General features: G+C 39.7%; 1 protein-coding gene and 1 pseudogene across 3 annotated transcripts; one reads left to right on the top strand and one right to left on the bottom strand.

Annotated features, from left to right (window-relative positions):
- Positions 1-58,790: 58,790 nt before the first annotated feature.
- On the top strand, positions 58,791-199,340 carry ELAVL2 (ELAV like RNA binding protein 2). Of its 3 annotated transcripts, none has more exons than XM_064579173.1 (7): positions 58,791-59,350; positions 132,846-133,089; positions 159,490-159,593; positions 184,435-184,588; positions 188,069-188,294; positions 195,932-195,970; positions 196,572-199,340. In XM_064579173.1, exons 2-7 carry the CDS (start codon positions 132,861-132,863, stop codon positions 196,897-196,899), a joined length of 1,080 nt encoding a protein of 359 aa, XP_064435243.1. In that variant the 5' UTR covers positions 58,791-59,350; positions 132,846-132,860; the 3' UTR covers positions 196,900-199,340. The 3 variants fall into 3 exon arrangements, with proteins under 3 accessions (XP_064435243.1, XP_064435244.1, XP_064435245.1); XM_064579174.1 differs by lacking the exons at positions 58,791-59,350; positions 195,932-195,970 and adding exons at positions 63,760-64,025; positions 121,723-121,834; XM_064579175.1 differs by lacking the exons at positions 58,791-59,350; positions 195,932-195,970 and adding an exon at positions 63,760-64,025.
- Positions 199,341-268,372: 69,032 nt separating this feature from the next.
- Positions 268,373-268,439, bottom strand: LOC123850381 (U4 spliceosomal RNA; annotated as a pseudogene).
- Between the last annotated feature and the right edge of the window lie 19,919 nt (positions 268,440-288,358).

Genomic DNA, 288,358 nt, shown 5'->3' with positions numbered 1-288,358 from the left:
AACAGGGACGCCTGGGTGGCTCAGTCGGTTAAGCATCTGCCTTCGGCTCAGGTCATGATCCCAGGGTTCTGGGATCGAGTCCCACATTGGGCTCCTTGCTCAGCAAGGAGCCTGCTTCTCCCTCTGCCTGCCTCTGTCTCTCTCCCTCTCTCTGACAAATAAATAAAATCTTAAAAAACAAACAAACAAACAAACAAAAAACCCTCCACCTGTCTCCATTTCAAACCATAACCATATCATTTAGATTGAACAAAAAATACACTTTCTGTTGCATCACTTAACATCCACACCATGAATTGATGCACCTTCTGTCCACCCACCACCAGGTACATGGCCTCTAACAAATCACTCTGACTATCTAAATGCCAACTCACAAATCATACCAAGGGAATACCACACAGAGTTGACCTGGGGAGTTGACCCTTCAAGGTACTGGAACGAACAGGAACCTGAGCAATGGGCTGGTATGTCATTCACACGCACAACCACCTGAAAAAAGGGTAGAAGAATTAAAGGCAGATGTATGCATTTCATAGCTTAACGAAGAGAGCCACCCAGGCACCCCCCAAAATTCATTATATTGAAGGCTTCTAAGACAGTGGGAATGATGAAATATAATTTGAAATTAGACTGACAAGGATGTAGATAAATAATTAGGAATGTGATTTCTTTTTTTTTTTTTTTTAAGATTTTATTTATTTGACAGAGAGATAGCGAGAGCAGGAACACAAGCAGGGGGAGTGGGAGAGGGAGAAGCAGGCTTTCCGGCGAGCAGGGAGCCCGATGTGGGGCTCGATCCCAGGACCCTGGGACCATGACCTGAGCCAAAGGCAGTCGCTTAACGACTGAGCCACCCAGGCGCCCCGTAATTAGGAATGTGATTTCTGAATAGCCACATTACATGGCTCCTTATTACTGAAGAAAATATTTTGCAACAGAACTTTTTTTTTTAAAGATTTTATTTATTTATTTGACAGAGAGAGACACAGCGAGAGAGGGAACACAAGCAGGGAGAGTGGGAGAGGGAGAAGCAGGTTTCCCGCAGAGCAGGGAGCCCGATGCGGGGCTCGATGCCGGGCTCGATCCCAGGACCTTGGGATCATGACCTGAGCCGAAGGCAGACATTTAACGACGGAGCCACCCAGGCGCCCCTGCAACAGAACTTTTAATGATACTTTTTAAGGAGGGCACTTGATGTGATGAGCACTGGGGGTTATATGCAACTGATGAATCACTAGATTCTACCCCTGAAACTAATAATACACTATATTTTAACTAAATTGAATTTAAATTAAAAAATAATAAATAAATAAAGTGAATGCTTAGATCCTGTACATTGTTAGTCCCACAAAACACAATGTGGCCTGGCAGTTAGTCATGGTGCTTAGTGCCTTCTGTGCATCCAGTTAATGTCTTAACACATCACAATAGATGAGTAAATGTTAGGTAAGATTTAATTAATTATTTTAAAAATTTCGTATCTATATTTAAAAGTTACCAACTTGTAAAAATGAGTTTCCAATTATGCTAATTTTGTATATAATATGGAAAATTCACTACATTGTTTAAGGCTCTATTTACAGACATTAAAGGAAAGAATATTTAATTTTTTTACAACCTGACACTCCATGAGATTGGTAAAATAGCATTATTTACTGACATTTCTTTAGAAATTTACTGAAAGTTAACATAACTACATGATAGTGCTCACAATTCCATTTGTACAGATGCCATTGCAGAGTAAAGTGAGTTTACATTGTATAAAGGAAATCTTAACCCAACCGAAGAAAAGAAAAATGAGTTGGAATTCTGTCTCTACTACTTACCAGCTCTGCGGCAATGAAAAACTTATTTAACTTCTCTGAACATCAATCTCTTCATTTGCAAAACAGGCATAAATTATTGTTATTTGTATTAAACTATCTTACAGCATTGTTGTAAAGATTACAAACATTTTACGTGAAATAATAAACACAGTACTTGGTACATAGTAAGGCTCAGTAAATCATAGCTGTTGTCTGATATTGTTGCTTTTACTGTTTTAGGTGACCAAAGCTTCAAACAAGATTCAAAACAAAAGCAGAAAGCTTAAATCATATTTTGTTTATGCCAGTCTTTCGATTTTAGAACTTATAACTATTGAAATAGCATATTAATATAAGAATATTTATATATAGTGTGAGTTTCTAGAAGAATCTTCATGATAAATATTACAATTATTGTGTGTGTGTGTGTTCATGATTTATTGAGGAATGTTCTTACAGAAAATCTGTAAGAGAATTATAGACAAAAACATTGCTCCCCAAAGATGGCAATGTTAACATGTGACTGAAGGCCTATGGGTCAGCAGGCATTTCGCAGATGAGAACACAAAAGGTGGCTGACAGTGATCTTAATGAAACATAGATACTTTCAATGAATTTCTTTTTTTAATAAGCAAAATAACGTTTTATTTTTATTATTCTTTCTCCAACCCTCTTTATTTATGTAGATCTCCCTTTAAATAGAACTTTTTTTTAATGTAGAACTTCTTTCAACATCTCTTTCGCAGTTGGTCTGTTGGAGATGAATTCCCTCAGTTCTTACTTTTCTGAGAAATTATTCCTCTTTCAATTCTGAAGGATGATTTTGCTAGACAGAATTCTAGACTGGTGATGTTTTTTTCTTTCAACACTCAAAATATTTAGCTCCACTCTCCTCTTTCATGCATGGCTTCTGATCTTATAAGCAGTCTGCTGCAATCCTTATCCTTGTTCCTCTTCAGGTTAGCTGTTTTATTCTTTAGCATCTTTCAAGATTTTGTCTTCCGTTTCTCCAGTTTGAATATAATGTCTTTGAGAGTGTGTGTGTGTATATTGGCATTTTTCCTGCTTGGTGTTCTCCGGGCTTTTAGAGAAATGTGAAACACAAAGAGGTAGGAATTACCACCATATGATTTAGACAAGAAAATTGGACCTCAGAGAAGTCATTGCTTGATCAGGATCACACAGCTAATGCATTGGAAAATCAGAATTTGAGGCAAGCTCTGAAACAAGTTTTGTTTGGAGTGATAAAATAATAAGGAAAATCAGAGCAAAAAAAAATCATCTATAAAATAGGAGTGGTCCAACCTGAAAACATGAGCCAAGATTATATAAATAAAGGTATTCCAAATTATTTGATCATTATCATATATCCCAAGTGAAAAAGATCACCTCTTTCCATGACATTATGTTCATAAAATAATGAAATCAGATGTAGGAAATGTTTGTTAAGATATCTCTTTGAGGGGTGCCTGGGTGGCTCAGTCAGTTAAATGTCTGCCTTTGGCTCAGGTCATGATCTCAGGGTTCTGGGATCGATCCCTGAGTTGGGCTCTGTGCTCAGCTGGGAGTCTGCTTGTCCCTCTCCCTCTGCTCCTCCCCACCACTCATGATCTCTCTCTCTCTCTCTCTCTCAAAAAAAAAAAAAAAGGTATCTCTTTGAATATCTTCATTAAGTACTGATTATTTTAACTATAATAATTATATATTAATATAATTTTAATTAATATATAATACTATCTATTCTTAAATATGTTTATATAATATACACATCATGTATTTTCTATAAAATATTATATATTATTATTATGGTATATATAATTTATTGATTACTATTCTAATTATTCTAAACATTTGTTAGAAATCCTGTAGAAGTAACATTTACTACACTTGGAAAAAATCACTTGAGTCAGTATTCATTAAAGTATGCTCCCCAGTCCATTTTGTTTGTTAGTTGAACTGTTATTTTATGATACCTAATGTAAACAGTTCCATTGCTACCAATTTATCAAAAGGAATTATTTTCTCCCCTTAAATTCCAGTCAGTAAGTGAGTATACGAATGAGAATACTGCCAAACAGAAGAGTTAGATGATCCAGCAAAAAGGAGTTTAATAGGGGTGCCTGGGTGGCTCAGTTGGTTAAGCAACTGCCTTCGGCTCAGGTCATGATCCTGGAGTCCCGGGATCAAGTCCCGCATCGGGCTCCCTGCTCGGCAGGGAGTCTGCTTCTCCCTCTCCTGCTCCCCCCTCTTGTGCTCTGCCTCTAAAATAAATAAATAAAATCTTTAAAAAAAAAAAAAAAGGAGTTTAATAAATGCTTTTTGTTATTTGACCTGTCCATCAAAACTAAAGAAAACTACTGTCAACTTTAGTATATTTCAACTTCAATATTTTCATCTCATTATCTTCCAAAGCTATCTTGAAAAAAGGGATTTCTCATTTTAAAATGTACTGAAAATGCATTTTAATTAGTAAAGGGCAAGGCATCAGTATGCTGAAATATGTAAAAGTGAAATGACAATTTCTGAGATTTGCTTATAATACTTCGGCACATGTATACATAAAAGAAATGCATGCATATATTCAGCAAAAGGCACATTAAAGAATTTTAATGGTAGCACTATTTTTAATGCCAAAGACTAGAAACAATCCAAATGTTCAATAGTAAAATGGGTAAATAATGGCCTATCCATACAACTTAATATCATACAATGACAAGAATAGGCCAACTCCAACAAGCTGCTACAGCATGAGTGGATCTCATAAACATAATATTGAGCACATAAAGACAGACATAAAAGAGTCCATACTATACTATTTCATTTATATAAAATTTCAAAAATAGGCAAAACTAATCTATGATGATAGAAGTCTTAAGACCGCTTTCCCTTGAAGTTGAGAGTAGTGACTGGAAGGGGGCAGAAGAACACTTTCGGGGTTCTGTTGTTCGGCTTCTTGATACAGATGCTCATAGGGTTATGTTCTTATGGTTTGTGTACTTTTCTGTAGTTTGTTATTCTTAAAAAAAAAAGTTTATATAAAACACTCCTGCAAAGTAAAAATTATGAAGCCATCATGGTAGTCTTGATAACTGTTGAATTTGGATGATTCATACACAGAGATTCATTTTACTTTTCTTCCTACTTTTGTGTCTGTTTGAAAATTTGTATATTAAAAATTAAATGTAATCTAAAAAAAACCCACTATATCATTGATAAGCTTTGCAATTAAAAATTTATGAACCCGGGGCGCCTGGGTGGCTCAGTCGTTAAGCGCCTGCCTTTGGCTCGGGTCATGATCCCAGGGTCCTGGGATCGAGCCCCGCATCGGGTTCCCTGCTCCGCGGGAAGCCTGCTTCTCCCTCTCCCACTCCCCCTGCTTGTGTTCCCTCTCTCGCTGTGTCTCTCTGTCAAATAAATAAATAAAATCTTTAAAAAAAAAAATTTATGAACACTTCAACAATGCAGATTCAAGAAGAACTTGGTTTATACATATATAGTACATTGAATCTTGTGTGAAAACTGATCAAGATTCTGCCCAGAATGTCCTTCCCCATACACATAACAGCTTATTGTTGAATTAAATTGTCACCCACCCCAGAGAAATTACCTAGCTAATGCAAGAATAATCACATTGGACATCAACGTTTATTTAATTAAAGAGCCTGAAGAAATTAAACCAATTGGCAACCCTAAGAAAGATGGACATCTTTCCTAATATCCAAAGAAAATAGCTATGGTTAAGTGATTCTTATTAATGTTTATTATATACATTCTAAAGACTAGTTCTAAAAGATTTGGAGAGAAGATTCGAAAGGGAAATAAAAAGAAAGGGTGAGTACCTTGAGAGCAGTATGCCTACAGTTTTCAGCAAAGCAACTTCAAATTTAGATGCAGTCAGAGTTGGACAAAATATTATTAGGCTATTGATTTAAGGAGGTAAAGAAAAATTTAGCCTACAAGGGATAGTACAATATTTCATTATGTCAACATGAAACCTCAAGAGTTTGCTGAATAGAACCTACTGGGTATGCATGGCCAACACTTTGTGTTTCAAATTAGGCCATTTTTATACCCACTATGAAGAGTGCTCTTTCTGAGTGTGTTATTAGTTAAGCTTTGCAAGCCTAAAAAGGTATTCTCACGGTATATGAAAAAATAATTGATTTCCCCTCTTCCTTGTTTTCCTTCTATGAATATGCTTTTTATATTATATAATCAGAAAACTTGATGTCTGAGGTGAGGCTGGAAATTAACAATTCTAAGTATTGATTGATTAGTTTTTCATTTTGTAACCATTTGCTAAATAATTTCTACTTTTTTTTTTAACCTAACTTGGAAAAATGTTTTACAGCATCCAGTTACAACAGAAGTCAGTTTCTTTTTAAGCAAACTAGCACTGCTTGTTGCTTTTTTATGTTAAAGCTCAAAAGAATTCACACCTAGTCACAGGGTATATGAATTGTACTTAATAAACCATTACTCTCTGTGAACATTATGATTCTGGATTCCTACTATTATATATTCCTTGAATTAAAATTTTAAAAAATCTCTCTCCATTCAGTACAAGTAAAATAGGCTTAACAGTAAGTAATTGCTGATCATTTTTGCCAGATACTTTTATTAGAATTGCATGGTAACCATTAAAATGGGTTTGCATTTTCTTCAGGAACATTAATTTTCGGATTAAATAAAATACATGGTCTTATTTTAAAGCAGGCTCATTTTATACAATAGAACAATTTTTTTAAATGAGCTACCCTACACTTAATGTCATTAGTAAACAATGCATTTAGTCACACAGGAATACCAGGCTCATACATTTAAAACACTTCAGCATCTTGTTATGCCATCTGAACCCCTACACAGTGATATAACCTAACAATAGCTACTTACATAACCAAATGAATATAGAAGGCCAGATTTTCTAGCACAGATGCTGCTTCTTATCTACCCTCTCTAGGACAATGTCAAAATAGTGATCATTATCTGTATATGTTGACTCTCTATGTGGTATTTTTCTGAGATGAATAAGAAGTTGATTGTTATCCATATTCTTTCATAGAATCCCATGGAACATCTACCAACTGAGATTTTCCAGGAGATTGTTCTGAGATCTAGGGCTTACTATGGTATGTCATAGGAGTTACCTTAGGTTATATCTATTATGCATGGGGGTAGCAGTCTATAATGTTAACATCATTCTATCATTAATAGCTAACGATTATTAAGCATTTGCAAGGCCATGTGCTAAATCCTTCACATGCTTAATCTCATTAAATACTCACAAAAGCCCTATGCTAGATGCTATTTCCACCTTTTTATTTCCCCATTTTATAGGTAAAGAAACTAAGGCTCCGAAGGGATAAACAATGTGCTAACCATTAATACAGCTAGAAAATGTCAAATTCAAGATTCAAATTAAGTCCATGTGACTCTAGACAGAAATCACCTCAGCCAACTTTATAGCTTTTTAAAATAGTGACTTCTAGTTTTTTCTTACTTTATGCCTCCTATTTTTCTCTAAAACTAAAGCCCCAGGATTTGCAGATAAACTGTAATTTTGGCACTGACTAACACAATTCAAGCATTTATACAAGCTATTTGCAAATAAATTATTTTCTCTATTTGAAACAATCATCAAATTGGGAGGTTTCTCCAAGAGGTAAAGTAATAAGTAAAAATTTGTAATACTCAAACATTTTGTAAAATTCAAGTTTTTCATTGCTGTTAACATAAGGATGACAGTTCAGATTTTAAAAATAATGACATAGAGATATCATAGGCTTATAAATAAGGAAGGAATTGTATAATATTTGAATCACAGATACTCTATGGGGTAAAAATCTGCAGGAATCACCTGGTCTCCTTCTGCCACATCATCCCCAGTTCCAATACACTGTCCATAACATATACACACAAACACACATACCCATCAAATGCTTTAGTACCCTCAAATAGCATTACTATAATTGGAGATCGCACCTCTGCTTAACTCCCAACAATGATGAGAAATTCTATTTTATGAGGAAACTGATTCCATTTTTCAAGTAGTTCCAGTTGCTGAAGTTCTTCCAAAAATAGTGCTTGCCCCCCAGTCTCACTAAGTTAGGTAACTGAATTCAAAATAATTCGTCAGAATAACAGTTGCAACATTAACAAAAGTTGCCTCTCTTCTCATTCTATTTGTCCTTGTGAATTATATCTCTAGCTCCTTGACTGTGGTTTTAATGTCATTTTAGGGGAGAATACAGACAAATACATCTTTTCAATGAGTATATTTAAGTGGAAGCTCTTTAAAATTTTTCACCTCTATAGTGGTCTCAGGAAAGGTTTCTTGTGATTTATCCACTCTCAGAAATTTTTTTTTTTTTAAGAGAGCGTGTGCATGCTTGCGCATGAGAGCCTGTGGGGATAGGGGGCAGAGAGAGAGGGAGAGAGAAAATCTTAAGCAGGCTCCACGCTCCGCACAGAGCCCAATATGGGGCTTGATCTCATGACCCTGGCATGATGACCTGAGCCCTGAAATCGAGAGTCGGAGGCTTAACTGACTGAGCCACCGAGGCAGCCCCAGAACTCTCATTTTTAAAGCAAAAGTGAGCAATACTTAGTTGAATCAGGAGGTCAATAAAGATGCTTGTTATGGATAATATAACCTTAATATTTAAATTTAGATTAACACTTCGAATTATTCTTGCTGTTAAAAGATAGCAATATCAAAATTTGTCAAAAAATTTAAGAGAATACTTGAAGTAAATGGCAGTCATTTGGAAATCAAAGTATTTTAAATTACTTATTTTTAGTTTGAGTTTCAATGAAGAAATAATGTGAGATACCCCCCCTAAGGGAATAATTTAATTTATGTGAATCATGTATTTAAATATCTAATTATATTTATGTACATGAAATACATTTATTTTCTAAGTTGCTTTAATTCTGTTACATTATCAGAAATAATTTTTTAAAATATCAGAACTTTGAAGAATTAAGCTAAAAAGAACTAATCCATGTCTCTTAAACATAAAGTCATAGAAAAAGAAACATCAGGGGCGCACCTGGGTGGCTCAGTCATTAGGCATCTGCCTTCAGCTCAGGTCATGATCCCAGGGTTCTGGGATAGAGCCCCACATCGAGCTCCCTGCTCTGCAGGAAGCCTGCTTCTCCCTCCCCCCCCTGCTTGTGTTCCCTCTCTCGCTGTGTCTCTCTCTGTCAAATAAATAAATAAAATCTTTAAAAAAAAAATAATTCCAAATCCAAGGTATTTTTGTGAAGAGTATATTTTCAACAAATTAAAAAATTAAAATTCCCAGTTCATTTGTATAGTGCTTTTAGCTTGTTATTGCTGTATTTTTTTCTTTATCACAATATTCTGCATTAGATGGTCAGGGAAAGTGGTGAGAGTGGGCTCCTGGAGGGGAAAAAAAATGGAACAAGGACATTGTGATTAAGAGCAGAAAGGCTAAGGAAAAATAGAGGTCTTGGAAAATCAAGAAGAAAAGGAAAATAAGAGGCAGTAATTGTGTTTAGTGATGGAAAAGGAGCCAGAAAACTCTCTATGGGGAAGGAAGAAAGGAGCAAACAGCATATTACAATTGTCCCTGTTTGGGGTGCAGGGAGAGGGGATTAGGCACTCTAGAAGTAGTGGGGCACTGGGGTGGCTCAGTTGGTTAAGGAAGGGACTTTTGATTTCAGCTCAGGTCATGATCTTAGGGTTGTAAGATGAAGCTCCATGACAGGCTTTACATTCAGTGGGGAGTATGCTTGTCCCTCTTCCTCTGCTCCCCCAACCCCCTCTCAAATAAATAAATAAAATTTTTTCAAGAAAAAGGAATTCTGGAAGTAGTAGTGTATTCCCACAATGAACTATCGTAATACAACAATAAAAATGGACAGACTGCATCTATAAGTAATAACATGGATACATTTTATAATGCTGAACAAAAGAATACAGGCAGAAGAATACTTATTATATGATTTCATTCATATAAATTAAAAAAAGCATACACAGCTAAATTATAGTACTACAGGTCAGAGCAGGGCCAATAGTGATTGGTATAATCCATACTTCTGGAGTTTGGGCAGTGTTCCATTTTTTGACCTAGATAGTGCTTTCAGGGGTTTAACTTTGTGTTAAGTCATTGAGCTATCCATTTGTATTTTGTGCGCTTCTCTGTGAAGGTGTTACATTCAAAGTGGAACAAAACAAAAAAGTATTGAGAAAAAGAAAAAAGCAATGAGATGGTGACAAGACACAAAGCCAAACACAAACTTCAGTCATACAATTTTTGAGGCTCAAATACTAATACTATTCCATCCACTGGGGCCTAACTGCCCCTCCAAAAAATAATTAAAATAAATTAAACCAGTGAACTAAAAATTTTTTTTAAAGTTCAATTTTTAAAAATCCTTTTATTAAGTTAAACAAGACAGATTTTGGGGTCCCTGCCTGACTCAGTCAGTAAAGCATGAGACTCTTGATCTTGGGGTTGTAAATTCAAGCCCCATGTTGGGAGTAGAGATTACTCAAAATCAAATCTTTTTAAAATAAATAAAAATAAATAAGACAGATTTTATATAAGCTTCAAATACCAATTACACAGCATTGGGCTTAATGGGGAAACCATCAAAGCATTCCCATTAACTCAGAGATAAATAAAAGATATTCTTAGATAGTCTAGGCAGGCGGGGCAAGTCTTTGTACAGAAGAGCTAAATACCCTGCCTTCATAGAGATTACAGTATTAGGGAAAAAACAATAAATAAGCAAACAAATATCATAGAGGGAAAACTGCCATGGACAAAGACCAAAGCAGGGTAAGAGAGACAGTGAGGTAAATTGTAATGATGGGTGAGACATCGCTATTTTTTTTTTAAGGTTTTATTTATTTATTTGACAGAGAGAGAGAAGGAGGGAGTGAGAGTGCACACACAAGCAGGGGGAGCAGCAGAGGGAGAGGAAGAAGCAGACTCCCCACTGAGCAGGGAGCCCAGTGCCAACCGGAGCCAAAGGCAGATACCTAACCAACTGAGACACCCAGGTGCTCCAGAATTGCTATTTTACATAGAGTGGTCAGGGACATCTTCTCTGTTAAGGAGACATTTGAGCAGAGGAAGGAAGTGAGAGCATATCATGACAACATGCAGAGGGGAATCATTGTTGTGGAGGCATTAGTCAATGCAAGTAGATATCAGAAAGAGTAAGAGGTATAAAAATTGAAATGGAAGAAGTGAATTATCATTATTACTAGGGTAGTAAAATCATGTACCTAGAAAACCCATTTGAATGAGCTAAAAGCCTCTTCCAAATATCAGTAAGATGAGCAGGTAAAATATTCAATCAATAGCCTTCATACATTCAAACAACAACTTAGAAGATATAATGAAGAAAAAGATCCAAATAAAAATAGCAACAAAAAAGATAAAACACCAGGAATAAAATTAACAAGTAATGTATTAGCTCTATATGAGAAAAATATTAAAATGCCACTAATGGATACAAAAGAGGAGGTAAATATATAGAAAGGCATACCATGTTCTGAGTAAAACTGAAGTTCATAAATGCTTTAATACCCTTTAATTTAATTTTTAAGCTTTAATTTTATCCCAATAAAAATAGTTAGGCAATATTTTTGGAACTTGACACGCTGCTTCTAAAGCTCATATGGAAAATAATCAAGCAAGAACTGCTAGAAAATTCTGAAAAATAAAGGTACTAAAGACTTCTACTCACTTCAGGTACTAAGGTGTATGAGGTAAAGAGCCTAGGTATTAAGAGCCCTAGGTATTAAGACAGGTATTGAAAAACTACATTAATTAAAAGATTATAGGGGCACCTGGGTGGCTCAGTAGGTTAAGCGGCTGCCTTTGGCTCAGGTCATATGATCCTGGGGTCCTAGGATTGCCCCACATCTGGCTCCTTTTCGGCAGGGAGCCTGCTTCTCCCTCCCTCCTGTCTGCCTCTGCCCTGCTCATGTCCTCTCTCTCTCTCTCCCTCTTTCTCTCTCTCTCTCAAATAAATAAAATCTTTAAAAAAAAGATTATAGAATGAATATGTGTGTGTGGGGGGGGGGTGTATCATGAAACAATAATAGACCCAAATACATATGGAAATATAATAAATGATAAAGGAGGCAACATAGGTGAGAATAAAGATTGGATTATACAGGAAATAGTATGGAAATAAATACCTGGAAAACACAACATTGGATCCGTACTACAAATGTAAATTTGAGGTGCATCAAAAAAGTACTGTGAAAAAGGAAGCCATAAAAGTTCTGAGTGAAAAAACCTTTTAAAGAATGAGTTTTTTAAAAAGGTACATAAAAATGTAAATTAACTATATATATATACATATATTCTATTTTTGCATACTAAAAGATATCATAAACCAAGTCTAAGAGATGCAAATTCAGGAAAAATATTTGCCACTCATATTACATACAATCATTTGATTTCTTTAATACATTGATTTAAAATGCTAAGAATCGGGCGCCTGGGTGGCTCAGTTGGTTAAGCGACTGCCTTCGGCTCAGGTCATGGTCCTGGAGTCCCGGGATCGAGTCCTGCATCGGGCTCCCTGCTCGGCAGGGAGCCTGCTTCTCCCTCTGACCCGCCCCCCTCTCATGTGCTCTCTCTCTCTCATTCTCTCTGTCTCAAATAAATAAATAAATAAATAAAATCTTTAAAATGCTAAGAATCTTTAATTCCTATCATTTAATTAAAAAAAAAAGCCAGTCTCCCAAATTGTGCAAAAGACCTAGATATTTCACAGACAAGGAAAAACAAATGGCCCTTAAATTATAAAATTATTTTACTTTTCCTTATAGTAAAATACATGCAAATTAAAATGACAATAATATATTTTTTTTATTTATCAGATTGACAAACCAGGAAATTTGATTACACACTGTGTTGTGTTGTCCTGTGTGTCAGAAAATAAGTACTTTCATAAGTTGCTGGTAGGAGTATAAATTGATATGTTATCAAAAAGTTTAAATCATTTTTTCCACAATTCTACTTCTAGACATTTTCACTACAGATATGCTTGAACAAATGAAAGATGGCACATGTAAAAAGAAGTACAGAATTGTTGGTAGTAAAATATCGGAAAAAATCTTAAATGTTCATTGATAATGAGCCAGCCAAACAAATATTATAGGATGTGAAAATTGAAGTTTCCCCCAAGACATATATGAAGTTGTAAACACAGAGTGTTACATGTAGGATTTATGAAGCACATTTTTTTTTAAGATTTTTAAGATTTATTTATTTGACAGAGAGATAGAGAGAGAGCACAAGTAGGCAGAGAAGCAGGCAGAGGGAGAGGGAGAAGCAGACTCCCCACCGAGCAGGGAGCCCAACGCAGTGCTCGATCCCAGGACCCTGGGATCATGACCCGAGCCAAAGGCAGCCGCCTAACTGACTGAGCCACCCAGGTGCCCCAATAAAGTGCATTTAAAAAAAAAAAAAAAATCACTGTGTCAAACTGAAAAAGTTCTGTTAATCAAGAATAGAGAGCCCAGAAATGGACCCTCAACTCTATGGTCAACTCATCTTTGACAAAGCAGGAAAGAATGTCCAATGGAACAAAGACAGTCTCTTCAACAAATGGTGTTGGGAAAATTGGATAGCCACATGCAGAAGAATGAAACTGGACCATTTCCTTACACCACACACAAAAATAGACTCCAAATGGTTGAAAGACCTCAATGTGAGACAGGAGTCCATCCAAATCCTAAAGGAGAACACAGGCAGCAACCTCTTCGACCTCAGCCGAAGCAACTTCTTCCTAGAAACATTGCCAAAGGCAAGGGAAGCAAGGGCAAAAATGAACTATTGGGACTTCATCAAGATAAAAAGCTTTTGCAAAGCAAAGGAAACAGTCAACAAAACCAAAAGACAACCGACAGAATGGGAGAAGATATTTGCAAATGACATATCAGATAAAGGGCTGGTATCCAAAATCTATAAAGAACTCATCAAACTCAACACCCAAAGAACAAAGAATCCAATCAAGAAATGGGCAGAAGACATGAACAGACATTTTTCCAAAGAAGACATCCAGATGGCCAACAGACACATGAAAAAGTGCTCAACATCGCTCGGCATCAGGGAAATCCAAATCAAAACCTCAATGAGATACCACCTCACACCAGTCAGAATGGCTAAAATTAACAAGTCAGGAAACAACAGATGTTGGTGGGGATGCGGAGAAAGGGGAACCCTCCTACACTGTTAGTGGGAATGCAAGCTGGTGCAGCCACTCTGGAAAACAGTATGGAGGTTCCTCAAAAAGTTGAAAATAGAGCTACCATATGATCCAGCAATTGCACTACTGGGTATTTACCCCAAAGATACAAAAGTAGGGATCCAAAAGGGTATGTGCACCCTGATGTTTATAGCAGCAATGTCCACAATAGCCAAACTGTGGAAAGAGCCAAGATGTCCATCGACAGATGAATGGATAAAGAAGAGGTGGTATATATATACAATGGAATATTATGCAGCCATCAAAAGGAATGAGATCTTGCCATTTGCAATGACGTGGATAGAACTCAAGGGTGTTATGCTGAGCGAAATAAGTCAATCAGAGAAAGACATGTATCATATGATCTCATGGATATGAGGAATTCTTAATCTCAGGAAACAAACTGAGGGTTGGAGTGGGGGGTGGGGTGGGAAGGATGGGGTGGCTGGGTGATAGACACTGGGGAGGGTATGTGCTATGGTGAGCGCTGGGAATTGTGCAAGACTGTTGAATCACAGATCTGTACCTCTGAAACAAATAATGCAATATATGTTAAGAAAAGAAAAGAAGATATCAGGAGGGGAAGAATGAAGAGGGGGAAATCGGAGGGGTAGACAAACCATGAGAGACGATGGACTCTGAAAAACAAACTGAGGGTTCTAGAGGGGAAGGGGGTGGGGGGACGGGTTAGCCTGGTGATGGGTATTGAGGAGGGCACATTCTGCATGGAGCACTGGGTGTTATGCACAAACAATGAATCATGGAACACTACATCAAAAACTAATGATGTAATGTATGGTGATTAACATAACAATAAAAAATTTTTTTTAAAGTTCTGTTAATCAAAAAACACAATCAACATGGCAAAAAAGCTACTTACAGAACAAGAGGTAATATTTGCAAATGATCAGAAAAGGGGTAAATATCCAGAATATATGAATAACTCCTAAAACCCAACAACAACAAAAATCAAATAACCCAATTAAAAAATTGGCAAAGGACTTGAATAGACATTTCCCTAAAGATGATATACAAATGGACAACAGCCATATGAAAAGATGTTCAACATCAATAATCATCAGAGAAAGGCAAATCAAAACCACAATAAGATATCTCACACTCATTAGGAAAAACAGACAATAGCAAGTATGGTGGAGATTTGGAGATGTTGGAGCCCTTATGCTCTGTTGTTGGGATTGTGAAACAGTGCAACCAGTATGAAAAACTGGGGGGGGGGGGTTCCTCAAAAAATTAAAAATAGAACTACCTTATGATCCAGCATTTTCACGTCTGAGTATATAGCCAAAAGAATTGAAAGCAGGGTCTCAGACAGATATCTGCACCCCCATGTTTATAGCAGCACTACTCACAATAATAGCCAAGTGGTGGAAGCAACCCAAAGGTCCCACAATGGATGAATGGATAAACAAAATGTGCTTTACATATACAATGGAAACTATGCACCCTTAAAAAGGAAGGGATTCCTATCACATGCTACAACATGGATGAACCCTGAGGATACTATGCTAAGTGAAATAAACCAATCCCCAAATAATAAATACTGTATGATTCCAGTTCTATGAGATATCTAAAGTAGTCAAATAGTAGACTGATGGTTATTAAGGATTAGTGGCAGGAGGCAAAGGATAGTTGTTTAGTAGGTACAGAGTTTCAGTTCTGCAAGGTGAAAAAGTTCTGGAGATCTGTTCCACAACAATGTAAATAAACACTGAACTGTACACTTAAAAATAGTTGAGATGCTAAATTTTATGGTTTTTGTCACAATAAAATTTTTTAAAATAACCACTGACATTTAATTTTTTTAATGTTTGGCATTCCTATAAGTACTTTATAGGAATTGATTCACTTAAACCTTACAGGAACTCCATGAAGAACATAATGCTATTATCTCAATTTTATAGATGAGGAAATTGAAGTTCAGAGAGTTTAAGTAATTCCCTTGTCATTGGCAAGGGCAAGATGTGAACCCAACTGTCTCGTTTATGGAATCTATTTCTCAAAGTGCTAACCATACTACTTCTTCATTACCTACTTAGAGACTATTTCAAGACCAGTGGATGTCTCAGCTGGATCAAGCTATAAAAATAACTCAAAGTATGGAAATAGGATTTTGTGAAGCAATTTTCTTGGAAAGAAGTATTGTACTGATGTGAAAAGGAAAGAAGAAGGAGGGATTTTCCCTCTTTTAGCTCAAAGAGGGAACAAGGCCAAATGCAAAACTTGAGGGAGCTATCTTTTAGATAGTATGAATAATGCTGCAGTGAACATTTTTTGGTAGACATATGTTTTCATTTCTCTTGGGTATATCAATAGAGACAGAAAATAGATTACTGGCTGCCTATGGCTGGGGAGAAATGGAGGATGACTGCTAATGTTTTGTTGTTGTTGTTGTTGTTGTTTTCCAGGGGACTAATTAAAATGTTCTAAAATAGTCATGGTTGAAAACTCTGAGAATATACTAAAAACTAATTGTATACTTTAAATATACAAATTCTATAATATGTGAATTATATCTCAATAAAACTGTTATTAAAAAAAGTTAAGGGGATGCCAAAAACACAATCATCAAGATAAATAATCGTTTAATACAAGATTTTTTAAAATAAAAATTAATGGAAAACCAATCCACATTGAACAAAGTAACAAAATTCTAAATTAAGATAGGCTGTGGTTTGTTTTATGACTTTGCATTATTGTACAACAGAAGAGTCATTTGGGCAGCACAGATATCGTGTCCTCCCAACTGGGCATGTTTATGTGGATTGACAAAACATGTGCAGACACACTGGACAGCAGTGAGGCTTTCTGTGTATAGTAGTCATTGGGTGGGTGGCAAGGGGAAAGAGTTTTTAACTTCCTTCCACTTGGCTCAAAATATGGGAAGGTATTTTGATCAAGGATATAGGGGTATACATTTTCTTTTTGCCTCTGATGCCATTGTAGCTCAGCAGAGTACTAGAAAGGAGCTTTCATGGGCCCAATGAGAAAGCTTGAGGTGTGTTCCCTGCAGGGCACCCCACAGGAGGTTAGCAGTTCAAAGGGTAAATAAAAGGTTAACAAATCACTAATGGTAAAGCCAAGAAAGTTCTACTGTGTTAAGAGTAACCCACGGTCCTACGATTGTCAGGGGGAAAAGATGTGATTCCCTATTGACAGGCTATGGACAGAAGAGAAGGAGCCAGGCTGGGGCCATCTTTAGTTTGGCCTAAGAGGGCTTCTGGAAACTGGCAGAGGTGAGAGGACCTGTCATTGAATGACTATGGAGGGTGAACTACCAGAAAAATGTAAGTTGAGGCAGGATAGGAAGGGGCCTGCTGAAGGAAAAGGTACCTACCCCATGTCAAAAGGATCTCATATTTGGTGGGACCCAGCAGAGAACCTCTGAAAAGCCTACCAGGGGTGGTCAACTTTACATGTATGCCCAGTCTAGAGGACATGAATAAATGCAGCTTAAAAGGGATGAAACTAAACTTCTTGCCCTTCCCCATCCTCCCAGAAGATTTAAATAATCTCTAAGACAATGCCTTCCGTGTTTGTAGCAAAGGAAACTATCGTTTTCTAAGAGGGAGCAAAACTCCTGGGAATCTGCCCACATTTCCACCGGGGTGGAGAGTGGTTGGTTACACTTACTAAATAAATTTTAAAGGAACTGATGGTGAAACAAAAGCTTTCTGTTATTACATCTCGTGAGTCTGAGTTACATAATTATGTATGGATACAAAATTAAATATTGTGCACAATTAAAAATAATGCAGCAGTTGTATATTTTTATATGGAACTACCTTCAAGATATAATGTTTTTTAAAAGTATAAAGTTGCATTGCTGTATGATATTACTTTTATTAAAAAAATTAAAAGTATATACAAATATCACTTTTTGAGAGTTACACTAGAAATTGATGACAGTGATTTCCCCTGGGGAAAGGATCTACACAGATAGGAGTAGGAATAGGTAGGATACTTACTTTACACTGTACGCACATTTGTGTCTTTTGCATTTTGTACTGTATATTGCCTATTCGAAAAAGTAATTAAATTAATTAAAAGGAAAAAATAACTTCAAACTTACACATAAAGATGACAAAATGAAAGTGAATTACAGAATAATAGTAGTAAAACTGAGCCCCCCCCCAAAAATAACATATACAAAGGAAGGGATATAACCCAAGATCATTAAAAAAAGTGGGGTGGCAAATGAAGTAAGTATAGGATTCTGGAAAACAACATGCATGATGAGTCTGCCAACATCAATTTCTAACCTGCCCCACCCCCACCCAGGCTGAACTGTTGAGGTCTCTGAGGGGGCCTTACTGGCCTATCTGTGTTCTGAAGGGGAAAAAATCAGAACACAAGGTATTGGCAGAAGGGAGACATATATATTATATTTATAATACAAAGAGGCTAAGTTGATCACATAGCTTAGGGTAAGAGCAAAATGCACAACCAGCCAACACCCAGAATTAGACAGATTTATCCACCAAATCAGAGACATCATTACCTATCAGAGAAGTCATTCCATCTCCTTTGGCACTCCTTTGATTAAGGAAAGACCAGAATACAGTGCTAATGGATCTTGTCCAACAGGAAAAATACCATCAGGAGTAGGCAACTTTATTTTTTTCTTCTTCTGACTTGGGAGTAGTTAGAAATGATTGCCAAGGAGGAGATGAAACAAGGAAGTGAACAATGGTGTGGGCTCTCTCTTTGAAAGAAGCGAGGTCTACACTCAGAATTAAGGGACCCACCCAAAATCCAAGTATATTCTTCAATGAAAATAAGATATCTCACCACTCCCAAGTAGAAACTGAACTCTGGTAGAAGACCTTTCACAATGTGTGCAAAGTAGTAGCAGAGCCCAGATGTTCATACAATCTTGAGTTGTCCCCCTTTGCCTTCATGGTCCAGGGAGCAGGGGAGAGAATCTAGAACAATAAATGCTCAGCCATCAAACTATATAAGAGGAGAAAACAGACTGGTCTTAGTTAAGGTGACATTGTTGTCAAAACATTCCTTTAATTATAAGAAAAGAAATGCAGGTCTGGATAGATCCGCATGAACATGCACCATGAAAAGAAATAGCAAGGCAACAGTGCAAACAAATTAGGAAGGCAGGAAGAATGTATGAAAGACCAATATTGAACCAAGCCTGGAAAAAAATATGATGCAAGAAAATGAATTAATTCTCTGCAAGTGCTTTGCTATTTATAATAACTTCAGAAGAATAAAACAAAAATTCAAAAATGAGTTTAAAAACAGCAGAATGAAGAAAAGAGGGATTGCAAACCTAAGGAAATACAGAAGACTGAAACAGAATCATTAAATAACAACAAATTTCTTTTTTTTTTTTAAATATTTATTTGAGAGAGAGGGGCACGAGCAGGAGGGGCAGGGGAGCAGGAGAGAGAATCCCAAGCAGACTCCATACTGAGTACAGAGCCTGATACCTGGCTCAACCTCATGACCCTGATATCACAACTTGAGGCAAAACCAAGAGTCTGACACCCAACCAACTGCGCCACCCAAGCACCCCAATAATAATAAAAGTCAAAAGCAAGAAGGAAAGACCTGAGATGATCATAGTAAATACAGATAAAAGAAGAAGAAATTAAGGAATTAGAACGAAGCTCATGGAAGTGGAGGACAGACAAATTCTGTGCAATGCTCCTATGTCTCTTAGGTAGAAAACCCAGAGGAACACAGCAATAATGTACCCAGAGATACCATTTTTTAAATGAAGAAGGAACTTCTCTGAAATGAAGCAACAGTTTGATCTACAGGTTGAAAAGTAACATATTCCAAGGTAATTTGGGAACGAACACTCGTCACTAAAGCATGAGATGCTCTTAGCACTCCAAAAAGCTAAGCAAATCACTATCAAAGGAAAATATGCATGCTGGTCTCATGATTTCACAGTAACGTTCACTAACAGAAGCCACTGGAAGATATATAAGAAATTTGGAAGGAAAGAAATAGAATCAAACAATAATATAAACATCCAAGATATACGAAGTATACTTGGTATACAACAGCAGTAGGTAGAACAGACAGATGTTTTCAAACATGAAAGAAGTCTGAGGAATAGAACACCCATGCACCCTTCACCAAAATGAAAACAAAACCCAAAAAACACGGGGCACCTGGGTGGCTGAGTTGTTAAGCGTCTGCCTTTGGCTCAGGTCATGATCTCAGAGTCCTGGGATCCAGCCCCGCATCGGGCTCCCAGCTCTGCGGGAGGCCTGCTTCTCCCTCTCCCACTCCCCCTGCTGTGTTCCCTCTCCTGCTGTGTCTCTCTCTGTCAAATAAATAAAGTCTTTAAAAAAAAAATAACACAAACACGTTACTTGATAATAAAATCCAGCTACTTACACGTGGACTAAAAAATAAAGAGAAAAGGATAAAAGGTTTTGGGTGAGCGTTGAAACAATTTAAAATATATCTAAATCATTTAAGAATACAGTGCAAATATATAAACCTTGGCAATGTATAATAATAATATAAATAACAAGATCAAGAAGTGGGAGAAGGGAAAAGAAGCTAATGTCTTCATCCTTCAGAGCAGGGAAACAATTGGTGCCATTTACAGTTGAAATGTGCAGCCTTTAAAGCTATCATTTCAACATTTTAGTGTTTTTGATAATTTCTTCATAACTTTAGAGGGATCTCTTAAGAATTAACATGGGCTGTACTGGATACAACATTTATTTGAAGTTTAGCAATCCATTCTAATTCATTTCAACTTCATTCCAATTCTACTTACAAAAATAGCAAGTATTATATTTTAATAATGGTAAAAAGGGATTTGGCGTGATTTTTTAAAAACCTCTCTACTTTTCTGCTTAACTTGAACTCATTATAATGAGCGAGTGTTACATTTACAAAATCAATAATTTTTCTTTTAAAAATGAACAGGAAAGATAAAAACAGAGAAACATTTAATTTTTTTTTTAACAAACTGATGTTGAACTCAATAAAAACAGTGTTGTAATTTAGTTATTTCTCAGATTTAAGATTTTCTGTGCGCTTGGATAGATCTCATCTCCAAATTCCAGATAAGCACTTCCATTTGAAAATCTTTTGATTCTGTAAACAGAATTTAGCATGCAGAATAAGTCCTAGCACTTAAATCACTGACTTGGCTGCTAAATCAACAGCATAGATGGCATCCAGGGTTGGAGCCAAAGGAAATGATGAAGGTTTGAGGCTGCAATTATTACATTACAATAAGAATGCAAAAAATTGCTTCTACTTTTACAAAGCCATCATTTGTTCTGTTCCTTCTGCTTATACCTGTACCTATTTCAGTTGAATTGATCTCCATTACTTTGGTGGGGGTTTGGGTTTTACAAATGTTTTCCTTACGTACATAGGTGTGATGCTTTCAGGTTAAAAACAATACTTATGGGGGCTCTTGGGTGGCACAGTAGGTTAAGCGCCTGCCTTGGGTTCAGGTCATGATCCCAGGGTCCTGGGATGGAGCCCCATGTCTGGCTCCCTGTTCAGCAGGGAGCCTGTTTCTCCCTCGCTGCCCCTCCCCCTGCTCACTCTCTCTCTCCCTCTCTCATAAATAAATAAATAAATAAATATAAAAACAATACTTAACAGAAGATGAAGTATAGAACCAGATATGCTTTTAAAAAGATACATTCAGGGATGCCTAGGTGGTTCAGTCAGTTAAGCATTCAACTCTTGGTTTCAGCTCCCTTCATGATCTCAGGGTCATGAGATCGAGCCCCCTGTCGGGAGTCTGCTTGAGATTCTCTCTCTCCCTCTCCATCTCCTTCTGCCCCCCCTCAAATAAATAAATCTTTTTTAAAAAATTAAAAAATAAAAAGATACATTCATACAGGTTACTGTATAACAATTTTCTTCTCAATCTCCTTAGAAGTTTCAGTACATTACATAAATTCCCTAAGGTCAAAGACCCCGGCACAATTTTTTTTTGCATTTTGTCTTTATGAATCCTAGAGAATAGATGTCATTAGATACTTGTTTGCCATGAGAAACTTTTTTCTTCACTATGTAGACATGGTAGTCAGAATAATGCTCCCCCACCCAAGATATCGATGACCTAACTCCCAGGATTTGTAAATATATGCCAAAGAGGAATTAAGGTTACAGATGGAATTGAGGTTGCTAATAAGATGATCTCGAGATAGGGAGAGGGTCCTGAACTATCCAGGTGGGCCCAATGTAATCATAACAATCCTTATAAGTGAAAGAAGGAGCCAGGAGAGTGATATAATATGAGAAGGACTTCACTCATCATGGCGGGCTTTGAAGATGGAAAGGGGTCATCAGCCAAGGAAATAAGTTTTTCCCTAGAGCCTCCAGAAGGAAGACAGCCCTCCCAACACCGTGATTTTAGTCCAGTGAGACCCACTTCAGACTTGTGACCCGCAAAGTTTTGTGTTATTGTAAGGCACTAAGTTAGTGATAATTTGTTACAAAAGCAATACATGATTAACACAGTAAATAAAGGTAAAAACATGGCATAACTTTTCTTTTTTTTTTTTAAAGATTTTATTTATTTATTTGACAGAGAAAGACACAGCGAGAGAGGGAACACAAATGGGGAGTGGGAGAGGGAGAAGCAGACTCCCTGCCGAGCAGGGAGCCCGATGTGGGACTCGATCCCGGGACTCCAGGATCATGACCTGAGCCGAAGGCAGTCGCTTAACCAACTGAGCCACCCAGGCGCCCGGCATAACTTTTCTTCCTGCACCATGTTTCTGAATGTCCATGGATACTGGGCTGTCCTTAGACAAATAAAGCAGTTGTTTTGGGTAACGTGCTCCATGTCAGCATCTTTTTTTTTATTGTTATGTTAATCACCATACATTACATCATTAGTTTTTGTTGTAGTGTTCCATGATTCATTGTTTGTTTGTGCATAACACCCAGTGCTCCATCAGGCTCCATCACCAGGCTAACCCATCCTCCCACCCCCCTCCCCTCTAGAACCCTCAGTTTGTTTTTCAGAGTCCATGTCAACATCTTACTGCTCCTTTTGGGTAACTTTGCCTTAAAGAAACCATAGAATTTTAAAAATGGAAAAACTTGGGGGCACCTGGGTAGCTCAGTCGTTTAGGCGTCCGTCTCTTGATTTGCACTCAGTTTATGATCTCAGGGTCAAGAGATTGAACCCCATTCAGGCTCCTCCCTACTTGGGAGTCTGCTTGAGGTTCTCTCTCTCCCTCTCTCCTGCATGCTCTTAATTTCTCTCTAAAATAATAAATAAACCTGTAAAAATGAAAAACTCACTGTCCTCTGGAGGCCTACACTACACTGCCTTTCCAGAACCAGGCAAGTAACTCCTGTTTCACCTTCTTCCTCCTGCAGCTCATTTCTAAGACCTGGGACGCTGCTGCAGTTGACAGAACCTATAGTACATTTAAAAAAAAATAGACTGGGTGTCCGAATGTAGAAACAAGGCAAGAGGTTCCTTTTCCTAGCATAGGCATTTCATCCATGTCTTGGGGAGAATGTAAGGGGGTAAAGGGACAGAGCAGAGAGGACACAAGCACAGTTTGCAGAAAATCCTGTAGCAAATAAACGAACAGATACCCAGGCAGGTAGATGGTGGTTTCAGGGAAGTTGAAAGGCAGATAGCGAGCACTAGGACAGGTGATGAACAAGACCTGTGAAAAGGGCATGCCAGCCAGTTAATCGTATAAGGATCTAATAATACCCGTTGACAAAGAAAATGGAGAAGCAGATTTGTTAACTAGAAAATTATAGTCAAAGTAGTAAAACCTTTAGACTGAGTCTAAACACTTCAAACATAGAGATCCATATATTGCTCTTACCCTGAGGTTAGTGTCACCTGAATGTGGGGTTGAAGTTAATGCCCCCATCAGGGAATGGTATAAAACTATATGAGCAGGACCCAAGATTGCCATTATATACTGTGTTCAAAATATAATACTTCTGGTGTTATATGCAAAATATAGATAGATAATACTTCTGGTTCCCATTCTCACTGAAACCTTTATTCATTAGATTTTTTTTTTTAAGATTTTATTTATTTGACAGAGAGACACAACGAGAGAGGGAACACAAGCAGGGGGAGTGGGAGAGAGAGAAGCAGGCTTTCTGCGGAGCAGGGAGCCTGATGCGGGGCTTGATCCCAGGATCCTGGGATCATGACCCGAGCCAAAGGCAGACGCCCAACGACTGAGCCACCCAGGTGCCCCTATTCATTAGATTTCATTGTGTGGGAGTAAATTTAACCCCATATAATAATTGAGGCAGCATAACCCAGTACAGTGGAACTTCTCAACCTTTATTGTTATTGTTAACCCCCATACACTATTATTGTTAAACCCCATACACCTGGGGGCAGGAGAAGATAACAAACCCACTAATAACAATAATTTACTATAGCAAGCTTTCCCATTTGGGGAGAGGGATAGAGGACTTGTCTGACCTTGAAGGGGTGGTCTGAAAAAGCCCCATAGGGTGATTCTGTTATATACCACCTCCTGCCCATCCTGCAAAACCAGGCGGAATCCTTCTCCCTACTCTCTTGAAAATCACTGGTGTGGTTTAAAACTGACCTTACTGGGAATCACACCAGGATTTGAGTCCTGGCTCCATGACTAATTTGACTCAGCCTTTCTCAAACAATGCACGGCCCACTTACAGATTCGCCTATTCAGCTCATTTAAAAATGATGCCTCTGCCCAGGTCAAAACAACTCTGAGGTTGTTGCTTAGTGTCACCATTTTTGCAATCAGGGGTGAATATTTGGCATCATAAAGATTGAAAGGTTTATATTGTGAATCACTTTAGCCAAGGGATTGCACTTCTTTAGTTTTTTTTTTACCTGCAAAATAAGAGGTTTGGCCTTGAAGGTATTTATAGTCCTTCCAGTTCCTACAGTGTGCCAGAGTGGAGAGATAGGGCCTTTGGTGCTAAAAAGACATGAACCCCAATATCAACTCCACCACGTACTGTGTGACAGTGAATTATTCAATCCGTATTCTCAATTTCTTCATCGGCAAAATGGGATTAATAATAATACCGACTTTAGCAATGGTATATATAAATTACTTGGCAATCTTTAAAATGATCTTTATAAATATCACCTCACAAATAACAGGATGCCTTAACCTCATTAAAATGTTATCACTGTAAAGGTTCTCAAGGAAGGACTGGAAAAGTATGTATTTTACACAATTGGTAGGATGTATCAATTCACAGACTGCTGCATAACAAAGCACCTAAAAACTCAGCAGCTTAAGACAATAAGCATTTATTATTGCTCATGGGTCTCTGGTTCAGCTGGGCAGTTCTTCCACTCTTGACTGGCATTACTCACGCATCAGCTGTGGGTCCTGGAGGCAGTTCTCCTGATTTTGGCCAGGCTCTCTCACGTGTCTAATTGCTGATGACTGTAGGCTGGTCTGGATGGCCTCAGCTGGGACACCTGGGCTCTCCTCCATGTGATCTCTCATGTTTTAATAGGCTACTTTGCTACTGTTTACATGGCAGTGCCCGGGTATCAAGAGGAAAAGTGCAAGGATTCTTGAGGCCAAGGTACAGAATCAGTATAGTATCACAACCGCCACATTCTGTTGGTCAAAGCACTTCTCAAAACTAACCCAGATTCCAAGGATGTGGACAGAGACTCCTCTTGATAGGGGGAACTGCAAAGTCATGTCACAAAGGACATATTCCTTTGCTTGAGCCTATAGCTGTGGTTGCCAAATTTTAGCATGCATCAGAATCTCGTGGAAGCCTTGTGAAAACAAACTCCTAGGTCCCCCTGAGTTTCTGATTCAGTAGGTCTGGATGAGGCCCAATAATTTGCATTTTTTAAAAAAGATTTTATTTATTTATTTGACAGAGAGAGACAGCGAGAGAGGGAACACAAGCAGGGGGAGTGGGAGAGGGAGAAGCAGGCTTCCTGCTAAGCAGGGAGCCCCAATGTGGGGCTTGCGGGGCTCGATCACAGGACCCTGGGATCATAACCTGAACCGAAGGCAGAGGCTTAACGACTGAGCCACCCAGGCGCCCCTAATTTGCATTTCTAACAATTGCCCAGGTGATGATGATGATGATGCTGTCGGAAGATCACGCCATGAGAACCATTGGTTTACAGTGAAGTCTTTTCTGTGTTAGAGAAAACCTAAAATTTTACATGTCTAATTTTATTTTTAAATAAACAATTTTCTGCATAGCATATTATTCATGATTTTTTTCTCTTCCCATAAAATATGAAATTTTTTAAACCTAAGTACTTTTAGACGACTTTGATTTTTCCCTTTTCTCTGAAAAATATAATTTCCTTTTTGAGATTGTATCCTAACACATAATAAGCTGTAGTCAGTCAAAACCTACTGAAAGATTTCCAGGGCTCCTGGGTGGCTCAATTGGTTGGGCGTCCGACTCTTGGTTTCAGCTCAGGTCATGATCTCAGGGTCCTGGTATCCAGTCCCGCACCGCCCCCCATCAGGCCCTGGGTAGGGTTCCCTGCTGGGCAAGGAGTGGCTTGAGGATTCTCTCCCTCTCCCGCTGGCCTGCGCATGTGCATGCTGTCTCCAAAATAAATAAATCTTAAAAAAACACTATTGAAAGATTTTATTTCATCTCTCCCCTTGTATCTATTTACCCCTTCTACATTCTGTCCTCCTCCATGCCAAATGCAATTAGGTTAGTGGGGGGAAAGTCTTGTTTAGTCAGACAATTGTATTTTATATTTTGTTAAAATTAGCTACAAGCAAATAATTGAATAACTGAAAAGTACATTCATATTCCACTTTCTCATTTAATAGTTGAAGGACAGACATAGAGGAGTTGACTGACTTGCACCCAGACACCAATTTTTGTTTAGTCACCTGGCTTGATATGTCATAAACACACATGATCTAAATCAATAGTCATCTACCTTCTACTGTCATCTTATTTCTCTGAGTAATGAAATACCTCTGGAGATCTTATAAACTCCAAGTTAATTGTGCTTTCCTGGTTCTTAGAAAATGCATCCAGTTTCTTATTCTTTATTAAGGGGGAAAGAAGTATTTACCAGATTCTTACCTATTTTTGAGAACATTTCCCTGAGAAGACAGGCATTAGCTATATTACACTGAGAAAAATGAGGCTTAGGTAGGTTAAAAGATTTATCTAGAATCATATACGGGAGCCAGGACTGGTTTGTTTCTATTGCATCAAATGTCTTTCCACTGCATCAAACAAAATAAGTATCCAGATTATTCCATGTTAACTATCCATGATTAACTCATAATTCACTCAAAATAAATTCATTGTAAGGGCGCCTGGGTGGCTCAGTTGGTTAAGCGACTGCCTTCGGCTCAGGTCATGATCCTGGAGTCCCGGGATCGAGTCCCGCATCGGGCTCCCTGCTCGGCAGGGAGTCTGCTTCTCCCTCTGACCCTCCTCCCTCTCATGCTCTCTGTCTCTCATTCTCTCTCTCTCAAATAAATAAAATAAAAAATCTTTAAAAAAAAAATAAATAAATTCATTGTTCATTTCTTTTGTTTTTCAAAGTGTTATGGAAAACACCTTTATTCCATTAGCTGCATTCCCATTCCTTACATTTTTCCTCTCCTAATGGATATAATTCTAGGTTGGGGAGGAGAAAGGGAGATCAGAGAAAAGTGAACTTAATAAAATGTATATTTTCCAGAATTCCTTCAAAACTGTTGAAAAGTAGAGTTGCGGTTCTTGGTAGCAACTCCCACAGACACCCTGATATTCTTTACATTTTAAGTATTTCAAAGTCTTCACTATTTGCCTAACATGGTATTATCCTAAATGATACTTGTTAATCACTCTCTATATGGCAGACATTACATGCAAAACCCATATTTATTATCCTATTTAATCTTCACAACACCTAAGACAGGTACTATTTTTATCTTCATTCTACAGATTAAAAAAATGGGCCTAAATGATTAAATAATCACTCAAATCACACAACTAGTAAGTAGTAAGGTTGGAGGTCAAATGAAATTCTGTCAGATTTGCAATCTTACTCCTTATTGGTGATGCTATTTTGTCTTGCAACTTGTACTTTAAAAAAAAAAATCAACTATAGTTAAGTGATAGTACTACAAAAATAAATGCTTTGAATCAATTGAACAGTGAGCTTGTTTCAGAATAAGAAATTTATGACAGAATGGAAGGGGAAAGGTGAAAAGGAAACATCTGGTTTATTCAAAGAAATTGCAACTGAACATAGCTATGAGATTGAAAAGTTTAGCTAACACATGTGACCAAGTGTATGGATCTCCAAAGCAGTCACCTTGGGAAAACATGTTTATTTAAACAATGTCATCATTGCTACAACCCATTTTTAGGCCCATTTTAGGTCTGATTATTTTGTATACACACCTGTTTTTTAACAATAACAACAAAAATATGTATTATCCAGTTTGTAAGTGATTGCATACTTAATTTATCAGATTTGATTGTGAACAACTTTTTGGATATTTTCCTTTTTTTTTGACAACACAGAAAGCTTTATTCATCCACACCATTCCAGAGAAAGGCAGGCTCACTTTAGTATGCTGTCATCTTGGGGTTAGTCACCATACAGTACTTCATTAGTTTTTGATGTAGTGTTCCATGATTCATTGTTTTCGTATAACACCCAGTGCTCCATGCAATACATGCCCTCCTTAATACCCATCACAGGGCTCACCCATCCTCCCACCCCCCTCCCCTCTAAAACCCTCAGTTTGTTTCCCGGAGTCCAGAGTCTCTCATGGTTCGTCTCCCCCTCCGATTCCCCCCCTTCATTTTTCCCTTCCTTCTCCTAATGTCTTCCATGCTATTCCTTATGTTCCACATATCAAATCCAATCTTTAGAGGAAAAAATTGTCAACATTGCTGACATTCCCTAAAACTGTGATTCAGATTCTGAACATATTTCCTAAATAAAGGCATCTAATTTTTTTTGGCTATGGCAGCAAACTAGGATCATCAATTACAAATAAGTGTTTATAGTATTCCAAGGTGAATATTCTAAATAGTTCAATATTGATACATTCCAAGGTGACTATGCCTATATGTTTGTTTGAAAACAACAGCAAAAAAAAAAAAATCATAAAAGAAAAGAGGAAAGATGTTTGGACTAGATAAACTTTAAGTTCAACTTATTATAGCTCAATTGTGCAGCTTCTTCAAAAAGAATTTTAGTGTGAGACTTCCTCAAATCAATGATTCTTACAAACCCACTCCTTGTTCAATAATTTGAGCAGATTATCCCATCCAATACCAGTGATCTGGTTACAGGTGGAGTCTCAGAAACCTTTTACCTGGAACTCAAAATGACTGTCACGCAGGGTCATAAGAATCAAGGCAGATTGAGTTTAGAAGCAGGAAACCACAACAGGAGCCAATATATCAGCTGGGAAAGCTTCAAGATACAGAATATTCAGTGACAGACAGCTTACATAGAGCTTTTTTCCATATAAAATGAGAAGTCTAAAAGTAGGCAGTCCAGGACTAATTGAACAGCTCAAGCATGTCATCAGGAACCCAGGTTTTCCCATCTTTCTTCACCAGGTTTCAGGGATTGGCCTTCAACTTACTGCTTCCTAATTGCAAGATGGTTGCTTTACCTCCAGACAGCATACAATATCCAGGTAAGAAGAAGGCAATAGGGCAAATGGGCAAAAGGTGGTGGCAAGCTGTGTCTATTCCTCTGTCATCAAGAAAGCAAAAGTTTTTCCAGGCAATCCTTCAGTAAATATGTATTTATATTAAATTTGCCAGAACTGTGTAACAGCCACTAATAGTTGCAAGAGAAATTGGGAAATCAAATATTCATATTTTCAGGCTCTAAATTAAAGACAGGAGGGAGGAGGTTGGGAATTTGTGTTGAGTGAGCCCCATTACATTATCTGTTTCAATAGGGCTTACATTTTACTAGGCAGTGTGTTTTCACACTTTGTATCATTAAATCAGCACAACAGTAGGAGTTGGTCCTTGTTCTTATGATTTTACTAAAGAGGGAAGTGTGGCCTACAGTGGTTAAGAGAATTGCCCAAGTTATCCAGCTTATAAGCACTGGAACCAATTTCTTTTTTTTTTTTTTAAGATTTTATTTATTTATTTGACAGAAAGAGAGAGCAGGAGAGCACTAGCAGTGGAAGGGGCAGAGGGAGAGGGAGAAGAAGGCCCCCTGCCAAGCAGGGAGCCCGATGTGGGGCTCCATCCCAGGACTCTGGGATCATGACCTGAACTGAAGGCAGTCGCTTAACCAACTGAGCCAACCAGGCGCCCCTGGAACCAATTTCGATATGACTCCAGAAATCCTGCTAACATGGGCAAAGACATCATAAGAGCACAACAACAATGCTTTCCCAAAGACTGAACCTCCTCTTAAAAGGTAGCATGAAGGAGAATCTTTAGAATCCATACTGGATTCTAACACAGTGATCTTGTTTTTACTTGTCACAAAACTTGTTGAGAAGTTCCTAAAAGGAGAAAGTCAAGGTCATTTAGGATTAAGCACTGTATTCCATTAGTCACTGAAGCCTTTAGCATGACTCAACATTCACCCACTGGTGGGAGATTTACAGGTGGTGAATTGCTTATTTAATACCTAGCTTATATATTTTCCAGACTTAGTTTGCTTTTATTGATTATAATGTATTCCTTGATGTATGCCAAAGAAACTGTTTTGTCCTCTATTTTCTCCTGCCACATAGAGCAGGGCCTGAAATAAATCAAGCCTATAATCGTATTAATAAAAATAGAAAATAGAACATATTACCTTTGTCAGGTATTAAACAATCTCTTTTCAGAATGTACTAATACTATCATATAGGTTATTGTGGAATGTGCTAGGAAATTTTGGTAGGATAAATATTTTGCAGGATGGTAGATTTAAAAATATATATATCTACACTTTTTCTTTGGGCTTGATATATCCTTCCCTCCTAGAAAAATTTCAGTTTACATTTAGGTATATAACTCTTGCCAATTTGGTACAACTGTGTTCCACACGAGGCTCAAGTTCTCATTAATGCTGAGTGCGTTGATGTGTCTTAATAATCTCCAACTGTGCTAACTTCTCCCAGGTGCAATCTTATGTTTCACAGGGTTAATACGTTTAATGTACACACTTACTGGAGCTGTTTTTATCCCATCTTAAAAGTTTCATTTAGTAAAAGACCCACTTTCCAAATTTATCGTTCATTTCTTTTGTCTACTTTTCAAAGTGTCAAGGAAAACACCTTTATTCCATGAGTTAGCATTCCCATCCCTTCCGTTATTCCTCTCCTAATGATGTAAATCTAGGTTGGAGAAGAAAAGTGAATTTAGTAAAGTGTGTATTTTCCAGAATGCCTTCAAAACTCTTGAAAAGTTCATGAGGATAGAGAGGGAACTTACCCAGCCAGCTAATGAGCTATTATTTAAAAAAAGGTCATAGTTTTCAATCAGGATAATATGTTCAGAGGAAAGTATTTAGTATCTTGCCCATCTAGGTCTTGAGGAATGGAGAGCTTTAATAGCAACATAACTTTTATTGTTTATTATTATACTTACAATTGATAACTTACTACAAAACCATTTGCTATCTTCACTATTTTTAGCTATTACATTATGCAAATTATTAGTAAAACAATGTAAATGCAACTGTTTTAAGTTTTCATGCTCAAATGAGGTATTTATGTAGAAACAATTATTTTGTTTATTATATATAATTCTTATTCCTCATTAAGGTATATCTCTAGGGATTTCTTCTAAGCATGCTTTATTAAATCAGTATTGCTGTCAGTCAATATATTACTTAATAAGTCAATTTATTTAGATTTTTCACTGATTCTAACTGTTCTTCCTTCCTCCCCAATCTTCCCCCTTTACCTAATTATGGAAAAAACATGAACATAAATCTGGTACTACCTTCAAATCATAGAATTGTAAAAAGTTGTGAAAAGTTACTGGTTAAAAAAAGAGGACGTTTTCTGTGACATTGAAGGTTTATAAAACCTGAGGGAACCCTGCAAAATCAACACCACATCCTTCTTTTCCTATGCTCAAAGTCTTCTGACAAGATCTTTCCTTCCCATCTACTCCAAGTGGTTTCTTATTGGAAGCAATTAAGAGCCTCCGATTCTTTTACCTTCCCCAGATAGCAGAAGCTTTTTGAGGAGGGTCATAAACATCTTTCTGAAGGAACTCCCATAGCCTAGAACAGGCTGCACAACCTATATACACAAATTTTAAGTGATTAATAAATAGCTGACATAAAAGAGAGAGAGGTTTCATTAGACATAAATGTCCTGTTTTTTCTCTGCTTATTGCTTTCTTCTAGCTGCTAAAAGGCATCAGTGATGAAGAGAGTAGTTGATTACATAGTGTCAGAGACATGGTGCTCCCTAAACTCTAATCAACGTAAATAAATATCCACGCGGTTCTGGAGACATCGCTCACGTTGTTTGGAACAGGTGCTTTGTAGGCACATCAAGAGTATAGAGCCTCACAGCAAGTTGGAAATAGAAAGTTGACTTATAAAATAATAGCCTATTTGTCCACGTAGGGAAATTAAAGCCCTGTGAGACTTTCCTGTACTTGAAAAATCAGTGCCTGTGAACTGGATTCTTCTGACCATTAACAAAATTGAAATGAAAAAAAAAAGGTATCCGTGGATGTTTTCAAAAGGACAAGAGGGAGTCAGGGAAGCAAAGCTCCAAGACTCCACAAAGTGGGCAAAAGGAGAGGCGTTTTTAGTGCTTTCTGCCTTCCCGGGGGGCAGCCGGGGCGAGACGGAGAGGAGTGAGGCGGGACGGGGTGTCAGGTCTGTAGGCGGGCGTGAGGAAGAAGTCGGGGGTCGAGCCCCGGAGACAGTGACTTCGCTGCGCACCTGCAGGGCGGTGCTCCGCGGCACAGGAGGAGCCCGGAACTGTGAAGGAGAAGGGGGGGTCGTTGGCTCTAGGACTACCCACCAGCCCGGGACAGAACCCCTCGCCCGACCCGGCCGTGTGGGACCCCGCAACTCATTCCTGCGCCCTGGCAGCCCCTCCCCGTCCGGCTGGGCTTTCGGTCTGGGTGCCGGATTCTTCCCCACAGGCTGCGCGCGGTCAGAGTGCAAGACCCTTCCTGCAGTTTCCTCCCCAGCCCGGGGGCTCTCGGCTTGGTTTTATTTCCCTCTCCTCGCCCTGCTGCGCGCCCCCTAGACAGTCCCTGGCCTCGCGAGCAACGCGGTGCGCGCGGAAGCGCAGTCCCGCGCCTCCCGGAGCCGCGCGGGGTCGGTGCGAGTTGACTCCGTTACAAACTACCCGCCAGTTAATATCCCGCTCGCTCCCGCACCCACGCCGCCCGCTCTTCTTGCCCTTCCCGCACCCGTATTCTCGACTTTAGGATCTTCTGTTTCCTTTAAGTGTTTGGATAAAATCGCTGTCACCAAGATAGAAATGACCCGATGGTTTTCATACTTTTTTTGAACGCTGACTGCAGAACATGCTATAGGGAGGTGGGGAAAGAGGAAGGGAGAGAGAGAGAGAGAGAGAGAGAGAGAGAGAGAGAGAGAGAGAGAGAGAGAGTGTGTGTGAGAGAGAGAGAGAGACCTGGGGGAGGGCAGGGGGCTTCCCTCTCCTGGAGGACAGACAGAATGATACATACTGTCATTAACAGTTTTGACCCACCCAGACCCCACCCTTCGGTTGCATCCATCACACAGTCATTACAAAGGGGCAGCGCTGTCACACGGCTTGCCCTGCTCCCGGGGCTCTCGGGCTGGCTTAATGAGGTGCACCCAGCCGGGACTATTGTGCAGCGCGAATGAGGCAGGAACGCGACGGCAACGATCCTAGCAGCTGCTCTCAGCAACCCCGCAGCAGGCGCCAGACCCAGACCTCAAGTGGACGGATGCCTCTGGAAGTGTTCTCCTGAACGAACCCATCAGGCAGTGGAAGACTGTGACAGGGCTAGTGAACTTAGATGGGGCATTCCTCTCCTGCACTTGAGCTGGCTGGAGGCAAGTCCAAGTCACTCCGGTAATCGCTGGGGTGCTGGGAGCGGGGGGTGATGGTGGTGGTGGTTTTAAGCCAGTCCTCAGTCCAAAGAAGGCTTGGATCAATTTGCCCTCCAACCACTCAACTCTCCCCCTTACCTTTTGTTTTGTTAGCTTGGCTTTGCCCACCCCCACCCTCTCCCTCCTGTGGTGTGAACCGTGCGTCTTGCTCTGAGGTTTGTGCATTTAAATGTCATTCTGATTGGTGAATGTTCTCTCCTTTTTGTTGTGATTACTAGAGATACTTTAGTCCTGCCTTCCCAGTTCTGCGCCCTGCACAAGCAGTTTTGAAAAATTAAGTGCAAAAAGCATGACAAAGCAATATGAGGTTGCCGTGGTAAGTGAACTTTTAAACCAAAAATTACCATTTCTTCTCGTATGCTCTGTCTGTGGGTGGTTTGAAGGGGAATCATCACACACAAAGGGCTGGGGCTGGGAAGAGGGGGCGGTGAAACAAACAAAAACCAGTAGTTCTAATTTTGTTTTTCTTTTAACTGTGGTCAGTAGACATGTTCCGCATTTATCTGGTTGATACTCTTGGGATGGTAATGGGCTTGATGCATTTAAAGTGGGTGAGAGTTGGCAGTCTGCAGGGTCGAGGTGCAGGAGAGGGAGGCAAGGGAACAAGGTTATTGTCTGGTTTCTAAAAGAACGTGCAGCTCTGATTTCCTGAACTCAGCACAGTAGCCGGGTCATTACTGATCCAAATCCTTAAGGAGAAAAAGAACACTGGGGTTATCCTCAGTCACTACAACTATCTCTGTGCCCACCTGTACTGATAAGACTTCCTCCTTTCATCCTCACACTTGTCAGGTAGCAACATTAGAAGCCATTATTCTTAGACAAATTCTAAACACTTACAGATGACAATACATTTGGAAAGTTGTAGTCTTAAAAAGAGGTTTGAGGCTGGAGAAAAGAATTGCTTACCATCCTACTTCCCACTTCTACCTTCTCTTCTCCTTGCTCTCTCTCCTTTTAAAGACTACAGATTTATTTAAGGGTCCTTCCCCAACCTCCTCTCCTAATCCCTTTTTCTTGTTTTAAAATGGGAGGTGTGTTCCAGAGAAGGATTTCTGAGTTTTGCCCCTTTATCTCATTCACTTTCTGAGAATAGCTATCCAACTTAATATTTGTGGTATACTTAACCATTTCAAGTTTGGTAAAAGATTCAACCTTTCCTCTGGAAAACTCTATAAATTGTTTGGCCAGCTCTGACTTAAACCAACAAATAAAAAAACATTAACAGTGCTCGGTACTCTTGACTTTTTCTGTTTGTGAATCTGGTTGCCTTCTAATTTGTCAAGGGCTGTTGTCATGGAGATGACTGGGATGCCCTATATTGGAATGGACCTGAACATTTTCTGGTGAGGCAAGGCCATCTAAGTTTTCTCATTTGAAGGATGGCATGGAAACAAAAATGCCCCTTGAGAGGAACTGTATTCATATTTTGTTGAAACCATTCTTAATTATTATTTTTGATAATTATGTGTGCAGATATAATTGCATATGCTTACAGTTTTCAAGACCTATTCTAAAATATCTTTAAGTTATTAGAAACTTCCTCTGATCATAAAAAAACACAGGAAATAACTTTTTAAACTGATTACATTGCAACAAAATTCATGAATTTTACTGGGCATATAGTTTAATAACTTATTTTAACAACTGACTTATTTTTGGTCTCTTCTTCATGAAGTTGATGTAATTTACCAGTAACTATCAAAGGAAAGTGACACCTTATGCAGTTGGCTTCCCAAATCACCACTGTTGCTTTTAGTCTTTCTATTTGTGATCACCTTCTTTAAAACAGTTTTCTGTTTGAGAGTTTAAACACCAAATGGCTAACTAAACTACTCATCTGTTGGTACAAGCAGAATCAATTCAGTGAAACTTTGAAAAAAATGTTAGAAGAGTTTAAATTAGAATATAGTATTTTATATATTTGTAGTAGCAAGAGTTTCAGTTGGGAAGTTTTCTTTTGTACTGATATTCTTGGACTATAGATAGTCAACCAACAATATTTCTAACTCTAATTTATTTTGGACCATTCTACTCAACTGTCATACCTATTTAATTTTGTAATTAATCTTGATCTATACTGGTACTGCCTGGGGTTTTGTTTTTTGTTTTTTTTAATGAACATCTAAAACTGTATTTATGTAAGGAATATAAACAAAGTAAGAATTCACTACTACTGCTGTACAGATATTTGCAAGTAAGTTTATGGCCTGTATATATGCAAAGTTAGATTACTTGGATACTTGGGGAAAAACACCTTTAACCAGAATTATTTTATAATACTCATAATCTCAACTAAGCCCTCAACTTTACTATAACTTTCTATCTACATATTGAAAATACTGTTTCACTTGAAGACATTCATAAAAATTATTATTTAAAATAAGTTGGGTAATTTAAAGTTGTCTAAGTGATAATAATGGTGCATATCTTAAACTTAGATTTTATATCTTATAAACTTAGATTACTTAATGTTTAATATCTTATAAACTTAGATTATTTAATGCCATATATTCCTGGCACTTTCCCTCACTAATACCACAATTCTGTGGCCATTTTAGATTTACTAAATTTTCTCAATATGGAAGTTTCTTTATATCAGAATGTAATACTATAATCATTTCTTTCCTCCATGTTCTAATTATATGTCATTAGCACATTAGAAATACAGTGGCCATGTTCTGATATTTTCCCTAAACCTCAGTTCATTAGAATAAATTTTAAAAAACAGAAAGCTTGTAATGTTCATAAGAACAAAATTCTAAGTGTTTTCAACTAAGCGATATTCTCATAGAAATATCCATCGCTTCCCGTAACATTGACTCACTTTATGTAAATAGGTGTCATACATAAAGGAGCAAAATAGATGAGATAGATGTAGGGAGTGCAGGTGGGTGGCAGCCAGGGTCATCTAATGTTATATTGAACATTTTACCCCTTGTACCATATTTAGGACATGAAATGTGCTTGCAAGCAAACAAGCAAAAGACGAATTGCTGAAGTGATATTATGATTTTAACAATTCAAAAATAACCTTCATTTCTTACTTCTGATTAGTATTAAACGTAATATATTTTTTTTTATCAAGTACACAATCTAAAACAGCTAAGAAGTTAACTTTAATAGTTAACATATGTTGTCTACCTGCCATGATCCAGGCATGAATCCACTCGTATGTGAGTGCTTTCCATATATTATCTCAGTTAATCTTCAAAACACTCTTGGAGGTAGGTTTTATTATGCCTAGCAACTAAGTAGAGTGAGGTTAGACAGCTTAATGAGCATTTGAATCAGATCTATCGAAACTTGATCTAAAATCAAACAAAATGAAAATCAAATAATAGAAAATGTGAAATAGTTTCCAAATTTAAAGAGTCCCTCCACGTAAAACCCACATGACCTCACAAATTCCCAAGATAGGAATGATTACCCCGAATCTTGGCACTTTCTTTGATAAAACATTTTTGAAGAAATAAAGCTTAGTGAAATATTCCTAATTATAACTCCGAAATTGGGTTTAGATACATTTGGCTAATCTTGCTGGTTGTTTCTCTCTTGGGACAATAATTATGGAGAATTTACTGCATTCTCCATCCCATCCCAAAAACAAACAAAAGGAGAGGAAGATTAAATCAATTATAATGACAAAAATATTTTCAAATAAGTACCAACAATGCCTACTTACTAAAAGGAAAACCTAACTGCAAACCTAGTTTTCCTTAAAAGGGGACTTAAAATCAAATAAGCAGAGTGATTTTTTTTTAATTTTATCAACTTAAAATGCTATTTAATTTTTCATTTTAAAGACTTTAAAATTTTGATTGTAATAATATTTGCCTAAGTAGTGAAATGTTGTATGATTTGATAGGTGACAAATCATTTAATGATTTTTTGCCATACTATGTATTTTTTAAGTTAGTTTACCTTGATATACCTATAATCAATTAACTTCCACTGTAATTATTTTGTGAATTTTTTTTTAAGATTTTATTTATTTATTTGACAGAGAGATAGCGAGAGCGGGAACACAAACAGGGGGAGTGGGAGAGGGAGAAGCAGGCTTCCGCGGAGCAGGGAGCCCGATGTGGGGCTCGATCCCAGGACCCCGGGATCATGACCTGAGCGGAAGGCAGATGTTTTTAACAACTGAGCCACCCAGGCGCCCCTATTTTGTGAATTTTTAAACTGCCCTCATTTAGTTAACTAAAGAGAGATATAGAAAGTGATGTAGAAAATAGAATTTTCAAATGAGATCCCATTATTTGATTCCTTTTTAAATATGAAAGATTTTAGACTCTCAAATATTAGAAAAAGATTCCATCCCTTTAAAAAGCTCAATTGTGCTCTTTTTTTATTTATGAAATCCTTGAACCTGAGAGATTGGGACAACATGGATATTGTATCTGCTCTGGTTTACTTATTTATTAACTTGAATCTGCAAAAATGGAGATGTTAAGATTTTATGGAGATAATCCATTCAGGTTCCCTTAAGTACCAATGAAAAAATGTTTAAGGACATCATTTCCATTCAACAGAAAATTGCTCGATTTTTCACTTTCACCCGAGAAGAAATGAAAGCACTCAGAATAATTCTGTCTGCATGTTATGCAATAAATGGTTTCCTGAGTTGTTTTGTGTAAACATTTTTTTAAATTGGGTTACTTTTTTAAAATGCATAGAGCTCACATGTTAAAAGAGCATTTGAATTTATGTTCTTGTCAAGTGAAGAACTTTTTAGAAATTGATCTGTTTTGTGTCAGCTTTTTATAAAGTGAAATCATCCAGATCTGTTTATTTTTATTTTCATTAAAGATTTTAGTTTTAAGTAATCTCCGCACCCAATATGGGACTCAAACTCACAACTCCGAGATCAAGAGTAACATAACCTATTGACTGAGCTTGCCGGGCACCCCATAGATCTATCATGTTTAAACCCCAATTACTATGAGAGTGCCAGTAGCTTTTTTAAAAGTCTGATAACTTTCGATTTTTAAGAACCATGTTACAGTCAGAGAACTGTGGGGCTTGAGTGTTTCAACCTGGCTATATTCTAGCTGTTGGTCACATATAACTCAGCTCAACTTCACTTTGACCTTGGAGACCACGCCTTGACAGACTCTTGGATTTTCACCCTCTAAAAACTAATTCTGGTTACTTACCTCATTTTAAATAAAATTCAATCTCAGTTTTTATCATAGTTAATAAAATATTTGTATAACTTTGTTTTATCCTTGATTTGGAAATTTACATTACATTACTATGTACTAAAATCATAGAACTGATCAAGACAATTTTCTTTCCCTTCAAATTCATCAAAGTACATAGGTCTATATATAAATAGTAAATAAGTGTAAATATACATATACAAAAAGTTGTGCTTTTGTTAGTATGAAGCAAAAGAGAAAACTTATTAAAGCAGTTTTTCAGTTTTAAACTTATGGGATAATAAATGCCACAAAACTGAATTTTATCTAATGAAGGGTACATTAACTATATTTATTATTAACTAAAAATCTAAGAGTATTTTAGGATAGGCCTGTGGAGTCTGTTCTCTTCTATATCTCCACTATTGCTTTCCCATAACTTCATACAAAATGTTAATTTCACTTGAAAAATTAGGAGGTGTGGACTATGTTTAAATTAGGAAAAGAATGGAAGTACCTTAAGATTGTTCCTACATAGATTCTGGAATCCTTCAAGCTTTGTACCTCAATAATCCCTTTAAATTCTTTTAAACATGAAATTATTACATTTTGTGTTTAAAGTAAAGTTGTATGTTATGGATTTCAAAGCCTCTCAGAGCATGAAGGGTTTACAGGAAAGGGCAAAATAATACAAGCTAGATACAACCACACCTGACAGACACTGACAGAGGTTGAGAAGACAGTGTTTTAATGGATTTTTTTTTAAAATAGAAATGTACAGTTAATGAAATCTGAGGTCATTACTGTTAAGAACTGAGAACTCAGCTTTTTGAGTGTTTCCAATAAAAATAATTAACCACGGGGCACATTATAAATATTTAATAAAATCTAAAAAATCACCACTCTCCTTTGTTAAGGATAATGAGAGCGAAGATTGCTATAGAAATCTAGACTTCTGATTTTCTAATTTCTCAGTGCTTAATTTATCACTGTTAAATTTGGTGTTATGGCAGAGATGGTATTTAATATGTTTAGTTCTTATCATAGACACCATAACATTTTGGTGTGTCTTAGAATACAAATTAGTGGTATATATTACTCAACAAACATTATCGCATGCTTACTAGGTTTTAGGCAGAGTGCTGGAGCCGGGGAATACCCCACTGGGAGAGATGGCTTTGCTCTCAAGCAATGCACAGCCAGTGTCGGAGACAGACATGTCAACAAATGATTATAATGGAGTGAGATCATTGCTCTCCGAGCTATGTACAAAGTGCTTTTAGCAGTGCAGAGGAGACTAGCACCAATTTGCCTGCAGTTGGCTTTAGGGAGGGTATTCAGGAAGTGCTTCTCAATGGAGGTGAAGTTTGCACACTGACTTTTTTTTTTTTTCATTAAAAAAATGAAATACTGGACCTCCAAATAGTATAAAGAAAGATGCAGTATATATTTTTCTAGATTTTACATTTTGATATGTACTTAAGATAAGGGAGAGCAAGTTTTCTGTGTAGGATGCTGAATTTTTTAAGATTCATTAGTGTAATTTCTCAGATACACTGCCTTTGACAAATGTGCGCAGCCAGGCAAGCCTTTAATATATTGATTATGTTAGTGTTTTGTTGCTAGTAGCATAATGGATAAAGCACAGGCTCCATTTTTATTCCTCTATGCTCTACCAAAGGGGGGGGGGGAGAAGTATATTGCAAACCGTGAAAGGCACACAAAAGCAAAAGTAATTAAATAACGTAAATGGTGAGGGAGATTGCCTGTGATCTGGGCTAGAATTAGAAAAGGAGGTGTAAGAAAGAGGTTATTTCAGAGGAAATGATATGAAAATGTTTTAAAATAGAAAAAAGAGTTCTGCCTTGTAACAATAGGGCATCAACTTAAGTGATTTCACTTTCCTTTGTGTTGCTTTCACATTTACAACAGAGGAGGGAAGTACTATTAATCTGAAATTTTCTTTACTTAGGATTAAGTTTCATCATTGATCAGACTGAAACCACCCTATTTTTCTTTCTTAAACTCCCAATTGCATGAAAAATCTTCACTTCAGAGTGATTAGTACTTCATGTGAATATCATTATGCATTTTGCTTTCTGATATCTTGACAATGCAGTTTATCCCACTCTCGCTGGGATTCTCTCCTGGCAACAATTTATTTCCTTGTGTTCATTTTTAGGAAAATCCTCTCAACATTGTTATATGTATTATTTTATAGGAAGGAAGCATGTAAAATACTCTTGAACTCATTTTACTTGTGAGTTTGAATAGCATTCAGATTAGAACGATTTCCCCAGAATTTTATAGGCTTGCCCAATCCAGCTGTATATTTTATATGCTAATGTAAATTCTATTTTTGTTCCCCTTGGGGGTTTAAGTGATTATAATTGTTGCTCTTCAAAAGCCAAACAGATGATGATTGCTGCTTCAGGAGTATACCAAAAGAAACTGGCTTTCATTAAACCTGCTCATCCACTTCATAATTATCTCCATTTTATCTAGCTAAGAAGCAGGAAAAAATGGCAAGTACAGTTCACTGAAGCCAGTTCAGTTATTTAAACATCACTTTATTGAACTAGCAGGAGGTGTAAAGTAGGGGGAATGTTTTCATCCTAACACTGATATGTAGCCAGTGGCCCAACTCAAGAGTTAGTTGAGCATCAAATGCCAGAGGCCACAGGGAATGAGAGGGGAGATATTTTGAGCCATTCTGAGAGGAGTCCTCTAGTGGATACAATAAATAGTACCGCAGTGACAGCTATGCTGAATTATCTTTTTGCTTGTTCTTCCTGTAAGTTAAAAATGAAGTTAGCTATGTAGCTTTCTACTAAGAAAGACTCAGAAATGCATCCAAAATGAAAGCGAAATTTCCTATATAATGTAAAAAAAAAAAAAAAAAGGGAGGGGGGATATTGATAAGTTCTAAATACCAAATCCTGAGACTGACATCAGAAGTCCTTCAAAGAATCTTTATGGTCATAGAAGCCTTGTGATCTGATCATGGGTCAGAAAGCAGATTCTTATGAAGGCTGATTTTCCTCAACAGATAGAGTATCTTCCCATTCAGGTGACATGGGGCTCTGAGTTATCTGTTCCCTAGTCTCAGGGGGTGTGTGGAGGGGTGGCTTTGAAATTGACTTGTATTGGAACATGTTCCTGACCACATACATGCTGGCTGTCCTGATGGCACAGTGAGGGTCCTTGAACTGTTACCCAGGGGAATAGAAAAGTATCCAGAGTCACCAGCTGTTTAAGCTTCCAGCTGTGAGAAAGCAGTTCTCTGCTGGTTAAATGAAAAATTTTGAAAGAGCTCTTTCCTCTAGAGTTTTAGAAACCAATTGTCTAAGGGTAGACTTAGATAAAACATTATTTTCATAAACAAAATGGAAGGTTTTTTTATTTTTATTTTTTATAGATTTTCATTTTCATGTTCCGTAATAGTTCTGCAAGTTTCAGGCAATTTCACTTCTTGAAGTTTTAACATAGAGTTGTTATTTTACAACCTGATTTTGAAACTTTGTGGAATCATATTGAGAAAAGGGGGAAAGGGGCGCCTGGGTGGCTCAGTCATTGGGCGGCTGCCTTTGGCTCAGGTCATGATCCTGGGGTCCTGGGATCAAGCTCCACATTGGGCTACCTGCTCAGCGGGGAGTCTGCTTCTCCCTCTCCCACTCCCCCTGCTTGTGTTCCCTCTCTCGCTGTCTCTCTCTCTGTCAAATAAATAAATAAAATCTTTAAAAAAAGAAAAAGAAAAGGGGGGAAAACAGTTTCCTTAATAAGAAAAAGGAAATATGTTCCTTAAAGGATTTCTGATAATTTGCTAGAAAGTTCTATACATTAATATTTTCCTCTCAATTCTTATGCCTTAACAATAAAAAATGTCCCAGTTTTCATATATGTAATTTTATTTTGGCTTCACAATAACCTCATAAAGGAAGAATACTAAAAAGTATCATTTCATTTTATATAGAGAAACAGAGATTCACAGTTTTAAAACTGGAATCTGGGGTATACCAACTCCTTGATCAATACTTTAACACCTGGATCTACCAATAGCTTGCCAATACATGATGTTGGAATTACATCTAGACTGTAAGAGTCCCTTCTAAACCCCAGGGTTGGGCTAAAAATGTTCCCAGAGAATGAGTATTTTCTCAATCTTAGGTCAACTATGCAATTTGCATTCTTAGATCCAGGGAGAGGGTATATCAATGGCATGCTCTCTAAAAACTCTCTAAATTAAAAACTCTATCTGGTAGTGGGACAGTATTAGAATTTTCTTGGATTCCTGTGCAGAAATATGCCAGGGTTTACATAACTCTGATTTCCTACCAACAAGGCCTGTAAAAGCCGTAAGTCTGAGAATATACCAGCTGCACCTAGAGCTGCTCTAAGCAAAAATGGTGAAAACTCTGTGATTGGTTTCTCACCTCTCCATCACCTTCTCGTGATACCTCTAGGACCTGGCCATCCTTTGTTTCCCTAGGGTTGTGCTGTCCCTTTACTCACATTGTTAAAACCCAAGGTCTCCTACGACAATATCTCTTTCCCTTCCAAGGTGACCAGTTGTTAATCTAATAAATTATTCTCCACTAATGGGAAAATATTAAGGAGAGTCCCTTCCCCCCCCCCCCCCAGTTAATATTTAAAAGTCACTCCCAGGGAAAATGTCCTCATTTTTGTTAAACAATCATGGTGAATAACTTGTAGGGTGGTCATGTCAGGCCAATATGAATATTTTTCTGGTAGCTGCTTTTCTTAACCGTGTGACGCTCCTTGATCTCTATCACTGAGGAAACTGCTTACTTATCTTGAAATAGGACAGTTAGAAATGAACTCAATGGGAAAATGTAACTGGAAAAAAAAAAAACAAACCCTGCCTTATCTCTCTATGTTTATTAAATAGAAGTAAAAGCTACAAGCTATAGTAAACACTAAAAACATACCCCTACCAATGGAATGCCTGTAATTTCCCAGGGCCATCTTACACGTCTGTTCTTCAATATGACAGGAAATTGTGGAAAATCATGCTTACTCTGTGACCTCACAGACATATGAATGTAAATAAAATCTTTTAAAAGTCTCCCAGTTAAATCTCTTCCAGCATAACACAAAGTACAAATTTGGCAATTATTCTAATTAATCTGCTCAACAGAGAGCCACACTAAAATAGTTTAAGCCACACTTTAACTCCAAGTTAACTGAGCAACTAAAAAATTTGTACTATTTTTTTGTTTTGTTTTGTTTTAAATCACTGGTTCATTAGAATCATCCGTGGTGGTTTTTATAAATATCTAGGCTTAGACTTCACCTCAGAATTACTGAGCAGACGTCCTGGGATGCAGACCAGGCCTCTGTACTTTGAAAGAAAAAGGCCTCCCCGGTAGATTGAGGCTTTGATCTACAGCTATGTGAGGCTTTCCTCTCACCTGTTCTAAGGATCACTGAAGATTCACTCTGTGTCAGGCATTCTCCTAAGCCCTTGACAAATACTTTTTCACTTAGTGCTTACAATAACCCTAAAAGGTGGCTCTTATTCATATAGTACTCATTTTACCAATGAGAAATCTGAGGCTTGGAGAGGTTGGGGGAATGTGCCTAAAGTCATATACCAAGGATATGGGAGAGGCAGAACCAAAATCCACGTCTGCTTGAATACTATGAACCGCTACAACCCTGAGAAGGACTTTTAACTATACAGATTGAAAATGCATGGCTGTATTTTATAGCTGTAATTTCCAACCTAGAAGCTCCCATTTTGCTGCTTTGATTATCCTAAGATTATCCAGAGTGTACAGGGATTGTTTCATTTTATGGCCTTAAAAGAGAGCTACTATATTCATTCGAGAGGAGACATGGTCTAATAGGTAAAAGATTCTTTAAAATTATAGGTGAACTGTTTTGCTTTCTTTGTATAAAAGTCACAGACGATTGTCTACTTTAGGTCTTTTTTTTTTTTTTTAAGGTTTTATTTATTTATTTATTTGACAGAGAGAGGGAAAACAAGCAGGGGGAGTGGGAGAGCGAGAAGCAGGCTTCCTGCCGAGCAGGGAGCCTGATGCGGGGCTCGATGCCAGGACCCTGGGACCATGACCCGAGCCGAAGGCAGACGCTTAACGACTGAGCCACCCAGGCGCCCCTACTTTAGGTCTTAATTCAGAAGCTCAGGAGCTGCTGTAAACTACCTTTTAATTTCATGGCTAAAAAATATTCAGAAATGACACAATGTTAGAAGAGCATACTTTTTCCTTCCAGGTTAATTTCTTATTAAAAAATATTAAAAATTATATAAAACCATTGCTGAGAAATGCGGTTTCCAGTGTGGAATATGCAATTTTAGGATTTGTTCTTTCTGATTTGGGACTGACACCATTATTTAGAATAGTGATGACTCATGTCTAGGACTGAAATCTGTTTTTCATGGGTTTATACATTTTCCCCTTGAATTGCACCAAAAATGGTTTTTTAATTGGCTTTAACTCATGCCCAATAAATTGGATGAAAATTGATTGCCGCAGTCATGTTTGGTTTAAAATTATTCAAGACTGCGCCATGAGTCAAATGAGTGCATGATCGAGGGCAGCAGTGCTTTATGTCCTCTGTTTATGACAAATAATGCTTTTTCAAAATGGTCATAATTCATATCTAAAAGTTAATATATGTTCACAACTTATAAAGCTTAAAAGATAGTAGCAGAGCCACGTTAAAAAAGAAATTTCTCTTATTTTCATATTATTTCTTAATATATTCTTTTTCTAGTTCGCCCAAGACTACAGGTTTGGTCATTATATTCCTTTAAAATTAAATAATTCTGCATGTAGTTCGTGATAGATTCTTGGTCATGATATTAGAATATTTTTCAAAGCAAAATTAAATAAATGAGAATGTTCAGACTGTACCATCCTATAGAGCTGAGACTGGGAGCCAGTTTCCCATTCTCTGCAGAGTGATTTTAAAGACAAATATTAAGCAATATGAAAATTGAATTAACTCAGGTGACTGTTTAGGGCATTGAAATAGCAATTCACTAAATGGTACCTGTCAGGAAGCCAGTTTTTGTTCAATCTCATTATAATTATTTACTGTGTTATGGTTTTCATTTATTTATATGCCATAGAAATATAAGCAAATCACTTTAAGGTCTTTGCTAGTTGGGAATAAAGATGCATTTTATGAGATTCTCTAGCAACTGCAGGAAAGGGTATAATAGGGTAAAAGAAACGATTAATTAAGTGAAAAGAACATCGCTTGGCCATAATATAGATAGGCATTAAGTGAAGGAAATAGTTGATGTTGTTGAGTATAGTGAGTATTAGGCAATTCTAAATGGGCAGGATAGTTATTATCTTATATTCTTCTAAGAAACTGGTGGAGCAATTTCTGAAAATTTTGTCAATTTGCTCTATTATAAATGTATTTTTCATATGTATTAAATCTCAAGATTTGTTTTTGTAAGTCAATATTATTTTGTTTATAAACTCCAGGGCTGTTCATCTGTCCTCTCTATGAATCTAAGTTGTCTTTTAAGCAGTCCCTGGTCCTCACCATGCAGTATTGATCACCAGCTTCCACTTGCTGACTACAGGGCTGAAGCTTGAGCTCTTCAGCCATAGTTTTTGTGTGTTTTTTTGACCCGAAACACTAAACTACCTGTTTTTCGGATTTATAAAAAAGAATGCATGCTCAGAATTTTTACAAACCCAATAATGCAGAAAACAAAGAAAAAAGGACCTAAAGGTCCAATTCCTATTACTCAAAATAGCCACTGTTTAATGTTCTAATGACTATTCTTTATGCAATGTTGAATACTCTCAACAATATTTTATGGAAATCACTAAATTACAAACATATACTCTCCTTTTCAGTGGCTTATAACTGTTTACTATGGTTATAGAGTAAACTTCTAAAAATTAAAATCTACAAAAACTAAATAATGAAAATTTCCTCAAAACCTAATATGACTGGTGGCTTGGACCTCCTAGGACATCATATATTATGTTTCTCAAAATCCTGTTGATTTGACCTGAATCATTTTATTTTATTTTATTTTTTAAATTTTGTTTATTTATTTGACAGAGAGAAACACAGCAAGAGAGGGAACACAAGCAGGGGGAGGGGGAGAGGGAGAAGCAGGCCTCCTGCCGAGCAGGGAGCCAGATGCGGGGCTCAATCCCAGGACCCTGGGATCATGACCTGAGCCGAAGACAGAGGCTTAACTACTGAGCCACCCAGGTGCCCCCCGAATCATTTTAAAGAAGTAAATCATCTAAGTATCTTTTATCTCTCTTCCACTTGTCAGCAATAGATGGCATGTCAAGACTTGAGTATGATTATTTCCATTTAAAAAAAATAGGAGTTCTGTCTGTTTATGGTAATTGTAATCTCTGTTTTCCCTGTACTCTTGTTTTCTTGCAAGTGTTATGTCATTTTTAATGTCTGCTATATATTTTTTAAAGTTTCTGCTATACTTCTTTAGAACTACCAGATTTTACACCTGGACAGTACCACAGAGTTCATCTGATAAGTGGTTGGTAAGGACTTAGGCCATACAAATGAACTACTTAGGGTCAAATCACACCTCTGTCAGTTTCTAGTTGTGTGATCTTGGGCAAATTACTCAACTTCTTCAGTCTCCTAGTCTTTAAAATGATAGGGTTATTGTGAGGATTAAATGATTTAATGCGTGTAGAACATTAGAATGCTGTCTGACCTGTAGTACATACTCAACACTTGTTACCCATGATCATCATTTTCACTAATCCAATCTTCTGGGAATCGTGGCATTCAGTCAGAGTGCCTTGCTGATAGGGAATCAGCTAGTCAGTGGGGGAAATAATACTCAGACTCATGTCTCCTTTCTCCAAGCCTAGGAATCTGAGCTCAATGCATCCTTCCTATTAGTGTTTTTAAAGCCCCCTCTTGGGCACAGAGGTGTCTTAGAGGCATGCATAGCTAATCAGGTTGCAGGGCTCTGCTGCCTGGTTTCTCACCTTCATAGCTGTCTTGGGCTTTTTGGCACAAAAGTATTATTTGTTAAGAACGCTATCACTTTCCCAGGGCCTTCTATAAATATTTTGGCCATCAAAACATTTTCATTATTATCAGTGAGCCCCTCTTCTATACCTATCAGTCTTCCCCCATCTCTTTATCCCCTGACCTTGCCACCTCATTCCAAGGGGTTTTAGGTTTTTTTGTTTTTGTTTTGTTTTGTTTTAACTTTTTAGCTTCTTAACCCTCCTTCTGTCTTGATTCTGATTCCTATACGTTTGAGTCTCTTCCCGCTTGGCAGGTCCAAAATTTATACTTATCAATAGATATATCCTGTATCCAGTAGTTTTATGTCAGTATCACTTCTCGGTCTTTTGGCTAAGATCAAATGTGGTAGTTCTTTGTCAGTATTTTCCTCTGCTGGCTTTCAAATCCTTCCATGATGTGACTCTGGAAGACCTAACCAACCTGGTATCTTTGCTCTCCAGCCCACTTCCTCCCCTAGAGTCAGCCTGGTCTCCTCTACCCAAGTCTTGCAGTTTTTTCCTCTGAACCTCATATCATTTGCTCCAAACACACACACACACACACACACACACACACACACACACCCAGTAAAGTAGATTTATATAAATATCTCTTAAAACTCAGGACTAAAACACCACAACATATATTTATATTTTCCTCTTTTATAACACCTTGTAAAGAGGCTCAAATCTTCATGTCTCCTTTTGATGTGGCTAATATGGAAACATACCTCTCGTTTAGCATTCATTTCATATCTAGGAAAATATTAGTATTCTAGAAAACATCAGTGCCGTATGAGTTAAATAATGAGCACCGACATAAAAGAAAGGCCTTTCTTTTTATTGTCTTGCACAAGGAATCTAGAAACATCAGCAAAAGAAAGAAAAAGAAATTTCACAGTAAATTGTGTCAAAATAATTCAAGGAAATGTCTATTTGTTACTCAAACAGCTTAAACAGTCTGTAACACCGTTCATCTACATTACATCCTCCAATACATGTTGACAAAAACTGACATTTCAAACAACCATATTCTCTAATTTCTTATACCAGAATGACAGTGACCAAAGGAAGAAAACGTCATTTTTATTACAATAGTATTCTCAGTATTCCCTTAAAATGCACATACATATGCTCAGTCGGAGAAATAGATTTCCCATTTAGCCACATCAACATGAAGGATTAAAAGGGGGTGGTGTGATGGCTGTAAAGAGCAGCTCTGGCTGTTCTGTGTGTTTCTTCTCTGTGCTAATTACACTTCCTCATCGAAGCCTGGCAGTCTTATGACTGGACTGGACTTTGTGTGATTCAATCTTATCAAATTATAAAGTGCATTTAGGACACACAGAGATGCTCATTGAAGTTTAAAATGAAAATACCACCTGCTTTTTTTTTTTTTTTTTCATTGTAATCTATGAACTTAGACCTCAAAAAGTTTAAGATTCATTCTTTGATCAGGCTGCAAAGTTTTGTTTCCTTCCATTCTACTTATTCACTGGAAGTCCACATCCGTAGCTGCATCTCCATCAATCCACGGCAATGCTAGCCCAGAAGGGAACTGTGAAAGTATAAACCATAAGCAAATTTTAGTATTCTTTTGATATTATATGTTTTCCAATGTCAAGTGGGCATTATTTCCCCATTTTGTTTCATTCAAAGCAAACAAAATCTAGTATGAAAAGCATATTCTCTTGTGCCCTTTAAACACTTTACCTCCATATTCCTTTGGATATTTATTTTGATAAATTTATCAAGCACAGACAACCTAAGAAATAGAAAACTAGAGCAGAACATACTGTTAGCCTATGTAAATGGAATAAATATAATAGCCCATAAAAATGTGGAGAGAGGGAATGAGCCTAGGGAAAGGCCAGTGATAAGGAGATTGAAACTGATTTCTTCCAAGGTCATAAATGACTAGTAACTTTTAAATTCTTGCCTTAGAGTTAACACAGAATGGTAAATAAGAATGGATAATATATGCATATATATAATTGAATAATAAAAGTATCTCGGCATAAAATAAAAATATTTTAATTTGATTAGACTGTGATATGTATTTCATTCAACTTGATTTCAGTGAGTAACTGAATTATAACTTATACTTAATACCAAACACCAACATTTTGAACCTAATTTAAGTAACAATGGTCATAGTTAATGCCAAAGAGAGTAACACAATGTAGAAAGACTGACATCCAGGAAAGCTGCTCCTTATTCCTATTAATCTTAAAAATGTAACCCATATTCCTAATGCCTCTGTTATGCTCCTGAAAATGAGAAATAATTTATGTCCTTCCCTACCTTCTGGGTTACAATGATAAATATGTAAAAATGCATTGAGCTTTTTGTGATAAAAGGTACTATGATAATCTAAGGTGTTTTTATTATTATATCAATCAAATGGGATCTCAGACTAAGTTCCTTTTTGAAGACCCACAACTTTTTATGGGCAAATCATGAAATTGTATTGGGAAATATACTGAAGCCACATAAGAGGGCAGGCAGAAGATTTTATGCCTTTTGAGGCCTTTTAAACTTGGTTACAATTAGAAACGGGAGAAGATATTTATCATAGGATATATCAGTTGGGATATTAATTGAGAGCAAATGACTATATTTAAGAGACACTATGTAAAAGCAGGAACTCTAATTCTTGCTTCATCAAATAAATGTGCTAAGTCACCGTTTTTGTTTCCATCATCGTAGTTACTGTGTATCAACTGTTTCCTCTGTTCCAGGAAGTTTGAATATTTTACACTCATGGTTACATTTAACCTCACAGGAATCCTACATTAAGCATTATTATCACCATTTTATAGATCAGGAAATCAAGGCTTAGAAGAGATTAAGTAACTTGTCCAAGGCCCCACAGTGCTGGAGTCAGGTTCAGATCGGGATATGCCTGAAGTATAAACCCAAACTCTTAACAATTTGCAAAATTGTAGCTCATGGTAGAGTAACATTATAATATCTATTTAAAGGACTTGTTTTTGACAAGCTATACTATTAAAAACTTATGAGGAGACATTGTACAAATATAGGCACTCAAAAGATGCTTGAATCAAACTGAAATGAGTCTTTTGTCATAGATCAGGAATAAATACTTAGAAACAGGAACTGATTATCCATCATTTGACCTTCACCTGAAGATACGTATTATAAGGACACTATCAGTTGTCTGATTTTTTTCCCTTGGTAATAGATTTATAATCAGTTTTTTACAAAAATATTACAAAATTAGGTATTTCTAAAGCTCCTGATATTTTTGCCTTTATACATCATAGAATGTTTTCCTTAAAAATCTATTACCCATTTCCCACAGAAAGGAGTTAATAATGGGGAATCCCCCTAAAAATAAAATTGGACGTTTTGGATTTTTATTTTTCATCATTCATAATGCCATACATATCATTTATTTGTGACAAATTAGGGGTGTTTTTTATAATTCATGCTAAAACAGTTTTCTGTTCAATAGTGTAATTTTCTCTTTTAAAAATTATCTTTTAGTTTTGAAACATTATAATGTACATTTATACAATATCTTTTTCTCACATTTCAGACTTGGTGAGAGTACATCTTTTAACCCTTATGTGAATTCTCATCTTTAAAAAGTCCTACCTGTCTTGGCAAAGAATAGTTTAAGCTGTCCATTGTATGCATATTTTCAATTTAATTAAGAAAAACAAAAATAAACATGGCCTAAGCGGCTCATTAAAGCTGGCAGTTCAAACTTAAGAGTATTTGTAACTAGCAGAAAAATACCTTATTGTCTGATAATTTGAAGAAAGCCTGGAATTTAAAAGCTTGCACAAACATAAATTTCTCTCTCGTTTAAGAATACATACAGCACTCATTCATCCATACACTTGAATTAAAAAAAAAAAAGACTCACCTGTTTTCTGGGTTAGAAGATATGCAGGATTTTTGCATAAAGAATTGAAAAGAAATGTGTTTGAGATTCCTTTACTTGTATTTATTGACTCATCTCCCTATGAGTAATCAGATAAGTGCAAAGTTTAAAATAATAGTTTTTAAATGTATCTGAATAATTTAGTAAATACTAAAATGTATACCTGCACCTTAAATTTTTTCTCACTACTTTTCCTGACAAATTCATTTTTAATTCTTCCACTCCCCACTGTGATTTAAGCAGCCTTATTAGTATCAATTAAGTGTACCCTGGTGTTGATCAAAGTTTTGGGGTTAACATAAAAACTGATTTTCTAAAGCTGCATTAACTATGTGTTATCACCAGAAGGTATCTTTTTAGAAATGTTGCTAAAACTTAAGATATAATATGCTGTTGTGGAAAATGAAATGCATCCTGTCATGCACTCTCATAAATGCACACCAGTGAATTTACAATCCACTCAATGACAAAAAGAACAAGGTACAGTGCAAAGTCATTAGTGAATCAAGGCACCAAGGTCATTGGTTATATTCTGGTCATTATACATTTTAAACTTTTGTGAAACACTTAAATAATGCATAGAATTTCACACTTCCTATCCATAAAAGCAGACCTAAGAGTATAGATATAAAGTGTGCTGTAAGAACCATGTGGTGTCAAAATACACACATGGAATTTTTTTAGTTCCCTGAATTACCCCCTAGTAATTATCGGGGTGAAGAGGAAGGGGGGTGAAATATAACTCTTATTCCTGTAAGTAGGTAAGCTGATTCTCTTCTGTGGTCCATAATTTCTTAGGCTATTCTAAAAATTACCCTAGAATCTCTGGTGGCTCTATCACATCAACAAAAAGGTCAAGTTAACCTCAGTTTATGGTAACTCCTCTGTATCCAGTTGATCTGCTTTTCTCACAATAAAAGGAAAACTTTAGATTGCATTTAAAATCAGTTTCTAATACTGTAGCCAGAGACCTTCCTTTGCCCCGTGTTCTGATAAAGACAGAATTTTATTTTTCATCAGATTGCTTTAAATTGTTCCTTACTCTTTATTTCACCAAACTTCCCACAACTTTATACTTTTCAGATTGTTTATGCAGGGTAGCTACAACTAGGAATCATGATCAAGATGCTGTGTCCCTTTGCTAGTCCTCCTCAGTTTATCCTCCCCAGATAATTTTTAAAATCGGTGGGCTTATTCTCTCATGGCTCCCATCCCCCCCCTTAAAAAATAAAACAAAACTATCCCATTCCAGGCGCCCCCTCTCTGCTTGCCGCAAGCATTTTAATGACAGTTTACTTTAGCGGTCTATCAGCAGACTGCTGCCTCTGCCACCTGAATTTCAATTTCTTAATTTACAGCTCAGATAAAACAGAATGGAGCAGGATCTGGGCTGCTCTCTACATTGGGTTGGCCTTATCAAGCGTGAAGTTTGGCGCATTGCAAACCTATTCAAGTGATTATCTGTTGAGGACCTCTCGAGCCATCTCCATCTCTGCAGCGGGCTGATAAGACAGCTGTTTCTCTAGCCGCCCTGTCTCCCCGGGCCTCAGTCTTCTTCTGATACAAACTCCGCCTTTGTCACTGTGCCCCGGTGCGGTCACTTGCTCTGTGGGGCAAGGGTTTGATCTGAACACACGTGGGGGGAAAGTGCGAGTGTGTGAGAGAGCAGAGGAGGGAGGAAAAAGGAGGGGGAGAGTAGGAGGGGAGGAAGTAAGGGAGGGAAAGAGGGTTAGAGACCGGTGGGTGGTGGGGGCAGGGCTGCCTACCGTGAGCAGTTGATAGCTCTGATTGACTGGTTGCTCAGCCCGGCTTTATTATTTCAAATTAGAGGTGCATCGCACACAAGTGGAAACATAAATCTTCAATATAAGAAAGAGCCTCCGAGCATCGGAAGCAGAAAAACCGTTTCTTCCCAGGTCCCGGTAAAGGGGCCGGCCAAAAGACTGATTGCCACCAGCTGAGACATGGTTTCCTTTAACTTTGGAAAGTGCTATTTTTAATTACTTGTATTAATTTTGCATGAGATGTATCGGCTCCAGGAGGAAGCTTAAGAAAGCTGTTAGCATCCCTGAAAGAAACGGACACAAAGCTCTGCTTTGCCTTTTCTCACCTCCAGTTTTTCTTACCTCACCCTTGCCTGGTCGCCTAGACCTCCCTTTGCATGCTCAGCAAAGACATGAGTTTATCCTGCTAAAAGTTGCTACTGTGTAAAAGAGGGGAGGAAAAGAAATCTGAGGACATTTGTGGGAAGCTTTACATAAATGATCGTCGATCCGAAGCTGCAAATATATTTTCCGAGACACTCTGGGGCACGTGCAACAGATCTTAGTCTGAATCTGAATATCTGCAGTCAAATCACTTAAAGGAGAATGAACTTCATACAAATTTTGCTCGGGGAGGGGGGAAGGTGGGGGTAGGGGGAAGAACACTCTAAGCTGGTCTCAAAAGATTTACCACGACACTAGATTACATTTAAAAAATGTTAAACACTTAAATAAACAATTCACATGGCTTTAAGTGTGAGCAGTAACCTAAGGTTTTAGGGGAATTCTCCCTGAGTCTACTCTCTTTACAGTTTTTTTTTCTCTTGAACAGCAGTTTAAAGACAAAATATAAAGAGAAAGTGAAGGATGTTTGTGATCCTGCTCACTGCTGCTTCTGGCACTGTCCCTGATGGAAAGTGTTTGCAATATAAAGGGTCCTTTGCAAAATAGTCTAGGAGGTAACTTATCTTCGGATAAAAGACTCTGCCCCTTTGCCAGAGGTGGATGGAGCCGGGGAGGAACTGGGGTTGGGGGAAGTGAGGGGGACTGGGTAAGCGTTTTTTGTTGTTGTTGCGATTCCCGCTGGGAATTTTGAGGATTAAAAACTCTGGAGTAGGTTTAGCAGACTTTCCGATACTACCTGGATTTGCATTTATTTTGCATGAACACTTTGATGAAAGGCAGGCTCACCAGGGCAAGGGAGTGTGTGAAAAGAGAAGTTCAGTGGAGGGTGCACCCAGAGTTCGGGGCTCTAACCCTCCTGACGGTTTGTCACCAAGGCCGAGTCCTAGCAAAAGCCAGCCTAATTCAAAATGAACGTGTTTCTGTGAAGTAGGACAGCCTTTTCCTTAAAGTCTGTGGAATGAAACGTTCCCAAGAATTGCAGTTTCCGTGTCTTACTTGGGAGGGACAGAAAACAACTGTCAGGCTTTGCAAACCTTTATCGACTCGTCTCTGTCCATGGTGCTAATTCCTGCCTCATTCTCTTGCCCGGTTGCCTCGCTCTAAACTTAACCTTGGTGTCAATTTTCTTGACAACTTTTTTCCTGTTTTCTAAACTGTAGAAGGAAAGTTGACATGCTCCTTTGGGTAGAACAAATAAAAGAGTAATCATCAAGCTATATAATATCTATATTTCTCATGTAGGCATTAAACTGTCACATTTCCAACATTTTGAACGACAGACTCCACCCCCACCCCAAACTGCCCAACAAACTAACACAGAATATTTTTATTCTTCTGAGAGGGTATAATGTTTGGAACTATTGCCCTAAGCCACACATTGTAAACTCACCTAAATAGCTTAACTACTTTACTTTTTTTAAAAAAAGTCACAATAATAGTTTATAGCATCCTTTATCATAAAATGCTAAAATCATACCCCCCTCAACTAGTGTAAGGGAGTTATTTATCCTAAAAGATATTGCCCACAATTGCTTATGAGTATTCCTGTGAATGAGTGTTGTTCCTTTATAAACTTTAGCAAAATAATCTATTGAATTCATTATTTTTCAGCTTTGAGAACTATTCTTTTTTGCAACTTTCTCCACATCAAACTTTTTCTCCAAACTTTCAGTGAGTGACCCCCCAAATCTATCCATTCTCTGCTTCAGTTTAAAATAATGATAAGGACTTTGAAAATATATCAGAGCTAAGATGACAGTCATAACTCAGACGTCTTTTAAATGCTTTTCCAATGCAAGTTCAAATGCTGTGGATAATTCTTAATGTAACTATGGATGAAGAGGGGTTGATTACAGTTCCTTAATGTGGAGTGTGATGTTTACATATAGTCTTTATTAATTGCAAGATAGAATATGTTAGTATTTCAGGCTATGACAACATGAATTTCAAAGTGAAATCTACATCCAATATCACTTATTTTAAATAGGCTGTATTCAGATTTATTTTTAAAAGTTGGGAAAATACATGTTACTTAAGGTATATGTATCCATTTAAATGTTTTTAAATTTAGAAACATCTGTTTTATTGAGGAAGGGAACTAGTATTTTAAGATATTTTCAATATCTTAAATAATTTAACTCCATTTTACCTATATAGAAAAAACAACAGGTTGAAGATGACAACATTTTGAAAAACATTTGCTTCTCTGCCCAAACTAAAGAAAGCATATATACCCAATCCACAGAATTTAGCATTTTGCATTTGAATGTACAAGTTTACTATTTTCCAAGTAATTTCTTTAACTACACAACACACAAGCTAGTTTCATCACTCCATACCACACCCAGCTTTCTTTATCCACCCTCCCCCTTTTGGAAAATATACCACCTTAATCTGCAAATTCTTGTGGAAACAAACACACTTCAAAAAATAAAATGAAGTATTATTTTCCATCCAGTTAGAAGATACTTATATAATTGTAAGTTAATGGTAAAGATTTTCTACAGAGTGCTGAGAATATTACATGAGTACATGCAACTAATTCAATATTATGAGCACGTTAACAAGGAGAAAAGACAATTCACTTCATAAATAAGTCTGCATAAACAGTATTATATTAGTTGTACTTATTTAAGTTGTATTTATTACTTTAAGAGTTATTTCTCTGTACGGACCTGGGGGTGAGGGGAGGGGTTGAAGGAAGATGATAACAAACACAGTCTTCCAACTGTTTATTGACATAGTGTTTAATCTATTTTAGGTGAAGTGGAGTCTTTCTGTCTTTTCCCTTGACTTGTCCTTCCCTCAGCCCCTTCACTCCATTTCCTCAAACTGCTTTTCTTTCTTCCCATGAGTTCCACCCAGGTCTAGAGAATAGCTTTAAGTTGAAATTAGGACCCCAGTCTTGTTGTTATTAGGACATGGTAATTATAAATGATAAGATAACAATGCTAATTATAAACTAACATATAGATTCAGGCCTCCTTTTCCAACCCCCCTATTATTGTCATGCAAAGTAATAGAACTTAAACATATTATATGGGCTATACGGGGAGATAAACAGGTCTTCTGTTCTTTGTCATTAATCATTTATCCACACTCAAGGACATTCTCAAGGAACTCTGAATTACTTCACCCCTCACTTTGTAGTCACTTTGCTTTGTGACTATCTGTCCCTTTCCTTCCATCCCATTCTGACCTCCTCCAATCTCTAACTCTTAACCTGTGCCTCCTTTTTCTGAATTTTCAAAGATAGCCACTAGTAGTAAACAGGTAAAGGAATTCCTTTTAGAAAGGCATGAGTATCTAGAGAAGATATGTTACATTGTGTAAGCAACATAAGTACTATCTAGGAAGTTGGCACTGTCAAGATTAAAAGAAGAAATTCAGGCTGAAAAAGAACCTAGGTCAAGCTGATGTTGTCTCTATTTATACATCAAGTCGATCCTGAGGACCCCGCTTTCACTTGGAGGAAGAAATAAATACCATGCACAAAACTATACTTCAGTCTCTTGAATGTTATTAAAATATGGTATTTAATAAAATAGTCTTCATCTATAAAGCAGAAGCATTGACAGCACTTGGTCTTCTGATTAAACTTTCTAAAGCCTCAGAGAAAGAACCCAGATAAAGGTTCGACTAATCTTTACTGTCAGCAATACATGTGTGGTCCAAGAACTGTACCGCCAGCAAATACAGAGTGGCTTGTTCTAATTTTATATACAGATGCTCTTTTTGAGTCACCATATACCTCAAAGTGAAGGACCTTAGCTCTGTGCAGTACCTCTTTTCCTGACAGGATGTTTATCCTACACTTCTCTAATATGAAATGAAAGCTAATTCAAACCGTGCAGCTTTATTTGAAAGCATGTCTGAATTCATTCTTATCCTAAAAGGATGCTTTAAAAAATAAACAAGAGAGCTGCAATATGCATATATTAAAATAGAGAAAGACATAAAATTGCTTAATATCTAATACAGAATACTGGAACACAAACCGAAAAAGGCATGCGGGCAAGTAATGGATGTACATTCATCCCTTTCACTCAGATCAAAGAGAGGGAGCTCTCAATGACTCATACATACCGGACAGAGTTTAATGTTATAAAGAAACGTGCCTTAGATGCGGCAGTGATGGCAAGGAAAATGAATCTTTCGGAAGCAGAAAGATTTAAAAGGAAGGAAGATCATGCCATATCGCAAACTCTGATACTACAGTTCCAACCCTCCCACGTTGCTCTTTCCATCTCTTTTTGCTTCTTGCATTTCCCTTCGCCGCCTGTGTTAAGTGTGTACCTCCCCGCACAACTTACCTTGAAACGGGACTCCATTGAGCTCTTGAGAGTGACACAAGCTTCTAGCCAATCGTATCAAGCGTGCTCGCCCGGGCGGCCTCAATGGAAGCATCTAGACCAATCCGGGTCCTGGGGAGATGAGCATGTTACGTTGTGGCGCCACTCGGCGTATACTTCCGCGCGTGCTGCCCGGGATAGGAGCCTGGCAGAGCAGCTGCACACACGGCAGTGCGGAGGCAGAGAAGGGGTTGGTGATACGGTGCTATAAATCTGTGGTCCAGTCCACCTCCCTTCTAAGACGTCCTCCCCCCCTTATTTCTGTTCTCAGTTAGAGATGCAGCAGCTTACTCCTGTAGCGACCTACTAAAAAGCAACAAGGAGAAAGACATCGTCTTTTTGAAAAAACGTTCTTTCGTCTCTTTTCTTTGTTCCTTCGTTTGTTTTTCTTGCCCCTTTTTGTTTAGTTGAACGGCAATAGGAGGGTAGTCTCTCCGTCTTTTTAAACTCTCTTTTTTAAGTTCCCCCTCCCCTTTCATATTTTTTTTTTTCGCCATTTCTTTTAGCGTTGGACTTTGGGGTCGAAACATTTCTTTTTATTTGCTTCTTTTAAGCCGAGCACAGTTTAGGTTTCGTGTTGTCTTAAGAGAACTATCCAGCAGCTTCTTGCTCATCCTTATTGGGAGAACTGCACCGTTACTTTAAAAACACACATACACAAAAACCTTAAGGGAGAAAGGTAAGTTTCGGTTTGGTTTCTTTAATCATTAGTTGCAGCGATGCGCTGGCAAACCCAGAAAACCTGTAAGTGAGCGGAATACAGAATATGAAGTTAATTGCACATGTTTGTCTCATTTCAAAGCTACTGCTCTGCTTTTTAATTCTAGAGAGCTAGACTAAAAGACAGTGGACGCATGCTTGTCGTACTGAATTTTCGCAAATGTCAATGGCAAAAACTTAAGTGGTAAATGTGGCTAGAGTAGAGCAGGGGTACAATGGGAGTCTAGGTGTTGAGTGAGCTACGGGATTGAGGTTGGAAGTTCATTTCGTGGGAAGAGAGGGATAACTTGGGTTTTGGGGGATGCATGCCTCTACTTTCGCACAGTAACCAAAGGATTGGAGAGGCTTTAATACCATTGAGGAGAATCAGAAGCCTGGACTTGGAGATTAGACCAGCGAAAACCCCACACTTAATTGCATTAACCAGATAACATGTGCTGCGGAGATGGGATTGCCAGATGGAATTTAGATGCTGCACCAGGCTGCTAGTTGTAGTTGACTGAAAAAGTACATGCCGCCTGAGGGCTAGGGCTGGACTGGGGCTAGGGTGGGAGAAGCTGTCAAAACTCATCATTGCTAGGTGTGCGGCCTCTAATTCATGGGCGCCAATTACCGTGATTCTTTTTTAAAAGAAGGTAGCCAATTTAGGGCCGAATTCTTAAGCCTGTACCGGATATGAGATTCCCTTTGTTCAGAAAAGCGTAAATAAGATCCTTGGAGCTGTGTCTGTGGAGTGGCGGCTGCCTGGGAGCCTTGCTGTGCTGGGCGCTGGGAAGTGGATTGCAAGCCCTGTCCTTGGTCCTACGCGGCTGACTTCGCCTTCGGGGCGAGGGGGAACCCCTTCGCAGCCGTGAGGATTCACAGCCACCCCAAGGAGCCAACTCCGCTACGTTGCCCTCACCCCTTTTCTTACCGCCCCCCCCCCCCGAATAGCTATTGTTAAACTGACGCCGGGAGAAAGATGGTTGGGGGTGAGACGCTGGGCAGACACATGCTTCATTTTAACTTTTGTGATTTCTCAGGGTTTGGGAGAAACCAGCTGGCTTTCTGCTGCGGAAAAAGAGAAATCAGGGTAGATGTGGGAAAGGGGGGAGGATGTTCGCTGGGCGGGGAGGACCAAGAGGGTGGTGGTGGCGGTGAACGAGATGCTGCCTTTGCCTAAGAGAAGTTTAAATTATTGGCACGAGGGGGTGTGGGTGAGTGTGGTGAGAGCGCCGGTGTGGTGCTTGACACGGAGAGAATGGGGAAAAGGTACAAAACCGGCCGGGGGTTGTTAATTTCACCCTGCTCTCCACCCCACCCACCCTCCCGGGTCTAAAAGCCAACTTGCGGCCAGCCTCCAGACTCGACTCTGCCATCTCCGGGGCGGTGGGGTCTGGGGATAGCAAGGTGGCAGTGCCCTGCACGGGAGCTCCGCGGCGAATAGGACCTCGCGTGGCCATTGTTGCTTAATTTATGCCCAGCACGTTGCTACGTACCCACCTATTTCACGTCTCTAAAGAATTAATATGAGAGCTATACAACTGTGGCAAATTGGAGGTTGGATACGTTCCCCGTTTGCCATTTTCAAGTACGGGTTAGCGAAACTGATGTCGAGACTGGGTATTTTCTCTTGTAATTGCCAGCTGCAGATCTGGCTTTATTGTGGCCAGAGTGAGAGGAATAGTCAACCATTTAGTATTTACTTTTAACACTCTTGGGACGGGATGAATGTCTCTTACTTTCTCCCCGAAATGCATGGGTTCTTTCCCCGCCCCCACTCATAAACACTCTTGTTGGTTAAGAGTGTTTATTGGTTAAGATTTTAAACCTTTAGCCCTTCCCCACATCTCTATTTATATATATACATATACATGTATATATGTATATGTATATATATAAATACCCATCCTCTGGATGTTGGGAATAGGAGGGAGATGGAGATGGTTTATTTCTTACTCCTACACTGCAACCTATAAAATGCAAGCTTAAAGTGGGGGGGGGGGGCAGAGCAGACAATAGTAACCGAATAAATTATTTTCCTAATTGGAAACAAGTTCCTAAAGGTCAAGAAAAAAGTGCATGTTTTAGGGGTGGTAGAGTAGAAAAGCTGTTTGGGCCTGTAAGACTTCCTTCGTAAAATGGCTTCTTAAATGGGACATCTGAAAGGTTGGTCAGAATCTGAACAAATAAGTCTGCAAACCCAGAAAATGTTGACTGTTTAAAAGTCGCTTTTTGGAGGATTTAAAAAAGTAACTATCTCTCAGTTATTATCATTCCCTGAGTCTGTCTGTCTTACACCAATCACTCCTGGGTTCTTCTTCCCTCTTTTAACCAAGTGCTTAGGCACCCCATTTTAACCTGTTATGGAGTTCTCCAAGAAAAACTACAACGTTTGCAGGTCGAAGTGGATTGGAAGACTTGGGGAACTCTGTAGAGAGGTCTCCCGTAACTTGAAGAAGTCAGCTTCAGGAAGTAGGGCGTAGGGCATTCTAGGAGTTTTAGGCTTGGATTGGCAAATGTGGTAGGCCCATTTTTGCCTAACGTTTGGAAACAGGCATTTTTAGCAATCCCGCCTGCCTGGGATGGGAATATTATAATTAACTGTTTAGAGGGAGTTCAGAGAGGCACAGGCGCTTTGAGCAGTTTTCCCAGTAACCCCGTACAAAGTCAATTAAGGTCATTTAATTGCTAATCGGATTTGGGGTGACAACAGAAATGCTGATATAGAATCAATTAGCTATTTCTGGTGTCCCCGGTCTGGGTCCCCCAAATTGAGGGGCGGATTGTCTCCATTTCGATTATGGTTAAACCGCTTACTTTACGACGCCTGATTTGACTTCGCCCAAGAGGGCAATTTTGCCTCCTCCACCCCCGCCCTGGGTTAAAGGAGTCCTTCCTCCATTCTCTCCCCACCCCAACCCCGCCCCGCCCGTCGCGTGGGGGCGGGGAGCGCTGGGCGCCCTTAGCGGACCTTGCTGCATCAAACCCGCATCATGCCCTTGAAGCTGTAACCTCGGTCACGTTTTTGCGGCGACTCAGTCGCCCACTGCTCAGTTCCTTTCTCTTACCTCCTGCGATTTCAGGTAGGTATGACAGGTGATATTTTAAGTGCCGTTTTTAAGGGGGAAGGGTTAAAACAGAAGCCTTTGCAATGAAAACAACCACAACAACACGACAGGTGCTCTCGTAATTAAGCGGCTGAGCAGGTGTAAAAACGTGCTCCCACCGCGTGGCTCGGGGTCGATTTTGACTCCCAGTCGCGGGGCTGAGTCTGAGGACAGGCACAGGTTTTTCTGGGGAAAGGCGATTGAGCTGGGCGTGGGGGCGGCCCAAGGCTAAGCAGCGATGTGACGCCCCCCTCGGTGAAGAGTTGGCCATTTCGGGGCTAACGTGGGGGGCGTTGGAGGGATGCGGCGAGCGGCAGGCTCTTGTGTAGTCGAGTGCAGGATTTCCTACTTTGCGTTTGAAGCAGAGTATAGCACCCCGCACAGGTACTCGGGCTTATTTGAACGTCAGATTCCATCGAGAGAGGCAGAGAGGGGCAGCCAGGGCTAAGCCTTTAGTTTTCCGCCAAGGGACAGGACCCTTCGGCTGTGAAGTAGGGGGGAAAAGAGCCTTTTAACTGCTTGCAATATATATGTATGTACGTATGTGTATATATTTGATACACATAAACATCAAAGTAACCCCCGCGCGAGTCGCTCTGGCTCCCCGTTAGCGCCCGGAACCTCGGGCTTTGCAAACTTGCACCTGGAATTTACCGCCTCTGGGCGCGCGACGCTCTCCGCACTGCCAGGGGATCCTGGTCCCAGAGCTTGCTCGGAATCGGAAGACGGGAGGGACCAAGCCGAGCGGCCGCAGCCAGACGTCCTCTCGCAGGCACCCACCCGCGGGCGGCCGGGCAGGGCACGCGCCGGCGGCAGCAGTCGCGGCGCCGCTAACTCGCCGCCGGCCCCGCCTCCTGGCGCTCTTCCAAGCAAGCCCCTCCTCCTCGCCCCGCTACAAACGGCGGGACCGCGGCGCCCGGGCGTCACTGAGGCAGCTGCCGGCCGGGTGAGGAGGCCGGTCGCCGGCGCGACGCGGGTAAGGCGGGCGTTTCGCCGGGTTCCAGTCCGCCTTCCCGCCTCCGGCAGGACTGGGGACGCCGCCGCCGCCGCCGCCACCGCCTCTACGCGGAGCCCGCCCGGAGCGACTCCTCCGCGGCCGTGCTGACGGCTGGCGGCGCGAGCCGTAGTAGCTGCAGCTCCGAGTCGTAGCAGGCAAGTGCGGGGGGTGTGGGAGTGGGGGTGGGGAGGGCGGGCACGCGGCGCCTGGCCTCGGGTCTGTTTTGGACGCCGAGGTGAGGGTTGTGCGCGGCGCCGCGGCGCCGAGCGGAGTCCGGCCTCCGCTCGGTGGGAGCCCTAGTCCGGCCTCGGGCGGGAACGCCGGTGGGGGTGGCGGAGGTTGTGCACGCGAAGTTCCTAGAGCTCGGCCCCTTGCGGCGGGAGTAGAGGGAATTGGGCGCCTCGGGAGGTGGCACCGCCCCTCCTGTGGGCACAAGCTGGTTGCGGGCGGCGGGAGCCGAGCGGGGCCAGTCGCGCCGGGCAGCGTGCTCAGGCCTGGACGTGCCCGGGTGCGGCCGCGTGAAGCGCGAGAACTGCGCCGAGACGCAGGTGAGTGCTTTGGAGGGAAAGTGGGGGGAGGGGGTTTTTCTAGAAAAAGGGCAGGATTCTTGTGGCGGACTGGCAACCCCGCCTGTGGGAGGCTGGGTGCACTGGCTTCTCCAGTCGGATGGTGTCGGGTGGCGTGCCCACTTGGTAAGGCGCCTCCTCGCGCGTGGTCCTTGAAGCTCCTGGGGCGTCTGGAGACTTGGAGCGGCCACGCAGCGTGCGGAGGTGGCATGGGACTGGGAGCGGCCAGGGCAGAGCAAAGAGGATCCCCGGGGCCACTCGCTCTCTTGCGCGGAATTAGGTGAGGCCGGGCGCAGCCGCGCGAGGTCGCAGCTCGCGGTGGCATCCTGGGTTTGCGCGCGAGCAGTGCGCTGGGCGGGAATCGCCGGGCGGGCCGGGCCGCCGGGCGAGGCGGACTCGGGGCTTTGGCTTGCGCCGGTAGGTTGCGGCAGCTGCGCCTCCAGCTCGGCCGGGAGGGCCGGCCAGTTGCGGCCCCCGTGCACGGGCGAGTGTGCGTGCACTGGTGCGATTGGGGGTCTCGCGGGGACCAACATCGGTTCACCAGCAGGTGCTCCTCCAGTGGTCTTGACAACGACCAGCAGGCAGTCTTTCCACAGCGTTGCCTTAAAAGCCTACTTGTTACCCTGGAGGGCCAGGGTGCAAAACCTTGTCTCTAGATGGGAGCTATGAGCAAGGAGTTGTAGCTGTCCAGATGGTCATTTAAAATAGTGTGTATTTAAAAAGATCATCTTTATGATAAAGATTTCATCTCCTGTCTTTACATTTTCTGAGAATGTGAGAAGGGAGGACTTGTTCCCGGGTATCTCTTCTCTTTCATTCCCTCCCCAAAGAATGGTGCTTAGCAATGCTACATGAATATACCCCCGTCAAGGACAGAGTTTTTTGAAACTTAATTTTTTTGTGGATCCACCCATAATAATTCTGTCTTCATTAAAACGTACCTCAGCCCCAAACTTAGGTCAAGTACGTCCATTTAAAACCACTCGAATACCAGTTGAGGTGTAATTTTTCCATCTCCTTAAAAAATCAGTTTGAATTACTGGTTAGTTGCCCTTGAAGAGAATCTTCTCAAAAACGGTTTCCCCAGAGTCCTTTGAATTTTTCATTTGTGCTAAGCTCGCTCGCTCTTTGGAAGCTGACCTGGAGTCTCCATTTTGGTGAGCGGGTAGAAAACCTTTCCTGGATCTACTTTCTCATCTAGATCTTTGGGTCTAGAAATGGTGACTGCTTGGCTGGATGGACTGGAACATCACTGCATTTGTTTTTGGGTTATTCTTTATGAGAGGTTTGTAGGAATGTTGATTTAATATTGCTCAGGTGGGGTGTGTGCATACTTAGAGAAAGTTCCTTTGGAAATGGGGGAGGAAAGGGAAAGAAGGGGCAAGAAGAAAACTTGTGTCTGGAAAGTAATGGCTGGGGTGGGGTAGGAAAAAATTAAATTATGAAGAAACATTATATCCAATTTGATGTGATTCTTCTGCTCCCCCCCCCCCCCCCCCCCCCCCCCCCCGAGAGAATGTTTTTGTGTTTGTGTGATCAAACTGGCCCCTTACTGCCTATTTGGGTAACTTGGTGCTGCCACCTTTCTGGGAATTAGGTTTTTTATTTACCCTTCAAAGACAGCCTGAGGCATTTAAGGCCCCCCATTTTCTCTGTCTTTAGGTGTTTCCTTCACTGTATAGCATTTGCTCTTAGGAATCAGGTCAGCTCTTTTAAGCTGTACACACTGTTCTTATGGATGAAGAGAATTTTAGTTTTAGGGTATGCGCCTGGAATAGCACAGGTAACCCCAAACTGGTAAGTGTAGGCCAGGCCTGTAATTTCCTACTGAACCTTATTTTCTAGGCTAAGAACGCGTGAGTTGTTAAGAGTTCCTTTTTTGGTTTTTGTTTTTTTGGGGGTTGGTTGGTTCTGGTTAATGCGTCTTCACCGGAGAAGCAAGGTCCTTCTCTGTCTGGGTTTTGCACTTTTAGTTATGACCTATCTCCTGGTGAGATATGGAACAACAATGCTCTAAGTGACGTTTCTACTACCCCACTTCTTAATCCACCCTTTTGGATCTTTGTATACAGACAGATATTCCTGGCTGAATCCTTGTTACCACTTCCAGCCATTCTAGCCTTCTATGCTTTTCTGGTTGACATTATAATTTTTAAAAATACTGCTTTCCATCCTCCCCCCCCCTCCCCCTTTTATTCTAGAAGCAAGTCCCAAGTTTTCTTTAAGGACACAACAAAGCCACCCAGAATACCCCAACTTCTAAACTGGGATCAACCTTTCTTTGATGGGGGGAAATGTTTTTAAACCTGGGATACTTTTCAGACAGTAGCATGGCGCAAGAACACCACAGTGGCACATTACTCTTCATGTTTTTTTTTTTTTCCCCCAAAGGACTGGATATTCCAAAATAGCATCTTAAGACTGTCTTTACTGTTAACCTTTTTGATAGATTGGTCTGCATGGTTGAGTCAGTTCTTTTGCTCTCATTTGAAGTCTTACTAAAGCTACCATAACACATTCTTTTAATCACCTTTGTCACCAATAATGTTTGGAAATAAGGGAGACTAGAGACCCATGGTACTTAGCCTGGTCAGGTTGTTGTTATTTTTTTGATGGCGTTGGGAGGGCTGTGTAGATGAGGTGGTATGGGGCCTGGGTGGTATGCCACCCTGTGGAAAACCAGCCCATAGCTGTCTACTGCAGCTCTTTCTTATTCTTTGGATATTCAGCTGGAAGGCCAATAATCACAGTAAGCTACCACATTTAAAGTTCGGTTTTGTTTTTAAGCATGAATACTTGGTTGGAAGCAGAACTGCTTTATGGGCATATAACCTATGCAGTCTTAACCGCTCCCCCCTTGAAATTCTTAAATTTTTGAACAAGGAGACCCTCTGCTTTCATTTTGCACCGGGATCCACAGATTATGTAATTTATCCTGGTTAGAGTCTTAATCGTTTGTTAATATTTTTAACTGCCAGTACGGCTGTATATTGTAGAACTGTTTGAAGGCCTTATGCACTGGTGATGCCACACCCAACTCTTGAATTAACTCTATAGAGAACATTAGCCACACAGAATGTTCACTTGCTTTGGCCAGTTTCATTTTGCAGATGTGGAAGTCTTCACTGGTTCTGGTTACTCACCGAACGCACGTGTTGTGTACTTTAATGCCAAACTCATTGTTTTATATGTTTCTAATTTGGTAAGAATATTTAAGTTCTATTTGATTTTTAGATACTAATTGGTTTGCGATCTTAGTTGATTTTTCTTCTTTAAGTAATATAAATCTGCTAAGCAGAAACAGAAGGTGCTTAAGCTTGAAAGGCAATACTTTAAGGCTTTTGTGTAATTAAAAGATACATACACATTTTATTATGGTTTAAATAGCATTGGTAACTTTTGGAATCTGAACTAAAAATAGGAATTAGTATAGTAAAATCCTATGGCAGTTTTATGGAATATGTAGGAAACTTTTCACTAACAAGAAATAAACAGATTTGGCTTTCGGCATGCATGATGCCTATCATAATTTTAATTTTAGTAAGATCCCAGGAGAATATTTTTTAAGAGACTATGACTTTCTATATCTCCAGCCTTCTATTTTGTATAAGACAAAAACGAAAGGTGACTCTTCTGTAACACTGTAGAAGGTGCATTCCTATAGACATCTTCCCCTTTAATACCAGTGCTACCTGTCCAGAGATTGGGCTACATTAAAATATCTATTTCTGGTAAAGGTATTATTTTCTCACAGTTATAGGTTAGGTTTTGAATGCATCAATTTCATTGATACTCTTAACTGTATATTTCCCCTTTGAGTGTTGCTGAGTAGTTTTGAGTGATGACATACGGGTTTTCCTTGTAATAAATCTTCATACAGAGAAGGATGGGTACTTTGGGAAGGAGTGAGATAGGTAAAATAACCAAGGTCATAGGAATAGGTGGCAGGAGATTAAGACTGAACCAATTTGGAGGTTGCATTATTAATTGCAAGTAACTTTTTTTCTTTTTTTGAACTTGGACTTTTATAGAACTTGTGCGTTATTTCCATATCTGATTTCCACTATGTCGGTTTGACTGAAAATGTATGGCAAATAAGGTTTGACAGGCAAGACCCCCTTTCCTACTTTCAGAGATCATTTATTTGGGGAAAAAAAAATTTGACAGTTTTTCTCAATAGGCTTATTTATTGTGAGACAGAGTAAAATGATAGTTTTTGTTTTGTTTTAACATGTTGAGGGTTTTGCTTTAGATCAGATAAGTTTTGAACTCCTGAGTTGAGTATCTGTATATTTTTTACCTTGTCTATCTAATAGTGATAGATTCATAACACCTTTTCTTTGATTTAAAGGAGTCAGTCTCATAAAAAAGAAACGTATATTCTACATGACTAACTTTTCTTTTCCTACAGAATTTTTGTTGTAGGCTCTTCATTACCGGAGATGATTTCAGCAACTTTAAAGGTTGCATTAATAGAATATCACAAAAATCTGTATTTTCATAAATATCAAGCAGGTTAACATTTCAGTATGGGTTTTTATTTTATTTTGCTTTTAGTTAGCAGTGGTCGAACTCACTTCAAGCTTTATTAGACATTTTCTTGACTAGTTTTATTTCTTTGTGAGAATAGGGATTCTCAGCTTTCCTGTATCTTTGTTATGGAATTCCTGTAAAATTGAATATTCTTGTTAATATCAAGTTCTGAGTCTCTTTGAGCATCTGAAGAAAGCTGTGGGCCCTCTCTCCCTAGAGAAATGTACGTACACCAAAATTTCCATAGTTTTTTTACCATCTAGCCCTCAGGTTTCAAGAGGGTTAAAATAAGGTTCTGTTTGGGAAATAGGACTTCGAGTATTGGAGTTGTCCTCTATACTGGTGAGGGCAGGGGGAAGTCATTCAGATCAGTTCTTGTCTGCTGTAGCCTTAGCAATGTGGGCTTTTCATCAAAGGCAGACTCTAAGCTTCCTTGTCTCATAGTTTGTTTTAAAATCCATTCTGATTTTGTAAACAAATATTACACATGTAAGGTCTTGTGGTGAGCACAGTGCTGCCAGTTTAGCTACTGAGTTGTCTTGGTTCGGTAAGTTTTGTCACTTTAGTTGAAATTCTTAATTTAGCAGAGCCAGGTGGAATATGCTATAGGCTGGAAGCCTGAAGTTTCCATTGTCTGGTCTTTGACTCAATTACTTATGTCCTTGGTTTCTTTTCTTTTCTTTTTTTTTTTTTTAAGATTTTATTTATTTGACAGGGAGAGACACAGCGAGAGGGAACACAGCAGAGGCAGTGGGGGAGGGAGAAGCAGGCTTCCCGCCAAGCAGGGAGCCCGATGTGGGGCTCGATCCCAGGATCCTGGGACCGTGACCTGAGCTGAAGGCAGACGCTTAACGACTGAGCCACCCAGGCACCCCTGTCCTTGGTTTCTTACCTTTTTGAGTATAAAACCTTACCCTCCATATCTCAAGGACGAGGAGACAATGAGCATACTGAAGTATGAGATTTTTTTGGCAGTGGATTGATAATGTGTACTGAATTGGAAGAGTGGTAATCGGTGGTTCCCATTGATTAGTTTTATATATTTGGCCTTCATTCCGTTATTATGAACCATAATTTTTAGTGATTCTTTATAACGTACCATCATATGCATATTTCTGCCATGGAGAAAGCGAAAATTCCCAAACTGCAGGGAGGTTTTGAGAGAATTGTGCCTTTGAACATTTCAGTATGGAAATAGGTATAAATATATCTATGATGATGGGATTTGGAAGGGAAGTTTAAAATGCATTTTTTTCTGGAAAATATAAATAATGTTAAAAAATTACATGTGAAATTATGAGACTTTAGCCAGCTAACATTCCAGGAATATAAATGCCTTAATTTAAATATTCCATCTTTTTTTCAATGAGAAATCAGATTTTTAAATTTAAGCATTTAAATTAAAATAATCAGTCCGTATTTTCCTGATTTGAATTTTGTTTAATTTCTTATCAAGAATCTATTCCTCTACATCACAAGATGGAGTTTATATAGAAATACATTTTTTTTTCCTGCTTGTTTCAATACCCTCTCACCACCCTAAGTGAAAAGTCATTGATGGATGCCCTGTCAAGTAAGTTATTGGAAATTTTTCACTTGTTCAATATTTAAAGGGTGTTTAACACTTTTTTATTCTTTGGATGTTACGTGTGTATCAGAAATACACGAGGTATTTCTCAAAGCAAATAAATCACCGTTTATTTTAAAAGAAATTCAGTGAATTGGGTAAGGTTAGGAAAATATTCCTGGAACTGACTATACTTGGTCTTGAGTTCACTCTGAGCTACTTTTGGAAGTCCGTTTTTAAAAATCTCACGGATGTTGCTTCCCTACTGGAGGCACCTCTGGTGATAGGAGGATGGCCCACCATTATTGCAGAGCTAGCTAAGCTGTTTTACGTATACAAAGTTTATTATAGAGTGAGCAAGTTTTTATAACCCATCCCCGGGTAAGGTCTGTTTCCGTAGGAGTTTACTGAACACCGCTTTCTTTCCCTGAGGTGCTACTTACTGGTTGCTGGCTTATTTTGTTTAAACCCCTGGGGCCCTTTGTGGCCTATGGCTGTGGATGACTCATGGACCTTTCCCAAATACTAGGTCATCAGTGCTTTTGACTTTCATCATTCCCCACCATTGTCTCTGCAAGGAACTTGATCTACCCACAGCCTTCATCTTTTCTCTTCGACACCTCTGTGCCAGCCCTCTGTCCTTTAGTCAGCTGTATATGCTTCTGAGCCCTGCAGTAGTTCTACCTCTAGCCTGGCAGTTCTGGGTCAGGTGCAGCCTAGGCATTTGTCCCTTCATTTTTTCATTTGGCTTGCACCTTTTCATTGGCTCTTAAGCATTTTGTTACATTTTACTCACTGAAGAATATCTTCTCATGCTGCTATTAGAGGACAAAAAGGAGAAATGGGTATCCATGGACAAATAGTCTCTGCCATTGGTCCCAAATGATGGCCAGAGGTTGCATATGGTCTGTAGTTGTTTCATTTGGCCTGAACCATTTTTTTTTTTTTTTAAAGAATTTATTTGAGAGAGAGTGGGGGGGGGGGGGCAAACGGAGAGAATCTCCAGCTGACTCTGTGCTGAGCATAGAGCCTGACATGGGCCCAGTCCCACAACCCTGAGATCATGACCCCAGCAGAAAGCAAGAGGCAGACACCCAACCGACTGAGCCACCAGCTGCCACTGGCCTAAAACATATTTTTTTAAAAAAGTAGTGAAGTGTTGGGTCGCCTGGGTGGCTCAGTTGGTTAAGCGACTGCCTTCGGCTCAGGTCATGATCCTGGAGTCCCTGGATCGAGTCCCGCATCGGGCTCCCTGCTTGGCGGGGAGTCTGCTTCTCCCTCTGACCCTCCCCCCTCTCATGTGTTCTCTCATTCTCTCTCTGTCAAATAAATAAATAAAATCTTAAAAAAAAAAGTAGTGAAGTGTTGATTTAGGTGCTGGGAAATATCATATAAAGATCTAGAACCATATTTCATGGCTCTTGAAAAGTTGGAAGGGTGGAGCAACACGGGGCCCATATTTGTCAACTGCATCCTTCATATGGAGCACGATTTGTTTCACTTCTGAATAAATTACTGCCGGACCTTTGTTGGGTATTTGAGTTAAGACGTTGTGATGGTTCCTAAGGCTATGGGAATTAAAAAGTTTACTCAAATATAAAGACAAAGGCAGGAGGGCTTAAGATTTCCTATTCTTTTATGATTGTGTTTGTAAATATTTGAATTATGTTAGATCACTCCATATAATTTTAGATTTCTGTGGTCTCCTTTACCTCATTTAGAGAAGTCTCCTTTAATCTCTGGTCTAAAGAGACTTTATCCTTCCTTTACAAGATGTACTTCTAGCAGTTTATCTTACCTTTTCCCTCTCTTCCTGGGATTTTAGACCTGCCCCTACTGGGAGTGGGAATTTCTTCCTGCTGGTCACCTGCTTGTATTCATTCACATGCTTCGGGGTCAGCAGAAGTTGCCTTGGTACTGTGAAAACTAATAGGATGTTTTGAGCTGTTTAAAAGAGGCCTGTGGCCCACCTGCTAACTGCATTGCTGATGGTGTCAGCTTAGAAAAGACATTCTCCCTTCAGATTGCTGGAAAAAGCTGATATGAGAGGTTACCAGGTGTGAGGTTTATGTGTGTTTGTCTCTCCTCTTTCCCCTGTTATTTTTTTCAGCCTTCAGCCTTTTCTGCCCTTCTCTAGAAACAGCAGGACAGCTTCGGCAAAGCTTTCTCCCATGTGTGCAGTACAGCAAGCTGATGCACCAGCAGAAGTAGAAAGAGGCTCCACGTATCATGTGTGGACCAATGCTGTAATTTTTTTTTTTTTTTTAACAATGAGGAAGGTGGATATTATTAATCCACTCCTGAGCATAATAGCACAACTTGAATAGCAGAGAGCAGCTTTAGCGTGTGTTAATGTCTAGTGAGATGAATGCAGATGAATGACAAGTAGGTAGAAAATGTCAGTGTAGAGCCTTCCTTTTGGTGACTTGATGCACTTAAATTTCTAGTTAACTTTTTGTTCAGCCTGGCAAACAGATACAAAGATCTGTTTGATCAACCTAGCACTGATGTGGCATGTGAGGAAAGAACAATGCCTGTAAAGCCCTGCTTTCCTGGCAGCCACTTGAGGTAGGCCAGTCATAAAGAGGAATTAGAATATGTCCCTATATTGAACCTCTTAGCAAAACCCTTCTGAATAATAGGAGTGTAATGCTGGCAGTTTTAAAAATTGGTGCAGTCTCCAGCCCAGCCACTATTTTTTTCCTATACTTGAGATGTGAGTAAAAGTATATGCTTATTTTAAAAACCTAATTTTGAAATAACTGTGTATATCGTTTTGAAAAAATTATAGGTGTATTCTGAACTTCTGTTTTTAAATGTCTTTTTTTTTTTTTTTTTTAAAGATTTTATTTATTTATTTGAGGGAGGGAGAGAGAGTGTGCGGGAGAGGGAGAAGCAGACTCCCCGCTGAGCAGGGAGCACAATGTGGCGGTGGGAGGGTGTTCAATCCTGGGACCCTGGGATCATGACCTGAGCCAAAGGCAGACGCTTAACCGACTGAGCCACCCAAGCGCCCCTCTGAACTTATCTTTGAGAAGCACTTAAAGAGAAATCTTGGTACCAAGATTACCAGTTCTTTTCCTTGATTACATGATTCCTTTTAGATGAATATGTTGCTTATTTTAATGTGCCCTGGATCATCTGGTTGAGGGGCTCTTAGGGTGTCTTGGTTGATGGTTTGGGTGAGGAATTAAGAATTGGGGGGGAAAAAGTGTGTTTTATCTCCCTAAAGGTTGAAAATCATTGCGATGGAGCTTACTCCTCTTCGGTAAGAAAGGCTTTGATATAGGTGGGCTGTGGTTGACTTGGCATCTAGATTTTATCCAAATTCATCTAAAGTTTTTTTTAGTTAAAGGATTTTACAAAGTTTTCAAGTTTTGTGTGTTGGGACTGTGTTCAGAAGCCAGGAAGTTGTATAGTATTTATTATTTTGTCACATGTTATTACTAAGTGCTAGATACTGAGAGGGCTTTAGAGAAGGTTTATAAAGCATCCTTGTTCTCATATTTGGTCTGTCTGCTTAAGGAGTTGAGGCAGAAAATGATAGAAAATGATAATTTAAAAGATCCCCCCTCAGCAGTTTAATAGTGTTTGAGAGATTGAGAAAAGGGACAGATCTCTGTAGTGTGGGCATTCGGGATATGGCCAGGTTGCTGCATATTGCTTTGGGGACAGGAAATGTGTAGCTTTTCTTGGTCTGTTTTGTGTGTATATTTATTTACTTAGTTTTGGATCTCCCTCTTCTCCCCACTTCCTCCCATGTCATTTTTGTTTCTTTTGATTCTCTTTTGTGGTATGAGTATTTCCTGGCTTGCCAGGAGCCCAGTCACTGGTGAAGAATATTTATGCACTGCAGAACCTGCCAAGTTTTAAGTTGTGGCTGGACAGAGATGCTGCTGTGACTATCTTAATTCTGCTATTGTCCCAGAAGAACAATCCCAGGCACGTGTGTGTGTGTGGGGGGGTCGCTACATGAAGCCCCAAACTTGTCCCCCCATAGTCTTCTCTCCACAGCATCATGTGCCAACATCAAAAAAAACCGTTTTTTTTTTTTTAAAACACCTAGGAAAAATTCATAAGGTTAAGATGTTTCTTTGGCTCTTTCCTCTTAGTATAGTTCCAGTAGTGGAAAGCAAGTAATAGGTCAGAAGCTGAAATGCTTTTATTTTTTATTTATTTGACAGAGAGAGACAGCGAGAGCAGGAACACAAGCAGGGGAAGTGGGAAAGGGAGAAGCAGGCTTCCTGCAGAGCAGGGAGCACGATGTGGGACTCTATCCCAGGACTCTGGGATCATGTCCTGAGCCGAAGGCAGGCGCTTAACGACTGAGCCACCCAGGTGCCCCTGAAATGCTTTTAACCACACTGATCTGCGCCTTTTTCTTGAGTCTTCCTCATGCCTAAGACCATATCTGCTGGGATCATGGGTTCTCAGGACTACTGATTGTAGCTTTCTCTTGCCAGTTCTTGGTATTCCCAGGTCTCTGTTGCTTTTCTGCATTAGTGGCATTTATGTTACTTTTTTTTTTCTGAAAGGTGACCAAACAGCCTTTTACATGGTGCTTCATCTCCTTGGTTTTCTGGAGAGGTTCAGTCCCTCAGTTGGAACTAGCTGTTTGGGTATAATACGTATTCTTCCTTCTTGGACTTTAAAAAAAATAGAGTTTGGCTAACTTATGGGTATTATTTTGTGGACAGTAGGGGGCAAAGTTTGATTTGAGGGTGAACAACATAGTTTGTGATCTCCAGAAAAATGGCAAGATGTTTTCCCCCTTTTGTACAACAACTTCTTCTTCTTCTTCTTTTTTTTTTTTTTTAAGTAGGCTCCAAGCCCAGTATGGAGCCCACTATGGGGCTTGAACTCTGACACCGAGATCAAGACCTGAGCTGAGATCAAGAATGGGACACTTAACTCACTGGGCCACCCAGGCATCCCCACCCGCTTTTGTACAACTTCTAAAGTAACTTCTAAATTATTGCTTCTTAAGAATGCAATTAGAGTAAGCAGCCTTGTATTAGACAGTCAATTTGGCAGTGTATTGGGAGGGGGCAGCAAGGAGCTGCCTGCTTTTAGTTGCTGACAGACCTATTAGGACAGAAAAACAGTAATTGAATGTGGTGCACCATCCAAAATGATGGAACCAGGAGATGAGAGCATTTCCTCTAGTAACAGTGATGGTGCCCAACCTGTCTGTTCTTCCAGAACCTTACCATAGCTCCCTGGGGATATTCAGTTTATAGATGAAGAAAATGAGGCTCAGAAGTTAGGTGGTTTGCCTAAGGACTCAACCTACCGGGGGAGGGGGGGGGGAGAGTAGAACCTAGGTCTGTGACTCTTAGTTTGGTACCTTTTCCATAAACTCCAAAATGTTTTCTCTACCTTTCAGAGTTCTGCTGGTTGTAGCTTAAGATGGCTGCGGCCAGGGAGTCCGATCCAAGAGGCAGCTCAGTGACTGTATCTCATCTCCAGGCTTTATTGTGTTTAGTTCCTTAGTAGTGGAGCTGTTACCTCTTTTTGTTTTAACAGCTTCACTCTGGTCCCTGTAGCACTCCCAGCAAAATGCCCACCCTTGTTTCCCCAGAGCCAGGTTTCTGACCTTGCATTATTTTAGGTCTGTGGCTAGGTGACTTTTGGAAGGATTCCATCACAGGCTGGTGTCTTCCTGATGCCAGCTGGCAGTCTTGACTTGAAGGATTACTTTTTAGAAGCATATGAGGTATGGATTGGTTATTTTCTATAAGCAAGGGAATGAAGACACTGTCTCCAACTTATTTTTGGATGCTGCTAAAATCAAGAAAAAAGATTGAAATACTGTATGTTTTATTCCCAGTGAAAGTGACATTCATATAACCCCGGCTCATTGTAGTAGAGAATCTGTAAGGACTGTTCCTTAAACTTGTTAAGTTTCTGAAACTAATACTTTCCAAGTCTGGTGGCTTTTAGAAACATCACTATTTTTGTTCTGAGAAAAATAGTTGCAGGTCAGGTGTTCAATAGGATGTTTAATGTCCAAACTTGAATCAAGAAAATATCCACCCAGTAAAGATTGTTCTTGATTCACCTTGTTTCTCCAACTTAACTGTCAGAAAAATTGGTTGGAGGGAGGATGGGGAAGAATATAGGTTCAAGATAATCCTTTTGGTCTTCCCTGGAAAAGGGATTATTTTATTTTATTTTTACTTTATTTCTTGCATCATGTGTGCTACTTGTTTGTAGTAGAAAATTAGCAAACATTTGTTTAATTCACTTGAATTCAAAGTTTGGAATAGAGAAGATAATTTACAATAAAAGTGAGATAATACAGTACGTGAAACTGTCAATTGAGAAAATCTTATTTGAATCTCTGGCTAAGCCTCAAATGACAGGTGATCTTATTAAAGTTTTTTAAAAAAAAATTTTTTTTTTTTTATTCATGTGACAGAGAGAGAGAGAGAGAGAGAGAGGGAATATGAGCAGGGGAGAGAGGCAGAGGGAGAGGGAGAAACAAACTCCTCACTGAACCAGGAGCCTAATATGGGGCTTTATCCCAGGACCCTGAGATCATGCCCTGAGCTGAAGGCAGACGCTTAACCATCCGAGCCACCCAGACACCCCTAAAGTTTTAATTATTACAAGAAAATATTAGTAAAAACTATCGCTTTAACAAATGCCATATTTCTTCAAATCTTAGATGTAAAGTTTTTTTACACTGTTTTTGAGTGTCAAATATCTGCTTAACGTAGTGGGTTTTATTTCTCTCAAAGCTGTGAAGTTAGTGGTGCATCTTTCTATGATGTCTTAGAATTGAGAAGATGAAGTAGCTGTGCGTTAACATGTTCTTTGGTTTCTTGTCCCTGTGCGTATTTTAGTCCTTGTAGATTATAAGTATTTGTGCCCTGTGAAGCTGGTGTAAGCCTAAAACAATAAAATAATCAAATTGTCTCTACATTACAAGCAGCTGTCTCTGGTGTAAAATTGGCTTAATAGGCAATAGACACAGCAAAGAGTAGAAAGTGCAGTCCTGCCAAGGGTGCTTCTTACTGTTGAGCCAAGATTTAGGGCATCACAATATGAAACGAATTAAGATAAGTCTTGAGAATTCAAAGCTGAATAGCTTTTTACATCATTTTAACTTATAGGACACTACAGTCTTAAACCATGACTTTGATGAATATGTACCACTTCTCTTTAATTTCTGTGGGTTATTTTTTTTTTTTTTCTCTTGGCCTAGACTATCAAAGATTTTGAGTAAAATATTTCTGTAGTTCCCCAGTTCTCTAAGAAATTCAGAAACCTACAGAGATCCAGGGACTTGTTGTCAAGTCTTGTTTTATTTTATTTCAGTTTCCCTAAGGACTTTTGTGGAGATTTCTCCATAGGAATTTTTCATTATCCTTTCTTTCTCTTTTCCATTCTCCATAATTATTACTTCCTGTGTTACTGTCTAATAAAATGAAGTAAATTTGGTGATGGTTTCTTAAATAGCTCATGAATATTTGAAAATGTTCACTATATTTTTGCAAAATCTAGTTTTTATTAGTGGCTTCTTTAAAACTTTTCTCTAGACCTATACTTTCATAGGATTTACATTTTTATAATTGTATTTTGCCTAGCCTCCTGGTCTTAATGGTATTTTGCTGTTTTTGATTGCTCACCCATTCACTTTTTTGAATGTTGATCAACCTTTTCTGCCCTGCAGTAGTTTAAAAACAATTATTTTTCTAGCCTCTGTATGTGAACATTTATTGGTTTCTCTACAAAAATTCATTTTAGTGTTTGTATTTATACTGCTCATCACACACTCTTACATAGTGAGATATAGTGGTAAACATGATGTAGTCCTTGTTGACATGAAACTTAGCGTTTATTCAAGGGGACACATGTTAAAGTTCTAGAAATTACTGTTTGTAATTGTGATTTGTTCTATGACGGAAAAGTCTCTGGGGCTCCTTTAGTGTGGAGTAGTCAGGGAAGTTCATATGTCATTTTATCTTTCCTCCTGTCTACCATCTCCTTGCGTTACTCTCACAAAGGTAGGCTTTTTAGTTTTTAATTTTATAGACACTAGTATAGCATATTAGTATAGACATTTAATTTTATAGACATTAATTTTATAGACATTAGTATATTAGAAAAGGGTTTTAAAGTTGAATCCTCTTTTTCCTGATCAATTCATGGTCAACTTTGGATCCCGGATCTGGGCCCTTCTGCCTCGCTTGTATTCCACTATAGATCTGGCAATTTCTTTTTTTTTTTTTTTTTTAACAGCTGAGAAACACATTTTAATGTTCTCTTTAGGACAATAATAATTAGGCAGCTTTCACACTAAAAACTATATCATGAATGCCAGTTCCAGCAGTGAGATCTGCGTTGTCTGTATCCTTTATTTTCTTCACTCATGGCTTTGAAAAAAATGCTCTCTGATTTTGGAAGTATAATTTATCAGTATTTTTTTGGTAGTGTTTTCCCAGTATATTCATTGAGGTGGTAAAAACTAAAGAGGAATGTCTGTTAAGCTTTTTGCTTGCCTTAATGTACTGTACTAACTCAAAATTGTAGCTTGTCATTGATTTGTTTGGTTAGTTTATGAATAAACTTTATAGACTCCTTCTCTGCCAGATCTTGAACTCCCCCCACCCCCCTTTCTTCACAAAAGTGTGTTCCTCCCTGTATTCATTTATATTTAAACTAAAAACAAATGCCATAATAATTTGGAGTTGTCTTTAAAACATTTGTTGGGATGGCAGAGGCTTAGGCAGTTGCCTTCAAGTGTTTCTCCAAAGAAATTTATTGAAAAACACTTTTTTGGAAATGACCTTGAGGGCTTTTGGGCAGTCCCTAAATCTTAAAGGGCTCTCTATGTAAGAGATTGGTAGAGTCTGGGAGATTGCCCTAAGCATTCAAAAAAGGACAAGGAAAAAAGAGAAAATGAAGAGGAAGTAAATTCTCCAGGTGGCTCAGTTTCTCATCCACACACAGATCAGAACAGAGCAGTACAGTGATTTATGACATGGTATTTTAAAATAGTATCTTATTAGCTTATTACCCTTATAAAATATATATTTATAACTCCTTAGTTCCTCAGAAAAGTGGACTCTGATGGCTAAAACAACTGTTTCCCCTTGTTTTTAATATTACATGATTGGAAGGCAATCAGAACTTTAAATCCCTGGTAGTTGGTATCTTCTAGAATTGTGTAATTTGGCTCCTATAGCATTTTTTTCCTATTGAATCTTATTTTATCAAAGCTTTTAGATTTTAGTCTCTTTTTCCTGAGGTGCAGAATGAAGCCATTGAAAATAGGCACAATAGCCTCCATCCTTGATGGAGGGAACTTGGAGAGAAGTAGAACAGTTTTAGTTCAGGAGAGGAGAATTCTAATGCTACTTGTGGTATTACTCGGACAGCAGGGTTGAGAGTTAAGGGGAGGGGGGGTGGTTGGGGTGACAACTCCCCTAACTGCCTTGGGTGTCTGGTCTGTTCTTAAATTATGGCTCCTTAAATTAGTTTACACACACACAAAAAGAGTTTGTACTTTTGAGACACTTCTTTTTTTTTTTTTTTTAAAGATTTTATTTATTTATTTGAGACAGAGAGAATGAGAGAGACAGAGAGCACATGAGAGGGGGGAGGGTCAGAGGGAGAAGCAGGCTCCCCGCCGAGCAGGGAGCCTGATGCGGGACTCGATCCAGGGACTCCAGGATCATGACCTGAGCCGAAGGCAGTCGCTTAACCAACTGAGCCACCCAGGCGCCCGAGACACTTCTTAAATGTTGTTTTCAACTACACTGGCAGCTCCTTGATGTCAGTGATCCTGTCTTATAACTGTATTCCTTGGCTGTAGTAGGTCCTATTCTATTAATATCAAGATTAAAATGATAGAATTACACATGTTGAAGGTAAACACTGTATACAAGATTTTGTGTGCGTGTGTGTTTTAATGGTATATTCTGCTTGGTACCCTGACTACTGTGAAGGTGCCATCTATAACCTACATACTTTACCAACTGGAGTTAATAAAAATTTTTAATGTTTAAACTGAGCGTTTTGATGTTTTTACGTGAATATTATTTATTACTATACAATAGTAATTAAGTGCTAGATAATAGATAATTTAATATTTTAAGATGATTTTGGTATTAACAGCTCTGTTCCTCTTCATCCCCATGATTAAGATTTCACTGTATCTATTTTCAGTCTCTGAGCCGGTGACTTTAACAGTTTACTTGGACCACACAGGAAAAGGTCTAGTGTGATGCTTCTTTAACCACGCTGGCTAGGCTGAGACTGTGCCTTCTACATGTATTTATGACCTGTTTTATATGGCTTCAAAGCATGCTATATTAAAAAGCTAGCACTGGGGCGCCTGGGTGGCTCAGTCGCTGAGCGTCTGCCTTCGGCTCAGGTCATGATCCCGGGGTCCTGGGATCGAGTCCCACATCGGGCTCCCTGTTCGGCGGGGAGCCTGCTTCTCCCTCTCCCACTCCCCCTGCTTGTGTTCCCTCTCTCACTGTCTCTGTCAAATAAATAAATAAAATCTTAAAAAAAAAAAAAAAAGCTAGCACTGCTTCAGGACTGGACCGAGAGGGTGTGTTTGCCAGGATCAAGGAGGCAGGCTCTAGGGATGACCGCTGGGCCCATCATTTAATAGCAGTGTGAAACCTCCTCTGGCTCTCAGGAAGAATGGCTGCTATCTGCTCAACACCGAGTCTTTCTGGAAGCAGACGGAGAAGTTGAGTGTAAGGTGGATGCTTTCATTGTGGAAGGCTAACCTTAAGAAGGGTTATTGCACTGGATATTCCTGTGGTTTACCCTGGCCCTGCACACATGCACACACGGTCCAGGGTACAGCAGCTTGTACTGTTCTGTTTTAAAGCAACTCATTTTAAAGCTACAATATGTTAAATGGGCAGCCCTTCATTGAAGGCCTCCAGTGTGTTGGCAGCTTAGCAGCAGCAGGGTTGTGATCCTGTCACTTTTTGCTAATGAAGGCTTTTATTCAGCTTAGCAAATCCTGTCTCCCGTTACCATCCATTTTTTTCAGATGGTAAACTTGAAAGGGATGTTTGTGACTTTTTATTAATTAGTAGCCATCAGGTTGCTTTGGTCCTTGCTTGTGATAGCCATTTAGCTGTATTTCTTCTACTGAGACACACCTTGTCCTAAACTAGGAAAACCCTGAAATGATTAGAATCCTCTTTTTGTTTGTTGTTTTTGAAATGGTTATCTTTCCTCTCAGGTAGCCATTTCCTCCAGTCTCCATTTCAGTTCCATTTTTAAATTCCTAGCAGGGGTTTTATCAGAGCATTTACTTTCCCAGTGCGGCAGTTTGACTTCCCAGCACTTGTTTGTTTAGTTCTGGGCTGCACCAGAGAAGAAGGATTTTGTCTTCATATTTAATGTTTCTTGTGTATAGCAAATTCAAGGACGCCAGAGAATGTTAGAGCTGGAGGGGCCCTTACGCACAGTAGCGACTGATACCCTGATTTTATACAAGCGGAGCTAATGCTAAAGATGTGTTGCTTAATGTCTTATGAATAGTGACAGTGGTTGGAGGCTCTGGACCCATGGCTGGTTCTTGGCTTTTCTTTCCTTCTCCCAACCCCTTTCTTCTACATTGCTGCCTTATTTCGGTTTCATTTTTAAAATGCAGGCGATGCCTTGGAGGGATTACAAATTGATTAAGTTTTTAGAGGGCTTTTTGGCAGCAATTAGTATAATTAAAAATGCAAATAGACTGTGAACCAGCAATTGCTATCTTTAAATTTATATTTTTGCTCTCTCGTATAAGTTATTTGTTGCAAGCATTGTTTGAAATCGCACAACCCTGGAATGTTTATCAGTAGGGAATTGGTTAAATTAAAACCATTAATTGGTTAATTAAATAACAGGTTTCTGTTAATAGTCATCTATGAAGAAAGAATTCTCTGTGTGCTGATATTTAAGTGTAAAAAGCAAGGTGCAAAGAATGCTCTATCTCTATGTATTAGAGTATCTGCTTTCCTTGTCTGTGCTGGTATACATTTGTCTTCATTTTGACAGTGTTCAAATTGCTAATGAAACTGTTAATCTCTGGGGTATGGGTTGCAAGAATTAAAGACTTCTTTCATTTTATATGGTTTAGCCATTATGATCTTTTTGCATCACCCATATATTTTTTTTATAAGTCTTTTTTTTAATTTTTTTTTTTTTAAGATTTTTTTATTTATTTGCGAGAGAGAGAATGAGAGAGAGCATGAGAGGGAGGAGGGTTAGAGGGAGAAGCAGGCTCTCTGCTGAGCAGGGAGCCCGATGCGGGACTCGATCCTGGGACTCCAGGATCATGACCTGAGCCGAAGGCAGTCGCTTAACCAACTGAGCCACCCAGGCGCCCCATATATTTTTTAATTTGTAAAAATATTATTGACACGTAATTACTAATTCAAAAGATAACCCCCTTGTATTTTTCAGAGCATTTTAATAAATTTTTAATATCTACATCTAAACTTTTGAGCAGTGTTCCGTGCCTGTGTTGTGCCAGGACTCTGGGAGTTCGGAAGTAGTATGATAGGAATGCTGTCCTCCAGTTGCTTAAGTCTGGCTGACAGCCCCCAGGCAGGAAATGTTGAGGCCTTGGGTATGGAAATGTGGGTTTGGTGAGGGCTGCTGCCCGAGGTAGTTGGGGAAGTAGGTAAATGTCAGTGGCACTTAAAGGGAGATTTTATACGGGAGAAAGAAGATTTTTTCTAGGACGAAAAGAGGAGGTTACCCATGATGTACTCCTAGCATACTGAGGAGATTGTTTTTTGACTGTTGGAGGATGGTTGGGTTTTCTAGAGGGTCTTGAAACCCAGGCCAAACGTTTCCATCTGTATGGTGAAGGGCATTATGAAACCTTCGTAGTAAGGGGGTGGTAGAGAGAAGCCTTGAGAGAAATCAGACTGGGGACAATTTTGTAGGATTGGCTTGGTGTGAGGAAAGCTGAAGTAAAGGACAGGGGCCGACAGGATGGAAGCAGGAGGAAAAGAGAACATGGTTTTCTGCCTTGTGATGGAATTGACCAAATGAAAAACCACTTCTTAGCATCCTAGGTACTCTTTTTTAGGAGATCATCATTAACATTCACAAGCATTTTCTAAACCAACCTAAGTAGGCAACACTTAACAGTATCTATGTTGCTTTATAAAGAGTCTTTCCTGAGAACCGGAAATAAAGGTATATTCATGGCTTCCGTATTGTGGGTTTATAAAAATTCCCTGTCAAAGGAAGTTGATGTGATTTAAAAAAGTACTGGGCATAAGAAGTAGTTTATGTCGCCCCAGGGCCGGAGGAACATCCCTTTGAAGGTGGGAAGAGGAATAGGAAGCTTTTCTGAAGTTCATCCATACATGCTAAAGGAATTCACTATAAATTCCTTTAAAAAAAGAAAGCTTATTTAGCAGTGAGTTAGACCAGTGTTTCTCAAACTTTCTTGTCTTAGGACTCCTTTATAGACTAAATTATTTGGAACTCAAAAGACCTTTTGTTTGTTTAGGTTATGTCTGTCAATATTTGTTAGAAACTGAGAAGGTTTAAAACCATCTTTTAGTTCAAAAAATAATAAACCTATAACATATTAACAAAAATAACCTTTTAAAGGAACTCCTGGGTGGTGTACTCTGAGTATCTGACTTTTGGCATCTGACTTTTGGTTTCAGCTCCGGTCTGATCTCTGTGTTGTGGGATCAAGCCCCGCATTAGGCTCTGTGCTCAGCATGGAGTTGGCTTGGGATTCTCTCTCTCTCCCTCCACCCCCTCACTCTTTCTCTCTCTCTCTCAAATAAATAAATCTTAAAAAAAAAAAAAAAATGTTTTAAAAGATGAAGGATATGTATATTTTTCTAAAAAAAAGAGTGGTAAGAGTGGCATGGTTTTACATTCTTTCGTCTCTTTTAATGTGTGGCTTAGTAGAAGTTAGCTGTCTTGTCATATTGCACCAGACTGAATCAGAAGCAGATGCCACACATCATATATAACCTTTGGAAAGCTCTATTGTACATTTATGAGAGAATGAGGAAAAGGTATTGTTTTCTCCTCCTGGATCTGCGAAAAGGTCTTAGGGACCCTTAGGGTTCCCAGGCCACAATTTGAGAACCACTGAGTTGTATTAATGGCCTCCCTGGAAGAAATAGGGCAAGGCTCATTTGAGCCCTAAAGGACAATTTAGAATATGTATTATAGGGAGGAAGTAGACAGTTATCTTTCCAGGGGAAGTGTAAATTTAAGAATAAAGGCATGGAATTAGAGAATAATTAAATTTGAGATTTTGCTGAGATTGAAGACCTCAGTGTTGTGAAGTTTTAAAAACTTGGTCCAAGTCTTGGTTCTTATTTTCCTTACCTAAAAATTGAGGCCGTGGACTAGTTGTCCGAAGTCCCCTTGCAGGACTAACATTTTATGATTTAGTCATGTGTTGTCTTTGTTGTTGTTTTTATAGTGCTCTCAACACTTTTTATAAATATGCACATGCCAACACATCTGTGTAACTCACAATTTGGAGCACTTTGGAAGGTCACGTGAGCTAAAAATTCACCTTGGAGTAGTTCACCTAAGGCATCTTCTTTTTCGTACATTGGAATCATTGTCCCAGTTTGTTTGTTAAATAGAAATTGACTAAATGGTACTGTGGGTGTATATAGAATCTTAACCTCTTTTGTCAGCTGTTGAATACACCTGCACTATTTTTTTTTAAACCTTCCACTGAATTTATCCCACCCCCCCCCAAAAAAAATTAAGCCCCCAAGTAGTTATAAGTTTAGATGGGTAAGGAGGAGGCAGGGGTCCGTTCCAGGTTGCTTTGTTTGTTGGGAGAAGAAAATGCCCCGGGAATCCTTTCCCTCTTAAATTGCAAAATGGGGTTGTTGGTGAGGAGGTACCCATTCATTTTTCTGTGTATGATTCCACATTTGTTTAATATTCTGATAGCACTAACTTCTAAGTTTCAAATTGGCCTTTTTAGTCCTTTTCTGCATTTTAATTTGGATAACAAATTCCCGAACATTATGTTGTCAACTATTGAGACCTTTATAACGCCGTACCTAATCAAGAAATACTCAAAGCAGTGGCATCTAGCATTCTTAATGATGTTGATTTCTATTTAAAACAAATGTTCCTTCATTAGGATACCTCTGCTGGGTGGTGGTGAGAATTCTTGGTATTTTGGAGTTTCAGGTTGTAAGAAATTTACTTCTGTGGAAACTCTGAAGTCTTTGATGACAAAGAAGACACTTTCATATTCTTTCGTTTAAAAGATTTTATTTATTTGACAGAGAGACACAGGGAGAGAGGGAATACAAGCAGGGGGAGTGGGAGAGGGAGAAGGAGGCTTCCCGCCGAGCAGGGAGCCCGATGTGGGGCTCGATCCCAGGGTCCTGGGATCATGACCTGAGCCGAAGGCAGACGCTTAACGACTGAGCCACCCAGGCGCCCCTAAGACATGTTTATATTCTGATAGTTCCGTGTACACAGAATTTAATATTGAATGACAGTAAAACTTTTATTTCCTTTGAACACAAAATTCAAGATTAAGAACATTACTCACTTTTTTCATTTTGGAAATCACTTGTGGCTGTAAAAAATGAAATCTTAGATCTGAGAAAATTTCTGCCTAGTTTAAAAGAAACAAGGCAGCAGTCAGTTAAAAAATAAACAAATAAAATTTGAGCCTCTTTCCACTAATGCTTCTTTTATATCTCTTTTGGGCTTTTATACTTTATACTTTGAAGTGTCTCTGGGTAAGGGTGTCTCTAAAGGCAAAGGGCTGTTTTGAGATATAAAGTCTGTAGGGCAACTGGATCAGTGTTATACAGCTCCAAACTGAAGTGGAAAGTAAAAATGGAAGGAAGAAAAGGTTGCTATACAGTTCACAATATTTAGGCTTGAAACTGGGTCCAGCTGTATGTAAGGTTTGTTGGTATGTAATGCGTTATTGATCTGAAAAGCCCAAATGAGGTGTTCTTGTTTTGGAAGAGCAGGAGGAAGAGGATGTTAATGCCAGTTTTCCTGTGGCTTCTGTTTAATAAATGAGGATGAGATCCTCTGAGGAGATTTAAAAAGCATATTCCTTGTCCTTGAAGGCGGCACCCATATTGAGAGAAGATAGATCTAAATTAGTATTTGAATAAGAATGTCAAACATCATATGCTTTGCAAACTAAATTTTAAAATTTAGTTTTAAATTTTTATGGTAACTTATTTTAAATAAGTTTGAGTTTTTCTAATTTTGTAGGATCATTTGCTGGGAGGGATTCTGTACTGATTCTGCACTCAGAGAAAGCAGTACGGAATCTCAAGTGGCTTTCCACTCTCACACTACTTAGAATACCAGTTAACATTAGTAAAGATTACATCCTTTGAACAGCTCTTAAAATTTCATTTTAGTATTTTAAGAAAGCCTTTGAGGCTGCGGTCTACTTCACTTTCCTTGGATGAGAGGAGAGGCGGGGGAGAACTTGTACTAGAGGTTACAGATTGATGTTGCTGAAGCATGCAGACCTTTGCTCTTTCTGGTTTAGCAGAGCTGCTCTCTGGCTGCACCATCTCTGGTTGTAAAGTGGCCCCTAGGAGCTCACAGCCTGGTGACACCTGCCAGTGTTAGGTAAGTTGAGAGGAAGAAACAGGAACCTCTTCTGGTTTAGAACTTGTTACACTGGAGATTAGGAATTCAGGGTCCTTATTCAAGTCCCTCAGCCTCTCTAAGCCTTACAGTTTCTGATCTACAAAATGAGTGATACCCAGGACAAAAGGTTGATTGGGGTGCTGTAGTAAACTCTCAGAAATAGTAGCTATTTTCTTTTCTCTGTCCTGAATTGCAATTTTTGGAAGACTGAAAATACTCCCTAATGTTAATGAGATTATTTTGGGAGAAATTATTTGACTTTAAGTCTCTGTTTCTACAATATTTAGAATCCTTTGAATCTTGCATAAAGATCACATCTGTCCTCTGAACCATAGAGCCTTTGGACAACTAAGTCAAAGGCAAGGGCTTGAGTTAGATTTGTGGGGAGATGTCTCACAGCTTTTGGGAATGGAAATAGAATGAAACACCAAAGAGCTTAGATTTCTCTTTTCAGTGATAAATAGAGCCCTTTCAGGATTTTCTAATTCTTTAATAGATTTCTTGCCCAACTGTGTGTCTCCTGTTTTGTGTATTAGGTCTGTAAAGAAGCTTAGTCTAGCCAGAAGGGACTTGGGTGTGGTAAGGCAATTACAGGCTCTCAATAGATAATGCATTAATTAGTGATTTACATCCCTTTCAAACTAGGGTGTTGGCTGCTGGGAGTAGCAGGGGTTACTATTAAGCATCAGTGACTAAGAATTAATCTTACTTAGCTGGAAATGGGGATAGATACTGTAATTAGATGTGCGAGGCACAGGGATCAGACTTGAAAATGTAGGCCCTCAAAAAATACTTGTTTTTCCCACCCGCATATTGTAGGGTGAAGGTAGAGTACAAAATCTTGTTTTGTACTGTGGAAGACCTGGGTCCTAGTAGCGGTTTGACCCTGAGTGTCTTAGGAAAGCTTGTCACTTCTCAGAGCCCGTGGTTTTTTATATACAAAATGTGGGATGGGATAAAGCGTAGGGTTGCTTTTCTCCTTTAGCATCTGACTTGCAAATGTTAGAACCAGGGAAAGGGCTGGATGCTGTTACTAATGACTGTTTTTTCTTGTCTAGAAGCAGTCGGTGAGAGTTAAATACAGCTGTAAAGTTTTGGGCTTTTTGTGGGCAGTTGTTTGGAGATGTAGGTGAACAAATTTAAATAAAAATGCTATGAGATTGTGTTAGGTTGTGTTAGGGTCTTTACTTTCAGATTATGCCTGTCATAATTGGGTAATAATTAGCGCTTCAGAAGGCCATTATGATAAAGGTTTTAATAGTTCTTCTGCCTTTCACTTTACATGACCACCACCTAGGAGAAAATTTTGTGCACCTTTCAAGGAAGAAAATAATCAAGTTTTGGATTTAAGAACCTAATTGTTAAGTCTTGATTAAATGATGCCTATTAGGTTGTAATTATATCTATCCATAAAAAAGGGATGATAGCAGATTTCATTACGGGGTTTCCTAAAGCAGTCTTTTAAGATAATGAATTTTAATTACATACATGTGCCTGGGAACCATTTTAAGCCATTGTGAGGGGAAAAATGGACAAGGCGTATTGAAAAAAAAAAAAAGTGTTCACCTAGGTTTGTAGCTTTTAGCTTGTTCTTTGGAAGGATCCATCAGAACAGAAAATAATCAGACTTCCCCCCCCCCCCCGCCCCCCATCTCCCTCTCCCCACACATATATCTCTACAAAGGCTCCTGAATCAACATTCCTTCTTTTATATGAAATGTTACAATAACATTAATCAGATGTCAAAAGAACAGGGCATAGAAGTGGTTGTATCAGCCTCACCTGGTGGTGCAGGGCACTGTTCTAAGCAATCTGCATTCTTTCTCTCAAGTTCTCAGAACTCTGAGGTTGTAGGTGAGTCAAATTTCCCCCATTTTACAGACAAGAAACTGCAGCCCAGGGGAGTTTAATTACTGGCCCAAAGATCCAGTAAATGGCAGAGCTAGAGTCAGAAGGCATGCAGTGTGGCTCCAGAGTACATGATATTAACTATACTAGAATTCTCTGTGCCCATGCATTAGACCTCAATTGTGGATAAGTTGGCTTTTGTAACCTTTATAGCACTGATTTTTAGGAAAGGTCTCCGTGGATAAAAATAGACCCGTAAGATTTAGACACATGTGAGTTAGAACCTTGTACAGAAGAGCCAACAGGTAGAGGACCGCCTTGGCTCTGCCACTCCTGCCTGAGACCTTCAGCATCTCCCTGTGGCCTGCAGAACAGATTTCAAGCACTTTTGGGTACTCAGGATTCTCTGTTCTTTCCCAAATGTAATGTCCACTTTATGAACTAGTCAGAGATTTTTTTTTTTCCCTTGAGCGTGGTCAGTGAATTCTTAGCCCATACTTTTTGTTCATTCACGCATATCATGGCAACCTTGAATCTTACACATGCTGTCCTTTTCCATCTTCTCTCATCTTTGATGAGTTCTGTCATTATCCCCTCCTCCCCGGCAGCATCCTGATTTTTCAGTTTTCAGTTCCCAACGCCTGGCATTCAGGGCTCATTTAAGTGTGTACTACATGAGACTTACCTTATAACATGAAGATGACTTACACATTTGTTAGTTTTTGTTTGTATTTATACTGCTCCTGCAGTGCATTAGGGACTTATTCACAGATCATGTGTTTACTTTGGGCTGCTTATGTTTTAAGATTGAATTTAATGGTTTTTAGAAAATAGTTCTTTTGAAGTGCTTTTGTTGGCTATATTTTTGAAAAAAACTTTTTTTTTTTTTTAACAGAATGAAGGTTCACTCTTAGGTTTAAAAAAAGTAGGATTCATTCTGAAATTTGTTTCATTTTTTTTTCCCCCCTCAAATCTTAAACTGTTCAAATCCTATTGTTAACAGCTCAGGCTTCAGCTGGGCAGATAGTATTCATTGTACAAATCAGGACATTGAAGCATAAAGGTTAGGTTAATTCAACCTTTGTCCACTTAGCTAAATTAGCTGCCATGTCCTTCTTGTGAGTTGGACTCCATGTCAACCAGTTTTGCTTTCCATCCCATTTCTCATCTTTTAGGGTTTGCTGTCTATCAAATAGCAACCTTATTATGGGCCATAAGGAGAATGGGGTTTGATGAATTCATTCCATATTGTATTCCATAATGATATTGAATCAGTAGAGCGACCTATACAAAGGACATAGAGAAGTGCAGTTCTCATAATGTGTTTTTCTTTTTTAAGATTGTAATTATTGGGCGCCTGGGTGGCTCAGTCGGTTGAGTGACTGCCTTCGGCTCAGGTCATGGTCCCAGGGTCCTGGGATCGAGCCCCGCCTCGTGCTCCCTGCTCCGCGGGAAGCCTGCTTCTCCCTCTCCCACTCCCCCTGCTTGTGTTCCCTCTCCCGCTGTGTCTCTCTCTGTCAAATAAATAAATAAAATCTTAAAAAAAAAAAAAAGATTGTAATTATTTATTTGACAGCGAGAGGGAACACAAGCAGGGGGAGTGGGAGAGGGAGAAGCAGGCTTCCCGCGGAGCAGGGAGCACGAGGCGGGGCTCGATCCCAGGACCCTGGGACCATGACCTGAGCTGAAGGCAGATGTTTAATGACTGAACCACCCAGGCGCCCCTCATAATATGTTTCTAATATTTGGGATATTATTTTTTGTTTTAAAGAGACAGTTATAGAACTTTGATTAAATACTTTCTTGTCCACGGAACCAAATCTGTACATAGATTTGACAGTGATAGTGTCATGGCTTCCTGTAAAGATGGTAAACTCTGAATAACTTTTTATAGGAAAACCATTGCCTTACTGGGGTAAATTACAGATCTTTGGACCATAATAACTATATAGTGGAATTACAATCTGGCAACTTTGTGGGTTTACTGTTAGAGTGTGAAACTGTTTTTGCCTTTTGGCAGTATTTTGCTTTCATCAAGATGATCCCAGCTTTCATTAAGTTTTCATCTAATTGAAAAGATTGATTTTTGAGTAGGTGAGAGTCCTTTCATGTAATGTCTCAAAGGACAGAGTATGGGTCAAATCACTCTTCAAATGGATGGTAATTGTGAGGAAGAGGCTTTTAAAATGGAGATAGCAAGTTACCCAGAGCTTATTGGAACTAAGAGCTTTTATATGTAATAAGCTTCCACATTTGTAAATCACCGGAACTGTAGTAACCCAGTGAAATCCTGAGACCAAGGCTGGAACCAGAGTTAGGCTTTCACTTTTATCACCCTTCTAACACCACGGTCTTGTTTTGAGCACTCCGCTTCTGTGGTGGGACCTAGAAAGTTCATCTTTCTTCCTTAGGTTGCTGAAGTATTTTACTCTTCATCGTTGTAAAATTAAGACTCAGTAGAAAATCCAAGGACCAAAATGAGTATACTTCCTTTGTATGATATTCCACAATCTGGTGGGAAAATATATCGAGATGAAGTAAGTCATTTCAGCATCCATGTAGGCCTTTTCCTCAATTTGTAAAGGTGTTAGTGCCAAAGAGGAGGTTGTGAAGAGGAGTCAGTATTAAGAACTATTGCTTGGCTCTTGGAAATACTTTCCTGGGAATGCTCAATAACAATAAATCAGCTTGCAGGGAGGAGACACGTTCCCATTAAACAGCTCTTGCTTTTCTGTCAGCTGTGTAATGAACAAAGGAATGTTCTTTCCTAAATACATGGAAACTTGAGATTTAAAAATTTTTTTATTTGAGTATAGTTGACGCACAATGTTACATTAGTTATAGGTGTACCACATAGTGATTCAACATCCCTGTCCCTTATGCTGTGCTCACCAGAAGTGTAGCGACCATCTGCCACCATACAATGCCATTACGGTATCATTGACTCTATTCCCTATGCTGTGCCTTTTATTCCCAAGACTTCTTCATTCCATAACTGGAAGCCTGTATCTCCCACTCCCCTTCACTTTGTCCATCCCCCTCTACCCCTGGCAGCCATCTGTTTGTTCTCTGCCCGATTCTGCTTTTCGCTTATGCATTTATTTTGTTTTTTAGATTCCACATATGAGTGAAATCATATGATACTTGTCTTTCTCAGTCTGATTTATTTCACTTAGCATAAATACTCTAAGTCCATCCATGTTTTCACAAGTGGTGAGATCTCTCTCTTTTTTTTTTTATGGCTGTGCAATGTGTAATCTTGATTTTAAAGTCCATTTTAATATAGGCAATTTAAATTTTCTATGTAAAATGTTCTGTATTTTGTAAGTGTCCCATTCTTTTTGGGGTCATTTCATAGGCTGTTAATGACTATGGACATATTGTCCAGTACTTAAAATTCGGTCTTCTCAATGTCTTACATAGTCACTGGTGGGATCTTGGACTCTTTCAGAATCTTTATATAAAATATAAACAAATTACCCTCCTTAATTATGAGCTTCTTACTCCTCTATCTGTGAAGGTAGAGGATTAATTTGTTTTTTAAGTTAAGGCTTTGAAAATATTGCCTAGAAATGTGTTTTTAGACAAAAGCAATAATGCCATTTTATTCCTTTAATTTATTTTGATAGTTGTTGATTTGTAGGGTATGTATGCAGATGTTTTCTCTGTGTGTGTGAATTTTGGTTAAGAGAAGTATTAATCTTTTTAGTTTTAGTTTTCTAGGAGCTACATATACCTACCATATATAGTCCTGGCTCCCTGCTTATCAGTGTAATGCAGAGGGTGGAAACATTAATACTTACTTTGCCCTATTTTATTTTTATTCCATTGGTCAGGAAATCTTCCCAGGTTTTAGAGAACACCAAGTGTTTGGTTTACTGACTGAAAAGATTAGGCTGCATTTTTAACCACATGAATTTTAGAAAGATTTTCCTAACACTAGGGATTGATTGTACAAACCTTATGTAATGTTAACAATTAGTCTGGTTTGACTAATGTAATTATTTGATCTGAAGAGGGTTGGTATTTTGGAATTAATCAACTTACAGGTATTTTTAAAACTGAAAAAGTTTCTCATTAAGTGTTGAATTTGGGAAAGATGGCTCTCTATCCAGTATGGGTTAGAATATATCTTTTCATCTCTTAAAAAAAATGTTGTCCTCAGAAGCTTTTAAGAACTCTGACAGGACAGCTTGCCTTTTCTCCTGCAAGGGGCCTGCTGTACATGTGTTTAACAGTCAATCTGTCTTAGAAAGTGGGTGGTTCTTTTCCCCTTTTGATGGGAAGCTGATGGCCCAGCCCTCTGGGGCACTTGGTGTTCCAAGAAACAAGAAAACGTGAAACAGTCACTGAAGTCCTTGAATGTTATACTATCAGTTTCCTTCTGATTCCTGGACTTGATTGTAGGTATGCTTGGTATTATTTCCCTGTCTTTACGCCCTTAAGTTAGAATGGGAAAGATAAGCTCATCAAGGGGTCTGTGTGCTCTTAGGTGTGCCTAGTCAGTAACGCTGGAGTTATCTTGGAGTGCTACTGACTACAGTGCATTTTGATTTAGGTTGGAGCAATAGTGCTAAGGCTGTATTTAAGTCTCTACTTGGATTAGGTCTTCGCATAAAAATGACCACATACAGGTGAAGTCGTTACTGGTGGGGTCTTAAAGGTGTCTGTATGATACAGTGCATGCTAAGTTGCTGGGAAAGAACTCTTGGAGTACTGTTTTTAAAGGAAAGGAGGGCTTTGAAGGTGAGTGAAGTTTTTATAGGTGATGAGCGAGTGTGTGAATTGGAACTAGGGGAGAGAGGATGTCAAGTGGAGAAAATAGCAGATATGAAAGTATGGAGGTGAAAGTCCCTTGAGTGGGACAGAATTTGTTCTGGGGACATAATTAAGAGCCAGGCATTCAATTTGTGGAAACCTTTGTATATTACTGTTTTTTGGTCACCTACATGATGAAAATCGGTAAGGATCTAATGTAGGTTATAAAGTCAGTCATGTCCTTAAAAAAAGGGTTGAAAAGGCTTGTGAAATTCTTTGGGATATTGCTAGGGGATTCCTGGGAATTTGGAAAATCTGAAAGTCTCCATTAGTTACAAGTTTTTTTTTTTAAAGATTTGATTTATTTTTTTGACAGAGAGACATAGCGAGAGCAGGAACACAAGCAGGGGGAGTGGGAGAGGGAGAAGCAGGCTTCCCACAGAGCAGGGAGCCCGATGTGGGACTCGATCCCAGGACCCTGGGATCATGACCTGAGCCGAAGGCAGACGCTTAACGACTGAGCCACCCAGGCGCCCTAGTTACAAGTTTTGTTGTTGGGATATAGGTGGTGGCTTTAGAGATAAAGTGGGTTTGAGGAGAGAACTGGTTGAACTCTGAGATCAGGTCTTTTGGTGTCATGGTCTCTCTAGATCTTATGCAATGCTTAGGATAAGATTTAGGGGCAGTTGAGAGTCTGAAAACTCTCTGTCTGAATTTCATTTATGTATGATCTCTCCCATTTCCTATTTATGTGGAGCTAAAATTTTCCTTTGCTGTGTAAGTTAAACATCATTGACTCTTAGTAGAGCATACCTGTCTGTACCTGTTTTCTGGGGCCAGTTGAAGCCCTCATGGATTTTTCTCCTCCCTTCTCTCAAGCCAGAAATAGTCTGGACATGTTATGGAATTTGTGACTTTCTGTTTCCTATTTTTCTTTTTGTAGATGGTACCATCTTTCAGCTCTCACGTTAGAACTTGGCATGATGCCTTGGTGTGGGGCTAAAAGCTTATTTGAATAAAATGTACAGCAGAGCAGCATCTCGAGGTACAAGGTTTTGCCATGGCCCCTTGTGATTGTACAATGTGTTTCAGTAACTTTTGTCTTCCAGCCATCATTTAGGAAGAGGAAATAGAGCATAGAGGACATTCTAAGTTGTTGCAACAGTGAGAATAAAAAGAAGGAAATGGAAAAATGCAAGAGAGAGTCACGGGATGGCTATGGGTCATCTTGACCTTGTACAGGATTTTGCCTGAGAAGGTGGGGGAGGGCACATTATGGTAAGTAGTTAGAAAATGGAAAAGACACTTGAATGTAGCTATGTATGGATGTGATTGGTGGTATTTGAGCAGGTGATAGAATTGAGATTCTTTTTGGAAGTTAAAGCTAGCCAGATTGAAATGAAGCATAAGTGATTGGGAGAAGATAGGAAGCAACATATATGGTGCTAAAGGCTTGCCCTAGTGTCACGGGATTTGGAAGATGGAAGGGTGGATGTTGGTAGTAGTCAAGGAAAAATGAATGGTTGTGGATTCTGAATGGTTGTGGATTCAAAAATAAGGATGTATGGTTCAGTGGATCTCTACCCAAGGTTCGGATCCCAGAAGTCTCTGAAGGGTGGATGGTAGCATCAGGAAGGAAACGGTAACTAAGAGAGAATTGGCTTGGGTTACCATAACAATATTGCAGACTGGGTTGCTTGAAATAAAGAAATGTGTTTTCTCACGGTTGTGGGGGCTGGAAGTACAGAGTCAGGGTGCTGGCAGGGTTGGTTTCTGGTAAGGCCTCTCTCCAGCCTGTAGCTCCATTCTCACTGTGTCCTCAGTTGGCCTTTATGTGTGCATGCTCCTGGTGAACCTTCCTCCTTATATTTGGGCACCAGTCCTATTCAATTAGAGACTTACCCTTATAACCTCATTAAAAAAAAATTACCTCCTTAAAGGCCCTGTCCCCAAATACAGTCACATTGGGGGTTAGAACTTTAATCTGTGGATTTTGGGAAACACATCTATCCCACAACAGGGGTAAAGGTATTTAATTCCTCCAGGGATGAAGAGAAATTAGTCTTTTCCCTGCATTCTGATGTATAGTTTTTCCTTTTTTCAGTGCAGAGCAGAAATGCTGTGTGATTTTTACAACTGGTCAAAAGGCTCCTTGCTGCTACCCCAGGGATTAGGCATTTCCAATGTGGTGATTTTTTTTTTTTCCCCTTCCCCTTTTACCCCGTACAACAGCTTCTCACCAACTCTGCCTTTGCAAGTTGGGTTTTGACAATTGATATACAATTGATTTCTTCTCTCAGCTCTTCAACTTTATAGTCTGACCTTTTGTTACAAACTGCTTTTAAAGGCACTGTCCTTATGCTTTAAAAGCCACTTAGAACATATATTTAAAAGACACGATGCTTTTTGCCATGGGTGTCAAGAGGGTCTTGGCAGTGTTTTCCCTGAATGTCTGCTGAAGTGTCTGTGCAACTCTGAGACCCTGTTGGCCCCCTTTACTTGGAGAACAACAAGAAGTCAAGTGTTCATGGAACCTGTGTTGTGTTGGAAATGCTAAGAGATGTAAGCTTTATGGTATTTTTTGTTTCTTTTGCTTTGTGTACTTACCCAGAGCACATGTCTGCAAGTCTCAACTTCTTAATGAGGCTCTGATTTTCAAACTCAGAAGATTAGTTGTGAAACCCTAATATAGAAAATGTAAAGTCACAACTTTGGGATAAACAGCTAGCACCTAGCTACATTAGCTAGTCAGTTTATAGTTATTGGCTCCAACTAAACTCTTGCTTTCCTGTCTCACCAGGGTAGTCGTCAGAGATTCAGACCTTTTGACTTTCCTCTTTTGGGGGAACACAGATTTTTTTTTTTTTTTTTTTAGCTTTCTTTAGGCTTAGGTTTATAGGTATTTGAGATGGAGTTGTGAGAATGGGATGGAGCCTAAAATGGGTATTAACCCATTTCCTTCAGTCAGGTTTTTTAGTGTTGGCCTCATTTTGTTTGAAAGTGAACTTCCAGAACAGCCATATGCCTCTAATTTATCCTAAATAGAAAGGCCATTCCAAAGCCAGAACTATATTTATGCTTTACTTGTGCAGGTACAGAATGGGGATTGGGGAGGTGTGGGTCTCTGAGAATGTGGATTCCAGTGGTTTGGTGAAAATACCCACTGTTCTTCCGTCCAAGCAAGAGTACTTCAGTGTATTTAGTGTCTTCTCCTGTCCTTTTTGCCACAAAAGTTTGTCAATTTCAGGAGTCCCTCTTTGATCTCTCCCTGTTATTCATTATAATAGTTAGATCTATTTTGTTTCTAGTACAAAGCAAGAGAACAGCTGTAGGACCCTTCACTTCTTTTAGAGTGGTTCTCTAGCCAAAGAATGATTTAGGAGAAAATTTCTCATTTGCTGAAAGGCTTTTTCATCCCTCCTTACCAGCAACTGCCATTTTATGTGTGTCTTTTTTTTTTTTAAGATTTTATTTATTTATTTGAGAGAGAGAGAATGAGAGAGCGAGAGCACATGAGAGGGGGGAGGGTCAGAGGGAGAAGCAGACTCCCTGCCGAGCAGGGAGCCCGATGCGGGACTCGATCCCGGGACTCCAGGATCATGACCTGAGCCGAAGGCAGTCGCTTAACCAACTGAGCCACCCAGGCGCCCCTTATGTGTGTCTTAATGGGCTCTAAGCATTATAGCTGTTTTCCCTTTGAAAACTGGTTTTAGGAATTAGAAATTAATGTAATTACTTCACTCTAGGTACATTCCCCTTCTCCCCATCCCTTCCCCTCCCAAGCTCTGAGAGCCCTATTCTCTGTACAGTCAAGAGAGGGTTAAAAGAACACAGAGCTCTTTTAAAAACAACTTCACGGGCATCCAACTCTTGATTTCTGCTTAGGTTATGAACTCAAGGTCATGGGATTGAGCTCCAAATTTAGGACTCCATGCTCAGTGTGGAGTGGGCCTGAGCTTCTCCCCCCTCCCCCATTTCTGCCCCTCCTTACTGCTCTCTCTCTCAAATAAATAATCTTGGAAAAAAAAAACATTCAAATATCTTTTTCTCATTTGTACGGTATACTTAATAAAGGCTTGAAAGATATAAGAAGTTGACTCTTTTTACGACTGTACTCTACTTTTTTCCTATGTTGATCCCCTCTCCTCTAAGAATGTTTATTTTCTTGGGGAGGGAGAGAGACCCTAACCATCAACTCAGGTTTCCATCATAATGACTGGATGCAATAGCTTGTATAATACAACAAATTATTCAGGAAGCAATTTCTTGCCATTCAGAGTGTGAGTGTAAAGATTACTTAGCTAAAGGATTACCTACTTAAATGTGTGGGAAATCATCTTAAGGCAAAATAAGGTAAGGCAAAATCTTACAGACTACCAAAGCTTTATCATTTGGCAGACTTCAGATTTTAAGTTGTGTGGTAATTTTGACTAATAATTGAAGGTTTAACCAATCCTCTTACTAAATTTGTTTCCTGCATACTACGTGGCCCCAAGAATTCAGTTGAGGACAGAGTATTGTTTAATATAATTTTGTATATAAGTTCATATATAAATTACATAATTCTGTGACTTAATATATAAATTTTTACCAACTGTTTGTGAACTGAAAATCTCTTCTGGGATGGGGAGGTATATTCCATCTTACCATTTAGGAAGAATTTCCATTTTTTTTCATGGCTGCATCTACCTCTGGATACTGGACTGGACAGATTTGGAAAGTAATTGAAAATAGAAACTAAATAGGCAGGTCAGGGTTCTATTCTACATTTACTGAAACTTTAAAACTATCAAGACCATCTACAGGTGTAGTGGTAAGAAGAGAAGAACTGGGGTACTGTTTTTCTTATATTGCATTCTTTTTTTTTTTAAAGATTTTATTTATTTATTTGACAGAGAGAGATAGCGAGAGCAGGAACACAAGCAGGGGGAATGGGAGAGGGAGAAGCAGGCTTCTTGCCGAGCAGGGAGCCCGATGTGGGACTTGATCCCAGGACCCTGGGATCATGACCTGAGCCGAAGGCAGATGCTTAATGACTGAGCCACCCAGGCGCCCTCTTATATTGCATTCTATTAAAATATAGAAACTCTGTGTCTATATTCTTTTATTTGAATTATTTCATTTATTCCTTCCGACGAATTGAACAAGATGATGTGATATTTTCTCCATTCTCTAAATGAGGAAATCAAAGCGTAGAATGGGGGATGCTGGAAAGGGTCACCACAGAGCTCATGGTTGTGACCACTACACTACATCCGTGGCTCAGCAAGCCCTGCTCTTTATCTGTCATTTCCTTTATTTCATATCTCTGCCCATTGACTTTATTTTATTTTTTAAAGATTTTATTTGAGAGAGATCAAGCACGAGCAGGGGTGGGGAAAAGGGGCAGAGGGAAGAGGGACAAAGCAGACTCCCCACTAAGCAGGGATCCTGATGTGGGGCTCCATCCCAGGACCCTGGGATCATGACCTGAGCTGAAGGCAGGCGCTTAACCGACTGAGCCACCCAGGCGTCCCTGCCCCTTGACTTTAGATTAGTCAACTGTTATTTCTTCCTTGACTTCCTAAAATTCATATCCCATTTGTTTCATAAGTTATAAAAATTGTTTTGTGCCCCCCTTTTTACCTGCTGTTTTTACGGTACAAATCTCCTGGCCTGTGTGTACTTTGTGCTCTCAGCAAAAAGATTCCAGTCGACTTTCTTTTTGCCTTTTTAGTCATTGCTCTGGTGAGACTTTTCCCTGGACATGTTCTTGCCTGGCTCTGCCTCTGCAACTTCACTGATACCCCCAGTCAGTTCCCCCTAAAAGCTGGATGCCTTCCTCCATCTCTGATGATTTGACTCCTACTTGTTCTGCACGACCCAGCTGATATTCCATTTGTTTTAGGAAGGTCTTTGCAGTGGCTCTCAACCTTGGCTGTGCATTAGCATCAAATGGGTGCTTTAAAAAATACCAGTGTCTGGGCTCTTAAAAGAGATTCTTATTTAATTGGTCTAGGGTGAAGCCAGGCATTGGTTATTTTAACTGCTTTACTGATGTGGTGCAAAGAGCATGTGCTTTACAGTCTGATAGACCTGGATTTGCAAGTTTTGTAGTTCTGGGCAAGTTAATCTTTTTAAAGCTCATTTCTTCATCTGCAAAATAGGGCTAAAATGACCCATTTCTTTGTTGGTAGAATTACATGGGGATACTGCCCCTTAAAGGGTTTAGCACACTGCCTGGCACACCCTCAGTTAAACTAATAATAGCTATTGTCTTTTTCACCCCATCCAACAATGTTTTTTCTTCCTTTTCCAAATGCCCATATTCTTTCTCACATTTGCCATTTATTTATTGCCTTTCCTGTGTGTTTGAATTTTTCTTTACTGTTCACATTTGTTTGCAGGTCAATGATGTTTTATTCCATACCTTTTATGTCTTCATTAGACATGAAAAACTTCAAAGAAAAATAGATACATAGCATCACTTTTTTTTTTTTTTTTTCCGGCTTGGAGGGGAGAGATTTACACAAGGCATGGGTAGATGCTAAGAGACAGGAATATTGGGGCGCATAGTAAAATTCTTCTGACCACAAAGATTTTATGATTTTATTTTATAATGGATTATAAACTTCCTCATTTTGTGGTGTTTTAAACGCTTTAAAGCTTATTTCAAAGACTGCAATTCAAGATTGTCTGAATTAAGATACCAACTTCTAATTTGTTACTGTTGTTTTCCTGGTATGCTTCCCCCCCCCCTTTTTTTAAATTTACAACTTTTTTGAGATATTTTGGCAAATACTTTATAAAATATTTTTATAATGATTTTTAGATGTTCAACATTTTTATAAATTTGACTTATTTATACGTGTCTCCAAATCGTAGCATATTGCTTGGCTTTGGTTTTTTTTTGGGGGGTGTGGTGGGGGGGCCGAGGGAGAGAGAGAATCTTAAGCAGGCTCCATGTCCAGCATGGAGCCCAGCTGGGGCTCAGTCTCAGGACCCTGAGATCATGACCTGAGCCAAAATCAAGAGTCTGATGCTTAACGGACTGAGCCACCCAGGTGCCCACATATTGCTGGGTGTTATTTGTAAGTTAAGCAGATTTCTTACTCCTTATAAATGAGTTTAATCCATTTTGAGTTCTTTACATAACAGATTTAAGTTTTAGTTTTGTCCTATATTTTATGTTGTTTTTGGTTGCTACTTTTAAATCTTTTATTATTTATTTTGTGTGTGTGTGTGTGTGCATGTGTGAGTGAGATGTGTGTTTTTGTGTTTCTTTACTATGAAAAGCTTATATTCCTATTATTAAGATGACTATAACTTTTTGTAATGTATTTATTCCTCAAAACTTTGGAGCAAATCTGTTGAGTCCCAGCTGTGAGAAAATATGAAATTTATTAATTTCTATTCCTTCCTATCCCTCATTTCCCATCTTTTAAAACAAAGTTTATTACTGAAGTATAGTTGACATACAATGTAATGTTTCAGGTGTACAACATACGGATTCAAAAAATTTTTTGTAAAGTAAACTGGGACTTGTGGGTGTTCTAAAATTTCAATGGCTTAGTTTTTTTTTTTAAAGGCTTTGTTTTCTTTTGTTTTTCTCTTGCCACTAAAGACTGTTACTGAAGCCACTGCAAGTTTCTTGCTAATATATATATATATTTTTTTTGAACACATGTCTTTAGTTTTTTGTCTTAATAGGTTGCTAGCCCTCTCCTTACCTGAAGTTTAGTTTTTTTCCCCCAAGCTTCTTTATAGCTTCAAGGTGACTTTTTGAGTGAAATATTCTATCTCCAGTGATAAAGGGCAGATCACATCAGTTGAAAGGGATAACTGTCTTTCTATTTTTAAAAGATGGGTTTTTATTGAACCACTTTTTTTTTTTTTTGAGAATAAAAGAGACCTCAAAACTCCTGTTATTGTTCTGATGTCAGTAATCACCTTGGGTTTGTCATCATTTTAGTAGCTCAGGCCCATGTACATTTCTAAATCATTCATGTCTTATAAATCTTGGTATGAAACAAGCATCCTTCTGAATTCCTTGTCTGGAATAGTCTGAACTATATAGTGTGTCTGGGTATAAATTAGATCTTTATTGCTTACATCATTTTGGTAAAACTAGGTATCAGGGTTTTAATTTTCTTAAAGTTCACCTTGACTTTCCTGGTATATAACAGAACTGTGTTTTTAAACTACTTTTCCTTTTCTATGTTACTTTTTTTTTTTATTAGCGCACATGACGTGGGCTTTCACGGCAATTCTTCTGGAAGGTGACTTTTCTTCAGTAACAGGGATAAATGCTCTGGTACAGACACAGATGTTTCTCATGTCCTTGGAAAGACTTAAAAATCTCCCAACTTCAACTAGCTTGAGACAGTTATTGTCCAAAATTGAGCATAGCATCAGTGAAGACCAGCCAGGCTGCTTTTTCCAGATCAATCAGCATTCTAGGAGAATTCCCCTTCACCGTGCTTTCATCTAGTGACCTTCAGAACACAAAGGTCTGGAATTCTTAGTTAGGTACTATTTCTTCTTTGAGCGTATAAATTAAGTGAGAGGTTGAGCTAGGTCGTCTTCAAGTCAACCCAGTGTCTCATCAACTCTCTGCAGAGTTCATAAACTGATGCACTGTTTTTCCCATTGTGTGTGCTTTCCAGGTTTAACCTATTATTCTGCTCAGGGTAAACCTGGTCATATGCTTTAGAAATACCTCTTAACAGATTGACCTTGAGCAGCTGCTAACTGTCAGAATAGGTTGGGTTTTTGTGCTATAGACCATTAGTGCTTGTAGTGGGAGTTTTGGGTTAACCAGGTATTAGGCAGTGAGGGTTGAGTTCTAGTGGCTTAATTTAAAGGACATTCTCCCTGTTACATTTTTCCCCACACTGTCTATAAAAAATGATAATGTATGATTTGGAAAATATGTGATTAAAAATTGTTTTCCCTTTGACTACATTTGACATCTTAGGACAGCTATACTAACAAGATTGTGAGTCCCTTTTTTGTTCATGACACAAAATTAAGTTCATCAAAATTCTCAGTTTCTAATATATGTCGGTCTAAGCATGGGTCCTGTTCTGTTGTTGAATTATACTCAGTTGTGTGAGTGACCATTTATCTTCATGTCTTCAGCTTCCTCTTTCTCTTCTCAGCACTGGAGTTGTTTCAAATTTTTTGCTTTGATGAACCTTACTGCTGTGAACTCCTTAAGTGGCTCCCCACATTCCCCTTTACCCTCTCTGTAACAGTTTCTTAATGCTTGTATTTCTCAGGTAAGTACAATAAAATTTAAAAGTGTAGGTGGGGGGAGGGGGTTTGATAGGTTTGCCAGCTCTGTTTTGCCAGGGGAAGTCATTTAAAAAAAACGGACAGAATCTCCATTATCAAATATCATTTCCTGGATGCTTAGACACCCAGAAGTTGGATGCATGTAATTTCAGAAGAGAAATTGAATATGTTTCACTTTATGAAAAAACTCACTTTTTTTTTTTCCTTTAATAATTTTGTCCGGAACCAGGGAAGATTATTCTACAATGTCTGGTGCAGTGTTTGACACTTAGGCCCGAGTCTGTTTATTTTCCTTACAGATCTTAAGTGTTCCTTATACATTTCTAACTATTGAGCTGTGGTTTCCCAATTGAATTTTCTGATTAAAAAGCGAATGGGCAGTGTGGAATAATGAGAAGCGATAGGCTGGCGCCCCACTGCAGCCCTTTCTTAAGTTCAGTGACCCTGAGCCAATCTTTGACCTTTATAGCCTTCATTTCAAAAAAGGAATGGTTGAGCTGGATGGGTTTCAAGGTCTCTCCGGGTTCTTAAGGTTCCATAATGGTACAGTTCTGCTGACGGGGCTTCCACATTCTGCATGTGACTGCTACCCTAGGATGAGATTCCTCAGGGCACAGGTGATGTCTTATTCACCATCCCAACTCCCCTCTCCCCTGAGCACCTTGCATGTTGGATGGCACCATCTTCTGTGAAAGACCAAGTGTTAGTCTATATCTAATGTGTTCCTCATCTCTAGGTCTCAGTTTAAATGCCACTTCTCTAAAGAGGACTTTTCTGATCACCTTTCCTATTTTACAGTCATAGATTCTTTCTTTTCATGGCATGCCTTGCCGTTTTCAATAATAGTTTTGTCCTTTTGTTTCTTTAATATCTTCTCTCTCTCCTACTGAATGAGTGCCTGTTTTGTGGACTCTCGTGGCAGCATTTATTAAGTGATAAATCCATGCTTCTTATCCCGTATTAGGACAATGGATAGCCTCTGCTGTATATGTCCTTTCTCTGTTCTTTGAACCTTTCTGATTTTTTTTCCTCTGTCATCCAGATATAATCCCTCCTTCTCACATTTACCAGATTGTGTCCTGTGCTGTGGTTCTGCATGCGTTCTGTTCTTTGCTAGACACTAAATGGGAACTCCTTATCTGAGTCATCTTGAGTATCCAGCACAGTGCCCTGAATGTTACAGGATTTGCATATTAGAATGAATGTGAATGTCTTTGTCCTTCAAATGTGTTGATGTTTGAGACACATCTATTTTTTTCTGTGTCCTTTCAGTTGTGATTTAAGCCTCTTTGGAAAGCTCCATCTCAAAGGATCTCTGATGCCTTTTTTTTTTCCCCCCAGTAATCTCCTTGTTTTCTGGTTGGTGCATGGCCCCTTTGTAGTTGTCCTGAATTGTACAGGTTGTCATGCTGTTTGAAGTTATGTGTATTTCTTCCGTGTATCTTACTTAGTTTTGCTTGCAGTCACTCCATGGAAGTACCTGTGCATTGTAAGATGAGATCTCACTGTCTTCCGTCCTTGGTGCTTTGAGCATTTATGTTCACTTTGGTTATTTTTATTTGAGCAGTAAAGGTTAACAAATGAGGTAGGGATAATTCTGCCCAAATGGATCATCTACGAGGGGGATGATTCCATGCCCCAGAGAATACCTTTCACAAGTAGTGGAACAAAATTCCAGGTATTTCCTGCCCTTTTGAGGTATGAGTTTGTTGGGTGCATTAGAAAATGTGATAGGCTCTCACTCTCTCTCTCTCTCACTAGGCAAATATTTAGTATCTTAGGATATTGGGAGAAGGGATGAGGGCCTGATGAGAAGCTAGGAGGGAAGGGGTGCCTGGGGGGGCTCAGTTGGTTAAGGGGCTGCCTTTAGCTCAGGTCAGGATCCTGGAGTCCTGGGATGGAGCCTGCATTGGGCTCCCTGCTCAGCAGGGGAGTCTGCTTCTCCCCCCTCCCCCTGCTCATGCTCTCTCTCTCTCCCTCACTCTTTCTCCTTCAAATAAATAAAATCTTAAAAAAAAAAACAAAACAAAAAACTAGGAGGGAAGTAAAGGGCTGATATGATATATACAAGACTATCAAGGAAATTTGGTCTCCTTCCTGCTCTTCCTCCTAGACCCCCACCCTGGCCCCTGCATGCCACCTTCACCTTTGGAGTTTTGGGTTTCTGTCTTCAGTTATGCTTTTCCTTGTGTCCAAGCTGTTTGGTAGGATTGTAAGTAGTTTCTTTATCAGTAAATTCATGTGGGATTGCTTCATCAGTGGACTACACCAGGAAGTATGGGCTGTATAAAGTGGTTTTCTTGGTGTGGTGTGGTGTGGTACATACTATTCATCATCAGCTTAATTTTAGTTCATACTTCTAGCTCTTTAAAATGGCCTAATCTCTTTTATGTTTTCAAGAATGCTAAGCATTTAATATTAATTTCAGGCTACTGTCAATTTGTTGACCATGTTAGGACCTTCTGTTAAACCCTATGTTAGGCTGCAAGCAGATGCCTACTGTGTACTCTGTGATTTATCACAGGGTATCTATAGTGTGTGGTTCTTAAATTGTCACCTGAATCAGTATCTGCTTAAACTTTTTTATGTTATACTAACTACTCAAATAGTGTATTCTGTCTGCTGTGGTGGTTAAAATATTTGGTACTTGGAACGTGGTATATAAGAGTTCTTGGTCTGCTTACAGGTAAAGTTTAAGATAAAAAATGACCTTTTTTGTTTGTTTTTTTGAGTGAGTGAGTGAGGAAAGCATAGCCAGCCTGGTCCATTTGCAGGAGTGTATGTTTCTCTTAGTTGATTTGAATTTTCCAAGTTACAATGATTGTGACAGCTTGACCTTGGCATAAATTAGAAATATGCTGGTAGAAGAAAGTGGGAGCAGAAAACTGTTCTCAAGAAGGTTAGTATCTTAGTATTTTCTTAAGCCATTCTTTTACTTGTTATTTAACTTCTTATAAAAGCCCTGTTTAATAGACGGAGTGGGAAAAATGTATATTTCATAGATAAGGGAAGTTACTGAGGTTAAAATATGTCAAAGATCAATAAGACTACTAAGAAAAAAACAATGAAGACTGGCAACCAACTTCTTTACTTCATGTAGGCTTTTACTTTTATTCTCCTGCTTCCATATCCTCTTATCCTGTCTATAAGACGAGCACCCGAGGAGGACATAGTTGTCCCCGAGGTCACTTCCCAGCCCTGACTTTGGTTGATGTGAAAGTGTAAACTCCACATCTCCCCCCACATGCGATGTAGTACTGAGGTTGTCTTTTCTTGACCTTGATTTTTACCTGGCCATCTCTTAACTCTTCTGAAGAATTGAACCAACGCCTTCATTTAAATACAGATGGATGCATTTCGTTCTGATATTTTGGATATGGGAAATTGTAGCTATACTTGGAAGCTGCTGTATATTATACATGATAATTTTGATTTGAATTTAGACTGATCCAGTGCATTTATTTCTGTAACCTTGGTTCTTAATTAAGAATATAATAAGGGGCGCCTGGGTGGCTCAGTTAGTTGAGCATCAGACTCTTGGTTTTGGCTCAGATTCTGATCTCATGGGTCATGTGGGATCAAGCCCCACATCAGGCTCCCCAATAAGTGGGAGTCTGTTTGGATATTCTCTTCCTCTGCCCCTTCCTCTCCTCCTCCCCCAAATAAATATATAAATCTTAAAAAAAATATAATTAGAATCTTGGTGTGGGCCAGCATAATTAATGATCTGAGTTAAGAGGTATACCATACCTCTTATCTGATACTCATGTATTCTAGAGTGTAACTCTTCCAAGGTCATAGTAAATTGACCAAAAATACAATGGGATCGTGATTATACAAAGACCCATAATACTCAGTACTCATAAACTTTTGTAAAATTGGGAATAATTTAGTATGTGGAAAGCCATTTTTCCAAGTTTATTAGGCTGAAAAACCTATCACGAGGGTTAATAACAATTAGGTATCAAGGGGAGAACTAAATACTTGTCATTGTTTATACTTAAATGAGAATTTCACATTCCATGTTTAGTAAGGTCTCTGTTTTTGGACCACTTTGTTTTGGAAACTCATACACTAGATTAGTAAACAAATATAATTATTTTAACGCACTACTGCTGTTTAATGCCAAATATTGGTCTGTTCGCAGTTGATATTTGATAATACAGCCCTTGAAGAAGAAAATCGACCTAAATTTCATCTGCAAAACAGGCAGTATGCTCTGCACAGTTAGGGACTCCTACCTCCTTTCCTCACAATAGAGTTTAGACTGGAAGTGCATGAGGATTTTTTTTTTTTTTTAAAGGAAAATTACCATGGATTCTGGCGGGGGGGGGGGGAATCAATAGCATTAAAGTAATACTCTGCAACCTTAAAGATTTGCAGTTGATAGAGAATAATGTAATGTGCCCTATAAAACCCTCAATTTTGGAGTTCTTCTGGCTTTTTATTTTTAGCTGTGGCTTTTAGTTAACAAGAAGAGGTGAAAAGTATAGCTTTCTCATGGTCTTTGCCTGAAATTACTGAAACTTACAACGCTCAAAGATTTCTCAGTTCAGGAGATACTTGGGAGACCATTATTCTATCATTGGGTGGTGGTGTCCCTCCTTGCTCTTTGTTTAGACCTCTATTTCTAGAGAATTGAAAAGAATGGTGAGTTAATTACCTCAGGATTTTAACCAAATTGTAATTGCTCTGATATTGCCAAATGGACCTAGGGACAGTTTTGCAGTGCTTTGAAAACTTATACCAGAAACAAAATAGCTGCTTCAGGAGCATGGAAGAATGCTTTCAGCCCACCCTCTAGTGGTTCATTCCATCAGCCACCTCCTGATTTGCATGTTCACCCTGCAGTAAAGTGGCCGGTCTTCAGGCTCTCTACTCTCCTTGCTCTCAAAGACTTCCTGCAGGCTCAGGGATCTCCTCTGTCCCATGGCCTGACTGCTCTCTTGGTTTGAAGCAGGTTTTTACAGCAGTGTGTTTGGGTAAGCTGAGGGCCGCAGGAAACGTTTCAAGGAAGACCTTTTCTTTATACTTCTGTTCTGTCCCTACCTACCCTCTGTTCTACCTTGAAAATGTAATTTGTGGTATGTCATTGATAGTTTATAGAGAGTTCGACCTTAAGGTGAACTTTGATATTTTCGTGTGTTTGCCCCCCCCCCGACTCCCAGTGTAAAGCACTCAGTGTGCCTCTCTTTTCTTCTTTCTGGTATTAAAATATTTATTTAGGTCTGAATTAACTTTCTCCTCAGCTTCCAGAAGGGATAGGATGTACTTACTAATTATTATTATTATTTTTATGGACAAGATGGCTTTCTAGTTAGTCCCAATCTAGAGTAGTGTAACATGCTAAATTGGATCTCATTTTAGAGTGTCTTGAATGTATGTGGTGGACATAGTGGGATGTATAGTAACAGTCATGATGGGTTTTTTTGCCTCCTTTGTTATGCTTCTTCCTTTGCTATGCTTCATTCTATGTTATGCTTATTTCATAGACGATTAGGTTTGAAATGGAAGATCCTGAGTTTAGATAAACATGACCTGCCAAAAGCAGTTAATATTAGTTCACCCCACTCTGTACCTCTGTGCCATATCTACAGTGAAGTTGGCAGGCATCTTGCACTAGGGATCTGGTCATTTCTGTTCTCCCACCCATGTACCAATACTCTGGTCTTCCTGAACCTCTCTACTATCGCTGTAGAAAAGCTGTGCACCCTTCAGCATATTTGACCTTCAGGCTATGATGTTGTTTTACTTGAGGTCCAGCCTTTGCGGAAACCAGGCAAAAGAGTAAAGCCAGTGTTGGGAGAAGTGCAGAGAACGTGCTCCTTTTAAAAGGGCAGCCTGTTGGCTAATAGCTCTATGGGAATGTGGCCTCTGTTGCCAATCTCTGTCTTTTTAAGAGAAGCTAGGAATTTATTTATTTATTTATTTTTAAAAAGATTTTATTTATTTATTTCACAGAGAGAGACACAGTGAGAGAGGGAACACAAGCAGGGGGAGTGGGAGAAGGAGAAGCAGGCTTCCCACGGAGGAGGGAGCCCGATGTGGGGCTCGATCCCAGGACCCTGGGATCAGGACCTGAGCCGAAGGCAGACGCTTAACCCACTGAGCCACCCAGGCGCCCCGAGAAGCTAGGAATTTAAAAACAAAAACTGTGAAATAGCTAAATTGGTAAAGTTTTAAGTGTTAAACATTATGTATAACACGTTTGCAGACTAAATCTGCCCTCTGGTTTCCAGTCGTGACTCTGGGCTGCCGATCTTGAGGATCATCATTGCCTAACAGCTTTTCCCCTTTTTCTCTTGGTTTTCCTCCCAAGAGGCATGTGCATGATCATATGTGGTTACTCATGACTATTTTTTGACACCTTTCCTTATTCTTCCTTTCAGGTGTGATCCTGTAACCCCATTCCCACTTTGTGCATGGATTATTTAAGCAAAGAACATTGTTGTCTTTGAGCTTTATTTTTTGTTTTATTAATTATGGGCATGTATTCGAGTGTATAATACTTGAATCAGGAAGACTTTGACATCCTCTATCCTTACGCTCTGTGGTTCCTCCTTGGTCTAGCTTTTCTTCCTTCTGGTCAGAGGCACTGTTGGGTCTTGTTCACCATGCCATTAGGTATATGATGAGCTTTATGCCACGAAGGACGCGTCAGAAGTGGTCACCTGGCCGCTGCAGTTTCTGTTAGCTGTGTTGAGTAGGTCTTGATTAATGTGCAGGCAACCTTGATGGACAAGTAAGAGGATTTATTTGTGTGCATTTTGGTCAGTTCTTAATATAGGAAGCCAACTGTCTTTAGTCTCAGCAAGTCAAAATAAGTCAAGATACGGGTTTTTCTCAGTGTAGGACAAGAAGTTACTTTAGCCAAATACCACTGTGTGTTGGCCATTGATGCATAGTAGTTGTTCTTTCTTGACCTGATGGCAGTGAAATTTGTTCTAATGAGTGTTCTAGTGCGATGTAAGCTTTCTCCAGTCTTAATTTACTCCTTCTGCTTCTACCTCGATGATTGCCTTCCTGCTTCTTGATTTCCGTGTTCTTGAAATAGAAAATGAAAAATAGTATCCTGATTCCTCAGTTCAGTTCCAAGGACTGCAGTCCCCAAGCATTTGTTGTGAATCCTGGGCTTTAGCCCAACATAAGATGGTTTTAAAAAGCATGCTTGGGTGGGGCTAAGGGTATAGTAAAATCATATTTCTAAACCATTCTACTTCCTGTATAGTGATGATTTTCAACCAGAAATCGGCAATCAAAATCAAGTTAAGGAACTCTAAAATATGTCTAAGAAAGAGTGTACTTGTGTAGATCTCTGCTTTTTTTTTTCTTCCAGAAAAAGTAAAAAACTTGGGGTCATGGCCTCAAGAATGGCTTGAGGATTCCCTTCACCCTTTTTTTTTTTCAAGTTCATCTGAGATTAAAATAGTAAATGATAGTAAAACTTTCTTTGCTTGTAGGCTGATTTAAAAAGAGGTTGTAGTCTAAACTGCTTGAACTAGCATATTGCCTGTTACATAGTAGGTACTTTCTGAAAGTCTTGTTAACAGTGATTTACATGTAAAAGTCTGTGCTGAGAAAGTTGTCTTAAAGAAACTTGCTCTTTTTTTTTTTTTTTAAGATTTTATTTATTTATTTGAGAGAGAGAGAGAATGAGAGACAGAGAGCACAAGACGGAGGAGGGTCAGAGGGAGAAGCAGACTCCCCGCCGAGCAGGGAGCCCGATGCGGTACTTGATCCCTGGACTCCAGGATCATGACCTGAGTTGAAGGCAGTCGCTTAACCAACTGAGCCACCCAGGCGCCCGAAACTTGCTCTTTATATGGGAAAAAGTTATAGCAAGAAATGGATAGGAAGAAGCTCTTAGCAATCCTAAAGCAGAAAAACTTCAGCTTGTGTTTCTTTGTAATTTCAAATTTTCATAATGAGGCAGAAATCCAGTTTGTTTAAATGAGGTAGCTGTGCATAATCTCCTATTAACTCTCTGGCATGTTAAACATTAGTAAGGAAAATGCTTCATTTTTGCTCAAATATGTGTCTAAGTTCAGATGTTTAAGTTAGAGGTGGTAGTTTCTATGGCAATGACTTTCCCCTTGTATCTTTTTCTTAGATAGCACAGTATTTAGCATAGGTCATTCAGAGAGACTATTATTCCTGGCTGTGGATTCTTAAAGACTGCCTTGCAAGTCTTTGACTCCTCTGGGTGCAGGTGTGTTTTGGAGAAACTCCATGAGGGGTGGGATATGAGTAGATTTTGTGCACCTTGTTTTTCCAGGCTAGCACAGTGTGCCTGTCATGCCCTGTAAATCAGGGATGTTGCTTTTCTGCCCCTGGGTGTCTTCTCTACTCTCCCCCGATACTATTCTATATACCTGACCTTGGCTGGGCTGGGGGAGAGAGGTATTATCTTGTGTTATGCTCTTGGTTTTCCACAATGGTGGTAAGGTTTGCTTATTTTAAACTGTGATGTGTTGACAGTCCCTGTCTTTACCCCTCTCACTTACTCCTTGAGGCTTAGGTTGTTCTAACAAAGGTTTGTACTTCGAATTAAAAAAAAAAAAATGCAGATTCCACTTGAAGCTTTAGCTTATAAGAGCTAGTAGGTGTATCTGGAAAGGGATATGTATGTGTGTGTTGGTGGTGTGGGCCATGACAGCCTGCTATGTCTATCATCCTCTTTATTAACAGTCTGTAGTGACCTTGACTGGCTCCTCAAGGTATATAGAGTTGCATTGGAAAGTTCTGCTTGGCAGGGAATGTAAAACCACATGAAAAGTCACATACAAATTCGCGGGAATTTTTCTTACCATCTTGAATTGCACTTGATGACATTGGTGTTCTGCCTCTTTATGGATCTCTGTTCACGTTTATTGCTGAGGAGGTAAAGGTGAGTATATGGGCTAAGAGAAGCACACGGTATCTGGCCCAACTCGGTGGTTTACAGAAGGCTTCCTGGAGACCTTATGCCTCCTTTTCGTGTGCTGAGGATGTTTCCATTACCAAGAGAAGAAAGGTAATGAGGCTGTGGGCAGCAGCCTGGGCATGGGAGCAACTGCCAGGAGTTTGCTGGAGCCTCCTGTGTGTGAGGTGGAGTGGTGGGCATGCCATGGAGAGCTAGGTGGGAACCTGGTCAGGTTGGGTGTCTCACTGCTGAGCTGAGATGTTGCTTTGTAGGCAGTGGGGAGTCGCTGAAGACCTGGAAAAGAGAAATGGTTATGGGATTCTGTGACCCTTTTAGGTAGACCATTGTAGCTGTGGAATGGAGGGTGGATTGGAGAAGGGGTAAGCCTGGAAGCAGAGACCTCAGTGAGGATTCTTCAGTTGGAGTCTCAGCACTGCTTTCAAATCCCAGTTTCTCTACTTAATAGCTGTATGGACTCCTGAAGTTTTGAAATCTTCATTTGTAAATTAAAGATAATGTATATAGTTCATTTGTAAATTAAAGATAATGTATATAGTTCATAGTATACAAGAAGATTGAGATTTTGTTTGTAAAATATCTAGCTTGAGGCCTTGCCTGGAATAAGGAATCAATAAATGGCTACTTTATTTTCCTTTCCTACTTTTCCCTACCTTCTGTTGGTAGTAGGATTTATTAAATTCTACTATAAGAGGCACTCATAATCTGAACTTCTTTCCTACAGTAAAAGATAACCAGATCCTGGGAGAGTTTAGGAGGATGCCTTGGTTAATTTTATTATTATGTTTTAAATTAAATATCTTCTTAAAATCGAAGTTAGGGCAGGCCTAGAAAAAGAATGTTCAAATTCAGGTCATTTTGAAAATCATGATAGGAGGAAGATGGTAGGAGACAATACAGTTGTATGTGGATCATTTCCTTGATCTGTGGACTGTAGGAACTGTGGCACCATGTGACCCATCTCAGTGTGCACATATTCAATTTAAATTCTAGAGTACATTCATGGCTGAGACTCCTGCATGCCCATTCTCTCTTGTGTTGAAGTGGAAGATGCTTGTGTCATCCTTAGAGTTCTTAGTCAAAGGAACAATGAGGTAGCAGTTTCTAATTTTAAATATTAAAATTCCAAGAGGCTGAGCAGCTGAGCATGAGAAGATGGAGTTGGGGAGGATGGAAGGCATGTGCACTCGCGCGCACGCATGTTTGTGTGTGTGTACACTTTTTAAAGTAAGGTAAATTAAAATAGACAAGGCTGTAACTCTGATGCGAAACATTTAGGCTATTGGCACTCTGTATATTTAAATGTAGTCTTTAGAGGTCTGGGGTTAAAAATTGCAGCAAGTCAAGTAAAAATTCTTATCCTCCTTAGTCACCATTTGTGGCTGTGTGCTAAATGTAGTTTAACACAGCATCTGCTTCAGAGTCCCTGCACAGGAGCTGACAGTCATGGTTGGGCAAAGTCTGCATATTGCACTTTTTGTCCACACTGTTCTCTTTTCATGTTAAGAAGCTCCCAACAAAACTATGTTGCCCATAGATATGGGGGGAGGGGAGCCTAAACGGTAACCTTAAGAAACGGGTAAACACATTTTCTATGGTAACATTTTAAAAGAGGCATCTTCCTTTGTCTAACAATAATGATACTAGCCCTTAGTATTCATTTGGCATCTCAGAATTTGTAAAGTGCTTTGCCATACTCTGTGACTAAATAATATGTATATAATTAAAGATTTAAAAGAAAACAGACCCTTGTAACCCCTCCCCCCCTTACTAGAGTGGAAATAATTTAAAGGCTAGCTGTCTTTGTAGTTTGAGTCTTCAGAATTTTTCTGTGTTAAAATGTAGCCTGTGGTATCCTATGCACCTCCTTTCAACCTATAGGAGATCAATATTGCTTCTCATTAACTTTTTTCTTCAAATATATTTTTTTAAGATTTTATTTATCAGAGAGAGAGAGAGAGAGAGACAGAGGCAGGCAGAGGGAGAAGCAAGGCTCCTTGCTGAGCAAGAAGCCCGATGTGGGACTCGATCCCAGGACCCTGGGATCATGACCTGAGCCGAAGGCAGATGCTTAACTGACTGAGCCACCCAGGCGTCCCAACTTCTCATTAACCTTTGGCAGTATATACATACATACATAAGTAGGTTCTGTATGCACATATATGCTTGCACACCTGCCTCATTGTTCATTTATGCAGTGGGGGGACTTGCCTCAATGTACTGTTTAGAAATCCTTAAGCATTTATTTAAGATGTGCTTTATTTTGGTGATAGTAAGGTAACTTGTGAAAGGGAAATCTAAAGTTGAAGTGACAGTCACTGACAGGGAACTTAAGCACTTTGACTCCTTTCTTTGTTAGAGAGGTATCTGAGATCTGGGATTGGGTGTATGTGCCCACTATGGATATAATAAGCAGACAACGTCTGAGGTTAAGAAAGAGGCCTTACCTGATCTGTAGTGTGTAGTATTAATTTTCTTTTCTTTCTTTTCTCTTTTCTTTCTTAAAGCATTAGTTCTTACATCTTAAGCAGGAGATTAACCAGAAATTTCCTTGATTAACTGAACGTCAGTTCTTGCTCTCCCCTTCTGCCTCCCCTTTATATCCCCTCTAGAAGTGTTGCAAATAACTAGGAGTTTAATTACCGTAAGAAGCCACAGATGTCCCTAGGTGGGTTTTTTTGTGTTTTTGTTTTTTGCTGTTGTTGTTTTTTTTCCAGCTGGTATGTAGCTTTTAAAGAAAATTGTCTTTTAGGGAGGAAGGGGAAGAGGTGGACCAAAGGAAATAAAGTATCTTTCTTAGTGTGAGTCTTGTTTTTTAAGATGCTCCAACTTTCCATACTAAATAATTCATAGTCGTGTTTCTAAATCAAAAGTGTACATCTCTTGGGAATGTCAGTACTTTAAACATCAGCTGAAAAGAAAAATACATTTCATAGGCGAATACCAGTGAGATGATCTACATTTCAGAGAGGAAGGAAGCTTGGCTGTGTGTATTGATCAAGGTTTAGACTCCTACAGTCCTGCAGGGGGCAGGGTGAGAGTCCATTGCTAGTCTCCACAGCACAGTAACGAATTACAAGTTTTTCTGTGTCCACAGGTAGTCGCTCTTTGTTTTCAGTTTCTCTGAAGTTGGAAAAATATTTGTAGCCTCGCAACATTATTAGGAAATATACCTTGTTTTGTTGACATTTTGGTATTAGCCACTAGGGATTAAACACTACAGTTTTTGGCTTTCTGTCCTAAGTCTGGCTAAATGACAGTGAAGAGTAAAATGCTAACCTTAGTGGCAAGATGGAGTATTGTGGCCCTTAATATAATAACACTTGTGAGCTAAAAATGTTTGTGACCATAAACCTTCCTTGTCTTATAGTCCCTTTAAGACTAGGCATAGTTTCTCTTTTGGAGCTTGAATATGACTATTTTAGTGTCTGTATCCTACAGTGGAGCTATGTTTTTAACCTGCCTAATGAAAACCCTCAACTACTGGGATTAATTTGAGGATTTCCAATCAGCCTTTCACAATTTGTTACTACCCTGAGGGGGTTCCCTTTAGCTGTGACTTTAGTGGAAGAATGTGAAGTTAATCCAATTTCTATGTTGATTACTATGTTAACTGTCCTAATTTAGCAATTCAAATTTATCTGCCTATACTAAACAAGAACTCTGCTACAAAACTGTGGGAGTAGTTGATTTTATTCTTATTATGATCATAACTCTTTTTAGGTTCTATAGCCAAATAATGGCATGGAAATTAATTAGTCCCACTGAGGTTGGAATGAAAGAATGAGGTTGGAATGATTCATCACTAGAAGGTAGTGTATTCCAACTTATAACCAGGACTGAGTTAATCCCTGGCTTAACTTTCACTGTTTTGGAGGTGTATAAATGGCTCTTTTGAAGAATGTAGACTGAAAAGCTTACTTCCATTGCACAAAATGTAATTTATTCTCATTACCTTCATGTATTTTTTTTTTTTAACTTTTGGGAGGAACATTGAGATATTTTCTTATTTTGAATTCTGATAGCTTTAAGTAGGTTCTCAAAGGTTACAAATCAATTTCTGATTTACTGACTCTGTTTAGTAAAAGCATCTTTTAAGTTACTCTGATTTTTAAAAATTTTACAATTACTGTTTGCCAAAAAAAAAAAAAAAGCAACCAAGTAAACTTTAAAGACCTTCTTGGCTTTATTCGGTTATTTATGAATTGGGCAGCATCCTGTCTAGCAGGTAGAAAGGAGCTCCAAAGAACTGAACAAAATGGGAGACTTTTATAGGCGGAAGGTATAAGGATAAGGAAAGAGTGAATTACTCCATCTTTCTTTGGGGGACAGACTAGGTCGATTAGGCAGATTACCTCACTACTGCTGACCAGGAAATTCCAGATTTACTAGTTCAAGCTTACATTCCCGGGAGGGGTTGAAACTATAATTTAGGTTAGCTATTAAGTCTTGGTTTGCTGACGTGGAGCTTACTTAGCACAAGTAACTCCATTTTGGACCTGTTTTTTCTCTTTTAACAGTGCCCCCCTTTTGATCAGACTCTCAGTTTAAATGAAAGATGTGATAAAAATTCAAGGCATTATCACCACTCCCAGCTACTACTCTGAAGTTCTCTAAGTTTTTGTTGATCCTCTGTGTGGTATTCATAGGCCATAATGATATTTTCTTAATCTCTGTGATGTTAGAGATCATTACTTCAGATTCACAATTTTTTTTTTTAAAGATTTTATTTATTTGAGAGAGAGAATGAGAGAGAGAGAGCACATGAGAGGGGGGAGGGTCAGAGGGAGAAGCAGACTCCCTGCCGAGCAGGGAGCCCGATGCGGGACTCGATCCCGGGACTCCAGGATCATGACCTGAGCTGAAGGCAGTCGCTTAACCAACTGAGCCACCCAGGCGCCCCCAGATTCACAATTTTTAAGTTGGTCATTCTCTTGGTTACTTTTTTGACCGTTCAGTTTTAGGGAGATCATTTACTTGATGCTTAGCAGCTGTGGACATGCATTTATAGCTTCTTGGAGAATATAGCCTGCTAGGGAGGTAACTATGATTATTATAAGCAGGATAATTCCCATGTTTGGAATGTACTTTGCAGCCATGGTCTCCAAGACGCAAAGCAATCAAACTCAAGTAAGTCAGAGAGACCACATTGAAGGATTCGCCTTTCTAAGTCTAGGGACTCGCTTATAGGATGATCTTATGTCACTGAGTTTGAACTTCCCAGGAGGTGTTAATCCAAGGTTAGTAGGTGGTTTTGGTCACAGCACAGACATCTCCTTGTTGAGCTGAAAGAGAATTAAAGGCTGTCTTAGTATCAAGAATGTCTTTGTCCAGAGAGTCTAATTGTTGGGTACTTAATTGTTTTAGCAGCAGATTCTGCAATACTTTCAAGAGTTAAGGGAAGGGCCCTGACCATATATCCTCATTTTCATTTACTTCTAGCCAGGGGAGCATTGATCTGCCAGTGGAAGCTAGTTTTGAATCATGAATGCCTCCTGATAATTTCCATTTGAGTCTGGCCTTGGATAGGAAAGTGACAGTCATGGAGGCCTATACATTTTTAGAGTCTGCAGACCACATAGATGGTTTTATTCTGATTAGCCTTGCCTTATGTTCCTTTCTTCATACAGAGCCTGGATGCAAGGTTCTCTGCGTTTGGGGTAGCTAACCAGAGACTGGGAAATGGACCTGGGGGGTCTCCAGAACCATGGGCAGATTGGCGTTTTTGATGATAAATCCAGCAGTCTGAGAGGTTACCCCTCTTAGCAGTGGCCTGGGACATACAGATGATGGTGTTATCTGTCCAGCCCAATGCTATGGTGAAGCAAAGAAAGAGAAGACGAAAGGGTTTCATGTTTATTTAAAGTATGAAGTCTTGATTCAGTGTCTTGGGAGGAAGCAGTCTGCATTGATGTCAGCTACTTCTCTTCCTCGGCAATTTTATTTGAAGGTCTCCAGCGTTTGTACAGGACCACAGATGTCAGGCGAAGCCTTTAGCTGTGAAATGTGCGCCTGAGGTTTTAGTCTCTGAAGTTTGGCAGCTATCTGGGTAGTGAGGAGGATCTGGTATAGTTCCTTCAAGGAGATTTTAGGGGCAGTCTTTGCCTTAGTAATTCCAAATCAGAAAGGTGGGAGAAAATTTGAAACATTGGTTTGGGGAGTCATAGCCAAATATTGTAGGAAACTAGAATAACTTAGGACCCAGTCCCTCCCTTCTACAGGTACGTAACCTCAAAGACAATGGGATTAGAATTTAATATCAACAAAGGTGTAAACAAAATTTCTCTGTAGTTATTACCCCCATTTTTTTCCCCCAAAGGTAATCACAGTAAAACTCATTTGTTTGTGTTAAAACTTGGTTGGACATAAGTGCAGCAAGAAGAGTGGTTGGCCATATAAACTCTTTTTAAGATGCCTTTGCTGGAACTTTTCATAAGGAATCTTACATTGAACTCTGAAAAACCTGGAGACCAGGAAGCCAAGCTAAGGACTTCTCATCACATCTTTCCCTACTGTAATACCGTTCCACTCAAAGCTTTGGTAATTTGGTTAGTGTTACCCGTTGTATCCTGGTGCAAGAAGAACAGATTCTTACTGAATTTATGTAAATATCTATATTGCCATGAAACAAATACTTAAGAGTTTCTGGATTTTGGAGGGATTTGGTAGGGAGAAAAACTAAATGTTTGCCCCGTGTTTGCAAAGGTATGCTTTACCAAATTGCTATAAGTCATAAAACAGTAACTCTGCAAAGGACAAAAGGCTTAAAAATGATTTCATGTTTAAAAGATCTGCTGAGTGTTCATCATAATGGAATTGTCAAGGAAGTTTGGTCATTTTTGTAATATACAACACGTTAAGATAACAACTGGAATTATGACTGATAACAATATACCAGCATATATCAGATTTCTTGTGGTTTCATACAATTTCTGGAGTCCTTCTAACATATATCTGTCTATACAAATACAACGTAAAAAAGCTTAGTATTTGGGACTCCTGGGTGGCTCAGTCGGTTGAGTGTCTGCCTTTGGCCCAGGTCATTATCCCAGGACCCTGGGACAGAGTTCCCCATCAGGCTCCTTGCTCAGTGGGGAGCCTGCTTCTCCCTCTGCCTGCCCCTCCCCCTGCTTGTGCTCTCTCTCTCTCTCTCTCTCTCTGACAAATAAACAAAACCTTAAAAAAATAAAAGGCTTAGTATTCTTGACTGTGCTTCCCATGTAATTTTATCACGTAAGTCTAACATCTCCCTTTTTGTAAGGAGAAGAAGTCTTATCTTTTGAGATGTTTCAGGGACCCTCTGAAAAATTCCAAGTTAGTTTGAGGTCAAAAAGACCTCATTTAGAATTTGATTTTGTGAAGTTTATCAAAACTATCAAGGTTAATTAATTGAAAACACTTGGTCAAGTAGATCATAGGTCATTTTGAAACAATACTTATCCATTTAACCGTAGTAACGATTAAAGTTTTTTTTTTTTTTTTTAAAGATTTTATTTATTTGACAGAGACATAGCCAGAGAGGGAACACAAGCAGGGGGAGTGGGAGAGGGAGAAGCAGGCTTCCCGCGGAGCAAGGAGCCTGATGGGGAACTCGATCCAAGGACTGTGGGATCATGACCTGAGCCGAAGGCAGATGCTTAACGACTGAGCCACCCAAGGTGCCCATGATTAAAGATTTTGAATGCAAATGAAGAAAGTTAAATAGTTGTAAAAAAACAAAACACAACAAACCCTTAGCTCTTTTAATATGGAAGACAGATTTCAAAAATAATCAAAGACCTGATAAAAATGACATGAAACACAGAGAATTATTCTGACAAGACACAAAATCTTTGTTTTCCAGGGAGAGTGCTTAAAAGGTAAAGAAAAACTTATCACAATTTCTTATCAGGAGCAGACTAGTAGTCCCAAGAAAACTTTGTCTTTTTAGCAGATGAAGGAAATTTGAGTACTAATTTTACATAAGTACACTACTGATTTTAAAGATTACTTTTATAATCCTTATAATAAATTCATTTATTTTTAACCAACCGATCCAAACAAGGTAAGATTCTCTTTCTCTCTTCCCAACTTTCTATTTAATTTGTCCTTTATTTTCCCCTTTTCCATTTATGAAATAACCAATTTTACTTTGGGAAAATATATTTCATTTTTCCTTAACAGAAATCCGTCTTCAAACCTCATGTCTTTTCTAGCCAGAACAAACAAACAAAATCCATATTCTCCTTTCCTTGAATACATAGTTGTTTCTCTTACTATTTCTAGTCATTTTAATTATGTATGTTAGAATTCTTAATGCTTAAAAACCTTAATTTCTAGTAAAAATAAAGAAGTACACAACTGTGAATTGTCTTTTAGCATTAGCATTCTGTGGCTTGGCAAATTTATAAATACTTTTTATAATTTTTGGAAACATATGTTTCTCATAGTAAATTTCTCAGCATGGCACAAAACGTGTTTACTAATAGACCCAAAATATCTCTAGTTCCTCTGTAAAGGAAGCCAAAAATGGATAAGCCCATTTTTAGTAATTAATGTTCTTGTGTTTTATCATATTTGGAAATGATTTTGATATTTAATGACTTCATCATTTAATTTAACTTAGCAAAACTGTAAGATTTCAGGTTACCAAGAAAATTTGGGGAGACTATTAAAAAATTTACCAAAAACTTTTATCTTGCTTACCCATCTATTTAATTTACTTGTTCTCAATAATTATGTTTAGATTACTGTATGAAAATTTCATCATACCAAGTTATTTTTCTTGCTGACAAGTTTTATAACAGAAAACATGAACTTATTTGACTGATAAATCCAGGTAGAATAAAAGTTGTATATCTGCATTATATTCAGTGTTGGTAACTCTAAAGGTATGTTCATTTTAATTAGACCTACAAATTTAGCTATAATACTGAATATTTTCCTACATCCACATGAACTAGAAAAGTATTTGGGTTAGTTTCTGTTAGGTTTCTGAGAATTTTAGGAACACTTTAATTCATATCAGCACTTTGTTTTCTTAAAGTCAGTTACATAGAGTTCTTTTACAAATTAATTTTTGGCAATACCATCTGGAGGTAGAAAATACTACACATGTATAACATGTGTAGACACATATGAACATGTAGACACACATAAACAGATGCAAACAAATCATATAGCTTCTATTTTAAAATTACTGCTGTAAGTCAGATATAATAATAAAAAACTCCCTAATTATGAAAGAAGTTGGATCTAAGTTGTTCTGGTAGGTGGGATAAATTGAGATTACTTGCTTAGATGGTGAAAGCTTTTTTACTAATATTTGTGGAGAAGACATTTAAAAGAATTTTACATTTTGTCTTAAGTTTTAATTGACTTTTCCTCTTCTGTTGTTTTGATAAGAATTATCTTCCTGAAGTTTGTCCATTAACTTGGCAGGTTTTTTTTTTTTTTTTTTTTAATGGTCTCGTAACCTTTTTAGAGTAGAAAGACCATTTAGACAGGATTACTAGAATGAGTACTTGAATAATGAAGGATACAGGGGAGCAGTAGGAGTTGGAATTCATCTTATAGTCTTTTGTTTTAGGCATCTTTTATGTCTTTGTCATTAGCCTTTTACAGGGAGTGAAGCTATTTTGAAATCTTGAAACCTTTTGGAGGCTTCTGCATATCAGTTAAAATAGGTATCCCATTATGTTTGCGTAATCTGGGAGCCCTTACGTTTTAGTGCACGTCTTAAGTGATTTTACTAATTGGAACATTTCTCATAATGGCCACTGTAATTTCCCTGATGGGACTGGCAGCAGTTTGGTAGGACCCTTAACCACAAGTGGAGTGCAACTCACATTTCTGTCCAGCCATATCTACCTCAAATGGGGTGCACCCCGTTTTTCTGCCCTGTAGTAGTACTTTGGGACCCGTAACCTGATGGTTACCAAGCTAAGTTCTCAGGACATAACACAATGAGCTTCTCTAATTCTAGGTTATTTTTAGTAAGATTTTGTTGTTTATGTAGATATTTACAGCTTCTGGGATCTTAGTTCTTAGACCTTAAAATAAGCAGGTATGCTGGATTGTGGTTGGCTTACCTTTTTAGAATTTAAGGATTCTCTTTATTATTTAGTTTTAAATTTTTAAATTTTTTAAATTTTCTAATTTTATTTATTTAATTTATTTTTTAGCTAAACCTTTGGATCTCTTGGAGCCAGACTGATAGCTGGAAGGGATGTGCATCTGAGTTGGGAATTTGGTGATGTTTTACAGTGTACCTCATTGCATGGAAAGTTTCTTGAGGTTGGCAGGTGACTTTAGTATTAATCCAACCTGTTACTTAACTTGTTACTTAGCTTATCCTAACATAAGAGTCTTTGAGTTAGGTGGTGAGTGCTCTGACAGCTTTTAAATGCTTTACCTGTACCCAGCAATTTTTGTGGCCTCCCCCCCCACCCCGAGATTTCCATTACAGTAGCCTTTATCTACACAAACACAAGACAAATGTGCACCTTAACACACTGGCAGTAACCAAGAGATGTTACTGCAGACTGGCCGAGAGAAGGCCGTGTGTGCACAATCAGCAGTTCCCAACCTGGAACTGGGGAACAGACTGAACCAGCAGACTTTAAGAATGAGAAGTGGGGGCGCCTGGGTGGCTCAGTTGTTTAAGCAACTGCCTTCGGCTCAGGTCATGATCCTGGAGTCCTGAGATCGAGTCCCGCATCGGGCTCCCTGCTCGGCGGGGAGTCTGCTTCTCCCTCTGACCCTCCCCCCTCTCATGTGCTCTCTCTCTCTCATTCTCTCTCTCAAATAAATAAATAAAATCTTAAAAAAAAAAAAAATGAGAAGTGTGTACTGGACTGGGTTTCCAAAAAGGGAAATTGTGGACTGACCCAAGGGCAAGGGGCTTGTATTCCTGCTAGCAAAAGCTGACCTGCCTTCATCTAGAAACCCAGTTAGGTTGGGAGCTTGATGCAGGCAGAGGATGGTGGTCGAAAGTAAAAGGAACTTAACCATGGCCGTTGGGAATGGTGACAAAGACCTAGAACTTAAGGGTTCCCCAAGTACTACTCCTGTGTTTTTGTTGCCCTGGATGTCATCAGAAGTTCACTTCAGATCTTGTCACTGCCACCAAATCAAAACAAACAAAAACAAAATTCAACTGAATAAACTTCAAAGATCTTACTGGCTTTATTCAGCAATTCCAGAATTGGGCAGTATCCTATCTGGCAAACAGAAAGGAGCTCCAAAGAGTGAACAAAGTGGGAGTCATATAGGAAGGGGGCAGGGACAAGGAAGAAAGTGGATTACCTCATCTTTTTGTGGGGGACAGAAGGGGTCTATTAGATGGATTACCTTACTAGTGCTGGCCAGACAACTCCACATTTACTAGTTACAAGGTTGTATTCCTGGGATTTGAAACTGCCATTAGGTTAAGAATCAAGTCTTGGTTTGCTGATGTGAGGCATAGTACAAGTGACTCCCATTTTTTAACTTTTTTTTAAAACATATTAAATCACTGAATTCTTCTATAATGAATCCATACATAAAATGAATAACTCTTGATTTAATATTCATAAACTCAGTTTTCATGTGTTGGATTTCCTTGTGGAGAACTCCCTCCTGCTAACCCCTTAAGACAACTTTCTATAGAAAGCCATTCCTTTGCTTAATTATCTTATATTCTTAGTGCCCAGGTCTTTTTTTTTTTTTTTTTTTTTTTTAAGATTTATTTATTTATTTGACAGAGAGAGAGAGTTAAGAAGAGCAGGAACACAAGCAGGGGGAGTGGGAGAGGGAGAAGCAGGCTTCCCGCCGAGCAGGGAGCCCGAGGTGGGGCTCGATCCCAGGACCCTGAGATCATGACCCGAGCTGAAGGCAGAAGTCTAACGACTGAGCCACCCAGGTGCCCCAGTGCCCAGGTCTTAGTAAATGGCATTGATGGTTGGTGAGCCTGTGAGAAGTTAGAATCAAAACTGATTTCTTGATCATGGATTTAAACAGTTTAATGATACAATTAAAGTAGCACATTAGTAACATCGTGTTTTCTTCTGGGTATATCCTCTTCTCTGGTGTCAACCTGGTTGGAGTTCCTGGCTTTCTATATCAGGGTTATTGCAATTGTTTGTTGATAGGTCTTTCCTGTTTCCAAAGTTGCAGAGTCCTCCCATACAATCATATGTGATTTATTTTTACAACAGCCACATGCTGTTGTTTTGCTGAAAATCTTATGGTGGCCCCTGATGGGGTCCAGGACACACTACCTCAAAATATGGCACATTGGCATATTGAATATCTTAAGTTGAAGGAGTTTGAGAAACAGAAGCAGAAAGGTCACCCTGCCCACCACCCCCTTTTCCCCTGAAACAGGTTCTAAAACTATATGTGAAAGATACCCACACAGTACTGGGAAGAAGGAAGACGTTCTTACCACCAGAGACAGGGAATTTGGGGCTGAGAAAAAAGTACAAACGAACCTTGTTAAACTAAACCTTCTCTTCCCAGTCACTTCTTCATCACTTAATACCCCTAGCCCCAACCCCTTTGTCTTGTCAGTTCTTCACAAATTTATTCTTAAAAGCTTCCTGCTCTGGTCACTGCTTTCGTTCTTCATTTTCTTGTGAAGGCTCCCAGGTACATGTAAAAGTTTAATAAGATTTGTATGTTTTTCTCCTGTTAATCTGTCTGTGCTAGTCTAATTTTCAGACCCAGCCAGGGACCCTAAGAGGGTCAAAGAAATGTTTCTTTTCCCCTAAACCTCCAAGGCCCAATATGGCCTGGCCTTACTACAACTCTTTGACTCCTCTCCCTCTTACTTATTCTGGTTTCATCCTGGATGGTCTCTGCCTGGAATGTGCCTCTTCTGGATATACCCCTAGGGACATATTTGTTTACTACTACATCTGTAACAAATAACCATAATCTTGGCGCTTAAAACAATGTGAATTTATTATTTTCCACTTTTGAAGGTCAGAGCCCCCTGAAGTGTGGGTCTCACTGGACTTTGATCAAGGTGTTGGCAGGACTGCATTCCTTTTGGGGTCTGTAGGGGAGAATGTTTTCCTTGCCTTTTCCAGCTTTTTGAGGCTGCACACACTTTGGTTGGTGGCTGTCCCCCATCTTCAAAGCCAGTTGAGTCTTTTTCATGCTCCGTTACTCTGACACTCTCCAGCCTTCCTCTTAAAATTAAGACAACTCTTCTGCTTACACTGGCCCTACCTCGGTAATTAGAATAATCTCCCCATCTTGGAGTCATTTGAATAGCAGCTTTAATTCTCTCTGCAATTTAAATCCCCCTTGTCATGTAACAATATATTCACAGATTGCAGAGATTAGGATTTGGGCATCCAGGTGAGCTATTACCCCCCCACAGTGGCTAGTTTATATCTCTTCCAAACCTTGCTCAGAGTTCACCTTCTTCAGGATGCCTACTTTTTAATATTGGAAACTGCCCCTCTCTACATTCTCAACCCCAGCTCGGCTCTAAATTTTCTTTTTTTCCAAAGCTCACTTCTTTATAGCTGTTACACTATTTTCTTATGTATGTTCATGTGTGGTCTGCTGCACATAGCCCCTTTTGCAAATGTACATTCCAGGATTCATCTTCATTACTGTATCTCAAGTACTTAGGACAGTCCTTAGGTTATGGGAGTTGCGTATGAGTGTTTGATGGATGAATGACTGAATGAATGAACAATGTGTGAAGCTTAAGCAAATCTTTCTCACCAGAGCTTTGCTTTTCTCTTGCCCAGCATGGATGCCTGAAACGGACGTAGATTGAAGGGAAGGACTTGGGACTCCTAAATTCATTAGCTTTACTCGCTAACCTCAAAGGTTTTAATCCTGCCAGCTCTTAGAACTACAAAACCTCAGAAAGAGTGGTGTCGGAAGGACTCTGTAGTTTGTCTGTAGGAGTCATAAAGGGCCAAGACACTGAGAAATGTTGGTGTTCACTGCCAAAGAACATTCTCCCTGTGACTCCTGCAGCTGTCCATTGTATTGTCTCTGGCAGCTCTTGGACCCTTTGTTAGCCCCAAGGCCAAAATTCTGAGCTTGACAAGGCTGAGGAATCCATAGAGCCTGTGAGGCAGCTAAAATGGTTATGGGGTGAGGTGGGGAATTGACAGGGATTCTAGGATTGAGGAAATCACATGAGGTTTAAAACCACAAACCTTTATTATTTTAGGAAGGACAAAGGAAAGTGAAGAGAAGAGGTTTAAAGAAAACAAACTGATGGCTGTAGTTGACACATCAGCCCCATAATTTTAGTGCTTGGTTGAGTTCCTCTGTTGCTTAATTCAGTAAAGCTGAAATACATCCTGAAAATGCCATTTTAGTGAAAAGATAAAAAATTATTATGTGGGAATGGTGTCTGCTAGGTAGATAGCCCCATCAGCTGCTTACCCAACTCTCATCTGTAAGTTCTCATTACTCTGCTGATTATTTTCAGTGCTTTAGTTCCCTGCCTTGGATTCCCCAAAGGAAAATGCTTTTGGGCCGAAGTTTGTCTTTATTTTGGTAGTTTGTCCTCTTAAACTTTAGAGACAAATGCCTTCTGTTCACCTTGTAACTTGGTTTTTAGAGAGGTTTGTGGTCAGAGGAAAGACTTTGCACTGTCCTGATTCTGTCCTGGTGCTCCGCTACTCAAGGTATTGAGAGCCCACTAGCTTGCAAGGAAGTGTCCAGACCAAAGTCACTTTCAAAGTGTGAGAGAAATGCTCGCCCTTGACCTGGCCAAGGTTCTTTTTAGAGATGTTGCCTTTTATATTTGCTTAAACTTTCTAGTCTGTATTCCTTTTATATTTGCTTAAACTCTGTATCAAAATTAAAACTGCTTGAGATCTATAACTTAGTTATGATGCATTTTTAAACATCTTTGTGTTATAAAATCTGTTTAATTTTTTTTTTTCTACATCTACCTGTGCTTCTGCCATCTTCCTCAAATTAGACCCAAATTCCAGAAGCAACAACCCTGTAACCTTGCTGGCCAGAGGTTGGAGCACATTTATACCATGTTTTTGTCTCGGCATCCAGCTTTTTTGTAGTTGGCAATTTAGCATGATAGCCTCTTGAAATACTTGAAAGTACACAAGGGATCAGTCAAGATAGTTTCTCTTTGTTATGCTGTTTAACAAGAATTTGGATTTTAGTGGGTAAGGGTGGCTTATGGAGTGTGCCCAAAATTGAAAATATGCTTTCATAATTATCTCTGGTTTGAAATACTTGAGGTGGGATAGAAAAAATCTACTAAGTTTGCATGCATTTAGGGAGGTCACTGCCCTTTCATGCCCAGCTTTTTAAAAAAGAAACTTTTTGTCCTTAGGTGTGTTTTCAAATGCTTAGTTTATACAACCAGGGATGTAGATATGTGGTGGGTATGGCTGGGGGCCTTCCAGGCAGATGGAATTGCATGAGCAAAGCCAGAGAATGTATGGCTTTGCAAGTACTGCAACTGTTTGAGGGACAAGGAGTGGTTCAGATTTTTTAGGTGCTTGAATATGTGGGCTGGTAAAAGAAGTTGTAGAGGGTCCCAGATGCTTATACTGTTTATACCAAGTAGTTTGTACTTAATTTGGTAGACAGCAGGGAGCTATTGCGTGTTTAGGAAAATCCATTAGGGAGTAGTAGTATTAGTGTGGATTAGGATGATGAGGGGGCCTTTGGGAAGGCTATAGTTCAGTGGTTCCGATGATGAAGCATGAGGGTCCAGATTGGGATGGTGACCATGACAATGGAGAAGTCCATGCAGTTGGACAGGCCTCACCAGGGGATATGCAGTGGTCTCTCAGTGGTCCTACTCTGACTTTAACCTGCAAAGGTCTGTTCCCAGATCAGGTGGGATCTAGGTCTTGGAGACCTTCCCCCCCACCCCCACCCCTTGCAGACATTGTACTTAATGAGAATTCTCAATATATTTAGGATGTTTTTGATGAGCAGTCTGTCTTGTTTGGTGGCTGTCTGTAAGAGGTTGAAAATAGGAAGGAAACTGATGAACCTTAGTTTTCAGAACTCTGTATTAGGAGGTTTGAAAAATAGGGACTTTGGTTTTCTCTCATGTGACCAGAAAATTGTCAGTCCTAGATAGGAGAAATCAAACAATAGCGATGGTTTCCTAAAATCCACTATTGTAAGAAACTTTAGAAGTTAAAGTACACAGTGGGCCATTTAAGTAAAAAAGGGAAAAAAAAAGTCAACTTAAAAAGCCTTTATGGAGTTTTGGAAGTAAACTGTGTGAGTGTGAAGACACAGAGGGCGTGTGTCCTGTGTGTGTGTGTGTGTGTGTGTGTGTTTCTCCCAGGTATAATCATGGTTCCACCAAACTAACACTTCATCATTACCACTTGTATCTCTTGGAGCCCAGGGAAAGTTTAGCATATTCTAGATTGATCTATGCCGAAGTGCCTTTCATAAATTACTACATGGAGAATAACAGGAGAAAAAGCAGTCTTAATTGGCACAATTGATGTCTAAATTAAGATGTGAACATATATTGAAACATTTTTTAAGCTTTAAAATGAATGGTTCTGTGTTGCTGGAATGTGGCCCCCCCCCCTGCCAAAGAGTTTCAGAGCCAATAGAATGTATAAATAGTGCAGGCCGGTTGTCTGTGGTAGATTGAGGAGAGCAGAATCTCCTGTCCTTAAGTGAAGGGGAGTAGCTTTTTACATTTTTAGTAACTGAATTGTTGGCCAGCATAAAGGTAAGGGCCATGTGAGCAGCTTATTTATAACTTTCCATAAAGGTATGTGTCTGCCTCAAGCAGAGAAACTGTCTGGGGTGCTTGAAATGTAAAAGTGCAGTAGAATCATTTTCCATACACAGCCTTTCTAGCTAGTTGGTGCAATAAAGTGATTGTTCACATCCCTGGGGCTTTCAGAAAGAGGGGTGTCGATAGATTAGCTTATTAGCGTCGCCTCCTATGGAATAGAAGGGACTGAGGCCATTAAATGTGAATCTGTGATTTTATGTAGTGAAAAATGTTCAGATCCAATTCCCGAGGGTATTCAGGACATAGAGTTTAAGCTTGGTTTAACCTCTTGGGTGTAGTCCTACCTGTTCTACCCATGTGGTCTAATCACAATTAGGTTCTTGTCAAAATATTTCATGGATATAAAAGCACTTTATTTTTTCACAGGTTTAGTTCAACTATAAGTAGTTCTTTTTAAAAAAAAATAAAAAACATAGACTCAGACTGAATTATCTGATAACAGTGGGAGAAGGGAAGAAGTATAAAACATTTTCATGGCATCCTGTAAAGAGTATGTTAAACCCTTTTGGTAGATGCCAGAAAATGGAATCCATTGTTACGTGTTAATTAATGTCATCACTCACGTCAAGAGTATATCGCTTAGAGCCAGGTTTAACTCTAAGGATGAAATTTTTATAATCATAAATACCCAAGTAAAAGATGTTTTTGGCCCTCTTTTGTTACTCATTGTCTATTTTCAGAGACTTGAGTTTTTCTGAATATTCTGTTGACCATTTAAAGGATCTGCATATATGGCTAAAATGTAAACTTTGGCTTCTGTGCCAATATTGTGGCTCTGTTTAGTATTTGGGCAAGTTGTAATAAGTGGTAAATGGCTCATTAACTATATTGGAGGCCTCATCGCAGCACTAATTTCAAATCGTGCTGCGTTTACAATTTACATATTAAACATTCACTTGATTTCGTTCAGGGACAAAGCTGACATCCTATATAAGCATTACTCCACGCAATCCTATTTATTGGTCCAATTATTTCAATTGAAAGATGCTGGTTTACTGCCTCTTAGTCTATGTGAACAATTCTCAGTGAAACTGTTAGAGATCAGTTGGACGGTAGTGGCAGAATAACCTCACAGGGTTTCGATTCACTTTTAATTTTAAGTCCCAGGATTAAGGATCATTTATAGTATAATGTAACAGTGTGGGCAAATATAGTTTCCCTTAATGCCTTTCTGATATTTTGGGGAAAGAATGCTTTTATGTAAAGCATTCACTTACGAATTGCATGACTGCCTTTTCTCACTATAAATTTCATTCACATTTCCTTCCTTCTCCCACATCCTTAAGAGACAGGACAGCATGCAGTGTTTTTGCTTCGTTTTATTATTTAAAAATTTTTTTGAGATGTGGTTTAAGGTAGTTCTTCAGGATAGATGTCAAGGTAACTAGTTAATACTGTTTGAAAATCAGGCTCTTAATTAAAAATGCTTAATTTGTGCAAGAAAACTACATGTTAAAATGAATTTGGAAAGATTAGATTGGAATTGCCTCAAATTCAATTAAGCCACACTGCATGGACGTGCTGGGAATATCAATACAATCACTGTAAATTTTGTACAAACTGATTTGTTGCATTATCTTGCTCATCTAACATACGGTACTTTTTGTGTCCATATTGCAGACGGCAACTCCAAACTAACATGGCAGTCAGACTGTGTGATGTGGCTTCTCTGCTTAGAAGTGGTTCGTGGGCAGCAGAGCCTTGGACTGGGGTCTGTGGGATTTTTCTTAAATTCTGTAGGCTACTTTTTTTTAGCATGTTGCAGGAGTGCTGAGGCCATACCAAACACTTGAACTTTTCATTGGGCATACTAATTATTCTTACATTTAACCTATTGTGGTATGGCCATCATTACGACTTAAAGCACATTGCAATTTTAACCATAGTGGTCTATGTAGCATCAGAACCATGGTTTTGTATGTAACTTTTTATTATCTAAATTAGGATTTAGTGCAGACTCAAAAGAGTGACAAGCTTTTTTTTAAAAAAAAAAACAAAAAAGTTTTGGTATGGTCTGAATACTAAGTTACCGTAATTCTTTACATTCTGTTTACTATGTATTTTTTTGGTTACTAAATTTTGAAGTTATTTACAATTCCTGATGCTCAAAAAAAAAATTGTTGAAATTGTGAACTGGATGAAAATTATTTGCCCAGTAACTGTTGAAAGAGTTTGCATTCTGTGAACAGTTGTGTTGAGCCTATCAATGGAATATGCATTATTTGTAAAATATAGCACATTAGTATCATTTTATTCTGAGCAGATGGTCCTATAGCTGAGAGATGCTGTAATTTTCAGCACACACAGCTTACTGCAGCTGTTCACTTGAATGTTGGCTTAGGAGCTCATTCTTGCCACCTGAACATGGAAATAAATGTGCAATTAAGTGAGGAGTGTTTGTTGTCCTTGCTAAATCCTGCTAATTTCAGTCAATGAACACTTTATATTTCACATGCCATCCCAATGAGTTAAATCCATATCTCCTATTCGGGGTTCATATAGTTTCTACACATACCCTAACTTTTGAATAGTGATTTGTTTTAATTGGCCTTGGCCACTCTCATCTTGCCACTCATTGTTTTCATAAATGCGGGGCAAAGGTTAATCCCATAAGAGTTTTGCTATGGAAAATGACCCACAGCTAATATTCTACAGACTGGAACAGTTATGCTTTATTAGAAAATCTGAGAACTCCTTTCTCAGTTTTAGATAAATTTGTTAATTATAATAAAATGCATATCGAATTGTTTCAATTTTTTTCCTTGCAGATTTCTAAAGATTTCTTTATTTTACCTTGCTCCTTTAAGTGTTCTCTAAGAACACTTACCCAAGAGAGGTAGCATGCAGCTTGTAGGAAAAAAAATACCCATTTCTTTGAAATGCAGTCATGGAGGGTTATAGGTTGTTTGATATTTGATGAGTAGTCTGGATTTTGTCTATTTTTTTAATCACGATAGCATGATAGCATTCTTGCCAGTCTGACCAGTCTTAATCTGGTCAGTTGACCAGTCTCAATCTATCCTATGCTGCCGCCTTTTATAAACATCTCTTGGCAGTAGAGATTTCTTCCTGTATGCTTATCCACTGTTGTGCCCTTTTATTTTTCTTAGGCAGTATGCTTTTTAAAAGACTTTTTTCTCTTGTAACACTCTTTCCCTCTACTTTGCTTTTTAAAAATTTTGCCTCAAATTCTTTGCCTTTTATATGTTAGAGAACTTCCCTAAAACTAGCATTCCATCAATTCAGAATTGTCAGTTTTGAGAAGTAGTTCTTTATGGAGATGAGAACTGTATTGAATGAAATATGAAGGATAATTCATTCAGTGATGCTTTGATTTTTGGATTCCCCCACAATCTTGGCTGTCCAAAGTATATAGCTATCAGAAGATGGTTTTTCGAAAATTTGGGGCTGTGGTTTGTGACTCTTTTGCTCAAAGGGCATAGCATTGATTTTTAGGAAGCTAGATCCAAATTTGCTTAATAAGTAGATTTTTAGAGTAGCCTGAACAGTTTGAGGCCATTTTCCCCAAAACTGCTATTTGTCCTGTATTTGGAGTTTATAGGTACCTTATTACTTGCATTTCAACAGGCTTATGTGCTCAAATGAAAATTCCTTGGGCTGGTCTGTTTGCAAAAGTTGAAATATTTATGTAGTTGTTTTGGTGAACTGGAGAAGTTTTTGTTTTGGGTTTGTTTTTGTTTTTTTTCCCATTTAAAGTTAGAATCAAGGCAAAATGCCATTTTGAATTGTTTGGGGATTCTATTTTGATGCTGTAGATCAGTCGCCTTGTTGGTGATCTTTACTGCCAAGGTTGACAAGAATGGCTTGTAGATTCTACAAGGTACACTAAGTACTCATAGCTTCTTTTCCAAGTTATCCTACAAATCCTTTTCATGCCCTAACATTTGACATCTGATATTTTTCTTATTTCTTACCAACAGAAGAGGTAGAAGATATTGTCAATCAAAAACATTTCCAATATGTAACCAAAACAGTACATGTTGACAAATTTATATTTTTTAAAGTACTCTTGCTCCTTGATTTTAAGTTAATGGATGTCTGTCAGTTTTAGAATATTGAAACTCTTAGGCTAACTGAAAATCTCTTCAGAGTTAGGAAGACCATTTTTTGGTTTGTCTTTTTGGTAGCATGTTAAGCACTTCTGTTTTGTAGTATGATTTTAGTCAGGGTTTAATTCCGTGCCCTTTGGTACTAGATTTCCTCAGGTCTTTGGACACTGCAGGTGAGTAAGGGTATGTGAATAGACCCCAAAATGCGGTTCTAGAGAATGTTTAACATTTACAGTGTGCTTTTTTATGTGCATGTATGGAATATGTATGTGAAAGTATACTTGTGAACTTAAATTGACTAGCTTAATGTATGAAGTACAAATTAACGTAGGTGTTACACTTTTTGTTGAAGCTTTATTGTAATTTCAGCAGAACAACTCGTATTTAGTGACAAGTATTTACATTCTTGGTTGGAATCTCTAATAGTTTGTGAAATATGAATTCTGACATTTCTTGTTTTCTCTGTTTTTAGCAGGTAATTGCTGCCATGGAAACACAACTGTCTAATGGGCCAACTTGCAATAACACAGCCAATGGTCCAACCACCATAAACAACAACTGCTCTTCACCAGTTGACTCTGGGAACACAGAGGACAGCAAGACCAACTTAATAGTCAACTACCTTCCTCAGAACATGACACAGGAGGAACTAAAGAGTCTCTTTGGGAGCATCGGTGAGATAGAGTCCTGTAAGCTTGTAAGGGACAAAATAACAGGTATGTAGTTTTATACAGGTTACTCACCTTTAAAGGATTGTGTTTCACGGTGTGAGAAAATAGTAAGTTTACTGCTTGTAGATCATTCAGTGCTGCAGTTTTACCCACCTAGGTATTCTCTCTGTTACTGAATACATCAGCATCACGAAACCTAGTTTTAAGAGTTTTGTTTTCCTTTTAAAACATAAAATATTTTTATGGGCAGTATATATTATAACTAGACTTTTATATACCCTGTACTGTACAATAACATCTCTGAAAATGGTTTTAGAAGTCTGTGTATGTCTGGGACAAAGTGTCATGTTGACCTTTAGTTTTTAGTTCCCTGTTCTTATGTGACTTAGCATTTTAACAATGAGCTATAAGAAGCATATTCTGTTTGGGAGAAGAAGAAACCTCTTAAAATGTCTTTTCCTTGAAGTCTGTGTAGTTCTGTTTATAATACATATGACAGAGTAAATAGTAATATTCACATTGTCAGTGTATAAATACTTGCACTGATATCATTTGAATGTAGCAAGATCTTATGTTCTGTTTCTTGACAAGGAAAGGAAAAAGTGGTGTATGAGTGTTCCTCTTATCATAAAGATAAAAAAGAAAGAATGGGTAATTTGACCTTTGATACTACATTTTGAACATTGGGTAGTGGAAAATATCCTTAGTATTTTGTAAGATTCAACTAAATATTTAGAATAAGCCAAAACCTAATTGAGCATGTTCTTGGGATACAAAGGTTAATATTTCCTGTAGTTCTCAAACACTGAAAATGTATGAAGTTAAGTGTAGGAAGACTAACTTTCTCATGTTACTGTTAAATTTGAGTGATGTATATTCAGTTGCTTTACATGGCTTATAACTCAAACTATAAAAACTGAATATTTGAAATGGGCAAATAATACCTAAAGGCAGTGAGAAGAGTTTGACCAAGAATCTGAACTTTAGTCCTGTGACCTTGGACAAGTCAGCTCTTGGCTTCAGGTCTCCCTTGGTAAAATGGTAGAGGGCAAAGAAAAGGGTCACACTAGGTGATTTCTGCAATCATTTTTACTTTGTTTGAGATAGCACCTTTAGCTGTTCTTTTATCAAGACAGCAGGGTTTACTGCCTCCGAGGTGAGTGAGGGCATTCTTAGAGCTATCACCTCAGCTTGGCCTCACAATCCTGTTTCCTTGAGCTAGAAATTGAAGCTCACAGAGAGAACATACTTAAGTAAAAACTAAGTAAAACATAGCTGTCATCAATCCATACTGAATAATTACATTTTAACTAGTTATGTTACTTAGATATTCGCCACAATATCATCAGGAAGATTTTTTTTGATACTGATAATCAAATGGAGAATATTTTTCCATTTCTTTTTCCAAAATCAGTGTCAGCAGCATACGTGAAATTTATAGACAGTTCTTGAGAAGTTGAAAAATGTAGAGAACAGATGGCTCTTAATACATTTGTCCTGACACTAAAATTTTATTACTATCTTTTTAGCAAAACCACTTCTTCATTTGTGAATTTTGCAACCTCTTTGACATAAATGACTGTGTGATAAATGGTATAAAGGCCATGACATCAATGATGTGATTTCTGGTTTGATTGCTTAGTAACTGTCTCTACCATTAAAACAACAACAACAATAATAAAAACTTGAACTAGGTATATAAATGTTGAATTTTTTTGTTATGATAGTGTGAGTAGGTAAAAATACGAAGCAAATCTTACATCCTTTGTATTAAGCATCTTCCACAGAAAACATTTCAAAGATTTTTATCTTTCATCTCTGGTTGATCTTGAATTATCTTATTCTTTCATAAGTCTTTTACTAGAGCTGTTTTATGGTGCAATAAATTTGAATTCTGTGTCTTCATACCCCTTGTCTCCCTGTCTTTAGTGTGATAAACAGTGGTAATGGAACCACAGTGCGTGGTAATCTGAAGTATATGGTTAGATACTGGCAAAGTGCATTAATATTTGCTGTCCATTTCCTTTATCCCCCACCATTGTCTTTTCAGTGAGAGGGAGCCAATGAAATTTCTCACCATGGTAAAATTTCTGTTTAAAACCTCTGGTAAGCAAATGGAGTACCAAGAAAATCCACAGTGGGCAGGAGGGTCAAAAGATGTTTTCTAAGCTTCATTCCAAGAGACACAGTCATACTTGTTCTTCAGAGTAAATGTTCCATTGACAGGCAGGTTTGAGAAATGCTGCCCTTCATAGTTTCCTATTTAAGAGCCAAACTGCAGATCATTAGCATATTAGAAACCATACATTAAAATCCTGCAGTAAAGAAATCAGTTTTCTGGCCTTATTTGACCACAGAACTCATTTTGGGGGATATCTCCCCAATACTATATATATATATATATTTTTTTTTTTTTTTTAAGATTTTTAAATTTATTTGACAAGAGACAGCGAGAGAGGAAACACAAGCAGGGGGAGTGGGAGAGGGAGAAGCAGGCTCCCTGCTGAGCAGGGAGCCTGATGTGGGGCTTGATCCCAGGACCCTGGGATCATGACCTGAGCCGAAGGCAGACACCTAACGACTGAGCTACCCAGGTGCCCCTCCAATACTAGATTTCCATTGAGCATATAAAAGCTTTTGCTATGAAAGCTTTTGAAATCATTTAACAGATTATCAGACACAATGAAACTCTTCTGTAACCTGTTTATATCAAAGTATGAGCATGTTTCATAAACGAACATCCATGATGATGAACTATGTATTATAAAAAAGTGAGTAGGTAAATAAATGAATACAGAGGCTAGTAACCTGGTTTTGACATAGTCCGCTGACATCTTATTCTTAGTATGGGTTAAAATGGTGTTCACAGGGTCTGACTTAGTTTCAGAGCATAAATTTAAATATATATTTTTTTAAATTCTGAGTTTCATAGTAAATATTTGTATTGAACAAAATAGTATAGTAAATGGTAGATTTCTAAAACTGGGTTTTGAATGGTTGTACTTTGCCAACTGGGCATATCTTCCTAAAAGCTACTATTAACATATCTAGAAAGATTGAATTTGTGAGGATTTGGACCCTGCCCTGTGGTGTTTAGCATTAGCCAGTTTATGTGGTTTCTCAGTTCACATTTGTAGGGTCAAGTCTGAGTTCCTTGGTCTAATTATCCAATTTATCCTACCTCCTGGGGAGTTACCAGGCCAGCTCTTTGTATTCTGATTTTGTAGGAAGTGAGCATTAATTTTCTTGGTTGTAAGAAAACTATGAGATTACTCTTTGGGAGGAACATTTAATTGCTCTTTTTCATTTTTCTTAATCTTTCCCTGCTTAAATAATACTGAATTAGAAAACTGTATCTCAGGTTAAAAAAAAAAAAAAATCTAGTTAGGAAAGTATGTGCCTCTTTCCTCAGTCCTAAAAGAGAGTATATAATTTTTAGATTGTGTTGTTGTTGGCAAATTAATGTCACTATTTTGATAGGATGAAGATTAGAGAAATACATTAAGACACCTCTTCAGTAGTAAATATAGTAACCTTCTCTTTGGCCTAAATTCTATTTATTATGTTGTTTTTCAGGCCCTTTCTTTGGGCTCATGCCCAGCTTTATGCTTCATCCCATTTCCTGTCTATAGACATTCATCATGAGAAGCTACTGCTGCTTGTACAGTTCAGCTGATGTCAGTCCATCTCTTTGAGGTTATGCATTTTAGAGTCCTTGACACCTGCTGATGCTGCATTCTAGAGGAGTGAAACGGATTTTATGATGCAAGGAATGAGTAATAGAATGTTAGAATCAGAAACGTCCTTGAGGTGACCTTAGCCAACTCTATCACTTAACAGGTGATCTGAAGCCCAGGTTTGTTTAAATGACTGAATAGTCCAAGACCACATAGCTGTTAAGTGGTAGAGCAGGGACCAGAATTCTGGTTTTCTGCTTCTTTCCTGGGATATTTCCTCCTTGCCTTTTGTTAGAGGCCAGAGCTCTTTAAAAATTAACCCAGGACCAACTGATGAATTTATAGTGAGACACATAACTTGTACAGATCCACCGAGGGGCAGTTTTTGGTGGGTGTGTCTTCAGAAGGGGAATGAGAGTTTTGAGAGTCAAGGACCGACGGATACATAAAATGAAGGAGAACATCCATGCCTCTCTACAAACTTTGTAGTCTATAGTTGTGAATTTGGATACTCTAGCTCAGTGATTGCTAAATCTGGCTGCCCATCCTCATGTGAAGGAGTTTTTAAAAATATAGATTCTGAAGGCTTTGGGAATCTGTTGTCAGAAAGCTCCCCAGGTGATTTTGATGGGCAAGCAAGCAGTTTTGGGAATCCGCCTTTTGAGGTATATAGTCACTGGAGTTACCTGCATTGGAATCACTTGGGATGACTACCAGAAATGCAGCTCTCTGGGCCTTGCCCAGACCTACTGAATCAGAATCTTTGAAGTAGGGCCCAGAATGTTCCATTTACCTGGGAGTTATCCCCTACTTTTCCTGAATATTTTGCAGGGAGATAGAACCAGGATATCCCAGGTTTACCTGAACTCTGGCTGGAATTAGGTGGGAGAGTTGTTATAACTTCAGTGCCTGATCCTACGGTAAACTGAGTTTCAGGGGCTGTCCCCTCCCTAGCGGTGTTTTCTGATGCGTTAACTCCTGGGGTGCAGGACTAGAGATGTTTAGTCATTAGGCTCTGTCTTTACTGAACACCTGACCTGTCCCTGAAAGGGTGTGTGTGTGTGTGCACATGTGTAACGGGTTTTCAAAACTCCAAGATAGCTTGTTCTGTCATTGTTACTTTTCCTTTCTTTTAATAGAGCTAGATAAGACCTCAGGTAATGAGTGATGCTCTTTTTTATCTTGGTGTGATGTCTTCACTATTATTCTAGGAATTGTTGGAGGTGGGTCCTTTGCTGACCCCATCAGCTGCCAGCTGGAATCTTTCAGACAAAAGGGAAAAACAAAGACCCAAACAAATACAAACTGTAGTGAATCCAGGGAGGGACTTTGCCAGGGTCCCTTCTTGGATGCTTACCTCTGAACACACAATGCCACCTATGGTAACAGAGACTTTCTCCCCCTCCCCCCTTTTTAAATAGGGTTCTTAGCTTTTCAGGATTTAAGCAGTAAGTGGTATTTTGTTTTTCTAATCCATACCTTCAAATTTAATAGCATTTATTTACTGTGATGAAGTCAATCCAGTGAGCCTCAGGCTGTTTTGATGAACATTAATTTGAGAAGATGGTTGTGTGTGTCCGTTAAAATCCTAAAGTCAAGCTGTTGGGTGTCCATACTATCAAGAGATTAAGAATTCTGATTCTTTCAGACATGTAGTTGAAGAGGGCAGAGTGGGTGGGTGTTTGGTGGTAGCTTAATAAACACCTCACATTGCAGACTCTGAGTGCTGCTTAATTAGAGATTTAGCAGAAAGGCTGGTGTGTGCTCAAGTCTTCACAAAACCAGGGCACCTTGGTTCTACTAGTAAATGCTTTAGTGGTCCCTAATGTATTAACTGTGAAATACAATACATTTGAATATGGCTATCTTTATTTTATTTTATTTTTTAAAGATTTTATTTATTTATTTGACAGAGAGAGATAGCAAGAGCAGGAACACAAGCAGGGGGAGTGGGTGAGGGAGAAGCAGGCTTCCCGCAGAGCAGGGAGCCTGATGCGGGGCTCGATCCCAGGACCCTGGGATCATGACCTGAGCTGAAGGCAGATGCTTAACAACTGAGCCACCCAGGCGCCCCTATCTTTAGATTTTAGTGACTAAATTTGCATAAAGTGATATTTGTATAAAATGAAATTTTTTTTTTTTTTGTGGTGGTACTGAAGAAACTTTTTTAATTGCACCTTTGTCCATTTTCAAAGGTCATGACTAGTCAGTCATTTAAAAAATTTGTTACCAGTATAGAAGCTTTTTATAAAGTTTTGGGGGAAAAACTTTAAAATTCTATGTTCATTTTTCCACTCAAACCTTGAACTCAGGGTGTTTTAAAGAACAAATTTTAATGTCAGCATTGAGTAATTTAGATGAACTTCAGGATGATGAAATTAAAATTTATCAGAAACTAAATACAGTTCTTTATCTTATCAGGGAGGGAAATCTTTTCCTTAATTCTCTTAGTTTAATTCACAGGCCCCCAGGGACTGAACCTAACAGAAGATAGATTAGACAGTGTTTTATGTCAACTCTATCTCAAATAAAACTAGGTGGGGGCGGAGGGGGGGTTAACAGGAGAGGCACATAATTTTTATTAGTATTTTATGTGCACTGGAGCTCAAAAAAGAGAATTGAAACTCAAAGAAGTGGTTAGACTTGGGGGCTTAAACCATTTTACCAAAGGAAAAGGGGTTTGGATTCTGAGGCTTGATAAATTGTGGGGAAGTGACCAGGACTTACATGGGGGAAACTAATGGAAGGTATTGAGCTATTTTAGCAAGGTTTGTTTGTACATTTTGGTGCCAGCTCTCCATCACTGGTGGTGAGAGTTGCTCTCCTCTTTCTGGCACAAGGGCAGGGTACCTCTTCACAAGGGAAATTTGTGACTTTTTTTGTAGGCAGAAAAGGGTAGGGAAGAGAACTCTCTGTGTCTGTTGATTATTAATTGCCTTTAGCTCAAAATAATTGTAGGCCAAATGGCATTATTTGGGGTGGTATCTTCTTTAGGACCCCTTTACCATGAAATAAATTAACTTTCAGTTAGCAAACCTAAACAGAAAGGTTCTTCTTTGGATATCCAATGGTAATGCATCCTGAAATGGCTAGTTGCTGGGAAGAAAAGACAGCTATCTTGAGGATATAGAAAAGTTTGGAGCAAAACCATTGCTGATTAATTTGTCAATCATCTGGATTTTAGTTTCTCTGATTTCTTGATGTTGATATTTGTGTTACTTTATGCTTTATTCCATTAGAAGGAAATGAAGAAAAGTATTGCAGCTCCCTAGAGCTGGTTACACATTTTTCCAGCAGCTTTTTAAGAATATCTACTGGGAAAATGAGGTTGAACCTATTGTGTAAATGAGGTTTATGAGTTTTGATTCTGTGCTTTGTTGACCCATATCGTCACTGGGGCTTCTAGAATGATCATGGTTGTCTTGTCAGTAGATTAAGAGCATGCATTGAGTGCCTTTGACTTGATTCCTTTATTAATTTGGTACAAAACATAAACTTTGTTAATGTATTCCAGTTCATAGAAAACACAGGAAGTTCTTCTGTAAGGAGTCCTCCTCTTAAAATTTAGCCAAGTGTGAGTGCATGTGTGCTGTTTGCTATTCCAGATCTTTTCACACTGTTTTTTTTTCTAGTTTTTGTTTACTTCTGCACCAGGAGATTGGTAGCATAGAGTAGAAACCACTTTCAATTTATTATTTCGTGGCTGTCCTAGTAATGATGGAAAAACGTAGAAGAGAAAGAAGATGGTGAACTAAATGGGAGAAGATAAAGAGCAATTAAATTCTGATACAGGATTTCTTCTTCCTTCTGTAATCCATAGAATGTTCAAATACTGTTTCTCCTCACCTATGAGATTGACTCTCCCCCCTCCCTTTTCCATTATGTAATACAAAATCAACCTGCTTTTCTTTTGATGGTTTTTATTTCACTGTCTTATCTATTACACTACCTTAGCATCAGCCTTTGTTTTTTAGCTTTCAAAATTATGAATAGAGCAAAGCATTTTGATTTTGTACCTGTTGGAACATTTCCTTTTAAATATTTCCTGAACAGAAGAGTTGATCATTGAAGCTAAAACCGTGCTTCACAATTCACCAGCTTCTTCCAAGCTTGTTCTAAGTTAATTGACTTTCAGTGGAGTGCATTGCTAGTACTGAATTTTGAGAGCTGTGGAAACCCTCAGAGGTTGCCTTTTCAACTGAAAAGGTCAGCTTTAAAAAATATTTCCTGGCATTTTCCTTGTGAGTGTCGTTTGATTTGTGAGGCCTATGCAGTGGCTTTAGTTAGCATGTTTTACTCCTTAAAACATGGTTTCGCTTTTTAAAGTTTTACAGTGTCAATATTTTGACACCATTGAATGTCCTTTTATTGGTGATGGTATCTGTCATCAACTATATTCTGAGAAGCTTTAAAGCTGTAAAGCTGCATTGGCAGCTCTTCCAAGTATTGTGAAGAAACAGATCCTCAGTTAAAACTATCTTTTTGTGATCTAACGTACTCAGCCTTACATCATATATCGTATTTAACTAATGGAGGATCATTCTACATTGTTCTAAATAAGAAGAAAGATTCTTACTCTGTATACCTCCTTCACGGAAACAAATGCAAGATGGAGCTATTCGATTTAAACTGTGTTCATAGCACTCCTTTGTATCTTTCCATGTGAGACGGGCTTGAATGCAGTGGTAATAGGATTTACCAAACCCCTATGTACACTAGGGTTGTTACTTGCTTAGTTCTTAGGATTAACATTGAAACAAAACCGCCTGCTATCTGCTACTCCCCAGCTAGAGAGGTGGCCTAATGAGGCTATTTTAGAGGTTTTAGCCTAGAAAGAATGTGTGACATTTGGGTTCATATCCCGGTCTAGCCACTTCCTTGTAATGTAGCCTTATATGAGCTATTTGACTCCAAAGGGAGTTTCTTTTATCAAGTGGGTAGCACACAGGCATCTCTCTCTATCCTATCCCCTTCTTACCTATCCCCTTCTTACCAGTTAATACACATTCAGTTATGACAATTGCAGACTTCCTTCCTTAGGTGAACCAATTTTGAAAAGTTCTTCAAATAGATCTGTTGCTTTCGAATTCTTAGTTTCTCAGGCACGATGTGGGAACAACCTGAAGCTAATGTTCTGTTTTCTGCTTTCTAGGTGATTTGACCAAGATAATTGATTTTCTAGAAGTGGGACAAAGTGGGATAGGAAGTTCAAGACAGGACTTGGGAGCCCAGAAAGATGATTACTGATAATACATCAGTCTCTATGAACTAGAGTGCTGGAGTGTGGAGTTACTGCTCTGTGTGGTATTGTGTGCATGTTATTCAGAATGAATGAGCTTGACTTAAAATATGAAGGTACTCTCAGCTGAGCTTCCCCAGTGGACTCTTACTGGCCTGGAAGGTCAGCAGGTTGTTAAATTGAGTCATGAGGTATTGGTTAGATAAAAACGGAGGCTTGTTTTCACTTTTATGGACATCTTTTTCCTTAAAAGTAGGCTGAATTTACATGGGTGTGGGAAACCAAAGTCGTTTCTTCTTGTAATTGTCTTCAAACACATTTTGTAAGATTTCTGTCCTTACTTGCCTACAGATAATGAGAAAATCCTCTAACTTTTTTGGTACTTGCAGATGTTGAAAGTCTGATGCTGTGATATTAAAAAGTCCACAAACTAAAAAAAAAAAAAAAAGGTAGTACCCCTTTAATATAAATTGTAAATACTATTACCAAATATTCTGATTTCATAAAATCAGACATTCAGGTAGGGAAATGCAGAGGCCTGTGTGTTTGGATGTTAAAAGGCCCAGTATTCCTATAGTGTTAGCAGATCAGAGACTTCCAAAAAAAATTGCTATCCCTTTGTTTTCTTTCTGTTGGAATATTCATTGAAAACATTTAAAGCCTTGCTTTTATTCAGTCATCACAGACTTTACAGATTTGTGTAAGGGGGGGTGGCGATTTCCACGAGGGCATGGTTAACTTAGCAGATGCAATTTTACATCTTGTTTTCCTTTTTTTGTTAAATCCGTATGCATATTGTGAATTAGAGATTATTTTTAGCTCTTAATGAGTTCTTTTCTCATCATTGTACTTTTTGTTGGAACTCTGTTTTCTACATAATGCTTTGATTTTGAAGGGGGAGTGTATATGGCTCACAAATCCACCCCCAACCTCCTGTCCAGCTCCACAGAAATTTGCATTTCTGCATTTGAGGTGACAGATCTGGTTATTTTTTTACTTTGTAGGGTAGATGTGGTCTTGTCCTTGACTCTTCACAACCTGTTTGACCTTCCGGCTTTATCCTGAGAAAGTTAAATTCTCCTTTTGAAGTAAGGTTTAAAGGAGGCAGAGCAGCATGTAAACAGGCAAACCAGAGTCCTTTCATTGTATTCAAGGTCACTGGAGCCTGAGGGAACAATTTTATTTCCTCACATTTTGATGCTTTAAATCCAGTCTTAAGGTGCCACTGGGTCAATAACGCAGTGGCCTCCAAGGCACTGTTCTCCGAGTCCTCTTTCCTAACCCTGGTACTAGTCCCTGAGAGCTTTTTTCATACCACTGAAATGAATTATTTAGTTTGTTCTTAGTCCACTTTAAATGGATCTGAGTAGGCTGGTTATGGTGTGTCAAATTAGTTGTCCCACTGAGTCAGTGGTTTACATTGTCAGTATCAATGATTTTGGACAGTCTTCAGGTTTTTTGTTTTTTTTTAAATCAGATTCTAGTTTTAGCTTTTTCCTTTTTAGAGTACTTTTATCTTTAACTAGTCCCTGATGCAGAATTCTAACTGTAATTGTTTGAAAGAATATCCAGTTGGTTTTATGTTCTCACCTTGCAACATGTTAAGATATTTATGTAAGCTTAAAGGATTAGAATGGGGTATCTGTTCAAGTAGCTTTTAGTGGAAATATGGCATGGGGGTCCGGAGGGGCCTGGCCTGGCCAGGGTATCAAATAGGTTTTAGGAAATGATACAGAAAGTCTTTGAATAACACCTTCATTAGCCTGTAGATTCTGCATTCAGAAGAAACAAAATTCCTTCGGGGATTGTAGTAGTCTAGTATGGCTCCTGGTCATTTTGTGTTTCCGTAGAAATTTTGCTTCCCTTCTTTTTTTTATTTTATTTATTTTGTATTTATTTGACAGAGAGACAGCGAGAGAGGGAACACAAGCAGGGGAAGTGTTGCTTCCCTTCTTTTAACTTATATGAGAATTACAGAGAGTGAAAGTGAAGGGGTAAGTTAGCTCTGTGAGCAATAATGGAATCCAGGGTCTTGGGGTAACAGGCAAGATTGGGAAGTCATTATGTCTGATGGTAAGATTTTAAATTTGAGAACTATCATTTGATAAGATATGATAGCTCATGTAGTTATCACTATGATTAACCTTCAGGTTTTTTTTTTTGTTTCTGGATATTCAATCAAAAGTCTTGAGAATCGCTGGGAATAAGAAGAAATACTGGGTTAATTTCCATGTTTCAAGAGTGCAGGGACTAAAATGAAGATGTTCCAGTAGCACAGAAGAGCATAATTGAATTGTTTAATTGATGTTTAATGTAATCTTTCATAGTCTAGAGGCTTAAGAAAAAGAATTTGTCCCTCTCCCTTTCTTCAGAAGAATGCTGCTTAGAGCCAGTCAATCTTTATCTCAATTCAACTAATCTTAGAGGTATCTGAAGTTTTACACCTTTACAATTTACAGCTGTCTATAGGAGAAAAAGCTTTTTAAACACAGTATAAGTTCTACTTCCTTTAGTCTCAGATGTAATTTTTTGAGAGAGGAGTGGAGTTCAAGAACCCAAGTACAGTATGGAAGGCTTTGGGTTAAAGAGATGCATTTCAGTGAATATATATGTTTTCTTGCTAGGGAAAATATTCTTGCTTGAGGAAAATGAGATTGATAATCTAGGTATAAATGGACTACCTTAATAATGTTGGTGTTTATGAGGACAGCTAGAATAAGCCCTTATTTTAAACATTGCATTATGTTTGGGGATAAGGCTTGACTGGTAAGTGATCTGGCACCACACATAAGATTTTTCAAGTTTTCCCAAAATAAAGGAGATTAGTTTGTAATATATACTATTTAGGCCCCAGCTCCTTTATAAATAAATAGCAAGGAAAAAATTGTCAGCAACAACATAAGAAAACTCCTTGACACTAAAGGTTATTGAATATTGGAATGAGCTGAAAGACTTGTGTTTAGTGAAATTGTCATCTGAGTGGTGTACTTGTACTTGAATACATACCATTTTGTATAGCACTCTACAGCCTAGGAGGCTCTTTAACATGACTGATTACAATGTTCTGGTAAGAATTGATTTGTGTAATTTACTTGACAAGGGCAAGGTAGATGGTGGAGTTACAGGGATGACTATGAGACAGTGCATATAGCCCAGCTTTTTTCCACAGATGAGGTATCCTTTCACAGATGTGCATCTTAGGGCTGAGTTAGCAGGAGGTCTTAAACCCCCAGCCCCCTTTTCTATAAGGGACACTTTTGGCAAAAAGAGGATATTCTGAATGAGATGCCTTATGTCACCTTTCTTTGCCCTAATCTTGAAATATGTTTGCGGAGTTGCCATGTGATGTGACCCAAATAGCTTAAGAGTTCTGTCTGTAGAAGTTGCTTCTCACATCAGACGTCCTTATTAAAAACACAGCATCTTCCCTAAGAGTGAGCCTGAGATATGTAATCAGGTAACTTCAGTAATAGCAGATGAAAGCAAGCATCATTTTAAAAGTCCTTAAGATAGGGGCACCTGGGTGGCTCAGTCAGTTAAGCGTCTGTCTTCAGCTCAGGTCATGATCCCAGGGTCCTGGGATTGAGCCTGGTGTCGGACTCCCTGCTCAGCGGGGAGCCTGCTTCTCCCTCTCTCTCTGAGCCTCGCTTGCTCTTGCTTGTGCTCACTCACTCTAGCTCTGTCTCAAAGAAATTTAAAAAAAAAAAACTTAAAAAAAAGTCCTTAAGATAAATTAAAAGTGTAGGTACCTAGTACTTCTTTTATTTATTTATTTTGGAATCTCTGTACCCAATGTAGGGCTCAAACTCACAACCCCGACATCAAGTTGCATGCTCTGCCAACTGAGCCAGCCAGGCACCCTAGGTGCACTTGTTGAATAAAATTCTTTTTCCCACCATCTTGCTTTAGGTTCGTGGGTACTTGAGATGATAAAATGGTAGTAAGTTAAAAAGATTATTTTTGGGGGCACCTGGGTGGGCTCAGTCGTTAAGCGTCTGCCTTTGGCTCAGGTCATGATCCCAGGGTCCTGGGATCGAGCCCCCGCATCGGGCTCCCTGCTCCGCGGGAAGCCTGCTTCTCCCTCTCCCACTCTCCCTGCTTGTGTTCCCTCTCTCGCTGTTTCTCTCTCTGTTAAAAAATAAATAAAATCTTAAAAAAAAAAAAAAAAAAGTTATTTTTGTGTTTAGGTTTTTCCTGTTTCATGGGGGAAATTGTGTCCAGAGTTAGCAGCAGTGGTCAGATGGACTAAGTTGTGGAGTATATGATTTGCATATTACCTTTTTAATATACTTTTTAGTCAGTGGTAAGAGAGCAGCCTCTGTGCTTCTCGAGGTCATTGTGATGGTGCATTTACTGTGATGCTGATGAGGACAGGGACACATCACTTTTGTGTGCTAATGAGTCATTGAGCAAAATCTTTTAAGCATTTGCTTCTTAATTAAAGTGTTTGTGTGAATTTTAAATTTGGAGGATCACAATAGTTAATCTTTTCAACTTTCAAACTAGGTTATTTTGTCAGAGATGTTTATGTGTGATATGAATGTGCCAATCATGGGAGCCAGACCATTTTGTATTTCTTTTTAGAAGCCATCTGTTAATTGGCAGGCAAATTGCCCTGTGGTCTCAGAGTGGTTTGCTGTAACATAGCTGTCCCTCAGCAAAAACAAAATGGATATTTATTTCTGTCTGGATACCTCTTGGACTTAATTTGTAGCCATGGTTCCCATCTGACCTGCAGCTTTTAAACTTTCACCTTGTACTACTGGCTTCCTCTATAGGATGTTTTCTCCTTACTGGTTCAGAGAGGGCTTTCTTGAGGTCCTTGAAGCTGTGTCTGTAGTATTTAAATAAGTTTCCTTTATAGTCAGCATTTATACCCTAACCTGACCAAACACAATTGGTCTGTTTGGGGATTTCTCCTAAGTATAAAAATCAGTCCTTTTATGTGACTATTGCCGGGGGTGGGGGTGGAAAGTGGGGAACAACCATGTTCCTCATATCCTCTTGAAAAGGTAATGCCTTTCTTTATTAAATATAAACTAAACAAAATGTGCTGCACAAAAGGAAAATCACATGTTATTTATACGTAAATCTTTGTGTCAGTTGGGGACAGTGGATGTCCTTTGGAATTTTACTACCTTTGTCTTTGCTAAAAATATCTCTAATTTAATTATGGTCTTTTTTTTTTTTTTTTGAAATAAAATGAACTAAAGTGAAAAGTTGTCCCCAAGTGAAAGCCTTGTTACATATATTGAGTATACTTTATCAATGATACAGATAAGAAGGTGAAATGATACATGGTTTGCTTTATTTGAAACTTTTTTTTTTTCCAGACGATGATGTGATGCTATCCATGGTCTCCCCCCGCCCCCCCGCTTTTTTTAAGTAGGCCCCACACCCAGTGTGGAGCCCAGCACGGGGTTTGAACTCATGACCCTGAGATCAAGACCTGAGCTAAGATCAAGAGTCTGACGCTTAACTGACTAAGCCAGCCACATGCCCCCCAGGGTCCCCTTCTTAAATGACCCAGCCTTCCCCTCTTATTCTTTTTCTTTTTTGACTTGGTATCACCATTTGTATGTGTAGGACTAAGGCATGTACGTGCATTCAGAAATCATGCATAACCTTGTGTTAGCTGCACAAAATGTCAAAATAAGATTTAACACTTTGTGTTTGTTTATGGTATTATTAACACTTTCCACCCATAAGAGCAACTTAACTGGGGGTGGGTCGGGGGGAGGATTCAGGTATATTAATTTTTACAGCTTTGTAAAGGAGGTTTTGGAAAATCATAAGTCTTCCCTGGGTAGTCAAGTTGGGTTTTGCTGTTTGATGGCTGGAGTTACCCATATCTGTTAGCTGCATAATAAATGAATGTTAGAGAGGCTGTTGGGTTGGTGCTCTATGTTAATTGCTGAGTATTAAGGTTCAGAAGGTTCCTTGTCTTTTGTTAGTGTTAGGAAGGTAAGAAGGTACATGGAAGTACAGAGCTACTGGGGTAGGAGGGTTTGCCTTTGATTCCATTCCTGGCCCTTATTATGGAAGGCCCACCGAAGGAAAAGAATAATGGTCCAAAAGTTCAATTTTGGGTGTTGTAGGTGGTCCAAAAGTTCAATTTTGGGTCCAGTTAATCATGCTTATTCTAAGGTCAGAGTAGAGGCTCAGAGAAGGGTAGCATGAGTAAAAGGTTTTGTGGACTAGGAGAATAAGGAATAGATAGGAAGGTTAGCCATTTCAGATTTGTAGGGACTTGTGAAAGAGGTCATGGGTTTTTATCCTGTAATTTTTGTTTTTTAGAGATCTCTGGGGATTTGAATGAAAGGCATTTGGGTCAGATCCCCTTTCTGGCTTATCAAAATTTCTTCCTCAATGGTCTTCTTGGTCTTAGATCTGTATGTCCTGATTGTTCTAGGCTTCCAAAGTTAACCTCCCTAGAGTTCTCTCTCATCTTTTAACTTCATTGTCCCTCCCTGCTTGGTGCATGCTGCAGTATGACCACTAGTGACCTTCATGTGGGGCACCCCTGTTCTTACAGTCGGCTTCCTTCTATACAGACCACGTGCTGTTCATTCAGCATTCAGCATGCCTTTGGTCCAACCATCTCCTCTGTCTTTCTCTACACATTAGCTCTTCTCCGTATGCCTATTTCCTTATTTCTGTGTCAAGAAACTCCTAAGTTTCTTCTGTGTTTCAGCCAACTAAATATATCTTTTGCAAGTTTGTGCTGGTTGAGCATGAAACTCCAGTGATTAACTATAGATGTTCCACATTCATTAGGTGCCTGCATCTCCCTATTTACTGTCATGCTTTAAATTTTTGAGCAAAGATCTAAAGAGGGCAGAGAGCATGTGGTATTGATCCCACCTGCTTTTCTTCAGCTAGGAAACCACACTGTGCGTATAAAAGCATTTCAATGCAATCTGCTGACGAGAGAAGTGTCTTGTGTGGGAGACAATTTTGGCAGTAGCAAACATGTTTGGCTTTAGCCATAAGAATTGCTTTCTGAGTTTCTGGAAAAAGAGTATGCAAATCAAGTCCTGTTTTAAATGAATCTTTTTATAATGTGGCTATCTCTAATCTGTTTTGTAATGATGGATTTGTTTTGAGGATTTAAATGGTTTGTGCACCTGCAGCATGCCATTCCTTTTTTTTTTTTCTAGTTTTTTTTTTTCTTTCTTTCGTACATAGTGTCTTGATGGATTAGGAAAGAATGGTGAAGTTCCAATCAATCGATTACATGACAACAAGGAAATAATTGCAGGTGTGTTTGGAGATTATGAATATCCTGGTTGAAAACATGTGACCTTTGGATATACGGGACTCTGCTTCAGTGTAATTCCCAAACTTGGCCAAAGGCAGTGAAGTATATGCCGGGAAGACCAACTTTGGAAAGGTCAACCCTGGCTTTGGAGAAACCTAACTACCATTAACCAGCTAACTGTGTGCCTTTGAGCAAGTTAATTAGCATATCTGGGCCTCCAAATTTATAAATGTGAAATTGGTACAGATCTATCTACACAGAGCTTTATCGTGAGAATTAAATATGAGTATGTGTATTGGAAGACTTATAAGTTGCTTGATGCCAGTTTATAATTAGGCAGTGGTACTGTTTGTTTCTAGAAAGCTTAGATAAAAGCAGTCATGGACCAGTAGGAACAGACTTTTCCCATAGACTTACTGAGCTTTTTGTATTGGAAGGCTTTGGCTGGTGAGCTTTTAACTTTTGGATGAGTTGTTTTCTTTTTTTTTTTGTAACACAAACTGTTATGTGTTCAAGAAGAAAATTTATCTCTTAACAAGATTTCTTTTTTAATCAGGTGGAAGTGGTGGGATTTGTAGACTAATATTTCCCATTGTTCTGGACAAAACAGGGAGCTCATCATAGTGGTTTGTGAGATTCTTTGACACAGTTTCAAAGGCCACTGAGCTAGTTCTAGTGTTTAAGGATATTTAAATTTTTTTTCTTGCAATATCTAAATAAAAAATAATGTCTTACAAAGAGAAAAACACATTAAGAAGCTGTATTGGTTTTTGATGGACTGCTCACCAGTGTGTGTGCATATGAGTGTGTGTGTACATGTGTGCATAGATTGACACCAGTTGGTAGTGCAAGCAACAGCAGATGCCCTTTTTACTACTGCAGTTGTTAACTGATTTCTCTCTTGACCACAACAATATTTTGAGATATACAGTTCTTTTGCCCTCATCTCAAATAATATTTACATGAACAACTCCATTGCCTTTTAGGAAAGCATAAGATAAAGCAAATAACTCGTGTGTGTGTGTGTGTGTGTGTGTGTGTGTAGAATTATAAGAAATTTGTATAGAGGCACCTGGGTGGCTCAGTTGGTTAAGCATCTGACTCTTGATCTCAGCTCCGGTCTTGATCTCAGGGTCATGAGTTCAAGCCCTGTGTTGGGCTCCATGCTTGATGTGGGCCTACTTAAACAAACAAACAAACAAACACGAAAAAAAGAAATTTGTATAGAGTTAATCAATAAAGAAATGAGAATGTGGAGGCAGACCTAGATCTGCTGAAAGTAGTTTTGCCTTAGCTCAGAGTTGTTGTTGTTGTTTTTTTTTTTTTAACAAAGTTGCTAGGTGTTTTTTTGTTTTTGTTTTTGTTTTTGTTTTTTTGAACTGTAGTGTCTGACTTTCTAGCCACCTGCCAGTATTTTAGCTTTTGCTCTCATTATGGGGGCAGTTCCAATATTTAAGGTAGCACTGCTGGTTTTTCTTTGAGGGCAACTACCTAAGTTAGTAAGTAATGAGAGCTGGCTTTTATTTTAACTGTGGTGTTGCGATGCTACAATGGGTCACTGTCTCTGGCCAGAGAACCTCCAACGTGAAGTCTTATTCTAAGATGTATTTGCTGGAACAATTGGTTTATTTTCCTCACTTTGGATAAAGATCATATTTCCTAATTTTCCTGGTCTTGGATGCAAGACATCTTAGTACCCATGTGCAGTACTCACGAATTTAATATGCTGTTGCTGTTCTCCATAGCCTAAGACCGAATTGTGTGGGAGTTCTTAATGTTGTCTGAAATTGTGATGTATTAAGAATCCACAGTTTGACCAACTTAAGCAAGGTCATGCTGCATTGCCAGCAGATTCATAATTACTGGGATTGGAACCATAGGAAAATAGAGCTCTACCAGTTCCATAATCAGAGGACAGATATGGCCATTAAAATTAACTTGAAAGGAAAGTGCCTTGGTGCTGAGGATGTTAACAGCTCCCTTTAGAATTAGGCTGCTTAGGTAATATTTACCAAATGATCACTATTTACAACTTTGATTTCAGCAGAAAAGTTACAATTTAAACTCTTCTCTATTATCTCAGTATATCTGTGAAGTCCTAAAACCTTTTTTAAAATATTGGGGCATTTTAGTCTTAGGCCAGCTTTATTAACATTTGGGTGGAAGATAAGTCTTCGAGTGAGCCATCTGTTTTCTGTATTATGTGAGCGTCTAGGTTGAATTCTCCTTCCTTGTGCTAATCCCTGGTAATGTCCTTTGGGAAGCTGGTAAAAATGCTCTGAGCTTTCAGGGAGGCTGGCTTGTTTTGTGGTAATAGGATCTCACTAGTCCTCTGCCTCACAATTTGATCTTCCTCATTAGAGGGCAGCTAGGAGGACCTGTTTAGTTTGACCTGAGTTAGTTGAGTGTTTAAATGAAAGGTCTTGGGCGCCTGGGTGGCTCAGTTGGTTAAGCGACTGCCTTCGGCTCAGGTCATGATCCTGGAGTCCCTGGATCGAGTCCCGCATCGGGCTCCCTGCTCAGCGGGGGGTCTGCTTCTCCCTCTGACCCTTCCCCTCTCATGCTTTCTCTCTCTCAAATAAATAAATAAATCTTAAAAAAAAAAATAAATGAAAGGTCTTGCTGCAACTGGCGTGCTGCATCTGAGGAGACTCAGGCTAAGTCAGGAATTAAAATTTGGAGAGAAAACGTGACTGGAGAGGATTGCATCCCTCTGTTCTCCTCTGAGATTCTCTCAAACCTTTCCCCTGATGTGTGTGGTATCCACACGATTTTGTTACACATCGGATCCGAGATACGAAGAGAGCTCCTTTGGAAAGTCTGGTGCTCCCCGCTTTGGTGCCAGAGTTGCAGTGCACAGCCTGTCTGAACAGACACACACAACCGATGCCCAAGAACAGGAAGTGCATCTGAAGAAGCACAACACATTTGGAACTCTATCGTGTTTTGGGGAGGAGGAAAGAAGGGTGTTAACAATGAGAGAAAGGGACAGGTCTGTCTTTAAAACCAGAAGTTGCACCCCCGCCCCTACCCCCGGAGTAAACTTGTTTTCTTAATTCACATTATTTGCTTTTTTTGTTAGGAGATGAAGTTTTGTACCGGGCAACGTTTGGAGACAGTGACTCTTTTAAATTTTTTTTTTTTTTTTTTTTTAAGTATTACAGCATTAGACCCGAGATTGCAAATAGTCTTGCTTGTCAGAGAGGACCATAGTGACCTGTTTCTGCTGTGGGATTTAGAAAAGATTCATGCTGCTTTTGTCCTTTTTTATTTCATAAAACATTGCTGCTGCTCTAAATGAAATAATAGATACACATCAATCAGCATAGTCACCTTTTATTGTTGATTCAACTACCAGGTTTTTACAGAATTCACTCTGCATTTTATTTGACTTGTACATGAATAGTCTCGGCAGACTTAATTATATTAGTGAAAAAGCACTTTCAACAAAATTATATGCTGACATCCTATAATTCATACTTACAGATTTGTGAAACAGATTTATGTAAATCTATCAAATTACTCTAGGTGACATTATTTTTTAAAATTGAGATTTCATTTAAATGGTATTTGTCGAAATTTTTCATGAAAAATTTTACATGAACTATTTTAAAAAATACATCTCACATCACTCCCTTATAAGGACAGAACACTGTAACATTTGAACACCTTTGTTCTGTAATCCTTCTGGAACAATGTAGGGACATGGGGAGCAGGGTATCTCTCCTCTACACCGTAATTTCTTGAAAGGCAGATGGCTGTTCCTTTGTTCATTAGCTCATTTGTTCATTCAATGAACGTGTAGTTAATAATCTGCTAGGGTTTTCTATGCCAGGAACTATGCTCAGTTTGCCCTTGCTCAACAGTTTAAAGTGGGGTGGGGAGATGGTAATCCAAGTTGACTCACTACCCATGTGTAGTAAGATAAAGGTATATAATATAAGGGCTGTGGAAGGACTGAGGCACATTGAACAGTGTATACTGGGAGTGGGACAAGTTGTGTCAGGGAAAGGGTCTTAGAGAAAGTCTCAAAGGGTATGTGGGAATTGGCCGGTTGGAGATGTGTATTCCAGGCCCAGGGAACTGAATGTGCATTTTAGGGTATGTGTGGAGGAATAGTGGAAGTAAGCAAGAAGCCGATGACCACCTTGGAAACCAGAACATAACCTTGGAAACCAGAGCATAACTGGAAGATCATCTGGGCAACATCGTGATGGAGGACAGCTGGTTTAGGAGTTCACAGGAGTCTAGGGAAAGGGTGACTGATGGTTTAGGGTATTGTAGCAATAATCCAGTTTAGAATAATACATGAGGATCTGTGCTAATGCAAAGGGGGGTGGGGAGGAGGGGCAGATTTAGCTGTTAGAACTGGCAGGATAGGATACCCCTATGGGATACCCCTTGCACTGAAGTCCGTCTTACAAAGCTTTCCTGTTAGACTGTGAGTTACTCCTTCAAGTCTTGGATCACATGTTACCTTCTGGATGAGGCCCACCCTATATAAATAGCAGCCCTGACCCCTCTCCCCCACTCTCTCCTCTCTGCTTCTTTTATCTCTTTAGTCCTTATATTCTTCTAATACACTGTGGAGCTTGTTCTTTTGTCTCCCTCTAGCTGATGTAGGGGTTTTTGTTTTTGTTTTCAAAGATTTTATTTATTTATTTTAAAGAGAGAGCATGAGCGAGCATGCCAGCAAGTGGGGGGGGGGAGGGGCAGAGGGAGAGGGAGAAAGAACCTCAAGCTGTCTCCCTGCTGAGCATAGAGCCTGCCGAGGGGCTTGCTCTCAGGACTCTGAGATCACCCCGAGATCATGACCTGAGCAGAAACCCAAGAGTTCAACGCTTAACCGACAGCCACCCCAGAGCCCTAGAATATAGGTTTTTATGAAGAGGAACGTTTTGTCCTTGGGGACTAGCAGAAAGTAGACCTTCTACAATTGCTGAACAAATGAATGCTAAGTGTTGGGTGAGAAATACGTGGGATGGCTTTTTGTAATACAGAATTTTACTTTCCACAGTTCCATGTTGAGAAGGGTCTCACTTAATATTAGTTGGATAAAATTAACGTACCAGGTTTATGATCAAGAATTATGGAGGTATATTACCTTTACCTTTAAACCTGAGGGGATAATTTGATATTCTGCACATTGGTAGTAATTTGAAATAGAAAAGACTAAATAAAGTGACCTTTGAATTAAATGGGTCCAGAAGATTGTGTATTTTTAATTAAAATATGCAATTAAATTTTTAATTAAAGTATGCTAATAAAAGCAATGTAGATGGCAGGGGAATGGCTGCTGCTTTGAATTACGCACCGTTTGGGATAAACTGGAGTTTACTGTGTGTCCCACCAGCACTTTGTTACTGTAAGGACTCTTCCTGCTTTCCTCTTCCCTGACCCCCGCCTGTGGAGTGCTTCAGCTCTGTGCTTTAGATCACTTGACTGTGGTTCTAAGGAGCCTGCTCCTCACTGTTCTTCTCATGCCAGGAGCAGTCTGTACGTCATTTTTCTACCTCTTGTGAAGAAGGAATCTTCTGTGGCATATATATTAGATTAAACAGGATGATGCAAAACAGAAGGCATTACCACACGCAGAGTATAGAATACATGTGCTGAAGTGTGGCATTGATCTGGAGTCTTCAGTGCCTGTGTGGAGGTCTTAGGCTATATGACTGTTCATGTGGTTTTCTCCTGGTGGGATTCTAGAATCCTTGCCATGGCCGTTGGACCAAGGCTTGGATTAATGGTTCCAAAAATCCCTATGAGCCTTGAGACCACAGGTTGCTTATAAGGATAGCTGGGTCAAGTGATGTTGACGTTATTCTTGATGTCCAGTTAACCAGAAGGAATCTTTTGGCTTTTAAAGATAGGATTTATTTGTCTTGAAGGTTTTTTTGGAAGGGGCTTAGCTTTGTCATTTTGTTCAGTTTTCTTTTAATCACGTTGGGCTTCTTTATACTTGAATTTAAATGTAGAGCTTTATAAATTTTTTTTAAAGAAAGGATTCTTGGTTTTGAGATTATCAATATGCACATTCTAAATTCAGAATGATTTGAAAACTAGATTTGGATGGTATGGATGGATGATGCTTGGTTTCCAAGCCTTCCCTGGTGGTTTATGACTGTTACTAGCTGATGAATACAAGAGTGGGAAACAGCGGATCCTGGCTAAATAATCTTTATTGATTTTGACTTGATACTGCTTTTATTTTTTAAAAATCTGCACTCGGGATAACCTGAAGTGAAGTGGTCACTATATAAGATACAATTTACTTTGTCATAGGAATGAGTAATAATATTGAAATTCATATATACAGAAACTGATATTTGCACATGAAGTACAGGAATTTGAGACAGTGGACAACTGTCTCAAAACAGTTTGTGGTAGAACCCTCTTTGAAAATGCCTGGTTATATTATACTTCAAGCATATTGAAGATGGTCTGGGTTCATATATTAACTAGCTGTGAATTGAGTGCAGAAGAGCTTAGCATTTGAGAGTCCTGGATTCAAATCTTGTCTACTACTTCCTACCTGCTTTTTTGATTTGAGGTTGCTGATTGACCTTGCCCAGCTTCAAAAATCATATCTCCCTTTCAGGAGAGGAAAATGAGTATCTCACATGATACATGTGAGGCTAAAATTAAACAGTGAAACACCACACAGCTGGAAGGTGAGAATGGGGGGGAGAGCCTTGCCTATCTTGGTATCCTCTGTGAAACCTTTATATATTGTAAGTATTCAGTAACACCTTAAAGTGAAAATCACTCAAGTTCCTAACTCCCTTGTACTTCCAGTGCCAACATGCTAATTCATCTACTATAGTGGATTTAGAAATGCAGCCCTTTTGCAGCAAATATCTCCTTTCGTATTATCTTCCTTAGATTAATAGTAAAATTTTGCTTACCTCAAACACGTTCTAATTGATGGGTGGTGATTTTCGTAATAATGCCACTAAGCAAATTAGAAACTTTGTGGAGGAGAGGTCATTTAGGGATAAAATGTTGTCTGAGTGTAGTCAATTTACAGGTAGTAGAAACGTGGCTGACTCATTACAGCTAGCCATGGTTGCTATGGGGGAGGGTCAGGTCAAAGACCCATTTAGTGGATGGACCATCTGATGTGATGTTGATGATAATGCCTTTGGTTAAATACATAACACCACTGTGTTTCTCATTCACTCATTTAGCAAGCTTTTGAGTGCCTACTGTGTGCTTAGGAGTAAGCCCTCAGAGGCCAGCCTGGCAGACAGCTAAGCAGGGACTGACAGGGCAGGCTTTCTCCTTTACCTGGTGACCCAACTCCAGCAGGCACTACTGTGCCTGAGAGTGACCTCCTCAGGCCAGTAAACAGTTTCTCTGAAGTGCTGGGTAACTTGAAGGTTTTGGAGGGAAGACATCACTTGTATCTGAAAATGCATCTGTAAAAAAGACAGTCTTCCTGCAGGATGTCTTCACATGCCCAGACCCTTAGCATGTGGCCCCTCTCAAGGGTCCCAGATGCCAGATTTGCAGCCCCAGATTATCTCTCACCATTGAAACTGTGATTTTCAACCTTGGCTGCATGTTAGAATCAGCATAATTTGAAAAACCTGGTACAATGCTTCATAATAGACCAATAAAATAAAAATCTTTGGGACTAGGACTCAGGCAATAGTTTTTTTGTTTTTTTTTTTAAAGTTTTGTAGATGATTCCAGTGTATGACCGAGGTTGAAAAAGCACCTTGATTAATTAGAAGCTGCTAAAATGCAGGTGTGAGGATAGTGCCATATAGGAGAAATAGACTCTTAATGTGGTTATAATTGATGATTTGATATATTTTATTATAGAATAGCAGTGTGACAAAACTACACAATGTTCGGCTTGCCTTTCCTTTCCCCATTATATTTGTAGCATCTTCCTGATTTTATTTATTTATTAAAAGATTTTATTGAGGGGCGCCTGGGTGGCTCAGTTGGTTAAGCGACTGCCTTTGGCTCAGGTCATGATCCCGGAGTCCTGGGATCGAGTCCCACATCGGGCTCCCGGCTCAGCGGGGAGCCTGCTTCTCCCTCTGACCCTATCCTCTCTCATGCTGTTTCTCTCTCTCTCTCAAATAAATAAAATCTTTAAAAAAAAAAAAAAAAGATTTTATTGAGAGAGCGAGCGAGCATGCAGGTGGGTGTTGGAAGGGCTGAGGGAGAGAGAATTTGGAGCAGAGCCCAACGAGGGGCTTGATCCCACAACCCTGAGATCACTACCGCAGCCGAAATCAAGAGTCGGATGCTTAACCGGTTAATGGACTGAGCCATCCAAGGGCCTCATGATTTAATTTTAAATGAATACATGGAACCTCATTAACATATAGTGGATATGTTAATTTTTTTATTTTATCTTTTGACTAAAATGGTTTACTTTCATCAGTAGTGAATGTTCTCATCACTGCCTCAGCAACCTTGTTGGGTAGAAATTACTCTCATTTTAGAAATAAGGAAGATAGGGCTCAGAGAAGTTGAGCAGCTTCTTCAAAGTCAGAGAGCTGGTAAACAGCAGAGGCAGGATTAGAACTCTTGTGTGTCCATCATAAACTGCTGCCTTGAGCAGCTTTTATGTTTAGCCCATATGAATCCTGCTCAAAGACAATAGAACTGCAGCACATTTTGTAAGAGGGCACTATGCGTGCGATAGACCCATGGGAAATGTCGAATTAGTAAAAAGCTGAATGCTTAAAATATAGTGGCTTCCCATGGAACTTTTTAAAAATAGAACCATGAGTAAAACAAAATTTCTGATTAGTGTGAGAAAAAATAATGAACCGAATTAGTTTTAGCTCTTCTGTCACCCTCTTTTTTTAAAAACAGGAAAAAAAATACCTAATTTGATAAGAGGGCATAAGTTGGCAATGATTACCCAATTTTTTTTTTTTTTTTGAGGTAAGTTGACATACTAGTTTTGGGTGTTGTACAACACTCAAATTCTGATAATGGCCCCAAAATACAACCACAAGTTTTCATGGTTATTTGGTGTACTGTATTTAGTGTTCTCTCTCTCTCTCTCTCTCTCCCTCTTTCTCTTCTTGTGTAGTTAATAGGGAACCACATTAGGGTAACCAGTGTGGCTATCCTAAATACCTGTATTCATAACCACATGCACCTTCTCTCATCAAGGAGAAAAATCCCTCAGTTTGCTATGAAATTGATGAAAAAATATATTTAATAAAAAGTATTTGGACCTTTACTGAGCATCTCCTGGGAAACCCTTAATTAGTTTGGTTTGACTTTTAGTAGACTAAACCTGTCTTATGTCCATTTTTGTTACTTATTCTCCTTTAGTGTTTCTTAGCTTCTGAAACTGAGAAACTTCCTCTTAGTTGAAAAATTGACCTTTCGGATTGGCTTTACTTATGTGTGCATTCCATTGATTACAATCCCTTGAATACCTTCCATTTTGTTTGAGAGCTGGGATATCATTGAGCCAGGGGTTAGAGTGCTCAGATGATAGGGAAAAACAACACAATACTCCTTGTTAAGCAACTCTTCAGAAATTGTGTTTTATTATTTTTGTTTATACTCTTTCTTCCTTTCCTGCATGTTCTCATTGGCTTGGATGTTCTCGGTGTAAATCTTTGTGTTCACATTTCCCTGTATCCTTATGTAGGTCATCAAACCTTTTTTAGAAAATTGGATTCAATTTATTTGAAGAGGCTCTCCTATAAAATAAATGTACATGTATACATGCACATGTGAACACACAGTTCTTCACCTTTTAAATGGAAATAATTGTACTTGGTAAAGGCTGTAAGTTTGTCAGGTTACAATGTACAGAATGCTGACAGATTCTTGGTTGATGCTTGACGCCTTCCCCTTTTATGGGTAAAGAAAATGAAACTGAAAAAGTCGTGCCCATGAAGCCCACTCAGCAGCTTGGTGAAGACTTGTACCCACAGTTTCTGAAGCTGAACCTTGCATTTGCTGCTGGGTGCTCTGGCTCAGGCAGGACATGTTTGATGGAATGCTTTGGAGATGTGGGGGTGAGAGTGGGGTTGTTGTTGTTTTGTTTTTAAATGCACAGCTTGCTGAATTCTAACTGATGTTTAAACTTGCAAATGTAGTAGACAGAAGCTGAAAAAAAAGACCACATGTATATTTCTAGGAGAATTAATGTAGACTTCTTTTTACTATTGAGAAAACGTGCTGGTGTTAATGACCTGACCATATGCCAAAATGAGAGCGGATCTGTCATCAGTGGTGTAGAACTAATATATGCCTTTTTTCTCCTTCCCTTTCATTAGGGCAGAGCTTGGGATATGGCTTTGTGAACTACATTGACCCTAAGGATGCAGAGAAAGCTATCAATACCCTGAATGGATTGAGACTTCAAACCAAAACAATCAAAGTATGTTTAAAATTTTTTTAAGTCTACTTGCAGAACAGAGATTAAAAACGATTCAAGTCTTCTTGTAGTTCTCTTCCTTTGTTTCATGCCCACATAGACACTTCTCTGGGAGGCATAGCAGAATTTTTTGTTTGTTGCACGATGGGGGAAACTGTTCACGAGTATTTTATGTAATCACTCCTGTATTAAGGGGAGGGGTGAACAGCAGCAACTTTCTTTGCTAAGTACTCTGTGAAGCCTGCTGAATCACATCTCCTTCCTTTGGAGAAGTATGGCTTGAGGAAACCTTTGACCAGGTCTTTGAGCCTAGGGCTTGGCAGACTGTTCCGTAAAGGGCTGAGTAGTAAATATGTTAGGCTTTGTGGGCCGTGCGGTCTCTGTCATGACTTCTTGGCTCTGCCCTTGTCGCTTGAAGCAGCCGTAGCCAATAACTACGGGAATGAACGGATGCGACTGTGATCTTAGAAGACTTTATTTATGGAAGCTGAAGCTCGAATTCCATGTCCTGTTCATGTGTCACAAAACAGTCTTTTTCTCTTGTCCCAGTCATTTAAAAATGTAAAAATCATTCTTAGCTCCTGGATCATAAAACACAGCTGGGAAGCTGGATGTGGTCCTTCGGCTCTGTTCTGACTGCTCTCACTTTGAGGAGACTGACTGGACCTGCTTACATGCCACACAGGTTATTTTTCCTGTTACGTTTTTCAAGACAATTGGTCGGTAATTTCTGGGTATTTTCCAGCTTTTTTGAATTTTTGGAATGCGGACATAGATTGTGTCTGGATAAGAAGTAAATGCAATTTGCAGTATAGGTTTCTTTCAGAAAATAAAAGGGATGTTGCTTCTGGCAAATCCTTAGTGCACATGCCATCAGTTTTGCCTCTCCTGCCCAGTGCAGACATTGCCGATCAATCATGGCAGTCTTTCTCACTGAGTCTATATGTGGCTCCCAAATATTTTTCAAAATAGTGTTCCAGACAACCTCTATCAATGGACTCAACTTGGAACCTATTTTCCACCCTTGATTTAAGAAGTCAGGTCAGACTACAGCCTGAAGTGATGAGGGGAAGTTAGTCAAGGCTGATTGTGGCATCCATCTTGCTTAGAGACTTGTCTAGAAGATTTCTGCTCATTTTTTCAGAAATCTGGAAATGCAGTGTCATCTTTGTGCTTAAAAAGTTGCTTCTGTCAGAATTGTCAGCTAAGGTAATTCATTAGCTCTGGATAGTTTTGACATCTCATTCTTTGTATTTATTGGTCCATAGGAAAAATGCCTCCTAGCTCTGTCTCATCTAAAGGGAACTGTATGGGGGGGGGGCTCCCAAATATATTTGGATGTAAGGTGTCCAAGGATTCTACATGTTTGTTGATTAAGAAAATGTCCTTTGAAAAAATTCACTCTTTAGCCAGAAAATGAGCTGGTTATTGTGCTACCAAAATTTGGGGGGCAAAAATTAGATTTCTAATACAGTCTATGATCACGAGGACTTGGTTTTTTAATATGAATTCCTTTTTCTAATTTCTATACTTCTCTGCACATTTTTTGTGTCACAAAGGTTAACCTTTTACTAGTACTATTTTTTTTTTTTTAATTTAAAGATTTTATTTATTTATTTGACAGAGAGAGCGAGAGCAGGAACACAAGCAGGGGGAGTAGGAGAGGGAGAAGCTGGCTTCCCGCTGAGCAGAGAGCCCAATTCGGGATTTGATCCCAGGACCCTGGCTGGGATCATGACCTGAGCCGAAGGCAGATGCTCGACGACTGAGCCACCCAGGCGCCCTATTTTACTAGTACTATTAAGCACTGTTACTATTAAGTAATAACAAATGCTGTCAAAAAAGACCTCTAATATCCAGTTATCTTGAGATTGTTTTCTGTGCTCTTTGTCCTCCTGAGGACTTTTGCAGGCCTCCCCATGTTAAATTGATTTCCAGAATTGCTGCTAATTTATCTTAGCGTTGAGGTCCTGAGTTGTGGTTAAGAAGAAATTGGAATAGATGGTTGGGATGGCTCACACCAGAACATACCCTTTTCTCCATTCCAGAAATAGCCACCCTTATTTCATTCTAGTGAGTCAGTTCTTTTGCTGTAAGTTCTTTTGCAAATAATGTCCACAAGAAGGCAGAAATGCAGGGGAAACGGGTCACCAGAGAGTAAATTTCCATGGCCTGCAAGGAGTCCATTGATGACAGCTGCTTCCTCCCTGCCCATTGTCCGGCTTTCTCTTCAGGGCCCAGCTGCTTGGGCAGAGTATGTGGAAGAAAGGACAGTAATGCCTTGTGGCTTTTAAACTGTGACATCTGCTACTTCTCTTCTGATTTTCTGAAATGGGGGTGGGAGTGGTGGGGAAGCAGCAGGCTACTGCTTTCCCCGCCCCCATTCAGTTCCTGTAAAAATATCAGATAACAGCTGGTATCCTCAATTTGGCCCAGATTTCTCTGAGAGGCAAAGCAGACCATTTTCCAAAACTACAGAGCACCATTTTTGTCTGTTTGTTCTTTGTATGTTTTTTTTCCTCTTATTTTCACTGAGACATGTTTTGTGTTCTTAGGCAACATCTTGAGCCAGTTTTTTTCCTCATGTTTGCTGCTTCAGGTACCTTTTGGAAGCTCCATTTAAACCATTCCATTCTTTGGGATACCATTCCATAAATTAGCCTTTTTATCCTTCTTGCAGTCCATCCCGGTGGTGGCTGTTGGGCTGAACTTACACAAACACTACTCTCCTCATGTTGCTTCTCACTCAACCTTCTCTTGTATTTCCCTACTCTTTTATCATATCATTTGAGTCAACTTTGGAGTTGACCCAGTATTATTACTACTTTCTGTGGTGGTCAGCCTGGCTCTTCCCTGGCAAGCTGATCTTCTCAGGCTCTGCACATAATGCCCCTGTAGGTCTCGCTTCCTGGCATACCTTTTCACACTGCTTTAATTGAATAGAATTTATGGGAGCCCATCTGAAGTTCTTCCTTTAGCCGCTGCCCCCAATAAGAGAGTTGAGACCTTAGTGCTCAAAGAGTTTGGCTAAGACCAGGGTCTTAAAACTCTTATATTTAATGTGGCAAAACTCTTTCCCTTTAGAAAGCTGCAGTAGACTAATTAGTACATACATCATATGTGAGTATTCAAATGTTTATGTGCTCCTCAAGTTGTCTTCCAAGCCACCTAGCATTTAGTATGCATTTGGTAGAATTCCTAGGAATTGGAATATTGAAACAGTGAATGAAGTGCTGTGAAAGGTGGTTTATTTAGCAGTTTATCCTGGAGCTTCCTAATAGCATTAGCCCAGTAGGGTTTTGTGCAATAGATGGATGGTGTGTTGAATAAATGACAGATGTTCAGTATTTCTGCAGTGAGTGAAGCAAAGTCCCTCAGGTGCTGCGAAATCCTAAAGCAGTTATTCCTAAAGTTGGTTGCATCAGAATCACCAGGAGAAGTGAGTTAGAAATGCAGGTTCTTGGGCCCACTTCAGAACTACTGGATCAGTGTCCAGAGGTGAGATGTAGGAATCTGCTTTTTAATATGCTTTCCAGTTAGTTCATGATAGCAAGTCTAAGACCTAGCACATAGGAACACCAAAGCGTACCTTTTCTGAATAGGTGGGTTCTCTAACTATTTGGCATTTTTGCATGCAAAGTTCAGTTTGTTTTCATCTTTTACCTTGATAATCTTGTGGATAATTCTTAGCATGCTGAATGATAGTTCAGCATTCAGAGTAAAAACTAGTTCATATCATCTTCACTTTTTAAAAAGTATGGCTTAGAAATTAGAAAAACTTAGTATGTTCACCTTATGTTAGAAAGATATTTATTATAAATAGCATTCATAGGTTAAATTTGCAAACTGGTTATTGTCTTCTCCTAAGGATCACATTTTTTCCTGATTAGGTCGATGTTTTGGCAGCTTACCTTGCTGGTGATGTCACACCATCTCTGAGCTACACGGGAGGCAGTCATGCTAAAGCCTGCCCACATTGTCCCTGATACTGAGATGGTAAATACAGTGTGAAGAATACGAGATGTTCTTAACTTCTCATATCAGGGAGGGTAGTGAAAAGGTAGTATATGTACAGTTCAGGTGTTGGAGGGGGGCATCTCCTCAAGACAGTGTCAAAAATTGTATACTGGCAGGGGAATCTCATCAAGAGCCCGCTGGTCCCCATGGGAACCCTTCGTTTTGTGGTCTTCATGTTCTTTGCTTATTTTGTTTTTAGGGGTCTCAGGTACTGATAAAATCTAAATTGGTATGGCTTCAAGCTAATACTCCTCCCCACCCCCCAAGGGAAAATGTATATTTTGCCTAGGTTAATGGTATCAGACTTAAATTCATAATTAGTGGAGTAAAATATTGAATATTTCCAAAAAATCTCACATGCTCCCTTCCCCCTTCCTCCCATCAAGTACTGTGAATAGGTGATGGACGTCTTTCCTCCCAGCATCACTCCCAGCTTCTCCCCCTCTTCTATAAGGAGTGTAGGAATCTTTGTTATTCCCCAAAGTGGGCTTGCTTTATCTGAAAGTGGGAGGTTTTATCTCAAGGAATAGAAGTTTTTTTGTTATTACTGATAGGTACCCCGAGAAATTCATGGCTTCTCTGCCCCACTGAAGAAAAAAAATCCCTATTTGGAAATACTACCAGCATGCAAAAACTGCCTAAATTTGGTTTCGATTAAACAGATTTTTTTTTTTTAAATCATTCAGACATAAACCAGCCTAAATTTCACCTTTGCTTAAAAGTTATTAATTGATATATGTTGATGTGAAATTTCTCCTATTAAAGTAACCAAACCGCTATTTAAGATCATCTGGAAAAACTGTTATAAAAATTGGAATACTAATTAAAAATAGTGTCTATTTCTTAAAGTGTTCAGTTTGTTAGAGAACAATTAAGTAAAGCTAATAAACTGTTATTCTAAGTCGTTGTGTTGCTTTAAATTATTTGTTACGTTTATATCTTTTCCTCACTAGCCTATCCTTTTCCCAGTAACTGTCATATTCACAGACTTCTTTTGTGTGTTTAGCATGAACTATACTCATTTTTTTATTTGTCTTTTCATTTTATTAACAGGGATTTTTAAAGAACAAAAGTTTTAAATTTTGACCAGGTCTAATTTATGAATTTGTTCTTTTATCATGCTTTTGGTGTTGAATGATGATACCCTTGCCTAACCCAAGGTCACAAAAATTTCTTCCTATGGAACTATATCCTTAATAATATAGGAGGAATACAGAAATACATTTCTGAAATTTTAGTCTCCCTGACATTGTGTGATCTTGGACAAGTCTTTTAATCATTTAAGTTTCCATTTTATCTGTAAAATTAATTTATTCATCACTGAGAATGCTTATTACCTGCATCTTTTTTTTTTTTTTTAACTTTCCATGGTCTGCCAAATTGCATTTTAAGAAAGGCTGTAACTATTTAATAAATATTTAATGAACTCATGGTTATCATTGAATGATTTAGTTAGTCGTGAAATGCAGCACCCCATCCTGAAGAGACAACAGTTTTAATTGTTTCTCTTTGCCATTGTTGAAAGTTTATCAGCTGTAGTAAAATTTGTGCTGGGAAACCGCTCAGCCCTGTTTTCAGTACAGAATTACTGGGGAGGGCATTGGTTCTCCCTACCATTGTAAACTGTTCTTTTATAAAATTCAATTCTGACCGTTAGGAAATGCTGCATAAATCATTGGCTCTTCAGTGTAGAGAAGGAAAGGGCATGGAAGCGGAAATGTAAGTGCAGTTAGGCTTGCCACCTGGTAGGTGCTCTGTTAGAATATCTGCGGCACCATTTTGGGGTATTTGAGACAAGTGGGTTTCGTAATAGCAATAATGCTGAGAGCTTATGCTTTTATAGGGAAGTTTGAAAGCATATGGTATGGGAACCACATAGAATTAGCTAGAGCAGTAAGCGGGGGGAGTAATGCCAGAGAGCATAGGGGGATTTAAAAAGGCAGGTGTGCCATGCCCAGGTTTTATATCGTAGGTGAGGGAGAACCACCAGAGTTTTGAGCAGGGCAGTGAGGGATTGGACTTAAGTATTTGTGAGGAAGGGAAGGTCTGTTTGGTACAAACCCCATGTCTCTCTGAGAATCTCAGGCTACCCCAGTGTTCTTTTGGCTTATGTAGTTGATTTTGTTTTCTGTGCAGGTACAAAGTATAGATGTTTGTAGAAGTGTGGGCTTCACAAACTTATAAAGCATCTCCTATGAAGTACCCCACATTTCAGCACTGCTGCATATGGATCATCATTTACCTTTTACCTTGACCAGATGTGGAAAATTTGAAAGTAATAGTCTGAAGGACAGGCCTCAAATTAACTGACAACTTCTGAGATGTTAACCTAAATTGCTATTTGGCTGGCCAGACTTTGGTTTGTGGAGGGACAAAAAAAGTGGAAAAAGTACATACCAGAAGTGGAAGTGAGAATGGAAGCTGAGTGAATAATTTCTTTGCCTTTTTAAAAATAAAGACTGAATGTATAGTAACTTCATTTTTAACCCGTGGTCTGGAACTTTCTAGAGCCATGTGCCAAGTTTTACCAGTATATTGCTACATCAGATTATCAGAACCTCTTCAAAACATTTAAATAAAATTCTTATATCTATACTGAGTCCAGTTTACATAGTCCTCATTTGAAATGAGGAATAAGATTTTTTAAATAAGGTATTATTTGTATAATGCCCTTCATGTGTTTGCAGAATACTCCATTGTGAGCTTTTTTTTTTTTTTTTCTTTTAAAACCATAAAAAGCACCATAGGTTGTTACTTACCTTGGGTGGCCTAGAGAGTGTGGGTAGGTGGTCTAGCCTAGTCCAGAACTTCACTGTCCCAGCTCAGGCCTGCTAGTGTTACTCCTGCTCCTTCCAAGCTCCCTTCATAGTGGAAATGAGGCATTTGAAAATTCCCAGAGGGCAATAACTTGGCATTATCTGAATGGCTTTTCTGTAGATATTTTTTTTTTTCATGGTTGCTAGAGCAGAGGCTGAGCCTGCACAGAGGGATAGGTGAGGAGGAGGATTCCAATAGCAGTGTCTCCGCTTGCTTCCTGCTCATCCTGCTTGTGAACCACAGGACAGGGGGATGGTGGGAGAGTCTCAGCAGTTGACTGAACCCATCTTCCTTAGGAAGGAGTTTATAGATCATTTTATTATCCAAGCCTCTAGTTTTCCTGCCTGTTTCATAGATGTGTATCAGCAAAGCCATTTCTACTAGGCACTGTTAACACTTGTCTGCTTATCTTTTCTACTGCTCTTTAAGGGTAGGTTAGGGCTTGTGGCCTTTCATTTGTGACTTGGGAGAAGTATTACCAGGTAGTTGGGTGGCTTCTGTCTGTTCTACAAAGTTAGCTTGAGAGGTTAAGATAGGTATGCTAACTTCTGAAGAAGGGTCCCTTAATTTCTTTATCTACTTTTTGTAGTAGTTGTATAGGACTTTTATCCTTCTACTTGTCTGGATTTATGCAAAAACAATGGTCTCTTGTAGGCAAATATCGCCCCCCCCCCCCCCCCCGTTTTTAAAGATTTATTTATTTAGAGAGTGAGAGCATGAGTGGTGGGATGGGGTAGGGGGGAGATGCAGAGGGAGAAGCAGACTTTCCACTGAGTGGGGAGCCCACGTGGGGCTCAATCCCAGGACCCCCAGATCATGACCTGAGCCAAAGGCCAATGCTTAACCGAAAGAGCCACGCAGGCGCCCCAGGCAAATACTCCCTTTGACGGATGAAATGCAGCTCAGGTTAAGGGACTTCCTCAAAACACAGTGCAGCTAACAGCACCACTAGGAACAGAAATGTAAGGTCACGCTGGCTAATGCTGGTGGCTTATATTATTTTCTTTCCATCTCATATTATTGATATTCAGGTGTTTTCCTTAGAAATAGGTTACAGATAACACTACAAACAAATGGAATATTGGGCACCTTAATTTGGGTCTTCTGCTGTCTTGAGACTTTCTGGATCAGATCTCTGTTAGGTGTGAGAAAGTGGAGCTGTTCTTGGTGGTGGAAACACTGCTCTTTTGGGCTGAGTGCTGGAGAAAGCCACACCTCCAGCTTGCGAGGAACTCCGGTGTCTGGGGGTCCTTTTCAGCAGATGGGCAAGTTCACATAGATTTAAGTAAAGAGTAAAAGAATTATTATAGTAACTCTCCGGATCTCTGTTCTGTAGGACACGACCCATTCAGGAATGTTTTTCTGGTAGGTTCTTGCGAGTCTTAGATGCAAGTTTAAAAGTTAAAGTGCATTTGTTACTAAGTTTGTGCAGACTCTTTACAAAAGCACGTGTGGTGCATTTCCTTTTACTCCCACCTCTGCCAGATTTTCCTGTCCTCGTCCTTAGCATCATTTCTGAGCTACAAGCATGACATCTTGACTGGTGGGGGTTTTTCTTTGGGAAGTTTCTTGACCTATTATTTATAGTTAGGCAGGGAAAGAGGGCTGTGTTTTGAAAACGGTATGGGTAGTCTGCTACATGTGTGCCCCCCACCCCAAGTGAGAAGTGCTCCTTTGCTGCATCAAGACCTCGAGCCGTGAGTCCTGGATTTATGTCCTGCTCTCACTCTCCTGGTCTAGCTTTCTCGTTTGTAAAATGGGGGGTGGGGGGTACTGACTGCACAATTATTGTGAAACGTGTTATTTAACATCTGGAGGTAGAAAGAATTTGGTGTTGGCCTGCGACTTTCAGCAAGAGATGAAGAATATTGTTTTTCAGTCTTTTCTGTATTAAAGTGGTATTTTAGAAATCTAGTTGGGGAGGAATTGAAAAGCTACTTTTACTCTGAAGAAAGTAGTCACTCTGTCTACTTCGTTAGTTTAATTTTGTTGGATATTTAAACTATTATAGGGGCTCTGGGTGGCTCAGTCGTTAAGCGTCTCCCTTCGGCAGTCATGATCCCAGGGTCTTGAGATCGAGCCCTGCATTGGGCTCCCAGCTCTGCGGGAAGCCTGCTTCTCCCTCTCCACTTCCCCTGCTTCTGTTCCCTCTCTCGCTGTGTCTCTCTCTGTCAAATAAATAAATAAAAATCTTAAAAAAACAAAAAAATAACTGTTGTAGTTACCTTGTGCTATAGAGAAGTAGGTTGTGAAAAAAATCAATAAATCATGCTAATGTGCTCTATTTTTTGGTCATTAGTATAAGGTTACCTCCTCCCACAGGAATGAGAAGTGTAATCCTTCCTGCATAGGTTCTGGGGTTGCTAATGAGTCTTGAAGTGACCCTCACTGACCCTCAGGTGAGCAGTGGAAAAAGCAAGGGAAAGCAGAGCGCCTGCGTGGTCCTGGAAACCGATCATTCAGAATATGCTTTCATTTCCACAAACTTTGTTAAATGCCTATTTAGAAATTTGACTATTCCCACTTGTTCCACCCAAACGACCCTGTTCATATTCCTAGAAAGATTTCTGGAATCACTGAGAGTGGCTCTGACCTCCTAGAATTAAGCACAGCAGCCTTTTGCACAGACCAGCCAGGCTCATGAGCTCCCTGATCCAGCTGAGCCCCAGCTAGCCAGGCTGATTTTTGGAAATACCTTGGGATGAGTTTTATGGGCTTTGTTTTACTTTTATATTTTTGTATTTGTTGGTGATTTATATTCATATATACTTTACTTTCAAGCTTCCTGTGAATTTCTTCCTCATTTGGAAACCAACATTGGTGGGTGACAAGGAGGAGAGCTAATTTCTAGGAATCCTGAATATGCCCTCAGAGTTTGAGGATTACCTATTTAAAGTCCCTCTACATAAGGGACTGCCAAAACAATGTTCATCAGAATCCTTGGGGTGGGGTGGTTGATAAAATGCATATTTCTAGATCCCAATCAAAACTTACTGCATCTGAGTGAGAACAAAGGTGGTATTTTAACCAGCCACTACAGGTGATTATTAATAGGTGGTGGTCTGACACAAGAACCTTGTTTGGTGGACCTTAATGATTTGAACTTGGATGGGTCTGTGGTGCTTGTTTCAAAACAAATCTATATGTAAATAAGATTTTCATTTGTGGGTTCTATCAAACTATCTGGAATACTTGTGGTTAACAGGCGTATTTTTATTGAATATAATGCTGGACTTACCTAAGTAATACATTCTCTCTCTCTCACACACACACACAGACACACAGACACACAGACACAGAATACTCATTTTCAGAGCATTTCGGTGTCATTAAATACTTTTAGCATTACAAGTACATAAACGTCATTTAATATTTGATTCTGAGAGTAGGGAATTTGCGGCATGGTTCTTCTGGGGCCCATTCATTTAAAATGTAGATTTCATATTAGTATAGAGATTGGGAGTTGAATTATATAATTCAAGATGGTTGTGAATCCTTAGAATATGGAAGTTGCTTTTAAAATGCAATAAAAATTTATTTCCTATTTATAGGCTCCCAACCACACCCCTCTTCTCCCCCTCCCCAGTATCTGGATGTTTGAACTTCTCTAGTCATGGTTTGAATAAATGGGAATTTGCTCTATTATCATAAAAACTCCCCCTCATAGCATGTTATAAATATTTAAAGAAAAAAAAAAAACTATTTACTCTCTGTCACCTTAATGTAGAAACTTTTGACCTATAAATTGAACTTTTTCCCAAAGCTATGTGAAAGCAGTGCATACTGTCACCAGAAGGCTTAGAATGTCTCTGTTCTCAGATTTGCAAAAATGGGTTAATAAGTAATTGTCACCAACTTACAGGATTTTCCATAGTGTTCTTCATTAACCAGTGTCTTGGGGGAATTGTGAAATATTCATTGTCTGCATACTGCTCTGGTGTACAAAGTCAAATGAACTGTGAAGGTGAGGGCTAAAAACACCCTTCTCACCTTTGTACTTTGTCCTTTGAGTATTAAAGAACATTGATCTACCAAGTGGCAAAGGGGGTACAATTTGGCGGTTTAATTACAGCCAGTGAATGTTATTGATGCTATCAATCAGCGAGACCCAGGGAAAGGGCACAGTGCCAGACCATTCAGTGCTCCCGACAGTGTAATTAAATACCGAAGGACTGGATTCTCAAGGTAAAGTGAGGGGCTTCCGCACATCTGAAGCAGGAGAGCATTTTGTCTTGCAACCCAGGTGAAGGTGGTTAGCCTCTCCTATTGCTTCTCTCTAAATTTTTGGAGGAGTCTATGAATGGCAGTGATATGGTCTGTTCCTTGTGTACATTTAAGGTTATCGGTGTTTTCCTTAAAAACCCTCTTTTTGTAAGATCTTCACACTGTCACACAAAAGGCTTTAGGAATACAGTAATTACTTTTTGTTAAAGCTGTTTGGGGGGATATACAGCTCAGGTGTCTAATAGATAATTTGGAGAATGAGGGCTTGTCTTTGAACGAGACTATTAGTCCTGCAAATCAGTTCATTTAAAAAAGCTTTCCCTGTGATTATTCTCTAATGTCTAATCATGTTGAGAGAAAAATATCTTGGTAGGTTGAAGTTATAAAACATTCAGTAATATTTCAGGGGTTATTCCTTTTAAATTATCTATTGAATAACTTACATCAGGTCCATAAAATATATTTGGTAAAACTTATTTTGGCTCAGGGGAGGATTTATAATAACATTCTTATTATCCTTTTTTTCCTTTTCTCATATGTTATGTATGTGTTTCACACACAAATCTTCATCTAGGTCTATGTGAGAGATAAATGCCAATAGCAATCCAAAATGTTTGTTATTCCTTTTTTTTTTTTTTTTTTAATGGTGTATAGTTCATACTCATTAAGGTTTACCAAAGACAGGCTCTCCTTGAAAGAAAGTGAGGTGGTGTCCTAACGTTTTGTGCATATGCGTGTGTACATACATGCATATATACACACTAGATTCCTGACAGTTGGGTTAAAACAGGCTCGAAAACACTTCTTGGCTGTTGTGGTTTAGTTGTAATATAGGTGTGGGTTGCAAACTGTTTTTACATTTACAACAGGTGTTTGAAGGAATACTGTTAGAAATTTTCCTTTAGATGTTTGAGGAATAATTTTTTAAGAACATTAAAGGTTTAGTAAAAATGAGTACTTCATCTTCAAGAGTCTCGTCCCTTTAGGGGCTTTTACATTATATGGAATCATTGCAAGGTCAATGGTTTGTTTCCAAGTTTGTATGGAAGGGCATATGCCTTAAAAGTTATTAATGGCCATCGTACATGTGCTTTTTTTCCTTCTCCCCCCCACCAAGGGCAAAGATATCAAATGCAATACTAAAAAAATAATTGCAAATTGTTTTTTAAAGACTATACAATCTTGGATAGGGAATCTTAGGGAACATCTGTGGGTAATGAAGTACTTAATTCTGCGAGCGTTTTGAGTGTCTAGTATGTACCAGTCAGCTTTGCTAAATGTTGGAGCCATGCTAAAATATGACAAGATATCGTCTTGTCCTTGATGTCATTGTGTAGTAGGGAGAGACAGCACTTACTTTATATGACTGTTTTTTTTTTTTTTCTGATGTATGATAAGGGAATGCAGAGAACAATGGGAATGGATATGTCACTGGCTGTCAAGAGAGGCCTCTGCAGTGGTTTCAGAGGTGATAGGGTTTTACAAAATAGGGTTTATCACGCAGAGCGAGAAGACAGGTATTATACATAAAGGAATGTCATATCCAAAGGCACAGAGGCCTTTATGTGACATGTACTTTTTGGAAGAAACTTACATCTGGAAACTATAAAGTGTGCTGATTCTGTCGAGTATTAACCTCTGAAAGTAGTTGGGAGGAAAATTTGATTATACCTAGCCCCATAGTTTTACATTTATCCTTTTTTTTAAGTGAAGACCTAAATCATAGAAGGAACTATAGAGATGAATTTTGGGCAGATTAATTCATTTGTTCATAGATACCTCTCTGCCTTGTTCTGCAAAGATCCATGGTAACCTGTGAGACTCATTTAAGATATTTAAAAATGGTACCAAGATGAAATTTCTCTGTGGAGTATTTAGTGTACACACAGAAATAGGATCATTATATTTTCATTACTGTATGTATAAGTAGGTCAGAGAAGACTTGGATATCTGAACCAACATTGCGGCGAAGCAGTTTTTCTTCTAGTTATAGAACAAAAGAGAACTTATTGTAGATGGTATTTAAATTAGCTTTTTAAATGGCCACACTGATTTTAACTATTCTGCTCACCTAGCTTATGATGGGAAAATTACCACCATATTGTATATGTATCTGGCCCACATATTGTATATGTGTATACATTTCTGTACATTGTCACTCTCCTGCTCATAGAAGCTTCACTGTGACATTTAAGGGCTCCAGAATCTGCCCCAACTTGCAGTTACAGTGTTGTCTTTGTTCTGCAGAGATTCTTATCCTGCTCACCTGGGCTCCTCATCCTTGAAGATGCAAGTCAAAGTCTTATCTGCTGCCTTGGGTCATTCTCTGCCTATACTGCCCTGTACCAGTCATTACTTACTTACTTTATTTGGCTGTAAAAGTATTCTTTTTTTTTTTTTTTTTAACTGTATGTTACCTTTTTCTTCCCTTTGGTGGTCTACTCTCAGAGGGCAGGCATCTTTGTCTTCAGAGCAATTCACAAAATACTTAAGCTTTTATTTAAAATTTCTGAAGGAGGAAATTTCTATATATTGCTTACAAGGAATGGTGGAGATGTGCTCTGTATGCTCAAAGATAGGGAAATTCACAACTGAAGCGAAACCAAAAGTGAAACTCTGACACTTCCTGATAGGTGTTACTATTTATTGAAGACACAGTCCAGTGAAGGGTATATAAAGGACTTACCTGCTTTTTCTTTTGTACAGTTAATGAAGATTGAACTGTTTTCCTTTTATGTGTGATTTTCTACATAGTGTCTTATCAGCCTGTGTCTTTTTGTCCTTTGTCACTCTCATGTGTGTTTTTCTCTCTCAAACCTTCCATAGGTTATGTTCAAGCCCTAGGATATGTAACCCACCAAAATTGGCTTGTTGAGAACCTTCTTCTTTTTCCACACATTACCAACCAGTGCTTGTTTACTTCTACCGTTAAACCTCTCCAGTTTACTTCTACCAAGTACCGTGGAGACCTTCTTTCGGTTTCACTTTCTAACTCAGCATTTTAATCTGTTGGCAGTGCTTTAGATCTACTAGATAGTCCAGAGCTACATAAATTATATTTTGAGTTTATTTTTGGAGGTAAAATTGTAATCTGTACCTTTGGTAGTATGGCTTTTGTTAGAGATTGCATCTGATCAAACTTCAGAATCTTGAAAGAACCCTTAAGCTACTACTGGAGAATGGTTTTCTAAGAATTGAATGAGTACATCCATTTTTCTGCAAGCCAGTTTAACTTGTGTTGTTTCCAGTGAAGCACAGAAAGCCAGATTGTTTGGACAAGCAGCACACCTTCTAATCATCTTGCCAGAGAGGTACTTCAGAAAGAGCCCCTGCAGGAGGCCATGGAATATTCAGTCAGCAGGAATCGGACGGCCTCCTTGGTGGGTGGGGCTGTAAGATAGGCACACGGATAAGAATTAGTTTCAACCCTCTAGGAATTTACAGCCTAGTACTATAAAAGCTTTGTAAGTGAATTGCAGTACTCTTACCTGGGAGGTGGCGCTGAGGCAGTCTGCTGCTCTGGCAGTGTGGAGGAAGCCCCAGACACATCTGAGTATTGAGGACTAAGTACTGAGATTTCCCTTTTTAAGTTTCTCTGACGTCCCCCTAGTATATTTAGTGATAGTGTCCAAAATGAAAAATTCACAGTACACCCTGCTAGCGTAGCCACCTTACTATTTTTTTCTACTGTGAAATCACGTTGAGTCATTAGGCACTGGAATCCCATATTCAGAAGCATACCTGCAACCCTAATCTGAAATTAGGCACTGTTCCCCGAAGTCCACTTGATTATTTCTGCCACTGTCTCTCCGAAACGGAGAGGATTCTCTGTTTCCCCTCTGTTTCTCATTTTGCATCCAACTTTAGGCTCTAACAGATCTTTATGAGAGAGAATAAGGAGGCGGGAGGATTATTTAATATGCAGTAGTTTGATTAGAGAAATAAAATTAAGTCGGTCTTTTCTATCAGCCCATTTAAAGATGCGGGATGTTGGCCCTATATATGACAGTAAGACACCCTTTTCTTCACACTTCAGCCAGGCTTTGGGCTTTCCAACACACTCCCCTGCCATTGTCTTAAAAAATATTTGGAATATTGTATTGTACTATTGTAATAATTATAAGGGTTAATTTTGATAATAATTGCCATGGATTTGGGAGAAGTCTTATTTATTTACTCTTTGAGCTTTTTTTTTCCTGTTAAAGTGCATACATCTTTCTTGTGCCAAATGGCTGCCCATGTGTCTTATCTGTGTCCTCTCAGAGATAATAGTTACATTTGAGTTTCTTCTTACATAAATTACGAATGCTAATGATAATACCCCTTCATACCCTGCTACTAGGATCAATTCACCTAATATATGTAACATACCAAGGGGCGCCTAAGTGGCTCAGTTGGTTAAGTGTCTTATCTTTATTTCGGCTCAGGTCATGATTTTGGGGTCCTGAGATCGAGCCCTGCGTCAGGACTCCACACTCTGTGGGGAGTTTGCTTAGGATCCCTCTCTCCTGCCACACCTCCCCACCGCCCCATACCGTGTGCGTGCGCGCACGCGCTTTCTCTCTCTCAAATAAATAAATCTTTAAAATATACATATATATATTATATAAAACATACCAAGAACAGTGCCTGGCACATGGTAAGCATTTAATAAATGTGTGGGGCTATCATTATGTTGTTACGATTTTATATATACGTGAAATTCTTATGGTATGATGAAACATTATTATGGTTCTCCAGCTCTGTGTTAATGGTTTTATTTTTCCTTTTAATCCTTGTGAGGTAAGGACTATCATTAACATCAGATTGCAAATGAAGAAATAGAGGCTTCAGAGAATGTATGGAAATTATACACGGTAGTTATATACCTGGTAAGGTAACAGAGCCAGCACCTGAACTTAGCTCTGTGGGATTCCATGCCCTGTGTTCGTACTGCTGCATCTTTGGAGGGCTCTGGTACAAGCATAGTTTCTGGCCACTAGTTCAGAGTATATTCTGTTGCAGCCAGAACTTCACCAGTAATAATGCATTTTCTTTTGCCTCTGTAAGTTTTTTGACTTAGTATTAAACTAATTCATGTTTGCCTCAATTCTAGCCTATTTATATTACCTTTTTTTTTTTTTTTTTTTTTAAGTAGGCTCCACACCCAAGGTGGGGCCTGAACTCATGACCCTGATGAGATCAGGGGTTCCATGCTCTGCCAACTGAGCCAGCCAGGCATCCCTTACTTAATACTTCTAAAGATATGTGGCCAAATAGTCTCATTTCTCATTTTTAATGTTAAAAGGGAGTTCGCTTTTCCTGACCAGTACAGAAAACTGCTTAATGCAGAGAGGGTAGGAATGAACTCTAGTAGTTACAGCTGAAACTCCCAGTTTTTTTTCCTCCAAGCCACTTTAATCACTTTCTAAAATTTTAATGGACTAAGTGAAGTGAAGGTATGGGATTGGAAATTCAATATGGAATATCAATGCCATTTGATAGATACCTGCTTAGACCTTAGGATGACTAATCCTCCGCTGCTGCAGTTGTCGATCTGATTTAATCCACCCCCCTTCAGATGCCACATCACAACTTGATCTGCTTGTTTTTTATTTTTTGTTAAATTCTTTACATGCAGAGATCTTTAGAAATTTGGAAGACATTTTTGGCCTAAATTGCATTTCAAGAATGCTTTACCGCGGGCTCCCTGTCTGCCTTTACCAACACGAGAGTCCTTGCTGAACCAACTGTATACTATAGCTAGGCAGAAGCGACAGTGAAAGGGCAGATGTGATCCACTAACTTTGATACTTTACGAAATACTTCGATACTTTAATAAAATTAAAAAAAAAACTAAAGATACAAAGATGTCTGTCAGGACAGTGTATTTGGACCCTAATTTAATTGATACACGTGCATGGAATGGATTTTGGGTAACTTTTTTTTTTAAGATTGTATTTATTAGAGAACAGGAGAGAGTGAGCACGAGCAGGGGGAGCAGTAGGCTTCCCACTGAGCGGGACTCGATCCCAGACCCCTGGGATCATGACAGACTCAATCCCAGGCCCCTAGGATCAGAGAGAAAGGCAGATGCTTAACCTACTGAGCCACCCAGGTGTCCCTGATTTGGGTAGCATTTAATAGACTCTGCTCAGTGTAGTTTTTCAGAGGCTGAGTTTAAGATGTGTGAAAAAGGAAATCTAATTTGTCAAGTATCCAGTTTATGATGAGTTGCTTAATACAAATCTTATAACCAGCACACTTTTTTGTTTTTCTGTTGCTGTTCTGTAGTTTTAGTGTTGTTTTTAATAATGCCATATATGATCACTTTATTCCTATGACATTACTTATTCTTTGGTTTATTTTTAAGTTGGATATAAGAATCAGCTGCTTTGAATTTTATTTAATGTTGTTGCACTGAAACTTGGAAATGATGTGAAGCTTAGGTAGTCTCTCTACTGTAATACACCCAGTTGCTGTTTTCCCTTTCTGTCAAATGATACGAGATTTTTTTTTTTTTTTAAAGCATGTTTAATATCTAAAATACTCTGACTGTTCGGGGTACCTTTTAATTTACTTGGTGTAAAGCAATAGTCCCTAGATTCTTGGTTTGATTTTTCTCTCTTCAGCTGCCCTCCCTTCCCCCTGTCTCTTTTAGTTCTTTTTCAGACATTTCCTAAATGGTTCTCAGGCAATACTAGTAGAAGAAATACAGGATCTGTCCTAAGGAATGGATCCATTTTGATGTATTTCAGATTTTCTTATGTGAATAGAAGAAAAAATTTAGCAGAGCTAAAAAGTTCTTACCTTCTTACATACCTCTCTGGTATCTCCTTGTAAATGTCTGATCATCGTCCCAGTAATTGTCATTTTGCTAGAAACTTGTATGATTTCAGACTGTTGCAGCCAATGGTGTAGTGGAAAATCCCTTGCTCTGTGTCTTTGGACAAGTCATATCACCTTTGTGTGCCTCAGCCTCCCTCTTTCCTAAATATCAAGAAACTGGGCTAAATGGTCTCTTTTCTTTTTGCTCCAAAATTAAGACCCCCCTCTCCCCCCAGCAACATTATTCTGTCAAAGATTTTATTGCCTCTGGGGATTTGACTCCCCAGTTTGTGAAATGAAACGTCATTCTTGACATGTTTAATGGCGTCTGCACAGTCTATGCACAGAGTACCATCACATCCGACGTTTGCTGTATCCGAAAGCAGATTATGGCCCCGTTTCCCCACTTAGTGTGTGTTATAAATCCTCTTCGTTACAGTAAATGTGTGGCAGGTACCAGGGTGTGCAAAGTAGGGTAAAGACAAGGTTTCTTACTTTAAGGACGCAAGACAGGATAAAAGACAAGTTTATCTTGGCTTGCTCCATGTGGACAAGAACAAGGTGTGTGTGATGCAGGGTGGGTCCCGTACGGCAAGGGTACTAACTTGGACTGGATGAGAGTGGACGTGAGGCACTTGGTGATGCCCTTGTTGAGTCCAAAGTGACTCACATTTTGTTGAGTGGGAGGAGCAGGTGTACTAGAACAGGGAAGTAAGAGAGGAAGGTTTGGAAAACTACTGAAGGTTGTGTGTGTTTATCTAGAAAAGGGAGTCAGTGCCCTGAGCATAAAGAACTAAGAAATTTGAAATTAATCTTAAAGCATTAGGGAGCCCCGGAGGGATTCGAAGCAGAGAAGAACACAATCAAATGTGTTCCATGGTGTTGCTTGAATTAAAACAATCTTTATGAGACTTAAAGCATTTAACAGATCGAGTCTCAGTAAAATTTGAGGTCTCACATGTATTTTCCACTGATGTAGTTTTCTGAATTCTGCGTCTTGGAATACCTATTAAAGGTAACTCCCCTAATCTATAATACCCTTTTTAAGCCTTCCTGCTAGGGGTGATTATTGCTTTTAGCTCTAACACCTTTGCTAGAGCTAATCTTTAATTTCTTATGGACTTATTTCCGTATGCTTTGTTCTCTCAGGGTTACTCATTTGCAACCCTTTGTGAAACATGCATGCCCTTAAAAAGCTTAATCTTAGGCTGTGATATGTATATGCCTTGATGTGTGTTTGAGACTTGTTCCTGGCAGGGTTTTGCATTTAGAAGCAGATAAAAGTACAGTCTTCCTTTTGGGTGAATTTTGGTCTGTGGCCTGAATTGTGGTTGGAGATCACATCCTTCTATGTACTTTACTTCTGAGCTCTTTTGGAGGGTCCAGTGTAGCCACCTGTCGTAGAGGCTTAATGCTGCCACAAGACCTTTGCTACACTCTACCAGAGCTAACTTTTACTTAGTGAGATTGTCATTTTTTCAGACAGCCCCATCAAGACTCCATTTTTTGATATGAACAGCAATTAATTCTCAGTTTAAATGCACAAGCGTGACCTTGTCCACTCCTTTCAGCTGACAAGATTGAATGGAGCTTTTCAAAAAAAGTGGGAAGTGGCAAGGATCTAATTTTTAGGTTTAATGTTTATAGTCCTGGGCCAGTAATTGACAAGTGATAGAAAAGTTGTTCGGTGGTGATCTTGCCAGTGGGAGATTTTTCAAATGTCCTTAGTTTAATAAAGAAGGAATTGCTTTGTTCATTTATAGACCTTATCTCTTTAATCTGTTGGTATTAATGTCCAGTATCACTGATCTTTCCTTGATGAATCAGAGAGAAATGAGAGCAGTTGTGTTTTTGGACAGAGGCATTTCGATGGACTTCTAATGCAAGTAATGTACTGGGATTTTAAACTTTACTATGTACGTGTAATAAAGAACTAATTCTTATCCAAAAGATATTTTCCTTCCTTTTAATTCTGTGTATTTTGATTAACTTGTGTTTTGATAGCCCATTCTTAGTATATGTGTTACTTGTCCTTGAATGTTTAATGTATAATTAGTTTTAGTTGCTGATGAAGGAATGAGTTTTTAATTACAAGGAATATATTGTTTCAAACTATTCCATTTTCAAGACCTAATTACTTTGATAAATCTATTTTTATCTCTATTTTGTCCAGTGTGATCTCATTTGTGAAGAACAATTTGAGAAGCCATTGGCTAGAGCGTTTATTTGCTTGGTACTTCTGACTGCTTCCTTTCCTACCCCTCAAGTAATCTCAGTATTGCTTGTCTTTGTTTATTGTATCACTTGTAGGGTTGTGAGAAATTCCAGAATAAACCTGAGTTTTAAATTGCTGTCTTTGGAGTAGATTGGTGTTCAGTGTTGTACTCCCTGTACCATCTTTAAATATTTAAATTGCAGGCTCTCTGGCTGCCTCTTAAATTAGATCCTTCACTTAGTAGTTTTGACATTTCATAACCTTGCTCCTCAGGCATTAAATACTCACCTGTTTAAATGGCAGTGAAAATTTAAAATCCAAACCCATTCTGTTAATCCAGTGAATGTAGATTGGAGAACAGCTTGCAGTTGGTGAAGGAAGAAGCTATTTTGACCCCACTGGGACATATGCTGGACGTTCATTGTATTGAAGTATTTCTAATACATAATTTGCCATAAAACAAAACCATCTCTTGGGTCTTCTCCAAGAGGTTTTAACCTTGAAGAACGATAAAAATAGACTTAACACTCTGAGGTTTAAGATAGCTCAAGAGTGGTTCTCCTTGTGATTCAAGGCACCAGTACAAGCTTCACATCCACAGAAAAATCAGAATGGAGAAGGTTGCTGATAATTTCTAGATACAAAATTCTGTCTGCAAACTGATTTGAATCTCCAAGTACAAGTCCTTATCCCACTGGGGGAGTCGTCTTCCTCCTTTGATCTAAGTACATTCCATTGATAATCCTTTGAAATGGAAGAAGAAGAAGAAATACTTGTCTTGGAAGGGATGATGTTATTGACAGTGATGTCTTTGCTAGAGCAGGGGAGGAGTCTGTTAATTCCGAGAAACAAAGGTGTAGGGGCCAGACGTAACCCCTTGGTCTGGGAAAGGGATGGTTGCCCTTCCTTACATTTTTATTTCTTGGAAGTGGATGAGGGATAGAGGGGAGATACATTGCTCATTTAATTCATTCTAAGAATTAGAAAGTAATAAAAACTAATTTAAAAATTCTAATTATCATGCAGTTTCTGCAGTAAATCTGAACCAGTGACCACTCATTCTTGGGAGAAGTTACTTTTTAGAAATATTAATGGAAAATGAAATAAAATAACTATAATTTCTAGTGTCATCCTCTTCTGTCTTAGCTCAGTTTCACTGTGTGTGTGTGTGTGTGTGTGTGTCTGTGTGTTTATAAGAAACAACCAAGATTCATTTAATTTTTCCAAACTTTCAGAACAAAAGTTACTATAGTGTGGTAAATTGTAGAAAGAAAACTGGACAAGGATACAAGGACATGGGTTCAGAAGATCAGAGTTTGAATCCAGTGGTATGTAACATTAGGCATGTTATTTGCCTTGTCTGTACCTATTTGCCCAGCTATAAAATACTAATGTGCGCGTTACCTCTCACAAACAAAACACCCTGTTTGAAAATGCTTTTGCACATGAAGTCTCGTAAGTCCCTAAGTGTAAATTAAATGGAAATATTACTTGTTACTACCGTGAGTTTATATGCAATGTAGTTACCGCTGTCCTGTCTGTGGTGATGGGAACCAGTTCCTGACGAAGTTACTGAAAAATATTCTTGAGGAGGCTTATTATTGGTTCTTGGAGCCCTTTTAATGTGGTTGCGTTCTAAAAACGTACCCAGGATTTGTTTTCATCAGGTATGGTAGGACGTGCAGACATGGAAATGATTGTTATGAAGAAAGAAGTTTATAGTTACAGGTCTTTAGAAACAGGGGGTGCAACATGACATGTAGGGCCATATGGGGAAGCATCAGGGATGGTCAAGAGGCAGAGAGGAGGGCAGAGCATGGCCAAGAGCTTTTATTGGAGTTCCTGGTGGGAAGTAAAGGGCGAGGCAGAGTAGGTGTGCTGAGTAAGTTTAGCATTGGTTAGTTTGAGTAATTTTGGAGGACTCTAGCCTGGTGGGGGGTAGGGGTTCCTAGTTGTCAGGCATCTGGCTCTTGGGTTAGGACAGGGGGAATAGGCTTGGAGTGTGAGAATTTGATAAAGGAGTTATGGGTATGGGCTCTGGATTGGTAGTTTATAAATCAAAGGCATGCTCACAGGGGAGTCATTTACTATCTCCCAGGAAGTAGCTGTCCCTGGGAGGGGCAGTCTCTCCAGGATCAAGGCCCCAGATGCTAGAGCATCAAGAATACAGAAAATAAAAGATTGTCAGTACAGGCTGAGAATTAAAGAAGCAATGTGAACTCAAGACCAGATGTTGAAGAAAAAAAAAGCAGATAACATAACTGACCCAAGTATGTTTTCAAAGCTTTTATATAAGCACTAAATATAAACCCGTTTTCCTAAATATATTTTAGGATAACTTTTAAAACACTCCACCCACACTCTTCTGAAATGCACAGAGCAGTAAATGTCACTGCATGAGTAAATTATTCTGGAACACAGTAATGGACTCAGGTTACTCTCAACTTTAATGGTCTGTGTCTTTACCTATATTCTCAGATGCATGGAGAAGTAAATAATATTTATAGTCACCTAGGTTTTTAGGTTCTGTGCTAAGAATTTTATGTAGATTAGAAATTATTTTATTAATCCTAATAACTATACAAAGAAGGTCCAGTTATGTGATAAAAGACTTACATAATTTATGCAAGTTCACCGAGCCTTTAATGACTTGCACATAGTTTTGAGCCCAGGCATACTGGTTAGAGAGCTGTCCCCTATAACTACATTATACTACTTCATGCCTTGCTTGAGCCCATGCTTCATCAGCCCTTGGAAGGGAGCCTCCCAGCTTAACTTTGAGAATATGCAGATGCTGACTCTCTTGCCCATGGGAAGTGGCTCTTCCTAAAGGGAACTCTTCAGTCACATGATCCGGAGCAGACCCAACAGCTGACTTGCTGAGAGCTCCCTGCACTGAAAGCAAGAGTTTAAGTGGTGGGATTTTTAGCTTACCCTGATAATTGAGAATTGTGCTTTAGAAAAGAAACTGGGTATTCATTTTTTCATACCGCTGAGTGCATGTGTAATTCATTTGCTTTGTTTTTTCAGTTAATAGCAGTCCCAAGACTAGATTCCACTTGAATTATTTTGGTGATCACTTGGAATTTTCCTTCATTTCTTACTTTTAACATTTAAGTTCCCCAGTCTTCATTCTTCTTAAGTGTTTAGGTGTAGAGAAAAAGCACATGTGAATAGTTATCTATGCTCTCTACCATTATTCTAAATTCCTTGTGTTTGTAGGATGAGACAGTGCTCATTTGACTTCAGATACAGTCTTTGACCAATAGGTGTATTTTCACTAGTTAATGAGCAAATTTGTTGAATAAAGGATAAGAATATTAAATGTTAACACTAGCAGGGCAGGGATGAAAGATAGCAAGACTTTTATAAAGGAGTATAAAACCTCGCTTTTTTTCTTTCCCCCTGAAAAGCCAAAAATAAAAAGGTGATAACACTGTGGACATAATTTAAACCATGGGGAAAATATTTGAAAATACCAAAAGCTTGTTTAAATTGAAAAGATGGTGTTTTTTTTTGTTGTTGCTGTTTTTGTAATGAACAATGGACTAGATTAAAGGTGGATACTAATAGATAAAAGTAGCAAGCAGAAATTATCATGTTATGGTACCTGAATAATCAATCTGAGTAGACCCACTGGCCATTTTTATGAATGATCTGAAAGATGGGGGCTGTATTGTGCAGTTCTTGCAGTTAGATAGTCCAGGAAAGCTTAGAATTAAACCAGAGAGAATGTGGTCAGGAGTAGCACATGAGACTTAGAGCTATCTGAAAATTGGCAGAGATAGATGTAAGCAAAGAGCCGTCAATTATAATTTGGGCAAGCTCTTGATGACTGCATGAACTGTCCCTTAAATCCTCTGGTCTAACAAGCTGGTATGGACCCACAGGATCAGTGGGGTATTAGATGGGTTTTACTCAGCAAATATTCAAGCATCTATCACATGCCAAGATACTGAGGATAACCATGATAAGAGAGAGAGATGTAGTTCCTTAGAGTTTACGTGAAGAATGTTGATTACAAATAAATACAGGCAGACTTATTTTGTCTTCCATCCTTCTAGAATTTTGGACACTATTTCTTAAAGAGAGGAAGCATTTTGAAAGGATACATAAAATGGTAGGTAGAGCCAATAAAGGAACTCAAGACCTTTTGGACAAATCAATGTTACAGAGACTTGTAGACAAGAAGACAAAAAGCAAAGAATAACAAGGGATCTAGCTCTTTCACATACTTAAATTTCTGGGAGTTTAGGGATGATAGAAAGTTATTTTGGCAATGAATCTAAAAGGCATACTTATGGATAATAGGGTGACTTTTTAGAAACTTTGTACTACCACCTGCAGAGATGGGAGAGGCTCAAAAACAGGTCACAAGAATGTGTTGGATGAATTGAGAGTCCTTAAGCTTAATTATTCCATTGAGCCTACATTCCTGGTTTAGGGGGTTGGCCCCACTGAGGACAGCCTATTACTATGAGTAGTACTGTGCTCTGTGATTTGTTTTGAAAACCTGCAAACCTAGGGATAAATACTCTTATCTTTTCTTCTCCCCCCCCCCCCCCCCCGGAGAGAGTGGCATTTCCCATTTGTTGAGCATCTTCTCCAGAAATGAGTAAAACTGTTAACACCGGACCTGCTTTAACTTCACTGTTTTACGTTATCTGTATGGAAAAGCTGCTGACTAACTTTAGACAGTCCTTGAGTTTCTGAAGGGAGGGAACTGAGTGTGCGTGAATGCTTAACTTCATTTTCCTTTCCTAGGTTTCCTACGCTCGCCCAAGTTCAGCTTCTATCAGAGATGCGAATTTGTACGTCAGCGGACTTCCGAAAACAATGACCCAGAAGGAGTTGGAGCAGCTCTTTTCACAGTATGGCCGCATCATTACTTCTCGTATTCTTGTTGACCAGGTCACTGGTAAGTAAGCAGCTGCCCTACACAATCTTTCACACTTTCTGAGTGGCAGATTGTGAAATAGTCTGCCTTTCCATACAGCAGTCTTGCCTCTGGTACACATCAAAGGTATATGTGGACCAGAAAATGCAATTTTCTGCTGGAATTGTTCATAAATATGCATGGATAAAAATAGATTGTGGAGTGGAGTGAGTGAGCTTGAGTCATTTCCACCCTGAAGAGGCAGGTTCGAAGTCTGTTTTATGGCATGTAATAAATTTGTAGGTGATATAATCCTCATTTACAAGCTGCCGCGTGAAGAAAGCCCCTATCCTCCTCATAAAGTACTCCTCCTAAAAACAGTCTTGTTTTTTTGTAAAAAGCATAGTCTAATGCAGCAGTATGTACCTTGTTCTCTAAGGGAGGATGACACTGTGTCCACACTAGCGTTCAGGCTGGTTTCCAGGTCCATGCTGTATCAGATGGGCATGTGTAAGAGTTTGACATTTTGAATGTTAAAAATGTATTTTATGCCTGGTATAACTTTTGACCAAACCGAAATGAGGAGACTGATAGGTTTTTATTAAAACTTTTGTAAGGGAGCTCTTCTGCCAAAGCTTTTAAAGAAAAGCTAGCAGTAAAGATTTGATTATGGATTTTAAAGAATAAATTATAATTTTCTACTATAAAAACAATGTGTATTCTTTTTAAAAACATATTGAAAACAGGGAAACATGGTAAGGAGGGGAAAATTAAGTAGTGCCATATACTCAAGCAGTCACATTAAGATTTTGTGAGTTTTGGGGAAAGCATTATGATAGAGTTTCCTCTTTAATTTTCTTTGTGTTTCTTCCTTTTCTTTCCTCTCACTTACCCTGTTTTCTTTCTCCTTTTTCTCTGTCTCTTCTAATACCACCCGAGGAGATTGTATCATCGTGTATTACAATGTCTGTTTTCTTTCTAAAGGAAGCAGTGGATAATCTCTTAAATCCTTTGTATTTCTGTGGGTCTGTTATTTCTCTTCTTTCATTTCTGATTTTGAGTCCTCTCTCTTTTTTGTGTTGATGTATCTGGCTAGAGGTTTATCAGTTTTGTTGATCCTTTCAAAGAAGCAGCTCCTGGTCTCACTGATCTGTTGTCTTTTTAGATTCTACATCATTTTTTTCTCCTCTAATCTTAAAAAAAAAAAAAAAAAAGGATGCAGTAGATTAACTACAGAATAAAATCAGGCCAAGTTTTTAATTCAAGTGAAGATCTGAGTTTGAACAGACACAGCCCGTGTTCTGCTCCCCTGTGCTGTTAACTGGCTTCATACATAAGAAGCATCCTCCTTAGAGTTCTGGGTAGAGAGATATTATATACATGCTTGGGAGAATGGCCTATAGGTTTTGCTGTATGAAGAAAATTTTGTCTAGGGAAGGAATATAAAAAATATGGTCTTTTCATCATAGCTGCATTTTAGAATCTTCCTTGTACATTCTGTATCACACTGCTGTATCACACAGACTGCTAGTTGGTTAAATAGAAGAAATCCAGGTCTAGCAATCCAGGTAAATTTGCTTAAAGTAACAGAAATGCCCTTTTTTTTGGTTCATATCATTCATGCTTTTTAATTCATAATTCTTAATGAAAACCTGGTGAGTGGAGAGTAGATTTCACTTCTGCTACCGAAGTCCCATCTCTTTAACTCTGAAGGTGGGCACTGTACCAAGCCTTTGGGTTATTCTTTTTTTTTTTTTAAGATTTATTTCAGAGAGAGAGTGAGAGTGTGCACTCATAAGTGGGTGGAGGGCAGAGGGAGAGGATCTCAAGCAGACTCCCCACAGAGCGCCAAGCCAGACTTTGGGCTCCATCTCACAACCCATGAGATCATGACCTGAGCCGAAACTTAGAGTCAGATGCTTAACCCACTGAGCCAGCCAGGTGCCCCCCACTTTGGGGTATTCTGATGCATGCTCAAGTTAGAGGACCTCAGGTTTAGGTGACTCAGTCTGTGTGGAGGCTATTGCATTGCTAATCTAATGCTTTCCTCATGGAATAGTTAAGCTCTAGGGGTTATTAATTCTTCATGTTAGTGGATAGCTAAAAGAATACATTTACTGTCATTTCACCATTTTATCTTTACTCTTTATACTTAACGACTTTCAAGGTGAAATTATTCACTTTACCTGAAATGGAAAAGAAAACCCTGCAATTTTGCTATTCAGCCATCAGGTGGTGATAGTGTACAGCTGATAAAACTTAAATAGGAAAGGAAAAGTGGTATGGGCTGAGATAAATGTATATGGAAGAAATGCCTCTCCACCTTAGAATAAAATTCTAAGCCATTGGACTTACACAGTGTTAATTATAAAGCAAGTAGAACTTCATTCCTTTTTAAAGTTCCTATAAATCATGATGGTCTAGTACATTTTCTCAGCCTGTCTTTCTCAATAACCTTTCATTCTACTCTTCATTGACATACTCTGAACCATCTAGACTTTTCTAGCTACTAGTCCCAAGCTAGTACAGCTAGTGCCAATTTGCTTGCCAAGAAAGCATTTCCCTACACCACCTGTTTATCTCTGGATGGCCAGCTGTGGCCACCTCAGCTGGCCCAGTAAAGCTAATTAAATGGAATGGGTTGGGTTTTTCTCTGCCATTTTTCAAAAGCTGGACCGGTATTTGGCCATCCCTCTGCTTTCCTATTCTTGTCTCTCAGAGTGGGGAGAGCATGAGACAGAGAATGGAATTTCCATAGGACCAATACTGCTAAAGCCAGAAAGCTTTGAGGCTTTATTTCTATTTTCTTTATTTTAAAAATGTAGGTCCTCTTCTATCCCTTTTTCTCCATATAATACTGTTTCTCTCATAAAGTATAACTAGTTAAAATCAGTGGGGGGAGTTTCAGGGAACTGGAAAAGCCTCTTCAGACATTTTTCTTAGCGGGCCAGTATCCTGTGTAATATTACTAAGTAGAACTTTATTATTCAAAAATTTAGCTGAAATATCTTTCAACCACTGTGATGTCTTTTTAGCATAGCTTTTTAGCATTTTTAGCAAGTGCCTGGTTCTGTTCTCCTCGTTACAAGAGAGGAAGCTCCTGTGCCCTTCATTTCTGAGCTGCTTATCCAATACTGTAATTTGAGAAATAGAAATCAGGCATGCTGTTGTTGACATTATTAAAGACAAGAGAGTATATGTGGAGAGAGAAGGCGGCAGGTAGGGAGAACATGGACATATTTGCCTGCTTTCTGTTTGTCTGGGCTTATTGGTAGGTATGTAATAATGGGTATTCAGATTGTATAGATGACTTCATGCATTAAAAAAAATACAAAATTGTGATTCTAGACTGACTTGCTACTAAGGTAAGGTAAAACTTTCCTCCTCCTGTGATTTTGTGGTGGATGTTACATGTGGGTGAAAACATGTTTTGAGAAGGAAAAATTAATTTATCCTTTCTTCTCTCCCTCCCTTCTCTTTCCACTTCCTCTTTCCCAAATCCTTACCCAAATCTACCAATAGGCATATCAAGGGGTGTAGGGTTTATTCGATTTGACAAGCGGATTGAAGCGGAAGAAGCTATCAAAGGCCTAAATGGCCAGAAACCTCCTGGTGCCACAGAGCCAATCACTGTAAAGTTTGCTAATAATCCAAGCCAAAAAACCAATCAGGCCATCCTTTCCCAGCTGTACCAGTCTCCAAACAGAAGGTATCCAGGACCACTAGCTCAGCAGGCACAGCGTTTTAGGTAAGTATGGTCTGGTTCTTATGCCCAGCTACTACACTCAGAACTCTCAGGTTCACTGCGCAGTACTTTTGTTGACAGGATTCTGGTTTGCTCTTACTGTTGGTGGTGGTCTCTTTCTTTTTCTTACGGGCACAGAGTAAACCTCTTTGGGGTGTAGTGTGTTTTGCTAATGTTGAAGGTGGTAACGAAAAAGGACAATAAGCTATAGCGGTCGTTCTCAAATGGGGAGTCATTTTGCCCCTCAGGACATTTGGCAGCATCTGGAGACATTTATGTGGGCACAACTTGGGTGCAGGTGCTCCTGGAATCTACTGGGTAGAGGTCAGGGATGCTGCTGAACATCCTATAGTGTAGTATAACCCCCAACAGCAGCAAATCATCTAACCCCAAACATCAATAGTGCGAGGCTAAGAAACCCTGACCTATGGAATGCTGGGTTCTGTTTCCAGTGCTTCTGATTTCCCCTTTCTAGTTTTTTTTCTTGGTAAGATTTTATTCTCGTATTTTAGCTTTTAGGTCAAGCTCTTTCAGTTATTTTGTTTTCTAATATGTACATCACTAAGGAGATACAACCTATGTGAAAACATTAAGTTTCTACAAATGGATCCCTCTCCCCTTTTAAAATTTTTATTTCCTGTGTTTTAGGGGTTGGCAAACCTCCTCTATAAAGGGCTGGATAGTAAATATTTTAGGCTTTGGGGGTCATGGTCTCTGTAGCATATAGATCCTTTTTTTAAACAGCTCTTTAAAAATATAAAAGCCAATCTTCACTCCTGGGCTATACAGAAACAGATGGCAGTGTGGATTTGGCCTGTGGGTGGTAGTTTTCAGACCCCTGTATAGTCCGTAGAATGACTATGCATCTTCAGCCCAAAGAAGACATTCTATCTTGTAGACAAGCATAAATATTTCAGTTTTTCAAGTTTTAATTTAAACCTGGGGTAACAATCAAATCAAGAGTCATTTTAATCTGCATGTGAGAACAGTGACTTTAAAACATTAAACAGCACAAAGAACTTCTGGTTTCATAAGCAAAGCCACCCAGTTTTTTTTTCAAGAACATTTTTTAATATCCTTTTGGCCATATGATATACTGCAGCCATAATTCCATCTAACCCCATACTAATATATATATTTTTTAAATCCCAAGTGCATTATCAGTTTTCTTTCATTCCTTGCAGGGGCAGAATAGTTAATAACCAAAAATAGGATCACAAATGTAACTTAATGAGGAGTTATGTTTTTGAGCTTAAATCACATGCATTTTTTCATGGGGGTATTAATAGAGTGTTAAAGAGTGGAGATAAAATCGGTCAGATACCTGCTTTTAAAAAAATACTCAGCTGTGTCACCTGAGGTGTGAGAAAGAAATTTGCCATAAACACTGTGTTCAGTTCCTACTTAGGCTAGCTTTTGCCCTGGCAGAAAAGGTGGTACTGTCAAAAGGATCCATTTGAAACTGGATGACTGGGTTACCCAGTTGGTTGAGCCTGTGTTCACTCTCTGCTTTAAACTTTGCGATGTTGAAAAAAAACAAAACAAAAACAACACACTGTCAGGAAACACTGCTCCCTTTGACTATGGTGGGTGGTCGAGGCCATGGCTGTAGGGGGAGAGATGCATTGGAGCAACTTGATACTTGCCCTTGTGGAGAAAAATCTTAAAAAAAAAACGTTTGTTTTTGTTTGTTTTTTTAGCTCTGCCTATAGGTTTCCTGCGTGGCATCTTAAAGTGAATAATATTTTCAGCAAATTTTGCAGACTTGAACGAATTTTAGAGGTGTTTCCTGGACAGCCTCTTCAGTTAACTTCAGAACTCCTTGGGGTCTAGAAAAGAGTTTTGAGCTTACATAGAGGGAGGTTCTTTGAGACTTACTGGCTGATTTCATCCCCGTGAAAATATAAAATGTTTGATGTTAATAGAGAGCTGTGTTCGTTTTGAATTGTTGGTTATTTCTGGTGTTTTCCATTGTAAGCTCTGGTTTCATTTTATGGTGGTTATTAAGTAAAATTGTGTTCTGAGAGTCAAGACTGTAATGATGAGGAAGATCAGACCAAAAGTCTGAGGTGGCAGGATCTGCAGGAGAATGCCTGATCATTGAAATGGTGAGGCACGCAGGGGACTCCAGACAGGCTGGTAACCGCGGTGTCTGCACACAGCCCCACCCAGCCCACTCCCTGCATGCTCCGTGCTGCTTACTTGTGGGTTGGGAAAGCTTTCCAGGATGTTCTGATGGTCAAATTTAATATCTTTCTAAATATCTTTCTGCTCATCCTTTGCTTTTATCTTTCTGTCCCATATGTTATTAACTTGAAATTCTTCCTTTCCTTGACTCCTAGAAAAAGAAATTCTGAAAACAAGGGAATAATAAGAATTGTCTGTTGTAAGGGAGACTCGGTTTCAGAAAACGGAGAAGATTTTTATTGTCCTTTCAAATTCCTGACTCTCATCTCTGCCGCCCTCTGTTCCTTCCTTTCATACTCTCTGTATAGATAATAAGTAATGCACTAGTCTTTGAGCTCAGTGAAAGTGCTTGGTCTAGACTCAGTTTTAGAAGAAATTGGGAGCCTTTATTCCTAGAGTTCAGGTTTAACCTGATAAATGTTTGGTTGCTTTTAATACTTTAAAAACTTGGTTGTCATGGCCTTCATTCCCTCCTCTTCTGTTGAATTAAGGTTGAATCTTCTTTCTCTTCATAAAGACCGTTGAATTAAGGACTTGCTTGTTTTTTTTTGGTATTTTGCTCTTCTCTCATTCAAGTCTAGATCATTACAGAAATATTACAGAAATATTTTGTCCCTAACATCTGTGTCCTAATGCTCTAGCCTTCAGTTTGTCACCTTCCAGCAGACACTTAGAACATTTCTCATTGTGTTTTTTATGTTGTCATAGTACCTTGGGAGTTGAAAGAGATTGGAGAATACAAGTTATAAGTATTATAATAATAGTAAAGGATATTTTTAATATTCATGAAATGCACAATATCTTTTAAGGTCAAAAAAAATGTAAAACCCATGCAGTAACGTTTAAGTTCAAAAGTGGGCTTGTGAAGTTTATGATGCAGTCAACCCATACGAATAGAGAATTATCTTTTAACATGAGCACAGCTGATCTTACATGCTTACTTAATTGACTACAGTTTTCAAAATAAAACCATCCTTATTTATTTGGATGGATAGTATAATTGAAGCCTTAAGTTTATTTCTGGGACACGGTGTCAGAATTAAGCTTTCAGCCAAATTTTTCATCTCTCTTCTTGTGGAGCAGCTTTAATTTTATTGATTGTGATCTAGTCTGATGGCCTATGTGCCTACTTCTGTAAGCCTTTATACATTTTTAAAGGAGCCTTTTAAGTCCGTGCTTGTGTTGCATTGAAGGCATGTGCTGGTTGCTAGTATCATAATTTCCTTTTGGAATAAACTGGTATCAGTCTTCCTGAATAATTCTTTTCTCTTAGAGGTTAGATGACACCATCTAATGGGAAAAGGGGTAAGTTGATGATCTTGTGGTTTGACTTCAAAGCACATTTTGGCCAGTGCTTTGGAGAGGTTTTGAGAACCATTATTTGTAGAGTTTGAGTTGCACTTTGTTACCCATTAGTAAATCTCTCTTTATATTTTTATTTTTGACTTGAATTGACTTCACATTTCCCCTTCTACTTGTGTGTGGGCCTCCCCATAACCCGTCAGCTAAATTTCTTGGGAACTAAGTAGGTGTTTTCTTTTTGTAGACCTCTAACTTTGAAATGGGAATACTCTACCTAATACATGGTTCTATTCAAAATATTGCCTAGTCTGAGTTGTATTCCTGTTGAGAGGAAAATGTTTATATACAGTATCCCCAGTATATATTTTTTCATAAATTATATGAACATGGGCTTGTACTAGTACATTTGTGAACTCATAAACCCTAATCAAACATAGAAAATACATATAAAGATGAAAGAAACAATATTTTAATGTCTTATTATCATGCTAACTGACTTTTCATTTATCCAGTATCTTAATAAATCCTATATCTTTAAAGCGAGATTCATAAAATTATCTTTGGTAATTTTGAACTTCATGTTGGATTATCTTGTGTCTAACCTCATAGCGGACTTTGTACTAGGAAGAGGAGAAATAATCAGAAATAGTCCGCTCTCTCACTGTTTTTGTTTACTTGGGCTGCTTTTACTCGTGTCGTCCTGACTCTGATGATGATGATTTTTATAGAAATCTTTGTGAAGCTACCTCTTCTTGGAGGATTATTTTAATTAAAGCTAGGTTTCCCTATCTAATCCTCCATATCCACTTCATGTGTTATTTGTAAAGTGGATTATATCCAAGCTACAGAATAGGGGAAGAGTGTCACTGTCCCTTGATGGACTGCTCAGTCTTAACCTCAGAAAGTAAGCAATGCATGGGGACTGAGTGAGGGTACTGGGTGCAGTGCATCCATTAAATTTGAGTAAAGAATATTTTTAAAGTTAAAAATATCTTTTAATGGGCTCTTTTCTTGCCACACTGTAGTACGTCATCATTCACACCCCCCCTGGATCATTCTGGACACTACTAACTTGATCTCCATTAAAGATTGGCTTCTATTTTTAAATGACCACATATAAAAGATGACTGTCCTTGAGCTCTGGACACACCCAGCAAAGATATATAATTCTGGAGAATAATAGTGGTCCTATGTCTGAGCGAACTGTAAACTAAGCAGTTACAAGAGAAGATGCTTACTTAGTTTACAGTTTTCCAGCTGCTACAAGATTTGGGGTGCATAGTGTCCATGTGGAGCACCCACTGCTCTCTTACAGCTCCCATGAGAAGCATGAGTGTGTGGTGCCAAGAGAGCAGGGAAAACTGCCAGGTCCACCTGCATGCAGGCTGGAGTTTTTAGCCTTGCCTACGTCCTATTTCTTATGTCCCATGCTCCTCCTGGCTCTCCTTGTTAATGGGGGATGTGGGAGAGAGGAAGGAGGGTGGAAGGAGATGCTGGTGTATGTGGGGGGGATGGTGTTTAGACAGATAACTTGGCTTAAGTTCCAGAAGACTGAATTTTTTCTGAAAATGGGTACAGAAGAAAGAAATCCATGGGCAGGATCACAGTGTATCATAGGATTTCATAGGTGGGGCACATAGGAGGCCCACTGAGAGAGTCCTCAGAGATCCTAGTATAAATGTCCTAGGCCTCCTGCCTAGAGGGTCCTTGGATGAAGAATGGTGAATGAGATGTCTCTCTCCCTAACACATGTAATTCACTTCTGGGGCAGTTTTAGTTTCCTGTCTTGAAAATACTGAAAACTTGATTAGGAGATCCAATCTCTGGACTTTCAGTTGGTAGAGTAAGATGATGGTGGAAAAGTGGGACACCCCCTACCTGGGCAGAGATGGTGTAATTCTGTTTTGAGTGAATCAATAAGGTGTCTCTGTGTCTGGGCCCTTCAGCACTTAGGGAAGAGACTTCAGTTGCCATTCTTTTCTACAGGTATCATATGCCAAATGCATTCTTTATTGATCATTCCAGTCATTGTATGAAATTATCTGTATCAGATTACGTTATGGTTGGTGATATACTAAGTTGTATACATCTTTATTTCTGGTGTTTCTGGCCTTTCTTTTGGCGTATAGAGGCATGACATCTTTGACTTAACGCCTCTGCAGAAAACCAAGCCCTCCCACCTGTGTACTTTTTCCACATACATGCTTTCTCCTTGCATGTACAAACAGGCTCCCCAACCAGCCCTCCTGATAGTTTTCATTCTGGATTAAGTAGTTAAGGATAGTATTTGTAACCATATTGCTTTATTTGTCAACAGATAGTTATTATAAACTTGCAGTGATCCAGGCCTGTGCTTTATGCTTAGTGGCACAATGGGGAATAAACATGCCCCTGCTTCTGAGAGGGTGTTGGGACAGGACAGACACACACAGATGAGGATCCTTTGTCACTGTGGTTTGTTCTGTTTCCTTGCACTTTGCATTTTATCAGCTCGGTTATTTCTTTCCATTTTTGCAAAACACACAGAATGCCCAGAGGTGATTATTGTGGATAGGCATGTGTGAAGATTCTTTTTCCAATTCTAAAAGACCAGAAAGAGATGTTTTTTGGCTTTTATAAAACTAGAAGCGATTGAAGCAATTGTTCTCTCATGTGTGCCCTAACCTCATTTGAGGGCACAGGTTAGACAGTAACATTGAGGTGCTTTTCAGATGTACCTTTCATAGGTGTTAAAGAAAAAAACTGTTGCCCCTGCCTCAGGGTCTCACTTGGAGAGTGCTGAACATTGTGGCAGTTGAGGTTGGTTCCGTCTACCATAAGCTATGCCCACCTCCTCTAAACACATGCAATTAATTGGTACACATTATGGAAATTTGGAACATCAGCATGGTCTCTTTGAAACTGACCAAGCAAGAAGAATCAAGTATTATAAAATCAACTTAATTTTTGAAATAGGAAAAGGATGGAGAGTTTTAAAGAGTACCTACACACCTGCAACTACTTTGTTTTAAAAATTTTAAGAGAAGCTCAAGTTGGTTTGTTTCTACCTGGCTTCTTAGAACTTGAGTAGAGCTACACTTCCTGTAGCGTAGTCAAAATAAGCATCAGTCGCTGGGTCTCACCTTTTTGCCCTGTTGCTCACTGAAGCAATGAGTCTGTTGTCTTTCTCTGCACCTTAATTGAGCACACGGAGAAATGGCAGATTGAGCTAATACGGTCTGTAAGGTTCTTTCTACCTGTAATACACCATTTTGTAAGAAAAGAAAGTCTTTTGGAGTTGAGAGGTTGAAGGGAAATTTATGGAATGTTGGTGTCACTGTTTACTAGCCCTGTGGTCTTTGGCAAGTCAATCTGTGTGCCTTGGTATACACAGGAGTCAGTGGAGTTATAAAATTTAATGTTAAAAAACAAAATTCAGCTGAGTAAATTTGAGCATCAAATTGGCTTTATTCTACAATTCATGAATCAGGCAGCATTTCACCTAGCAAATAGCTCCAAGGATCTGTACAAAATGGAAGGCTTTTACAGGCAGAAGGGAGCAGGAAAAGGGACATTTCTAACAAAGAGTGGATTGTTTCAGGCAAGGTCGTGAGGGTCACCTTCCTTTGGGGGAAAGGTGTGGGGGTCACTAGAGCTGACCAGGTAATTCCAGCTTGATTGTTAAAGTTTGTATTCTTGAACTTACTATTAGCTTAGATGTGAAGTCTTGGTTTGCTGACATGGGGCTCAGCACAGGTAACTCCATTTGAGGCCTGTTTTCTTTCTTTCTTCTTTTTTGTAACAGTAGTATAAAGTACATGTAGGTGCATGTGGAGCACTTAAAATTTACCTGGTAGTAGAAGAGAATCCAAAGGTGAACTGTTGCAGAGCCTCCACATTTCCTCTCTGAAAGGTGTCCTCAAATGACCACTTACATTTTGCCTGTATGGTTCTGATCACTGTAGGGATAAACTGTATCCATTGGAAGAACTAGTGTCTTAGGGAAGTGGGTACCCATTCTTTCAGGAATGTGAGAAGACCCAAAGTTTTGAGAGTTCACATAAAATTAACATACAGATACTCCCCTTGGAAGATGGCAGTAACAAACCCAGCTTTCTTGAACATCGGGGGGAAAATTAAAAACTGAAGTTTGCTAAATATGTGTTTTGCAGGTTGGACAATCTGCTCAATATGGCTTATGGAGTAAAGAGGTAATGATAGAGGTTCATGATCCTCACAGTCCCTTCCCATAATTGATTAGTTTCTTTGGTTTTGGGAGTGACACCCTTCATGAGTTTGTGTTGTTTTCTTTTGCATGTACAGTCTAATGAAAAGTTGTGTTTTTGAAGCATGGTTGATTCGAGTATTTTTATACCACTGGATGCCACCTGGTCTTTAAAAACCCCATTACTTGTTTTATATTGCATTGCGACGCTATAGCATGTGTACGTATGTGTTGGCACCCCTTCCCCCCAGTCCTGCTTAATCCATGAAACCACTTCTAAATATATTCGAAATATATTTCTTTGCTATTGTGGATCATATGACTCAATACAGCATATAATGACCATTTCATAATTTATTAATACCTTGTCAGTATAGCATGTCACTGCAAGCCACACGCAGACCTTGGTTGAAACATCAGGTAGTTGTGTGTATCTGTTGGAGGGGAGGGGGTCACTGAAACTCTTGGGACGGGAGGGGAAAAGAAATACGTCCATTGCTGTAACCAACCTCTGTTTCTATTTGTGTGTGTGTGTGTGTTGTGTGTGTGTGTGTGTGTGTGTATGTGTTTCCTATTTTGTTCAGTAGGTTTTCTCCAATGACCATTGATGGAATGACCAGTTTGGCTGGAATTAATATCCCTGGGCACCCAGGAACAGGGTGGTGTATTTTTGTGTACAACCTGGCTCCTGACGCAGATGAGAGTATCCTGTGGCAAATGTTTGGGCCTTTTGGAGCTGTCACCAACGTGAAGGTCATCCGTGACTTTAACACCAATAAATGCAAAGGTTTTGGATTTGTGACTATGACAAACTATGATGAGGCTGCCATGGCGATAGCTAGCCTCAATGGATACCGTCTGGGAGACAGAGTCCTGCAGGTCTCCTTTAAGACAAACAAAACGCACAAAGCCTAATGAGCTCTTGTCCTCAGTCCATTTATATATGAAAACTATACAACAAAGGCAAGTTAAGAGAAACTTTATACATTAGTAAATGTCTTTGTAAGTCAGTGTTGAGATGGGGATAAAACGACTACTTAGCATCCTAAGAAATATGTGAGATTTTTTATTGCTAGTATTTGAATTAAAACTTCTTAAATATCTTTTATGTTTGAATATGGACAAGAGGTACAGGGTTTTTACCTGTCACATTGCATTCTATTGCCTTCTTTGAAGAAGGTGGACCTTTTAAAGTGTTTCAGCTAAGGGAAGACATTTCTTTTCTTTTTACATAACTGCCTTGAACCTGTGAGTAAATATTGAGGCTTTGTGTTGTAATTCTTCAGTTGGTTGTGTCTTTTTTTCCCCCTTTTATTTCTTTTTCTGATTAGCTTTGTGTTTGGTTTACATTTAAAGCATTGCTGTTATGTCTAAGAAAAGTATTTTGAAGTTTACATTTTTATTTATGAAGTTAAAAACAGTATTTATTTTGTAATTATGATTTGGGTTGGGGAAGGGGGGGGCTACATTATAAACGCTTATTGTAAGAATACTGGAGAACTTTTCGTAAAGCAGTACCTTGCCAAAGAGATAAGAGCCTCTTTGATGTGGGTTTAAAAAAAGCATCTATTTTTATAAAAAAGAAAATTTGGAGAAACTTTTTACTGGTCCTGGAACAAATATTTTGACTTGAATACTTTGAGAAATCTCTTCATATGACACCTAGTGAGCTTTTAAAATTTACCAGGAAATTTGCAGCGGTTGGAAAATTTAGAAAGATTTATGATGTAGAAAATACTACTTTTGAGATCTTTGTATGAAAGGAGTAGAATCAATGGGGGAAACACTGCTGGTTTCGTTTTTGTAATCACCAGTGGAGTGTCTGATCATCCTGGTTATTATGTGATAGGTGGCTCACATTGATTTGTGATTTTGAAACAAATAAAAAAAATTTACAAAAGAATATATAAGAGCAGGCAAGAAATTTAAATTACCAAGAGATGGGGGAAAAAAAAATCTGTTCTTCCTAAAGAAATCCCTTCAGATAGAGCTCATGGTGTTTAGTGATGTACTTGCAGTATTGTTTGAAGAATTGTTTTGTCTTAAGGAAAAAAAGATGTTGCACATGATTTGTACTGCAGCAAATCGGCAAAAGTGATCTGAGTTGGATATATTTGAAGGTATTTTGAAAGTTACGTTCAAGGCTAACACCTGAGCTTTGTGTAATGTAAATAAGACCTTGTGTTTATGAACCTTTCAGCTAATTTGATTTTTTTTTTTTTCCCTTACATGCCAAGTGATGTTCAGGTTTTGAATGTTTTTGTATCAGTTTTTTCCTTTGTAAATGGCATTAACATTGTTACTTGAGGTCTTGCTTAATCACTTTTGTTGTCCTGAGGACTTGAATTTACAGTGCATCAGATTTGTTGCTAATTTTGTCTGTAGATAGTCTAGCTTCAGCTGTTTATGGTGATGCTACATTTTCGTTTATAAATATGTTTGTGGTAAAAAAAAAATGAGTATAACCATAGGTTTTGAACAAATTTCCTTACATTTTTCATACAAAAATCATAAATATCTGTATGCTACTGAAATTTAACTTTGTATGATGCTTAAACCACTATTTGGGGAAATAATAAAATAAGTCTTTACCATGTATGAAAGAAATTTTAAAAAATACAAAATATTTTCTGATTAGCATCTAGCTTATAATAAATTTTCAAAAAAGCTGAAGGCAAAAATGCCTTCATCAGGATGCACTGAGAACTATATAGTTACGTCCTGCTTTTTGTATAAACTGAGATGCTCACATGCTTCCCCTTAGAACAGGCAATGTGCTATGCATAACATAGTTGTACATTATCTTTGCGGTTGCGTTGAGTTTTTTTTATTATTTAAAATTGTAGTTATAAAATTTTTCAGTATAGTACAGTACATATACTGTGAGGCGCGTGCTAAAGTGAATAAGCGAGTTTTCATGCTGACCCACTCAATGCTATTCAGAAATCAATTGGCTTAGCACTTTCTCATATCCTTAGGTGCATTTAGATTGTCAGAGTTAACCTTCTGCATTTAAAAAAAAAACTAAAAAAACAAAATACATGTATATACTTAAAAAAAAAATAAGGTTTCCCTCATGGGAAAACAGCAGCTACATGCTTCTTTCCTAAACTACTGTAGCAAACCAAGGCATTGATGAGAGGGCATGCAAATTGTGCTTCACTTTACAGTGTTTATCAGAGCACTTAATAAAATGTAAGGCTGGTATTTATTTGAAGTTGTACAGTATGACTTAATTCACATCTGTTGGAATAGAAAATATATTCTGTTGAGTATTTAAGAGGCTGTACATGTTTTCTTTTGTGTTTGGATTCTTTGTACTTTTTCATGTTCAGTACATCAATAAACAAAGTTGAAGGGAAAGAACAGTGTGGTGAGTAGGTCTTTATACACATTTTGGGGGCTCCTGTGCTCAGGCTAATAAACTTACCCTCTTGAGTTAAGAGGTTCTCTCAGAGCTTTAGTTGAAAGCTGTGTTATCTAAAGTAAGAATTCCAGAAGCATGTTAATTTGAAGTAGAATGTGCAAAAAATTTTTTTTGAATGACATTTCTAATAGTTAGCTTTCAAATATTACTTAATGAGTAATTTTTATAGGAATATGTGCTTTCATCTGCTAGTTGTAAAGTTTGGGTAATTGGATGCTGACGTCATTCTATTGCTCTGATTTAATAATCAACTTTTTTTTTTTTTTTAAACGGGAATTGTCTTCACACATTTACTTGAGCGAAAGAAAAACCAAAGAGAAGGAAGATAACTTATTCTGCTTCTGCCAGCAAGGTTTAACTCACTCATGGGATTAACTGCTGGTGTGTGAGATTTATTTTTGTTGCCCAAGTGCCAGATTGTCAAGAGACTCTTCTCTGAAATCAGAAACTCCGTTTTCATTCGGTTAAGGCTGATGTGGGTAGCACGTGTCCATGTCAGGAACTGTGCCAATCCTGTGTTGCATATACATGTTCAGTTCTCATTACACATCCTTACCAGATCTGTGGAGGAAGGAAAATACTTCTTGCTGATCCTTTATGTGAAGATTCTACTTGTATAGAACTTAAGAAAATTTGATATAGTGAAGTACTTTTTTTTCTTTTTTTTTTCTTACAGGGTATACTAAATGGTTTTTTAAAATTTGTATCTGTCAGTTTTTTTTTTTTTTGTAAAAAGCCATTCTAAAAGTAATTGTCCTGAATTCACAACTTAGTAGTCAAGAGAGTAGCTGAGTGACAAGACAATTCTTTTTCTTCTAACATGCAATTAATCTCAAATCTCCATACCCCCTTCTTTATTATATGAATTTAATACTCTAATTTTGTGTTATCAGAACATCCTCCCCTCACCTCTCTCCTCTTGCACGCTTACCCATATTTTGACTGGTTTGCATGTCAGCAGTTCTTTTATATTTGAGCAGATAGTGGAAAAATTCTCAGGAAAGGAGGTTGGTGAGACTACTGGTATATTTGAGAGGTTTTGTTTTTTTTTTTTTTTTTTTTTTTCCTTAGAATCCTTTCTCCCCTCACACTTGCAAATCATCCTAGAGTATTGCAATTCTGTGTTAGGGTTGCCAACATAAATTTTTTAATCTTAATATCATTTTATGTTATTTTAATCTGATTTGAGTAGAAGTGTTAGCAATTTAGCCTTTCTGTTTAAAAAAAAAAAAAAAAAGACTAAGCGTCCTACCCTTACTTTATAAGAGGTTCAAAAATATAGTGGAAGCTTATAACATCCTACTCAGAGGGTTACCTAGAAATAAGAAAATGCATATATTTTAACAGTAAGTATGTTGAAATTTTAATATACTTCCAAAACAGTATGCATATGCTTTTTGTCAGGAGAAGATACATTTAAGAGGCATTGGTTTTGATCCTTTGTATCTGTTACCATATCAGAACCTCAAACAGAAGAAAACAGAAGTATTGCTAAAATTGTAACGATTATTGTTGGAAGAGCATTTATAGCTTCAGTCATTGCAGTGAATGGTTCATTTTTCTCTACTATTCTTTGTAGTCTTTCTCTGAAAATTCCCAGAAGTGGGCTGAATTCCCTTTAAGTTGGAAGGATTAAAACATCTATACCATTAATTCAGGCAGCTTGTTGAATATAGGGTCACTGAAATTAACCTCTCCAGAATTCTGGTTTATAGAAATAGAACCTATTCGGGCTGTTCAGCACAGGTTTATTGGTGATCTGTGTACTGTGCGTTGTGTCCCAAGCCTATAAAAATGAGCACGATGCGGCTCTTACCTTCTTGGAAACTGTCACCCAGAAGGGAGGGCAGATAAGCCATGAGGCCAGGACCACAATGTCGTTAAGTGCTGTCAGAGCCCAGAGCAGTTTCAAGCTAACTTGGTGTAGTTTTTATAAGCCCAGTTACAACTTGCAAAAGTGAACCTGCTTTCCCCTTCTTGTGGATCTGGCTTTTCCTTTCTTGGATTTGATTATTAACTCATTTGTGTAGTTTTTAATCTGACATTAGTGTCATTTAGTGAATCTTGAAGTGCAGTCATATGCATTAAGTTGCCCATATCCTTTCTGAAGCAAAATAAGTTATATACAATAATAATATAATAGTTGGGTTAATGGAGGAATTTGGCCAGATGTTCTTGCCCTCTGTAAACATATAATAAAGGGGTGACAGTTTACAAAGTACTAATATGGTAAAATACCCTGAATATCAAAAGTATGCCGACTGGCATTATTCTACTTTGAATTAAGACATGCCACAATCTTAGGGTCTCAAATTCAATATTAACATTACTTTTAGTTTAAGTAACTAAAGATGCAGGTTAAGATGTAGTAGTTAATACTAACCCCCAGAAATACTTAATGGATGTTATGTTTTCAAATACCTTATAGCAACCAAGCATGAACCCCACAGCGTACAGTGTCTCGAAGGGACAGACAGTAGGGTTTGGTGAAATAAGCTTCTCTGTTCTCACACAGTCTGTCTTGTGCTCAAGAAGATTTGTCCACATCTACAAGTAACTATACAGTAGAAAGAAGATCAAGAGTGGAGTGCTGTGCACCAAGTACATTAAAAAGAAAAGGAGGAAGGGAGTGGTGTGTGTGTGTGTGTGTGTGTGTGTGTGTGTGTGTGTGTTGGAAGGGTAATTTGGGTGGGAATGGGAAGCCACACGGTGGTAGCAATTGAGCTGGGGCATTAAGTGGGATTTGAAAGAGATTGGGGGAGGGAAGTCAATGAGAGAACATTGATCAAAGGCATGTGGGTAAGCTTCTGTCTACTTGTAGTTTCTGGGCAATTAAGTCATTCGATATAGATCTTTGAGTTCGTTAAACATTTTTATGTCTGTGACTAGTTAAGTCTCAGATGAGTCAGAAATCTGAGTCCATAATGAAATACAAAGTATTTAAACATCAAAACTTTGTTCTTGCTCCTTTGCCCATATTTCTACTGTAACAGGAAAAATACCTGCTATGATAGGTAATATGTGATTTTTGGAGTTGCTAGGCAGGACAGTGCCTTCTTTTAAGGGAGATGTTTGTTTGGAGCATTTGTTCAGTGTACGCAAAACAAAAGCAAAAACCCCCACAAAATCTCCCCAGTAAGCACCCCCAGAACCCTGGACCAATCCATTTCTCAGTGTGTATACCTTTTCAGACTCCATGATTTTAGATGGTAAAGTGATCCTTCTATAGTGTTTATACTATTTCTAGGGCCATAGTACCCATTTGACCCTTAACGGACTGCAGTTTATATTTTTCTTAACCCACATTGCTCAAGAATTACATTCCTAGAAGACAAGGGGAACATTGTAAAACCCAGATGTTCCTCAGGTATTTCCAAGATGAGGTTTTAGTTTGACAGCTTTTTACCTTTCTGGGGTTTTTTGGAAGCTCAGTTAATAGCCACACCTTCCCTTTCCATGAAGAACCACAGGAAAGAAAGGCAGACCATTGAAGTGGCCCTTCAAGGGGGAAGGGCTTGTTTGCTCATTCTGCAGGCCCCTCGGACCTACAGATCGTGGCCATTCACGTGGCGTCTCTAACTCTGATTTTCACTGTGCACTCCTTCCGAGAATCTTCCCTGGACAGTTTCAGAAGCCACCAGCCCCACCGTGGACTTCCTTGCAGATTTGAAGAAACTGGCAACCCCCTTCTGAGGGACCCACCCTTTGGAATGAAGTGCAGTTGGCAAGGTAGCTTTATTCTGTGGATTGCACTGCAGATGCGACAAAGGTGAAGTGACTGTGGTGAGACCGGGGAAGGGAAGGTGGTGACCCATGATACAGGTGATTGGGCTTCCAAAAGAGGCAAAGCTTTTATTTGTTGGATGTGGAAGGAAAAGCAGCTAGTTGGGAAGTACCCTTAAGCACCTCGTTGAAAGTAAACCCCCCATATGTTCCCAATCTTTTCCTTTCTCAAAAAAAAAGGTTTTGTGAAGTTGCCAGTTTTAATAATTGCAAGAAGTAATGCAGGTTTTCACACCAAAATATTCCCTAGTTACTATCAAAAAGGATAAGTAGCTGTTGCTAAAAATGTTCAAGCCACACATTGCAGTTGCTACTGTATTACTTAAATATTCCTTAGCAGAATTTCATCTTTTGAGAATGGCTGCTGTTGCGTGTTCTCCATATGTACCCAAATATATGTTGAGAGGATTCTGGTTTTCAGAAGTTACTCTTAGAGAAGTGCCTGTTTTACACCCATAATTGTGTGAGGAAAGTCCCTTTCAAAGCTTCTTAAGTAAATGGCTCCTCATGCTCTGTTTTCAGATTCAACGGATTGAGTATCAGATGATAAAGACCCACATGCTGTCTTTCTTAATGAAGGGCAGTGAGAACTTTAATAAGCTGATCATGAACTTCTCCAAATAAAGATGTTTTTGTGTGTGTAATGGTAGTATACTTAAAAAGTTGTGCTCCACAAACGGTTTTGTATGATGGGCTATAGTCCTGAGGAGATCAGTAGCTTGACACCCCTGTTAGCCCTTTGTGACATGGTTGGGATGCTCTGTTTAAAATTTTTTTTTTTTTTTTAGAACTCTCTTCTGGTAATTCTTTCATTAAATATACATTGAGCACCTGCTCTGTACCAGTAGCTATGCTATGCTTCTGGGCTTAACATTTAATTTATGTCTAGTTTTTCTCCGGTTTTGAGCCAGAAGACACTTCAGGGGTCTTGTTCAGCAGATGTGTGAGTCCGTCCCAAAGACGTTAAGGTTCTCAAAGGTTCTTTTGCTAATATGAGACCCGGCCCTTGAACCCAGCCCTCCTAACTCCTGGATCTTTGCCCTTCACAATCACTGAGTTACTAAAACACACGCTGAATCAACTTGTATAAACTGTGTCCTTTTGTGGGATCAGATTTCTTAAATCCTGCAGGATATATATATGGCATCCAGAAGTTGAACATAGGCAAATACATGTATTTTATTATGAGGCACTCATTATTTTAATCCCTGTGGATAATTCCAATCAATAATAATCCAGTCCCTGTGGAAAATTTATAAAGTACAGAAAGCACAAATTAGAATTAACTCAGTCTTCTGAAAAAGATATTTGAGCATTTTTTTTTCCTCTGACACTTTTAAAGTCATGATTATATATCTAATCTTTTAAGGAATTTTAAACATTCCAATTTGGTTTTGGTTTTCTTTTGATAAGGATTCTTTACCCTTTTTTTGTTTTTTTTCCAGGTGTGTATGGAGAAAGTTTTGTTTTGTTTTGGTTTTTTTCAGACATAAACTAATGCATTCTGATTTTGGTTTAAGACCTGGCACGTGAAAGCTGTTGCCTGGTTTTTATTGTATCAGATTGCCGCTGACATTTTCTCAGGAAGGGCTAAAATCCAGGGTGTCTACATGGTTTCCCATTACAACTCCATGGCTGCAGGCTAAAGACCTATTGAGGTCCAGAAACTGATGTGATGTCTCCAAGCGTTAAGTTGTGGAGATGCCTAAAATGCCTGCTTGCCATTGTCTACAGCGGGTATGTGGTTGTGAGCTTCACCTAAGCTGCTGGGTCCTGCATGGGGAGAGAACTATGAAGTGCCTTCTTCTCCTTCTGGACAGAAGACATGTAGATGTCCCAGAGTACTGATAAGTCAACTGCTTCTATCCTTTCTTTCCTTAGCAGAAAGAAATGCTGGGCGAGGAGTGGATGATGAGGCACCTAATTGTGGGTGAGTAATTTTTCTTTCTCCCTCCATGTGTCTCTGATTGCAGTGATCTTCCCTCTTGCAACGGTCTGAGTAAATACTAGCTCCTTATTGCTTGTGCTCAGAGAAGTAGCTGATGGTAGAAGAGCACTTTTAAAAGGATTGAGGAGGCTGAAAGACGCTTGTTAGAGTGCACCTGGATCCTGCCATGACATCACAAGCGGACCATAAACGGCTCTCCAGAAAGCACAGCAGCCTTTTTTCACCCCTTTCTTAACAATGAGACGTAGATTGGGCTTGTTCTCTATTCAAGCATCCTTATGAGTAAATGTCTATTTTTACGGTAGAGCTGCACTTTAAAAATAGCTCCAATCAGTACGACTCTTTTCCCCCATATGTTAAAAAGTTATACATGAGTTAAAATATCTCAGATTGCTTAAATTCTTCCAGACACAAGGCACTTTTCCTTTTTCCTTTTTTGGGGGGGGGGGCGCAGAAGTGCGGGGGAGGATTAAATACAAAACAAGGACTTTCTGTCTGGCCCGCCTCAACCCTGTTTGTTCTTGGAGACTTTTTTTTTTTTCCTTAACCAGTGGCAGGGCTTTTAAACCAAGATTTGAGATTTCTGACTGTTAAAAAATTCATTAATATTTGGCGGGTACAGTCTTCTTCCTGGAGTGACTGTTTATTTTTGTTGCTGAGAGCAATTAGCTAGAACAGTCACAGTTGCAGCTGTTAGATACTGTAAGCTCCAGCGGAGATCACAAAAGGCCTTATGCCCATTTAGAGTCTGTATTTGGATTGTTTTTAATGGGTGATTCTTTTGGAGGCTACTGTGTTAGCAAATTCGATTGGGTGATCCTGAGCCAAATCAGATGTACAGTGGGATCGTCAGCATGCCGTGCTGATCAGAGTCTCTTAAACACCTTGCTCTGGGGAAGCTGGGATGGCTGTGTCTGCTGCTACAGAAAGAACCTGCCCCATTCTTTCCTCTCTGAGTCCTCCCTGTAAAACCCAAATACGGTCCATCCAAAAGCGTCGTGCTGTTTTCTCAGTAATTTGTCCTTTGCTTTTACTCCTTGTTTGTTGCTCTTGATTTGTTGGGGCTTTTGTGGGATAATCTACATGTGCAAGTGTGAGAAAGAGATTCACAGAACAGTCTGGTGCCTCAGATTTATATCTTTAGCGAAGAATGACTTCTTAGATAATCTTGGCTCCAATTTAATGCCTGACACTTCCAGAAACAGCAGCTCAAATGAAGGGATTGTGGGTTTCACGGTTTTTATCGTGTCTTTTGCCTTTGAATATAGTTTTGATGGAAGGTATATGTGTGTACATATTTAATAGTCCTGTTGCTTTAGGATTTGCAATATACTTTATATACATTTTGACATTTGAATGTCACAGTAATTTGTGAGGCAGGGAATTCTCTATTGTCTCCATTTTATAGAAGAGTAGATAGTCTCAAAGTTAGTGGGTAGCCAGCCACCTGCTTACTTTCTTTACTGTAGCCATTTACTTTTGTACAAAAAAGAAAATAGATATTTCTTGTATTTTACTGCCAGCGTACTAAGCTGAAGCAGGTTGATGAACTCTGCTTTATTTTAAAGGCTGCTAGAGATTGCTTTAATGCCCAAGACTAGTATATAGTGGCTTCCCAGAAAGTTAGAGTAGAATTAGAATATGTTTTTTTCATCTTTATTTGGGGAAATAATTTGGGAATATTGGAGGGTTTTGGTAATTGTATTATAAGTGGGAATCTAAAATGTACAGTGAAAATTTGTTTCCTGCTAGCTAGCCTAAATTAATTAGGACTCAATACATTTTGTTGAGATTTAGACACTTATATGAAGATATTTTTAGAGCAGCCTTTCAAATGGCAATTGATTGACCAGATGGCAATCTGTTTGATCAGCCGGCTTCGATCTATTATTACTAAGTCAAGTGCAGTATTTCTTCTTTAATCACACCCTACCTCCAATAAATTTTTTCATATAGTTGGGGAGGTATAAACACTTGTAAACCAAAAATCTAGTGTTTTGTTTTGTTTTGTTTTTTAAAGTAAGCTCTACTCCCACTGTGGGGCATGAACTCCTAATCGTGAGATCAAGTCGCATGCTCCACCAAGGCCAGCCAGGTGCCCCTAACCTAGTAACTTTAATAAATTTTCCTGTAAAAATTTTCTCTCTTTGGGTGACTTTATTTTTCAATGATACTATAGTCCTAAAGTATCATGATTTGAAATGAATGCACAAAAATTCCAGCAAAATGCAAGACATTATCCCTTTTTCCTTTCTGAATAAGATTAAATAATTGTATTATGAATTATTTGATGGCTTTCTCATTTCTGCAAACTTCTTGAGACCATTTCTTATGTTAAACCTTTTGGAAACCTGGTATATAAGAGGGCACTATAACCATTAAGATTGAAGTATGTTTATTGGACAAAGTTTTTTTTATACTCAGATTTGATTATGAATTTATTTGAAGGCAGTGTAGCAGCATTATCTTGGATAAATTAAAGACTCAATAGAGATGCCGATAAGTGAGATAAGAAGCATGTGGAAACGTGGATAGATGGGTTGGCCAGAATACCTGAACAGAGGAGTGAGGGTACCTCAGTGTGATGCTCTCCTTTTTGTTGCAATGAATGCCCCGGGGAGGTGAGTTGTACTGAGGAGAATCAGTGAAAACCTCATTAGGAAGATCTCTTAATGGAATTTAGTACAGGGATCCTGAGATTTTGAAGAATAGGCAACTAGCTATGTTAGCCTCAAAGTAAGGTATCAGGTCTTAGCTGAAACCTGTCTCAAATATTGCAGCATTTATCAAATGTTTTATCTTCTGCAGTGGTTCTCACGATCACTTTTGAGCTTGACACTCATTTTTGAAGCTTGTTAATTTAGGAGCATTAATATTGAGGTTCACTCCTAGATTCTGCTTCTCTGGCCCTAGGGTAAATCCCAGATGGGCTTCATAGTGCAGGGAGGTTTTTCAGCTAAGGTAGAGACATCTTGGTGTCATGGTTAATGGGCTGTAGAGGATATAGGAATACAAGGTGTTCCTACTCTATTTCCCCTTCCTTTTCTGTTTTAGTCTTTTCAGGTTTCAGGAAGCCTGTGGTTGTCTGCTCCTACCGCATTTTTCACCTAGAAAATTTACATTTGACTGTGTATTTGGGTCAAGCACCATGTTAAACACTTCATATACAGTATATATATCAGTCTTAAAGTCACAAGAGAGATACTCTTTGTTCATGTTTTAGCTCACTTTCTAGACTGGGGAATTCCCTAGAGTAGGATGTTTCTGTGATTCAGCTTGGTGTTTCTTTTCCTCTGTGTCCACCATAGTACCTTGTACATTGTGAGCATTCAGCATACTTGTAGAATACATAAAAGGGAAGAATGAAGTTTGAAGAACTGCTGCCTATCCAGAATTTGAGTTGGTATGAGACGTAGTTTATTCTTTTTTTTTGTTTAAGATTTTTTTTTAAATTATTTATTTGAGAGAGAGAGAGCACACACATGCACAGAAGGAGAGTGAGGGAGAAGCAGACTCCTTGCTGAGTGGAGAGCCTGACGCAGGGCTTGATCCCAGGACCTGGAGATCATGACCTGAGCCGAAAACAGACAACGCTTAACCGACTGAGCCACCCAGGCATCCCTAGACCTAGTATATTCTTTTTTTTTTTTTTTTTTTTAAAGATTTTATTTATTCATTCGAGACACAGATATACCGAGAGAGAGAGAGCATGAGCAGTGGGAGAGGCAGAGGGAGAGGGAGAAGCAGACTCCCCGCCGAGCCAGGAGCCCGATGCGGGACTCAATCCCAGGACCCTGGGATCATGACCTGAGCTGAAGGCAGACGCTTAACCATCTGAGCCACCCAGGCGCCCCGACCTAGTATATTCTTAAATGCATTTTCTCTGTCAGGAAATTAATGCTTATAATTTCTGTGTTTCTTAAACATTTCAGGTTTGCTTGCTTATTTTGAGGGTGAGTCAGGGTTGGAAATAATACCTAAATTGTAAAATGATGACCCCAGAGAAAGTATGGGAAAGGGATTACGGTGCTGCAGGAGGACGTGCAAGTCTGCCCTCCCAGGGACTTCTGCTACACATTCCGTTTCTGTTCTCCTTGGGTAGAAAGCTTTTCTAAATGTGAATGTTAGGGATATGAACAGTTAATGTCTTTTTTCTTGGACAACATATAAGCTGGTCCTAGGTCTATATTGTGTGTGTATCAGTAAGAGTGAGACAGAAATGTAAAGAGAAGTTGAAATGTCTTTGGCCCTGTTTTGAAACAGTCAGGGGTCCCAGGTGACCTGGTATTGATAAACATTTATAAACACAAGATTTCACAGCTCTTCCCTTTTTTATGGAAATATTATGGTGTTAATAGCCAAAAGAGTAACCTGCCCTCTTTGAATTTACTCTAAGTAATAGAATATTCCCTGCTTAGAGTTCATAACTTGACTTAATGTCATTTCTTGACTAAATCCATGTCCTAAGAGAGTCATGCCAGAGTATCAGGATGTTAAGTTTAGTGTCTAGTTCAGGCTGCTATAACACAATACCAGAGACTGGTAGGCTTATATTATAAAACAACAGAAGGATATTTCTCATAGTTGTGGAGGCTGGACATCTGAGATCAGGGTTCCTGCATGTTCAGGTTCTGGTGAGGGTCTTCCTTCAGGTTACAGATTGCCAACTTTTTGTTGTGATCTCACGTAGTGAAAAGAGAGCAAGCCAGTTCTCTGGCCTCTTTGTAGGAGGACACTAATCCCATTAGTGATAGTAGTAGAGAGTAGACTCTCATGACCTCGTTACCTCCCGAAGGTTCCACCTCCAAATTCCATCAAGCTGGGGATTTGATTTCTACATGTGCATGGCGGGGTACAAACACCCCATCCATAATACTCCATGTGGAGTTCTGGGGTGTATTTGAACAGATATCTCTCTCATATCAGACTCTCGTCATCTAAAACTGTGTTGTGGGGCACCTAGGTGGCTCAGTTGGTTAAGCGTGTGCCTTTGGCTCAGGTCATGATCCCAGGGTTCTGGGATCGAGCCCCACATCGGGCTCCCTGCTCAGCACGGAGCCTGCTTCTCCCTCTCCTGCTCCCCCTGCTTGTGCTTCTCTCTGTCTCTCAAATAAATAAATAAATAAAAATCTTCAAAAAAATTAAATAAGACTGTGTTGTCATAGTGGTTTTCTTCTGTTGAATGTCAGCCATGACCCTGTCAGGAATCTGGGCATTTCATATGAGTTGTTGGCTAATTGTCGTGATAATTCTGAAAGGTGCATAATGTTATCCTCCTTTTACAGATAGGAAAACCCAAGGCTTGAGGAGACAAAAGAACCCTTGATGGGGGGAAAAATGCTTTAGCTTCTTTTATCACTGCTAAATAACATGGAAAGGAGAGCTCTCCATATCCAGGTAGGTAAATGGTAAATTATGTATTTGGTAACTAAAGTATGCTCAGGGGAATACATTTGGTACGGGAACTCAGATTATTCCCTTTGTGTCTTGTGGTACCTGTGCGTCCAAGAAATCCGAAAGTTCGTAAGCTTTAATGGAACCTAGTAGAAAATTATGTGAGTAGCAGTTGTGGCTCTTTCTGTTTTTAATGTTTCCTAATGGTCATGCATGGAATTGGACCTGTAAGGAGTACATAAGCCTGTGGATTAGTTGGAATAAATGCCTTCATTTGGCAGGTGAGGAGTTTGGGTAGAAGAGAAGCGATTGGTTTGACGAATGTTGAGCACTTGCGGTGTAATTAGAATTGCAGACCTCCAGGTACCAGGCTGTAATTTGCAAACTGAGCAGGATCAGGTGAAATGATACTTGGAAATACATTTTGCAGTAGCACTCACTCTCTAAATTGAAGTGCATTAAAATGGAAGGCATGGGTTTTTCTAAAATGCACAGTATCTCAGGCTGGGTCTGATTACTTACCATTATCACCCTTCCAACCTTCAACATCATGTAATTTTGGTTCCCAGATTAGATTGCTAATAAATTATTACAGTACACAGAATAAGAGTTGTTGGACTCTGTTCTCTAAGGTCTTGCTATTCTAAGTATGGTCCATGGATCAGCAGCACTGATATCACCTGGGAACTTATTAGAAATGCAGACGCACTGCATCTCTGCCCTCCAACCTACTGAACCACAATCTGCATTTTTGTGGAATTACCAGGTTGATGCATATGCACATTAAAATTTGAGAAGAAGTGCTCTCAGGCAGTGTTTCTCAAATTTGAACATGCTTAAGATGGACCTGGAGAACTTGTTAAAACACAGACTCCTGGGCTCAGAGATTGATTCAGTAGGTCTGGGATGCATGCATTGGGAGTTGTCCTGTCTCTGCATACCTTGCAGCAGTGGTTGGATGGCCTCTGGTGCTAGGTTATTCCCACTATCATTTGGATGGCTGAACTCCGTGAAGTTAAGAACCTGTGCAGCCAGTTCTCTGGGTACTTTTTACCAAGGGCTGAAGGTGGAGTCCACAACAGTTTTACACTTACTTATTGAAAAGTTACCCTGTGAAGGACTAAGGTTGATGGGAAAGTGTTCTGTGGTCACTACGAGAAGGGAAGATACATTTCGATAGATAAATACATATATAAGGATAAATAGAACAGGGAAATAATAGTTGAACTGTTTCCAGGAAGCCAGAAGTACTGTCCTCTCTACTCATCAAAAGGGAAAAATTGTATATCTCAGCTTTTCTAAGATTCCACTTCCTTCTAAGAACTCTTCATAATTTCTCATCACTACCCTTGCCAACTACCACAAACACTGATCAGAACTCAGCAGCCTACTTGGCCAGCCAGTCTTTCCTTTTTAAATCGATTTAAGGCAGTTCTTGTGTCTGGAGGGTTGGCTGCTTACCACTTTGCCTCAAGGTGTTTTTCTGAGTTTATCCATTGAGAGCATAGGTACCTTTAAGGCTTAAAAATGATTCTGTTGATCAGTGTGGTCAGGAAGTAGTGAGCCCCACCCTTGGACAACTGCTAAATTTGCAGGGAGGTAGATGTTGGATGGTTTTTCAAAGGTATGTTTGTGTTCACCTCAAAATGAAAGCTCTTGGAGTTTAAATGGATTCCTGTTTGTATCATGAAATTTTTTAAAAAGCATTGGCACTGGCAAATTCACACATGCCCCCAAAGTAAATTTTTCTATAGGATTTTTTTCCTGCAACATTTAAGCCATTGATTATCTTCTTTGGTTGGCATTAAGTATTCGATATGTCCTAATGAAAGAAAAAAGTTGCTTCACTACATATGGGGTGATACTCAGCAAACTTTGCTTTTTTAAATTTGGAGGTGAAGCTTGGGTATATGGGGTCTTGTTCATTTGCCCTTCATTTTCAACATCCTCCTATACTAATAAAAGGCAACTCACTCATAGATCAATAAAGTGACCGCTAAGAGCGGAAGTTTCTTATATGACAGTTATCAGGATTTTAATATTCGTGCTCCCTGTCAGTTTCTTTTGGTTTGACTTTTTGTGCTTTTAGAACAAAGAGTTGAAAGTTGGAAGGTTATTTTCTGGAAAATGTGCCCTAGGAAATAGTGGGATTTAGTGTTCATTTTGGGCACGGCATGTCTATGCACTTATTCTATTGCAAGAAATTGTGTTTCACAGAGCCATCAGGTAATTCAAGAAGCTTTAGTTGGAAGGGACCGTGGGATTAGAAGAAGAAAACCAGTGCTTCATCGAGTATCTACTGTTAGCTGAGCGCTGTGTGAGGCACCTCAAAATTCCATAAACTGACTTTTGTGTGTTCCACTCTTACAGCTGAGGAAACATGGCCTTAAATAAATCCCTAAGATTTATTTGCAGAGCTGAGATTTAAATTTGGATTTGAACATGAAGTCTGGAACCTACTCTCAACATGTGCCTTATATCGTTGAAAGCTAGGTAAAATAGATTTGAGTCCATGCGGCCATTAAGAATGAAAATGCCTCATGCCTATTTCAAGGTTTTAAAGTTTTAAAAGTATTCATAATCTTGTGAAATAGATAGGGCAGGTGCTAATGTGCTCATTTACAGGTGGGATTGGGCTGGATAGGTAAGAATCTAAAACTCAGCCAGGGGGCGCCTGGATGGCTCAGTCGGTTAAGTGTCCCAACTCTTGATTTCCGCTTGGGTGGAGATCTCGAGGTCATGAGATTGAGCCCCATGTCAGGCTCCACACTCAGTGCGGAGTCTGCTTGGGATTCTCTCTCTCCCTCTCCCCCCGTTCCTCCTCCTGTGCATGCGCGTGCTCTCTCTCTCAAAATGAATAAATAAAATCTTAAAAAACAACAAAACCAATCTAAAACTCAGCCAGGTTGAAGGATTGGCTGAATTGAACAAGGTTGGTAAATGGCAGAGCCTCTGATCAAACATTCATGTTGACTCCAAACCTTGATATGCTTTCTCATGCTTATCCTAACAGTTTGTGGCAAGTGTATTTAAAAGAGGCTGGAAAAGTTGTTAGCGGAATAGTTTAGAATTGTAAACATCTCATAAAAAGGCTTGTAAAATTGAAATGTGTTAATAGTTGGGGATCTAATCTAATAATATTTAATACTCATCTCTTCAGAGCTTGGTTTTCTTAGGAAAAAGTTTTTAAATGCCCTGCTTCTTTAAAAGTGAAGTATTCTTTCCAGTGGGATTGATTACACTTATTGTAGAGATTTGTTCATCTTTTGGCTTATGTTGCAGCTGAATGTTTACCTCAATTTTTGTCTGCATAAAAGTCTTACTTACCTTGAGACCATGTTTAGCCTCTTTGCTTGAGAGACATTTGGAGTTGGAAGGTAGTGTCCAGTGTGAGCACTTTGTGGCTTTGATAGTGAATATTGGGGGGATGGGTTTTTTCCTCCTGCAGGGTTACTTCACTTTTGTTAGGACCTATCAGGCTCACATGTCTGGCTTTATCTAGTCATGTGTTCTTCCTGTCTGGTCAACACAGGCTTGGGAAGTGACTTGTCGACCCTGCCCTGAGAGCCTGCTCAAGAGGGTTGGCAGCCTCTCCTGGTCCTGCTGGGAATCCCTCAGGCTTGTGAGGGATGACAGATGGTTGAGCTAAACTCGGAGCCACCCCTCTACATAATGAAGAAAAATGACCAGCGTCCTGGTAAGTGGAAATTAGAACCCGTGCACCTTTAATTCTGATAAACAGGACATTGAAACAAACACAGAGTGAAGAAGGGAGAGGAAAACCTCTCACAGGTTACTACTCTGTTGTTGTTGGTACTCTTCGCACTTATTAGTAGGAGAACTTCACCTACCTACTTTTTCATCTAGATATTTACGACACGGAAACCTCTGAGACTGAGAATCCTTTGTGCCATTTTGGGTATAAATAATCTCTTTAAATGCCGAAAATGTTGAGTCAGGGTCCAGGTAGGGTTGGAGAGTTGCTTTCTGTGCTGTGTGAGCAGCCTGGGGCCTGCTGTGCTCCTAGCTCCTTTCACGCTTGTCTGCCTTTCCAGTAGCTCGTGTGAAGTCCTGGCCCTCTGCAGTCCTCGTGGCCCAGGCTTTTGTACCTGGCCTCTGCTAATTAGACCATTGGTACTTGTCTCAAGAACGGCCTATGTGTCATCTGGTCAGTGAGTGACTTGGGCCAGTTACAGAGTGGAAGCCAGTTGGTAGAGGCTGGGAAGCAGGTAGGCAGAGCAGCTGAGTCCCAGTAATGGTGGTCACAAGAATGAAGATTCTCGAACATGGGTGGCCTGGTGCCCCTCTGGTCACTTTGGCTCCACTTATTGTCTCTGTGAAGCATGTGGTTGAACTCTTGTAGAGTCTGTCTTCCTCACTGCTGCTCATACATTATGATGACACTCCCTTGTGTAAGCTGGCCTACGTGACCCCTTGTCTACGCACACTAGAGCACATTGGTTGTGCGTGCAGTCAGACGGCTTGGCTTCTGTGCCTGTTCTACCCATTCCAGGCTGATGAACTCTTGGGTAAGGTTGTTAGCCTCTGTAAGCATCAGTTTCCTCCCCCTTTAAAATGAGAAAACAGTACCTGCCTCAGAGTGTTGGAAGAACTAATACCTAACAAATGGAGCGCGTAGCATTCGTGCCTAGTATGTGGTGTGTGCTCAACAGATGTTGGCCGCTGTTGTTACTTATTGTTGTTGCTGTCCTCATCACCTGGAGACTGGTGAATATTCTTCGCTTTGCTGACAGAGTACGAAGGACCAGAGCTATTGTCCACTTCATGTCCACCGGTATGATTGTGTATGATTGTGTTAACAGTGACATTAAAGCATATAAGACTTTACTTTCCCTTCCCTTCCCTTCCCCAAGCCCTTTGGAACTCTCTTGACCTCATCTTTGTCCATAAACCTAAGGCTGTTTTTGACTGTTCTGTGAGAGAGAAACATCTGGCATGCAAAGGGAACCCTAAATCCCATGAGTGTCCAAGGGATGATCATACCTGGATAAAACCATATTTACATGATGTCTTCCGTAAATACACGTACACTTTGATTGTCTCTCTGCCAAATCATTATAAAAAAGACAGGAATTTTAATGACATCCCTATGTATTTTCCCAAATAACCGTTGTCCACTGAAACACACAAACGTGCCACAATCTTTTGACCATATCTCTTGTCCTTTGATGACCAAGGCTCTCTAGGTTCTCTCCTGCTGGCACCTGGACCAGGAGAAGAAGGTAAGCAAAGATGGTCTTTTATCTCTGGACTGTTCACCTTGGGCTCAGTGCTCCACTGCTTATGTGCCGAAAAGAGAAGTAAAAAGTAATTACTAAAGAGAACTTCCCCACTGTCAGTAGCTGTGACCTCCTTCTCTGGCAGCCAACTTTTTAAACAAGCATCTTAATATTTCAGCAGATGGTGCTAAGGTTTGTTACAGCAGCCTACGGTATTCCCAGTTCATTCCCACATTTCTGGATTCTTTGTAATTAGCTCGCAACATGGGTGAAAGCGAGCTCAGATGTAACCTAAACCCATGGAGCTTGGAGAAAGAGAAGCATCTGGTGAGAGGAGCTGAATAATGTTGCTTTGCTTTCAGGGAGTTGCCCCAGAGGTGAGCTCTATAAGATTAACAGCAGTTAGAAGTCGCTGCAGCTGTGTTCTATAGTCTGTTCTGGCTGCCCATTTGCTTCCAGATACAATTCAGGTATTGATTTTCATTTATAAAGTCCTTTGTAATTTTTGTCCCCAGCCTGGTTTTCTTGAAAATCTACTCTTGCTCCTTGGTTTATTATTAGTTCATTGTCTCTGTTCCTACATTTTGTACACGTGTCTGGGGATCTCACATTATTTTGTAAACAAACAAATAGTAGGTTCTTAAGAAAATCTTGTAAGACTAAATTTAAGCTAAGTGCTTTTACCACATCAGAGTCAGTGATATTATTTTCCTAATGTTATAACTACTGTGTTTGTAGAAGGAACTCTTTTCTTCTACAACCCACTCTGCCTAAATAATGCTGGGCACGTAACTATTTCTTGATCAGTTGATGTGGGCATAGCATCATCTACGGAGCCCTCCAGTTATTTGAGGCACCATCTTCTTTCCCCTTGATGTTGTGACTGGGTGAGGCAGTGTTGGATGGTACAGCATGCTCACCAGCAACTCCGCAGATAGTTTTGGGGCGAAAGCACTCTAAAGAGTTGTTGTTATTGTGTTCCTAATGATAGGAATAGCGGATATCGAATTTAATGACCTCTTTTCTACTAAGAATTTTCCTTTGTCTCCAAGGATATATGACTTAGAAGAAAGTCAAGAAAGATACCTTTCCCTTGTGATTCTTTTCCCTAGTCTACCTTTGTTTCGGTTTCTGACAGCAACTACGCTCTTAGCAGGAACTTTGCTCAGTAAAGATTGTTAAGTAATATTAAGGACTTAAGTAAATAGGAAGGACTTACTGCTAACCAGGCACTGTTAAATGATTTATATGCATTTTTATTCAGTTGTTATGATAACTCCACAGGTAAGTAGGTTATTTTTTTGTTTCATAGGTAAGGACCTTAAGATTACCTAGGTAGTGAGTGGTAGAAGTGGGACTCGAACCCAAGACCATCAGACTTCAAAAGCCTGTCAAATGAAACTGAATAGAAAGAAGCCCTACACAGTTACTTTCTGTAGGGCCCTTGTTTGCAGCTGCCTAACTTTTCTTTGTCAGTTCTTAATTTTGTGTCTTCCTTATTTATGGTTGAAAAAGACCCAATAAACACTCTATGCTGTGGAGCAGAATTAGGAGTGAAATGGGGGAAAACATCGTATCTGAATTAACTGATGTTGAAAATGTATGGGTTTTACCCAGGGAGAAAAGCTCTTTAGGACAACCAAGTCAGAATATCAAAGACAACTTAGAGTGGTTAATGAGAAGGGAAGCACTGTTGTATCTAGGGTCAGAAGGCAAATATTGCTCCTCCTACTTTCTGCACATGGCAGAAATATCTGGGTGTTATCTTCCTTACCCAGAAGGGTTACTTACTGTCAGAGGAGTGAACAAATTCTTTGAAATGGGGCCCCTAAATGAATGGTTAGCTGTTCTTCATCCTTATAATCATCTTCTGTTCTTGTAAGTATTTGAGTTTTCTTATCTTAAGGGCAGACTTGGAAAGCTTTACTGACATTTAGAGAGAAAATACCTGATATTCTAGCCTTGGTACTTAGGATTCCCCTCCTGAATGTTAAGCAAATTCAAATAGCAAAGGTACTCCTAAGGAATCCTTTTTGGCCAGATGGATCAGGGATAAATTTCCAAAATTAGTGCTGCACAGAGAATTCTCTCTCATGGACGAATTATTCTCCCCTCTCTGAGGACCATCTGTCTCATGGGCAGAAGAAAAATAGGCATCTGTTCAGATCTGTAGGGTTGCCATTTGGACCCTTTCCTGTAGTGTTTCCAAATGGAGGGTTGGGTTGTCTTTGGGCCAACCCAAAGCCTTAAGTGCTAGGGCCTTTTAAGTAAAGAAGTATAGAATCAAGACAAAATAATTTTGATTCAGAACTTGGTTTTGTACAGCAAGGATCGGCAAATAATCCACCATTCTAGACCAAGGATCTGCAAACTTTTTATGTAAAGAGCAAGAAAGTATTTTAGGCTTTGTAGGCCATGTGATCTCTGTCACAACTACTTAACTACTTAACACAAAACAGTACGTTAATGAGTGGTCATGGCTGTGTCCCAATAAAACTGTATTTACAGTAAGAGGTGGTCAGTAAGATTTAGCCAGTGGGCCAGGGTTTGTATCAACCCCTGTTCAAGACCACAAGAATTCAATATATGTGCAAGATTTTTCAGTCAAAGGATTTGGGTTTATGCAGTGTAGTTGTCAAGGCTAATGGTGTGAAGTTTATACCTTTAGATTTGTAGATTTGGTAATGGCAGTTTTGACCTCCACTGCTATGTTACTATTTATCAAAGGTTCTGATTAGTTGGAAGTAATTTCATCATCAGCACAAGATGATGTCAAGAAGATCCTTTGCTGGTGTTGGACTCCCAAAAGAGCACCAAATGCCTTTGAACATCCTTCTGAACACATCCATTTCTAAACTGATTGTGACTAGTTCAGTCCTGGGATGCCATTGGGCATACTGAATAAAGTCACTCATATTGAACAGACTTCCTTTACTCCTGGGCTTTGCCTCTATATGGGTTGGAGTTCTTCATCGTAAAACTAGTAACTTCCTTCTAAAGATGCTGTGGCTGGTTCAGTTTATCACAATCGCAGTGATGGATATAGGCCCAGTAACTTTGTTTCCTCCCCCATTTTGGCTCTGAAAGGATACATCGAGGGGAAAACTGCAGATGTGAGCCACCGAAATAAACACACATGTGTCAGAACTGATGCTTCCTGTTTCTTGGTTGGGCTTAAATTCTTTACATCCAGACTGATGGCTAACTGTCTAGGCAAGTGAGTTATAAATTGTTTACAAGCTAGAATGTGAATACCAGTCAAATATCTTTGCACTGTTTTTGCATCATTTCCTCTCTCCATTTTCCATGGGGAAGGGCTGTAATTGTGCCCATCTGAAAGTTCTGCTTTTACTGACCAGTTTAAGGAGACACTGCCTTGTTAGACATGTGCAACATTTGCCTTTTTATTTTTCATCAGGAATGTGTAGTAAGGGACAGGTACTAACCTCTTTGCTATTGAAAGGCAATATTCATATTTGTGTATTGACTTTAAGACTTCATTTTCTCTGGATGAGTCAAACAGTTGGGCAACTACTTGTGTCCCACTTCAATGTCTTCTTGTTGGAGATAAATGGAAGCCTCAGGTGCCCATAGTGCATTTTGTACCCAAGAGCTCTTTCTTCTTTTTTTTTTAAAGTAAGCTCCACACCTAGGGTGGAGCCCAGTGCAGGGCTCAAACTCATGACTGTGAGATTGAGACCTGAGCTGAGATTGAGTCAGACACTTAACTGACTGAGCCACCCTGGCGTGCCCCCCACCCCGCCCCGGCAAGAGCTCATTTTTATTAGGCGAATTCACTGTTAACAGAATTAATGAGGAATGAAGAAAGTAAGGAACTATAGTAAGATAGAGGGGAAAACTGGCCTGTTTTTTCCCATCTTTTTTATTCCTGGTCTAAGCATCCAGATACAATTAATTGATGTGAATGGAGTTTATATAGTATTATGAAAACTAGTACATGGAGTCATCACTTGTTAAGATTCTCATTTGTGCATTCTGTTAACTCACTTACTGTATTCTCCCACTGACAGATGTTTGTGATGTTCTCAAAGGGACCATTTAAGTTACCAGCTAAGATTGCTGTGTAAAAGCAGAGGAAGTAAGAGGAAGAGAGTGGAGAATATTATGTGAATATAGTTCTTTTCCTTAGTGTTTTCTTCAGATTCGGAGGAAGAGATGTGAAAAGTGAGTAAATAATATACAAATATGAGGAAATTCAGTAGTATTGGTTTATTACAGAAACGTTCACTTTTTCATGCATGAGACTGCAGTAGAATTAGGAGATCATCCACATGTTCTTAAGATAATGGGTGAGAAAGACAAAATGGCAATTACAATACAGAATGGAGGGGGTAAATGTATCAGGGTGCTCTGGAGGAGCTCCTAACTTAGACTTGAAGAGAGACATCAATCTTCCTGGCAGAAGGAATGTATGAGCTGAGACTCTGAAAGATGGGGAATTAGTTAGCTGGGCTCATGTGGAAAGCAGTGAGAGACGGGTCCAGTGCAGAGCCTGGCCTGTCCAGAGATGAAAAAAAAATGCATGCGAGTTTAAGGACTTTCCAGTAGTTCCTGTGACCAAGAGAATAGGGACAAGGGAGAGAACAGTGAGAGGCAAGGCTTACAGATACAAACAGGGGCCAGCTCTTGTAGGTTTTCTATACCATGCTTAAAAGATTAGTTTTTTTTCCTAGGACAGGTGGGATACCTTAAAAAAAAAAATTTAAGCAGGGAAGTGATTCGATTAAATTTGATTATCATGAAAAATCTAGATGAGGAGTTGGGAGGAGGATAAGACTAGAAGTAAGGAGATCGGTTACACCTTGGCTGTAACGCTAATGAGAGATGATGTTATCTAATTCTAAAACTTGTCCAGTTAGGAATTAGTGGCCATAGAATCTTCTAAAAATTACATTCATAATCAGAGCAAAGGAAAGGTGGGAGTTTTGGTTGATGATGAGATTTCTAACTTAGTTGTGCTTTTTAATTTCACTTGTTCATTTGTTGAGATGGGGAACAGTGAGGGCGAAACAGGGTTGGGGGAGGAGATGAGTTAATGGTGTATTATCAAAGCCATTAGAGCTATTTTGAGAAGAGCCCTAAATTGAACAGAACAAGTGTTAAGTACGTTGAGAGATGGAGCAGGAGACAAGGCGTGGGACCAAGTCAGGGAGGACCACGAATGCTGTACAGGAGGCCAGGTTTGCAGATGAGCAGTGGTGACAGAACATGAGCTGTACTTGAAGCAGAGCTCAAGAAAGATGGAAAATGAGTAGGAGGCTAAGTGGCCAAGCAAAAGGAAAGGGAAAATGCTTGTAGAAATGGAAGGAAGAGGCTTGGGAGAAAATGCAAGGGTAGATGTTGATGGAGTTTGGCAGTGATCTGGAGAGTTCAGTACAATTCCAAAGCATATCTTGTTGGCATTACTGGCCCAATCCTGTCTTTCCGGTCTTACCTTATACTTCTTTCTTGTACTTCCGTCTCAGCTAACCTGCAGAGTTTGCAATTTCATGAACATGTGAGCTTCGTTTTTTATGTTTTACCCTTATATTATTAGCTCTTCATCTGAAATGCCCTTGTCCCACTTATCAAATCCTATTGAGCCTGGAAGGAAAAACAGGATTTCAATAGGAAAAGGGAACGTTTCCCTCTTCCCAAGCTTTACTTCAAAAGCCACCTTTTGCATCCTCCCCTCTTGGCCCGAAATCTGTTGCACCCTATCCTGGTTACTGGTTTTCACACTGGTTTCCACTAAGCTTTAAGCTCATTGACAACAAATCTTGATTTGCACATGTCTGTTTTCCTTGCACTGTACTTGTAGTTTCTCAGGAAAGATCTGCACATGCTTATTGGAGTCAAACAGGCTGGGATTGAACCTGGACTGTATCACTTACTGGTTCTGTTACGGGAAATAATCTATTTCAAAATCTCTTTGAGCTTCAACTTCCTCACTTGTAAAATAAGCATACTAAAACCTGCTTACAGATGTATTGTGAGGGTTAAGGTATATCATGCATGCAGGTACTTAGTGTGGTGTTTGGGGCATGACCTCCACCATTAAGGAGCACTATTGCGGATAGCGATGGGAGTATCGCACTATAAGGCGGCGCTCCACGTAATGATTTCTTCTAAATAAGAGAGGTTACTTAACAGATGCCCTAAGGTGTGTGAATGAGGGGACATGCATATGATGGAGTCAAATAATTTTCCTGTACTTCCAGAAGAGCTGGTAGATACCTGAAACTTATCAACAGGAAGGAGCCTTGTGGAGAAGAGATCTACAGGCATCTTAAAGCCATCCATGTTTTACTTGGGATTAAAGCATATCAAAAATCTTCCCTACCTTTTTAATATACTAAATTATAAAATGAATCCTGTTCTGAGACCTGGGAAAATCATGTGGTCCTGTATCACAGAGGGCCTCCATTCCTCCCTCCCATCTTGGAATATCAGGACCACTCAGGAACTTCATAGAGGTGCCCTGGATAAGTAATCTGCCAAAAAGCTTAGCAAATCTGGTAAAGAATGAGTTCATCTGAATTTGTTTCGTTTGAAGAATGTTTAACAGTGCTTTATTTCTCCTGTTTATTCATAGCTATGCTGATTCTTAAGGTTTCCTAAGATTTTATTTATTTTTGCTTCTTTAAAAGAGGTTGGTTGTGTGGATTCTACAGGTATCTTTTTGTCAGGTTTCACCTATGTGCTTCACTAAAAGCGCACTTTGCTCTATTTGAGTTATCTAATAAAGTAGCCATTGTAGAATCAGGGTTACAAAATCGCCTTTTCTTCTGTCCACCTGTTAGGTAGGGCAAATTTACGGAAGCAGTGAGTCTACAGTCTGTATTTTTCTCTTCTTCCCCATGGATGTTTTTGTGTGACGCAAGGTCTGTAGCTACTCTCCACATGCCACAAGTTTAGCATCTAGCACAATTATGTTGAAGTGAAATCTGTTTGTGTGTTTAATCCACACAGGCAGTTTCCCATTATAATAAGGCTTTCACAGTTGAGTACTACTCATCTCTTGTGTTCTTGAAAATGATTGGTGATTAAAATCACCCTTTTTGCAAGCAGCTGCCCACTGGTGCTCTCCACGGAGAATAATAAAACGACCATACACAGAAATATCAAGATACCACTTAGACTATTAGAATTTTAACCAGTTCATGCGGCTGAGGCACAGGGGCCTTTTCAGCCCCGATGATAGTTATCGCAAAATTGGTAACGGGCCTAGCTTAACTCGGTGCTCCCCTGGGGCCCATGCTGCCCTCCTGCAGTGCAGTGTGAAACTTAACTGTAATTTGTTGTGACTGATCCCTAATGCAAGTGTTAACAGTGGCTACCTGCCATGAGTAGGAAAGTGAGAGTAAGTGTTGTTTATCCAGACAAGAAGTGATACCAAAATGAGACTGGAGGTGTGATTCTAATTTGCACCTCCCATTTCATTTGCCCGGAGGAACTACATTTCTATGTCATTATTTCTGAATATATATAGTGACAGGGGAAGGCTTACCAAATGCACTGCTAACAGATGTGGCAGTCACACTTGTGTGCAGCCCCTCATTTTGTTCATTCATGCTTTCTTCAGATCGCCATGTGCTTTGGAAGAAAGACCCATCCCAGAATTGCCCAAAATACCAGCCAAGTAGGAAATAGGAGTAATAATGCCAGGGAGCATTTGGAAACATCTTCATTGCCCTATATCCTAGTAGTGTAATACTGTATTTTACACCGCCCTATGCAAAATATCCTTGTGATGGAAGGATAGGAAATAGTGAAGAGGATGTGTGTGTGACGGAAAAGGTAGTAAAATACTTCCCCAGCTTTTTTAATGGGCCTATTCCAAGATCCCAAAAGTTTATTCCATGGAACTCTAGCCCTACAAAATGTTGCACTTTATGAAAAAGAAGTCAGTGGTAAAAAGTTTAAGATTCAGAATAGATGTCAGGATATTAAAGGCTTAGAGAAATTCTGTGGAAAAGCATTCCATTTAACTTTTTATTTAACCCTACTTCCTATATGCATTTTCTCAGAAAACTTCTTGTTCCCCTACTTAATGACTTACACTTTTGGAAATGCCGGCTTGTTCTGATTGTTAGGATGAACTTCTTTCTTGTTAGTTGGCTTTTGTGGCCCTGCATCCTTGGACAGACCGGTAGTATGTTCAGGCGCCTAAACAAGGTGCAGAAGTTCTTCAGTAAGAACGTCATGACATCATCATCATCATCATCATTTTTTTTTTTTTACTGTTGCAGTTGACTTTAAACAGCTCTCCTAAAGAAAACCAAAGTGTGTTCCGGAATAAAGTATAGTTAGAATCCAGCAGAGACCATTGTATTTCTCACTCATGCAGCTAGGGAGGGGCAGGGGGCAAGTCTTGCTGGAAACCTAATCTTACCAGCCGTGGGAGGCTTTACTAGTCAAATACTGAGAAATGCTTTTACCCGGTAGTTGTATCTATTATTAGAAAGCCATGTTGGAGGTTTTCAGGCAAATTGAGACATTTCTTCATTTCTAGCACTTACCCGTCCATATATTGTGGAGGTAAAGCTTAGAAGAAGCACGATCGATTAATGCCCTCCTTCCCTTTGTGACTTTTAGCAATATCTCACGAATACGTACTTGGAATCAAATAAAGAAGTATTGTATAACAAGAACTGCACTACAAACTGAGCTGCATTGCCTTATAAGAATGCAGGGCTGGGAAATGTGTTTCTAGTGAATCAAAAGCAGCTCTGGCTTTGCCGGCTAGCCCTTAATCACTTTAGAGTGTGACCCACATAATTGTTTTGTTTTTTTTTTCCCTTTTACTGTCCTATGACAGACCTATCACCCCCACATTGTATCCGAGCTGAAGAGTAAACAGCCCGCAGAGTGAGGTCTGGAGCTAGGAAACAGTAACCTGCAGTTGTGCTCCAGTTGCTGTTTTGAAGTTTGCACCTCAAGGTGCTGCCTTGTGAAGAGAATTAAATTCAAAGGGGGAAGTGCTCAGATGTAAGTCACTGTTAAGTCAAGGATCTTTTCCAGGAGCTTGGGGAGGCATCGCCACTGATAAATCCCGTTTGTCTGTATGCACAGGAAGTCGGACAGCTGTAAACATAGCTGCCTTGTTTTTCCCAAACTGAGCCCCTTGCAGCATGAAATCCACACTGGAAAAGTGACAGGATTAAGCCCCTCTCGGTAGAGCAGGTACAAGGGGTCTTCTTACTTGGAAATAAAATTGCCGTACGGGAAATGAACACATTTCACACTCCAATCACATGTTCCCAGGCACACACGGGCCTGAAGATCGTTGAGGGTCTGATGTTCCCTGTGATAGAGCAGTTCTAGCAAAGGAAGATTTCCCAGGGCCGGGTTCCCAGACTTGCTGGCGGGTTTCAGATAACCGTGGCTGGCCTCTTTGGGGAGCTCTCAGGTATAGGGAGACTCACATAACTAGGGCTGACAGGTTATTTTATCTTCAATTAAGTTGTAGCATGCCCTGAGATCAGGTGGTTCTACCTAAATTAAAGACATTCTTTCTGTTACAGTTTGGGAAGCAGGAGAGACCCTCAGAGGTGTGAGGTGGCAGGGCACAACAGAAGCTCATCAGCTTCACTGCTAACCAGCCACAAACAAATCTGTGAATAATCGCCTTACTTTCACTTTGCTTTCTGCACTGTGTGGAAGGATAAGCTCTCCTCACGGATGAGAGTGAGGAATAGAAAGCAAGCACTCACTGGGTGGAACCTGCCGAAGGTGGCGATAAGTAATAGAAGGAAAACACTTTTTACTAGTACAGGATGACATTAAGCCAATGGGCTCTCAAATCCTACTTCTCTGAGCACTCTCATTAAAGCTTGTACCCATTATTTTCCTCCCCGCCACTGATCCACCGCTATTACTGTAGGTCTTGCCGATTCAGGAGAAGTCATCCAGTGAGTGAGGAGATCTCCTAGATAAGTTGATTGACTCAGCAGGCCTTTAAGTACCTACCATTTGCTGGGAACTGGAGATACCCAGAACCTCAGGTTGTGTATACAGTTTGATAGTGGGAGAGACAGGCCCTACTGTAGGTTATGTGTATTGGTGACTTAATTGTTAACCTGAATCACTGATGTGAATACACAATTAACTAGTAAGACATAGCCCCTTCCTTGTGAGAGCAAGTCTGCCTTTCAGTGATGGGTTCCCAGAGCAAGAATGGCATTAAGGTGGCAAAGGACTTCACAGTGGTACAGGAGAATACAGATCCCCTTATGGTGATCCTTGCTCAGACAAGGATCATTTTCTAATAAAGAAGACAGGAGACCCAAGCGAGAGGGAAGGAGTTTGTAAACTCTGGGCTGTTCATTCTACAATATTGATTAAAAGTATATGCTATGTCAGGCTGTGCCCTTGGGCCCAAGGATCAGTGAAGAGCACACACATGATGCCTACCCTAACGAATATGTATGCAAATAATCAAAATAAGAATTGATGTATTGATTGTGGTAAATGTCTTGAGAGAAATAAAAACAGAGACTGAAATAGAAAAGCATTGGCAGAGGGTGAGAGGAAGCTATTTTCTAATGAATATTGGGGAGTAGGAGATATTTAAGCTTGAGACTTGAATGAGAAGATAGTTCTAAAAAAAAGGTGAAGACATTCCAGGAAAAAGGAAATATAAAAGGTCCAAATGCAAAAAGAATATCCTTTGAGGAAGTGAGAGAAAAAGTACAACAGTTCGTGATTGTATTAGGTTTCTCCAGAGAAACAGAACCAGTGGTTTTGTGTGTGTGTATCTGTTGTTATAAGGAATTGACTCAAGCAATTATGGAAGATCCGCAGGATAGGTTGGCAAGCTGGAGAGCCAGTGGTATAGTTCCAGTCTGAAGGCTGGTGGACTTGAGAGCCAGGAAGAGCTGATGTTTCAGTTCAGGTCCAAAGGCAGTAGAAAACTGATGTCCCAGTTCAAAGGCTGTCAGGCGGGAGGAGTTTCTTCCTCCTTACTTGAAGGTTAATATTTTTGTTCTATTTAGGCCTTCAACTGATTGGATGAGCCCACCCACATTAGGGAGAGAGTGATGGTTAATTTGATCTGTCAACTTGTTTAACCATGGGATGTCCAGATATCTGGTTAAACATTATTTCTGGGTGTGTCTGTGAGGGTGTTTCCAAAATAGATTTGAATTGGTGCACTGAGTAAAGTGGATTGCTCCCACAATGTGGGTGGGAATCATTCAACCTTCTGAGGGCCCAAATAGAACAAAAAGCTGGGTGAAGGTTAAGTTCTCTCTCTCTGCCCCTCCCCGCCCCCTTGCCCCCTTGCCCCCTCGCCCCCCCCCCCCCCGGCCTAACTGCTGAACTGGAACATCAGTCTCCCCCTGTCTTTATTTTATTTTTTATTTTTTTTTAAGATTTTATTTATTTATTTGAGAGAGAGAGAGCATGAGAGGGGGAAGGGTCAGAGGGAGAAGCAGACTCCCTGCCGAGCAGGGAGCCTGATGCAGGGAGGGGAGCCCGATGCAGGGAGCCCAATGCAGGACTTGATCCCGGGACTCTAGGATCATGACCTAAGCCGAAGGCAGTTGCTTAACCAGCTGAGCCACCCAGGTGCCCTTCCCCTGTCTTTAAACTGGGACTTAGATTCTGGGGCTTCCCAGCCTTCATAATCTTACTAGCCAATCTCCTGTTGTTTTATTTTCCCTGGAGAGTCTTTTTTTTTTTTTTTAAGATTTTATTTATTTGAGAGAGAGAGGCAGAAGTAGACTCCCTACTGAGCAGGGAGCTCGATGTAGGGCTCGATCCCAGGACCCAGAGATCATGACCTGAGCCAAAGGCAGACGTTTAACTGCCTGAGCCACCTAGGTACCCCTTCACTGGAGAACTTTGACTAACAGAGAGGGCAGCCTGCTTTACTCAGTCTACTGATTCCAGTGTTTTTATTTATTTATTTATTTATTTATTTATTTATTTATTTATTTATTTAAGATTTTATTTATTTGTCATGGTGGGGGGCACAAGCAGAGGGAGAAGCAGGCTTCCTGCTGAGCAGAGCCTGATGTGCGTCTCGATCCCAGAACCCCGGGATCATGACCTGAGCTGAAGGCAGATGCTTAACCAACTGAGCCACCCAGGCGTCCCTACTGATTCCAATGTTAATCGCATCCAAGACATATGCAGAATAATGTTTGGCCAAGTGTCTGGGCACTGTGTGGCCCAGTTAGGTTGACACATCACACAGGGGTCCAAGTCATGGAGAGGGATACAAATGAGGTTGGAGAGAGAGGCAGGGCCTTGCAGGTCCTGGTGAGGAGTTTGGAGTTAATTTTGAAAGGACTGGGGAGCTACTGAAGGTGCTTTACAAGGAATGACCTGACCCCACCTCCTTTCAAAGCCCATTCTCACTTCCGTGCTGCTGGAGGCTACTTTGATGGTGTGAGAGATTTGAGCAGAATGAGGACGAGCCCACCAACCTCCCAGGATGGTGGGAGCAGACCAAGAAGGGAGAGACAAGTGGATCCACGGGAGGCATGTTTTGAAGGATTGTGTGTGGGGAAGGAAAGGGATAAATCAGGTGTCAACAAACCTGTGAAGCATCCTCTGTGGTGGGATGCTGAATAGGACAGTTGTCTCATTCTCTTGGCCAGGTATCAGCAAACTACAGCCCACCCGTTTTTCGTACGGCCTGCAAGTTAAGAATGGTCTTTACGTTTTTATATGGTTGAAAAAACTCAAAGATTTTGTGACCTTTAAAATTATAAGAAATTCAAATTTCAGTGCTCATAAAGAGTTTGCATAGTCTCTGTTGCTGATTTTGCACAGAAACAGCAGAGTTGAGTAGTTGCAACAGAAACTGTGGCCTGCAGAACCTGAACTATTTCTTATCTGGGCTTTTACAGCAAGTTTGCTGACCCCTGTGCTGGTTTATTTGGCAGTCTCTGGAAAAACATGTTGGTGTTCGTACATCCTTCTTATCCAAATCTTAGATCCTTCTTGGCAGGGGCATTGTCAGAAGTATGATTTTGGGTTTTTTTTTCCTGTCTTTTCTGTCTGTAGACTGAACAAAGTCCGCATTAAAGGGGCATTTTTGTTTGCCAGCATTAGGGACTTGACCTATTCCAACCACCCAGTAAAGTAGCTTCTGAAACTGAAGAGACTGTAGAGATCATGAGCAAGGAGCATGAACACAGCCTCCTCCTGGGCTGGGCCTTAACACATCTCCTCTGTCCTGGAAGGGACCAGACAGGCAGTGTCACAGGCAAAATATACTCGAGGGCTTTGGCTGCCCCAAAGGTAGAGGGGCAAACCATCAGGTAAAGGAGGAAAAGACAGTAGCTCATACCTAACCTGTTTCTTTTTTTAAATTTGGAATTCTCCAGAGATTGCCTCCTGGCTTGAATGAGCTGTTCTGGCCCCTGAGAGGTGAAGTTCTATTAGGCACCGACTTCCCAGCTGCTCCCATAAAGGGCTGGAGGTCATTCTCTTAATCATCTCTTGGTGTGGTCGAGAGTTTTCCTACAAACAAGCTCATCTGTTGGGGTTCTCCAGGGCCCACTGACAAGATAGGGGAAAAACCCACCCCAGCCTGCTTTTTCAGATGCGGACGTTGGTGTTTCTGACACCTTTGGGGCACTACAGCTGAATGTTAAATATCCCCTAATAGGTATGAAATTGAAATATTAAAAATTCTTTCATTTGGGGAAAACTATCTAAACGTCTATGGAACACAATTTCCTAAAACTGACAATGTTTGAAAGTCACTATTAAAATGTGTTTCTATAAATGTGAACAGGATCTCATTTTTTAACATCACGAAAGCATAGAATGGCTTTTTGGCTGTAGGGTCTTGGCCTAACTCCTTTTTTTTTTCTTTTCTTTTCTGCTAAGGCCCAAGGAGGTTGAGGGACTTGGGTAAGGTCATGCCTTGATTAGCAAGGAAGCCGAGCACGGGGCTGCAAGGCCACTCTCCCAGCCTGACAGCCTGCTCCACAGCTTCCCTTTGCTCTCTCTGCATGGTCAGCTATGAGGGACTTTTCCCAGCTCCGTGTCTGCAAGCTCTGCTGATTCACTTTGCCGACAAGAGAGTGAGAGCCCTGCTGTCACAGAAAGGGCTGCGTCGCTTTTGATGGCTGACATAGTGTAAAGAGGGCTCAGGCTTCACATTTGAAGCCAGAAATGGGAGGCTTCCCCCCCCAGTACAGCTCTCTACATGGGTACATGCAGACAAAGATTCTCTCTCCTGGGCTCTGTGAAATTTCTAGAGCAGGGCCACATCTTCAGTAAAGAGCATTTACTGCTCCTTGCCCATCTCTGTTTACTTCCTGTGTCTCTCTCCTTGACTTGAAGTTCCATTTTGCCTTTGCTTATACCTCATGGAGAAATCTGAAAAGAACACTGAACCAGGGGCATTCTTAAAATAACAACAAATTTTCTGCTATTCCAGCATTATTTTTTTCATACTATGCTAATCATTTTTTAATACATTGTACAGATGGTAGGTTGTATTTTTTTTAGAGGGCTTTTCTTCAAGCCAAGTTCATAAGACATGATCTTGAATTTGTAATGCTGCATTCCTAAATGTATTTTTTTGGCTGTCAAATTAGTGCTATCTTTAAAAAGTACAATGTAGATACTTCCCATAAGACTGATTATTTCTGCTTTCTTTCTTTATAAAAATATAAGTGTATTTACCTGTTACAAAAGTAACACACAGAAAATTGGAAAAGGAGAAAAGTAAAAAGAGGGATATTAAATTGATTTAAGTCTTACCCTCAAAAACAATGATTCCCTCCCCTCCCTGCCCCCCTTTTTGGTCATACAGTGAGCAACATGATATAAATTCATTCAGTTCCATCTTAACTGTCTGTGTGTCAGACACACAGGGAACAAAATATCTGGCTTGGAAAACAGATTAATAAAGGCTTAATTGGGGGTACTTGGGTGGCTCAGTGGGTTGAGCGTCTGCCTTCGGCTCAGGTCATGATCCCAGGGTCCTGGAATCGAGCCCCATGTCAGGCTCCCTGCTCAGCAGGGAGGCTGCTGCTTCCTCCATCTCTCTCTCTGCCACTCCCCCTGCTTGTGCTCTCTCTCATTCTCTCAAATAAATAAATAAAATTAAAAAAAAAAAGGCTTAATTGTAATGGAGTTCCACAGTAAACTGAAATACCATGGGTTTTGAGAAACTTGAAGAACTGGATTTTAATTCAAGAATTAGAGTTAAGTTGTGTGTTCTTGGAATGTTACTTGCCTGTATTTTAACTGTAAATCAAGCAAATGGCTATTTTAAAAGGTGATACACGAAAAAGCCTCAGCTAGTGCTGGCCGGGGATCCACCTAGTCTGGTGACATGACAGAGGGCCGTAATCACTCTCATCCCCCTCCCCCCCCACCCCCTGAGCAGCTGCTGCCTGCACACCTGGTTCTGGGGCAGACTTTTATTGTGAAGGGCCACATGCTAAATATTTTAGGCTTTGTGGACCAAGGGCAAAATCCAGGATATAATGCAAGTACTTATGTAACCATTTCTAATGTAAAGATTTAAAGATGTAAAAAGAAAACTTTCTTAGGTCATAGGCCATATGAAAACAGGCAGTGGGCTTGTTCCAAATCATCTTCACATATTGTAATATGTGATCCAATATGTAAGTGTGTGAGGTAGTCACACTTCTAATAAATGGTTGAGCCCAGATTCACACCAAAACAGCCAGAGCCCGGAACCCTCGTCAGTCTGTGCCACCTCCTCTCCTGTCTCTGAAGGTGGGTCATTTTAATGTAATGTAAAGAGCAGAACCATATTTCTCTCATTCTGCACCCTCAGCTTTGTCCCTTTCTTTGCTACCCTATCTATCCCTGTCCTTTCTCTGCCCGCTTTCCTCCCCATCAACCATGCTCTCATCTCTGAGCCCACCAGGTTCTCTCCTCCTCAGGGCCTTTTTGTCCCTGAGCTCTCCTTATGGAATGCCCTGCCCCTGGGTGCTTCTGGCTAATTATCCTTCAGATCAGTTCAAATGTTACCTCATTTGGAGAATCTTTAAAATACTTGTCCTTGTGCCCTAGGCATTCTGTCACATCATCCCTTACTTTTTAGATGCTTTGCCTCCTTCCACTTCCCAGGATGCATTGCATTCTGTAATTGAGTTGACTCTGTTCCCATATTTGTCCATTTCTGTGCAGTAGAATGTAAGCTCTAACTCAAAAGCAGGCTCAGGACTTTGTCATCTTCACTGTTACATTCCCAGAGTCAGAACAGTGTCTGAAACATTATAGGTGCTTAATAAATCTTTAACAAATGTCTTGTCTTGCTAACTGTCCTTGTTTTTCAGAAATTAGTTTAAATTTTCAGTGTGGGCTTTCTTGATCTTAAGTTCAGGTAGTTCTCTTATGGTACTCTGTATTTTCCTTTGTGGCTAGGAGAGCCACCTATGATTTGGTAAGCCCAGCACCTGAGGAAGAGGGTCAGTGCCTCTCGCGTGGAAGGAACTATGAGGTATGAGCCTCAGGAATCCACAGCAACCAGGATTCCTGTTTGGGGTAGAATATCATTTGCAGCAAGAGCAGGGAAGTCACATAGGGAGCCACTTGCCTGGCAAACTCAGTACCTGACTCTTTTTGCAGGAGTTGAGGTTAGTACTTCTCAAATCCTGAGGTGCTTAAGAGACACCTGGGATCGTGTGCAGGTTCTGACTTAAATAATCTGGGCTGGGACCACAGTTCTGAATTTCTGACCTGCTTTTATAGGTGCTGGTTAGAACTGCTGCTCAGTAGACCATGTGTGTAGTAAGAAGGCCTCAGGGTTTCTCAGAGAACCTGGGCACTCTTGGACATTTGGGACCAAATTATTCTTTGTTGCAAGGGACTGTCATGTGCATTGTAGTATGTTTAGCACCATCCCTGGCTTCTACCCACTAGACGCTACTAGTGTTCTCCAGTTGTGACAACCAGAAGTGTCTTCAGACATTGCTGAATGTTCTGGGGGTGGGGGTGGGGCAAAATCAGCTCTGCAAACCACTGGCCTAGATGCTTCTCTGTCTTTAGTTTGCTTTTCAGTGCTTCTTCAGATTCTTTGAGCCAGTGAATTTCCCTTTTGCTTAAGCTAGTTTATTTAAATATTTATGAACCTGTAATTGAATCCTACAACTTACATATTTGTAAGTGTGTAATTTTTTGTGTGCCTGTGTACTCCACCCAGCTCTGAAAAGGTATATTCTGTGTGTCTTTATTTTAATACATAGCATGGAGTCCGATCTGTGGGAGGTAGTTGATAGGTAGCGAATGAGTGAATGAAATTCTATAAGGGATGGTGTATTAATGCTTTTCCCCTCCCTTTCGAGCTCTGTAATGTTACATGTGTGTACATCTATATGCATCGACCCAAAAAGTGCATGTAAGTGTGATGAATTTTCACATACTGAACATTCATGTGTTACAGGCCTCCAGATCAGGAGCCAAACATGACCAGCATCCCCTTATACTCCCTCCTACTCAGTAATATTTTAGAACTTTCTTCCTTTTCAACAATGAAAAGGAGTCCGTGTTAACTTTTGAAATTTTAAAAGTACAGAAAAGCAAAAGAGGAAAAACATACTCTCTTTAAATACATAAATTTTAACTTTTTGACATATATCCTTGCAGTCTTTTCAATGCCTATATATACACTTAAGTGTATTTTGAGATTTATATTGTACTGTGTGTAGCTTTCCTCAGTACCACATTGTGAACATATTTCCACATCAGTAAATGCATATGTAATTCATTATTGAAATGGCAGTGTGGAGCTCCATTGAATGGATATACCACAGTTTACATAACATCCTCTTTCCTTGAGGCCGTTTTTTGGAAAATTGGACATTTAAGTGGTTTCCACTTTCTACTTTTATAAACAGTCTTTCAGCACTCAATTATTTTCTTAAGGTTATTTCTTCCCCTTTACAATTGCAGAGGTAAATAAAATGAACCCTGATAAAACCTTTAATCCATATAACTTTGGTTGTTGGAGCCATTTTTTAATTAAGTAAAAAGAATGTGTGCATGGATATACATAGAAATTGAATTTAACATGTGCTTTTGCTAAAATGGTCAAAATGAACAGAAAGAACACAGTAAAGAGTAGCTGTTTCTATTCCATACCCTTCCAGTCATCTCCTTAAAGCAAGTGCCATTATCATTTTCTTGGGGGTAAGAAAATACTAACATTTGTGGTTCCATAGGACCTTTTAAAGTAAAGATAGTAGAACCTTTCTTTAATACTTGAAATTTCCCCGAAGACAACAAAAAGAGTTATTGGATGACTAAATCTATACTCTAGATCAGGGGTCAACAAACTTTTTCTTTGTAAAGGGCCAGGTAGTAAATACTCCAGACTTTACAAGCACGTATGGTCTCTGTTATAGCTACTCAGCTTTGTTCTGGTCGCTCTCAAACAGCCAAAGGCACGACGGAAACAAAGGGGTGTGGCTGGGTTCCAGTACAAGTTGATTTACCATAATAGCTGGATGTGGACTGCATACCGTAGTTTGCCATCATCTGCCCTCTTACTAATTAAAATGTGTCATATATATTAAAATGTGAATATTCCCAGTCATTAGGCAGTTCAGAGGTTGTGATACGAACTTAGGGCTCTTCCTCACAAAGGATCTGGTGGGGACATATATCCCGTGGCTTAAAATAGTCTCCTTTGATGGCGCATTCTGGGTCCCCCTTTTGTGTCTTACTCATTTTGCTGCCCTGTCCTTGTTCTTCCCCGCAAGTCTGTTCTGGAATCTGTTGCTCTTCATTGCATGGGTTTCTCAGTTTCTGCTAATGAAATTGATCACAACTTCCTTCAGGTACAATATCTTTTCAGTTGGTCTGAGTCCAATTTCTTCTACATAATACATGCAGTGAGTCCCTAACTGTCAAGGAAGCGCTGTCTGTGTTCGGTAGTGTGGTGGCTCTCCCTGTTTTCTGCTCTGATTTCCTGCCCATGCTTTCGGCCTCCCTGCCCTAGTGGGCAGAGTCACATTCCACTCTGTTAGGTGGTAAGATTCCATGCTTGGTTGAGGCTCACACTGGGGACAGATGCACAGACATGTCTGAATCATTACTATTAAAAGCCTTATCTTTATCTGCCGAAGCTGAAGGTTTTCTTTCTTTCTTCTTAAGAGGGCCATGACTAATGTTATGTGACTACACTTATAGGAGCATTTTTGGTGCTCATTTGTTCTGTTCGTGATGAAGGATTCAGAGATCAAAGTGGTTTTCTTCATTAAAGTTGTGAAAAGTCTTCCCAGTCCAAATTTCTGTGCCTGAGATTAGGCTAGCATATGTGGCATTAAAAGAATAACCAGAACTGGGGCTCCTTGGTGGCTCAGTTGGTTGAGCATCTGCCTTCGGCTCAGGTCATGATCCCAGGGTCCTGGGATCCAGTCCCATGTGGGGCTTCCTGCTCTGTGGGGAGTCTGCTTCTCCCTCTCCCTCTCCCCTCTCTCATGCGCATGTGCTCTCTCTCTCTCTAATAAATAAATGAATAAAATCTTACAAAAAAAAAAAAATAGCCAGAAGGTTCATTGGCTTGAAAATGGCAAAAACTTCTTTACACTTATGCCTAAGATTCATGATGGGTTAGCTGCCCCACGTGGTCCTCACTCTGGGGTCCAAGCTGGCTGAGCAGCCTGAGCTTCTCCCAGGTGCTCTGTTCTCTCCAAGTTAGACATATGCAGCGAGTCGCCTGTAAATTTTGTGATGGCAGGTCTTGTTTTCTCGTTGTTAGTGAAAAAATCACTACCTGACTTCAAGATTTACTGTGAAGCTACAATAATTGAGACAGGGTGGTATTGGTGAAAGAATAGACACATAAATCAGTGGATCAGAATAGTAAGCTTAGAAGTAGATCAACAACTATGGTCAAGTGATCTTTGACTATTGGAGCAAAGGCATTGCAGTGGAGAAAGAATAGTTTTTTCAACTAATGGTGCTGGAAACAGCTGGTCAATCATATGCAAAAAAAAAATGAATCTAGACACAGACCTTGCCCCCTTCACAATAATTAACTCAAAATGGATCATAGACCTAAATGTAAAATGTAAAAATCCTCAGATAACCTAGAAGAAAAATCTAAGTGACCTTGGGTTTGGATACAGCACCAAAAGCATGAATCACAAAAGAAAAATTTGGTACATTGGACTTCATTAAATTTAAAACCTTTTGCTCTGCAAAAGACACTGTTAGAGAATGAAAAGACAAGCCACAGACTAGGAGAAAATCTTTGGAAAAACCACACATCTGATAAAATACTTGTATCCAAAGTATACCAAAAAAAAAAAAAAAACTTAAAACTCAACAAAAGGAAACAATCCAATTCAAAAATGGGTAAGAGATCTGAACAGACACCAAAGAAGATCTACAGATGGAAAATAAGCATATGAAAGGATGTTCTGCATCATATGTCATTAGTGAATTACAAATTAAAACAACAACAAGATATACCACCACACACTTATTAGGACGGCAGAAATTCCAAACATTGATAATACATGCTGGCAAGAATGCGGAACAACAGAAACTGTCATTTACTGCTGTTGGGAATGCAAAATTGTACAGCCACTTTGGAATACAATTTGGCACTTTTTTTATAAAGCTAAATGTAGTCATACTATACAATTCAACAGACACTTCTAGTTATTTACCCAAATGAGTTAAAAACACGAAAAAAAAACCCGCATGGGAATGTTTGTAGCCACTTTACTCATAATTGCCAAAACTTGGAAGCCACCAAATGCCCTTTAACAGGTGAATGGATAAACAAACTCTGCTCTGTTCATACAATAGCAATTTTTTATCGAGTAGTAAGAATAAATGAGTTATCAAGCCATAAAAAGACATGGAAGAACCTTGCATATTAGTAATTGAAAGAAGAAGCCTGAAAAGGCTAAACTTTATGATTTTATATATGACATTCTGGAAAAGGCAAAACTGTGGAGATAGTAAAAGGAAGAGTAGTTGCCAGAGGTTCAGGGGGAGCAAAGAAAGGGGGGATGAATTGGCCGAGCACAGGGGATTTTTAAGGCCTTGAACTTTATGATACTCTAATGATGGATTCGTATTATGCATTTGTCAAATCCCATAGAACTGCACAATACAATGAGCAAACCCTAATGTAACCTATGGACCTTTGTTCATATATCCATAGTGGTTTATCACTTTTAACAGTTTATCAGTTTAACAGTGGCTTAACAGTTTAACAGTGGTTTATCAGTTTTAACATTAACACATTAATGCAAGATGTTAATCATAGGGGAAGCTGTATGTGGGACACAGGAGAAGGGATATATGGGAACTCTTTGCACATGCAGAACCTTTGATTTTCGATATAAGAATTCCAGTAGTTTGTAAACTTGATCCCTTTATTTCTGATTCCTTTACTTCCTAACCACACCATCTCCTAAAGGAAAAAAAAAAAAACCCAAAAAAACCCTCTCCTCTACTTCATATGTGGGTGTTTCCCCCCCAATAACAGTTTTAAGTCGGCCTGTGCCTACCATAAACACCACCAGTGACTTTCCATTACCTTAGGATAAAGTACACTCTCCTTAGCAAAGCTATCAGCATTATTCAGTCAGTGGTACTAACGTTGGAGGATGTTGCAGAGAGTACCAAGCCTATGGTTATCACTCCCCTGCCTCATCTTTCCCCATTCCAGTCTCCACAGGCCCTGCAATCTCTGTCCCCATATAGTTTCTGCACATGTTTTTTCCTATGATTGGAGAAGCTCCTGCCATGTCTGTGTTTCAAGAATCAACTTGGGAATCATGGCCCATATTCTCCAGCACCGCTCTCCAGTTTCCACAAAAACTCCAGCAGAACTCTGTGGGTATTTGATTCATAGGACTTAGGGCCATGCACCTTTGGAATTTTGTCTACTTGTGTTATTTCCTTGATTGGGGAGTTTTCTGGGTTGAGTCACATTCAGATATGAATTCCCATGGCTTTCCATTGAGGTGGTCACTTTTATGTAGAGTATGGTATGGAGTGAGCAGAGGGGAGGGAGATGAATTTCCTCCTAAAGAGAAGTGATCTCTGTGTCCTACTAGTTGTATATCATTTGTTTCATATTCAGGACACACTAAGTTATCAATACTTTTATCATTTTGCAAAACCAGATTTTCTAGAAGACCACATAAAAAAAGGTAACACGCCTCCTCATATTCCTTGTACCACTACTTTAATCACCGTGTTACAGTAACACTCTCTTGTTCAATTAAATGTGTGAATTACATTATTTTTTGAAGGGTTAAGGAGTTCCTGTAAGTGAACTTGTATCTCAGTGGTCCTAAGGTTTGAAGGAAATGGCTTTCTGGAATTCAACATAGTAAGAGAATTAGAATTCAATCAGTGTGATAAATCATTGAACTTGCCGTTGAAGGGCCTAAATTTAAATTAAACCTTAAAAGCAATAACGTCTTTTCAATTTTGGTACTACTAGGAGATAATGGAGCTCTTAAGTGGAATGAATGTGATTTACAATACAGCAATTCTTTCTTCAGTATATGTTTTATTCCTTCCAAGTTTAATCAATAAGGTAAGTGAAATGTCTCTTTCTCACCTGTTTCCTATTTAAAACATTTGCTGGTTTCGGGCGCCTGGGTGGCTCAGTTGGTTAAGTGACTGCCTTCGGCTCAGGTCATGATCCTGGAGTCCCTGGATCGAGTCCCGCATCGGGCTCCCTGCTCAGCGGGGAGTCTGCTTTGTCCTCTGACCCTATCCCCTCTCATGTGTTCTCTCTCATTCTCTCTCTCTCTAAATAAATAAATAAAATCTTTAAAAACAAAACAAAACAAAAACATTTGCTGGTTTCTAGATTTGTGGGGCTTTTTGTTGGACATCAGGATTATAGGTGTGTATGTAATTGTGTCAGGTGCATGTTTTAATAATATACTAGCCAGAGAGATGATTTTAAACACACACTAAAGATTTCAGGAAATGATGTATTTAATAATAAATCCACATTACCCCAGGTAGTATTCACATGCCTGGGCTCTGTGTCCTAGCATTAACTCACTTTAATAGCGTGTGACTCAAAGGGGCTGCTTCCAGAGCTTTGCAGACCACTGTCCTGATCATCCCTGGATCACGACCAAGGGACAGCCACCCAAGGTGGGGCTTGCCTTCAGGAACTGGTCAGCCAGAGGATGAGTCTCCTGCAGCCTGGTATAAATCAAGACTACTTGCCTACTTTAGGGCAATGCATTCATTCCTATGGGTGCTGTTAACAAGTTACCACCCATTTGGTGGCTTAGAACAACTAAACTTGATTCTCTCACAGCTCTGGAGCTCTCTCACAGACCGGAAGTCTGAAGCCTGATGAGGCTTCAGAGATTAGGACGTGGATACCTTCTGGGGGTGGGAGTGCATTATTCAGCCTACCACAGGCATGTGAACTATTTTGAAAGTGATTTTTCTGGAAGTGATTGACTGACTATAGTGCTGAATTTTTCTTTGTAAATCTGAGTTCTAGTTAGGCGAAATCTATCTTTTCGGTGGTTTGCTCTGCATCTCTCTCTCTCTCTCTCTTTTTTTTTTTTTTTAAGATTTATTTGAGAGAGAGAGCACATGCAGAGGGAGAGGGAGAAGCAGACTCCCCACTGAGCTGGAACCCAACATGGGGCTCAATCCCAGGACCTGGAGATCATGACCTGAGCCAAAGGCAGATGCTTAACCATCTTAGCCACCCAGGTGCCCCTGCTCTGCATCTTTTAAAGAAAGTGAAGGTTCTTCTTTCTTGCTGAAGGGCAGCTCATGTACCTTGACAGAAAAAACAAAGGCAGGTTTAGCACTTTTTGGTCATCTTTCATGTTTTAGTTTTAATTTTTGGTCTAGGTTTTCTGTATTTTCCTAATGGTTATGAACATGAAAATGTTGTCATTGTAAATATTTACATTATAAAAGCTCCCCTGAGAAGCAATATGTTCGACTACCTCTTAAAATGATATTTTTAAAATCATATTTAAATTTATTTTCTTTGTTTTTTTGTTTTGTTTTGGTTTTGTTTTTAGAGGAGAGAGGGGCAGAGGAGACGAGAGAGAGAGAGAAAGAGAGAAAGAGAGAATGAATGTATACCAAGCAGGCTCCACACCCAGCACAGAGCCTGATGTGGGGCTCAGTCTCAGGATCTGAGATTATGACCTGAGCTGAAATCAAGAGTTGGATGCCTAACCAACTGAGCCACCCAGGTGGCCCTAAATTTATTTTCTAATTAGAAAAGTTATAGCTCCTTTTAGGAAATTTAGAAAACTTAGAACAGCACAAAGAGAAAAAAGCCTCCCATAACTTTAACAACCTAGAAATGAGCAATATTGATAATTTTGACTTCTTTTATCATATTGCATTAGTGCCCCCCTTCCCCACGGGGGGTGGAGGGGACTAGCAGTTGTTCTACCATTCATCCACCCTGGTGTGAAAGACTGTCATTATTTTGTAGGGCGATCAGTCTTCTGGGATGCTGGAGAATGGAAGCATTGCTTTTGTTCAGGTTAGACTCCACTTTTTTCCTTCAGTTGAAGAGTGGGCCTTATTGACATTGGGTTTGAGTCAGGTACAGAGAGCCTGAAATTTATAAGCATTTCCTTAAATGAAAGGCTATAGTTGTTAGTGTCAGTTCTTCCTGGATGCATCTTTAGGCCATTTTCTAGCATGTTTTAGTAGAACCTAAATCCCAAGAGATGCTCTGAGTGGGGAACAAAAGTTGTTCATGAACAAGTAAGTTTGGGAAACCACGCATACTTTGTGCACCTGCATGTACACGTGTGCGTTTTAAGTCACCACGTATATTAACATCTTAAAAAAACAGACTTTCTAGAATAAAGGAGCCTCTTTAACTTAAGAGTTTCCCTCCAGATGACTGATTTATTCTTTTTTCCTAATGCCTATTACAAAGAACTGTGTGGAGCATAATTTGTGAAACACAGAAATAATGAATGTAGGTTTTTGGTGTTAAAGGACTTTGGTCAAAACGATGTGTGTTTCTGTATATAAATATTACTGTCCTCTTTGCCATAATCCGATTTTTTAAGAAGTGGCTTATTTGATTCTAGTATTATAAAACCTTTCTTTTTTAACTAAAGATGTCTTAGATTATAATATATTAGATGGCTTTTCTCTACCCTTCAGGGAATTAGGAATTAAAATCTAGGAATAGTATCAAGTAGAGTGAAAGTTCAAGGGAAGAGTGAAAGAAATCTGTGTTTTAAAAAAATGTAGTGTGAAAGCTTCCCAACCTCTCCCACCAAGTGTCATTTTGGCCTGGAGCTGAATTAGTTCTCATCTGATTAAATCAGAACCAAATTCTGCTATTTCCTAACTGCTGTGAAGTGCAGATTTTAAAAATGTGTCAAAAAAGCAAGAATTTAATCCTAGTAGGAAACAACTCTCTTAAAAGAGAATAATTAGCATTTCATTTATATCATCATTTTACAACTTTTCAACACACAAAATTATTCATCATGTTTATGTAACATGTAATTATTAAGTGCTTGGTCAGAATACCAGCATTAATCTTAAAATCCAGGTTTCTAAACTGAGATCCATGGAGATTTGAGGAATCTCAGGGGTGGATGGAAGACCACAGTAACTTTTAGTGTCCATGTCTGTCTAATGAGAATGGTCATCTCAGCATCATAACTAAACTTTTGTCTTTTATACCTATAGGATCAAGAAGAGGCTCAGGTAACATAAAGTAGGTAATCCAGATATTACTTATTTAAATTTAGGAAGCAACCACAGAACTTTCAAATATTTGCAGAGTGAAAACCTAATTTCCCTAGTTGATTAAAAATAAAAAGGTTTACAAGAAAAAGGAGAGGTCATTGTAATTGAAAGCTCTTTGCAGTCAGATGACATTACTTCTTTTAACTGACATACCTTCACAGTCCCATAGGGCCGTGGCCCTTAGAGCCTCACCAGGACTTTGGCTTCTCCTGGTGTGATGGTTAATTTTAGCTGTCGCCTTGGCTAGGGTTAGTCAAATGCCAGTTATGTGGCCAAACACCATCTAGATGTTGCTTGGAGGTATTTTTAAACATTTTTTTTTTAAGATTTTATTTATTTATTTGACAGAGACGGAGTGGGAGAGGGAGAAGCAGGCTTCCTGCAGAGCAGGAGCCCGATGCGGGACTCGATCCCAGGACTCTGGGATCATGACCTGAGCCGAAGGCAGATGCTTAATGACTGAGCCACCCAGGTGGCTCATACCCTTGAGGTATTTTTAAAATGTGATTAACATTTAAATGGTAAACTTTGAGTAACACAGATTACCCTCTATAATCTGGCTGGGCCTCATCCAATCAGTTGAAGGCCTTAAGGCAAAAAGATCAAGGTCACCAAAAGAGAAAGGGGTTCTGTTCCAGACCGCCTTTAGGATCAAGATTTCACATTGAGGGGCACCTGGGTGGCTCAGTCGTTAAGAGTCTGCCTTCGGCTCAGGTCATGATCCCAGGGTCCTGGGATGGAGTCCCACATTGGGCTCCCTGCTCAGCAGGAAGCCTGCTTCTCCCTCTCCCACCCACCCTGCTTCTGTTCCCTCTCTCACTGTGTCTCTCTCTGTCAAATAAATAAAATCTTAAAAAAAAAAAAAAAAAAAAAAGATTTCACATTGACTCCTGCTGTCCTCCATGCTGATTAGATTTTAGACTTGAGATTTTCATTGTTAAATGACCGTTTTCCAGGGTGTCTGGAGACCTCTTGTTTTGGATATCTTTGCACTGAGGAACACTTTCAGCTGCAGTATTGCCATGCAGCAACTAGGATGTATTAGCAGGGTATAAAAGGTAAACTATTGTAAAACATACATACCCAAATCTTAGTAGTGGATCACCTTTTCAGTCACGGAATCAATGTGCTGGTTTGGGGGACGACTGTCCTCCAAGCAATAGATCAGAGACCCAGAGTCTGGCCTCTTGAGGCTCTACCCTTGTTGATGTGTGCCTTCCGAGGCGGCAGTGTAAGGGGGAGACATGGAGGTTTCTGATAGGCAGGCGGGGAAGCAGTGTTCATCATTTCCATCTCCATTGTCTTGGCTGGAACTCAGTCACACGGCCACTCTTAGCGGCAAGGGAGGCTGGAGAATGTGGTCCCTGTGCCCAGAACCAGAGGAAATGAGTTTGGTGATCAGCTGCCAGTCTCTGCCCCCTGAGACTTAAATGCTCCAATGTTGGCTGGTTTGTGCTTCTGCCCATGATGGACTTCGATAACCAGAGCATGGTGGGTGTTAGGGATGTATATAGATTTAATTGTTATTAATGCCCCTGACTCTTTACAAGTCCTTACTAGCCTAAGGAAACAGAGTCACAGAAAGAATAACTCACACTGGACTGGCTCCTGCCCAGAGCTTCAGTGGGGATCTTCCACCACCTCTGGGTTTTCATCTAGCTGTATCTTAGAGGTCAGTCTGTTAGCAAGACTTCTGTGCTATCTGCCGTCTCTTCCTCTCCCATTTCATGTGCACCCCCAACCCTCCTTCCACTGTTTAAATTCACTTCCTGTTAGCCAGCTGAGGGTATCCTCTTGTTGCTGCTGTGCCAGGAATGTTCCATAAACAGCTTTCATAAACCACTCTCCACCACGAGGCTGGGATGGTGTTCTATTCAGGGCAGAAGTAAGGAGAATGCCTGTTGTCTTAGTTATGTATTGCTGTGAAACAAACTGTTTCATAAAACTATCATTTTTCCCCCCCATGAGTGTTTGGGTTGATTGGGCTCAACTGGGTGGTTACTGTGCTCTAGTCTGTTGCCTGGGGTTACTCAGGTGGCTGCATATGACCAGGACCTTGGCTGGGGCTGGAAAGTCCAAGGTGGCCACCAGTCCCCCAAGTCCCTGGCCACGTGACTCATATCCTTCTGTAGTCTATGTTGTACTTCCTTATAATTTAGTGGCTGGCCTCTGAGGTGGGAGAAGCTTCAGATCTCTTATGGTCTTGCATTTTTCAGAACATCATGTCCACTGCATTTTATTGGTGGAAAAGTCACAAAGCCAGCCCAGTTCTAAGAGAAAGGAAATAGGTCATGTGTGTTCAGGGATATGAGGAGTTATTGGTGGCCACAGTTGGAGACTATCACCATGCCTTTCACTCTGCCCACTCTGTCAGCTGTACCTTAAGGGCACATTACCTGTACTTCATGTATCAGAGTCACCCATGAAATTACTCCTTCATTCCACCATCAGTATACCCTTTCTCCATAGGGCTTAGGTTACTGACATTGTTACTGTAACTTTGGGCAGGTAGGCCCTGATTCTGGGAATATGTGAGGTGTGCACAGGAAATAAAACTGATGGGGTGCCTGGGTGGCTCAGTTAGTTAAGTGTCCCAACTCTGGATTTCGGCTCAGGTCATGATCTCAGGGTTGTGCGATTGAGCCCCGTGTCGGGCTCTGTGCTGGGCATAGAGCTTGCTTGAGATTCTCTTTCTGCCTCTGCCCCACACCCAACTTGCACACTCTCTTGCTAAAACAAATAAAAATTAGAAAAATAATAAAACTGCTATTTGGCCAGTGCTGAGGGTTTGTGTTAGGAGGGTAGGGTATTGAGTTTAAGGAATTATGCAGTGGCCTGAATTCAATCTAAAGGTTCAGGCTGCTGGTGGTGGTAAATTGCAAAGCACTGTTGAAGGAAGGTGAATCTCACAATACTGTATAAAGAACATTGAAGAATAGTGTCAGTGTCCATGGCCACCATATGTGGATATGAAATGAGCAAGGCCTGGACTATAGGCAGAATAGTGGGGCCTAAAAGAAATGGTCATGAAAGGCAGAGGAGTAATCAGTTTGACTTGGAGAGGCTGTGGAGAGGCAGACAGGATAAAGGGAAGGCTGGGTGTAGTAAACTCTGCCACAGATCACAGTTTAAAAATACTGTTAACAGGGAGGTTTGCGTTAAACGTGAAACTCCGGAACTAATCAGAGATAGGTAGTAAAGAGGCTGTTATACTTAAATTTTAGTTTGGTCTTGTTGGGAAGGTGGTAGTAAAAGCTCGTGTATCAGTCAGCTTAGAATTTATTATGCTGTGGTGCTGAGATAACAACTCCAAAGTCTCAGGGGCTTATGACAACCCAAGATTGAGTTCTCATAATAGGACTGTTGTAAGTCTGGTCAAATCTGTTTTACATCTTCTTTTCCTTTTTTTGATACAGGCAGAGGAAGCAGCCTATCTGGAACATTCTTTTGTCAGGGTAGAAGGAAAATAAAAATTGGTGGAAACACATAATAGCTATTAAAGTTTTTGCTTTGAGTCTCACATGCCCTTCTGTGTTTTATCTTTTATTAGTCTAAGCAAAACACATAGTTGAGCCTGATGTCTTTGGGTACAAGAATTCTGTTCTTCTCACAAAGAAAGATACCAGACAAGGACCCCTAGGAAGGAGCAGCAGATATTTTGGAATAAATAGTACAATTACAAATAATTACAATATAACATGTAGCCATGGTTACATGTTTCCCTATTTTTAATGACACAAATAATGAAAAGTTATCCTAGAAAATGCTGAAAAGCACATAGCAGACCTTTCCAATCATCCCAAATTTCTCTCACTAGACATAACTGCTCCTGTTAGTATATTGATATAAATATCTTCAGATATTTTTCCCTGGGAAATTTTTATAATGGAGTCAAATACTATATGCTGTCCTGTCACTTAACATGCACATTTAAAGGTACACAATGAACATGCACCGTGTCAGTAAATACGTATCTGCATCTTAACTCGTAATGGCTCTCTGGTATTTCTCTGTACGAATATACCATAATTTATTTAATTGTTGGACATTTTTTTATTTTTCCAATTTCACTGTTTAATGAAGTGCTGTCATTAATTCTCTCATATGTACACATTTATCAGATGATTTCTCTTGGATAAATTTCTAGCAGTGAAATAATTAAAAGGAGTATCTTTTTAGTCCTGTTTGATACATCATTGACAAATTGTATAGCTTAGTTTTTAAGGCCCACTCTTCTTTTTCCCTCTCCTAAAATGGAGTAGTGTTACCATAGCAATAGAAAAAAAAAATCAGTACTCTCATGGAAGTGCCTAATTTGTCTTTGTCTTCATTTTAACTCAGAAAGTTACATTTTGTGCCAAGGTTGGCACATAAAATACCTGTCTGGAATCTTTCATGGGTTAGGAGGTCAGTGCCGTTGGAGAGATGACCTCAGCCATGCCTGCTTATCCTGTTTCACAAATTAGCTCCCCTGTTTTCTGCTGGGAGAGGTTTTGTCAGTCACAGTTGGTCACGTAAGTTGCTCTGTGTAGGGAGACTCCATGACTGATAACTGTCCCTCCCGTCAGCCTATAATTTGGAAAGCAGTCAGTCATAAACAAGACAGTTTATGGAAAGGTCATTAATTAATTAAGAAACCCAACTCAGAGTGGATCATTTAGGGATCTGATTCAGTTCTCAAGACTGTTCAAAGGCACGATGCAAGCTACCTGTCATCTGGATTTTCTTAGAGAGCAAGGAAGAAAGTTAAAGTCTGATGAGCTGACTTAGCGCGTTAGCCCACTTGCTAGGGAGGGTCTACTATTTTGCAAACCAAGCCTGAAATCTGTATTCTCAGACTGGTGATTGAATTTAAAGATGGTCAGAAATGGTACAAGCATAACTTCAGAGGCCCCTATGTGAGGTGTGTGAGATGCTCATGGGGTGAAGGGTGCAATGCTGTTGGCAGAGTACAGGCAAGTGGAGATGAGCAGCAGAAAACCATCCTTTCATTATACGGCTGCCGAGATCAGGCTGGGGGTCCCCTGAGCGAGACTTGAGGGACTCTGCAGTAGTGTTAACTAAAATACGAGATTGTTTATTCTGTATGGCAGAAAATAAATTCACATGCACATTGTGAAATGTAGAGTCTCATGTGGTAACTGGAGTGAAAGCCATTAGCATTCTTACTGAGTTTCGTTTTGGTTTTGTCTTAAAGAAGGCTGGATAGCAAGCAGTGGAGGAGCTTTGGAGAAGGACCGTGTAGGGCTTGAGTTCTGGCTGTGCAGCTCTCTAGCTGTGTGACCCAGGCTTGTCCTTGCTACTTTCCCTGGGCCTAAGTGTTCTCATTTATGAAATGCGACAGAATTAGCAATATCTACTTTGTAGGCTGTTTATAAGATCAAAATACATAAAACACATAGTATGATCCCTGCCTTGCACGCAGGAAGAGGTCAATAAATGGTGACTTTTCTTTTAATGTGATACATAGTACAATTACAATTATTTTCGCAAAGCAGTAGTAAACTTTAAGAGGTTTGAATCACTCCAAGAGGTTTGAATCAAGTGTTTGCCTACACTTATCGTGGTGAGCATTGAGTAATGTATAGAATTGTTGAATGAGTATGTTTGTTGTACACCTGGAAAAAAAAAAGGTTTGAATCATATAATCAAGGGCAATTCCATAACCCTTATTATCACATATATGGAGATGGCTTTAACCTTATATGATTCTAGAATTCTTATTCTTTGTGCTGTAAATAGCAAACTGCAGTATTTCAGTGGCTTATTATAGTAAAACATATTTCTTGATGTATCTGTTAAGTGGGATGTTGTTGGACAGAGGGCAGCTCTTCTTCACACGGTGACAGAGAATCCAGGCTTCTTCCATTTGGTGGCTTCCCCATCTCTCAAGACCTCAGATTTCACTGCTGCCAGAAGATAAGGGAGAGGCATAAAGGAGCACCATGAGGGGGTTTTCCATGAGCCTGACCTGGAGGTGGCACCTGTCATTGCTCACAGTCCATGGTCTGGAACTAACTCACATGGTCACATCTTACTGCCAAGTGGTAGGGCTAAGCAGTGGACCCACTGGTTGGGCAGCCACCTCCCAACAGCACTGCAGCCAATCCCAGAATGTATGCTCTGGTTCCAAAGCATGGTCCCATGGAAAAGGTTTAGATGTTTTGCCTATCCCTAATATTTTACAGGAAAAAGTGATGAGATTTTGTTGACAGAGGAGACAAGTAGAAGTGAAGGACAATTTGAAGATTTAAACTAGAGAATGCAACTGGGCTGATGATCAAACATGTAGGAATAGGGCTTTGGGGCAAGTCAGCATGTTTGTGGGAAAGGGACCAAAGGAGGGTGATTTAGGAATTATTTGAGGCAACTGTGAGATATACCATGGAAATCTTCTTGGCTTCTTGGGAAAACAGACCTAGAACCTCAGTGTGGCCAACTTTCCTAAGTGAGGACCCATGTTATCTGCCTTTAAATATGCCTGTATTCACCTTCTGATACCTGTGCAGGAATATGATTTTCAGGGTTTACCATTTCTTCATGACAAAAAATGCACGACCCAGGAGTGCCTGGGTGGCTCAGTTGTTAAGCATCTGCCTTCGGCTCAGGTCATGATCCCAGGGTCCTGGGATCGAGTCCCACATCGGGCTCCCTGCTCGGCAAGAAGCCTGCTTCTCCCTCTCCCATTCCCCCTGCTTGTGTTCCCTCTCTCACGGTGTCTCTGTGTCAATAAATAAATAAAAATATTCTTTTAAAAACAACGACCCAAATGGAGGGGAAAAAACTAGATTTTTTGTGGATACTTTTTTTTTTTTAATATGCATTTTCAAGAATATCATGCCAAGTATTCCTTGGGACTGGATATACCATCACATGATTTATTATTTTTTCCACTGCTGCCCGGGGACAGCAATCCACCCATCAGTACAGGAGATTTCTTGAAGAACGCAGATCCAGAAAAACTCAAGGCAAGCCACTGAGCAACCTGTGTTTTTTACAACGTCCTAGATCTGGTGTCTGCAACCTTGTTGTGGTATTTGATTTAAGTTGGCCTCAATGTGGAACCAGGTGACTGGCCTCTGGTACTTAAACAGAGAGTTCGTCAGCAAGAAGTGTTTATTATCCACAGCAGTCAAAATTATGTTTTTCCTCCATAGCTTCTTGGGTAGGTACCTCACTTAATAACTCAACCCAGGTGAGCATTTCCTGCTGTCTTAATTTTCACTTTCTTGGAACTGTCTATATTTTCAGTAGGCCTTTTGTGTGAAGCATCTGTGCATTTTGTGTCCTCAAGAATCTTACACTTTGATGTAAGAGGGTGGATGCAGGCCATCTTCATCTTGGCAAAATCATTTGCTACATCTATTGATCATAGGCCATCTTACTTTGGTTGGATTGCTATAACAAAATGTGACAGGCCTGCCCTCCCCCAGAGGGCCCCATCTCCAAATATCACACTGGGCATTGGGCTTTAATATATGAATTTTAAGGGCACGCATACATTCAGCCCATGACATCTGCCTTTATCAGCTTAGTAGGTTTTAGGGGCGTGTGGGTGGCTCAGTCGGTTAAGTGTCTGACTCTTGTTTTCAGCTCAGGTCATCATCTCAGGGTTGTGAGATTGAGCCCCACGTCAGCTCTGCACTGGGCGTGGAACCTGCTTAAGATTCTCTCTCTCTCTCTCTCCCCCTCTGCCCCTCCCCATCCTCCCAAAAAACTCGGTAGGTTTTACCCTACACAGAAACTTGGTGGAGCTGAGGGTCCTTTCCAGATTTCAGATGGAGGAGAGAAAAAGGTATTGATTTATCTCTTTTCTGTTACGATAACATAGCCTTTTGTCATTCAGTCCTTAAACAATTATGACACATTTAGTTATCAGGCATTGAGCTAGGTTCTAGGGATGTGGAGATTTTTCAGACATGGCCAATACCTATAGATAGCTGTAATTTTAAAAAAAAAGAAGAGAGTCAAATTTCATACGAATATGCCTGGCAGAGTGCTCTGTCTGATAGGAGTTAGTGTAGGACACAGTAGGAGCCCAGCAAAAGAAGTTGTTCATTCTGCCTGGTGATATGGGGAGGGGATCCTATCCAAAGAGCTGTAAGGAGCACTGGGTTGGTGTTCAGAAGTTGGGCATAGAGCATGCAGGCATTCAGCTGAGGGATTACTGTGGGCAGATTTATGTAGCCCTGAAATGAACCTGGGTGTGTGGAAAAGCAAACCTTTCAGCTGATTGGAGCCCAGGTTTTAGGTGAGTGCTTACTTGGAGATGAAGCTGGATATGTAAGCAGGTGCCATATCTGTAAGTACCCTGTCCTCCGTGCTGAGGAGCTTGGGGCCTTATCTTTAGGCATTAGGGAACCATCAAAGAATTTTCAACTTGGGGATGACATTGACTTCTGCATTTTAGAAAGATCACTTTGGCAGAGTTATGAACAATAAACTTAGAAATTCATGTTATGTTTTATTTCTGGACCTTGGAAGTTGGGATATTTATTTCTGTGGGTTTCAACTATTGTCAGACATCTTTTGAGTAGCACGTGACAGAGGTCTAGAAGTTCATTTATGAGAAAGTGAAGGAGAGACATGAATTCCTTTGCTCAGCAGTTCTGCTTTACACTTTGACCTAAAGAAGATTGAGATCACTGGTCATTGCATCCCAGGGCACTTAGACCCACCACCTGAAGAGAGTCACCAGCAAAACTGCGCTGAAAGCTGCCCTTAGGTTCTAGTGCTTTGGCCTCATACTGTCAAGTGCTGTACCTTAGATGAGAAAATATAGTGCTGTCCCAAGAAAGATAGCATGCTTTATTATTTTTATTGTTCGAGAAGTTTGATCTTTCTGAGTCAGTTTTCTGATCTGTAAACTTGGAGTTAATACTCCCTGGTTTACAAAATATAATCAGTTCTGCTATATTTATTTTGAAACCATTAATTTGTTCTAATATTGGTATATTAGGGAACAATTTGATCACAAAATGGATTTTGTATTGAGTTATGTGGGCTTTTGTCTGCAAGAAACATTAGGTAAACGCAGAAAATTATACCCAGCTGAACTGGGCTGCATTAGGAAGACACAGGTCACACATTCACAGCTCAGAAATCTACCACCTACTTCAGTTCTCTGGGCCATGAACTACAACCATCCACATCCCCACAGCTGGTGTTAGAACTGTCCCTCTGATTTCAGGTGACCTTCCTCCTACTATGTCACAATAACTCACCAGCTGAGGCCCATGTGATGCTCATCTCCACAAGCAAACTTGAGTTTTCAAGGTCAAGTTCCATAAAATTCCATACATATTTATTGTAGTACTAACATATTTCTTAATCATTTAAGATGTATAAAACTGTGTACTCTTTTTATTAGGTTCCTCTGTGTCACTGATAAAAGTTTGTGAGTTTTTCACCCCTCACCTTGACGTTCCCCACAAGTCATGTGGTTTTTATTGTGTGACTTCGAATAGCAGGCTGATTTTGGGGAATGCCTATGTTGAGTTATAGCAGAACTGTTGTGTAAACACTGAATGTAAAAATGCACGTGATCAAATTCTCGGTACAATAGTTACACACTGTGGGCATGAACACAGACTGATTTTTCTCCCATTCATGAAGCCGTTCACTGGAGGCCAGATCAGGTGGGAAGAGTGTTTCACTTGGCATTCTTATGGGTCACACTTCATCATCGGCCAAGGGACAGGATTGTCGGTGATGAGATGTGCACCCTGATAGGGTGTGTGCTAGTTAGTCCTTGAGCTTTTTGTCCCAAACTCCAAACCCACCCTTCTCTACCCTTCTCTACAGGACTCACAGTGTTTATGTTGGGAGTCCTTGAGGCTGGCTCCCAGTTAGACTCTAACTGGTGGTGTTGATTCCATTTGGCTTTCATTTCTGCATTACCGCTGCCTTCCCTGTTCACCTTTTCAGTTCCACTGCACCTGTTTAACTAATTCCTTATGTCAGATTTTCTCTGGTAAGATATTTGGTGTGGTTTTTGCTTTCCTCCCAGGATCCTGACTGATTCAGGATGAAGATTTGCTAATTGCAATGTCAGGAGGAGAAGGCATATAAGAACAAGAGATAGGACGGCTGGCTGACAGCTGGGGTTTGATTGGCCTGACCGAGAAGCCGTAGCCCAGTGCTCCTGTGACTCAGTTGCCCGACTAGTGCCACTGAGGTGCAGAACTCCGACTCAGGAACGTCTGTCCCGCTGTTTACTAGTTGTTTCTTCAACAGCTGATTTAATCCCTTTAAATCTGAGTTTCTTCGTCTGAAAAAAATGAGATAATAGTATCAGTGGGCTGTGGTCAGGACTAAACGAGACAATGCTTAGGAAGTGCTTAGGGCCATGGCTGGCACATGAATAAGCTCTCAATTAAGGGTTTTCCATGATGCTGCCGCCGCTTATGTGCTCACCCTGGGGAGTGCCTTTTGACGTCTGTGGCTGCAGTTACTCAAGTTCTTTTGTTTTGAAAGGCATCCAGAGAAGCATTTCATAACCCATATTTTCAGCATTGAAGCATAAGTGACCATCCCTTCTCTTTCTACCTGCAGGTTAACTTACTGACTGAAAAGGAATGACTCACCTTTTTGAAGTTCATTTTAAGGAGAATGCATCCTTTGATGACTTGAATTTAGAATGGGTAGCTGCTTTGCAGGGTAGTAAAGAAACTGGTGACTGTGTCCCAGGGCTGTGTCGCACAGATTGGATGTTGGAATGTACTATGGCCTTGAAGACATGAGGGCAGCAATGCTGAAGATGTCCTGATATTCTCATAAAAAGAGGGTCCTTCCAAGGTGCCTGGGTGGTTGTCAGTTAAGCGTCTGCCTTCAGCTCAGGTCATGATCTCAGTGTCCTGGGATCAAGACTGGGGTTGGGCTCCCTGCTGAGCAGGAAGTCTGTCCCTCTGCCTCTCCCCCTGCTCGTGCCCCCTCTCTCTCTAAAATAAAATCTTAAAAAAAAAAAAGGGGGGGGGATGCTCCCACAACCTCCCACTCAAAGAGAAAATCCCTCCATGGAGTTAATGTGGGCCTCCCATTTGAATGATGGATATGAATTTGTTCTATAACATTTGGATGCATAAATGTTACATTTCCTCATTGTTCAAAGCTCAAATTGGTTCTAAACTTCTACTTGCCAAAGTGGATAGATGTCCAAAACCAATTATTATTGGGGTGGGGATCTTCCTTAGGTGTTACATAAGTTCTGGATGCCTTACACACAGTCTGACATTCTGTGAAAGTGTCCTTGTTCTTACCTGTGTTCGTTGTCACTGACTCAAGAGCACAATCCATTTTTTTTTTTTTAAAGATTTACTTATTTATTTTAGAGAGGGAGGGTGGGGGGAGGGGCAGAGGGAGCTAGAAACTCACGGGCTCTGCACTGAGCGTGGAGCCCAACTTGGGGCTCAATCCCACGACCCTGAGATCTTGACCTGAGCCAAAACCAAGAGTTGGACACTTAACCGACTGTACCATCCAGGTGCCCCAACGTGATCCATTTTAAAGGCAAGTTAGGCATAGCCATCATTCATCAAGGTGCTGAGATACAGGATTTAGTTCACTCTTTCTGGGTTCCACATAGTCTCATTTGGAAGACGCCCTTGGGCGTACTGTTTGCCTTCTCATTCTACGGAAGACTAACCTTCCTCTCTTCCCTTGACACCTGCTGCCCCTTTCAACACCTAAGTAAGAACCCAGAAGTCAGATCACAGAGATATAGCTATATTCTTAATAATGGGAGAAAATAACTGCTCGTGATTTTGCTTATTACAGCTATGAGTAGAATTCAAATTATTACCTCAATAGAAATTATGCCACAGTACTACATGCCAGAAACCATGCTCAAAAGACTTTTGCATTCACTACCTTTAAACCTTGACAATTCTGCATGGCACTGACCTTGTTCAATAAATGATGAAACTGAGGTTCCAAGAATATAAGTGTTATACCCAAGGACGTCCCACTGGTAAATGTAGAGATCACAATAAAGGGTCGTTTTTAATATCTGAGACTTCAGTACATCTTTCTTTATGGAAAAATGAAAAAGAAATAGGTGATTTGATGATTGACTGAGAATGAGAGAGAAAAGGTGTTTGGCTAGCCATTTGAAGGAGAACTTTATACATTGGAATTGTATTGATACTTTGGAGTATGCAGTTTAAGTGTTTCTGCATTTTGCCTTTAAGGAGTAAAATAAGGTGCACGTAAATATAGATGAGCTTGTGACTGAAGCTGAATGACTCCTCTGACATGAAGGGTGGTTTCCTGCAGGAAGCCTGCTTTTGTTACATTCATGTCTCAATGGCATGCTTTTGATTTCTGGGCCAGAACATGTTTGTATGGCTACAAACATTTTGGTATGTTGGCATTTGTACGTTGTTGGCCTGGAGCTTTTAAATATGAGAATGACTGGCTATGAGGATGTAAATACCCACATTGTGGTTTAATGACCTTTTCTGTCTTTCCTCTTGATACACAAACTGCAGTTAATTCTTTTAGAGCACCTGGCAAAGAGAAACATGAGCTCATAATTAGGAAATGAATGTACATTTTTAAATGGGAGAAGAATTCATCTTACAAAAAATAAAAAAAAATTCCACCATTGTGTGCTTTAAATAACAAGCTGCTATAAAAGCATTTAGATTTATCCACACAACACATATTAATTGAAAGCTTACTATGTGCCAGGCACTGTTCTAAGTGCTTGGGTCCTATCCCTGGACAAATGAAAGATTCCTACGCTTGTGGATCTTACAGAGTTCTGAGGGAAATTAGGCCGTAGATATTATGTAAAATCTGTGCATATATACACACACACATATAGAAGAATTAAGTGTTGTGGATAAAAAAGGAGAATTCGATGAGGGACAGTGGGAATCAGGGTGACGGGTGTTGAGTTATTAAATATAGTGGTCAAAAGGATCAGATTTACTTGAACTTATGATAATGCATATTGCTAAAAGTTTGAATACAACTCAACAAAAGGTTTGCATGCTAGGTTGAATGCTAGGCCCATTTATTTGACCTATAATTTCTGTATAGTGAAAACTGGTGATAGCAAAGGAGATTCATTGTTTCAAGTCAAAGCTATGCCAGTCTTGTTTTTCTTCTGTCTGTGACAGTCTGTGGAAATTAACTGGCATGGTTTCTCCACAGACATATTAGCTCTAGAAATAAACATCAGTTTTTATAATATATTGTGATTTATGCAGCTTCTGATTTAATACATTTAATTAATTTGAAAGACTTGGAATAAAATTACTAATATGCTGGCTGTAATGCTGTAGATAGCACATCTAGAAATTAATTGTTCTTCATAAATTAATGGTTGTTTCTTTATTTTTATTATTTCTCAAGTAGATTTCCTAGGGGCAGTTTTTCAAGAGACTAACACGTACTTTCTTTTTAATGGTGAGTGGGAAAAATCTATTAAATTCATATCTGGGCAAATGTAGGTAAGCAGCTGTGGGATTAAGTTTGCAAATTTAATTTGAAAGCAATTTCTCTACTTTTCCCTCACCTGCATTGCTAAAGGGACCCATTTTCAACAACCTTTGAAAAAAATCTCAGTCAGCATTCAACTAGTGTTAGAATTGATTCATCAAATATATGTTTGGAGCATTTCATCCATTTCACAAAAGTTCTTATTATTACATTGGAAAATTTTATGCAACTTTTGGGCAGTCATCAACCCATACAAATCAAATCAAAGTTCCATTCTAGCACTATCATTTTAAAGGATTTGGCTTCACACAGCTGTTAATTTTTTAAGTTTTTTTTTTTTTAATGGAAGTAGGAAGTTTTTGTGTTGACCACAAAAAAACTCTCTGTAAGACAGTCCAAAAATGCCTTTGAAAATTGCTTTCTAGTTCTTCATTAGTGTGTAAATTTTGACTATTTGTGTGGAAAGAAAGAAGAGAAAAGAGCAGTGAAATCGGAACTCTGCTCCTTACTTTGGTCCTAAAAGGACTGAAGCTGCCCTCAGCCCCAGCATATCCAATCTACCACACTCCTACAAAAGAACTCCTCTTTGGAACAGACATGTCCGCGTTCATGTGCTCCCAGAACATCATCTGTAATCCTCTAATGCGCTATCTTGTGATCAGTGTCTTGTCTCTACCACATTCCAGGCAGTGTCTCCTTGAAGGAGTGCCTGTTTTGTTTACCTTGTTGCCCTCAGTGCTTAGCACATAACGGAAGCTCAGTATATGAAGACCCAATAAATGAGTGAATGGATAATTGGATGAGTCTAAGTCAGCCCAAAGATAGGCAGGGTGAAGGGAGATGTGAATGCAGGTGTGGAAATGATCCTTCCCATGTCCAGGAAATGCACTCTGTGACCTTAGAGAAAACTTTGTGAAGTAGCCTTATTACCCTGTCATGACTCATTTATTCCTCTCCTTTCTCTCACGTGGCACTTGGCATTGTCTGATAGTACAATATACATTTATTTGTTAAGAAATTTTTTTAATGGTGGCAGCACATATGTTTTAATTTGCTGCAGGTCATCAGCCCCTAGAACACTACCTGGCCTGTAGGAGGCATTAAATATTTATTTAATGGACATATGAATCCACTTGACTCTTTCTACTTCAAACTACTTAAGCCTGTGCTCTGTGTTCCTGGAGATTTTAAGAATGAAAGGCTGCCACCCCTGCCTGCCCAGGGCAGAGCACTTGAATTCTTGCCCATTGACCACCCACTTCACAGAAATACACCCGTGGCTGTGAAGATTTTTTAGCTCTGAACCCCTTTTGACCACCATGAAATTCAGCTAGGATGTCCTTGTGTATTGAAAATTGTTCTTACACTCCTTGAAATGCTGAGGAAACCCAGGTTAAAAAGTCCACATTTTGTCTATAAAACTCATCAGAAGACTCCATTCAGTTCTCATATCTGTGAAAAGAAGTCCTCTTGATAATCAGAGAAAACCAAACTAGCAAATTTTTTCAATTAAGAAGAGTGAATATAGAGATCCAATGGGAACTATCTGGTAGTGCCACATTCCCCATAAAACCTTTAAAAGAAAACCACAACGTGAAAACCGGGTCTCTTTTTATTTCTTTTCCTAGGAAATTTTGAACCTAATAGTAAGTTTGCTATGAGAGAAGAAGAGAAAACATAAAAGGCATTCGTATCCAAGGCTAGCTGGTATGCTTCTTGGGGCCATTCTGGGTTAGAGTAGTGTAGTTTAGGGACCTAAGCTTGAGCGAGGTCTACTTTGTCTTATTTTCTGCTGCTGAGATGATCTCCAAACTCTTGCCTTAAAACTTTGAGCAGATGATACAAACCATTGATCTCTCAGCTGTATCTGGCACCAGGCGTATTTTGTTTGACCTGGATGTGTTTTACATTTGTTGCTAACATTTCAAAATGGGGAATTTCACATTAAACTTCTATTTCCACTTCTCTTAAAATATCAGATGATTTGGCCACTGGACCTCCATGCTGTTATGACAGAATATTGGGCTAAAGTTGAACAGTGGGTGCCCCTAAGATAGGGCCTGGACTCCCCAGTTTGTCACAGTCCTCCCCACTCTCTAGGTATGCCCACACTTGCTTCCTCCCCTCAGTTACTCCTCTGGTTCCTACAGAGTTTAGGCAGCGATTCAAGATGGGCTTAGAAAAACTAAAGTCTTGGTGGTTCCCTCATGCCTTTGCTCTTTCCGGAAAGCTCTGTGGATCTGTGCTTTCTGTACAAATGCCCGAGTTTCACTAGGGTGACCTAACTGGCCACAGCCCTTGGGAAAGGCTCAAAGAGCTGATTCAGGTACTGGCTTGTTTGTCTATTTCTACTAAGATGGGAATATTTGGTTCGCTGTCTGTGAGATCAAAGAAGATAGACTGTAGCCTTCTCCTCCTTTATAAGCTTTTTCCCATCAGGAGGAGGCTCAGTGGAAACTCTCAGTAGAGCTTCATCATGCTGTGCTAATAACTAGAGCCAGCCGCGGCCATCATGTCTCTGCGGCGGCCTAAGCACATTGACAGTCCTCTTTCTGCCCTCCCACTCCTTTTGATTTTCAACACTCTTCTCCTTTTGCAGCCCATTTTAGTTGGCTTTTATGTGACCCAGTGGATAGAAACCTTAATGTCAGCGCCATTAAATCAGTGCCTACAAAAAAAATCTGGAAATGCTAAACCCTGGCAGGAAGTAAGTTCCAATTAGTACTGATAAAAGTTCAGTGAGCTGAAAACAACAGCGACTTCAGGAAAGTAGGAGAGAGGAACTGCAGCTCTTCTGGCTCACGTGGAAAATGCAAGGCATCCCAAGAATTCATCTCCTTTGTTAATTCGCAACTATTTCTATAAGATACTTTCCCTTGTTTTTTAATGTAGTGCACTGGCTGAAAGGGATGTGAATGTTCCTTTGGAAGGATGAAGCTTTAGGATTCTGGGGTTCTTAGGATTTTGTGTGGCTTTGTGTGCACGCACTGTGCATGAGAGAGGGATTGGTTGTAATTGCTGTCTTCTAGCTGCATTTCTTTGAGATGCCATCAAGTTTGCATTTATGTCCACTGTACTGTCAGAGGAATCGTGGGCCTGTGTTAAAAAAAAACTCACATCAACTTCCCATGAGCTTCAGGGAGATATCATTTGATGGGTTATGTTCAGATCAGATCTGAGCCTTATGTGGATATAATAGACTTGGAAAACTTTCACGTACTGGAAATGTGTTTTGTTGTTATGTGTGAAAAGACCGTTAACTTTAAAATGCTGTTCTCCATTTTACCCAACTAACTCCTGCTTATTCTTTAAGACTTTATTCAAGAAGGCTTTAGAGCTCATCTGAACCGGGTGTGCCTTCTCTTTGCTCCCAGAACATTATCTGTAATCCTCTAATGTGCTATCTTGTGATCAGTGTCTTGTCTCTACCACATTCCAGGCAGCGTCTCCTTGAAGTAGTGTCTGTTTTGTTTACCTTTTTGCCCTCAGTGCTTAGCACATAACAGGCGCTCAGTATATGAAGACCCAATAAATGAGTGAATGGATAATTGGATAAACAGATAGATGAATAAATGCATTTTTTAGTGATTCTGAGTTAGTATCATTTCTGTATTTTATATATGACTGGACTAAAATATATCTTCTAATATATCTTCGCTTGCCATTTTGCTGTCATTTTAGGGGTTTGCATATCCTGATTTTAGGTTCTAATATATGGTGTGTTTTATGTCAACATAAACATGAAACATTTTGTTTCAAATTGCTAACTGGAGGGGTCTTTGAAAAATATGCAATGTGAGGGGTGCCTGGGTGGCTCAGTCGGTTCAATGTCTGTCTTCAGCTCAGGTCATGATCCCGGGTCCTGGGATCAAGTATCGGACTCCCTGCTCAGCAGGGAGTCTGCTTCTCCCTCTTCCTCTGCTGTTCTCCCTGCTGTACACTCTCTTTCTCTCTCTCTCAAATAAAATCTAAAAAAGAAAAAGAAAAAAATAGAAAAAATATGCAATGTGGAAAGAAGGGACTTTGCCCTAAAGGAAGTGAGTGTAAAATGGAAACGTTTACTAAAATATTGACAGATTTGGCTACAACAGTACTGAGAAATCTTGGTAGAAGTTTTTACCTCTAGGCCACTTCTCCTGCAAGGAGAAAGATGCATAGAGATTTGCCAGCTTCTTCACTGATCAGCAGTGTTTGTGTAGGAGGTAACAAAGGCACCTCACTCAGTCTTTGAATCCCTGGGTTTCATTCACTTCATGGACACCTTTTCTACTGCATTTTTAAAAATTCAAATTTGAATACCTTTAGAGGAGGCCCAAATCCTAGGGAGCCAGACATTTGTGGTAGCTGTCCAAATCCTGAAGATTCTTGCTCCTTCCACTCACTGTCTGTATATTAGGTTTATTCTCACTACCTCTGCCATAGATGTTTAAGGATTGCCCATGGTTGTAGAGTTCAAGCCTCTTGCCTTTCCCTTCGCTATAAGCCCATCATTTTTTTTTTTAAAGATTTTTATTTATTTATTTGAGACAGAGAGAATGAGAGAGACAGAGAGCACATGAGAGGGGGGAGGGTCAGAGGGAGAAGCAGGCTCTCTGCCGAGCAAGGAGCCCGATGCGGGACTCGATCCTGGGACTCCAGGATCATGACCTGAGCCGAAGGCAGTCGCTTAACCAACTGAGCCACCCAGGCGCCCTAAGCCCATCATTTTATAGGAACTTTGGTGATTCCCATCTCTACCAAACAACAATAAATACATTGTTTATAAAACATAATTTAAAATGAGAGCTTTTGAGTGAAAAAGGTCTCCAAAAGCAAAGACCTTTTTTGTAAGGCAAACATTTCTTGAACTGAAACTTTAAAGAAAGCATGCTGCTTTAGTTGACAGCCTCATGCATCAGAGCTTTGTTTTCTGTGTTACTCTAAAAGCCAGGCAGCTTAAATGTAAGCCTTGAATGTGCTCAATGCAGGAGCCCTGGCTCTGGGGGCTGTACAGACAAAATAGTTTCAAAAACCCACCATACCTCTAAAAATACTCCAGAAGGTAAAAAACCATGTTAGATGTTTGCCTTTGGCTTCTAGCACATAGAGGACACAAAGAGAGTCTATGGTAGCTGTAAATCTTCCTTTAAGCTTGTGCTGTCAATGTGGAGTTTTAACTCAATCAGATTGACGTTACTAGAAAAAATATAAACTCTAAAAATACAATAATAGGAGGTAAATTATTTAGTAAACAATATGGTGTAGTGTGTATAGAGGAAACAGCTGCTAAAGCTCATGGAAAACTACATGATTTGCCATGACATACGTCAGATTATGGGTTTGGAAGGAATAGTAAGACTTCATTCATTCATTCATCTGTCATTCATAAAACATGTGGTTCTTCCTCTTACTACTCAGTAATCCTTAATTATCCCAGCCAGATGAGGAATGCTGAAGGTTATGACTTCCAGAGAAGTTGTTTCTGTTTTTTCAGTAACTCATCCAAAAAAAAAAAAAAAATACAGAACACAAGCTTCCTATGTCCTGACACTATAGAAAGATGAGACACACGCTTATTACCTTCTATTGTGTAAAAGCCCTTCTTCATTTATTTGGAAAACCCATCATAGAAATCTTCCTCACTGTTGCTTCTGAAGGCAGAGTAAAAAAAATTTTTTTAGCCTTACAGGTTCATTTTTTTCACTACGTTTTACCTCAGACATACATGTTTAATGAAAATTCGCACAGACTATAAAATTTTCTTTTGTAAGAAAGAAAATCACCCTAGCCAATCTCTACTGAACTCTATTCTACCTTGACTCTGACAAGCTGTCTAGATTACTACTCGTTTTGAAAACCAGTCCTCTGAACCAAATTTCTGATACCACCTCTGTAATATGTCACTTTGATAGATGTGTTATCAATTCCATGTTGGGAAACAACTTTAAAGATCCATCTAGATTAAGGGTTGTTTGTTTTTTAACCTGGTATCTATTGGTGACTATCAGAGGAAACTCAAAATCTTGGAAATTACAAACTAAAGGGTTTGTGTGTTTGTCTGCCTAGGCAGAGGGTCTGTAACTTCTATCAGATTCTCTAAAAGGTTGGTGACTCCTGGGGCACCTGGGTGGCTCAGTCGTTAAGTGTCTGCTTTCAGCTCAGGTCATGACCCCAAGGTCCTGGGATTGAGCCCCGCGTCAGGCTCCCTGCTCAGCGGGAAGCCTGCTTCTCCCTCTCCCACTCCCCCTTCTTGTGTTCCCACTCTCACTGTGTCTGTCTCCGTCAAATAAATAAAATCTTTAAAAATAATAATGAATGAATGAATGAATGGTTGGTGACTCCTAAGAAGTTAAGAATAAAAAACACATCCCTTCCACCTCCATTTTAACTTGAGGGCTTTTACAGCTTGCCTGAGATCCATGTTAACAGCTTTTGGGTTTTTAATCTCACAATGTGGTGTGGGTGGCCAAAGCAAATTCCTACCTGTGACAGATGAGTAGGGGAGCCTGGTATAGTCTTTCCACATAGTGCTTGCAGTAGAACTACCTTGGACATCTTGAGCAAATCCACAAAAGTGTATGTGAAATATCCAGAATACATTTGGATATCATTTTAATAAATTTTATACATTTTAATGTCCATAAGAGTGGCAGGACAGAGATAGGAAGTATAGGAAAAGGATGAGTATTCTGCCATGGGGTCACAGGTCTTTAGATTGAAAAGGGGGAGAGGTTTATCTTAAGTGCGAAAGAAACACGTAATCCAATCAAAGTGGATAGCCGCCTGAGTGACAGTTAAAGACTCTAATCTGAATTGAAATTTAATAATGATGTGACTAAAATCCTTAGAAACCCGGTTATGTGACAACCTACTTTGGTTTGAAGTCCCTCGTAAATAGGGCTTGGGATGTCCCGTCACTTTTGACAACCAGAGTCTAGTGGAGTGTACTGGTCAAGATCAACAACAGTGTTTATGAACTAGAAAAGTAGCGGTCATGACCTCTTCTAACCAGACACAGTTTTAATTTAAATATAGAAATAGTTTAAAAAGGGGCACTTGGGTGGCTCAGTCAGTTGAGCATCTGACACTTGCTTTTGTCTCAGGTCATGATCTCGGGGTCCTGGGATTCAGCCCTACGTCTGGCTCCCTGCTCAGTGGGGAGTCTGTCTCCCTCTCTCTGGCCCACCCCTCGCTCGCTCTCTCTCTCTGTCTCCCGGGTCATGTCCTGGGGTCCTGGGATTGAGCCCCGCATCGGGCTCCCTGCTCCCCGGGAAGCCTGCTTCTCCCTCCTCCACTCCCCCTGCTTGTGTTCCCTCTCTCGCTGTGTCTCTGTCTGTCAAATAAATAAAATTAAAATAAATAAATAAATCTTTTTTAAGAAAATATTTAAAAGAATCATAACATAAAATGTTTTCTTGTTAAAAAGGAACCTGTGTTTATTTGGTATTTAAAGTTTTTGTAATGTGTTAAGAAAATTTCATGTGGTAGAGTAACAGATCAGTCTTATAATTCTAATTTAAAATGCATAATTGAGTAATTGATTTAGACTTGTGGTTTTAGGTTGAAATATTACTAAATTGATCTACAGTGTTGGAATATTTAAAAGAACTTGATTCACTATATGAATTTATTTGATTTAAGAGATTTATTTAATTACTCAGGAAGGTTTTAAGTCAGACAATTGAAGTACTTAAAGGAAATCAAATATATTAAATTTATAAATGATTTTAAAATGTTTGAAGAGCTTCAAATAACTGTTTATAAATGGAGCTAAATATTCCTCTAAGTCCCTTTAAAAGCAATTGCTAAAATTTACTAGATTATAAATAGAATTAAATTTGTAAGCTGAAATGAGAAGCTTAAGGAAAAACTAGGCTTTTAAATTTGTAACTTGAATAAATCAAATATTAATGTTTAAAACCAAAGTACCATCAGACTAATCTTTTCTGAGCACAAAGGTCATCCTCAAGGACTCTAGAAACCTCATGTTTAAAGCACACTTTTTGTTTTAAACATAGGATTGTTCCTCACTTCCACAGAGAAGTATGCATTCCTTTTTTTTTCCTAGAATCATGCAGCACTCTAGATAGATTTCCTTTCTCTTTTTTCTTTTTTAGAAATAATTCTCTATTTTAATCAGCTATGAAACAGATCCTCCCAGTGCAATTTTATCTTCCAGGTTTTTTCTAGAAGTTCTATTCCCCATTAAGGAAGTTACTTGCAAATTTATGAAAGTCACCTTAATTCCCTAATAATACAGGAGATGGTCACAAATTACCAGACAATAATCTGTTTTCTGGTATTGCTAAATCATGCATCATATTTGTATTTTTTAAAAAAAGATTTTATTTATTTATTCGTGAGAGAGGGAGGGAGGGAGGCAGAGGCAGAAACAGAGGGAGAAGCAGGTCCCCCACGGAGCAGGGAGCCCGATGCTGGGCTCAATCCCAGGACTCCGGGATCATGACCTGAGCTGAAGGCAGACGCTTAACTGACTGAGCCACCCAGGTACCCTGTTATGTTTTCTTTTTACCTTTTGACTTTTTCCCATTTATGACTGATACATTTTTGCTTGGAGAAATCAGTGCAAATGTGGTATATGGGGAACAATAAAGAATGGTGGGGATTGTGGCAATCTAAATAATGCATACTATTTGACTAATCGTTGCTAGGTGACTATTCCGATGAATAATAACTTCTGATTTATTTTTCCAGGAAATCAGAAATTTAATGTGAAATCTCACATGAAGAATATTGGTACCAATTTTTTTTTTTTTTTTTAAATTTGGGAAGTGGGGGCAACATCTATATCTGAGATTGAATTAGCCTGCAGGTCACTTGTTTTAGAACTTTGATCTATAAGAACGTGCAATGAACAATGATGTGATCTGGATGCAGTTGTCCCCTTGTCAGTCTCTACCCTGGAAAGATGTAGACCAGTGGCATTCTAACGTCCCTAGCGTCAACTCATACCAAAGCATTGGTAAATTATGTTGTTTTTACTGAAGATTTTGAAGAACAGAGAGAGAAGAAGTTTATTGTTTATACACATACTCCCCCCTCATTAAAAAAACAAGGAAAGCAATATTGAAAACCCCCCATTTCTCCGGCCTTCTACACAGCTACTCTGCTTGGGGTGGGGAACAGAGTGGGAGCGATAGTGATTTTTTTCTCCTCCTCAACCTGCGCACACCACCCAGGATCCTGGGCCTCTGTTCCCATCCTTGATTCTCATAGGGTTCTTCAAATTCCACTCCCTCATATTAAGGAGAGCAATCCAGTTTTGTCTTGCTCCTAAGCATGCTGGGCCCTCAGCAGTGGTGGTACTGCCGCTGCTGGGATGAATAGAAGTCACTTTTCTCCTGTTGTGCCTGAAACCAGCAATGCATGCCAGTATCTCAGTGTTGGACACTCACAGCCCATGTTTTCTGGTTCCCTGTCGTCCGCCTCAAGGTGCTGCACTCGCCTCCTTTTTCCGTTTTATTCCTGCAGTGGCAGCTGATGCCCTTCCCGTGTTCACTAGGCCTTTCCCATTTCAGTGCGCGCCCGGCCTGACTTCCAGGGTCAGCACCTGCTACTCGTCCCCTCTGCACTCCCTCTGGCTGCTGGAGCCCGCTCCTCAGCCCCTCTGCAGGCACGCCGCAGGCCTGGAGGTCGGGCAACTGAGGCCTTCTTTCCTCCCCGCCACCCCACGGCAGTCCATGATGGGAGCTGATGTGTGGAAACATGGGCACCTCCTTCCTCAGGTGGGGTATACGTGTGTTGCTTCCCAGAATTCCTCCATGGGGTTACACTCCTTTGCCCATCCTGGTGACCTACTGATAATGACCCCTCTCTTGCAGTTCTGCCCTTCCTCCTCTCAGCGTTTTTACTGGTATGTCCCTGGATCACCCCCCACTTACATGCTAATGGCCACCTCTGTATCTACTTCTGGGGGAACCTTAAACTATAAAATATTCCCAAACCAAATGCCATTCTAATAAACCCAATAAAACCATGGAATTTATTTTTTTATTTTCATTTTTATTTTATTTTCATTTTTTTAATTAACATATAATGTATTATTTGTTTCAGGGGTACACGTCTGTGATTCATTGGTCTTACACAATTCACAGCACTCACCATAGCACATACCCTCCCCAGTGTCCATCACCCAGCCACCCCATCCCTCCTATGCCCCACCACTCCAGCAACCCTCAGTTTGTTTCCTGAGGTTAAGAGTCTCTTATGGTTTGTCTCCCTCAAAACCATGGAATTTAGTTAGCCCTTACCACCTGTAGGGAAAGCACGCATTTCCCGCACAGCTACTGAATCCAGGATTTGGGGAGCACTGGCCTGGCCTCACTAAGGGTGCCTGCGTATTAGAAATGGATGTTCCTCTCTGGAAATTTCGATCCAGCAGTTTGAATTTTAATAAATCAGGCCGACCCCTCTTTCTTTCTGACTAAATCAATTCCTAGGAGCCCCATCCCAGCTTAAGGTAGAAAGAAGATAGGATGGCGTGGGTGAAGAGAAGGTTCACTCTGTAGGCCCCTCCACGGATGTCTTCATGTAGCTTCAGAATGTGGCTACACTAAGGGTTTTCCGCTCACTTCTGTTCGGAGGCCGAGTAGACTCTGGGGCCTAATGGGTGTTTATGAAGTGGTTCATTATTACTCCGCTGAAGGTTTTCTGTCTGCCTTGAAATCACCTTATTGGTGACTCAACTACCCCCAGGAAGTTTGCTTCAGGAAAGACATTTAAAAATCTCTAACCACTCACCAGGGAGTGGCTTACTCACCCAAAGGATGCAATCTATTCGTGCTGACATAGGCTGTCTAATGCAAACACTATAAAGTATTCATAAGCCTCCCCTTTGCCTCAAAATAGAACCCATTTCTCCATTTGGATAAGGTATTAGAGCACTAAATGCCTCCACAATGAATCTGCTCACTTCTGGGTTCTAATTGTCTCTCTCTTCCTTGGAGGGTGACTCTGGGACGCTCTGCTTTTCTTAGCCATCTGTCCTTTTGCATTTGCTCTCGCCTCATCTCCCTTGTCTCACTTTTCCCTCCAGCCTTGTTTACAGTTCTTTTTCTGGAGGGGTGGTTGCGGAGTTGACTTCCCAGGGAAAAAAATTAAATATTCATGAGAAAGATAGTGTGGGCTTAAGGGATCTGGAAGAAGGCAAAACCGAATATATAGTAAATGAAAAAATTTAAACATGTTAATTTTAATACTTTCACAAGCACTGGCATGTCTGTAGCCCCTTACAAGATGTAGTCGTCTTGAAGCTGGATAGCCTGTGTTACAGCTATTTCAGTCATGCATATTTTTTTCCCCTCTGTCATTAAATTAGAATATGATTACCTCCCACAGCCAAAATAGCTCCCGTGGGTACTAAGTAATATAATTTATTTCATAAATAGGATCAAAACACCTTTATTAGATGGTAGGAACTAGGGAAAAAACAGCATTTTATTAACATTTTAGTATTGACTGTTTTATTACATTTAATCAGAATGGGATTTTGAAAGCGACCCAGAGATGTACTCTAAACTTTTATCCATGCTTCAGCTACCTTGCTTGGAAAGATGGTTGGTTTTGTTTTTCTTTTAACCATGGAACCCAAACTGTGAGGGACTCTTTTGAAAACCACAAGCGCTACATATTTAGTTTGTCTGAGATCTGGGCTCCTAGTGGTTCCTTTCTCTTGGTAGGTTCAAATGCACTGACCACAAAGAGCCAAATGTGCAGAGCCCAGAGTGGAGGACCCATGAGGATGTGGACTTTGTTCCTGCTTCCCTGCCTTAAGCTTTACTTTCTGTTTTCAACAAATATTTATTTAACACCTGAGGATACAGCACTCAGCAAAACAAAATCCCTTCCCATGTGGATCTGGAGTGTAGGGGGAGATAGACAGTGAGAGGAGGTGGGGGTTATGACGGGGGCCGAGTTCCTCCCTCGCTGCGCACAAGGCTTTCTGAAGTCCGTTCTGAGCACGGGCTATGTTATGTTCAGCTGCCGTCTTAACCTTTGTGGTGTCAGGCAGTCACACTTGGACATTCTGTAATGGTTTTCCCTAGAGACGATAAAAATAGGATGTCAGCTCGTTTCTAGTTGAGGCATAAAAGGAATTACTGTGAAATTTAGAAGAGGCATTAAAGTCATCTAAAAAAAAAAAAAAAGCTGGCTCTGTCAATTACTGGCAGGGTGACCATGGTCAGCTTAGCACCTGCCTCCTGAGGTTGTCGTAAGGATTAAATGAGGTAATATTTGTTGTGTACCTGGAGTAGCGCAGCCGGCCGCGGTAGGTGACATGCAGATGTTAGTTGCTTGGTTTGCTGTCCCGCCTGAGGCTTGCACTTTTCGTCTCTGTTGGGTTGGTTGACCAGCTTCTGCTTAAACTCCACTGATGAAACCCTGAACCTTCCAGGAGGGCCCTTTTGAACCTTGACTTTTGTTCTGCCTGTGAACTGCCCTCCTTCGTATGAAGCCAGAGCGTCTCTCTCATGTGGTTTCTGCCCCGTAGTATTCCCCTGTGGGGATTGATTCATTTATTCCAGTCCTCCTCCTGCATGAGGCTCTCCTGATATTTGAAAAGAGTACACACCTTTTGAGAGGATTTTTCACCAAGCTGAATATCCCAGGTCCTACCATTTTCTCTCAAGAGACACGGTTTCCTAGTTCTAGTCTCATCCCCAGATTACTGGAAGGAGACACGCCAGCCCTCCTTCATGTCGTGAGGCCATCCCAGGTGCTCTCCTCTATTTTCTCTTGTCCGTTACATTATCTCTTACAGGATGGGATGGCCAGGTGGGCATAAATAGCCTGCTGGATACGATCAGTACAGTATACGGGTAGCAAGATAGAGGACATACTGCATTCATGGAACTGAAATTCTAGCGGTGAAGACAGACTATAATCAAATAAAGGAATAAGATCTTTCCAGATAACACTCTTTTAGATGAGATGGACAGGGAAAGCCTCTTGGAGGAGGTGATGCTGAGTTGAGATCTCAAGGATGAGAATGAACCAACAGTGTGAGTATCTGGGAAGGGAGCGTGCCGGGTAGAGGGAAGAGCCCGTGCAAATACCCTGAGGTGGGGAGCAGCTTAGCCATGTGATAAAGCAACATACCGAAAGCCCATGTTGCTAGATCGGCGGGAATGGGGGGAAGGAGGAGAGTACAGTACGATGAGGGTCTAGGGCTCTGCTCATCAGAGGGTATCCTGGTAATAGCTCTTCTCTCTTATATCAGGAAAGTTTCGAAGACCCTCAGGGTTGGAGGGGACATTTCCCAAACCACCCAGTCTTTTTTCTCAGCAGTTCTGGTACTCAACTTTCATGCAAGCCATGCTTAGGTTCTTGCAGTGCCATCTGAGGGAAATGTTTAAAAAATATAGCAGGTGCCCAAATGCAACTGTTGCAAAAAACAATCTTTTGAATGGCACCAGACTTCTAGTGCCTTGTTCTCTCACATTGCTGTTCCTTTAATTAGCAATAATCGTGCCTCGGATAAACCTCATTGGCTACGATACTGCCACTGCGCAAAGCTTGCTGTTCCTTTATACATACTATTTTCTCCACGTGGAATTCCTTCTTCCAACTTGTGGACTCCTGTGCATATTCTAGAAAACCCAACTTGAAGACACCAGCACTTCTGAGAGGCCTTCCCCACCCTTTGAAAGGACCCTGTCCCACAAGAGTGAGAAGAACCCTCTGCTCCTTCAGCACCCAGTCACATTTCTAGATTAGCCATGTATCACTCTTGCAGCTGTTTATTTACTTCCTTATCTCCCTCCATTAGTCTTGAGCCTCTTGCAAGAAGAAACTTCATCTTGTGCAACTAGGCCTAGAGATTAGCAAGGTGCTTGAAACTTAGTTGCCCAACAGACACTTGCTGCGTGATTGATTATTTAAAACATTCCTTCCAGGATTTGTCTAACCCACTATGCCTCAGTGGGAGTACAGTTTGCATTTTGGGCAATAGAATTCTTTGTTGTGTGGAGACATCTCTTGCCTTGCACCCCCTGCCCCTTCACTAAGTGCCTCAGTGAATTTCCAGACACCCCCTAGGGAACAGTAGTGGCCTCCAGTTGAGAACCATCGCTGGCCCATTAACGTATTTATTCATGAGTTAATACTATGTGCCAAGTCCTGTGATCGGTCCACATGTTCAAGTAACGCTGGAGCAGGAATTCACCACTTCTCATTCCATCCATCTTCAGTTGTCTCTGTAGGACAGTTCTTCCTCATCGTATCAAAATGTGTCTCTGTAACATCTAAACATTGATTCTGGTATTATTGTCTAGTGCAATACAGAAAATACCCAATCTTTATCTTTTGTGATAGCCTTTCAGCTATTTGAAGACATTTTTATTACCCTCTGTGCACCTACAATTTCTCCATTCTCTAAGTGAAACATTACTGATTTTTTGGACCATTCCCTATGACATGAGTTTGAGTGATCTCAGCTTTTTGTTACGGGGTGGGGTTGTGTCAGTATGCATGAGGGTCTAGGGCACTGCTCGTCAGAGGGTATCCTGGTAATAGCTCTCCTCTCTTACATCAGGAAATTGACTGACAATTACACTGACTGTTGCAATATAATTCTTTTACTCTTACTTTCATGTTTGGCATTTTCCCCATTGTTTACAACCCAGGCAAACTCAAGCGGTGGTAGAACTGCAAGGTTTTTGTGTAGTGTATATTTTTAAATGCATTAGGTCACATAGACGTAGCCATAGCAAAGTCTTTGTGCAATGATTGCCTCTTTCTAGGCTCCTATTAAGTGGCAAAATGTTTAGCACCTACTGTGTATGAAATGCTATGTTGAGCAACACAGAGAACAAAGAGAAATGTGAAACATTCCTGTTGTCAAAGAGCTAATGAACTCAGAGCACTTGACAAATGTGAAAAAGTTGAAACCAGTGGTATGCCAATAAATGTTGAACAGCTGTGTCAGTGGGCTGGGAGTGGAGGGAGCACCCTGATTGGCGTTTGCTGATTCCTGTGGTGTAAATTCTCCCACCATGACTGCTTGCACGCTACCAGCACGATGTCACTGCACGTGGAGTTGGAAGGAGATGTGCAGTAACCCTCCATTTTATAGTATTTCCTCCACGCATACATCACAAACATAAATAACCTCAGGAGCACAGTCGACGGTAAAATGTAATATAAACAACTGGGAAGCATTATGTTTTGAGTTTAATACCTTTGTTGTTGTTTTTTTTAAATATTTTTTATTTATTTATTTGACAGAGAGAGACACAACGAGAGAGGGAACACAAGCAGGGGGAGTGGGAGAGGCAGAAGCAGGCTTCCCGGGGAGCAGGGAGCCCGATATGGGGCTCGATGTGGGACTCAGTCCCAGGACCCTGGGATCATGACCTGAGCCGAAGGCAGACGCTTAATGACTGAGCCACCCAGGTGCCCCAATACCTTCGTTTTTAATGTAATTTATTATAACTGTATGAAATTTAATTTTAATGGCTGTGTTTAACAACCCCCTCTAAAAATCCCTGAGAATTTAACACTTGGCTCTCTCAAGCTGATATGAGCTGGCTTCAGCCCACTACTGGAAATTCAGTTTATGACCGTGTGATGGGGCACCAGACACATGTGCAAAACTAAATGGTTTGGAAATTCAGCTAAGAAAACAATCACTGCCTTATATATTAAAGTAATCCAGGAAGATTTTCCTGGAGGAGGTAGTAGGGCTTGAAGAATGCACAGGGACGTTTCCCCAACCACCCAGTCTCTTAGATGAAGATTAATGACCTCTTAGTGACAGTAATACAACAATTAATAGTTCTTGAGGCCTACTCTGTGCCAGACCTTGTACTAAAGACTCAAGTGTATAGCTTAATATAACTGCCTTAAAAAAACCAAGAAGTAGAGTGTATGTTAGCCCCCTTTTAAAATGAGGGAATTGAGACTTAGCTCAAGAAATATGGCTAAAGTCACACAGCTGGTAGGACTTAGTTTTGCTTCTTGTGTTCTTCTTGCCTGAGATTGATTTCAGACGTGTTTAGTAGAGGGGACCATGCCTTCGAGGTTCCTCTGGCTTGTCAAGTTGTCTGGAGACACCAGTGTTCGCAGTTATGGAAGCCCACTCAGTGGTTTCAGATCCTCTTCACACTTCGACTTTCCCACGCACCTTTCCGTGATGGACAGACCACCAAATGATGCTTTCACATGAGATGTCACTGGTCTTTTGGGGGGACACGCGATACATGGCAGAAGACAGAACACCCAGGTGACACTGGCTTCCTGAAAAGTGAAACTGACTGGTCACAAAACTGTAAGTGCAGAGACAGGCCTAACCACAGGCCCGTCTGGACTCGGGGCTTCACACGATCCTTGCTGCTCCATTTCTCCTCCTTGTTGGCTCCATTTTAGGTAGGTTGCCCCCCAGCGGGGCCAGATGTCTGTCCACGGTTTGTGTTTCCGTTCTCACCACTCAGGTAGAAAAGCGAGGGCAACTCTTTCTTCATGGTTTGAAGAAAAGTTTTAGCCATTCCTCAGAGGGAAACAAAGATGCTGTTAGCAACGTTCCTAGTACGTTACGTAAAGAAGAGAAATACGGGACGGAGGAAGAAACAGTCATAGAGGAAAAGATGACACAGTGAACATAGAAACCAGAAACTTAATGGTAAAGACTAATGAAGAATATGGATCACCTACATCCTTTAATTACAACGTAAAGAATGCAGCTATCTATACGAGTATATGGGACACGTACAATACTCACAGAACAACAGCTCCAATAGAAATAGGCACACTCTTCCCGGGAGAGTCCATTTATTCAACATTTTTGGAGCATCTACTTGCTACTGTGACTGTTCATATCATAATTTTTTTTTTTTTTTGGTCTTTATACTTAATTGGAGAACACTAAGTTGCACATTTTTAAAGTGTAGGATTTAGATTGGACATTCGTATACACCTGTGAAACCATCACCACATCTAGAAAACAAAACCTTTCTATCACCTTCAGAAGTTCCTAGTGCCCATTGGTCATGTGCCCAGTGCCCTCCTTTTATTCCCTTGCTGGGTGACCTCTCTGATCTGCCTTTTGTCATTAGAGATTACTGATTTGCATTTTCTAGAATTTTAAGTAAATAGGAGCATAGAGTATATGCTCATTTTTGTGTAACTTCTCACACAGGGTTTTCAACTCCTTGTGCACAAAAGGTGTTATTTCTCTGTGGAATAACGACATATTCCACACAGACATGGCGTGTGGAATCTGTCATTATATTTAGTCATATAGGATCTTCCTCGATTTATTACATCCATGAAACTCTCTCTAGAGAAACTAGTTGCTGTTTTACCCTCTCAAAATAATTTGACTCTTGAGACCATCGCTAGAAACCAGTGTAGGTTTAGACAATGTGACTTTAGCAAACTGTAGGTAGCCCTGCTTTTTGTATATAACTCAAAATTTGCATATAAAAATTTATTAGGAAGTCTATCTTTAGAAATAGTTTTCCCTTCCTGGCCTTTTGGCTAAGATCAAGCGTGGAAGTAGGCAAGGCAGAATCTTCCTGAGTGTCTTTTCTCTGGAAAGTTCTGGCCTCACAGCTGGAGATAAAGTGACATAGGGAGAGAAAATTTGCATTCCTGTCAAATGGTGTAATTATCTTTCCTTCTGGAATTGCTTATATCCACACATCAGCAATATTGAGCATTGTCATGAGGTTGGGTTTTTTGGAAATAACTACTTGATTACTGTGTGTCCTCTAGTTCTGATGCTGTATTTTACTTCTTCTAATCTTAATTGAATGCTTCTTATTAAGTCAGTATTTTCTGGTGACATGCATGCACACAAAGCTTTAATTTGAAGGAGGAAATCGGATTATTTATCTTTGTTTTCTGGTTTCCAGCTTTCTGGCCTCAAATCAAAGGCCTGCCCTTGAATGGAGTCTGGGTTTCTGAGGAAATTATCGCTCAGTATTCTACCAGCACTGTCTCCCTTAACCTCAGAAATCAGTGGTAGTTTTGTTGTGACTAAGGTGTGGAATGGAAGAGAAAGAGAAAGGATGAGTGAAGTAAGGATTTTTTCAAAAGACTTCAGGGTGATGCTAGCAGCACATTTTAAAGAACTCTAAGTTGTAAGACTCACTCACTACGGAGATTAAGTGTTTGAGCTAAGTTACTTCCTGGCATCCTCTGATTTAATGAAGATAAGCCGTATCATCCGCACATTTACACATGTGGGAACGGAGGTGCAAAGAATTAAATAATTTTCGTAGGTGTCGGCAGAGCCTGGGTTTGAATCTGGGCCTTTGTGTCTAGAACACATTTTTTTTTTTTTAAAGATTTTATTTATTTTTTAGAGAACGAGCGAGAGGGAAACAGCATGAGAGGGGAGAGGGTCAGAGGGAGAAGCAGGCTCCCCGCTGAGCCGGGAGCCCGATGTGGGACTTGATCCCAGGACCCTGGGATCATGACCTGAGCCGAAGGCAGACGCTTAACCATCTGAGCCACCCAGGCGCCCTCTAGAACACATTTTAATCACTACATTGTACTGGCTTAACGAGGACCAAACCCTTATTGGTTTAGCAGAAAATATGGAAGAAGCACAATTTGTATAGCCTTGGAAAAGTTTGCCATTCATGTCTCTAAAAAGCTTGTTTTATGCTGGGCGGTTGATAAGAATTTCACTATAAAACTGTGCCGGGCCTGGATGCTTCACTGGGCCCACACAGACTGGCTACACTGAAATATTCCTTGCAAGAAACCTCAAACCCTAGCAAGACTGGGCATAAGCCTTAAAAGATCCAACCCCTGCCTTTTCTTCTTCAAACTCCCGATGACCTGTTTGCCCTCCCTGATGAAACACTTCTAGGATCTTAAGTTTTAGAAATGGCCTTACCTGTCACGTCATGGAGATCTTGTGTTGGTGAGTTTTACATGTCAACTTGACTTGGTGACTGGGGGTGCCAAGATAATTGTCAGACGTTACTTACTCGGGGTGTGTCTAGGAGGGTATTCCTGAATGATATTAATGTTTCAATAGGTAGACTGCCAGCCTTTGGACTGGAACTATATACTCACCCTGCAAATGTTGGGACGTGTCAGTCTCCATAATAGTGTGAACCAATTCTTTTATAATAAGTCTTCATATTACAGACACACGCACATACACATACATGCTCTCTTTCTCATGCTCTACTGATTGTGTTTCTCTAGAGAACCCTAATAAAGACCCTAATGAGATGCCCTCTGCATACCTCTGTGCCAAGTGATTGTTCAAGTCTGTGTGTAATCACAAAGTGTTTTCCATTCTCCTGGGTCAGAGGGAGGTGGGGCTGAGCCTGCTCAGCTCTGCCGAAGTATAACCTTTCCTTTCAGCCTCAACAGTCTTGCTGGGTGTTTAGGGTTCCACCCTCCACCCTATAATCTCTGGAGCTTACAACATCTAGGACTCATAGGTTTGTACTGGGAGAGAGTTTTCACGGGCTGGGCTGAGCGAAGTCGGGCCTGAGCAAGCTCCTCTCCGGGCAGCACTGTGCCCAAGGCTCTGGTGCTGTCCGCGTCACTGAATCGGGCAGCACGCAGTACCCTGAGGCCCAGGCAGTGCATGCACTTTGTTCCAGGGCCACTTGGACCATCTGCAAAGGTGGACTCGGTTCTTGCCTGCAGGTAAGGGATCCCCGAACTGTCCACAGATGTGTGTGTCTATCTTGAACTTTTGCCTCAGAAGAGGGCTTTGTTGTCTAGTGTGGTGGGTGATTTTTGTTTGTTTCTACCCCCTCTCATTCCCTGAAGATTCTGGGCTTTTGGAATTCAAATGTATTTTTCTCAGTGTTCCTTCCCTGACCTGAGGCAGTGAGCACAGGCCTCCTGACTAAGAAGGAAACATAAAAGGAGGGGTTAAGAGGGAGAAGGAAACTCTTGGGGATTGGGGAGGGAGTCAATTAACATTTCAAAAATAGTATCTGTTACATTTGCTTTAAAGTTTCCAGGGACTGAGAAGTAACTAACTCCTTTCCCTCCTCCCAACCCAGGGAAGACCCATTCAATTTTTGGACTGTGGTGTTAGCTTGAAGTAGGCTTCTCCATCTCCTGTCTTCACTCATTCTTCAACTCTTTACACCACTGAGACATCCATCTGAGTCTGCCTCATGCCCTGCTGGCTTTCTTTAAGTGTACTTCATGCCTTTTTTAAGGTTTGTGACTGAGCCTGGGCACCACCTGTGGCGGGACCAGAGCCCTTGCAGAGTTGCAGGTCCCTGGATTAATGAGAAAAATCACCCAGCCCCTAGAGTCAGAGTGGCTGCAGGCTGTCTTCCAGCAGCCCCACTGCCTCCCCAGGGTCTCCCATGGGCCAGGGAGGGGTATGCCTCACCCAGTAACACTGTCCACTTCAAGTAAGGTCTTGCAGGAGCCAAGAAGCTTAATTTGGTGCTGGGTCAGAGTTAACTTCCGATCACGTCTTTCCTCTCCACTCACAAAAGAATTTACACCATCCATAAAATCTTCCTGCTTGCTTCTTCTATTTTAAGGGGATACCTGCAAACTCTAGGCTCTGCTGGTTGTTGTAAGCTCCTGTCATCCTCGTGGGGGGAGAAAGGCGGTCACTGTGCCGGCCTTTCTGAGCTGTGTCCCCTTGCCCTCAGCTCTCCAGCCTCCTGGAAAGCCCACCCATTCACTGCACTGTAGAGAATGATTGCACTGTAATAGTTGCTTCACCAGGCTGCAGAGAGGTTTGCTCTGTGCAGACAGCAGAGCCGTAGACCTGGCTTTGCCAGAGAGTGTGGAAAGTAAAGCTGTTTTCCCATATTTTCCCCACCCTTTATCCCTTAGGGCCCAGGGTTCTTACATAAAAATTCTGATTTTCTGGAGGAGTATAGACCTAAGCAGATTATCTCTGTTAGTGTGAAAGAAGAGTAGGCCTACCACCTGCTTTGGAACAATAATAGCTGACAAGAGATTGAACATGCAGAGGGACGGTGGCCAGACCATATATGACGATGGAATTGTGACCCACAGCCTCCCTAGCAGTTGGCTCTATCAAGTCAGGGCTTGGTCCATGACTGCCAGATCCCCTGTTCTTACCCCCACTTTCAATTCAAGATCACCCAGAGAAAGACAAATGGGCTTCTCAAACGAATCAATAAAGAGCTGCTTCTGGTTAGTTCACCTCCAGCCTCCCCATGCCAACAACCTCCAATCAAATCTACCTGAAGCCTTGACTTTTTCTCCTTCTAAACCTCTCTCACTCTCTGCCTGTCTTTGAATCTCTGCTAAATGTAAGTGATGATGTCTACTCCTTGCTATAGCAAACCTTTCATTGTGCTCATTCAGATGGTCTTTATGTACATTGTCCTCACAACAACCCTCTGAATAAAATATTACTGTTGTCTCTGTTGTCCTGATGAGGCATAGACAGAGAAAGTTATCTGCTCAAGGTCACACCGCTGCCAAGTGATGGGCCAGGATTTGAATCTAGGTCTGTCTGCTTCCTAAGCTCCTGTGAGTAAGCTGGTACCTCCTGCTGTCTCACTGGGATCCCTCCCTTAGGAGCTGTGCATCGGTATCTGCTCTAGTATCAGTAGGAGTTGAGATTTGGTAGGAGATCATGTGGACTTTGTATATGTGTCTGCTTTGGTCCACAGGCCAGAGATAGCCTGGCCTGGTGCTCCCCTTCCATGATGTAGACTTAAAAAGTACCATTTGGCTGGGTTTGTATTTATTTCCCAAGGCTCTCGTGTCTAGCTTGAGGCCATGTGGCTACTACTGGTTAATGGAATGTGAGCCTAAATCATGTGTGTAATTTTGGAAGAAGTTCATAAGTTTCTGGTAGGTCATGCCTGGTACGTTCTTACTATTCATCCATGGAAATTATGGAGGGTCATGTTGCGTGTTGTGGATGCAGGCAACAAAAGATGGAAGGAAACCGAATCCCTGAGTTTGTAACTTACAGGAGCGCCACCCAGGAGGGCTGCCAGGTCGGGAATATCCCCCCTGGACTTGGCATAAAAGAGAAATAAATGTTCATTATGTTAAGTCATTGAGGTTTTGGTGTTCTTTCACCAGTTAGCCTGCATGGACAAATACACTTCTATTTAAAAATACTTTCTCGGCGGGGGGTAGGGTTAGGCCCCCAGATCTTTTTCTACTAACAATTAGATTTCACCTGGATAACTAAAATGTACATGCTGACGTTTTTAAAAAGTGTTTGTAGACCTTTTAGCTTGTAGAGCTAGAAAGGCAGGCACGGTAGACTGTTGTACGAGGAGCTGACACTGAATGCAATTGATTGCAGCCACACCGGGAGCAGGACAGACCAGGTAAATAAATTATGAATTCTGGGGGAAAGGAGCTTGCAATCGCTGCTGTTTCATTTCCCTCTTAACCCCCCGTGACTATAAACACGCTTACAGATATATTTTATTAATCATTGTTTTGATGTATTTGGATTTTGCAAGTGGCTATTGTAGCTCAGGGATTTCTGGACACCCCTCTAGCTAATCAGATTAGGGACATGAGTGCCGTGGTGACAAACCAGTGTATGCAGGAAAAGACAAATGGAAAAGCTCTCCCTTACCGGCACTTGTAACTAGCCGTTTGTTTAAAATAACAGCTTTAGACCTCTTTCCGACTGTGCTGTCCTCACATCCATCTACAGATGATGGACTTGAGTCTGAAAATGACCTGAGAGAAACTTAATAACTGGATATCTTTGAAGGGACATCATCAGAATAAAACACTTCAAAATTCACTCCATGCTGCTTGCAGAAAGATAGTATTGATAGGGCATAGTGGAAGAACCATAGCTACCAGAGCTCTAAAGGACCTGTCCAATTTATAAAGAAGGCGAGGCAAGACATGTATATCTTTAACGGTGTAACAGGCTAAATCTTCAGAGGACAAGATAGGCTTTGCGTGAGCTCCAGACGTACCCACACAAAGTGTGTGTGTTCATGAAAACTCCTGGTTTATTTCTACCATTCCTTCACTGGACGTTGGTAACTATAGTCTCAAAATTTGGTTCTTTTCAGGGACATTTTACAGTGAAGTCTGACCCAATCCTGCATCACCCCAGCTCCCGGGGAACCTGGTGAGATCATTTTTCATTCTGATAGTCCTTCCTAGACAGAAATTTTGCAATAGTACCTTTGGCTATGGAAATCTCCTTTTTAGTTTTCGAGGCTTTTTTGCTGTCTTCTTTTACCACTTGTCTGTTTTGTTCACTGTTGTACCTCCGGTACGTAGCACCCTGCCTGGCAGACGGAGTATGCTCAGTATTTGTGGAATATATACAAGTATGAGCAAGGTGACTGAAGATGACAGGAATTGGGGAAGTCTTAACATTTAAACATAAGATGGGAATTGGGATAAAATGTGAAGGTTGGGGAAGTAGTAAGTATGTGAAGGGGAGGAAGAGTATTCCAGGTGGGGAAGGGAGCAACCGTGGGCTAAATCTAGGAGTCAGGAAGGAGTTCAATATGTTTTTAGAACAGTAAGTAGACAGTTGGGGGAGGCAGTGTGATGAAATGGAAGACGTGTTTCATGGCTGAGTACTGTTTTCGGATGCCAAGCATGAATGTAAGTATGGAAAATTCTTCGCTGGAAGTTTCAGGACAGCCTCGTTTTAACTCAGGGGTTGTTGTAAAATGTCTTTTATGGCCTGGTTTTACAAGTTAAAGCCACACGCTTTGGTTCCTATTAGCCTGTGTGGCGCTTCTGCATTAAACTTTCTTTAATGCCACACACCTAAAACCGGAATGTGAGACTGTTTGTTGGTTTCATGTTCCCAAGAGAAAGAGTGGAGATTCATTTGTCACTCAGCCGTTGTCCTGTCCCAGCCCCAGCCCCAGGAAGGAAGATTTCCTGGGATGGATGTGGTGACATGAGACACAGTGTTGGTGTTTCCCCATGGACCAGAGTTCAGTTGCTTGGGTTCCTGTGTGTCCGGTGCTGGGGAGAGCTGGACGAGCGGAGCGGGATCTGGGATCCATTCCAATGGGTGTAAAGCCAGCTGTAGCAACTCTGATCTGTTTGGGGACTCACACGCTTTATGATCCCATCTGCAGCCTGCCCACAAACTCCTGGTTGTCAGAGAAAAACAAGCTTGTCATTGGTCACTCTTCCACAAAGCTCGTACATATAAAGCAAGGGTCTTTCTCTTCTGACTCATCTCCTTCTTGTATAGAAGCACAGGAGTTTGGTGGTCTCACTACCTTCAGCTCAGCTCTCTTGGCTCATTTAAGGAGACTAATCAGTCAGAACACTGAATCCCACCTGTTTTCCAGCAGCAGTAATAACCGTAATTACTAATACTTATTTAGTCCTTACTAAATGCTTAGAACCACACTAAATATGTTGCCTCTGTTATTTAACTTTTTCTCCAAGAACCCAGGTATTTCTCCGATCCCCGTTTTACAGATCAGGAAACTGTGGCCAGAGAACTTAAGGAACGTCCCCAACATTATACAGCCAGTGAGTGACACAGTTATCTGTGGAATCATGATGTATTTTGATCAAAAATATAATCATTAGCTAATGCTGGCTTTGGCCTCCCATTTTTAAAGGGAATGCTTCTCATAACTGCTGAAATCTTCATAGTTTTTCTGTCAGACTTCCAGATTAGATAATCACAAACCTAACTTTAGGTGAGATCCTTTGCAGGAATCGTTCAGGTAGAACTAGGAACACTGAGAATGCAGTGATCTCAATACCCATTTACCCATGGCCCTGGGCTTCGATCCCAGTGTACCATTTACTAGCTGTGTGTCGGAAACCTCTTTTCTCATCTGTAAAGATTGAGATAATACTTGCTTCTCAAAGGGTATGAGACTTCATTAGGGTACTGTATGTAAACTACTTAGTACTGCGCCTAGCCCATGTAGGAGCTCTGTGGATGCTAGTAAGAATTCCTTCCAGAATGTGCACAGTGTGAACTGATAAGGGTAGAGCCATTTTCCGAGCTCTGGGATGTGCCCTGCCTCATCTTCTTTTCTTTCAGAGAGTGTGTGTAGGAGGGCCTGGCGTTCTAGGTGATGAAGGAGTGAAACAGAGTGGACAGGGACTTCTAACCCGTAGAGAAGATGGTAGAACTGACAAAATAAATATCATATATCTGTGCAAGGAAATTAAAAATACAGTGTATTTGGAAACCAAGATTAGAAGAGGGATCATACAGTACTGAAAGGAGTCCTGTTTGAATCCTGATATTCTCTGGCAATGTTCTTAAACTTTTAGGGTCATGGACCAATTGATAATTGTAGGAAACCCAGGGAGCATCTGCCCTCCAAATGCTCATACACACAAAATTACGCATACAGTTTTGGGGTTCACAGAAACATCCTCTAAAGCCGGGAGTTTGCTCTCGGGTCAAGAGCACCTGTCCTCTTATAAGGGCATAGGGGACACCGAGGATGCCTTTCCATCAGGAGGTTTCTTCAGGGATGATGACAGAATTGGAGGTTGAAGGTTGAAGAGGAGTCTTGTTGATAGAACAGAGGGAAGGACACTGCAGTAAAGGGGAATTCGTGGAGGGACTTAAAAAGGAGTAAAAGTGAGCGGCTTGCAGGAGGCCCTCTGGGGAGGAGCTGACAGGCTGGGGCTAGATGAAGGGTTTTTTGACACCATGCTGAGGTGTTTTATCTTTGTAGTCTGGCATCCTCAGAGTATCACAGGCCTGGGATGGGGCACGTGGGGGGTGGAGGTCTCCATGCTCAACTGGGACAGCTACATTTTCTAATTTATAGGTAAGATTTAGTTTGAATTAATGTTTTACAGCTTTCAAATGTTGAAAAAAAAATCTGTTACAGGCGATAGAAACCAAAGAAAATTTTAAAGCAGGTAAAGCAGGGAATGGATGTGAGCCAGTCTGTGTTTGGAAAGACAGTGCTGGCCACCAGGTCTCAAGGAGGACACCAGGCAGGAGGCCAGGGCAAGTCTCGCCTCCAGGTCTGTTCTGTCCAATAGAGCTTTGTGCGGCAATGGGAGTGTTTTCTGCCTTTGCCTTCTGATAAAGAAGCCACCAGCCACACGCGCCTGTTGAACACTTGAAATGTGGCTAGGGTGGTGGAGGAATTGGATTTGTCATCTTACTCCATTTTGATTAGTTTAAATTTAGAGAGCCACACATGGCTAATGGCTATCACATCGGACAGTGAAAGTCTCGATCGGTGGTGTCCAATCTCCCGAAAGGAATGCGGCCCCGTCCACACCTTGAATTTAGCACAGTGAAGTCTGTGTCAGACTTCAGACCTGTGGAGCCAGAAGATAACAAATTTATAGCGTTTTAAGCCACTAAGTATTTGGCAATTTGTCATGGCAGCACTGGAAGCATAATAGTTATAAAGTTCAAATGGTATTATTAAAGGGACTTTTGAACAAACATTATTTCAGGCTGAGTCACCAACTAAGACAATCATGTTTCTTGTTGTTTTGTTTTTTTTTTTTCTTTTCATTTTGAAAGCTTATTCTTGTTCTGATCATCTAGTCTATGGTCATTACACAAAATTTGGAGAAAACACAGGACATTATAAAAAGGAAGAAAGCAGGTATCCTTGTCTCGCTTTCCAGCAGCAGATACTAATACAATTTGGATATATTCCCTCCTGGTTTTTCAGGCATATTTTAATGGTGGAGATAATAATGAGCTTAGAGTTATTGAACGATTAGTATGTGCCAGGCCCTGTTCTGTACGCTTTATTAATACGAACTCATTTAATCCTCATTATAATCTATTAAGATAGGCAGTCTTCCCATTGCACAGATAAAGCAACTGAGACAAGAAGATATATTGCTTGTATATCTATTACAGGACATGGCCGAGGAGTCTGTCTGTCTCAGTCACGAAGTTTCTCAGCACGGCTCAATCCTGTGCTATACTGCCTACATTCTGGATTTACCATTTTTAAGCTTAATTTTTTCCACTTGCCCCTTTAAGATAAAGATTGTCTCCTGTTATTAATGACTCCTCAGTGCAAATATGGGGAGCACAAGTACCCCTTTCGGAGCCACACTGACGCCAAAACAGTTGCAACAAGCTATTTTATCATTAAAAAGGAGCATGTTGGAATAGAAGTCCTTTTCCTTAAAGGTGAAATTAGCATGATGCTATATTGTGAATGGAGGCAAGAGGTGAGGGCAAGTGCTAAATAAATTTGTCAAGTCACTTACTTGGAACTTGGGAATTAGTTTTCCTTTAAAATAATGTGATACGTTATTGGATCTTCAACGACACCCCTCTTCTCACATGCCTATTTTTCATATTAATATAATGGAATTACTGAATGTTGTCAGTACATTGAGGCTTATCCTAAAAGCTTATATATGAGAGAAAGAAAATGTCCCTCAGTGAGTACAACTGCAAGGTTAGTATAAAACTGATCAGAGCAGAGATACACAGTTATCTTTAAAAAGCCATAGAGAGCCCAGGCCTATAAGATGTTAACCAAAAAGAAAGACATTAGACTGAAGGATCTTAGTCCTGGAAGAACTAAGAAAGGAGCACCTCCAGCAGCCATTGGGCGGAGTCCAAGGTGGCTCTGTGCCTGGTGGAGGAGCTTAGTTAATGGCCACTGAAGAGGCCGGCCCCTTTGGAAGAGAGATGCATGAGGTTAGTTTAGGTGATCCAGTTAACATCAGCTAATTCTCTTGGGGGTTTTGGGGGGGGCAGGGTAGGGAGGGGGTTTAAAGATCTTTTTGCATATTCAAAGTTTTGTTTAAAATTTGGCTTCTCACATAGATCTGCCTGTAGGGAGAGGCTTCTGTGGTGCTGCATAAGTGTTCTAGCCACTTATATTTGTCAATTAAAACGTAGGTGTTGCAGTTCTAGAAATGTTTCCTGAGTTTGTTTGATTAATTCAGTTATACCCCTTAGCTATGGATCCATTCTGGGCAAGCTGATAAAAATGAGATCTTTGAAAGAGCCCATGAAGCTAATGGTCAGTCCCTGAACCAGGGACTCACCAGGGAGTGTGGCTCTCCTACTTGTTTCACCTCCTTTCATGTGATCATTGGCCAAGCGTAGGCCCCTATCGTTATTTAAGCAATCCCAGTGTATATTTGTAATAATACAAAAGGAAAAATACAGTTGTGATCTCAGTAATTACCACCACAGGATGGTAAGGTCAAATAAGAACAGTTTAATTAGAGAAAAATGTAGGTGCTGCTTCTGCTAATAATGACAAATAACATTAATTGGGACTCAAAAATATGTCAAGCATTGCATTATGCACTTTAAATGAATCCTTTCATTTAATCCCGGCAACCGGGCGAGGAAGGCCCATTATTATGTACAGTTTACCACTGAGGAAATTGAGGGCTCTGGAGGTCAGAGGCCTCACCCAGCCATCCGGTGAGCTTACAGCCAAGATGATGGTCCAAGCAGCACGAGTCTTTGGCCAAACTCTTAACCATAATGCTACGTGAAGGAGCTGAGTGGAGGCGCGGGGGAGATGCTAAGGAGGACTTGCATTTCATCTTCGGGAGTTGGGACGCCTCTGGTTCACGGTTTCACTTGCTGCTTTTTGATCCAAGCATATCGTTACCTTTTCATACTGACCAGTCAGGGTTCGGCTCCATTCTTGGCTCACCACTGAAACAGAAGAGGAGAGAATCTTCTAAGAAAACTAGATACGCATTGGAAGGGGCTGGGGCACAGTGATAAGGAAGGGGTCAAAGATGATAAATGTGTATGGAAAAGATTGTCAGATAAAAAGAATTAAGCTGTGAACATTGACAGAAGAAAAGAGGGAAGGCAGGTTTGATGTCCAATCATCATCTTTTTGAGGGAGGAAAAAAAGAGTGGATCAGATACCAGTTACTAGAAGAATATTTCTGTCTGGAGAGGAGGTGAGGGGTAAGGGAAGCATACTCAGCTGGACATCAGTCTGCGCATTCCCTGGTTTGTAACTGGAAGTCCTTGCTATTGCCTTTGAGCTCTGGAACTGGTTTATTGCTTTTATGAACTACTAGCTTTCTTCTTTTAGGGGGAAATAACAGATGGTCATGCTGCAACTGAGCTTTTTATCTGAATCTTCAAAACCTTTTTGTGCACAATTTATGAGGTTCAGTTCTTTGCAAATTCAGTGCTTTCTTGTAGCTTTTCCTTTTGAGATGAGCCACAAGAGCCTCATTTTCTCTGGGCATTGCCTATTAGTGGCAAAACTCCTTTCTTATTTAATCAGCTTCTCCAAAGGAATAAGGCTGAGTCCAGATACGTTCTATTTATGAGGGTGAAGAGATTTTGGCGGTCTACTAAAAATAACACATGGAATCTGCCACCTGGGTCTCCCTTCCATATTCATCTTGCATTTTTATGCGTGTTGCTCATGGAGTTCAAGCGAACAGGTCAGCCCCTGTGAGCATGGAAGAAATTTGACTGGGTCAAGTGTTTGAGGCTGGGTACCAGCCCTGCTGCCATGCTGGAGAGAGGCTGACTGTGACCTGGCTGCATGTTTGTTTGGTGAGGCTGGTCTAGCCCTGAATCCTGATCCTCTTGGACTCAATGTACAGAGGATTCTTACACTCAGTCTCTGTTGAGTGAAGAAAAAAAAAAAAAAGTAAGATAGTATGGCCTATGAAAATAAACCCAAGGAAATGATAGATTTTTTCATAATTACTTAAAATCTGCAAGGATAGTTGGATACACAGTAGGTTCAGAAAACAACCAACCAAACCAAACCCAGAGTTAAGCATATTCATAGTTCATTTTGTTCTACAGGCTTATTTCCCAAATCACTTGGAATTAATACTGTTCTGATTTATTATTCAAATCCCCAAGTCCACCAGAGACACTCTCAGTCAGCTTTGGTGCGGCCTCTGCACACTGCCTAGACTTCAGCACGCCACTGTGGTTTAGGGGCCAAAAAGAGCACAGGCTCTGGAGTCAAAGTGTGAGTGTAAGTCTGGAGTCTGCCACTCACAAGCTGCATGACTTTGGGCTAATTATTAAGATTCTTTAAGCCCTTCAGTTTCCCTCTACTGCAAAATAGAAATAACAATTTTCCGGGGTGGTTATGAAGATGAAATCCCATACATACACACATATATATATGTGTGTGTGTAAAGTGCTGGCGTATAAGACATGTACAGTAAGTGACATCTGTATTGGTCTTCAGTTGCAGATTTTGCCCCTTTGTTGTCTTCGGGAAGGAAGAAATACTAGTCTCGGTGTTACTTATTGTTTGCTTTAATTATATTGGCTTAAGGGAGAAGGCTAAATTTCTGGTTTAAAAAAAAAAAACTTTTTTGGAAATTCTGAATACCGTATTTCTATTTTAGAGAGTCACGAAGGCTCTGACAAGTCCTGCAATAAAGAAACCTATTAAAATTTTTATATGCTGAATGTTCACAAAACTTATCTGATTGCTAAAGCCTTTTTTTCCAAATTAAACCTATTAATATCCTGTGGATTTACTACTCTGCAAACACACTTTAGGAAATTCTGATCAGGTAGGTAACCGCAGTCTGGAATGTAGAAATGTGTATTTAAATCCTTGTTCTGCACTTCCTGGCTCTATGCCTCTGGCAAAGCACTGAACTTGGCTATCTCCAGCTATTCTTTAAGACTCAACTCAGATAAACGGGGCACCTGGGTGGCTCAGTTGGTTAAACCACTGCCTTTGGCTCTGGTCATGATCCCGGAGTCCTGGGATCGAGCCCCACATCGGGCTCCAGCTCAGCGGGGAGCCTACTTCTCCCTCTGACCCTGTCCCCTCTCATGCTGTTCTCTCTCTCTCTCTCAAATAAGTAAATAAAATCTTTTTTTTTTTAATTAAAAAAAAAAAAGACTCAACTCAGATATTATCAATTCCAGGACCATCAAATAACTGAGTAAGAAACAAATGCTCATAATCGGTGCCATGCAGAGCAGTACTGGAACCAGGCAAAAGGAAAAGTCAGTTATACTGAAGCTGTCTTCATTTAAAAGGAAGTTCTTCACTTGCCTCACCCTATTTCTGACCCTGCTCATAATGCCCTGACCATGTGTCTATCCTACTATATGTAATAGTAATGTATATACTGTACTATAATAACTTATTATATACAAGTTATATACAAATACAAATGGACTGAAAGCTCCTGGCAGGTCCTTCCATAGTAATCCTTACCTCTGCAGTACTCAGTTCACTACTGGCACAGAGTTAGAGGTTTCCAGTAAATGCATCTCAGACTGGAATGCGCTTCCTCTAGAGATCCACTTCTTTACTCCCTTCATGTTTCTGCTTAGGTATCATAACAAGGGAGCCCTTTCCTATAAAATGGCGTCACCCTCACCACCACCTCAGTGTTTATCCCTATGTTGGGTGGGCACGTAGCATGAGCTGACATCCTTATTTCGCCTCTCTCTTGACTTGCACCCCAGTTAAGCAGAGTCATGATCCCTTGTTTGATTGCTGCATCTCCAGTACCTCGCATGGCTCCAGGTACAGACTAGATAGTAAATATTGGCTGAATAAATGTGTTATTTTTCCTCTGTTGCCTCTTTGGGCGGATGGCAATAATGCAGCCTACCTTATCGGCCAGTATGATTAAGGAAGAATGTATATGTGCTGGCACTTAATACTAGGCTTTGCCCATTGTGGTGCTGGATAGATGTTTGTTAAATAAATCTGAATCTAGCTGAGTATGAATGGAAAAAATGATAACGCATGTGAGGGTGTTCTGGGTCTAATGATAACTTCTGTGCCCGAGTTTTCTGATACCGAGAATTGAATGCTAGATGGTGTCGTGTCATTACTGAGTGGCATTTTTACAAGCAGAGTATTAATGAAGCAACAGCCATACTCTTTTTTTTTTTTTTTTAACAGAGTGTATATTCAGTCAGAGACTGTGAGGTAATGGTTTTTTTATCTTCTGGTTCTCCATATTGTAGGAAATCCATATTGTAGGTGAATCAAGGGAACCCCTGGGGTATTAGAGTCCCAGTGTCTGGGCTTGAATTCTGACTCTGCCCTTTACTGATGGTGGGTGATTTCAGACAAGTCACCCTCTTTTTGAGCTTTTGCTTCTTTGTAGAAGATTATTGTAAATAGATATGTCTCAGATCTGATAAGAATCTCGTGTGCTCATTTTATAAAACAGTAAAAGGTGTTCTTTTTACTACTGTTAATACCACCACTAATACCAAGTAACATCTCCTGGGAATTTCTAAGCCAAGCTGTAAGGAAAAATGTGCTACTGCTATCTATTTCTCACAAACTTTTAGCAGATCTCAAGGTCCAAAGGGAAGCTGGGACCTGGACAAATTGCATGAACTGATTATATGCAGTGATAGAACCCAGACGCTTCTATCGCCATCAGTAAGCTGTGTGTTGGGTCCTGCAACTCTGATCTCCACGTCCCTTTAGGCTTCTCTTGCCACCTCAGGGAGGTTCCATCACAGGCTGACAGATCTTTAGGACAGTGTCCCTTAGTGAACAAGAAGGTCATGGACTTGCACATGAAGAAATGGAGATGATGCACATTGTTGGTCTGTTAATAGGCCATTGTGGTTTCCTGTCAATGTGTTTTTCAGAAGGTAGGCAGCACTTTGTATCAGTCAGTCTCAGTCTCTTGAGCTGAGACTATGGCAAGAAAGACTCTAGAGGTGTGACCTCAGTGCTCCTTGGGTAGGGGAGTCCATAAGACGATGGGACCCTGGCCCCAAGTCCAAGGAGTTGTTCCTAGAAGTGATTTGGGAATGTTTAAGGTTATTTAAAGATTATACCACAAGAAAGGTGTGTTTGTTTATGCTGTTTTCCTGAGGACTTGAAAAGAGCTAGTAGCTTCCCTTGGGTGTCCTTCCTTATCCATCCAACTTCCTTTCTTTTACTATTCCTTCATTTCTTTTTGGAGAGATCATGGCAAATTGTGTGTGTGTGTGTGTGTGTGTGTGTGTTCTCAGTAGCACGAGAAAGAAAAGATAGCCCTCCTTAAAATAGAATTACTGGGAACATATCTCCTTAAAAGAAGCTGAGATAACAGATTTCATTAAAACTGTGCTTTAATGGAATTGAAGGGAACTCTATCATTAAGATGTGTTTGCAGAAGGTAAGTAGAAAGTGATTTTAATTTTGAATGTTTCTAAATATATCCACCCACTCCTCCCCAACCAAGTAATGCACATCTGTAGCTCCAGAAGAAACTAAATAGTATCATTGAAGGGTGACTGGAGATATCCAAACTGACCATGATGTGGCAAAGCTTCTCCTTCATTTACCAAAGCAGAAACAAACAATTTTCTATTTGTTTAGTGCAATTATATTTTGAAATATTATAACTGTGCTTCATACTTTCTGCTGAATTTACCTTGTTCCCTTTCAGGTAGTAGTGAAGTTTTCATGTTCCCTCTCCTAAGGGTAAGTTTGCCACAGCCTATATGCAGAATGATAGAATAGGCAGTGTTCCAATTTAGGGCTTCATAATTGAATTTTCAATCTTGAGACACAGATATACCACCAAACAGTCTCCGAGATTTTGCTTTGTGGGTATCCTGCTTTCCAGGAAATCAAGGCC

Source organism: Mirounga angustirostris, unplaced genomic scaffold (genome assembly GCF_029215605.1).
Source record: "Mirounga angustirostris isolate CCGP_5_RB_7025 unplaced genomic scaffold, mMirAng1.0.hap1 SCAF_15, whole genome shotgun sequence".
NCBI classification, from domain to species: Eukaryota; Metazoa; Chordata; class Mammalia; order Carnivora; family Phocidae; genus Mirounga; species Mirounga angustirostris.
Note: the sequence above shows the minus strand (reverse complement) of the source record. Positions and strands in the feature narration are given on the sequence as shown.

Excerpts from the sequence above, each read along its gene's own strand:
- ELAVL2 (XM_064579173.1), top strand. The coding sequence starts at position 132,861 with ATGGAAACACAACTGTCTAATGGGCCAACTTGCAATAACACAGCCAAT. Across the intron at positions 133,090-159,489 it reads TGTAAGGGACAAAATAACAG|GGCAGAGCTTGGGATATGGC; the intron begins GTATGTAGTTTT and ends CCCTTTCATTAG. Across the intron at positions 159,594-184,434 it reads TTCAAACCAAAACAATCAAA|GTTTCCTACGCTCGCCCAAG; the intron begins GTATGTTTAAAA and ends TTCCTTTCCTAG.